Raw genomic sequence first — 231,657 nt, forward strand, 5'->3', positions numbered from 1 at the left:
TGCAGAGGGATCTGGTAAGTCTGGAGAATTTTCAAGGCTCCTCCTCCAAGCTGCTGACTGGTAATTGGCACGGAGGGTATGCTGGAAAAGCGCATCTTTACATGGTGGGAGCTGTCCTGATGCAAGATCCCCGCCTCTACCTCGAAATATCTGGTAACGCAGCTCATTGACCTTGTTTACCTTTGTGTTGCTACAATATAGCTGACAGGTAAAGGATTGGATGATCTTAAACACTTCAGGAGAAAGATGCCACTCAGTACCAAGATCTCCAAAAGCCTTTCTGAAAGTTTCATCTCTTAGAAGCAGTTTTAGAGCCCTCAGCTTGCCGTGACCAGCCGATGCACTCAGAGAGTCACATCCAGTCCATTCATGTAGCCCCAATAATGCTGTGCAAGCTTCACTTCCTAAAGCTTCAGCAAGTTTTGTTATGTCCACAAGCCTCAAACGAGCTTTTGTACCTCGTCTGATAATGATTCTGCTGTTGATCTTTGTGCTGAGAGCAAGACAGATAACTAGCACATCTGTGTCAACTGTGACAAGGACCAGGTCTTGATATTCTTCTGAGGCATGCTTAGCATGCAACAGTAAACAAGTATCAGCTTCTTCGTGGCATGACTCCAGGCGTGTTAAATTTTGCCATCCCTCACTCCTTAACTGAATGCACATACTTCCGTGTGTAACAAACATTAGTTTTGTTACCGAGCTGTTCACGTCGCCTTAGCTCTTTCCAACTCTTTGCCAGAAATCTAGTGAGGTTGTTCTTACTCTCAGCACATGCAAGAAGTCGTCTCCAGTTTTTCAGTTTGTGTCCTCTTATCTGCGTGATGATAATGCCTTCAGTTGAACCCCGATTCAGACGCTCAGATGACTTTATTGACTGTTCCCTGTACACGTCAAACACCACATCAATTCTGTTACATCCCTGACCAGCATGCAACATCTGGGCAAACACTCGATCAGACAGCTCATCAAATGTATGATTTTTGCCGTGAATTATTTAATGATGGCCATAGCATCAATAAGAGCAGCACTTTGGGTGGGGGTACCATCTGCAAACGACACTTTAGTCTCCAAGTGTTTTGCCAGAGCAGATTTATTTGTCTTTTTCATTGTGCCATCACCATTTGCAAGAGACCAGGGTAGTGGACCTAGAGGGTGGCTTAGCACATCAGGCATGTCCAACCTTCTGTTCTGGGCAATGTGAACCATATTTGCTAACACTCTTCTGTCAGCTTTTAGGATGATTTCTGTGTTTGTACACTTGCTTGTTTTCTTGTTAATGTCCGTAAATGATTTCAAATTCATCTTCTTCACGGTGTTGTAGAAACCTTCACCCTTCTGTAGCCGTTCTGCTTGGAACACCTGATAAGCTTCCTCTCCCTTTTGCCTTGATGTCAAAAGATCGGCAGAAACGTCAGGGGGGGCCACTGCTCCAGTGGATATGCAAACAAGATCTGAGTCTTCAGAAAGCGGGTTTGTCCAGTTCTCCAATGTATCAACTAATGATCTAATGTCAGATTCATCAGGTCTGAATGGCTAAGGGAAGGTGACTGCACTGAAATTTGTTCACGTAGTTGTCTCAATGCAGCTGCTCTGTGTTCAGCAGTGAGATAGTAGCGTGACACGGTCCCTGGCTTGAGACTGAACCCTCGTGTTCCACCAGCAGTTTGAGAGTCTTTGTTTACAGTTTCTTCTGTGGTCTGATCAACTGCAATCCTGCCAAAGGGATTCATTTTCCTCAGTTGAACAGAGAAACCCTTGTTGCAAAAGTGCTATTACATCCATGGACTTGTCTCCTTTAACCGAGTCATCTGAGCAAAGTACACAGGAAGAACCCGTGCATAATTGGTTTTGTTCATTGCAAAGCACCAAGGTATGACATTTCTGATGCAAGCAAGATGAAGATGCCAGTCTCCTTCTCTATCAGCACGAAGTAGGCCAAGCAGAATATCCACCATGTCAATGTAAGTCATCCAAAAGGCTGAGAGTTGACCTCTTTCATGGCGCAAGTCATTTAGGTGACTCTTGAACATTGTATGATTCATCTCTCAATACATCATCATGTGATTTATGACAAATGGTCTGATGGAGCTTGCCTATTTGGATTTTCGCACCACTCAGCTTTGCTAGGCTTTCAGGATGATGGATCACAAGCCATTCCACAAATCCATTCCATGCTAGCCTCATCAGGGCTTCATATACCAGCTTGTGCAAACGGACTGCTTGATTATACTGTTTTCCCTCCAGTACCTTACTGATAGATCCTTCAGCAATGACTCCGGATTCTACTGCAAGGTCACGAAGTCCTGCATCACCAAACCGTTTTCCAATTGCTGACATGAAATTGCTAATTGTGTGAAAGTTTCCCATCATCAATACAATGCCTTTAAACTTGTCAGGGTTTTTCCACACGATTTCTGTAGCCTTTGAATACAGTGCCTGGTCGAAAACAACAGCAATATTCTGAAGCTGTAGAGATGATTGTACAGCAAGAGATTGATGCAGAGTTTCTTGCACAGTTGCCATTTCTGTTGCTGGAGCATTAATTGTGGGCAAGTAACCAACTGTATCAGCGAATACCTCCATGTCATCTCTTGTCAGTATGTTATATCCTGTCCAAGAACTTATTGTCTGATTGTCTGATTTGTTGGATCATGCATTCTGACAAGAATACTGTACAGTATCAGGCAATATCTGATCAGCTTCTACAAGTTTAACGATTGGTTCAAACTGTCTTACATGAGCAGCTTCACATAGAGTCATCCATGAGCTGTCATCTTTGGGGCTCGTCAAGTCTACCGGAGATGACTCTTGACCACATAAAATGCAAAGGTTACTGTCTATCTTCCGTCGTTTTGAGACTGTTTCATGGTCTGACATTTTTCTCTTGACTCAAAGATAAGTCATCTGCTTGTAACAATTTAAAAAAAGAGTAAATACTCACATAATTACTGGTCCCTGCTACAAATTCTGATGAGAGTTTTCTCCCTTGAATAGCAGATAGCTCATGTTAGACAGGTTTTATTAAAGAACAGTATAATTAATACTGTAAGACACTTTTGTATTGACATGTACAATCTTGACAGTACCATAGTTGTCTGAGTGTTGTTGTTTTAACTTTATCTTGCTATAAAATCAAATATACTCACGAAAATCATCCTCCAAGTGAACTGTCAACTCCATGCTTGTTGGTGTCAGTGGAAAGGACCAGTCATTGCATCATTTTTATATAAACACAGATTGTATTTATCCTTTAACTGACAACAGACAGTAGTTTCAGATGTAACTGGGGAATTATATTTTTTGTTGCACAATTTTAGGTTTCATTGTGAGTAATTAAACATCATATGAAAGAAAATATTTATTTTTTTCTTGCAGAGTTTTAAATAGATAATGTTTTATTTTAACTATGGTAATATCTGCAAAATTTAATTGTTTTTGTATTAAACTGAAATGCAGAGATTTCATCAAACATGGGGTTAGCAAATTTGTGTGTAAATTTTGAGAACATTTTGTGCAAGGAAAACAGGCTTTGCAGTGCAAGAAAACAATGTAATTTCTGTGATCACTTATTATTACAAATACAACAAACAGCTGTTATCAATCACAAAATTTTAATGCTATGTAAAGTCATAACACTGAAGTAAACAATTCTTAATGTCTTTGCATAATGAAAAATTTTTTTTTTTAGATTTTCAATATAATTTGATAACAGAGAAATATCTATTACACAAAACCATACAAATTGTATATCAAAATGTGTGGAATTTAGTGCCTGACACATTTCATTACACAAAAATTGTCTAGGAATTGTAAATTCTGTGTTTCATGCTTATTTCTGAAATTTGGAGCAAATTGGAAAAAATGGCGGCCATCTTGAAAATGGCGGCCAAAATGACATATAGCTGGACATGTGGGATGTCCATCATGTGATTTCATGTAGTTTGGACATCAGGCTATCTGAAAACCACAATGGAAATTTGTCCCTCCATTTGGTAGTCAAACATAAACCAGGGGTCTGGCTCATGGACTATTTAACCACTACGAATTTTTCAAAGTTACAGTTGCAGGATATCTAGAGAATGTAACCCGAATGTCTTTTCATATCAAATATCTCAACTCGAATCAATAAACTTTTAAACTTTTATTGACAAGTGTTGATATATGTAAACGACACGAGGGTGAGATTGTATTTATAAACAATATAATTCTTACCTTGTTTCTGTTTGTAAACATTAATAACCGGTGTCTTGAGTGTTACCAGTGCTTACCAGTTTCAGCAGCAGAGATAAGTGATGTCATTTGCTTGTGACGTCACGGTAAGCGATTATTCATAATACTCTGCAAAGCATCGTGATGCAATTTCATTGTAGTAATATCTCCAGTTTGGGATGATAATTTTTCTTTCTTACACACCTGTGGGTGAGAAACCCATTTGAGATAACTGGTATCAAACATATGTGTGAGATCGAATTCCTGGCCAGTGATTGGCTACTCCATGGTGATGACCTGAGGTCAGATGATGACGGACTACTTTTCTGATTGCAAGTCATTGAAAGGTTGCTCGTGCTTCAGTCGAATGTTCACCTACGTCTGTACTGAACCACAGGACCGTGTAATTATTATTAATAATAATAAACAAACTCGTCCTCTTCTGCGAGTTTGTTCGTTATTATTATACAGTTACGCTAACTGTTGTTATGTCAACTTTAACTGGGTTTTTCTTATAGAATGACCCCCCTGGATGCCACAACGTCACATATGTCCCTCCTCTTCAACCCTCACTTCGAAATCGAATAAAATTCAACATACATCACACAAACTAATACACATCACAGTTTTAAATTCCCCCTTCTGTCTACCATTTACTGTCATTTTAGGCAAAGCAAAATTAATGAAAATGACTTCTGAAAATTAGGTACATCGTTAATCGCGCCAAATCACAATTCACGGCGTTATTTACTGTGTGTTTTGAAATCAAGATATCGGATATTTACTTGAATAATTAAAGTATAAAAAATGCATATTAGTGATCACGGGTATCAATCACTAATGATAATTCTGAAACGTCGCTGATAAGCCTAGAATCCTTTTGGAATGTTTTTGGAAAATACGCATACACGAACGCCGAAGTGTACATTCCGCCATATTGGATTATGTTTACAAAATGCCGGTTATGAGACGCTTATTCGATCAGGTATATTTCAAACTCAGCTGCTATACATGCATCCCCGAATTCCTCATAAATTTCTGAAACAAATGACAAATGGTCTTTGTCACCAATGCAAATTATCTGGGTGAAATCATGCGAAATAAATTGGGTGGGGAAACGAACACCGTGCTCGGAAAACTGTATTTGCTGAAATGTAAACAAATCAAAATTCAGATTTTAGGCCTAAACTGTGTAACATTTTAGGGGTACTTTCATCTGATTGTTGCATACACTGGCTCGATCACGCGTTTGAAAATATTCCTGGGAAGAGTATCTTTGCACTAATTATGGAATTTCAAATATATACATTACAAAGATGTGGTAAATTCAACAGAAGCCGTAAAAGTTTCCGTCATGTGTGACGCCATGTCTGACGCTAAATCACGCACAACGACGACGGTAGTTATCTGCATTTCTGACTAGATCTAATTCTCTTTGTTACATTGGAAAACATGGTAAACAAATAACAGTACGCAGATTGTCAGAATGTTTCTGATTACTTACGTGACACATTTAGGTATATATACGATCCCTCAAGTAACGAAAATCCTCCTCTGGAAATCCCGCGTGCTGTTGTCATTGAACACACCATTTCGTAAAAGTCGGTCACCGGTAGTGATGTCATACGGAGGTAAACAATGTTGTACATATTTGGTCATTTTTTTTAGGTGTAAACTTTTGAATCGGCATCCAGCATGTTCTTTCTTTTTGTCTAGTTTGCATTATCATCATCGCCTTGATAATCCTCAGATATGGCGGAAACCTTTTTGTGTAGGGTCACATTATTTATAAGTAGTAAGCAGTACATAGGATGACGTCACTTATGACAGTGGTGTTATGTATTAATGCGCTACTGCGATCATCAGAAAAGACAAAATGCATTGATTCGATGCTAAAAAGGTGCGATTTTAGGGTGTATAAGAAACAGAATACTGCATTCGTGCCTGTCAGATACCATTGATCTTACAACTCGTTGTTACAAAGCGTATCTAACTCGCTTTCGCTCGTTAGATACGTTTTGAAACAACTCGTTGTAAGATCAATGGTATCTGACAGAGACTCTTGTAGTAATCTCTATATCCTTTCAATGTATCTTCGAAATATCGTTTGGTTTCATAAAAAAGTAATATTTTATGAGCTGCTTTATCGTTTTATTTGTGCACGGATACCAAACACAAATACCGTATTCGAAGTAATAAGCGCCAAGGGCGCTATCAAAATTAGAAGTAGGGGGCTCTTATTAGAATATTATTTTGTCGAAAAAAAGTTGAAAGTTAAATGTCGTGGTTTATGCTGACAGCCTGAAATGTTTATATAGGAGAGATATATTTTTCCAGAATTTAATTGCCCATACTTAAGGGTGCATATAACACACGAGTGCGTATTATAAGCGAATAAATAAGTATTGTGTACATTGATCAATCGGAAAGGGTGCTAATTGGGATTGTTCACGAGCCAATATATTAGCAAATATCGCCGTGGGCGCTTATTAGAGCGGGGCGCTTATTACGTCGAATACGGTAGTATTTTAAAATTTGTTTGTACAAACGCGGGCTGCTTCACACATTCGTGTCTAACCTTTACATGGTACATTACAATGGGATAATTGCTATGCCCTATAAGGCTTAATTTCGGCCGCATCTCCTTCCTTCAATAGAGACACGAATGCAAATGCTAAATTATAAATGAATATTATTTCCATTCAAACGTTATTGCCATTTTGAGTATAACGAATCTCTGCCTAAACAGTAATGATATCTCAAAACATTGATTGATTTTACCTTGATAAGGACTGTTACTTTTCCTATTTCTGGGTCTTTGACAAATCGATAAAAAGGGATGGCAGTGTTGTTTCCTTGAAATTAACATGATGCATGTACACGAGGCTTTTGTTAAAAACAACGTTCGCTCATCCAACATTGATGCCTGGATCAAAATACATCCTGGTCAATACTTGACCCTTATGCAACACTTTCCTGACGCACATCTGACGTCAAGAGGATGTAGCGATTAACCTAAATAAATATAACGATATGGCGACATACTTTCTGCAGAAGCAACAGAAGGGATGACGAAGTAGTGAACTGGGTAAGACGTAATGCGAACATGGAATGGATATTTTATAGAAAATGGGACAAGGGGAACACAAAGAGAGAGAGAGAGAGAGAGAGAGAGAGAGAGAGAGAGAGAGAGAGAGCTTGCATCCAATGTACCAAGTTGTCCGAACCCCTCATTTTTCTCGGTGCCTTAGGTTTGGTACCTCCAAATCTGTTGACTGACATGGGAGAGTACCCGAGTTTGTTGCCAGGAATACAACCCTAATGACAATCTGTGTAATGCAGAAGGCTGTAGTGTTGGGGTGTGTTCACATTCTCCGAAATGTTCTGGGTGGGTTCGACTAGGCACATTCGCTGTCTGGGCTGCGTAGGGGAGGGGGCAGGGGGCCTGAGCTGATGACCCTAGCCAGCCTGACTGTGCCAGGATCACTCAAACCCTCTTTGCTGCATTTTTTATTTTAATATGTACACAATGAAAAATTCACATATCTTATGCGCCAATTCATGGCGTACGTACATGATCATAATGATACATGAGACAAAACATTACCAAAACAGGAACTGCAACTTAGGCAGTGAAAATATGTCTTTTCAGTTTCGATCGAAAAGTGTGAAGGCTTCTGTCTGACTGTCAAGCGGAACAGAGTTCCACAAGACTGGCACACAGTCAGAGAAAGATCTGTTTCCATAAGACACGAGCTCTCCAAAATAGCAAGCATATTTACATATCTAGATATACAAACATAATCTTAAGACTCAATCTGTCTGCACTGATCTCTTAAGGAAAGATACTTTGCTTGAAGAAATGTGTCACTGCAACTCAGAATGATATATTTGTATGCTTGTATAGAACCTACATAATTGGTAGTGAGGCATTATCAGCCGAAGGTTTTGTCCACACCACATCATGAGAGAAAGACCAGCGCTAATCAGTTATCACTTATGACGGACTGTCGACAGACCCGTGAAGATCCGGGGTATAATAGGTCTTCAGTACGGTGGTCCGTACCCGCCACTGGTGAGATCATTTTTCATTATATGCCTCTATATTTTATCTCACCAGCGGAAGTATCTGGCGGCCGCCAGAAAAGTATTTGGCGGCCGCCAGATAAAATATAGAGGCATACAGTGAAAAATGATCTCACCAGTGGCGGGTATGGGCCACCGTACTTCAGCAACCCATGCTTGTCGTAAGAGGCGACTAACGGGATCGGGTGGTGAGGCTCGCTGACTTCGTTGATGCATGTCATAATATCCAAATTGCGTGGATGGTTGCTCATGATGTCAATCCCTGGATTATGTGGTCCAGACTCTATTGTTTACAGATCGCTGTCATATAGCTGGGATGTTGCTGAGGGCTGCGTTAAACAAGAAACAAACAAAACAAACTATTACAAGATCCATTGTTGTGTGGTCCGAGTCATATGGCAGTTACTGTTAATAGTGAGTGAGTTTTGGACAGTAGTTCGTTATTTCGCGGCATATCAGCTTGGTGAGGAAGCAACGCCCTAAGTTTACGTCAAACCTGGCAATAGAATCAATGGGATTCTGGGATTCGAATCCAAAATCACATATTACTGCCACAGTACTGTAGACAACTGCAACACATACCAACCCAACACACACATAGTCACACATACACACATAAACCTAACATAAACATATATACACAAAACAACAAAGAGTCATACAATCACACACTCTCAACATACACACTCACACACACTCTCTCTCTCTCTCTCTCTCTCTCTCTCTCTCTCTCTCTCTCTCTCTCTCACACACACACACACACACACACACACATCAATACTGAAATACATCACTAAATTACATTCAAATAAATCAAATCACACACGCACGCACACACACACACACACACTATATCTCTCTCACACACAAATACACACTCACTCACTCACACACAGACACAGGCGCAGGCTCGCACACACACACGCACTCACACACTGTATGGATATATCACGTTGCACAGTACTTACAAATATAGATTGTTTATTATCGATTAATCGTCACTATTTACATTAACACATACACAACTTTTTAATTGTTCCTAACCTAACGCACGTCCAGGAGACAATACTTTTCAGTGAACCCAGGAAGTATACGGTGCTGAATGAAATGGAATATGAAGTTCGATATGGCTTCAGAACGTACACCAATAGATGTACGCTGTCACCTAGAACTGTGTCCTTTTCGGCACAAAACCAAAAATAGCGAACATTATGTATACCAAGTTCTGCTTTATTGACAGTGGCGTTTTAATATAGATTTTTATACTGCTCTTGCCAACTGATGTTGGACACGAGGGAATATAGATGTTGTTTTGTGAATGAAGTAACTAAATAAGTAATGAAGTAAAAACAATTGTTTTTGTAACGATCGGCCCGAGTGGACCGTGCTTTGCCAAGCTAGATCATACAGATCAATCCCATTACCGTCCAATATCATTATCTAGCTGTAAAACAATCAAGCGCAAGATCATCAGTCGATAAGTCTGATACTTGGAGACCAATAATCTCCTTAGTGACATCCAGTGTGGTTTCCGAAAAAACAGAAGTACCATTGACTTTTTGGTGCGTTTAGAATCGTTTATCAAAAATTCCATTCAGTCAACATATACATACTGTATCAACCTTTTTCGACCTAGAGGAGGCATATGATACAACGTTGAAACTTGGTGTTATAAAAGATTTAGATGAATTTGGATTGAGAGGAAGATTGCCTCAGTTTATGTCTCTATTTTTAAACAACAGACAATTTCAAGTTCGAGTAGGCTCTACCCTGTCTGATCATTACGATCAAGATCAGGGCGTCCCTCAAGGCAGCATCCTATCTGTCACACTTTTTCGCATCAGTGAGTGAGTGAGTGAGTTTATGCTTTACGTCACATCGGCAATATTTCAGCCATATCGTGACGAGTTATTAGCATCAGAATTAATAGTCTCTCTAAAGTATTGAACAATACCTTTGATAGTTCAATTTTAGTGGACGATTTCAACATGTCTTGTCGTGGTATGAATATGCATACAATAGAAAGAAATTCACATTATCAACAAAAATTCAGAAATGGGCCAACGACAATGGCTTCAAATTTTCGAAATTCCAAACAAACTGCCCTAAATAAAAACCGCATAATGATCCACTTTTTACTTTTAGATGGTAATCCTATCAATTAAGGTAGTAGAGCCAAATTTCTAGACCTCATATTTGACCTCATCTGACATTCTTACCACACATCAAATACCTGAGTTCAAAGTGCCTGAAGACTCTCGACTTTTTTAAAAGTCTTTTCAAATTGCGAGTGGGGATGGGTTCAGACAACCCTCCTCCACTTGTAAAGATCATTAAACGCTCAAAACTAGACTATGGTTCCATTGTCTATGGTGGAGCATGCAAAAGCAATTTAGAAAAATTAGACACTTCACACCACCTAGGCCTAAGGCTCTGTCTCGGAGCTGTTGGGACCTCTACCGTGGACAGTTTGTATGTGAAGAACCTTCCCTCGAACTTCGTCGCATTAAACTTTCACTGCAATACATCACTAAATTGCATTCAAATAAATCAAATCCAGATTTTAATTGTGTTTTCAACCCTCTTTATCATCCAAAACTGGCTCCCACAGGAGATATCGCTTGGGTGAGATCAAGCGATATCTACACTGTAGATATCGCTGCAATGAAATTGCATCACAATGCTTTGCAGACCATTGTGATGTCATTGGTTGCCATGACGTCACAATCAAATGACATCACTAATGGTTCTGCTACTGAAGCTGTTAGCAGTACTTTTTACACTTAAGACACTGCTTATTACTGTCTACAAACTGAAAAAGTTGGAAGAATGATGTTGGATGATAAATAAAATCTCACTCTCGTGTCTTTTGATATCAAATATATCAACACTCGTTGATAAAAGTGGAAAAAATCCTCGGCAAGCCTCGGAGTTTTCCCACTTTCATCAACTCGTGTTGATATATTTGATATCAAAAGACACTCTGGTGAGATTCTCTATATGTGAAAACCTGTTTCGAAATGTGTTCAACCTGGTTCCACCACTTTGAATCAGAATACAACTACACATCACTGCAGCTAGAATAGATCTAAATATTTTATCATCCAAAACTGGCTCCCACAGGAGATATCGCTTGGATGAAATCAAGCGATATCTACACTGTATATATCGCTGCAATGAAATTACATCACAATGCTTTGCAGACCATTGTGACGTCACAGTTTCCATGACGTCATAATCAAATGACATTACTAATGACTCTGCTACTGAAGCTGTTAGCAGTACTTTTTTACACTGAAGACACTGCTAATTACTGTCTACAAACTGAAAAAAGTTTGAAGAATGATGTTGGATGATAAATAAAATCTAACCCTCGTGTCTTTTGATTTCAAAATAAACTCAGGTGAGATTCTCTAAATATCACCCTCCCGACTTCAGATGGAGAAACCAGTGGTAGACCTCACCCTCACCCAGCTCAAAAAGAAATGAAACAAACCATTGGTTTATCAACAAGCATATAACCATTTGCGAACAAAATATAATTCTCACAGATCCATATTTACAGACAGGTCCAAGGATGGTGGCAAAGTTGCAAGTACCACAATCATTAGATCCAGAACTGTCTCCTCAAGAATCCTAGATAATAGTTCATTTTTTACTGCTGAGGCGAAAGCTATCATAACAGCTTTGACCTATGTTAAACAACAAATCCAATGTCATCATCTTTTCAGATTCATTGTCCTGTCGTCAGGCAGTTAAAAATGTCTCCTCAAATCATCCCATAATCCTTGACATTTTAGAAGTTTTCAATGATCTTTCTATTGGCCAGTGTGACATCGTCTGTTGCTGGTTACCAAGTCATGTAGGCATAACAGGTAAGTCAAAAGCTGATGCTGCAGCTTCAAAATCAACCAACAAAAGTTATGCTCGGGATCTAATGCAAAAGAGGTGGGACACCCAGGTAGGAATAAATAAATTAAATAAACTCCTATGTGTTTCCTTGTGGTGAAAGCTTCACCGTCAAGCATATATTGCTTGACTGTGTGGACTTGGCAATCGCAAGGGATTCACATTATCAAAGCGTAAATCTGAAAGATCTCTTCTCCCGTGCAAGCGGGCATCTCATTCCAAGTTAGTTGAAAGGAATTGGTCTGTATAATAAATCTAGATATGTATGTGGATAATTAATTGATTGTTTTAAATTTGGTGGGATGATTTTACCAACTGACAATACTGAAAGCTCTGTGCAGGAGGTTAAAGTACCGTAAACTTATTGTCCCCCTGTGTGACACGTAATTCCAATCACAATCGATCTAACTGTCATCAACCAGTGTTTTAAGCCAGCTCATTGTTGAATATATTTAATATTGGCTAGTATTGTGCACAACTACCAGTAGCTGAAGGGATGACGTAAATCCTGCTGGGATATCATGCAGGAAGCCGAGGTACCGTAAGTCCCCACGATCCCCAGCGAGGTGGCCTAGCTTTGGTTACTGGTGGCTTGTAGCCCGTGTTTTAAACTGTATGAATGATATTGTTATGCCCAAGTGTGTAAGATGAAATTTGTTTTTAAAAATAACTTTACATCAATGACTCACTTGTGAATATATCAGCTTGTTCTCGTCGCTATATGGCTGAAATAATGCCGATGCGACGAAAATTTAACTTACTGACTCACTCGCTCAACCTAGTGGGTAAAACGAACGCTGAGGAGTGAGCGAGAATGGTTTAATGTTGTTAAAAATATTCTAGCAATATCACGTATTTCAATATTGCATCCCAGAATCAGGCTGCCACGCCATCGAGAAAAGATGACACACACATTTAATCCTTTAAGTCGAATCCTACCGCAAGCACAGGGTGGGGGTCTATTCTGCCCCGGAATCCCAATGTAAATACAAGCGACCAAACCCTTTCCGTATTCATAAGTTATCTCTGCCAAAAGCAGAGTCGACCGTACAATTCCGCCCACACCATGAGCACGTGATCACTACCACTACCACTACCACTATCACTACCACTATCACTACCACTACCACTACCACTATCAAACATGTCAGACATGTCAAACATTGTCGCTCTTTACCGCAGAATATTCATTTGTATGCATAGTTCAGGATTGTGGAAACATTAATCACTTCTTACAAACTTTTGAAAGACGTTATTTATGAAATAAACGGCGAGTGGGGCTTGTTTATCGTACATAAAACACTTCAGGGAGATTAAATCATGTGGTTTATTCTCCCTGCAGTGTTTTTTTTGTTTTTTGGGTTTTTTTCGATAAAAAACCACCAAAAGTTGTTAATTTCTTATGTGAGATATCCATATTATGTTCAGCCTACACGAGTTGATAAAAGTTGAAAAATTCCAAGGCTTGCCTAGGCTTTTTGCCACTTTTATCAACGAGTGTTGATATATTTGATATCAAAAGACACGAGGGTGAGATTTTATTTTATCATCCAACATCATTCTTCCAACTTTTTCAATTTGTAGACAGTAATTAGCAGTGTCTTCAGTGTAAAAAGTACTGCTAACAGCTTCAGTAGCAGAGCCATTAGTGATGTCATTTGATTCTGACGTCATGGTAACCAGTGATGTCACAATGGTCTGCAAAGCATTGTGATGTAATTTCATTGCAGCGATATCTACAGTGTAGATATCGCTTGATCTCATCCAAGCGATATTTCCTGTGGGAGCCAGTTTTGGATGATAAATCGGTATAAACAAATAGTTTTAGGACCAGAACTGAGTGATTGAGTAATTGTTCTAGCAATATTCCACCAATATCACGGCGAGGGACACCAGAAATGGGCTTCACACATTGTACCCATGTCGGGAATCAAACCCGGGTCCTCGGCGTGACGAGCGAGCGCTTAATCACAAGGCTACCCAACCGCCCCACATGCTTTGGAAGATGAATATCATTTATTGCTGACATACCTGTTTTATAAAAAATGTATCCCATCATATTATTATCATTTTCCTTCAAGATACAAATTTCAAACTTTGGAAAACCCGAAAAGTGAACAAGTCTTTCAGATGGAAAAGTGTACATGTTTTGTCGTGTGTTACTAGGATAACAATTGATTTGCCTTTGCATGTGTTTGTGACGGGTGCCACCAGTGAGGTAGGATACGCTCAACTTTTCGCGAACACCTGATATCCTCACTATCTGATAGTAATTCAAGACCACAGGTTCATGATCTCGGTGTCGTACAATGGACGCTGCTTTCGGCAGAGAATTCTTATGAAAAGGGTTTAGTCACTTTAATTTAAAGGGAACATTGTTAAAAATACATCTTCGTTAGTTGTACTTAACTGTGTTTAAATGGTTTGCATTTCAGCTAAGTGTACAGTCTGTACTCCACACATCAGTATCTGTCATATATTCTTATTGGGGGGGGGGGGGGGGGGGGGGGGTGTAGTCTAGTTGTTAAAGCGCTGAAGTTCGATTCCCGACCATGGGTACAATGTGTGAAGCCCATTTCTGGTGTCCCCCGCCGTGATATTGCTGGAATATTGCTAAAAGCGGCGTAAAACCACACTCACTCACTGTTCTTCTTTGGGTCATATTGCCTTTAATGCTGAAAAAAGAGATTTGTGTTTTTGTCAATATCTCCGCACTTACTTGTCTTCACCTGACCACTGTTTTAGCCAACTCTTTGATTGATCTGGCGGTCATGAAACCAATGCAACTCTAATTACGTGCAATCAAGAGATGATAAATGCAAATAAAAAATTCAACACCTTCCACCAATAGGGCAAATGTTCGGCAACCGCAATTAATAATGATTTTGCCACGTGTCTTCAATCATGCGTCTGATATACGCATGCTTTCAAAGACATCCTAAAGACAAATGATGTTATAACGGTATAAAGATCTATACCGAAACGTCGCCTTTACATACAGTAGATACAGAAGTTGTTATCCATATATTATCTCTACTTTGCCATTGCATTTATTGTTGTGAAGGAAATGTAACGAATTGCCGTTCACGTTGCCCGTTCATTTAGAATAAGACCGCCTCCGTGGTCTAGTGGTAGAGCGTCCCCGGCCGCGTCATACCAAAAGACGTTAAAAGATTGTACTTGTTGTTACCCTGTCTGGCGCTCGACATTAAGGGGCTAAAACAAGGACTGGTCGGCTCGGAGTCAGTATACTGTGTCTGAGTGGGGTATTCATGTTAAACTGCGGCATGATATCTCAGTGGGCTAGCACTATAAATCGGCATCAGTCCGGACTAGTACAAGCAGCCACACACACACGTGCATGCACGTCACAATATAAGTGCAATAATCTTGGACGCGACGTTAAACCCAATTTCACCTCACCTCATTTAGAATAAAAGAACTTACAGTTTACATAAACACTTTCCATATTCATAAGAAATATCTGCTACATGCGATTTACAATTCATGAGCATGTGTTTATGAATCACTTTCAAATAGTGATGATACCAATTGTTCGCGAAATGTTTAGGGTATCCTGCACCACCGGGGCACACATTTAAAGGCAAGTCAAGTGTTCACCTGCATAACCACGGGAACGTATGGCACACGTTAAAATGGGGAATTGCATCGGATATAATTAATTTTGTGTCACTGATACATCAAATGTTCACATGTTCTCCACATGTCTACCACAAAACGTTTTGAAGGTGAGGTGAGGTGAAATGGGGTTTAACGTCGCGTCCAAGATTATTGCACTTATACAGCGACGTGCATGTACGTGTGTGTGTTTGTGTGGCTGCTTGTACTAGTCCGGACTGATGCCGATTTATAGTGCTAGCTCACTGAGATACCATGCCGCAGTTTAACATGAATACCCCACTCAGACACAGTATACTGACTCCGAGGCGACCAGTCCTTGTTTTAGCCCCTTAATGTCGAGCGCCAGACAGGGTAACAACAAGTACAATCTTTTAACGTCTTTTGGTATGAAGCGGTCGGGGATCGAACCCCGGACCTTCCGCTCTCCGGGCGGACGCTCTACCACTAGACCACGGAGGCGGTCATTAAAACGTTTTGAAAGCTTTACCTTGTAACATGGAGCAAACACCTTTTGAGCAAGAGTGTTGTGACGCACTTTGAAATCTTCTTTGCTCGTTCCTTTAAGGTTGTGAAATGTAGACACCAAAGGCGGGAGCTGCTGGAATATTGCCTGACATAAAGGGAATGATCCATTTGAAATTCAAATTCTGCCCAGCAAAATTGTTTTCTTAAATAGAGCGACAAAACCCTTCCCATATCCAAAAGGAAATCTCTGCATAAACATGTTGTTATGTCTACTATATTTTATCGTTATCCATTAGTTTAAAAGAAGGTACAATTTGAGGTGGCTTTTCCCAAACGCATAAAAACTGCATCAGTCTGGACAAGTAAATAAGGATGTTTTACGCCACTTTTAGCATAATTTCAGCAATATAACAGTTAGAACCGTAAAGCCCTTTTGTCCATATCATCACGAATAATATTATTTTCTGGTGATCAATACATGTATAAGAGTATTAAGAAACTGGAAATGCATGTATGTTTTAGGGAAGCCCTTTCACACAGAAATTATATCGCTGCTGAGACAGATGACCATCGCATCAATCATCTAGCAGCTCATTTCAAAGTCGCCAAACTGAACGCCCTCCTCTGAGGCTACTTCCTCTTGTCTTATGCTCCTCACTTCATCGACAAGGTGACGTCATACATCCGGGACCGACACCACTCAGCCCTGTATGCAGTCACGTGGCAATGTTTTTGACAGCCAGCAACTAGCTGGGAAACCCCCTGGCCTACGCCTTCCGACAGGCGGAAGTGAATGGTCCGAAAAAGGAAAATAGTCCTGAATGTCAAACCACGCACATATCAGTTGGAGAAGACGAGTAATTGATATGCTTTATTGAAGTCTTACTGGGCTTGAGCATCAAAGATGGGCTGTATTTTTTTTTTCAATTCTTTTGAATAGTGACGTTAGACTGGGTTAAAGTTTACTGACTGGTTTTCCGCCTTGAGGCGTGCGCAAGCCGGGCGTTATGAACACATGACTCCGGGTTGAATAGGCCTTCAACCCGTGCTTGTCGTAAGAGGCGACTAATGGGATCAGGTGGTCAAGTGGTCAAGTGGTCAGGCTCGCTGACATGGTTTTAAGCAGGGTGCGGAGTATTTAGAGAACAAGCAAGAACCCCCCAAAATATAACTTACGAAATGTTGGCATATTCGCGGAGTCGCATCGTTAATGTTGACAAAGTATTGATAAACCATTTGTTGTGATTCTGAGATTTTCGTTTCCTTGCAACAAAATCTCAAGCTTACATCATAGCGTTGCTTTTACGAATGTTTATTTATACATCTATAAATGAAAAGGCCCGTGAAAACAATGACTTAGTGTTGTCTGTCTTGCACGGTACAACTTTACAAAGATCGCCTAAAGCCCAGACTTTGGGCGTCCAGCACATCGACGCATGACAGCTGATGAATTGGTACGGGCAGGGTCAGACAGCCGGGAGAAACCAGAGTCTATTGTTCCTATTAAAGGTACAAAGAAGCCTTTCTCTAAGGATAGATCATGGATAGATCATGTAATTCAGTACCTCATTCCAGGGACTTTAAATGCAACATGTTGACAGTTGTTTAGACCAGAAAATGGTGTGAAAAACGGAGGCCGTTTCAGCAAAAGATTTTACTGCATTTGACGCAACGTTTAACACACATTTACGATAATTATACAGCTTATGATCACACGTCTTTAAGAAATTGGACCCGGGTTGGCACAGGCACCCGCAAAGGTCATAACATTGATCAGGTTCAACTGGTTCTTCAAAGCAGTGCCGTGTGGTTCAGTCGACTGTACTTGGTATTAAATGTGTTTCGTACAAATGCTTTCTTCTATACAGACATGGGTCGATTTTTTTTCATTGATTGGTAAAATGTTAAATTAATACTGACGATTTGTCAGTTGTGGATAGTGATGTACCGACGTCGCAGATGCCTGTCCACATTTTTCGTGTTGAGCTGTTCAATCATCAGTACATTATTTTGGGTTTCAATACAATTGCACCCACTGCCATTGCCAATTAGTCGTGTGTACGGGTAATTTACATTGGTGACGTGAGGTGAAATGGGGTTTAACGCCACGATTATCACAGTTATATTACGACGAGCATGCACGTACATGTGTGTGTGTGTGTGTGTGTGTGTGTGTGTGTGTGTGTGTGTGTGTGTGTTGTACTAGTCCGGACTAATGCCGGTTGTAAAGGTTTGGCTAGCAGTCCGTATTTAATTATACACATTATTTATATGAGAATATGTCTGTTTCTATCACAAACGATATATGCATCCTGGTAGCAATTGCACCCTAGTGAAAAATGCATTCTTGTGGAAAATGTAAGGTTACTTAAAACATCAGAAATTATTTACCAGATGTAGAAAGAACAACAATATATTTTCTAAACATAACATCAATAAGCCAAAAGAGATAATTATCTAACACATCAGGGGAAGATATTGACTTCCTAAGCATACTAAACATATCTAATTGATCAATTACTATCAACACTAACTAACCGCAGAGTGTGTGTGTGTGTGTGTGTGTGTGGGGGGGGGGGGGGGGGGGGGGGGTCTTCTAACAGACACACATCCTCCGCCGATGTACTTAGAGGTAACACAAGTACATACATGCGTCCCACCGTCTGACAAACAAGAGTTATATGCCATGATAATGTACGAATTACAATTAGTAACATTCCGATCTAAACAGTTCCAATAATGAGACAGGTGTACTTGCCAATGTTCATTAAGCAAAGAGAACATGTGTCTTTTCAAGGGCATTTCGATTTTCTGGAACTAATGACGGTGCTTTATTTGTGGTAGGATGGAAACTCAATTCTGGTACTTAATCAAATCAGTTCCAACTGCGAGAACAAAATAATGTGTGTCGTGGTATACAAATTGCAGCCGTTAGCCGGAAAAATATTATTCTCAAACAGAAAATCAACCCTGTCATATTGTGTTTGTACAATCTCTTCTGCTTGCTTGTATTGTTTCTGTACTATCAGTACTGTGTGTATGAACTATTTGTACTGTTTCTAGTGTGTGTGTGTGTGTGTGTGTGTGTGTGTTGTATGTAGAGTACATCACTGTCCGCCTGTACTGCTTGTTTGTATTAAGTATGTACTGTTATAATGCGCATATCACTGTCCGCCTGTTTGTCTTGTCTGTGTCTGTTGTGTCTGCACTGTTTGTCTGTTCTGTGTCTGTTGTGTCTGCACTGTTTGTCTGCTCTGTGTCTGTTGTGTCTGCACTGTTTGTCTGTTCTGTGTCTGTTGTGTCTGCACTGTTTGTCTGCTCTGTGTCTGTTGTGTCTGCACTGTTTGTCTGTTCTGTGTCTGTTGTGTCTGCACTCTTTGTCTTGTCTTTGTCTGTTGTGTCTGCACTGTTTGTCTGTTCTGTGTATGTTGTGTCTGCACTGTTTGTCTGTTCTGTGTCTGTTGTGTCTGCACTGTTTGTCTGTTCTGTGTCTGTTGTGTCTGCACTGTTTGTCTGCTCTGTGTCTGTTGTGTCTGCACTGTTTGTCTGTTCTGTGTCTGTTGTGTCTGCACTGTTTGTCTGCTCTGTGTCTGTTGTGTCTGCACTGTTTGTCTGTTCTGTGTCTGTTGTGTCTGCACTGTTTGTCTTGTCTGTGTCTGTTGTGTCTGCACTGTTTGTCTGTTCTGTGTCTGTTGTGTCTGCACTGTTTGTCTGTTCTGTGTCTGTTGTGCCTGCACTGTTTGTCTGCTCTGTGTATGTTGTGTCTGCACTATTTGTCTGTTCTGTCTGGTTGAAAATAAAAACAAATGACTCTCTCCTGTCATTAAAAATACATTTACACATTTTACAATGACCCAATCTTGAAAAACGAAAAAAATGAAGCATAGAACATTTTTATTCTCAATATAAAAAGTACAAAAAATATTCTTTTAGATTCAGCAAGGGGAACGTTGTACCTACACACTACACATAGCTCCTTTCTCTAGGTTGAACAACTATTAAGGGGGTGACCATTTAATATATACCCCAGATCCAACATAATATCAAATGGTCGAATGGCTAATGAGTGAGTGAGTTTTACGCCGCTTTTAGCAATATTTCAGCAATATCACGGCGGGGGATACCAGAAATGGGCTTCCCACATTGTACCCATGTCGGGAATCAAACCCGTGCCATCAGCATGACGAGCGAACGCTTTAACCACGAGGCTACCTGACAGCCCTCCACTGGCTAATGAGTGAGTGAGTTAAGTTTCACACTGCTTTTAACAGTATTCCAGTTATATCCAGACTAAACTATCGATCCATATTTGATTTCAAAGCATACAAAATCCAATTTCTTACAGCTAATTTTAAAAACAAAACAATGCTGATGTTCATATAAGAACAAGAATGATCGTACACTATGATTTGTTAACAACATACCTGTTAATTGCGTTCTATTAACGATTGACAATAAGGTCAACGTTAGGTCCTTTAAATGGATATATACAAATATACAGTAAACATGGTTATCCATTAACAAATCATATAATACTTGACATAGAAGCTCTATAATCTAATCAAAAGTATTCTCACCACGACCTCGCAAGGCCTCACCACGATCCTTCTGATTATTGTATATATTATTCCATAAAGCTTAACTCTGATAGCTGCTAATCAAATTAAGAAACAAAACTTACTATCGACTTATACAGTCAACCACAGATATAACAAACTTGAAATAACTCTGAAATCGTCATATGTTCTATTGCCAGTATGTTGGCATCTTTATTTCACCATATATGTGAAATACTTGAATTTATTGGTCAATGGCGGTAAATATTTCAATGTCCCCCAGCTATAGCGGAGTACAAATGAAAACAAAATCCTTCTGTCATTGCAACAGACATACCAAGCTCCTTACAGTGAAACGGCGTTGCGTAATGTATGTTAACATTGACTTGAGACGTACGGAGTGTTGAGATTAAATGTCACTCGGGCAACAAAGGCTTTGTATCTCAACCTCAACGAAAGACATTCGCTCAGGGTACACAACAACACACAGGGAATATTAAACCTTATTGTCTCCGTTAGAAGCTACAACTTATATTATTGCTTTCATACACATTCCATGTAATACTAAAGCAATAAAGTCTTTGTTGACTCGACGAGACGTTCATGTTCAAAGGAAGCACTAATGTTGATGGCAAAGTTTTACGAGACAAAAAATCTGTTGAGTTTTGAAATCCGTACAGTAAAGTACTCCTTTGTTGAGACATAATCAGCCCTCTTTGACAAATGTTGTTTGGCAATACAACCTTCCTGCGAGAACACACACCATGTGTGTACCGACAAACATATGCGCAGTCATCGTTATATTCATTCATGGGTGTGTATACACGACCTTTCTCCATCACCTGTGAAAATATACAGCCGCTTGTTGTAATGAGACAGAAGATGAGACCCACGTTATACTGAAATGTCCTGTATATGATGATCTGAGACATGCCATGGAATGTACTGCATATGAGATGAATGAAAGTTATTATGATTTTAGTGATGTTGATAAACTATGTTATTTGTTCTCCTCTATTGACTTAGTAAATATTGTTGCCAAAACCACTTATGCAATACTCGAACGCAGGCGTCGTCTTTTATATAGCACATAGTAATGGGTGCATCTATTTTTAGCTATTGTATTTTATACCTTTTTATTTTCAGATTAATTATGTTGTATATATTTTAGATTTAGTCTCTCATAATTCCAAAAGGAAATGTGTGTGTATATTTTAAAATGTTTTATCAATGTATTTATGTATGCCTGTACACACAGTGAGACGTAAATAAAATATCTGTCTGTATGTCTTCTCTGGGTAGTCGCTAAATTTAGCCACCAAACCAAACCCCTGACCAATGAGCGCTCAGATTACAACTTATGCAACATGTGACATAGTGACGAAACAGTAGGGTTCATTCAAACTTCATGCGCGGAACAGAGCTAGTAGTATAGGCGATGGGGGTACTGTCTCAGCTGAACCAGTACCCCCATCACCTATACTACTGAGCTAATTTGACTACGTCTATGCTATTACACTCATTTCATTGATTATTCAAATAGGCAAGCATCCCTATTACACTGCAAAGGGACCGTAAGCATTCACAGGTGACTGTGGAATGGAGTATATTATACATGTATGTTACTACAATCGACCATGACGTGCAGTATGTCAGCATCTCACATGACATCAGTACTGTCCTCCAGCTGAATGATATAACGTTTCTCAGGCTCCTCATTTCCAAAGTTCATCTTGGACCACTCTGCCATATCGTGGATCCGAACCTCTTCACCTTCGGTTCCAACATCCTTGCCCTGGCTATCAAGAGAAGAGTAGTAGTGGTTAGTCGTCGTCCGCAACTCCTCATTTATAAATACCGTCTCATCCTCTTGCGAAAGTGGAGGTGGAGGTGGAGGGGGCGGTGATGGTGGGGAATACTCTTCCTCTGATGCTACCGATTCCCGGCCCCCTTCCTCCTCTTCCTCATAAGCTGCTGAGGTTTGAAGAGGTTCAAGATAGTCCAGGGATGAAGGGGCACCTGCTTCATCACCCTCCACGAGGTCGTCTTGTGGTGTTTCGAGTGTCGGTGGGTCGTTGTAGGTGTAGTAAACCGACTTCGCTACTTCATGTTCCTCTGTGGCTTCCTCCTCGAAAGCGTTTGCAGCCTTACGGGACGCTGACAGTGGGTTGTGGACCACCCTCTCGTCATTCTCCACGGTATATGCTCCATCTTCCTGGTTTTCTGAGTTAATGGCCTCATGAAAGGACACACGGGTATCTGCAGCGCCGACCACGTGGGGTGGAGGTCCGGACACCACATGACCACTCTGCTGACTTTTTCCGGATTGATTATCATTCAGAAACCCAAAGTCTTCCTCCACCTCTGTGAATTCTGTGCGAACTGCAAACATAAAAACAGTTTGTTAACTTCCGTTTTTGGTGAATATAATTTCAAAGATCCTGATAGAATAGGGGTGGTCGGGTAGCCTAGTGGTTAAAGCGTTCGCTCGTCACGCCGAAGATTCGGATTCGATTCCCGACATGGGTACAATGTGTGAAGTCCATTTCTAGTGTCCCCCGCTGTGATATTAGTGGAACATTGCTAAAATCGACGTAAAACCATACTCACTCACTCACTCCTGATATAATAAATAAATACTCATTAGTCATTAAGTCACAAATTATTAATTATTTCATCTTTTTTAGATTGAAAATGCCGAATAGTTTGTTTTTCTCATCTGATATGAGTGTCAAACACTCTCTGCCCAGATCAGATCTACAATGCATTACCAATGAATAGTCATTAATTGTTCCAAGAGTTTAATGAATTGAAAGGAAGGGTGTGTCTACGCTAGGTAGATACATGTTTAACTTAATGCATCAAAAGTTAATAAATCACAGTTAAAAACAGTGATCAAACAACAAGACTTAACGTGACCTACAACATGATGAAATGCATGTGTGTAACACTATTAGGCATACTCTGTTGGAGATATCGGAAATCCACCGTTATACCTGAAATGGATAGAATTATTATTAAACGGCCCACAAGGTATCAGGTAAAGGGCAGACAACTTATTTGAAAATTTCCTGGTTTTGCTGAACAACTGTCCAATCAATCGCATTGTCATATGTCGGCATAGGTAATTTGCAAAGTGATGTAAACAAGCATGGCGTCAGACTGTATCAACACGGCCAAGTCGACTGGGTTCATACAACGGGGCCGCCTTTGTGGTCTTGAAGAGCGTCTTCCCGGAGAGCGGAAGGTCGGGGGTTCGATTCCAGGCCGCGTCATACCAAAAGACGGTAAATGATGGTACTTGAACCCCATTTTACCACCACCTTCACATAAGACCCCTCATTCATGATGTAAGGTGGAACAGTCCAGTGCAAAGATTTAGAAAAAAGCGTCTTTGATTTAGAGAAGTAAATACTCCCTAGATTGCAGATGGAGGGTAGACTGAATCGATAAAGTGCAACAGTCCTCAACCTTCCACGGTTTTGAGAGGTCTTAACCCTCTTGGTACCAGAATTATTCACTGCACTATTAAATAATAAAAAACACCTCTGAAAATGGATGTTCCAATAGCTCCTAAAATTGCCTTCTCCCATTTATGGCGGAATTGAAGACCAAGGGCGAATGACGTCTCGCTACCTGTGATACGACTGATTACCGTACATAGTAGTTTGTTTTTCTTTTGTTATTATTGAGAAATGATTAAGGAAAGGTTAATTCTTTCGGTTTCAGTTTTAATCAAACTAAAGGGTTTTCTTTCGGGCCATTGTCATTTGCAGCAGCTCCACATCTGGGCAACTGCCCTCCTTCGTCGGGTCACAGTGAATGGCTGCAAGGCTGCTGATGCGGCGTAAAGCAATATTCACTCACTCACTCACTCTTTCTTTCGTCGGGCACTTAAAAGACCCCAGTGAACAATCCCAATTAGCACCGGTTCCGATTGATTAATGTACACAAGACTTATTTATTCGCGTATTATACGCACTCGTGTGTTATATGCACTCTTAATTATGGGCAATTAAATTCTGGAAAAACATATCTATCGTACATAAACATTTCAGGCTGTCAGCATAAACCAGGAAATTTATCTTTCAACTCTGTTTTTTTTCTCCCACAAAATAACATTCTAATAAGGGCCCCCATTTCTAATTTTGAGAGCGCCCTTGGCGCTTATGACGTCGAATATGATATGTATAATACCTGATTGTTGAATATTATATTCTTACTTATTTAAATTGAGTTATTATGTCTAAAATATTAGGCAAACTTTCGGATTTTATGTATACTGTCTACTGAATCAGGTGTTGTAAACATTTCAGGTTTTCTACCTAATAACGGATTATATATATATATACTTTTATTCCTCCATAGGAGTGTTACAAGGTATAATATTAAAGATAATTACATGAAAATAATTACATTGTCAGAGAATACCACCATATACCAATGTGGTAACGGATTTTCTTAGTAAACTCCGTATTATATTGAAAGCGGTAGAGTCCTCGAATTACACTTCGTGAGTAAGAGCGACTGGTATCTGAATCAGTATCCAAAGGTGGCTTACAGGACAGCGAACAAGCTACAAGATCATAGTCTGATTTGCTGTGGAGTTCAACGCTGATGTCAACTGTACCTATACACCCAATGTCACACCATAAGTTCTCTCTTATTGTTCCCCTACTCACACAGTGGCACAGTACGTGAGTCAGTAAGTCGTGGTAGTTAATACCACAATGTGTACAGGTACCATGTAATTTCCCCGGTCTCCACATCGCACACATGTGGACAGGCAGCTGCCTTTAGCTCAGGATACTCTCTAGCTATCCTCCACGCCACGTGTGTGATCACATCCGGATGAATTCTCTTAAAGTGCAAAGTGTCAGGGTCTGATGAAAGTCTTTCCCGCCATGCTCGTACTTCAAAAGTATTCACGGCTTCCTTGACTGTTCTTTTCCATATCTTCCGTTCCAGGAATGTCCCGGAACTAAGAAATGCCTCCAGGTGACAGAACAGTGAGTACTTGTGGAGGATGCGACATATGTCTGGGACAAAGCCCATACTTGTGGATGGACACTTATGCATATACATGAAGATACGAGTCATAAAAACCTTCTTAGAAAGCAGATGATTAGAACAATTACAGAGGTGGCCAAGAAAGAATAGTTTCCTGATGCTGATAAATGATTCTATGGGGAGCCAGCCGAGAAGAGCATTAACTATGTCAGACCTAGTATGACGTGGAAGTCCCTGTGCCATTTTGAGAATGGACCTCTGTGCTCTTTCTAAAGCCAGAATTTATCGTTTATGTACACAACTGCAACAAGTCATCTAAGGAGTGTAAGCTATATTAGAACACAATCTATAAGCACGCCTCACTAATGACAAATGTATAATTAGCATACATGTCTGACTGCTATGATTAGTAACAAAATAACTAAATCATGGGTTGTTACAAAAGATTAAGTGCACGTAACGTTCACGCAAGAGAAGACTTTGACATTGGTTATATCTTAACATTAATCAAAGTGCATATATTACAAATATATTTCAGTAATGTGTAACGGTTCGGGTACCCTGACAATCAACAATGGTTGTACAATCCTAAGAGAGTAGAGAATGAATTTTGAATATACGCTCATCGGTTGATCGGGATAATTTTAGAATGCCAGGCGTGTTGGGAATGACTAACTGTCGTGCTGAATCTATCTCTCTATATGCTGTTTTATATATGTAAGGAATGCATATTTTCTTCCCTGTTGTCGCAGTTTTTCCCTGGTCTTTATATATGATCATACACCCACACGCACCCACACCCTACCTCACCCACACCCTCACCCTCACCCTCACCCACACCCACACCCGCACCCTCACCCACACCCACACCCACACCCGCACCCACACCAACATCCTCCCCCACACCCTCACCCGCACCAACAGCCAAACCAACACCAACAACCCCATCGACACCCAAACCCACATCCACCCACACCCAAACCCACACCCGCACGTACACCCACATCCGCAGCCACACCCGCACCCACATCCACACCCACCCACACCCTCACCCGCACGTACACCCACACCAACAACCCCATCCACACCAAAACCAACACCCACACCCACATCCACACCCAAACCAACACCCACACCCACATCCACACCCAAACCCACACCCACATTCACACCAAAACCCACACCCACACCCACACCCACACCCACACCAACATCCAGACCCACACCCACCCACACCAACACCAACAGCCACAACTACACCAACAACCCAATCCACATCCAAAACCCACACCTACACCCACATCCACATCCACACCCAAACCCACACCCACATCCAGATCCACACCCACCCACACCAACACCAACACCCACACCTACACCAACAACCCCATCCACACCAAAACCCACACCCACACCCACACCCACACCCACATCCACATCCACACCCAAACCCACACCAACATCCAGATCCACACCCACCCACACCAACACCAACAGCCACACCCACACCTACACCAACAACCCCATCCACACCCAAACCCACACCCGCACCCACATCCAGATCCACACCCACCCACACCAACACCAACACCCACACCTACACCAACAACCCCATCCACACCAAAACCCACACCCTCATCCACATCCACATCCAAACCCACACCCACACCAACATCCAGATCCACACCCACATCCACACCAACACCAACAGCCACACCCACACCTACACCAACAACCCCATCCACACCCAAACCCACACCCGCACCCACACCTACAGCCACACCCACTCCTACACCAACAACCCCATCCACACCCAAACCCACAACCACACCCACATCCACACCTACACCAACAACCCCATCCACACCCAAACCCACAACCACACCCACATCCACACCTACACCAACAACCCCATCCACACCCAAACCCACACCCACACCCACACCTACAGCCACACCCACACCTACACCAACAACCCCATCCACACCTAAACCCACAACCACACCCACATCCACACCCACACCAACAACCCCATCCACACCCACACCCACATCCACATCCACACACACCCGCACCAACACCAACAACGCCATCCACACCCACACCAAACACACGCCTCACGCACCGGACCCAACGCCCAAACTAACACCCCCACATCTCCCACCTCTCACGATCACGCCAAAGAGTTCGTCCCAAATGGAACTATCAGCACCTCGCTTCCATGGCTCAACAACGCTTAGTGCCAAACGACTGACTAAAGTATATATTTCTGTAGCTAGACCAACTCTCTATTAGACGAGAAGCACGGGAAAACCAAGAAATAAGCATTTTCCTGCGAAGTATAAAAATATGCGAATTTTTTATGTGAACGAAAAGTTCAACGACGTATCACAAGATACTGTTCATATTTAAGCATCGACACACGACCAATATAAGGTATAATATATAACAATCAATAATGTGTCCAGGGTATAAAACATTTTATATCATTTTAGTTAACCAATATAAAGCACGAGTCGATAAGGCATAATTATGCACATCCAAGATGAACAAGCTCTCTTTGCCATTAATCATAAGTATGACATGCGTTGTTTAATGTGGAATCACATAGTTTGGATATTCCTTAAATCTGACATACAACGGTCCAACTTTAATGCCATTAAGAAAACTATTTCGTGAGACCTAAAAGTGGTACTGTAGTGACGTGTACATAAGGCAAACGACTAAGTCTAGAGTCCTAATCCTATTCTTGGTCCTAAACCTAGACCTAGTCCTAGAAGAACTACTATTTATTGTACTTACCTTCACTGGAGCGTACACAATGCATCGACCACGCCATAGCCCCGTTTTGATAAAGGCCACGTTCGGTGTTCCCGATTCGCATGTCTCGATGAACTATAAAATTATCACCCCACAATAGTTTTTGGAGAATATTCAGAATATCCAAATCATATACTAGTACTTTGTTGAAGACTGAACGAAATATGGTTAGCACAGTATTTGATATTTGTTTGTTTGTTTTTGCAAAATTATAGGTAAATGACGGCGGTCTGTAAATAATCGAGTCTGGACCAGTCTGGACTGACATCATGAACAACGATCAACGCAACTGGAATACGATGACATGCATCAACCAAGTCAGCGAGCCTAACCACCCGATCCCGTTAGTCGCCTCTTACGACAAGCATAGTCGCCTGTAACGGCAAGCATGGGTTGCCGAAGACCTGTTCTACACCGGATCATCACGGTGACAAGACAAGGGATGCAATTGTCATGCAATGGTTCATTGACGAATATTAAATTGAAATTTTCCAGCAGGGACAAATACATTGAGAGACCTCGTTAGATCTTCTGGTTGTTTTAGCTCATAAATGAGTTACACAGTCCCTCTTGCTCATAAATTAAAGTTTTCATACAATTTTCATACGCATCAACACATAATATTGTATTAAAGGAAGTCAACGACCGCTTCTTTCACGCTATGTTTATTCCTTGTTAAAGTGTTTTCCATCTGGGGGCATGGGTGGCCCAGTCGTCTAAGGCGCCGCGATTCGCTGTACAGAGTTGCGTCCCTTGGGTACGCCAGAAACCTATGATTGTGGGTTCGAATCCCGGTTCGCCCCGATTATGTTTCTAGGTTTGTCAGCACCATACCCGTGCTCGTGGGTTACACTGAAGTGGTAAACGTCTGAGACCTGCATTACTTCGGCCTTTCTTCCCACATTAAGCTGACACGCCGTGATGTAACCGGAATACTGTTTAAGGCGACGTTAAACCCAACTCACTCACTCACTTTTTCCATCCAATGCAAGGAAACTGTCCCAAATTGTCTTAGCTTACACAGTCCCTCTTGCTCATAGCTTAAAGTGTTCATACAATTCTCATACACATTCACACGTAATATTGTATTAAAGGAAGTCATGATTATTCCAAAAACGAGGCTTACATTATCGTGCTAAATGTAGTATCACAGATCACACAATAAAGCCTTAGGCAAAGTGTTAATTATAAAACTGTGATGAGGGGCAGTGGGGTAGCCTTTTGGTTAAATCATTATCTCGTCACTGAAGAAGCGGGTTCGATTCCCACATGGGTACAATGTGGGAAGCCCATTTCTGGTGCCCCCCACCGTGATATTGCTGGAATATTGCAAAAAGCGGCGTACAATCATACTCACCAAAACTGCAGATTTCCATTAAGAAGTATTTAGGTCACATGCTAAGTTAGGTGTTCCAGCCTTTTGGCTCTGTCGGTGGCGTTCTTAAAGTTCCAACAAATGAATTTACCAAAATCGAATCAACTTGTTGAGTTATTGTTTAGGCCTGTGCGTGAGTGAGTGAGTGAGTTGGGTTTAACGCCGATTTTAACAGTATTCCAGTTATATCACGGCGTGTCAGCTTAATTTGGGAGGGAAGCTCGAAGTGATGCAGGTCTCAGACGTTTACCACCTCGGTGAAACCCACGAGCACGGGTATGGTGCTGACAAACCTAGAAACATAATCGGGGCGAACCGGGATTCGAACCCACAATCATAGGTTTCTGGCGTGCCCTAGGGACGCAACTCTGCACAGCGAATCGCGGCGCCTTAGACGACTGGCCACACGTGCCCCCCGTATAGACCTGTGTGGATTCAGGTTAGGAATCGAGGTCCCCAGCAACCAATGCTTGTAGAAAGAGGCTACGAAGTGGATTTGGTAGTCAGGCAAGGTGCCTTGGTTGATTGCATGTCATCGTATCCAATGCTCATGATGTCAATCACTGGGTGATCTGGTTCTGACTCGAATAATAACAGACCGTCGTCATATAGCTGGAATATTGCTCAATGCGGCGTTAAACAACAAACAAAGTTACCAAGTAAAATATTGAGTAACAATACGCTATAGTCTTCAACCCCCATTTGTCAGAGCATGTGGTTCATTGTCCATTTTGTAAAAAAACTAAATAGGACTCGGTACAATATTTTTGCTTTTAAATAAATATATCTGTAAGAAAAAGACTCTGTAAAGACTAACTTTGTCGTATTTAATTTTTATTTACATAATAAACTTTTGACTTTCTGTTGACGTTGTGACAATAATATATTCTATTCAGTATTTTTTACATACAACAAAATATTTGAAGTGAAAAATGGCTATGAATTCAGAACACAGTAATTATTTTATATCAGTGACAAGCAACTTGTGTAGAAGACGGTTTTTTGGTTTACACAGCTTTGAGTGAGTGAGTATGGTTTTACGACGCTTTTAGCAATATTCCAGCAATATCACGGCGGGGGACACAAGAAATGAGCTTCACACATTGTACCCATATCGGGAATCGAACCCGGGTCTTCGGCGTGACGAGCGAACGCTTTAACCACAAGGCTACCCGACCGCCCCTTACACAGCTGTGACCTTATAGTGCAGACACTAGCGCGGTACCCAACTGCTACATTGTCAGTCAAAGAAGTAGTACAATATATCAAAGCTACCTCAGTCATTCCCCTACAACATCCGTAGCAATCAACAGGACCAAGGCTCGGGTGGGCATGTCAAGTGTGTGTGTGAGTATGGTTTTACGCCGCTTTAACAATATTCCAGCAATATCACGGCGGGGGACACCACAAATGGGCTTCACACATTGTACCCATGTCTGGAATCGAACCTGGGTCTTCGACGTGACGAGCGAACGCTTTAACCACTAGGCTACCCGACCGCCCAGGGCATGTCAAGCCTCCACAATATGTTGAATGATAATATAAACTACATTTTTGGAAGGTGAAATCCAGAGATTGACCCATTTGGCGGGTGATGGAGCTTATCTGCCTACAAGGGACTCACTTGTAACTCTGAGTGAAATTTGGTACAATCATCTCATCAACTTATCATCGATTTAAAATGTTTGATTATTTGTGATATTTGATCAACTATTATGAACCGATTTAGCAGAAGGAATAAGGGACTCTCCTTGAACCAATGTGGAAATAAAATCAAGTATTTGTTCAATATTAGAGGTGTCACGATAAATCGAAATATCGATATATTGCTATTGGTAAGTACTTAAAGTCAATAAATCGATTGTTAAATCAATTTCCGATCAATAGTATCGATTTCAGTTAGGAATATCGATAGTTTCGATTATATTTACCTTATCAATAAAATATATGCAATGCTGTTCAAATGTATATTTTTCTTAAATTATGAGGGTAAAGAAAAAACAAATCAGTCATATCTCAAACTTTACTTTTTATTTGTTGTTATGGTTATCACATTCAAAGGAAACTTCAGTTCCAAGGTTTAATTCAACTCTAAAATCCAACTAAAACGATACACTGAACACTATCGATATTTATCGCAATAGTTGCTTGCAATATCAATAGTTATCGCAATAGTTTCTTCCAATATCAATAGTTATCGCAATAGTGATTTCCAGACCAATAGTCACCCCTATTCAATATATTGTATAAAAAAACATATGACCTGAGCCGAAGCACTGCAAAAGGTCAACTGGCCAAAGCGACATTCAATCTATGTATCAGCTTGCTGACCATGGACCTGGGAGGAAGGTGCAGCTACACAAGCAATTGATAAGGCGTATAGAAACAAACGGTTCAGTTCCACTTACCCGACCGGGAGGCCACTCGCTCCCCAGCTAGCTGTTGATGGCCTTGTACCTGGTCAGGGGGTCTGTCCACCTGTCGTGGGGTCACTGACCCGTCGTCGGCGAAATCCGATCTGGAGTCCGCAGCAGCATCTCGATATGCCTGTATCTTCGCGTCCCGTCTTTTCTTGGAATTGTTCCTGAAGACAGAGGATGCACGTGGATTACGTTTGTGATGCAGTACAAGATTGTCTATATTACGCATGTGTCTATATAATTAGAGTGAGTGATTATTATTTAACTCAGCTTTGAGCAGTATTCCTGCAATATCACGGCGGGGGATACCAGGAATGGGCTTCACACATTGTACCCATGTAGGGAATTGAACCCGGGTCTTCGGCGTGACGAGCCAACGCTTTAACCACTAGACTACCCCACCACCCCTCTATATAATTAGAATAATTCCCAGGGGCTGATGCAGCTTTTTGGAAAAGGAAGGATGCATTCTGTGATCACAAACCACAATACAATTGGAATTTACCGGATCATTTAAAAAGTGAACATTGAGTATGGATTCCTTGTAAAAAAAACAAAAAACGTTGGTGGTTTTGAGAAGGTCGCCATCTTGTTTTTTAAGACCCCTATTGGTTTTCGATTTCGATCTGAAAAACCGTATTGAAATTTCACTTTTGATTAAATAAAGTGCATGTATGTGTATTTGGAGGTAAGTGAGAAAGGAAGCGATTGGTGTGGTGATTTGAAGCATACAGGAGATGAATAAATGCGCTGTATGTCCCACAGAACCCGGGGCAAATTTTTCTTACCGGACAACCCCAAGAAAAAGAGATGGAAAGAGGTTACGCTGACCGCAGCTATGTTAACTTTTCGATAACAGATACCACATCATATTGTGGTTCTTGGAGAGAAAGAAATGAATACATTTTGTCGTACCACCAGATGATGACTGCAGTTTACATCAGGGCCTCGAGACAAGATACATTTTGTAGGTCTGTAGTGCAGCTCTTCATATAGATTTGTTGGTTTACTTTCTAATGAGCACGCAGCAATATTCCAGCTATATGACGGCGGTCTGTAATTAATCATGTCTGGACCAGACAATCCAGTGTTTGACATCATGAGCATCGATCCACGCAATTGGGATCGATGACATGTATCAACCAAGTCAGCGAGCCTGACCACCCGATCCCGTTAGTCGCCTTTTACGACAAGCATAGTCACCTTTTACAGCAAGCATGGGTTACTAAAGACCTATTCCAACCCGGATCATCAAGGGCTGTACGTAAAAAAAATCTGGATCTGTCGAACATCGCCAACATGTATGTTTGATATCTGGTTGATCTCGTTCTTTTATGTTCGAACACGAGGGAGAGCTTACCTCCACCAGACGATGAGGACCCCCACCACGACAGCCAGCACGACATCGGCAGCGATACCAATATACACGATTGTCTCTGGAAGATATAGAAAGAATAGTTGATGCATCATGAGAGCTCGTAGGATATTAGATATTGCCGGAGTGCTTAATAAATACCAGGGCCCACTTGCACAAAGCGATCTTAGCGCTAAGATGATCGTAACTCCCATACTTTAACATAGGCTTACAGTAGTTGTAGTGTTAAGATCGCTTTGTGCAAGTGGGCCCAGGAATCCAGGGCAGGAGCACACCTCCCTCTTCTGGGTGACGTCAATGTTAGTGGGGCGCGGTGGCCCGGTCGTCTCAGGTCCTGCAATTCTTTGTGCGGAGCTGCGGAACGTGCCAGGAACGTATGATTGTGGGTTCGATTCCCACATTTATCTGGATTATGTTTCTAGGTTTCTCAGCACCGTGTTCATGACTTTCACCAAAGTGAGTGAGTGAGTTTGGTTTTACGCCGCTTTTAGCAATATTTCAGCAACATCACGTCGGGTGACACCAGAAATGGGCTTCACACATTGTACCCATGTCGGGAATCGAAACCCCGTCTTCGGTGTGACGAGCTAACGCTTTAACCACTAGGCTACCCTACCGCGACTTCACCAAAGTGGTGAACATCTGAGACCTGCACCACGTCCTCACACATCAATCCCACACCCCCTAACATAACTGAAACACTGTACGGCGTTAAACCAAACAGACTAACTCATCCCCATCTTCCCGAGGCAAGAGAGTTAACCGACTATAAAAGTCCAGTTTCCACCCTTGCCGAACTAGGCTGGAATTATGGAGTAATATTTTGGCTGGACTAACGAGGCTATGCAAAATCCAGTAAAAACCGGGGAACTAAATCAACATCCGGTTCGTAAACTGTCGTAAAGATTTCGGTCGATTGCAGGATTTGCAAGGCATGTGTACCGCCAATTCGGCGTCAACAGGTATTTTTCCAAATCTTTTCATGTTTTTAATCAAGGTGCTCAAGTGATATGATGCACTTTGCGAAGTAAGACCCGTTTTATTACAATATAGATCTTGATTATCGATCAGATCGTCTTGACTGGGCGCCGCCATTTTGTTTGAAGCAAATGGAGGTGATATGAGAGATGGAATCTGATTGGTTAATAGGAGGGACATAGAAAGGACATAACTCGTAATAGCCACAGGTGGCGCTACGATCGAGCCCAGAAATTCCAGCGTAGTTCGGCAAGGTTGGAAGCTGCACTTTTACAGTCAGTTAACTCCATTGCCACGGGAAGATGAGAGTCAAATGAAATGAGAGTTGGATTCATGGGTCCCATCGTACCCAAACGACATGGATCGCACCTCACGTGGTAAGCCACTACTTAATCTAGCCCGACTAAGTTGACAAAAGACTGCCGTATCAAAAATATTGCTGACTGAAGTGAAACTTATGCGCTAACTCACACATTGAACACGTTAAGGCGCAGCATGTATATTACTCAAAAGAACTAAAGGACCATCCGATTCTTTCATATTACTGTTGTTAATCTGTCATGGCATTACACATTAACTATACTAATATGAAAGAATCGGGAGGTCATGGAAAGAATATGTCGTGGCATGAAATATTAACTATAATAATATGAAAGAATCGGGTGGTCCTTAACTTATTTTGAGTAGTATATACCACAACGGTTCATACAATTGCTGATGAAAAAGTTTGGGTGCTGTTGTCATCATAATCGTTCTTTAATCAGCTGATACAATTATACGAGTGGTCAGGTTTAACACACTGTGACGCTATTTCACAGAGTGTGGGCTCAAAGACAGATTAAGGAAATCTCGCGATCACACAGGCGTTGATAAAGTCCACGAGAACTGATACAGTGTTCATAGACCGAATTGAAAACTGTGATTCAACAAGCAGATTCTGGCATGTCCAAGGGACGTAACTTTACACAATGAGTCAGAACATATGACCACTCGGCCACACAAACCGCTTCAGTTGTACCTAAGACATGTTCGCGTGAATTCTCAGCATGCAGGTGACAAAGGGACTCAATTTGTGATTTGCGACCTTGCTTCAAATGGAACTAAAATAACTGAGTACGTCTTGTTAGAACTGTGGTATCTAGAGATGAGATGTGAGAGTTACAAGAAACAAACATCTACATCCCTCACTCATCAGTAAAAATAGCAGTACAATGATTTTATTTTTGAATTCGTTCATACGTTCTTTCGAAGAAAATGAAAATACAGACTTTATTATACGTATTAAGGTCAATATTACAATGTTCAAAATATAGTTCTTAATGAAACGTTTAACCATTGTGAAACACTTTTAATGCTCGAATTATCAGTTTGAGTGAGTGAGTATGGTTTTACGCCGCTTTTAGCAATATTCCAGCAATATTAAGGCGGGTGACACCAGAAATGGGCTTCACACATTGTACCCATGTCGGGAATCGAACCCGGGTCTTCGGCGTGACGAGCGAACGCTTTAACCACTAGGCTACCCGACCGCCCTATCAGTTTGAGATGCAAGGGTTTGCAGAGACCATCCCGCATCAATAAACATGTACATACTCACCCAGCTTAACACCACCAACAGTGGTACCACCGTTATCCATTGCTAGCAGTTATTATATCTGAAACAAATAAACAGTTTATGGTTAATCTATATTAATTCATACTTGCTGAAACAGTATGAATCATAATGCATTTATTCACAGCAAATCAACAAGTGCCTTTTTTTAGAACATATATAAGAACTTCATTCAGAACGCAATCTTTGTTGATGTTAAGAAACGAAGTATACACAAGACTACTGCGAAGATCAGGGTCAGATTGGGTTTTTAGCAACCCACGCTTGTCGTTAGAGGCGACTAGCGGGTTCGGATGGTCAACCACTGGATTATCTGGTCCAGAGTCGGTTATTTACAGGCCGAAGTCATATAGCTGGAATATTGCTGAGTGCATTAAACAACAACAACAACACTGACTTGGAGGGTTGGGTAGTGAGTGAATTCATGCGGCAGCTAAGGGACACAACTCTGTACAGTGAGTTAAAGAGTAAGACCACTAGAGTTGCGCCCCTTAGCCGTGCCAATACCAAGCTCTTTCCCAGCGCGTGATACCTTCCTTACACTCGCGCTATCGCTGTGGAGCTTGTGCCACGACACTGATTGTTGGTTCGAATCCCAGGTTCGTCCTAATGCCATGTCTGCCAAATTAAGTCCAGTGTTCGTCACTCCGGTATCAAGCTGTGGATACGCCGTGATTGAACTGAATACTGTTCAGAGCGGCGTTAAGCCCAACTCACTCTCTATTTCGGTTGACATCCGCAGTACACACATGAAATAGTTGATAACACGTCCATATCCGCATGCACTTACAACGTGAATGGTTACATCCAGTTACGTTGTAATCTTGCAGTCTTCTGTACCTACTCTGTCATGGGCGGATCCAGACGGAGGTGTGGGGGATGGGTACGTGTGTGTGTTTGGGGCCGGGGGGGGGGGGGGGGGAACAAAATGTAGTATGTTGTCGGCACAGGCAGTAAAATGTACTGATAGAGGATGTTGATATTATTGACCACTCCCTTTTAAACATGCTGGATCCGCCCTTGTTTGTGCAGTACAACCGCCCCAGCCCCAGCCACACCCACACCCACACCCACACCCACACCTACACCCACACCCTGCCCAAAGCAGAAGGTTGGTGGTTCGATCGTCTGACCGCGTTACACCAAAATATGTTAATGAATGGTTTGCTGTTGGGCATTAAAGTGCTAAAACAAGGACTGGTCGGCTCGGAGTTAGTATACCTTGTCTGAGTGGGGTATTCATGTTAAACTGTTAAAAGTTAAATGGTATCTCAGTGGGCTGGCACTATAAAATCGGCATTCATGCGGACTAGTACAAACAAACACACACACACACACACACGCACGCACGTCGCTATATTAGTGGAATAACCAGCTACAATGTTATTAATAGGCATTTAGATCTTGTGAGAACGTGAATACATGACACATGACATATGGATAGCAACTTCTATTCTTTGTACGACGTTTCAGAGCTACTTCTTCCCCCTCCGTCAGTTGAATCCTAAGTAAGTGCACATATATGAGTACTTTATATATATCGTGATGTTTACAGAACACGAGGCGGGATGAATGTACAAAGATAATATAACGACATAGGATCAATGTACAATGATAACAATATGATGACAAAGCCAATGAGATAGGATTAATGTACAATGATAACAATATGATGACAAAGCCGATGACATAGGATCAATGTACAATGATAACAATATGATGACAAAGCCGATGAGATAGGATTAATGTACAATGATAACAATATGATGACAAAGCCGATGAGATAGGATTAATGTACAATGATAACAATATGATGACAAAGCCGATGACATAGGATCAATGTACAATGATAACAATATGATGACAAAGCCGATGAGATAGGATTAATGTACAATGATAACAATATGATGACAAAGCCGATGACATAGGATCAATGTACAATGATAACAATATGATGACAAAGCCAATGACATAGGATCAATGTACAATGATAACAATATAATGACAAAGCCAATGACATAGGATCAATGTACAATGATAACAATATAATGACAAAGCCAATGACATAGGATCAATGTACAATGATAACAATATAATGACAAAGCCAATGACATAGGATCAATGTACAATGATAACAATATGATGACAAAGCCGATGGGAAAGGATTAATGTGCAAAGATGAGAAATATAAAAGAAGCTGCTATCCATAAACAAAGCGTCATGTATTCAAACTAGCTAGAAAATCCCATTTCACCTCACCTCATCTGAGTAACACAATATACATCCTGCTTCATAGCACGATATCAGCACCAGCATCAACACACTACATCGTATCTACATGTCTCATGCATGTACACATGTGTGGTCATGTGTGACGTCACCATAGAAACTAACAAAAATAACGCAGGTCTTATACCATGAATCATCACTTATTCATTCCAAGGTATACACAGTCCGTGCACTATTTGTCAGAAGCCTTCCTCAATGTGAACGCCGCACGCATGGATGGTTTAAGACTAAAGGGTTCCTTGGGGGTAAAATATTCCTTGACTGCGCGTTCCAGCTACCCGCATGTCAAGTGATATGAATAACAGGTTTTGGTAGTACGCGAATAGATTATTACTAAACATTCGTTTGCATCTATGTGACACGAGCCCAAGACATGTTACCAAATGAATGAGTTTTTAAAAGAAAGCCGTGTAACCGGTGTGGCAAGATATGTTGTGTTCTGGCGATAGCGTCCGTGAACATGTTCTCCTTAAACAGTTCCGGATAAGATAGTCTTGGGAACTTGTTCTTTGTAGGAATACACAATGCCATTTTAGAACGTGATTAAACACGTTCTTAGTGAAGTACAAATTCCAGTACTTTATTTTGGGTTGAGTCCCCTCCGGGGGTAGTGCACGGCAGGCCCAGTCGTCTAAGGCGCCGCGATTTGCTGTGCAGAGTTGCGTCCCTTGGGCACGCCAGAAACCTATGATTGTGGGTTCGAATCCCGGTCAGCCCCGATTATGTTTCTAGGTTTGTCAGCACCATACCGTGCTTGTGGGTTTCACTGAAGTGGTAAACGTCTGAGACCTGCATCACTTCGGGCCTCCCACATTAAGCTGACACGCCGCGATATAACTGGAATACTGTTAAAAGCGGCGTTAAACCAAACTCACTCAATCACTGTTTACGCATCGTCGTAATTAAGGGCAACACCGTTTCCCGAAATCCAGCTCAAATAACTGTTAAACCAGAGAGAATATTTGTTTAAACCACGGCCAGCATAATTCCAGCTCTATTGTGGCAGCGTGTCTGTGATATAACCCAGAAAGTAGTCGATGAACAATGATCGATGAACAAATAGATTTATTATATATACACATCTAGTTTGGCATGTACGATTCATTTGTTGCACCTGACCTTCATTGGTGTATTTATGGTAATATGTCTTATGTGTAATGGAGCGGTATTTACATAAGAGCTATGCTTGTTTACCAATCCATTTTCACACATTTGTGAAAATAAATATGTTTAAACCAACAATAATCTTGATCCGATGACACATTAACCCAGGCCATGCATATACTATTGAAACCACCTGGGCGCCGTCGTACAAAACTATGTCTTAGCGCCACGACTGTCGTTAGTCTATGTGACCGCCTCCGTGGTCTAATGGTAGAGCGTCCGCCCGGAGAGGGGAAGGTCCAGGGTTCGATCCCCAGCCGCGTCTTACCAAAAGACGTTAAAAGATGGTACTTGTTGTTACCCTGTCTGGCGCTCGGCATTAAGGGGCTAAAACAAGGACTGGTCGGCTCGGAGTCAGAATACTGTGTCTGAGTGGGGTATTCATGTTAAACTGCGGCATGGTATCTCAGTGTGCTAGCACTATAAATCGGCATCAGTCCGGACTAGTACAAGCAGCCACACACACACATACACGTGCATGCACGTCGCTATATAAGTGCAATAATCTTGGACGCGACGTTAAACCCCATAACACACCGTTAGTCTATGTTAAGGTATGGCTGCGATCACCTCAGCGCATAGATCGCTTTGTACAACGGCACCCTGACCTACATTCGTTATTGAATCCTGCAGACATTCAATGTACAAAGTCACGATCCTGCTTTGAATTTGGGAACCATATTCTTGTTACAGTACAGAAGACACTTTATTTACGCTCAAGCCGGGATCCTCGGCATATGAGGTACAAATTTGCAAACAGTAAATACATTAGATGGCGGGATGGTTTACATGGAAGATTTTACAGTTCTCATAATGACATTACAGAATGTGCAGAGTTTCTTAATAACATTTATTTTTTTACAATTAAAAGGTTCTTTGAATTTAAACATATTTGGGGTTTTAGCATATGAAATTGGAACATATATTTTCCGTTGGGGTTTGAAAAAAGGACAGACAAAAATATAATGAAATTCATCACCAACATCGCCCATGTCGCAGAGTTTACACGTTCGTTCATTGACGGGGATTTTGGCCACCTACCTCGTTCAATAGGTAAATGGTGGCATGAGGTTCTAAACAAGGAATTTTACGGCCAAAGAGAAAGGGATAACTAATAAATACTTTTCAAGGACGAGTTCAGTTTAAATATGCGATATGTGATACCTTTAGAAGAATGTGTAATCTCTGCATGCCATGTTTGAGTTGCTATAAACTCATGCAACTCACGCTTTAAGTACATTCAGTTTATCCTTACATATATGATATCTAGGAGATACACGCGCACATACTGTGTTCTGGTAGAGCTAGGTTACTTGTAGATTTACAGCGCTAAATTGAATTTGGAACCGAACGCGCAGCGTGAGGTTTCAAATGTTTCTTTGTTTGTTGTTTAACGACGCACTTGCATATGTTAAATGTAGCGCGGTTAAATCTACAGGTAACCTACATTTTAAACACAGTATGTTTATCTCCATTCTACCATGACTAAATAAAACGCGAACTCCTTCGTGTTAGCAAATATGTTAGGTGAAGCCGCATAGGTGGAGTCCAGCTTCTTGAGTGGGATCACAACTTACGGAGTCACCGCACAGCGGCCTTTAAACAAAATATGGCGATCAATATGCTCAAGCAGTTTGTTAAGACCGTAATACTTCACACAAACTTATGACAGGCACTGGAAACATGTAGCACAGCATCTTTGTAGGCTAACATGAGGTGGGCAGCCTATTGAAAACTAAGCAAGTATTGCAAAGATTTCCTTCTACATCGCACGTCACCATTATGACGCCATATCGCTCATTGTGACGCAACAGATATGACGTCACAGTCGTATATAGAAAAGCGCCACACAGCAAGCTCTCTGTTTTTCCTCGAACCTTCAAATACATTCTCTCTGCAGATTCCTATTGTGTTTTTTTTGCACTTGATATATTGCAACACAAGCTTTGAATACTGTAGTAACCACAACTTTGCATTTGTTTCCTATAATTGTAGATATAGTTATTTAAATATGCCTACCGAAAATGAAAGAAAAGAATTACTATTCGAAATATCAGCTTCCGCGGTGATGCGGCCGTCAAATCGGATGTTTCATTCAGAGAGGGTTTATTGTGATTTGATACCTCTGACTGACCAATCAAAATCGAGTATTTTCCAAATTCATGTAATTCGTCACCACTCGCCCCTTTCCGTAACCTGCAAGAAGACTCGTCCCCCTATCGGTGAATGTTTTGTGCGAAAATAAGACAAACCAATCAGAATGTTCTTCCTCTAAGAATCCCTCAGAAATAATTTTTGATTTTACATATGTCTTGCATCTAAAAATATACCCAAGACACAGTTAAATGTGTTCAATTATACTGTATAATTCCGCACGTCCCGATGTGCTTTAATTTGAATCTGAAATACATTATGATATAATATATGGGGAAATAAATGTAAACCATTACGCAACGAGTTGATAACTGTTTTAGGTATGCCCGTTTGCGCTAAGACGGAGCCCGGTCACTAAAAATGGCCATGATTTGGGCACGAGTCGCTATTCGGCTTGTCCCGGAATAACACGAGTTGGTCACGAATGAATTCATGGTAGAATAATGTGTGATGCCTTTGAACAATATTCCAATTATATCACGGCGCAAAAGCGATTGAATGAAGCCCGAAGTGTAAGCTGGTTCCCGGCTCCCTATGCGCATTGTCAACTTTATTGTGATATTAGAGACGAGGCCCAGCTTAGCCCGAAGTGATGCATGTCTTAGACGGTAAACAGTTTGATGAAACGGGAACATGAGTATAGTGCTGACAAACCAAGAATCATCGGGGCGAATCTGGGATTCGAACCCAGGATCATAGGGTTCTTGTACGCTTAATGAACATAACCCATGAAGCAGTTGATAACCACAAGTTCAATCGTTTTGATACAATTATTAATAATTTTGACTTAAAATACGGTCATAGATCATGCCAAATTGTCCACTGTCGCGTTTGGCTCTGCTACAGTGACGTAAACGCTGAAAAGTTTAGACGACATGTATCAGACATATCAGACTGCACTTGTGGATATCACTTTGAAGATGCAATTCACTTTTTCTATACCTGTCAAAAATACGATAATATCAGAAACATAATGTATTTCTACACACATGGGTATGATTTAAAAACGATATTACATGGCAGTAGTTCAGTCAACAGTTCTACAAACATGACTATTCTTCAATCAGTTCACGATTTCATTTCAAAAGCAAGATATTTTTGTGCATGTAGTATGGAAAACTGCATTATCTTATTTCACAGACACCACTTGCTCCAATGTATTGGCTTCATGTATTTCATTTGTGCATTTGGTATGTTTAAGTTTAGCACTATCTAATATATAACCAGCTGTTGCTAAGTTACTACATGGAGAGGCATTTACATAAGCAAGTTTTGCTTGTGTACCGATCCAGATTTCTTTTGAAACAAAAATATGTTTAAACCAAAACCACACTGAAATAGGAACTCGGATATTTGTTCGTCTAAGGGCGCAACTCACAAAAGTACACGTCTTTCATAGCGAAACCGCATGCATGCGTGACAAACGTTTACTGCCTATTCATAACATGCATAGATTGTAAATGATATGAAAATGTGTTTCTTGTAAGCATTGGAAAAGCCACAGGTTATATCGTTAAGCTTCTATATTAATAAATATGTATCACTCCAGATCACAACGGCAATGTCTCTCAGTTCCAGGAACATGAAACAATTTATTTATTGTCTGGTGGAACTCCTGTTATCGAACACTGTTCGATTGCGAAAACGCATCTCTTTTCTCAAGGTATCAGTCGCGTGTCTAAATTTAGTTGGAGCATGACTGCAAGCGACGAAGGGCTGTTCACAGCTTTAAGGGTTTTGTATGTCATATTGTCATGGCAGGGATGACTCAAAACAGTAACATGCCATGACGTCCCAAGCGTAACTCTGTATGGATGCCGTGCAGTTAACTTACGGAATGCTAGCAAACAAATATTAGCTTTTAGGTGTGGACCCATAATGTAGAACACGCCCTCATAGGCGCTGTACAGTAACAGTGCACAGTGTTGTGTCTGTTCAAAGAAGAAGATGGCGAACTATGTACTTTTCATGTCATAACAGGATGTTGGTGTTGGTAAATAAACGTGTGCTGTCTAAGTGGGATTGAGTACATAGTTGTAACTGGTTACACAGTTTGATAACACCAACTCATTCATTAACTCTTTTATCACTTTTGGTTTTAGTGTATTGCTTGGAACATCCCCCCCCCCCCCCCCCCCTCCCCCCTCCACACTCACATATACACAGATACACACACATCCTCCCTCTCTCTCTCTCTCTTTCTCTCTCTTTCTGTCTCTTTCTCTCTCTCTCTCCACTTCCCCATTTTCTATTTCGTTATACATTTTCTCCCTTTTGTATGTATGTTTTCCACGCTTTTGTCACTCTTGTTATAATTATGACGTGTAACATCCTATCCTCTCTCATTCTCTCTCTCACACACACACACACATCACAGATACACACACACACACACACACACACACACACACACACACACACACACACAATCCTTAATTTTCCCTAGTCTCGGACATGAGTTTATTAACTGAATACATGACGCCTCGCCTACCGTCCCAATCGCTTAACGACATGACTGACACACCCGAAACAGTACGTGTGTTCCACGGTTGTCGACAGCGGCTCCACTGCGTCCAGAATCCCAAGACCTCCACAACACACACAAACAACCTACCTTGACTTTGTCCCGTAACGATTAGCTCCGGTATATCCCGTCACGTTTCATTTTCTTACAGACACTTCATTAGCTACACAAACACGCCAGTTTCAGTTGGCGGACCACTCGTTCTCGGGGGGCTTGCTGTCGCCCGATTGAACGATTCGGTTTAACATATCCGCAATACCCCTACGGGTACAAAAGGAGCAGCTCTGGGTAAGCTGTTTGAGCTGTATGAGCTGTTTGAGCTGAGTGTGGCATATCATAATGTGTCTGCTAGGGTGTAACACATAAAGCTATTCATTTATGAAAACCCAAGTCGTGCTGACATGTTTGAGAAAAGGGACCTATTCTTATAAAGTTTCTATTGCGCTTATAGATAGCGTCGGCGACTCCATACACAGTCTCTGTCGGTAAGATAATATTTCCTTACCGATATAGGTGATTCATACGCACACCCAAACTGTGACCGACTGGTCAGATTCTTACAATGGGCGCTTTATGATCAAATATAACACGTATGTCTGCCGTTCTGGAATAACATGATAGGAAATGTAGTAATGGCGTTATTTGGGACACATTAACATTGACACAAGAGAATTTCACCTATACGCCTGAGGGTTCGGAGCCCTTACAATGAATTTCCATACATAATAGCCATTTTGAAAATAATATCCTAAATGAATTTTCTTACGAAACACATTTGAATTAAGTGGTGTATGGGGCCGGAATTTACCATGCAGAGTTGCGTCCCGTGGGCATGCAAGGATTCGTTGATCGTCAGCTTCATCATTAATATTATTGTGTCAGAAACCTATGATCAGATTCTTCCTGATTATGCTTCCAGGTTTGTCAGCACCAGATCCCTGTTCGTACATAACCAAAGTGGAAAACATCTAAGACCTGCGTCACTCCGGGCTTTCCTCCAACATGAAGCAGACACGTCGTGAATTTATTACCTGAAGTGTTACAGATGTTAAACTAAACTCACTCACTGATAAAGTGAGTGAGTATTGTTTTATGCCGCTTTTAGCATTATTCCAGCAACATCACGACGGGTGACACCAGAAATGGGCTTCACACATTGAACCCATGTGGGGAATCGAACCCGGGTCTTCGGCGTGACGAGTGAACGCTTTAACCACAAGGCTACCAACTGCCTTAACTGATAAAGTAACCGGGAGAGTAATAATGACATGGAAATATTCCCCCCAAAACCACTGTCACGAATATTCTGGATTATTTAAAGCACACTAAAGGATAACATTTAGCATGAACTTAACTTGCATGTAAATATATATCCCCGTAAATAAATGACGATTTCGAAATAGCCTTTATTATCTGCGCTGGGGATACATTTTCAAAAGAGGATTGTTGGAAATCTACTAAATCCTTCGACAAATCGAGGAGTATAGAAAGTACTTCTTATAATAGATTCTGGCTTAACCGTGGATTATGAATCATGGATTTAAGAACCATGGACACGGGTGACCTGGTTGTCAAAGGTGACACAATGTACTTGCCGAGTTGCGTCCCTTGCGCGTGCCAGGAGCTTATGGTCGTGGATTAGAATCCTCGATTCGCCCAGATTATGATTCTTGGATTGTCAGCACGATAACCGTGATCGTGGCTTTACGTCGGAGGCCTGCATCGCTTTACGTTTTCGCCCTCAGTTAAGCTAAAAAACGCTGTGATATAACTGAAACAGTGAAATACTGTTCGGGGCGGTCGGGTAGCCTAGTGGTTCAAGCGTTCGCTCGTCATGCCGAAGACCCGGGTTCGATTCCCGACATGGGTACAATGTGTGAAGCCCCTTTCTGGTGTCCCCCGCCGTGATATTGCGGGAATATTGCTAAAAGCGGCGTAAAACTCACTCACTCACTGAAACACTGTTCAAGACGGTGTTCAACCAAACTCAGACGCTCGACCAAAGAAAACACACGTAAACCTTCCTTTCCCCATGTGATGTCTGATGTTCACATCAACATTGCATCACATTCAGAGATTTGGTCCCACGAAGATCCGGGGTAGAAAAGGTCTTCAGCAACCCATGTTTGCCGTAGGAAGACACTAACGCGATCGGGTGGTCAGACTTGTTGACTTGGTTGATGCATGCCATCCAATCCCACTTGTGTAGATCGATGCTCATGATGTCAGTCACTGGATTGCCTGGTCCAGACTCCATTATTTACAGACCGCCGTCATACAGCTGGAATTTGTTTGTTGTTTTACGCCGCACTCAGCAATATTCCAGCTATATGACGGCGGTCTGTAAATAATCGAGTCTGGACCAGACAATCCAGCGATCCACGCAATTGGGACCGATGACATGCATCAACCAAGTCAGCGAGCCTGACCACCCGATCCCGTTAGTCATAATTATAGCTGGTATATTGAGTGCGGCGTTTAACAACAAGCAAACATACACATCAACTATACGTCAACAAAACATCCAACTTGCATCAGCTACTTGGACACTGAAAACTGACTGATGTTTTATTAGGGTGTACCGTGTGTACCAAATGGCACACCCACATGAACACAATCTTCTCCAGTGTAAAAGGGCAGCGTGATCGAATAACATTGAATGTTTGCGAAATAGGTCTGTCGTGAGGCTAACGTGTATGTGGGTGCATACATTGTGACACGCCCCACAAAGCGGTGGGTCTGACACTCATACAATGTTATTCGTTGCTGTTGTGTCATATATGAGAACGCCGCAGAAGTATGCATCAATGCACTGTGGGAATATATTTATGCATGATATTCACGTGACAGCGACGTTTTGCATGTGTTTTTTTCTCTTGTTGATTTTTGTCTAGCTGATAATGGCACTTGACAAACACCCACACGCCTGATTCAACACAGGATATAAATAAAATAGACCAATTTACGCTCCAATTATATTCATCCACATGATAATACTTCAAAGGCATCCAACTAAATCAACATATACAGGCTTGTTTGTCATGATAATCGGGGCAGGCTTCAACGATCGGCTCAGCTCCGTAATTCATCAATAGGCATTTCAAACAGGTTTGAATCAGGCCTTTTGTTCGTGTCATAAATCCAGTTATATCGGACCCGTGAAGATCCCGGGTCGAATAGGTCTTCAGTAACCCATGCTTGTCGTAAGGGGAGACAATGCTAGTTGTAAGAGGAGACGAACGGGCTCGGGTTGTCAGGCTCGCTGACTTGGTTGATGCATGACATCCTATCCCAATTGCCTAGATCGATGCTCATGATGTCAATCACTGGATTGTCTGGTCCAGACTCGATTAATTACAGACCGCCGTCACATAGCTGCAATATTGCTGAGGGCGGCGTTAAACCAAAACAAACAGACAAACAATATCACAGTTGACATCTTAATGTTAGAAAGCCAAAGTAAAACAGGCCGCGATTGACAGCAAGTTGCGGACTGCGGCAACAAGTGGACCATGTTTGTCACTGCGTCAACTTATTACACATCCAAAGTATAACTTGGTCATACATCATACAACCGCATAAGTAGTTTTTGTCGATCAAAAATCGCAAACCGGTACTATAAAGGGAGAGATGTTTAAACTGACTGGTATATAATGAGTGAGTGAGTTTGGTTTAACGCCGCTTTTAACAGTATTCCAGTTGTATCACGGCGTGTCAGCTTAATGGGGGAGGAAAGCCTGAAGTGATGCAGGTCTCAGACGCTTACCACTTCAATGAAACCCACAAACACGGGTATGGTGCTATAACCTAGAAACAATCAGGGCAAACCGATATTCGAACCCACAATCATAGGTTTGTGGCGTGCCCAAGGGACGTAACTCTGCACAGACAATTGCCGCGCATTAGACGAGTTGGCCACCCGTGCCCCGATATAAAGTGAGAAAAATTAATGAGTGAGTAGTGCTTGATGTTGTTTTGAACAAAGCGTGCCAGCTAAATGTGGGAAGAAATGAAGGCCTTAGACGTTTACCGCTTTGGTGGAATCCACATGTATGGTGCAGGAAAATCAAGAATCATAATCAAGGTGGTGCGAACCCACAATCATAGGATTCTGGCATGCCTAAGGGACGCAACCCGGATGACAATGGTCACGCTCATTAGTCTTTCAACTGAAAACATGTCATCTTATATTGGATTCCTTGGCTGCATTGCTATATTGAAGATGGAAGATGGCGTGTTCAAACTTTAGCACTGGCCGTATAGTATCATCAATATCAGAGGTGTGACAAGGATTTTATTATACATAAAGGCAAAGGCATTTTAGGGGTGGAACAAGTCCGAATTTCCTCCCCCACCCGGGTACCCACTGTGTTTTTCAAGAGATGGGTACATTTATTTACCATAGCACTGGCAAAACGTATTTAGATACATGTAATTAAACAATCTGGTCATGCATACACTGAAGTTGACTCAAGTTGTATCTTTATTCAAATATATGAAAAGTCAGAAGGAATGGGTGCATAGTCAAAATGGTGGCACTTCTGGTTCTGGTGTGTCTCAGCATGCAACGGAACCGGATGTGCCACAGTCCTGGGTAAGACGCCACAGTGACGGGGGGCATGGTTACTGAATAATGTATTCGTTATACAGACATTGTACCGATGTGTGAATCTTAAAAGTAGAACTGTTTGGTAACCTCATTTGCATATGCATCGGATGGGGATATGAAGTTTATTGTATTGGTTGTCAGAAAACATATTCATTATATGTTAATAGAATAACATGCTCAAAGGTTCGAATTAGAATTACGATTATCTTTCCTTCTTTAATGAAGACTGTATGCTCGCCAAGGCTCGGGACTTACAGTCGTCAAGGCACTGCGATTCGCTGTGCAAAGTTGCGTCCATTGGGCACGCCAGAAACCTATGATTGTGGGTTCGAATCCCGGGCAGCCCTGATCATGTTTCTAGGTTTGTCAGCACCATACCCGTGCTCGTGGGTTTCACCGAAGTGGTAAACGTCTGAGACCTGCATCACTTCGGGCTTTCCCCCCACATTAAGCTGACACGCCGTGATATAACTGGAATACTGTTAAAGGCGCCCGTTAAACCCAAATCACTCTCTCACTCACTCACACACTCATTCTGTTGGAACAGATAATCTAGAGATAATGGACGGTGGAAGGTGAAGTGTTATGCGTTTTAAGGTTGCATTCTAGATTATTGCACATATATAGCGACGTGCATGCATATGTGTGTGTGTGGCTGCTTGTATTAGTCTGTACTAATTCCGATTTTATAGTGCTTCTCCACTAAGATACCATACTGCTATTTAACATGAATACCCTACTCAGACACAGTATACTGACTCCGAGCGACCAGTCGTCGTTTTAGCCCCTTAATGACAAGCACTAGGCAGGATAAAAAGTACATCTCTTAACGTCTTTTGCTAAGACGCAGACAGGGATCAAACCACTCTCCAGGCAGACACTCCACCACTAGACAATGGTGGTGGTATAATGGTGCGAGTTCTGAGCCTTTTATGAGGGCATTATAGCATCCATTCACAACATTACAGATACTCAGTGTGTCCTTGTTTGTTGTTGGTCGTTCACTGCTTATCAACCATAACATGATGGGGACTTGATTAATTACAGACTTGATATGGCTAGATTATTGCCAACTTTGGCGTAAAGGGAAACTCACTCACTGGATTCTGACCTTTGAAATGATTTTGATTTGTTCCGAAATACTTAGGGTATAATAGCCCCTCCTTGTAGATCAAAGATTGTATTTGAAACCCTTTGTTATTAGGGTCTGACCATTTGATATTCTGAGTGGGGGGATTTTGTATGGGGGACTAGCTTTTTTCAGATTTTTAAAAATAAAACCATGCGCCTAAATACTTTGTTTTATGAAATACGCCTTGCAAAAATGTATTTTTTGTGGTGGACATTTTTAAACAACAGTCTGAAGCATAAGTATTTTTTTCCAGGAACTTTCTAGGCCAATTTCTCTTCCCAGCCCGTCCCCCAGCCCAGAATATCAAATGAAAGTTCTTTGTCCTGTAAACTTCTGTAATGTTTCAACACCTGACATACAAAACAATGCCAATTTGAGCAGAAAGACATTTTATTGCTATTGACAGTTAAAAGACATCTATTTCAAGATGGCAGTTTCAGCCATCACCAGTTCCTCTTTCTTCCTCCTCCTCATCATCCATCTCTTCCTCGGAGGTCACATCAGGGTCATCAGCCTGACTGAGACACTTCGGGCAGTTGCAACTGAACAAGTAGTTGTCTCTGAAACCAAAAAGGACTATGTTGTTAATTCTTTACTTTCAAATAGTCTGAGACTGCCTCCGTGGTCAACTGGTAGAGCGTCTGCCCAGAGAGCGGAAGGTCCAGGGATCATAATCAGGGCAAATACAGTTACAAAATTACAATCAGCAGATCCTGGTACCCCAAAGGGGTGTAACCACTTTTGGGCCATCAATGTCCCTTAGAACTCTAAGAGATTAGCTAAGAGTTTCATATATTTTCATATTTTTCTCATATTTTGATTGGGATACCTGTCATGAATTTCATTATTCTTCCTGCCAATGAAAATTGACAATAGAGCCAAGAGACCAGGTTTTCGAGATGTTCCATCACCAGAAGCAGTGTGTTCAATAACTCATCTCGGTCGTCTAAAGGCACCGCAACTCACTGTGCAGAGTTGCGTCTCCTAGGGATGCCAGAAACAAATGACTGTGGGGTCAAATCCCGGTTCGCCCCGATCATTTTTCTAGGTTTGTCAGCACCATACCTGTGCTTGTGGGTTTCACCAAAGCGTAAACACCTGAGACCTGCATCACTTCGGGCTTTCCTCCCGCATTAGCTGACACGCCCTGATATAACTAGAATACTGTTAATAGCGGTGCTAAACCTCACTCACCCACTCTACACTCACTTGAGTACCCTCTGTCTGCTGTGCCTTCTCCTGCTCAGGGAACACTCACTCACTCACTCTACACTCACTTGAGTACCCTCTGTCTGCTGTGCCTACTCCTGCCCAGGGGACACTCACTCACTCACTCTACACTCACTTGAGTACCCTCTGTCTGCTGTGCCTACTCCTGCTCAGGGAACACTCACTCACTCACTCTACACTCACTTGAGTACCCTTTGTCTGCTGTGCCTACTCCTGCCCAGGGGACACTCACTCACTCACTCTACACTCACTTGAGTACCCTCTGTCTGCTCTGCCTTCTCCTGCTCAGGGAACACTCACTCACTCACTCACTCTACACTCACTTGAGTACCCTCTGTCTGCTGTGCCTACTCCTGCCAAGGGAACACTCACTCACTCTACACTCACTTGAGTACCCTCTGTCTGCTGTGCCTACTCCTGCCCAGGGGACACTCACTCACTCACTCTACACTCACTTGAGTACCCTCTGTCTGCTGTGCCTACTCCTGCACAGGGAACACTCACTCTACACTCACTTGAGTACCCTCTGTCTGCTGTGCCTACTCCTGCCAAGGGAACACTCACTCACTCTACACTCACTTGAGTACCCTCTGTCTGCTGTGCCTACTCCTGCCAAGGGAACACTCACTCACTCACTCACTCTACACTCACTTAAGTACCCTCTGTCTGCTGTGCCTACTCCTGCCCAGGGAACACTCACTCACTCACTCTTCACTCACTTGAGTACTCTCTGTCTGCTGTGCCTACTCCTGCCCAGGGAACACTCACTCACTCACTCTACACTCACTTGAGTACCCACTGTCTACTGTGCCTACTCCTGCCCAGGGAACACTCACTCACTCACTCACTCTACACTCACTTGAGTACCCTCTGTCTGCTGTGCCTACTCCTGCCCAGGGAACACTCACTCACTCATTCACTCACTCTACACTCACTTGAGTACCCTCTGTCTGCTGTACCTACTCCTGCTCAGGGAACACTCACTCACTCACTCTACACTCACTTGAGTACCCTCTGCCTCCTGTGCCTACTCCTGCACAGGGAACACTCACTCACTCACTCTACACTGACTTGAGTGCCCTCTGTCTGCTGTGCCTACTCCTGCCCAGGGAACACTCACTCACTCACTCTACACTCACTTGAGTACCCTCTGCCTGCTGTGCCTACTCCTGCCTTGGGAACACTCACTCACTCACTCTACACTCACTTGAGTACCCTCTGTCTGCTGTGCCTACTCCTGCCCAGGGGACACTCACTCACTCACTCTACACTGACTTGAGTGCCCTCTGTCTGCTGTGCCTACTCCTGCCCAGGGAACACTCACTAACACTACACTCACTTGAGTACCCTCTGTCTGCTGTGCCTACTCCTGCCCAGGGGACACTCACTCACTCACTCTACACTCACTTGAGTACCCTCTGTCTGCTGTGCCTACTCCTGCTCAGGGAACACTCACTCACTCACTCTACACTCACTTGAGTACCCTCTGTCTGCTGTGCCTACTCCTGCCCAGGGGACACTCACTCACTCACTCTACACTCACTTGAGTACCCTCTGTCTGCTGTGCCTTCTCCTGCTCAGGGAACACTCACTCACTCACTCACTCTACACTCACTTGAGTACCCTCTGTCTGCTGTGCCTACTCCTGCCAAGGGAACACTCACTCACTCTACACTCACTTGAGTACCCTCTGTCTGCTGTGCCTACTCCTGCCCAGGGGACACTCACTCACTCACTCTACACTCACTTGAGTACCCTCTGTCTGCTGTGCCTACTCCTGCCCAGGGAACACTCACTCTACACTCACTTGAGTACCCTCTGTCTGCTGTGCCTACTCCTGCCAAGGGAACACTCACTCACTCTACACTCACTTGAGTACCCTCTGTCTGCTGTGCCTACTCCTGCCTAGGGAACACTCACTCACTCACTCACTCTACACTCACTTAAGTACCCTCTGTCTGCTGTGCCTACTCCTGCCCAGGGAACACTCACTCACTCACTCTTCACTCACTTGAGTACTCTCTGTCTGCTGTGCCTACTCCTGCCCAGGGAACACTCACTCACTCACTCTACACTCACTTGAGTACCCACTGTCTACTGTGCCTACTCCTGCCCAGGGAACACTCACTCACTCACTCACTCTACACTCACTTGAGTACCCTCTGTCTGCTGTGCCTACTCCTGCCCAGGGAACACTCACTCACTCATTCACTCACTCTACACTCACTTGAGTACCCTCTGTCTGCTGTGCCTACTCCTGCTCAGGGAACACTCACTCACTCACTCTACACTCACTTGAGTACCCTCTGCCTGCTGTGCCTACTCCTGCACAGGGAACACTCACTCACTCACTCTACACTGACTTGAGTGCCCTCTGTCTGCTGTGCCTACTCCTGCCCAGGGAACACTCACTCACTCACTCTACACTCACTTGAGTACCCTCTGCCTGCTGTGCCTACTCCTGCCTTGGGAACACTCACTCACTCACTCTACACTCACTTGAGTACCCTCTGTCTGCTGTGCCTACTCCTGCCCAGGGAACACTCACTCACTCACTCTACACTCACTTGAGTACCCTCTGTCTGCTGTGCCTACTCCTGCCCAGGGAACACTCACTCACTCACTCTACACTCACTTGAGTACCCTCTGTCTGCTGTGCCTACTCCTGCTCAGGGGACACTCACTCACTCACTCTACACTCACTTGAGTACCCTCTGCCTGCTGTGCCTACTCCTGCCTTGGGAACACTCACTCACTCACTCTACACTCACTTGAGTACCCTCTGTCTGCTGTGCCTACTCCTGCCCAGGGGACACTCACTCACTCACTCTACACTCACTTGAGTACCCTCTGTCTGCTATGCCTACTCCTGCCCAGGGAACACTCACTCACTCACTCTACACTCACTTGAGTACCCTCTGTCTGCTGTGCCTACTCCTGCCCAGGGGACACTCACTCACTCACTCTACACTCACTTGAGTGCCCTCTGTCTGCTGTGCCTACTCCTGCCCAGGGAACACTCACTAACACTACACTCACTTGAGTACCCTCTGTCTGCTGTGCCTACTCCTGCCCAGGGGACACTCACTCACTCACTCTACACTCACTTGAGTACCCTCTGTCTGCTGTGCCTACTCCTGCCCAGGGAACACTCACTCTACACTCACTTGAGTACCCTCTGCCTGCTGTGCCTACTCCTGCCTTGGGAACACTCACTCACTCTACACTCACTTGAGTACCCTCTGTCTGCTGTGCCTACTCCTGCTCAGGGAACACTCACTCACTCACTCTACACTCACTTAAGTACCCTCAGTCTGCTGTGCCTACTCCTGCCCAGGGAACACTCACTCACTCACTCACTCTACACTCACTTGAGTACCCTCTGTCTGCTGTGCCTACTCCTGCCCAGGGAACACTCACTCAGGTAGCTGATACAAATCTCCTGAAACACATACACAGTGGACCTTAGAACAAACTGTGTCATTAATTGGAAACACAATCATAAATAAATTTCATTCATGAAACATGTTGGATATCTAACACACATGCAATAGTTGATGAATGGTCAAATTCCTCACTATCCTCATATACAATTGGTCAAATATTGGAAAAAGCTCACCTGGATATGTAGCCAAAAGATAAAAATGCCCCCCAGAATCAGCCACTTCACAAATGTTGCTGTCAAAATTGATATGCATAGTTTTCTGTATATCAGCTGAGCTAAAACTAGTACTAAAAGCAAACAATTTGAGCAAAATGTGTCATCATCAGGAGAATTATACATGTCATGTTCAGCTTCCTCAGTTGGACACGTTTACAGAGCCACATATGCATTTGGAGAGAATTTAGGAGCTTGGCCAAAGAACGTTAACATAAAATTTTGAAAAACCACTGGAACACGTGTTGAATTCCACATCAAGCAAAACTAATTCCAATTTTCATTACATTGTGTACAGAAGTAGCTGGGTAATGGCATTAAAATGATTCAAAGTCAAAATCTTAAATATATTGCAAAAATAGAAACAGATACGTTGAGCCTAACTACTACCAACACATGTATCAAATCTCACGGGTCTTTGAGCATAATGACCAAGTAATAGCCATGAATGAATATTAAATATTAAATGAATATACAAACAGGCCACGACTAAGCTGTATGCCATACAACTGTATGACAACAGGCCACGACTAAGCTGTATGCCATACAACTGTATGACAACAGGCCACGACTGAGCTGTATGCCATACAACTGTATCACAACAAACCACAACTAAACTGTATGCCATACAACTGTATGACAACAAGCCACAACTAGGCTGTATGCCATACAACTGTATAACAGGCCCAACTGAGCCGTAGGCCTAACAGCTGTATGACAACAGGTCATCAGCAAAGAATCAGTAACAATAGAAGGTTTTCCTGTACCTGCTCAGGCTCTATGGTCTCCATGGCAACCAGGACAAGGGTGTGGTTGTTGTGGGGGAAGGTTATCTCAGCGTTTGGAACACAACTGTGATTACCTGGTGAAATAGCATAGTGATTACCTGGTGGAATAGTTGTATATAAGAATAGCACAGTGATTACCTGGTGGAATAGTTGTATATAAGAATAGCACAGTGATTATCTGGTGGAAAAGTTGTATATAAGAATAGCACAGTGATTATCTGGTGGAATAGTTGTATATAAGAATAGCACAGTGATTACCTGGTGGAATAGTTGTATATAAGAATAGCACAGTGATTATCTGGTGGAATAGTTGTATATAAGAATAGCACAGTGATTATCTGGTGGAATAGTTGTATATAAGAATAGCACAGTGATTATCTGGTGGAATAGTTGTATATAAGAATAGCACAGTGATTATCTGGTGGAATAGTTGTATATAAGAATAGCACAGTGATTATCTGGTGGAATAGTTGTATATAAGAATAGCACAGTGATAACCTGGTGGAATAGTTGTATATAAGAATAGCACAGTGATTATCTGGTGGAAAAGTTGTATATAAGAATAGCACAGTGATTATCTGGTGGAATAGTTGTATATAAGAATAGCACAGTGATTATCTGGTGGAATAGTTGTATATAAGAATAGCACAGTGATTATCTGGTGGAATAGTTGTATATAAGAATAGCACAGTGATTATCTGGTGGAATAGTTGTATATAAGAATAGCACAGTGATTATCTGGTGGAATAGTTGTATATAAGAATAGCACAGTGATTACCTGGTGGAATAGTTGTATATAAGAATAGCACAGTGATTATCTGGTGGAATAGTTGTATATAAGAATAGCACAGTGATTATCTGGTGGAATAGTTGTATATAAGAATAGCACAGTGATTATCTGGTGGAATAGTTGTATATAAGAATAGCACAGTGATTACCTGGTGGAATAGTTGTATATAAGAATAGCACAGTGATTATCTGGTGGAATAGTTGTATATAAGAATAGCACAGTGATTATCTGGTGGAATAGTTGTATATAAGAATAGCACAGTGATTATCCAAGGTTCATACAGATATGGAACACTAAAACTTCAAGGGCTTTCAAGGCTTTTTTACTGGCCTATAAATCCAACATACTATGTATAAGTCGTAAGACCTAAAAAGCAACATGGAAAATATAAAATTAAGTCTCATGAACGCACGCATGCATGCACTATCAAATCAGCATTGCACATCGCTATGTAAGTGCAATAATCTTTAACGCGACGTCAAACCCCATTTCACCTCACTACTATTCCAACCAGAATCCCCACAAGTTGGAGTTGGTTGGTTGGTTTGTTGTTTAACGCCGCACTCAACAATATTCCAGCTATATGACGGTGGTTTGTAAATAATCGAGTCTGGACCAGACATTCCAGTGATTGATATCATGAGCATCGATCCCCGCAACTGGGATCGATGACATGCATCAACCAAGTCAGCGAGCCTGACTTCCAGATCCCGTTAGTCGCCTTTTACGACAAGCATAGTCACCTTTTACACCAAGCATGGGTTGCTGAAGACATATTCTACCCCGGATCTTCACGGGTCCCACAAGTTGTACAAGGGGTACATATGGCCACTACACATTTAGCACAGCATTAGTTGTTGTTGTTTGTTTGTTGTTTTAAGCTGCACTCAGCAATATTCCAGCTATATGACAGCAGTCTGTAAATAATTGAATATGGACCAGACAATCCAGTGATTAATATCGCGACAGCGATCCACGCAGTTGGGATCGATGATATGCATCAACCAAGACAGCGAGCCTGACCACCCGATCCCGTTAGTTGCCTCTTACGACAAGCCTAGTCGCCTTTTACGGCAAGAATGGGTTGCTGAAGACCTATTCTACCCTGGATCTTCATGGCTGAAATAAGACAGCATACTTACAAGCACTTTGTAATTGGTACAGTCCGGAACCTTCAACATTGAGGAACATTCCTGCCACTGAAACACATGATGGAGACTTAAACTGGTTCATTCAAAACTTCAGCCACCAAATCTAAGGCTTATTAAGTTAATGATTTACGTCACTTTTCAAGGACAAATTTATGATCCAAGTGAGTGAGTGAGTTGGGTTTAACGCCACTTTTAACAGTATTCCAGTTATATCACAGCGTGTCAGCTTAATGTGGTAGGAAAGCCTGAAGTGATGCAGGTCTCAGACGTTTACCACTTCGGTGAAACCCACGAGCATGGGTATGGTGCTGACAAACCTAGAAACTTAATTGGGGCGAACCGTGAATTCGAACCCACAATCATAGGTTTCTGGCGTGTCCAAGGGACGCAACTCTGCACAGTGAATCGCGGCGCCTTAGACGACTGGGCTACCCGTGCCCCCTTTATGTGTGCTAGCAAACAGATGTATTGAGACATTCTTTCTTTATTTCATTGTCGGAATTATAGCTCCATTTGTACATCTAACTCGATCTTAAGGAAATGCCGGATGTTCTTATTCTACAATTTTAATGCCTATCATTTGATATTCACGATACAGCACTACACTCAGACAATGAATTATCTTGTTGGCACCATGTACACCAAACATTCTGAATATTGTGTGAGTGAGTGAGTGAGTGAGTATGTTTTTACGGAGCTTTTAGCAATATTCCAGCAATATCAAGGCGGGGAATACCAAAAATGGTATTCAAACATATGGGGAATCGAACCTGGGCCTTTAGTATGATGAGTGAACGCTTTAAACACTAGGCTACCCCACCACCCCTCTGAAATATTGATATATTTTCCCTCCATCCTCGATGATCTACTGTATTACGGTATTCGATGTAATAAGCGTCCCCAGGTGCTCTCAAAATTAGAAATAGGGGGCTCTTATTAGAATATTATTTGTCATAAAACAGTTGAAAGATAAATTTTGTGGTTTATGCTGACAGCCTGAAATGTTTATATACGAGAGATGTATTTTTCCAGAATTTAATTGCCCATAATTAAGGGTGTATATAACACACGAGTGCGTATTATACGCAAATAAATAAGTATTGTGTACATTGATCAATCGGAAGGGGAGCTAATTGGGATTGTTCACGGCCCATATATATGCAAATATTGCCGTGGGCGCTTATTAGAGCGGGGCGCTTATTACGTCGAATACGGTATGTCTAGTTTCATTAAATGGCAAAAATCATGTAAAAAGCATTAGATGTCAAGTGGTGAAATCATGAGGAGAAACAAACAGCTTTTTCTTATTTAATAGAATTTCTACTGTGTGTTGTGACGAGTGCGTGTTGTTACGACTGTGTGTTGTTACGATCGTGTGTTGTTACGACTGGCTTGTGTTGGGTGCTGACCTTGGTCCAGTTGTTCGTAAAGCTGGTCAATGAACTCCTCCACCTTCTCCTTCTCCTCTGTCGAGTGCTCCAGGGCCTCGCAGTTCCTCACCCACACGCTGATGGAGCTGGAGGAGAACAAACATGTCTCACTCTTCTGTTTATGTGGCACTCATGTCTCAGTGGTGGATCAGAAGAGTGTGGGGGGTTGAAGGGAAGTGGGGTTTATGGGAAGTGGGGTTTATGGGAAGTTGAATCCCAATCCCCTTTTGAAAATATCATGACATTATTATGGACCAAAATGACAAAATAAAACACCAAAAAATTGTTTGTTAAAAGCACTTGACATATGAACTAACTCTCTGCTGAGAGTAATATTTCAAAATGTTATAGGTGCTGAGCAATTTTTGTGTTTCTGACACAAGTGGGTGAAGTATCCGGTCATTTTCATTCCCCATAAGCATAAGTTAAGTTGTAGTGAGTGAGTGAGTGAGTATGGTTTTACGCCGCTTTTAGCAATATTCCAGCAATATCACGGCCGGGGACACCAGAAATGGGCTTCACACATTGTAGCCATGTCAGGAATCGAACCCAGGGTCTTCGGCGTGACGATCGAACGCTTTAACCACTAGGCTACTCAGTTCCAGCATGAATGTAACAATATGCCGTCTAATACATGACCCCTCGCCCTTGAAACTGAATGAAATGAGACAAGAGGCTGTCAAAAATACCTCTTGCATGTTCTACTCCATGCGCTTTTTGATTTTTACAATGTTAAATATCTGCAAAGCAAAAGTTCTTAAACACAGTCTCCAGAACACTACACTACACACGGAACATATCCAACAAACAAACACTGTGGAGGTCTAAAACATCTTTAGATTCACCTGTCAGAACAAACACAAATAATTGAGATGATTAAAGAATCTAATTTGATTATGAAGGCTTTGAGGCCTTGTGAGTGAGTGAGTGAGTTGGGTTTAACGCCGCTTTTAACAGTATTCCAGTTATATCACGGCTTGTCAGCATAATGTGGGAGGAAAGCCCGAAGTGATGCAGATCTCAGATATTTACCACTTTGGTGAAACCCACGAGCACGGGTATGGTACTGACAAACCTAGAAACATAATCGGGGTGAACCGGGATTCGAACCCACAATCATAGGCTTCTGGCGTGCCCAAGGGGCGCAACTCTGCACAGTGAATCGCGGCGCCTTAGACAACTGGGCCACCCGTGCCCCCTTGAGCTTGTGACAAAGAAGAGTTTCGGTTCTCACTCACCTGCTGCCAATACCCTGGCCATTCCGCCCGATGAGAGCAAACAGAGACTTGAAGCCCTCTGGTGTGAACCACTGAAACAGACAGGAAACTCCACTGAGTAACTTCTTATTTTGAAGATTGAGGGATTTCCAGTGATGTGATTGGTTTATTTGCTGGTCACATGACCTGTTTATTATTCAACAAGTGGCGGTCATTTCTTGCAGTTGAACAAGTGTAATGCTAATAAATCAAACAAAACTCTCACGACAAACGTGTTGATACATAAGATAGCTATGCGATAAATTGGAAAGAAAATGAAACGAATGAAGCGTGGTTTATTTCATGATATATCATTGTTCTATCATGACATAATTTCTGGAGATTCAAACATGCGCTCACAACTTGATGCAGCATATATTGGACGATGTTAATTTTGAGAGGGAAGTGTTCAGTAAGTTGTTCCCCATAGATGTAGCTAGGCTATGCAGATAAACGAGTTGGCCGAACGATCGAGTCCAAAGTTGGGAGAGATATGACAATTGGTATTAGGAGAAAGGTTCAGACAAAATCTCATTAAAATCAGACCTCAGTTCTCGCTACCGCTAAACAAAGATCTGAAGACATCCCATTATGGGTCACGTCAGAACGACCTTTCATCCAACCAATCAGAGTGGGGCTTACCAGATCATTAAAGTGACAGTCGGAATGTGATTTCTAATGATGCATCCTCGAAAACTTTAACACCGGGTATTCCGAACGATAGTAACGGGTTTAACGACTTCACATGTGAGTTTCTAACACTCACCTGTTGTGCTGCCTCCTCCAGAATGCTTCACATGTGAGTTTCTAACACTCACCTGTTGTGCTGCCTCCTCCAGAATGCTTCACATGTGAGTTTCTAACACTCACCTGTTGTGCTGCCTCCCCCAGAATGCTTCACATGTGAGTTTCTAACACTCACCTGTTGTGCTGCCTCCTCCAGATTGCTTCACATGTGGGTTTCTAACACTCACCTGTTGTGCTGCCTCCTCCAGAATGCTTCACATGTGAGTTTCTAACACTCACCTGTTGTGCTGCCTCCTCCAGAATGCTTCACATGTGGGTTTCTAACACTCACCTGTTGTGCTGCCTCCTCCAGAATGCTTCACATGTGAGTTTCTAACACTCACCTGTTGTGCTGCCTCCTCCAGAATGCTTCACATGTGGGTTTCTAACACTCACCTGTTGTGCTGCCTCCTCCAGAATGCTTCACATGTGAGTTTCTAACACTCACCTGTTGTGCTGCCTCCTCCAGAATGCTTCACATGTGGGTTTCTAACACTCACCTGTTGTGCTGCCTCCTCGTACAGTGCCTCCGATGTGAGTCTCCACAGCAGCTCCATAGGATCCTGATAGGATCCAAACAACATTCACATACAGTAAACACTTTGCTGACAATGAAGCAATCATCAACCTTTTGCACCTGTAAAGGGTAACTTAATAGTTGGCAGGGGAAAGCATTGTTTGTGCAGCGCTGCTTCACGAATTAAGTACAGTCGTGCCTCATTTATACAGACACTTGCGTCATTTCAGAATTCGTCCGTATAAACGAATTTCCGTAAAACTGAAACCAGCTTCTTACTGGAAGAGTTACTTCCCTTCAATTATCTAACTCATGACAGATGACAGAGCAAACAGAAACTTTCTCTATCAGCATTTTATCATTAACGGGCACATTACGACCTGTCATGTCACACAACTAAAGATATAATGCATCTTCCAGCTTCTGGTGTTTTGCTACACGGGATCGTGATAATTCATCTGAATTTTCTGGGAGATTTAAACGTCACCAATTGTCGATTTTCCTATGGTATGTCGAAATTCAGTGCCATAATGCTTACTGATGGTTTCCAAACTTGCTGACCTCTGACCTCCACAGACGCCATATTTATCGAATGGGATTACATGTACAATAAACAAGCTCGTCTCAAACGTAACTCAGTGTCCCTTGATTAATTGACTTCTCACGAATCAAAGGATTACCACCAGCGGAAGTGTATTGACAATTTTGTGTGCATTTCAGTGTTTTGTGTATGAAAATGACCATCCGGTTCCGGAAACTGAATTTCCGTATATATGGGTAAATTTATATAGTAATTATTTCGTTTTGAATGAAAATCGTCCGGGAACCGAGGTTTCCGGATATCTGAAGTCTGTATAAGTGGGGCATGACTGTACTTACTTATGCAGAGATACTTTACTGATGTGGAGGTTCAATACTAGTGTTGATGTGTGTTAATAATGGGAGGTGCTTTACGTAATGGTTGCATGGTGTACATTAGGGCTGCAACAAATACACTATGAGGTGAATACGATTCATATCATGAATATAGGATAAAGAATATGAATATTTATTCACGAATACAATGATAAGTCAAGAGTTGACATATTATTTATGATATTCAGTGAAACAATAACAAATTAAATTATTTAACATGGTTTGTTAATTATTAATTTATTATGCATTTATATACTGCACTAGTACTAGTATCTGCTGAAATGAGACAATGACCAGTAACCACAATATGCCAAATTAAATATAAAAGAGTGTTGTCTTTGAAGAAATCTATGCATATAATATGTTCTTATGGTTATTTTAAGGGTCAGGGTATGTAAATGCACAAGACCGCATATTCATAAATATTTGATTCTAATCACTACGAATAACGAATTCAATTCATGAATGGATACAGTTCGATTCACTGAATACGCGAGTGAATCGTAACAGCCCCAGTGAACATACATACATTATAAGGGTAACGCTATTTTTGCAGAAGCCCAAGGTCTTCCATTAACTGCCCGACGTAGGAGGTCAGTTGAAAAGATCGAGGGCTTCTGCAAATGATAATGCCCTGAAAAATAGCGTTTCCGTTATTATAGCTAAAATGGATGGAATTTTTTATCAAATAAAAAGAAACAACAATATCAGGTTTAAAAAATTTACCGCAATCAACACGAATGTCACTGACCCACTTATACAAATATGGAAACATCAAAGAACCAGATGACGTCACTATTGAACGTGATGTCACGATCCTATCCTATGACGTCACCTAACAACGGGCGTGATAATGGCCCGTTGTCAAGCAATATGAGGGCATTATCAAGTTACAGTGGCCCGCTGATTTTTGATAACATGTGGGCGGTTTAATGACAATTCTATCCATTTTAGCTATAATTAACCAATGTAGTCCTGGTTAGAATTGGTGTTCAGCAACCCATGATTGCCGTAAGAGGCGACTAACGGGATTGGGTGGTCAGGCTCCCTGACTTGATTGATGCATGTCATCGTATACCAATTAGGTAGATCGATGCTTGTTATACCAACTGGATTGTGTGGTCCAGACACAATTATTTACAGACCACGTTGTTTAGCTTGAATTTTGAGTGCAGCACTAAACAACAAAGATAAAAATCAAACAATACTAATGTCAGATATTTTACTGAATTATTGCCCTCAACTAGTGTTCACAGTGCCCAAGAAACCAATATATATTTTGTTATTTTCCATCTATTATATGCCTGAATTTGGCGCCCACGAACCTGAAACTGTTCTCCCAGTAGTTTGTGGACGATCTGCTCCTCCTCGTTTACTGTGTTCTGTACAAACGAGGAGAACATACCCAGGACAGCATCTTTATCTTCAGCCTGGGGGTCGAGAGTTGAAAAATGAAATAACAAGCATGAAATACTCATATCTCCCACCAGTATGACACGTCCGGGTGTGTGCAAGGCATTAGCTCCCTGGAAACGAGCACTACCGCCATTTTCAAAGTCAAAGTCTATGGCAAATCAAAAAATAAAATCCCAAACTATCAAATGGCACAAGTTTACCACTAGATCTATCTATGTGCCAAGTTTGGTTAAGATATCACTCATGGTTTTAGAGTTCTGCTCTGGAAACTAAATGTGATGGACGGACAGACGGATGGCACACATTCCTATATCCCCCTTCCACTTCGGGGCAGAGGTTAATAATGATATAGACATGTTCTTTAATCATGGTTACAATGACACCATCACATATGAACAATAACTTGAAACAGGGGATATTAAATCTTATGACATGACCTACTGCCTTCTGAATGATTTTAACAGATGTGTTTTCAACTGTCACATAAGATTTTGGAAGTGCAACTACATCCCTTGTGTCACTGAGCTGCATCACTGAGGAACAGTTTTGTGAAGGAATTCCTACAGGGTTTAAGGTAAATATCCCGGAATTCCTACAGGGTTTAAGGTAAATATCCCGGAATTCCTACAGGGTTTAAGGTAAATATCCCGGAATTCCTACAGGGTTTAAGGTAAATATCCCGGAATTCCTACAGGGTTTAAGGTAAATATCCCGGAATTCCTACAGGGTTTAAGGTAAATATCCCGGAATTCCTACAGGGTTTAAGGTAAATATCCCGGAATTCCTACAGGGTTTAAGGTAAATATCCCGGAATTCCTACAGGGTTTAAGGTAAATATCCCGGAATTCCTACAGGGTTTAAGGTAAATATCCCGGAATTCCTACAGGGTTTAAGGTAAATATCCCGGAATTCCTACAGGGTTTAAGGTAAATATCCCGGAATTCCAACAGGGTTTAAGGTAAATATCCCGGAATTCCTACAGGGTTTAAGGTAAATATCCCAGAATTCCTACAGGGTTTAAGGTAAAATACATCAAATCAATATGACAATTGCATTTCAAATCAGAAAGTGACTTTCAAAGACCAGAAAACATTGATATTTCAGGGCTCAGAAAAGTTACTGGTAATATGAAAGGGAGCTCGGGATACCGTCATCTGTTACTTACTTGTTTGACTGTGGCAATCATTTTGGCGAGCAACATTATTGTGGCTGTCTCTGGGGGGAAGTGGATATTCCTGAAACTCACAGAAAACAATAGCCATGTTGAAAACAAGTACAGTCAGGTCTTGTTAATCTGACACTTGTTTATCCGACAATCGGCATTATCCGACACAAATGATGGAAACCGATTTAATCAGTGCTATTTAGACCTGTTAATCCGACAGTCTCGCACTCCGACTCCGACACACCTAATTTGCAACGAATTGCTGAAATCACTCATTTATCAGTCTCGTTAATCCGACACAGTGATCAGCGTACTCCATGGTCATCTGCCCGTGAGTACACAGTCCCGTGTTTTGATGCAAAACGAGTCGGCGATTAGCTGCATATTTCAACGGCTGCAGAGATAAACTTGCGTCACAATTTCCGATCACGAACGTTGATACCATCCAATTTCGTTTATCCGACATACTCGTTAATCCGACATAATCATATGCAACCAACAATGTCGGATTAACGGGACTTGACTGTATTTATAACCTATACATATATGTAACAGATACCCCAATGAAAAGGATAAGTTGGGGAACACAAAGTACGCGATCTGAGTTCCAGTTGTCGCGCTTCCATTTTTGTGGAAGCCTTGGTGGATGAGTGGGTAAGATCGATGATTTTGTGTGCTGGCTATCAGGTGCCTCACTATGAGAGTGTGGGTTTCACCAAAAAGGGACTAGAATTTGTACTGTAAAGAAATTGTTGTGCAGCTTGTGTGCACCTGATGTGTGAGATGGTAGCACCTGTTGTGTGGGGTGGGTGCCCCTAGAGTGTGGAATGGATGCACCCGATGGGTGGGGTGGTTGCCCCTAGAGCATGGAATGGATGCACCTGATGGGTGGGGTTGGTGCCCCTAGAGTAGGGAATAGATGCACCTGATGGGTGGGATAGGTGCCCCTAGAGTAGGGAATGGATGCACCTGATGGGTGGGGTGGGTGCCCCTAGAGTAGGGAATAGATGCACCTGATGGGTGGGGTGGGTGCTGATGGGAGGGTTGGGTGTGTGGGTGCCCCTAGAGTGTGGAATGGATGCACCCATTGTGTCGGATGGGTGCACCTAGGGTAGGGAATGGATGCACCTGATGGGAGGGTTGGGTGTGTGGGTGCCCCTAGAGTGTGGAATGGATGCACCCGTTGTGTGGGGTGGGTGCACCTAGAGTAGGGAATGGATGCACCTTATGGGAGGGCTGGGTGTCCCTAGAGTGTGGAATGGATGCACCCGTTGTGTGGGGTGGGTGCACCTAGAATGTGGAATGGATGCACCTGATGGGTTGGGTGTGTGCCCCTAGAGTAGGGAATAGATGCACCTGATGGGAGGGTTGGGTGTGTGGGTGCCCCTAGAGTGTGGAATGGATGCACCTTTTGTGTGGGGTGGGTGCCCCTAGAATGTGGAATGGATGCACCTGATGGGTGGGGTGGGTGCCCCTAGAGTAGGGAATAGATGCACCCGTTGTGTGGGGTGGGTGCCCCTAGAATGTGGAATGGATGCACCTGATGCGTTGGGTGGGTGCCCCTAGAGTAGGGAATAGATGCACCCGTTGTGTGGGATGGGTGCCCCTAGAATGTGGAATGGATGCACCTGATGGGTTGGGTGGGTGCACCTAGAGTAGGGAATAGATGCACCTGATGGGTGGGGTGGATGCCCCTAGAATGTGGAATGGATGCACCTGATGGGTGGGGTGGATGCCCCTAGAATGTGGAATGGATGCACCTGATGGGTGGGGTGGATGCCCCTAGAATGTGGAATGGATGCACCTGATGGGTGGGGTGGATGCCCCTAGAATGTGGAATGGATGCACCTGATGGGTGGGGTGGATGCCCCTAGAATGTGGAATGGATGCACCTGATGGGTGGGGTGGGTGACCCTAGAGTAGGGAATAGATGCACCTAATGGGTGTGTTGGGTGTGTGGGTGCTCACCGCCAGGCTTCCAGGAGTCTGTTGATGGGGTGGTCTTGGTCTTCCCTGGACATCCCAAGACACAGGACACGATGGTACTGGGCCCACGCTGCGTCCCGGCACTGGGCACTGCAGTACTCGATCTACAGAACATCACAATAGAATTAGACACCAGAAATGTCGGACTTCCATTTTACGAAGAGGTAAGGTTAAGTTTTGTATTTCCCGCATATCTCTCCCACTTTTGGACTCGATCATTCGGCCGCTGTGTTTATGTGTGTATCCCAGCTACATCAATGGGGAACAACTTACCAGACACTTCCCTCTCAAAAAAAACGTTGTCCAATATATAACGTCATCGAGTTCCGAGCGCATAATCGAATCACCAGAAATGATTTCATGATAGAACAAGGTTTTACTGTGAACTAAACCATGCTTCGTTCTTCATTGTCCTTTGCAATTTATTGCGTAGCTATCTCATATTTGGGGGCAAGGGGTGGCCCAGTCGTCTAAGGCGCCGCGATTCGCTGTGCAGAGTTGCGTCCCTTGGGCACGCCAGAAACCCCTTCGCCCCCAATTATGTTTCTAGGTTTGTCAGCACCATACCCTTGCTCATGGGTTTCACTGAAGTGGTAAACATCTGAGACCTGCATCACTTCGAGCTTTCCTCCAACATTAAGCTGACACGCCACGATATAACTGGAATACTGTCAAAAGCGGGGTTAAACCCAACTCACTCACTCACATATCTCATATTTAGAGGTTATTATATAATGGCAGTCTTCATGTCATACCCCATATCAACCCAGAGGTATATGGGGTATGATTCCATGTATGTTCGTAAAACAGTAGGGAAAAAACATGTTCACCTTGTCATGGGAAAGCTAGCCGAGCTGACGACACACCAAGGGGCATAACTCTAAATCCTTACAACCCAGGCCGATATCAATCCCCCATTCAAAATGCATTGATAAACTATATCAGCCCGACAGTGGATGTGATACGAGTCTGGTTATTAGACGCCCTGTGATACGACTGTCTCCATGTTGGCTTTACTGCACATGCAAAATGCCTCATATCATTGATATATGATAAATGGCGTGAGTGAGTGAGTGTGTTGGGTGTAACGCCACTTTTAACAGTATTCCAGTTATATCACGGCGTGTCAGCTTAATGTGGGAGGAAAGCCCGAAGTGATGCAGGTCTCAGACGTTTACCACTTTGGTGAAACCCACGAGCACGGGTATGGTGCTGACAAACCTAGAAACATAATCGGGGTGAACCAGGATTCCAATCCACAATCATCGGTTTCTGGGGAGCCCAAGGGATGCAACTCTGCACAGAGCACGCGGCGCTTTAGACAACTTGGCCACCTGTGCCCCCTGATGATAAATGGAAATATCACACGCCTGAAATATAGCCAACTGACCTGGCACTGTGGACAAACAGCATGGTCCTCCGGCTTGACCTCACAACACTCCGGGTACGGGAGTGTGATACCTTTGTTTTCTGTCAGACGTCGACTGTTTTCTTCCGCTGTTTCCAATGCCTGCATACAGAACTCACACGCCTTGTATTTGTACAGTTCATTCCAGGCAAACTGACATGACACCAGGGGTTTCTCTTCAAAAATAACATCACCTTTCTTGAAAGCTGTCTTTGAAAACAAACCTTTGCCCTGAAATGATGAAAATGATGATAGTGACATGTGGTGTTGAATGATACTTTACAATAGCTGCTTCATTTTCTTTAGCAGTGCCCACTTCACGTTGGTTTATGAAGTAGCTGTGCTACACACTTGCAATGTCTGCCATATATCATCTCCCCAGGGCAAGAGAGTTAACTGACTATAAAAGTCCAGTTTCCACCCTTGCCGAACTAGGCTGGAATTACTGGGCTCGATCGTAGCGTCACTAGTGGCTATAACCAGTTCTAAGCCTCTCCTATGGACCAATCAGATTCCACCTCTCGTATCACTTGCGTTTGCTTCACACAAAATGGTGGCACCCAGTCAAAACGATCTGATCGATAATCAAGATCTATATTGTGATAAAACATGTCTTACATCGCGAAATGCATTAAATCACGTGAGCACCTTGGTTAAAAATATGAATTTTTTTTGGAAAATTTCTACTGACAATGAGTTGGCGGTGCACGTGCTTTGCAAATCCTGCAATTGACCGAAATCTGCATGACAGTTTCCGAACCGGATTTCGATTTCGGTGCGCGAATTTGATTGGACTATGCAGACTCGTTAGTCCAGCCAAAATTTAACTCCATAACACCAGCCTAGTTCAACAAAGGTGGAAACTGGATTTTATAGTCAGTTAACTCACTTGCCTCGGGAAGATGTGCCTGTCATATATCATCTCCTCAGGACAAGGTAGTTGTATGACTGTAAAAGTCCAGTTTCCACCCTTGCCGAACTACCCTGGATTTTCTGGGCTCGATCGTAGCGCCACCAGTGGCTATTACGAGTTAAGTCCCTTCTATGTCCTTCCTATTGTCCAATCAGATTCCACCTCTCATATCACTTGCAATTGCTTCAAACAAAATGGTGGCACCCAGTCAAGACGATCTGATCGATAATCAACATCTGTATTGTAATAAAACGGGTCTTACCTCGCGAGGTGCATCCAATCACATGAGCACCTTGATTAGAAACATGAACAGATTTGCAAAATATCTGTCGACGCCCACTTGGTGGTAAACATGCACTTTGATTTGCACAGTGATTTGATGCACTTTGTGAAGTAAGATCTGTTTTATCACAATATAGATTTTGATTATCGATCATAGTCTTGACAGGGCACTGCCATTTTGTTTGAAGCAAATGCAAGTGATACGAAATGTGTTATCTGCTTGGTCAATAGGAGGGGCATCAAAGGGACATAACTCATTATAGCCACTGGTGGCGCTACGATGGAGCCCAGAAATTCAAGCCAAGGGGTGGAAACTGGACATTTACAGTCAGTTAATTCCCTTGCCCCTAGAAGATGATACATGTGGTGTTATTGTCACATACAGCATGACACAGTAGAACACAGATGTAATGTACTAACAGTCATAACAAAGTATTTCAAGGCCTGACTGCTTTAAGCGTCCGCCCGGACAGCGGAAGGTCTGGGGTTCGATCCCCGACTGCGTGATACCAAAAAGCGTTAAAAGATGGTACTTGTTGTTACCCTGTCTGACGCTCGGCATTAAGGGGCTAAAACAAGGACTGGTCGGCTTGGAGTCAGTATACTGTGTCTGAGTGGGGTATTCATGTGAAACTGCGGCATGGTATCTCAGTGAGCTAGCACTATAAATCGGCATCAGTCCGGACTAGTACAAGTAGCCACACAAACACACACTTGTACATGCGCGTTGCTGTATAAGTGCAATAATCTTGGACGCCACGTTAAACCCCATTTCACCCCACCTCACCTCACTGCTTTAACATAATTTATATGTCTGTTATTTCATCCAGTAATCATGACCACTGTCGACATGATCACTGATTTTGGTTTGGTTTGTAGTTTAAGGCCGCACTCAGCAATATTCCAGCTATATGACGGCGGTCTGTAAATAATCGAGTCTGGACCAGACAATCCAGTGATTAATATCATGAGCATCAATCCATGCAATAAATGCAACAAAAATAATAAATTATAAAAAAAAAATCAAAAAAATCCATGCAATTGGGATACGATGACATGCATCAACCAAGTCAGCGAGCCTGACCACCCGATCCCGTTAGTCGCCTCTTACGACAAGCATAGTTGCCTTTTACAGCAAGCATGGGTTGCTGAAGACCTATTCTACCCCGGATTTTCACGGGTCCACATGATCACTGATTAATTCCAGGCTCGAAAGTAATTATCTAAACATATAGTACACTACAGCATTTCATAACTTAAGACCCCCACTTTTGTAAGTCAAGATAAAACCCTGTCAAGATAAAAACCAGTCCCTGTTTTATCCTTTGAATGATGAGTGCAAGCCTCAAACTGTACATAGATATTCTCACATGAGTAAAGAACAAGTCTAACTCCGTCAGTGTCAATCCCCATCAAAGGTGAAACAAACAATGCCAATGTAATAATCCCAAGGCCAATACAGTCCATAGAGCAGGGAACTTCAATTAGCATGATTAGTATCAGTTCCAATCAGTTGATAATAATCACTTACACCAATCAGTGCTGTAAAAACATTGTCACTGCTTACCATTTCAACCTAAATGTATGTTGCTCAACCCAATCACTGGTTCAGTTCTGATCACTAAAACTATTTCTGAATCAACTGTCATGAATCTGCACGTTTATTACAAGCTTCATGAAACAATCTCCTACTCTTTCTACTGAGGGTGAAATGTAGTGCTGTCATTTGCATTTCTCAGATTGTAAAACTTATTATGTTCCTCTTTATGAGAATACAAACACTTGATATGAACTCAAGTATGTATACATGCATGGTTTTTAGCACATGTTGAATTTGATGGGCTATTTACAGTATTTTCAAGAATACATGGTATAAACATGATATATTTATTCTATTCAAGTTATTGTACACTGTAAATAACATTAAGTGAGTGAGTGAATATGATTTAACGCCGCATTTAGCAATATTCCAACAATATCACGGCGGGGGACACCAGAAATGGGCTTCACACATTGTACCCATGTCGGGAATCAAACCCGGGTCTTCTGTGTAACGAGCGAAAGCTTTAACCACTAGGCTACCCGACCGCCATAATAACATTAAGAATTTGATAGAATCAAAAAAAGTTTTTTTCACATTTTAGGACATTTTCTCAATGAGAGTTAACCATTCTATGACATATGTTTATCCAAAGACCATACTGATATATGGTCTCTTGTTTATCTTTTTCTAAATGTATAGACTCAAATGGAAGAGAAAATATATGTACTATCTTGAATAGACTGTGTAAGATGTGATGAATTGTCACATGGTGCTGGCCTGTGTAAGAGGTACTATGCGGGCCGCATGCAACTCTTGGTTAGAGAGTGTTAATATAACATGACAGTTGAGCCTAGGTCATCCTGACCTAAAATCCACAGGTCATCAATCAACAGGGGAGGAGAGTTTCCTATCTGTTCTCCTATTTATGTATACTGTGCCTGTTTTGAGCCTGTGTCTCTTATTTATGTCTGCACTAAATAATTTGATAAAACAAACATGAATTATATGCCTAATGAAGTATGATAATTTGAGTAGATCAACATGTTCGACTTTACAACAACATATCTTGATTTATTTGGTGATGATAAAGTCTAAGAACAAATTCAATCAACAATGAGGTAATTCTGAAACGATTATTGTCGCAAAATAAAAATGATAATCTCCATAAGCACCTTTAAAGTACCAATTTGTTTGATTTCCACGTTCTCTGCCATGGCGGTCGCCATTTTACCGGAAGAGAGCTTGGACCCGGAAGTGAACAGTAAGTGTATCTCCTGTCACAAAAGAGTTACAAACACTCGGGAGAGACACGTCAACCTCAATTTCTCTTGATATTTCTTTCAAATGTGAAAAAGGAAAAATGTTTTTAGCATCAGAAAACGAATCAACTATCTATGTTTTCTTCACACTCATTTTTCTCTTCTTCTGTCTTCTGCTCGTGGCTCCACCGACCGAGTTTGTATCGGCAGGAATCACCATACAAAACATTTTGTCGAATTTCCTGGGCAGCGAGCAGATGAATTTTGTGTACTACCACATCAGAAGGACAACTGCGACACTTCTTGTACATTCCCTGTTTCCACTTGGTAAGAATGATGACACGGGACAATCAAATGAGTACTTTGGCGGTTTCTGATAATTGATAAATACTACATTTTTGATTATACCTTCGACATTAAACAGAAATCGTTTTAGGCGATGTAGAGTAGTTTATTTGGATTTACTTGATACTATTACTCAAATTACTGCCATATGATCACTTAATGAAATCATGAGTTGATATAAAATAATGCATGATCATGTAATATCTTCAAGTAGAGTTCATGAGTTGTTTTAAACGATCTCATCAATTTACTGACCAGTGTTACACTCTGTTGTGAAAACATGAATAATCTTTTAATTTATCCTAAAGATGAAACCTTTCAGTGTTTTTGTTTCAAACTAATCTAATCGTGAGTAGTAAAACTCAGTGTCAACTTAATACATGTACAACATGCAGGTTTGTGTGCCATCACTGTCACAATGCATGTGTGCATATACATGATATAGTGTTATAGTGTTACTGCAATAAACTCTCTCTCTCTATAGTGTTATGAACTGTTATCCAATGAAAATATAATATAATTAACATGACACAATACTTGAGTTTGTCTATTTTATTTATTGTGTTGCCGTTATGACTTTTTTGTTGTGGCTGTTATGGTTATTTTTTGTGGCCGTTTTCACTATGTGCTGTGTCTATTTTAATTTTTTCTGTGGCCGTTTTGACTTTATCTTATGTGGCTGTGTTGAAAATCGAAATTTGAACAGAAAATGTTCATGACATTTTAAAGTCTTGCGTAGATTTCAACATGTTTTTAATAAACAGGAAAATCATGCTTACCTATATCATGTATATATAACAATATGATTTATCAGTAATATATAATTAAATTGCAAGTGATTCTGTGGCACTTGATTGGCTAACCAAGTGATTCTTTTTGCGTTTATGTTTCCATGAACCTAAAAAAATATGCCACATTAACAAACAAAATTCTGTTTGCTGATTGTCTGATAACAGAATGGGCGGGGCTTGTGTTGTATTATTGTCATAAACAATGTCATGTATTTCATATTGTTGTCAACAGCTATAAACAGTCTGTGAAGTTATTATTGTTGACATGTTTGTTTATACGAATTGACTTCAATATGTTTTTGTTAATCATGTTTATGGTGTTACAATGTAAAAACCTGTATGAAAACACTGCTCATTTATCCTTTAGATATTTACACAGCGTGCACACTTTGCATATATTTTCTATAGCTACCCATTTTTACACAGTGTGCACAATGGCATTTAAGTGTATACCTCCATGAATTCAAAAAGTATTGATGTCAATTCTTAACTGAACATGAAAGCTTGTTTACGATAATTCTTCATTGTGAAAATTTTCTTCATTTAATTTCAGCTTACTATACCACCTTGGGTTTGTTTTCACCTGAACTGGACCTTTTCTATCCTTGGCTGATTGACCGTAAAGGTCAGATATTCCTGGCATTCTCATTGGTTCTCCCAACTCTGGCAGGCCTCCTGTGTTTATTTTGGTATCGTGACAAGTGGAACAACCACCCGATCTCCAGGCAGCTTTCATACCTCGTCAATGACTCGACTTCCAGCTGGAGATCAGTCGCATCTTCTATAGATGTTGAGTTTCGGAGGTTTGATAAGTTCACAACCGGACCCTACGGGCGGAGACTTATTGTGACAGATTCTTGGATGATGAGAACCTCGACGTACTTTGTGAACATAGCTCACCAGCAGGACATTCACCTCACACTCGCGGGGTCTGAGGAACATGAGATCTCCTATGAGAATACCATACCATCGCAGTATCTGCACATTTCTGTTGGAGTTGTCAACCCAAAGATCAGTTCATTTGATGTCAGGTATTTATTTTTAATTTCATACAGCCCCCATTATGGGTAAGAATAGGTCCCCAGTACCCCGTATTATCTTCGAAGGTAAAGGGAGTTAACTCACTGTAATAGTCCAGTTTCCAACCTTGCCGAACTAGACAGGAATTATGGTGTTATATTTTGGCTGGACAAACAAATCTATGCATAGTCCAATCAAAATTGTGTAACGAAATCGACATCTGGTTTATAAACTGCAAGTGCATACTTTGGTTGAATGCATGATTATTAAAGCATGTGTACCGCCAACTCAGTGTGAACAGATATTTTCCAAATCTTTTCATGTTATTAATCAAGGTGCTCACAGTGATTTGATGCTCTCCACGAAGTAAGACCCGTTTTATCACAATATAGATTTTGATTATTGATCATAGTCTTGACTGGGTGCTGCCATTTTGTTTGAAGCAAATGCAAGTGATATGAAATGTCTTATCTGCTTGGTCAATAGGAGATGCATCAAAGGGACATAACTCATAATAGCCACTGGTGGCGCTATGATAGAGCTCAGAAATCCCAGCCTAATTCGGCAAGGGTGGAAACTGGACTTTGACAGTCAGCTAACTCCTTGCCTATGGAAGATGCTAAGCTTTAGACAAAGATAATATCAAATACATGACCGATGTGCTCATTGCACTGATAATTTGTATATGGTGAATAAAGGCTCTATTTGTATTATATTTAGATTTAAAAAAGTGCAATCAAACAACTATTCTGTGTTTGGTCTAGACTGAATGCTACAGAGTTTGGAGACCTCAAAGAGAAGCTGCAATCACCAGTGCGAAATGCTCGCAACATCGTCATCAAGCAGTCTATGAGTGACCAGTTCCTCGAAGCCTTCCGACAACAAGTGAACAGTAACCCCCCCTTCACCCCACCTCCTTCGATGGTATGTGCCAGTGATGTTCTCATGATTCACCTGTGACACCGAATGTTTATTTCAAATCTTAAAAGTTTTTATTAAGTCTACAGATTACTAAACATGATTATTCCTCATCAGTAGGAGTGTAACGGTATATCAAACTATTGATGTTTTGCAATTGTTGCCATACGATAGTACAACACCGATAGGAATTTAACAATAGTATTGTTGATAGAATACATAGCAATCGATAGTTTCAATAGTTCCAATTAGATGTTAATAAAATATAAATTATGTGAATTTAAAACCAGCCTGTGTCTTTGTTAGCAAGGGTTACGACAAGTTCAGCTTGGAGTTACTTCCCTTTGGTTTAACTTCAAATTAGAGTTACTTCCCTTTGGTTTAAGTTGTGACACGGAGGAAAATGGACAACTTGAGATTGTCAGCAATACTTTATTCATTTCCATTATATTGATTTATATAATTATCAAGCCATAAAGTTGTTTTACTACTATCGCAGTGCTATTGCAATAGTTGACAACTATAGCGATACTATTGTAATTGTGTGGGCTACTTCGATGTGATAATTTTTGGTGACATCCCTCTTTCGCTTTATCATTATTTCATTCCCTCGTCCATTAATCTCACCAGCCCACCCTCACCTATAATAAATGACCTGTCTTTTGGCTTAAAAAAATAAAAGAGTTGGTTCTCAGGCAATGACTTTTGAAAATATAGTCTGGGAGGGCTGGGTTTTTTGTTTTTCTTGTTCAAACTAGTATGTAACCAAACAAACAATTGTGTACCATCAACCTGGGAAAGGGCCTCCCTACATACAAACTCCTATTGCTGCCATGACCATAAGACCCGTGAAGATTCCGGGATAGAATAGGTCTTCAGCAACCCATGCTTGTCGTAAAAGGCGACTTTGCTTGTCGTAAAAGGCAACTAACGGGTTTGGGTGGTCAGGCTCACTGACTTGGTTGATGCATGTCATCGATCCCAATTGCATGGATTGATGCTCATGATATTAATCACTGGATTGTCTGGTCCAGACTCGATTATTTACAGACCGCCGTCATATAGCTGGAATATTGCTGAGAGTGGTGTAAACAACAAACAAACCAACCATGACCATGAAACAAGATACCCAGTTAAGCAGTGTGCATGTATAGGGAAGTACCTGTATGCTATATTGGCTCGCGTTGGTTTTTAGTTTAAGGATTTTTTTTTAATAAATTGAAAATGGAAATGGAAACAGAATGTGCGGCAGACTTTATGATGATGCGGGCGGTGCCTGAGAACCAAGACTGTTATTGTTTTTTAGCCTTAAGGTGACAATTTGCAGATATAATGTTTGTGATGCTTCTCCTCATTACCTTGCCATGTCCAGTGTGTGCTGAAGTGTGTTTGTCTGTGACAGGAAGTGGAGGCGTGTATCGGCTGCATGCAGCTGCCGGCCAATGTGAAGCTGCAGAAGCTGTGTGACAACCTGACGGAGGGCAGCTGTGTCCAATGCTTCTGTCGGCCCATGTGGTGTCTCGAGTGTATGGGGAAGTGGTTCGCCAGTCGCCAGAACCAGAGTGAGCCGGAAACATGGATGAGCAGCATGTCACCATGTCCGACGTGCCGGTCGAAGTTTTGTGTGTTGGACGTCTGCAAAATTGTTAGCTGATGTATTCTTGAGGCAACCGACATCTGTAAAGACTTGACTCCTCGAGAAACATTGGTGTGTTGGACATCTGCTGTTTGCTAATGTTTTCCTGCAACTTACATTACACATTCTATTGTGATCAGTATCCTGGAACAAAACACAACAATAGCTTCATTTTGAGTCGAACAGCATGATCCTAAAAAATAGTTATCGAAATATTTTTAGCGATACCACTAGTCGTCAATACCGTCTCAACTGGGAAAATCCTGTAGCAAAAGTTTCTCCCTCCCAGTCTTTCTACTCAGGAAAATGAGTAGGTCTGTGTTTCAATCCCCAACTGTGTCATGCCAAAAAACGTTAATAGATGGTACTTGTTGTCATCCCGTCTTGTGCTGGCATTAAGGGGATAAAACAAAGACCTTGTTGGCTCGGAGTCCGTATGCTGTGTCCGAGTGGGGGATCCAATATCGATGAAAGACTGTGTCATGGTATCTCCGTGGGCTGGCGCAATAAAATTGGTATTCGTCCCGACTAGTACAAGCAGCCACACACATTGCACGTTCTTGTAAGTGCACTCATCTTGGCATTGACTGATGTCAAACCCCATTTCACCTCACATCACCAACTCAGGAAAATATCTATTTCTGGCTAATAGTATGTTTTGTCAAGCTCATGACTGAGATATATCTGTTGAAAGTTATAGGTACAAGAGTCGGAGACAGTGATGTCACTTTCGATACAAAGCTATAGTTTTGTATGGGTCCAGGATATTTATCATAATAGAATGGAGGTATTACTTGATGGAGGATGGGTTTGCAGGGTTCAATCAGATATCTGTCAACATTACGTTGTCTGGGATACATGGGTGTGTTGGACATCTGCAGGAAGTGTTCACAAGTGTATTCCTTGGGCCTCTTTGGCAGACATCTTTCAACAATGTGCAGCCTGACAAACACGGACATAATGATTTGAAGTATCTGGGCCCACTTGCACAAAACGATCTTAGCGCTTAGACTCGTAAGCCTATGTTTAAGTATGGGAGTTAAGATCATCTTAGTGCTAAGATCGCTTTGTGCAAGTGGGCCCTGGTCTGAGGAATGTGTGTTCACTACATTCGAGTTGTTATTTGTTTGTTTGCTTGTTAATGCTGCATTCCAGTTATATGATGGCAGCCTGTAAATACGAACAAGACGAACTGTGTGGATGGTAAGATCAAAGTCACAAATCAGTGGGTGAGAATGACACACGATCAACACAGGTTGCCAAGCTTGTCCCCGCTGATCCATGCAGTCATCTCTTCCGATGCTGCATCTTCCAGAGGCAAGAGAGTTAACTGACAATAAAAGTCCAGTTTCCACCCTTACTGAACTAGGCTGGTACATGTATAATGGAGTTACGTTTTGGCTGGACTAATGAGTCGATGCATAGTCCAATCAAAATCGCGCAACGAAATTGAAATCCGGTTTGTAAACTTTCGTGCAGATTTCGGTCGATTGCAAGATTTGCAAACCCAACAGATATTTTCCAAATCTTTTCATGTTTTTAACCAAGGTGCTCATGTGATTTGATGCATTTCACGACGTAAGACCCGTTTTATCACAATATAGATCTTGATTATCGATCAGATCATCCTGACTCGGTGCCGCCATTTTGTTTGAAACAAATGCAAGTGATACGAGAGGTGGAACCTGATTGGTCCATAGGAGAGGCTTAGAAGGGACAGAAATCGTAATAACCACTGGTGGCGCTACAATCGAGCCCAGGAATTCCAACCTAGTTCGGCAAGGGTGGAAACTTGACTTTTAAAGTCAGTTAACTCTCTTGCCTCTGGAAGATGACGATCCTGGTGATGGAGATCATTATTCACACTGAATTCCCACAGGGTCAGATTTGAGGATTGCAGGTTGAAACCAGATTGTCTTGAAGATGTTTTGTGTATATGTTAAAGGCAAGTTTAACTGGTACTAACATTGGGTACATGTGCTATGTTAACAAAATGATCATGCCTTGAAACAGACTTAAAATAAATACATCTTTGCTAACTTTTGAGTTATTCAAAATATCTTGATTTTTTTTCCCACAATTCAAAGATGATTTCCCTAATATTGATTTGAAGAAGTGTTTTTTTTAATTATTTTGGTAAATATTTTAGTCTGATTATTGCTTACAGAACATATTTATTTGTTGTTATGTGAAGAGGTACATGGGTAAGATGCATAACAAGATTGTATAGAAATGTACAATAAAATGCCTAATGGTGGCATGTGGTCTGTTGTACTGCGCCAAAGTTAAGCAACGTTGGTCACAGAGAGTCCTTGGATGGGTGACTGCATTCGACAGCTTGGCGCCTGAGAGTTTCTAGGGCTTCGGTCCTGCCCCACACTGAAGCACATGTAACACATGTGGTGTCTCCTTGGGCAAGTGACTTTGTTGGAAATATGCCTCTGTTCAGCCAGCAGTGAATGGGTACCCGGTAGGATGAGATGGTAATGTGACTATTAACCTTCTTGTGCCTCACAGGCAGCATGGGTTGTATACTCCCCAGGGAGCTGAGAATGACAATTGACTGCACACTGATCCATTGACTGGCTAGTAATTAATTCTCTGTGCACGGTGTGCTTGATATCCAGTATTGAAAAGCGGCACACAAATGGACTATTATAAAGATTCAGATGTTGAAACTGGGATGATAGCTCAACTTCTTCAAGTGAGTGAGTGAATATGGTTTTATGCCGCTTTTAGCAATATTCCAGCAATATCACGGCGGGGGACACCAGAAATGGGCTTCACACATTGTACCCATGTCTGGAATCAAACCCGGGTCTTCAGCATGACGACCAAACGCTCTAACCACTTGGTCACCCGACCGTCCCTCAACTTCTTCAAATGTAATTTTGACCTGAAAGATCTATTATTTTTATCCAAGCTGGAACATGACTATAAGTTGAATTCTATTGATTCTATTTAAATGTATTCCCCTGCTGTAGCCCTGAATCATCCATTATCATCACATTCTCTTCATCGAGAGGAGACCCGTGAAGATTCCGGGGTAGAATAGGCCTTCCGCAACCCATGCTTGCCGTAAAAGGTGACTATGCTTGTCGTAAAAGGCTTCTAACGGGATCGGATGGTCAGGCTCGCTGACTTGGTTGATGCATGTCATCGATCACAATTGCATGGATCGATGCTCATGATTTCAATCACTGGATTGTCTGGTCCAGACTCGATTATTTACAGACTGCCGTCATATAGCTGGAATATTGCTGAGTGCGGCGTTAAACAACAAACCAACCAACCAGCCAATCACCAAGAGGAAATCTGTATCTGCTTAAAAGTAATTTATAATTACCCTTTAAATAACTGTTATCATGAAGTTTGAAGACCATGTTTGTACTTTTCTGTATGCTTTAATTATTTGAGGCACACTAACAAAAGTAAAAAAGAAGTCAAATTTCAAATGTGGTGGTGGTCAGTTCTTAGAAATGTTTTTAACTGGTAAAAAACATGCTGATACAAACATGACTTTTAATTATGTGTGCTTTTTCAAGCAATGTGAACATAGTCGATCAAACGGGACTATTGTTATCAAATTTTATAAGCTGTTGTAGTTTTGTGAACTATCAACATTGTTATATATTCCAGGTAAAATGGATCCGGAAATACATGACCTAATAAAACATGCATCTGTTGTCATAGTTGTGTTTCTGTGTTGCCAATAGACCCCTGAAGATCTTGGGTAGAATAGGTCTTCAGCAACCCATGTTTGCCACAAAAGGTGACTATGCTTGTCGTAAGAGGCGACTACGGGATCGGGTGGTCAGGCTTGCTGACTTGGTTGATGCATGTCATCGTATCCCAATTGCGTGGATGGATGCTCATGATGTCAATCACTGGATTGTCAGGTCCAGACTCGATTATTTACAGACCACTGTCATATCGCTGGAATATTTCTGAGTGTGGCGTTAAACAACAAACCAACCAAGAAACAAAACCCAAAAAGTGTTGCTCATAGTTTTGTGTGACTGGTGTAAGGGAGACAACTCTCATGTTGACCTGTGACAAGATCAAGCACAAATGAATGAATGTAATGGGGATGAATGTCAGTTACAAGTGAATGTGGAACTATTGTGTGGGTCGTCACGATTTGCAATTCCAGAACACAACATGTGCAGACTTGAGTAATTCTTTCAATAACATATCTGAGGCAGTCATGGTTTCATACAGCCGAACCCTCCGTCATCTCGAATGTATCAATATAAATTAGCATGTTTATCTTGAAATCGAGATAAAAATACATACTGCTATCTAAACCTAGAAGAGGGTCCCAACTTGACCAGAGAATTGTGTACTTTTATCTCAAAGCTGGCATTGCCACATTAACAGTTTTGAGAAATGCAAGTATATCTAGTACCGTTCTCCATACATCTAACATCTCTGCAAAAGTACAGAGCAATTTAAACCAATCGTTTGAGCAATTTAAACCAATTGTTCAACCAGTAATGCTCCCAAACTGCAAAGACCCGTGAAGATCAGGGGTAGAATAGGTCTTCAGCAACCCATGCTTGCTGTAAAAGGCAACTATGCTTGTCGTAAAAGGCGACTAACGGGATCGGGTGGTGAGGCTCGCTGACATGGTTGATGCATGTCATCGATCCTAATTGCGTGGATCGATGCTCATGATATCAATCACTGGATTGTCTGGTCCAGACTCGATTATTTACAGACCGCCGTCATATAGCTGGATTATTGCTGAGTGCGGCATAAAACAACAAACCAACCAAACCAACCTACCCAAACTACAAAGAACTATTGATGATGAACATTTTATTTACACTATGTACAGTGTTTTGAAAAGTGCAGGTTATTTTTTCTTCTTCTTCTTGAGCTTGTTGTAATCGCCCTCCTGGTTGGCAAGATGGCCGTAGAGGACCTTGACCTTTCTCTTCCTGTCCGAGTCTCTGCAACACCATAGGACATTCACGTGATGTGAGGAGATACATACAGCACTTGGGTAAATACAATCTCATTAAAATCAGATCTTAGTTCTCGCTACAGCTAAACAAAGATCTGAGGACATCCCAATACGGGTCACGTCAGACCGACCTTGCGCGAACTTTGACCGACTAATGGAATGACCAATCAGAAGGCAGCTATCTCGTGCTTTAAGGTACTAATTTCAAATTGGCGACTACGCTTCAAAACATATTTTGACAAATTTTCAATTACAAATTTGAAACCTGAACAAAAGAACATTCTAGAATGGCTAATAGATGGTCTAGATTGTATGGATTCAGTTGTTAAACCCGTAACTATCATTCGGAGTTAAAGTTTTCAGGGTTGCATGATTAGAAATCACATTCCGACTGTCACTTTCATAATCTGGTAAGCGATGCTCTGATTGGTCGGATGAAAGGTCGTTCTGATGTGACCCCTAATGGGATGTCCTCAGATGTTTGTTTAGCGGTAGCGAGAACTGAGGTCTGATTTGAATGAGATTGACCCTCGTGTCTTTTGATATGAAATATATCAACACGAGTTGATATCAAAAGACACGAGGGTGAGATTTTATTTATCATCCAAATAATAACTGCTCCGGCAGGCGGGGAGTACTGAATGGTTCCTACTCCTAGTGTTAGTGTTAGTGTTAGTGTGTGTTAGAGTGTGTGTGTGTGTGTGTGTGTGTGTGTGTGTGTGTGTGTGTGTCTGTGTGTGTGTCTGTGTGTGTCTGTGTGCGCTTGTACTAGTCCGGACTGATGCCCATTTATAGTGTTAGCACAATGAGATACCATCCTGCTGCAATTTAACATGAATACCACACTCGGACACAGTATTCTGACTCCGAGCCGACCAGTCCTTGTTTTAGCCCCTTAATGCCGAGCGCCACAGAGGGTAACAACAAGTACCATCTTTTAACGTCTTTTGGTATGACGAGGATGGGGATCCAACCCCGGACCTTCCGCGCTCCGGGCGGACGCTCTACCACAAGACCACGGAGGCGGTCACCGGTGCATGAAAACAGCCAGACCTTGACTATCTAACACTACAGAACAACTACTGGTCAAAAGTAGAAGCAAAGTATTTTGTTTGATGCGCTGAAAACAGGAAAAATGAGTTCAGTTTAAATCTCCAGTATTTCAGAGATATTAATGCGGAGTGCCTGGCAGGGTAACAACAAGCACCATCTTTTAACGTCTTTTGGTATGACGCAGCCGGAGCTTCCGCTCTCCCAGGCGGATGCTCTAACACTAGGCCACAGAGAGGGTGTGAACAATACAAGTAGTCTGCTACGTGGCCCACCTCTCCATCGTCTCCTGCTGCTGATGCCGGGCCAGGAACTGCGAGTCCTTCCTTATCTCCCTCATCGCCCCCTTCATCTCCTTCTTCACCTTGTGCAGCAGCCGCTGCTTCTCATTGTACGCCTTGCTGCCACCGCCACTCTTCTTCTTCTGGCCGTCCCACCTAGAAGACACAGGAGACACATCATCAGTTCAGTACACACACATCCTGAATACATGGCAGACACACACCATCTGTACACATGGCAGACACACTATGACTGAAACCAAAAAAGTTCAACATGGCCCTAATCTAATTTATATAATAACAGCATTTCTAGGTAGAAACTGCCAAATTTATGAACAATAGTTCATTATCTTTAGAGCATGTGAACAAAATATTCACTGAAGCATGGTTAGACACTCACAATATGTTGCAAGTTAGTTTGAATATGACCCTGCTCCTGTTTAATGAAACCTGATGCAATTTGAACATGTCATCTTCCCAAGGCAAGGAAGTTAACTGACTATAAAAGTTCAGTTTCCAACCTTGCCGAACTAGGCTGGACTAACAAGTCTATTCATCGTGTAACAAAATCAACATCCGGTTTGCAAACTGCAGTGCAGATTTCAGTCGATTGCAGGATTTGCAAAGTATGTTTACTGCCAACTCGGCGTCAATGGATATTTTCCAGGTGCTAACATGATTAGATGCAATTCGTAAAGTAACATGATGGAACATGTAGACTTACGTTTCTTCTATCAGGGGTTCAAACATCTTCAGAGGCTTGGGTTTCACCCTGTTGAAGACAAGGCTCTTCCTGGCCTTCTGACTCTCTCCCTTCAGGTACTCCTGCAGACCACTCACAGAATCCTGGGGAACAAAGGGAGACAACTGCAGGACTGAGAGGCTATTTGCTGATGAACCACACTTAAAATCTACAAATTCCAAACAGTGACTGAGCTAAGGTTTAGCCCCGCTCTGTGGGAGTAGAGCCTTAATGTGATTTGGCATCAGTTTTCAGTCTCGGTCTAGCCATTGTCAGACAATATTTCTGATTACACGACTATACCATTTGTTTGTTTGCTTAACGCCACACTCAGCAATATTCCAGCTATATGACGGCGGTATGTAAATAATTGAGTCTGGACCAGATAATCCAGTGTTTGACATCATGAGCATCCATCCATGCAACTGGGATACGACGTATGCATCAACCAACAGACAGATAACGCAGCATAGTTCCCCTTTAAGCACTAATGGGCAGGAGCTGTGAATGTCGTGGGTAGAATAGATCTTCAGCAACCCATGCATGCTGTAAAAGGTGATTATGCTTGTCGTAAGAAGCGACTAATGGGATCAGGTTGTCGGGCTCGCTGACTTGGTTGATGCATGTCATCGATCCCAAATGCGTGGATCGATGCTCATGATGTCAGTCAGTGGATTGCCTGGTCCAGTGATTATTTACAGACCGCCGTCATATGGCTGGAATATTGCTTAGTGCGACGTTAAACAACAAAATTACAAATGAGCAGCAGGTTGCTTGAGGGCAACTCAGGGATCCTGGGGTAAACATACCTTGAGGTGTGTTGGGTAGTGGGAGGTTGGCAGTCTGTCACACATGTACAGTACAGGGGAGAATATGTCTGTGTGTGCCGGCAGGTCGCTGTACAGTCGGGAGAACTCCTGCAGGAGACTCACACAGCAGTGAATCAGACACAGTCTGTAGGGAAAAGGATACATCAGTTAGTCACACATGTACAGTACAGGGGAGAATATATCTGTGTGTGCCGGCAGGTCGCTGTACAGTCGGGAGAACTCCTGCAGGAGATTCACACAGCAGTGAATCAGACACAGTCTGTAGGGAGAGAATACATCAGTTAGTCACACATGTACAGTACAGGGGTGAATATATCTGTGAGTGCCGGCAGGTCGCTGTACAGTCGGGAGAGCTCCTGCAGGAGAGTCACACAGCAGTGAATCAGACACAGTCTGTAGGGAGAGAATACATCAGTTAGTCACACATGTACAGTACAGGGGTGAATATGTCTGTCGGTGCCGGCAGGTCGCTGTACAGTCGGGAGAACTCCTGCAGGAGACTCACACAGTAGTGAATCAGACACAGTCTGAAGGGAGAGAATACATCAGTTAGCAGGGTATGATTACATTCTGTTTTACCACTTGCACCAGGTTAATTAATCAGGCTGCACAACCAAAATACTGGCTGCACCAGTTTACTATAAATTCAAACACTGTATTTTTAGCTAATTCCAATATAAAATAAATTCAAAGAGGACATGAATTTGAGAATGTGCTCCAGCATAAATCTGTAAATGACTTTTCACATCTTAAACCAGTAAACAACCTGGCAAAGAAGTTTCAAAGTGTCTGTTTGATGTGAGTGACTGTTCAAGTAGTTACTGTGAAGAATTAGATCCGCAAGTTCACTGCATTTGGACCACCTGTGTATTTCACTAATTTCATAAGCTTTTGTTTCCTGGATTCAAAAAGACTTGCAGCCAAACTTAATGAATTCAGTTTAATTATCAAACATAACTGCAGTGGTGGGAAATGTTACCTGCACTGGGTGCATCCTGGCACACATGCACGTGTGCATGCTATATACATATATATGTGCAATAATCTTGGACTGACGTTAAACCCCATTTCACCTCACCTCATTCGACTCGAACTAGGGAAATATTTTGTCCCAGAATACCACACTGAAGACCTGATTGAATTTGATTTGATTAACATAGAAAAGAGGTGAGGTGAAATTGGGTTTAACGACACGTCCAAGATAATTGCACTTTCATAGCGACGTGCATGCATGTGTGTGTGTGTGTGGCTGCTTGTACTAGTCCGGACTGATGCCAATTTATAGTGCTTGCACACTGAGATACCATGCCGCAGTTTAACATGAATACCCCACTCAGACACAGTATACTGACTCTGAGCCGACCAGTCCTTGCTTTAGCCCCTTAATGCTGAGTGCCAGACAGAGTAACAACAAGTACCATCTTTTAACGTCTTTTGGTATGACGCGGCCGGGGATCAAACGCCGGACCTTCTGCTCTCTGGGCAGGCGCTCTACCACTAGACCACGGAGGCCGTCTAACATTGAAAAGAAGAATACTATTGCATGTCATAACATCTGCAAAAGACATACTTGAATTGTGAGCTTGAAAGATCTCCTCTCTCCACAGCCACTCCGAACACTTGACTCAACTTCATCCCCTCAAAGCTACATGATCTGCAAGAACAAACACAGTTTTTCCATACCGCATCTGATATTGCTGGTCCCAGATAATACTCCTACACTTTTCACATGGTGCCACAATGAGAATATGTGTGTAAATGATTTCTCAAAGACTGAACTAAGATCAAGTCATCTTTTTCTACAATCATAGGCTGCTGTGAGTCTGGACCAGACAATCCTGTGATTGATATTGTGAACAACGATCCACACCTCAGGGTACGATGACGCAATCAACAAAGTCACTGTGCCTGACCACCCGATCCATTTGGTCGCCTCTCGCTAGGCGGTCTGTTTGTTTGTTGTTCAATGCCGCACTCAGCAATATTCCAGCTATATGACGGCGGTCTGTAAATAATCAAGTCTGGATCAGACAATCCAGTGGTTGACATCATGAGCATCGATCCACGCAATTGGGATATGACGACATGCATCAACCAGGTCAGTAAGCCTCACCACCTGATCCCGCTAGTTGCCTCTTATGACAAGCATAGTCACCTCTTACGACAAGGATGGGTTGCTGAAGACCTACTCTACCCCAGATTTTCACAGGTCAAGTGGACTGTTGTAGCCGATTGTTACTGTATAAGTAAGCTGATTGGCTGAATCCCCATGGGTACACATGTCTCTCGTCAACAACACATTACATGGAAAAAGGACATAAATCTTTCCTCCCACACAGTGGAGGATAAGTTAGTTGTAGCCACTGGCTTAGGCTTGTTTGCAATCAAACACAAGTGTGTCTATATCAGACAGTCTTGGGTCATGATTTCAGTTTCTATCTGCAAGTTTTCATCCCTGACAGTACAGACAGCTACTTCTGGGGGCTGACTTGCAATACGAACTGAACTGTTTGTTTGTTTGTTTGTTAAATGCCCTGTGCCTCCCTATATAACTGATGAGTAAAAAACTGGACTACAGTATTTGACTACCATTGGACTTGGAATATTTACGGATTTTCATTTCTTTTTAAAAATGGAACTAAAAACGAAACGCGGGAGAACTTTATGAGGATGTGGGCGGTGCCTGAGAACCAAGACTTTTATAATTTGTTTTAGCCTTAATATTATATGCCTATGCCAAGATACTGATGAAAAATCTTTGCTACTAATCATATATCTGCCATACTGAAGTTAAAGGAAACAATCAGCGTTAAATTCTTTTAGTCAATGTGAAAATAACAGGGTACACGTACAAAGAAGAAATCACCGTAACGCTGTGACCTTCTGGAAAACCTATGTATGTGAAGCTCCAGAGCTCCAGATAAGCTGCATATCTGCGTAAAATATGCATCAGAAATGCAGAAATACGCAGTAAAATAAAATCCAAGCGTATCAAATACGCAACGAACATTACAGATACGCTACAAAAATAAAACTTGTGTGTATAATCAAAATATTGTGAAGTAACCCTGCGTATTCGATAAGCAAATCAGCAACTTATTTTGAAATTATAAACGTGCATTCCGTCAACTTTGCCAAACTCCACGATGACAGTTACATCATGATCATTTGCCATCACACTTTCTTGTGGAAGTATCGTGGTATTTTTCAGTCCTATAAAGCTCTCGAACCCACACGACACCAGTTAGCAGGCTAGATGAATAGTGTTTTTAAATATTTAACTTAAATACCCACATGTGTAAAAACTAGTGGGTAACAGAAATTTGAATACCCAGATAGAATTACTGATACACAATGATTATAAAATGCATGGGTAAAATACCCACAACACCAAAAGCTTATCTGGAGCTCTGAAGCTCTGCTGATTCTTTAGTGTCGAGAGGTACTTGCACCAACAGAGTTAAGGATGACAGTGAAACTAGCTGGTTTACCTTGACTTCTTATCACTTATATGAAGCAGGTTGATGGACTTTCCTACTGGTTTGAAAGGACCTGAGACTCTCTCAACTGAAACGAACAGAGTAAATTAATTGGTATGTGTGAAGAGTGAGTGTGTTGGCCCATCTTCAGGAAGAAGGGGCTGAATACATTGTACTCTCTTAGAGAATAGAATAGATGTTTGTTTGTTTCATGTTGTTAAAAGCCGCACTCAGTAATATTCCAGCTACATGACGGTGTCCTGTAAATAATCGATTCTGGACGAGACAATCTAATGACTGATGTCACGAGCATCGATCCACGCAATTGGGATACAATGACATCCATCAACCGAGTCAGAGAGCCTGACCACCCGACCACCTCGAGGATGTGAGTGAGTGAGTGGGTGGGTTGGGTGGGTTGGGTTGGTTGGTTGGTTGGTTGGTTGGTTTGTTGGTTGGTTAACGCCGCACTCAGCAATATTCCAGCTATATGATGGCGGTCTGTAAATAATCAAGTCTGGACCAGACAATCCAGTGATTAATATCATGAGCATCGATCAACGCAATTGGGATCGATGACATGTATCAACCAAGTCAGCGAGCCTGACCACCCGATCCCGTTAGTCGCTTTTACAACAAGCATTGTCGCTTTTTACGGCAAGTATGGGTTGCTGAAGACCTATTCTACCCTGGAATCGAGTGTGTGAGTGAGTGAGTGCTTTTGTATCTGAATGAAAGGGCCCACTTTTAACATTATTGTCATATTGTCATGCTTTGATGCCCAATTTCGAACAGTGCCTTAGATCAACACGCTTTAGCTTGTTTGCAATCAAACACAAGTGTGTCTATATCAGACAGTCTTGGGTCATGATTTCAGTTTCTATCTGCAAGTTTTCATCCCTGACAGTACAGACAGCTACTTCTGGGGGCTGACTTGCAGTATATGAAGTGTGGTATTACTGTCCAGAGTCTTAAAAAATCAGATCTGTTTGTTTGTTTGTTTGTTTGTTTGATACCCCTGAACCCAGTATTCCATCTGAAGACAATCCAGGGAAAATACCATTCAGGGAATGATGACACTTAATCAACAAGTCATCAGTGATGAAGCCTGACCATGCAATCCATTGAGTCACCTCTTACACCTGTGCATGTGAATATATGTTTCCAGTTTTTGCACCATACCTGTTAATTCCATCACCTTAGTGTATCCTCCTGCATCAATGTGGTGCGTGCGTGCGTGCGTGCGTGCGTGCGTGCGTGCGTGCGTGCGTGAAATGACACATTCATGCTGGAGAACGCTTCTGTGGTCTGGTGGTGTGCGGGCCGCATCATACCAAAGGACGTTAAAAGATGGTACTTGTTGTTACCCTGCCTGGCTCATGGCATTAAGGGGTTAAAGCAAGGACTGGTTGGCTTGGAGTCAGTATACTGTGTCTGAGAGGGGTATTCAACTGAGGCATGGTATCTCAGTGGGCTATTAGTCCGGACCAGAACCAGCAGCCACACACACAAACACGTGCATGCACGACACGGCGTTAAACCCCCATTTCATCTCACCTCATTTGAGTTGACTCCAACTAGGGAAATTCTTTGTCCCAGAATACAATTCTTAATTTGATGTCAAGTTGAGGTGAGGTGAAATGGGGTTTAACGTCGCGTCCAAAATTATTGCACTTATATAGCGACGTGCATGTACATGTGTGTGTGTGTGTTTGTGTGGCTGCTTGTACTAGTCCGGACTGATGCCAATTTATAGTGCTAGCTCACTGAGATACAATGCTGCAGTTTAACATGAATACCCCACTCAGACACAGTATACTGACTCCAAGCCGACCAGTCCTTGTTTTAGCCCCTTAATGCCGAGCGCCAGACAGGGTAACAACAAGTACCATCTTTTAACGTCTTTTGGTATGACGCGGTCGTGGATCGAACCCAGGACCTTCCACTCTCTGGGCGGACGCTCTACCACTAGACCATGGAGGCGGTCTTTGATGTCAAGGACATCACACAGTGTCTTCATGGATACATGTGCAGAAACCATGAAATCGAAATCATCCGGTGGTCTAACATTGGAAGGAAGAATACTCTTGCAAAAGACATATTTGAATTGTGAGCCACATTCATGCAGGAGGATAGGCCGAAGTGATGGAAGTAACAGGTATGGTGTGGTTTGGTTTGGGTGATTACTTGTTTTACGCCGCACTCACCAATATTGCAGCTATATGACGGCAGTATGTAAATAATCAATTCTGGACCAGACAATCCAGTGATTGACATCATGAGCATCGATCCACACAATTGGGATCGATGACATGCATCAATCAAGTCAGCGAGCCTGACCACCCGATCCCGTTAGTCGCCTTTTACAACAAGCATAGTCGCCTTTTACGACAAGCATAGTCGCCTTTTACGGCAAGGATGGGTTGCTGAAGACCTATTCTACCCTGGATCTTCACGAAACATCTTCAGGGTGAATCAACATTTTAACCCATGATCAGGATTTTGCCTAAAAAACAAAATTCAGCAGAGAGATTTGCGGCACCTGAGACAAGCATGCACACACCTGCAGACAATACTGACATCAACTTTTATTTTTGTAGGAAGACATTCTCTATCTACCCAGCTACAATTATTACTCAACAGATCATAGACGGTCAAACATTGCCTGACCTGCGTGCGTGAGTGAGTGAGTGAGTGAGTGAGTGAGTGAGTGAGTGAGTGAGTGAGTGAGTGAGTGAGTGAGTGAGTGAGTGAGTGAGTGAGTGATTGGGTGGGTGGGTGGGTGAGTGAGTGAGTGAGTGAGTGAGTGAGTGAGTGAGTGAGTGAGTGAGTGAGTGAGTGAGTGAGTGAGTGAGTGAGTGAGTGAGTTTGATTTTTCGCCGCTTATAGCAATATTCCTGCAATATCAAGGCGGGGGACACCAGAAATGGGCTTCACACATTGTACCCATGTCGGGAATCGAACCCGGGTCTTCGGCGTGACGAGTGAACGCTTTAACCACTAGGCTACCCAACCGCCCCCTGATCAGCGTGAGACAAGTCTACCACCTACTTTTGTTGGGTTGTTTGTTGGCTGACAGGAAGAGGACTCCGTGCAGGAAGCTGATCACTTCCGGGATAAACCGCTTGGACTCCGACACATACTGAAACAAACAATCATGGGCTGTTGTATTGTTTGTGTGTTGGTCAACACAACGCTCAAATATATTCCAGCTATATGAAGGTGGCCTGTAAATAATTGAGTCTGGACCAGACAATCCTGTGATTGATATTGTGAACAACGATCCACGCCCTCAGGTTACGACGACATGCAATCAACAAGGCCATTGTGTTTGTCTGTTTTTTGTTGTTGTTTAACACCCAATTTCAGCTGTATGTAAGTGGTCTGTAAATAATTGAGTCTGGACCAGACAATCCAGTGAAAGGTCTTCAGCAACCCATGCTTGCCGTAAAAGGCGACTATGCTTGTTGTAAGAGGCGAGTAACAGGATCGAGTGGTCAGGCTCGCTAACTTGGTTGATGCATATCAATCGTGAATCGATGCTCATGATATTAATCATTGGATTGTCTGGTCCAGACTTGATTATTTACAGACCGCTGTCATATAGCTGGAATATGACTGAGTGCGGCGTTAAACCAAAAACAATCAAACAAACATTTGGTGACATGTTTCAAACAACTATAAAAATAAATTGACATATGTTTGCCTGACACACAATGTTGTCCAAAAGATATGCCAGATTTTTTTATTTTAAATGACCACCACTTTTTCAAAAAAGCTCCAGCCATACTTGAAACACATATTACAGGTGAAATTAATCCATTGTCAGACAAACTGACACACACACCTGTAGGCTACACCATCTCTCGTACATGCACACATAGATTTGTTAACAGACCATACACTACCTCCAAGCACAGATCACAGAGGAATAAGCCACAGGCCACGTCTCTCTCGGTGTTGACTGGAGTCTGAAAAACAATACAGCTTATACACTGGAGGTGAGGTGAGGTGAAATGGGGTTTAACGTCGCGTCCAAGATTATTGCACTTATATAGCAACGTGCATGCACGTGTGTGTGTGTGGCTGCTTGTACTAGTCCGGACTGATGCCGATTTATAGTGCTAGCCCACTGAGATACCATGCCACAGTTTAACATGAATACCCCACTCAGACACATAACAGTATACTGACTCCAAGCTGACCAGTCCTTGTTTTAGCCCCTTAATGCCGAGCGCCAGACAGGGTAACAACAAGTACCATCTTTTAATGTCTTTTGGTATGACGCGGCAGGGGATCGAACCCCGGACCTTCCGCTCTCCGGGCGGACGCTCTACCACTAGACCACGGAGGCGGTCTCATACACTGGAACACTATGATAGCTGCTAAAATAAGATAGCTACGAGATAAATCGCAGAACGAAGAACGAAGCCTGGTTTATTTCATGATAATACATTCCATTATCATGACATCATTTCTAGAAATTCGAACACGCATTCGCAACTTGATGATGTCGTCAATTGGAAGACGTTATTTTTGAGAGCTGAGTGTCTAGTGAGTTGCTCCCAATAGATGTAGCTGTGCAATGCAGATGAATGCAATGGCTGAACGATCGCAGTGGGAGAGATGACAATCGGTATAAGGAGAAGAGGTACATTGACATTGACAATGTCATGAAAATGATGTGAATATCTGGGAAATACTGGTACCAAACTTACCCCACTGTTCATAAACTGGACTCGTCCACATTGCTGAGGTCATATTTTATTCAGGGAGTCATCATTATTAAAATACGGGTAAATATCTTTAAAGCTTGAACATTTTATTAGCATACTTAAAGAGGCTGTACAAAATGTTAATGACCAGTCGATCCCATTAGTCGCCTCGTATAACAAGCATAGTCGCCTCGTATGACAAGCATAGTCGCCTCGTATGACAAGCATAGTCGCCTCTTACAGCTGGCATGCTTTGCTGCAGACCTATACTAACCCGGAACTTCACTAAGCTACTAGAAGAAGGAAATCTAAAGCAGAATGAACAATAGGAGGTTCTACCTGTCCAAGCAGCTGGCCCATGAAGATGAGGGCGGGGACCGTCACAGGATGGTTGAAGTCGGAGGTGGGGAACAGCACTGACACCAGCTTCAGGTACAGCAGCTGGCAAAACAACGCACTCGTCATCGTCAGCTCAACATGTGATATCAAAGCTAATGGCTGACATGCTGTCAGATTGCAACTTGCTCGTCTGATCTGGAAGCTGCTGAACCATAGTTTGAGATGGCTGCCATACTCAGCAGCCATTGTGGACATCTAGTGCCCATAATAGTCACTCTTCTGAAAATCAAGGTATTTTTAGGACGTAGCCTGCCATAACATTCCTTTGACTGAAACTGGTAAAGCTTACACTGATCATCTTAGCCTGAGTATGGTTTTACACCGCTTTTAGCAACATTCCAGCAATATCACAGCGGGGGACACCAGAAATGGGCTTCACACATTGTACCCATGTTGGGATTCGAACCCGGGTCTTCGGCGTGACGAGCGAACGCTTTTACCACTAGGCTACCCGACCGCCCACTTAGCGTGATGAGTGAATGCGTTGACCATGAGGCTACCCTACTGACATTCAGCCCTACTGTCTCACACAGTGACCAAGTGTTTGTATAAATTTTAAACCATTACGATGACATGTTAGATCTATTGTTGCAGTTGATTCTGAGCCAGGAACTCACTGGCCAGTCTGAATGTGCTTTCTAACAATAAATAGTAATGTAACTGTAGGTCATTATGCAAAATTATAGAGAAATTATACATCAGCCATAACATGGTTCAAGAATTGGTTCTCAGGCAATGACGTTTGAAAACGTAGTGCATGTGGGCGGTGTTTTTTGTTGTTGCTTCTTCGCAGTAAAGCAGTGTACATGTAAAGGGAAGTAACTGCGAGCTATATTTGATCACATTGTTTTTAGGCATGAGGATTTATTTTTTTGAAAATGGAAATAAAAATAAAACGTGCAGAAGATTTCATGATGATGCGGGCAGTGGCTTCTATCCAAGGCTGTTATCTTTTTTAGTCTTAGCATGTTCATGACAGATTCTAAAGCAGGGTACTGCATGCAAAAAACCCAAAGTCACAGAAACAGGAAGGAACTTCAGTGGTAGAAACTAACAGTTTTCGTCCACAAGTGCTTATTATGATGACATAAAGCAAATTTCTACTCGTCCTTATGATACCTTTACTATTGGGCAGTTTGTCATTGGCTACAGGACTAGTGCCAATTTCTAACGCTGAACTTGGCACTAGCTAACTAGCAGAGTCAGTTTGTCTATTGGTATCCTAAGGGCTAGTATGTTTCAGGTCAAATTGCATCTATGGTTGTTATTTACAAACTCCTTGCCTAATTGTATGTTCCCCAGGGAGCTGAGAATGACATTTGAGAGCACACTGATCCACTGACCAGGGCTATAATGATGTAGAACTATGGGCATACCAGCAGGAATGGAAATTGGCGCTGTAGAAACTCTATTATTATTGGGGCAGGTGACTTTATCATGTATAGCTACCAAACATTTTGTCAATATTACATACCACTATCCCCAAAACAAATACCAGTAAACATTTGAGCAACTCACGGTGTCCAAACCCAGAACAACTGGCCTCCTGATCTCTCTCATCTGAGTGAAGTCTGCCTGCTGGTTCTTGATAATTTCCTGCAAGGTTTCCGCGGCAACGTTCGGTGCCGATTGGGTCAGGTCGTATATCTGTCCGGTCAGCTTGTCCAGCAGTGACAGGGATGGCACCTCCTGCAGCGCCAGACTACCGAAGTAGTGGATCAACAGCTGCAGCAAGTTCTGAAACATCACAATCGTTCCTCATCACTTAGGATGCCATTTCGAAGCTTGTCTTAACACTTTTGATTTCTATTAACATACAAACTTAATAGACATTATCATTTTCAAGGTCACGATCAAAGGTCAAACCCAACAATTATTAGGAATAATTATTTCTGTGTTTGCAAGCCAAATGACCTACCTCCATCTTGACCTTGTTCCCATCTGCGAGACTGGCATGGTGGCACTTCCTGATCCTGTCTATGATGGTCAGTTGGTCAGTATCTGACCGGCCGTGGAGCATGTCCAGCAGAGCATCATAGTTGTCAGGGGCTGGGAACATTGATTGATCAAACTTGGTATTTGTATTGTTTAATGTTTAACACCGCACTCAGCAATATTCCAGCTATATGACCAAAGCCTGTAAACAATCAACCCTGGACCAGACAACCCAGTGATTGATATTATGAACAACAATCCACACCTATAGCGTACAAATCTTTCCAAGGCAAGGAAGTTAACTGACTATAAATGTCCAGTTTCTACCCTTGCCGAACTTCGTGGAATTTCGTGACTTGATTGTAGTGCCCCCCCAGTGCTGAACAAACAGATTCCACCCCTCACATCACTTGCATTTGCTTCCAACAAAATGGGGACGCCCAGTCAAGAAAATCAAGTTGATCGAAGAAACATTTCACATATTCCCTGCCTCACAGTTGCATGAGGATTGAGCACACTTGAGCACATTGACTAAAAACATGATACAATCTGTAAAATATCTGTCAAAGCCAAATTGAGGTAGGGTGAAATGGGGTTTAACGTTACGTCTAAGATTATTGCACTTATATAGCGACGTGCATGTACGTGTGTGTGTTTGTGTGGCTGCTTGTACTAGTCCGGACTGATGCCGATTTATAGTGCTAGCTCACTGAGATACCATGCCGCAGTTTAACATGAATACCCCACTCAGACACAGTATACTGACTCCAAGCCGACCAGTCCTTGTTTTAGCCCCTAAATGCCGAGCACCAGACAGGGTAACAACAAGTACCATCTTTTAATGTCTTTTGGTATGACGCAACCGGGGATCAAACCCTGGACCTTCCACTCTCCGGGCGGACGCTCTACCATTAGACCACGGAGGCGGTCCAAAGCCAAATTGAAGGTACACAGAGTTTGCAAATCCTGTAATCATCCAAAATATGCACAACAGTCGTCATGTTGTTTACGAACAGGATGTCAATTTCGTTACATGATGATGATTTTACTCTTCATAGACTTGTTAGTCCAGGCAAACTATAACTCCATAATTCCAGCCCTGACTAAAACTGCAGCGTATTGTGATAAATACATTGACACATAAATTTACTGCAGGTCATAAGCACCCATACGAATTTGAAACTACAGGCCCGACACTAATTGTACCTGCCCCGGGCCTACGGGCAAGCGCTTGTTCCGAACACAGAGTGAAAGTTGTTTCAGCAGCAATATGATGATGTTGTATGATAATATCACAATTGTAGCCACTGGCTTAGGCCTGTTTGCAATCAAACACAAGTGTGTCTATATCAGACAGTCTTGGGTCATGATTTCAGTTTCTATCTGCAAGTTTTCATTCCTGACAGTACAGACAGCTACTTCTGGGGGCTGACTTGCAATACGAACTGACCTGTTTGTTTGTTTGTTTGTTTGTTTGTTTGTTACATGCTGCAATCAGCAATGTTCAGCTAGATGACGTCAGTCTGAATATAATTGAAACTGGGCCAGACAATCCACTGATTGCCATCATGAGCATGGGTCTATGCAATTGGGATCAGTGACATGCATCAACCAAGTCAGCGATCCTGACAATCCATTCCCGTAAATTGCCTCTTTCAACAAGCAATGTCGCCTCTTATGACAAGCATGGGTTACTGAAGACCTATTCTAACCCAGATCTTCACTGAGCAGTACCTGTATAGATATACAGTTACCTTGGTTACACATGGACATGGCCGAGGTAGTTACCTTCGAAGGTGTAAGGCAACTCATTGGCTGCTGCCTGTCTCACTTCTTTTTTCTTCTGCAAAACATGGAATATTAAAGTGTTATATTTTCATTCAAATAAACTCAACATGTATAATAATCAACACAGAAAACCACTTTCATTTTTTCATTATACCGTTGGTTGGTTGGTTTGTTGTTTAACGCCACACTCAGCTATATTCCAGCTATATGACAGCGGTCTGTAATTAATCGAGTCTGGACCAGACAATCCAGTGATTGATATCATGAGCATCGATCCACACAATAGGGATCGATGACATGCATCAACCAAGTCAGCGAGCCTGACCACCGGATCCCGTTAGTCGCCTTTTACGACAAGAATAGTCACTTTTTACGGCAAACATGGGTTGCTGAAGACCTATTCTACCCTGGAATCTTCACGGGTCTCATTATACCGTAATGAAATCCATGCACCAATGTCACATGGTGAGGTGAGGGGAAATAGGGTTTAACGTTGTTTCCAAGATTATTGCACTTATATAGCGATGTGCATGCATGTATGTGTGTGTGTGTGTGTGTGTGTGTGGCTGCTTGTACTAGCTTGTGACGATTTTATAGTGCTAGCCCACTGAGATACCATGCGCCAGTTTAACATGAATACCCCACTCAGACACAGTATACTGACTCCGAGCCGACCAGTCCTTGTTTGAACCCCTTTATGCCAAGCGCCAAACAGGGAAACAATAAGTACTATCTTTTAACGTCTTTTTGTATGATGCGGCCAGGGTTCGAACGCCCGACCTTCCGCTCTCCGGGCGGTCGCTCTACCACTAGACCACGGAGGCACATGTCTCAGAAGGATATCAATGTTCACTTAATTCAGACCCATTTACAACATGTCCATACAATATTACAGATGAATACAGATGAATACAGATGAATACTGAAATATCATATCTGCAAAAAGAATTTGCCATAAGGTGAGATGCTTATTAAGTCAAATCCAGCAAGACGGAATAATCAAGGATGACCAATGGTTACCATGGGATAAAAAATATCACAAGAATGATTGTTTGTTTGTTTGTTAGATGTTTGACACTGCAATATTCAAACGAGATGATAGTGGCCTGTAAATAATGAAATAATGACTGAATTTATTACCAACAATCCACACTGTCAGGAAATGATGATATAGAAAATCAACCATGTCATCTAGCGATCACCTGACCACCTGACCCATCCTGTGGCCTTGTATGACAAGCACAGATTGCTGGGAGCTTATTTCAATCCAGAATCCACACAGATGATATCCTGCAGTTGCAAAGTTTGTTTGTTTGTTGTTTAACACCACAATCAGCAATATTCCAGCTATATGACAGCCGTCTGTAAATAACCGAGTCTGGACCTGACAATCCAGTGATTGATATCATGAGCACTGATCTGTGCAATTGGGGTCAATGACATGCTCAGCGAGCCTGACCACCCGATCCCGTTAGTCGCCTCTTACGACAAGCACAGTCACCTTTTATGGCAAGCATGGGTTGCTGAAGACCTGGATCTTCACGGGTCCAGTAGTTGGAATGAGTTAGGTAACTTAGCAACACCATGTGTACACAAATTACATTTGTTTGGCATACCTGTTTCTCGGCTTTTGTCTCCGGTTTCTTTTTTAAAATAGACTTTGTCTTTGACACACTTTGCTCATTGTCTTTCTCTCCTTCTGAATCTGAATGAATATCAGCATAACTGTCCTCGCTGTCTCCTTCTGAATGTTCATCACTGTTGTCCTTGTCAGCCTCATCAACATCATCATCGTCATTATCACCACGATCGCTGTCTTCGCCACCATTCTCTTCTTCGTCACTACCTTCCTTTTCCTCCTCCTCACGTTCCTCTTCTTCGTCCTCAGAATCTTCCTCTTCTTCCTCGAGGAAGCGCACTTTCCCCCGATTCCTATCATCTGCGTCCAGCACAAACCTACATCAATGAATATTTCAAGGCTTTAAACTGTCATTTTCAAGGCTTTTTAGTGGGGTTATTAGCCATTGTCTGTTATAACATATATTCATTATAGAAAACAGTATGAACATCACAAATTTTACAACAAGATTGATTTACACAACCAACAATAACATAAAGTAAGTTTTAAGAATTTTAATACTTGTATTCATAGCATATATCATTTTGTTCAAATTCAATTTGTTTCAAGATATTTTGGTGATTTTCAAGGCTTTAGAGATTAAAATTAAAAATTAAGGCTTCTCAAGAGGGACCATAAAATTCAAAGCCTTTTGAAGCCTGTATGAACCTTGTTAACATTTCCAGACACCATCAGTTGAGATAAACACTTTTTTAATGAGATCACTCTGTATCTCTCTACATCCAAATATGTCAATCTTGCACTGAGGAAAAACAGCTTTGCAGCGACAAATCATTTATGTGCAAACCGCCTCAAGAAGCATATTGCAAGGGAGATAATCCTACCCATCATCCAGACTGTCGGCAGAGTAGTGTTGTGGCTGTGATGGGACGCTGTGTGGGAGGACACCTTTCATCCTCCTCACACGATCAGCCTGCAGTAGAACAGTTGCCAGAGTTAACCACTCCCAGACAATCAAGTGAGACTCAGTTGCCATGCCTATCCAAATTACCATATTCAACGTAATAAGCGCCCCGCTCTAATAAGTGCGCACTGCGAAATTTGCTAATATATTGGCTAGTGAACAATCCCAATCAGCACCCCTTCCAAATGATCAATGTACACAAGACTTATTTATTCGTGTATAGTACACACTCGTGTGTTATATGCACCCTTAATTATGGGCAATTAAATTCTGGAAAAATATATCTGTCGTGTATAATACACACAGACTTTTCTTTTGTATCATTTCAGGCTGTCAGCATAAACCACGAAATTTACGATCTTTCAACTCTATTGTTTTTCACCAAACTTTTATTCTAATAAGAGCCCCCTATTTCTAATTTTGAGAGCACCCTAGGCGCTTATTATGTCGAATACGGTAACATGATTTTAAGCAGATTACTTCTGACTAGGGCTAGGACGGGTAACCCGGGTAGGTACTGAGTAGGACCCGGGTACCCACAGGACTACCCGGAACCGTGGTTAGTCACGTGATATATTGTTTAATGACAAAAAGTATCTAGAAGTCTATGGTGACACTACAAGTCACTAATGTTCGCATTTCTTTCTGACTGTGCACCCATTCCTTCCAATTTTTTCATATGGTTGAATAAAGATATAACTTAATTGAACTTCAGTGTATGAATGACCAAATTGTTTAATACATGTACCTAAAAACGTTTTGCCAGGGCTATGCTAAAATTGTTCCCAATCAGACATTTTGAGACATCTCCTGAGACCTGCAGTGGGTACACGGGTAGGGTCGGGTAATAGGGGGGTGGGTACCAGGGTAGTAAACAGCCCTACATCTAACAACATGCCTTGTTTTATTTCCAGATATATTGATGCTTTTCACTCAATGAATAACAATAACACTGTGTATATCAAAAGTTCCAGATACTGTACATTAAAAAACATTATATTGTTTATTTTTTTATTCTTTCTAATTATTCAAAATGTTTACAAGTATATATCTGGAGAATTGCACTTTCAATAAGTCATATTAGAAAACAAGCATTTTTTTATAAATGTCTATCACTTTGATAAATATGATCTGAATGACATCTAGGTGTTATGACAGTGTCAGAATTTGATGGATGGCAAATATTGTCACAATCATATCAACAATAGTTCACATAACCATGTTTAACCTTATACTTATTACTTGGACATTCACGAACAATAATATTCTATACAGATGATGCTATCAGACTCTGTTACATACCTCCAAATTTTCTAATCTCTCCTTTTCCTCTTTTGCCAGTTCCTCAACTGTTTTTAGCCTATCTGTTGCCTAGAAACGGAATAAAAAGAGTTTCACTCAAAGAAATGTCAAAATCATAAGTCATTCTGTAGCCTGAAAAAACATATTATAGATAGATTGATAGACAGACAGACAGATAGATGCTTTAGTTTGTTTGCAATCAAACACAAGTGAGTCTATATCAGACAGTCTTGGGTCATGATTTCAGTTTCTATCTGCAAGTTTTCATCCCTGACAGTACAGACAGCTACTTCTGGGGGCTGACTTGCAATAAACGATGTGTGGTATTATTGTCCAAAGTTATAAATAACCAGATCTGTTTGTTTGTTTATTTGATGCCCCTGAACCCAGTATTCCCAGTATTTCATCTGAAGACAATCCAGGGAAAATACAATTCAGGTACGAGTGAGTGAGTGAGTGAGTGAGTGAGTGAGTGAGTGAGTGAGTGAGTGAGTGAGTGAGTGAGTGAGTGAGTGAGTGAGTGAGCGAGCGGGCATGCTGCTTAACGCTGCATCAGTCTTCAAATAAAAAGACCCACTTTTAACATTACGGTTACGACAACGATCTCTTGAATTTCAATGCTTAATTTGATGCTTAACACAACTGCCTTGAGGCTGCATCAGCAATCTCAGTTTTTCACATTGAGTCATATGATCAGTACACATTACTGCTATAGCATTGGAATGAAAGGGCTTAAATTCGAACAGTGCCTTAGATCAACACGCTTTAGATTGTTTGCAATCAAACACAAGTGTGTCTATATCAGACAGTCTTGGGTCATGATTTCACTTTCTATCTGCAAGTTTTCATCCCTGACAGTACAGACAGCTACTTCTGGGGGCTGACTTGCAAAATATAAAGTATGGTATTATTGTCCAGGGTTAAAAAAATCAGATCTGTTAGTTTGTTTGTTTGTTTGATACCCCTGAACCCAGCATTCCATCTAAAGACAATCCAGGGAAAATACCATTCAGGGAATGATGACACTTAATCAACAAAGTCATCAGTGATGAAGCCTGACCATCCAATCCATTTGGTCACCTCTTACAAGTGGAGTGAGTGAGTGAGTGAGTGAGTGAGTGAGTGAGTGAGTGAGTGAGTGAGTGAGTGAGTGAGTGAGTGAGTGAGTGAGTGAGTGAGTGAAAGGGCCCACTTTTAATATTACTGTCATGACGACCCCTTGACTTTCATGCTTTGATGCCCAATTTCGAACACTTCTTTAGATCAACACACTTTAGCTTGTTTGCAATCAAACACAAGTGTGTCTATATCAGACAGTCTTGGGTCATGATTTCAGTTTCTATCTGCAAGTTTTCATCCCTGACAGTACAGACAGCTACTTCTGGGGGCTGACTTGCAATATATAAAGTGTGGCATTTGCTGCTATAGTATATGATTGAATCGACACATTTTTGTTTTATACCATGAACTTTGCAGTAATCGAGCCATATAACAACTAATAAATAAGCAAATCTGGGCCAAACAATCCAGTGAAAATATGATCCACGCAGTCAGTGTATGAAGACACTAAGTCAACCAAAACACTCAGTCAACCAAGACACTCAGTCAACCAAGACACCCAGTTAACCAAGTCAAGTTTTGTTTGCTTGTTTGTTGTTTAATGCCGCACTCAGCTATAATCCAGCTATATGACGGCAGTCTGTAAATAATCGAGTCTGAACGAGACAATCCAGTGATTGACATCATGAGCATCAATCCACGCAATTGGGATACGATGACATGTATCAACCAAGTCAGCGAGCCTGACCACCCGATCCCATTAGTCGCCTGTTCGACAAGCAAAGTCGACTGTTACGGCAAGCATGGGCTGCTGATGACCTATTCTACCCCAGATCTTCCCGGGCCAAGTCACCAGGTCTGACCACGAGTCTGGTCACCCCTTACATGTCTTGCGAATGGGTTGGGTGGGGTGTTGTGAGTGAGTGAGCAAGATATTCCTCATGGTAATATTCCAGCAATATCAGTGATGTGCCCCAAATAGCTTCACACATCACATCCATGCATAGAAGCAAATCCAGGTCCTAAGTTTAATGAGTGAGTTTTTTGTACGCTGCTTTAAGCAACATCCCGGCAATATCACGGCGGGGAACACCAGAAGCTAAGTTTAATGACTTCTACACATTTCCATCACTACTCCATACGAAAGCGATTATTAATGATCACAGCTTCACAAACCATTAACTGATAATGATTATCTTGACAAAAAACAGTAGCATTGACATTCAGAAAATCCTCAACAACTCACTTTTCCTTTGATCTCGAACTTCAGCTCCCTCACTGCAATGTCATAATCATCATTTGCAGGCTTGTTCTCTCTCTTGCCCTGAAAACACAAAACAATATGCATTTCTTACATGCACACACTGTAATCAGTTGATACTTCCGACATTACAACAACACTAACCAGTTATTCTTCCATTCCCGAGGCACATCAAGGGAGACAACTCATTCCAAAAATGTGGTCAATGGCCACAAGGTTTATCCGCTACCTGCATAATACCTTGGTCAGCAATATGTTGGTTGGTTGGTTTGTTGTTTAACGCCGCACTCAGCAATATTCCAGCTATATGACGGCGGTCTGTAAATAATCGAGTCTGGACCAGACAATCCAGTGATTGATATCATGAGCCTCGATCCACGCAATTGGGATCGATGACATGCATCAGCCAAGTCAGCCAGCCTGACCACCCGATCCCGTTAGTCGCCTTTTACGACAATCATAGTCACCTTTTACGGCAAGCATGGGTTGCTGAAGACCTATTCTACCCAGGATCTTCACGGGTCCAGCAACATGTAGGTGGATTATTGCATGAACAATGCTTAATGCCAGATACCGCCTACTGCCTTAAATAGTTTGAATAACATGATGGCCATTTTGAAGACAGGTTTGTTTGTTTGTAGTTTAACTCAGCAATATTCCAGCTATATCATGGTGGTCTGTAAATAATTGAGTCTTAACCAGACAATCAAGTCAGCGATCCTGACCACATGATCCTGTTAGTCACTTTAGTCTAAAAATAATAATAGTCTTGGCTCTCAGGCACTGCCTGCACCATCATTAAATCCGCCGCACGTTATGTTTTTAGTTCCACTCCCCCCAACCCCATCCCCCCAAAAAACAACTCTAAATATTCCGCGTCTCGAACACACAACCACGGCAGTGAAATGCTACAATACCTAAGAACATCATGATTTCGCAGAAATTATTAACAAAATTTGTTTACAAGCTAACTTGAACAAAAACCAAAAAAAAAAAAAATACACTGCCCCCGCCTGCACAATATTTTCAAAAGCCATTGCATGAGAACCTATTTTTTTAAGCCTTATATCACCCACATCGGTTGCTGAAGACCAATCATAATGAGGATCTTCACAGGTATGAAGACAGGTCATCTGTGCTCACCAGAAATTATGTTTTCACTCTAAATTAAAGACAAAAGCAAATGTAACGCTAAAAGTTAGATAAGGTTCACGACTGCTACCAGGATAAGTCACGTGAGAGTCACGTCAAGACCAGTTCCAAAATGGATTCCTTCCAGTGTTGGCGCCAAGGAGACCTATGGACTGATTCAAACTGAGGGATAAAAGTGGAATTCTGTAGCGGATTCCACTGTATCAACTTACAGTCATTCCTCGTAGCAGTTGAGCAACATCCTTCCACTGCTCATCCAACTCCTCTGTCAGTTCAGCTGTCTTCTCCCGCTCAAACTGTCGGTCAAACTGCAACGTCAACAATTCAAACTACAACACACTGTACAGCACACAGGATTATGCACATTAAAAAATAAATGCAATAACATTTCTATTGATTCAATAAGTAAGCGAGTGAGCGAGTGAGAATGCTTTTACGCCACTTTTAGCAATATTCCAGCAATATCAAGAAGGGGGACACAAGAAATGGGCTTCACACATTGTACCCATGTCAGGAATCGAACACGGGTCTTCGGTGTGACGAGCGAACGCTTTAACCACTAGGCTACCCGACCGCCCAAATTTTGTCCTCAATTCACAACAGTCACAAGAAGAAATACCTTGTTACCTAATAATTTAGTCAACATATTATCATTCAGCTACCCGACCACCCAAATTCAATAAGTAAGAGATTTCAAGATTATCATTTCAGCTACACATGTACAAGGTAATAACCTCAATCTCATTAAAATCAGCAGCAAATGTTATATTTCTTAGTAAAGTACACATTCTTGAACTTTTTTGGGTTGAGTCCCATCCGGGATTCAAACCCACACTGCTAGAGTGAGGCACCTAATCGCCAGCACACAAAGTACACTTCATTAAAACCAGATCTGAGTTCTCACCACCGCCAAACAAAGATCTGAGGACATCTCAATAAGGGTCATGCAAGACCAACCTTTCACAAACTTCGACCAACCAATGCAATGTCTGACAATCAGTAGGCAGCTTTCAGTTGCTTTAGATTGTATAGATTCAGTCAGAATACCCCTTGTTAAGTTTTTTAAGGTTGCATGATTAGAGTGAGTGAGTTTGATTTTATGCCGCTTTTAGCAATATTTTAGCAATATTCCAGCAATATCACAGCGGGGGACACCAGAAATGGGCTTCACACATTGTACCCATGTCGGGAATCAAATCTGGGTCTTTGGCATGACGAGCAAACGCTTTAACCACTAGGCTACCCGACCGCCCCGTTGCATGATTAGAAAACACATTCTGACTGTCACTTTCATAATCTGGTAAGCGACGCTCTGATTGGTCATATAAAAGTTTTTTCTGACGTGACCAATAATGGGATGTCCTCAGATCTACTCCACCGGAACTAAAGTTTTCAACAAGAACCAGCAATCCATATTCAATCCACAGCATGCAGTTGACACAGAGCCTGTTTCAAAGGATACCTATTTCCTTTTTATATAATCTTGTTTGCAATCAAACACAAGTGTGTCTATATCAGACAGTCTTGGGTCATGATTTCAGTTTCTATCTGCAAGTTTTCATCCCTGACAGTACAGACAGCTACTTCTGGGGGCTGACTTGCAAACATGGACGTGTGATGTCAACACATGCACTGAACATGGCTAAAAGGATTTCATCTTGTTTCTGCCCCCTTCCCCTATCCAAAACAAGACAACAAAAGAAGAAATTGTCTGCTTGCAGTTACCATGAAACATCTTCAAAGGGATATTTTCAACAACTCTCAAGGTGTGTTTAAAAAATCAAGGTCTACAAATCGCAGATCGATGATGTAGGCATTGCACACTGATTGCACACACGATTCGTATCACGATACGGACTGACGATACTTCTGGTATAACAATACCCCACATCAAATAAGAAATGATAAAATCACTGAAATACAGCTCTAAAACCTCTTTCTTCATACATTTATTTCTTGTTATCTCAAAAACTTTAAAAAAGAAAACCACAAGAACAAAACAGTTTTAAATGAAGAGATGGTTATCAATGTAACAGCCAGTTGGCGCTTACTCAGCTACCACGTGCTTGTGTTCTGCCATGCTTACAGGTGGCGCTATGCTACTTCTGCCATGGGAGCTAACTATATTAGTTCCTGAATGTATATCGTATCGTGATCTCACAAACTGATGATTCAAGTATCGTGTACACCTAAGTATCAATGATATAGTAGTGAGTGAGTTTGGTTTTATGCCGATTTTAGCAATATTCCAGCAATATCACGGCGGGGGACACCAGAAATGGGCTTCACACATTGTAACAATGTCGGGATTCGGACCCGGGTCTTCGGCGTGACGTTTTAACCACTAGGCTACCCGACCGCCCCCAATGATATAGTACTGGATGATGAGATTATCTAAGCTTTTGTTTCTAAGATACTTGTTTCTGACTGGTGTCTGAATGGGCAGTTCGTTCACGTGTACCCCGCTGATAGATAAGGCACAAATTTCAAACACCCACTGGGAATATATTGATGTAGTCATATTAACCTGAAAGTGAACGCCTATCAAATACAGCTTAGCGAATTTAACAAAGCATATCCAATTGTAATGCAAGGGAGATAACTCTGCATGTGATTATGACAGTGCCAGCTGTCAACATGTCCATGAAACAGTTTGCTAGCCATACCGATGAAGACATTCTAGCTACAAAGGCGAAAATTATGCTGGTAAAATAGATATATCGTCAACTAGTCCGTCGGGTATATATGGTGTGATATACCCGAATACCTCCATGGGCTCACACACAGGGTACATCACACAACATATCCCTTGCGTCCAGTGGACAACAAAAATTGTCATGAAACTGCAATACCTTTCAAAATTAAAGTGAGCAAATTAACACATTGGTGTTTTAACGTTATGAATCAAACTTTTTCAAAGTGTACTTTTTCGGCCCAAATTGCATTCATTCTTTCTGCCCCTTGTAAAGGCTTTTATGTAATCGTCAAACCATGTCATCCACTACACACGTGACCTGTTAGCTCACCTTCTCCTTCTTCGACTTGGCTATCACGGTCTCCATTTTCTCTTTCCACGACCGTTGGTCATCTTCCGCTTCGGATGGATCTTTCCGCGTCATGAAGCCTCCAAAGTGTTCTCGGGCGACCACATCTCCTGCAAACAGTAGACGCTGGCTTCAGTCACAGACTTACCCAAACCCCTGCAGTCATAAGCGCTGAGCGATAGTTTACATCAGAGTTGTAATGATTCATTGGTGCATCAAAACAAAATGTCAAAATTAAACTTTTGCATTAGCAGGTCTTGCACGATTACAAATCAATACAAGCATTAATAAGGATGATTGTAAAGTGGTGTTAACATATATTGTAAAATGGTATCTCCAACTTCAATATAAATTCTGTGAATTTACTATATGTAAATCTGTGTTAGTTGGGAAACTGGCAACTTCCTTTGTGGATGGACTGGACTAGTTCCCTATACATATCAAGGCCTCCTGACTTGCAGGCTTAATTTGATGCCTAATTTCGAAAACCATCATGGCTTAACATGCATTAGCTTGTATGCAATCAAACACAAGTGTGTCTATATCAGACAGTCTTGGGTCATGATTTCAGTTTCTATCTGCAAGTTTTCATCCCTGACAGTACAGACAGCTACTTCTGGGGGCTGACTTGCAAAATATAAAGTGTGGTACTTGCCCTGAGTCATAAACGGAGCATGTCTTTCTTTCTTAAAAGTCACTTGAAATTGGCAGTATTCCAGCTATGTGAGTGAGTGAGTGAGTGAGTGAGTGAGTGAGTGTTTGAGTGAGTGAGTGTTTGAGTGAGTGAGTGAGTGTTTGAGTGAGTGAGTGAGTGAGTGAGTGAGTGAGTGAGTGAATGAGTGAGTGAGTGTTTGAGCGAGCGAGCGAGCAAGAGAACTGCTCAACTCTGCATCAGTCTTTGAATGAAAAGACCCACTTCTAACATTATGGTTTCGACAACAATCTCTTGAATATCAATGCTTAACAATGACTTGATGTCACCTGCTTTAGCTTGTTTGCAATCAAACACAAGTGTGTCTATATCAGACAGTCTTGGGTCATGATTTCAGTTTCTATCTGCAAGTTTTCATCCCTGACAGTACAGACAGCTACTTCTGGGGGCTGACTTGCAAAATATAAAGTGTGGTACTTGCCCTGAGTCATAAACGGAGCATGTCTTTCTTTCATTAAAGTCACTTGAACTTGGCAGTATTTCAACTATGTGAGTGAGTGAGTGAGTGAATGAGTGAGTGAGTGAGTGAGTGGGTGGGTGTTCGAGTGAGTGAGTGAGTGAGTGAGTGAGTGAGTGAGTGAGCGAGTGAGTGAGTGAGTGAGTGAGTGAGTGAGTACTGCTTAACGCTGCATCAGTCTTTAAATGAAAAGACCCACTTTTAACATCATGGTTACGACGTTGATCTCTTGAATTTCAATGCTTAATTTGATGCTTAACACAACCGACTTGATGTCACCTGCTTTAGCTTGTTTGCAATCAAACACAAGTGTGTCTATATCAGACAGTCTTGGGTCATGATTTCAGTTTCTATCTGCAAGTTTTCATCCCTGACAGTACAGACAGCTACTTCTGGGGGCTGACTTGCAAAATATAAAGTGACATAGAGTCATAAACAGCTGATGACGGCCTGTAAATAATAGAATCAGGGCCATACAATCCATTGAAAATAGAATCCATGCAGGTATGTCCCTGAAAGTACAGACAGCTACTTCTGAGCGCTGACTTGCAATATATAAACTGTGGCACTAGCCCAGAGTCATAAACGAAGCATGTCTTTCTTTCATTAAAGTCACTTGAACTTGGCAGTATTTCAGCTATGTGAGTGAGTGAGTGAGTGAATGAGTGAGTGAGTGAGTGGGTGGGTGTTCGAGTGAGTGAGTGAGTGAGTGAGTGAGTGAGTGAGTGGGTGTTCGAGTGAGTGAGTGAGTGAGTGAGTGAGTGAGTGAGTGAGCGAGCGAGTGAGTACTGCTTAACGCTGCATCAGTCTTTAAATGAAAAGACCCACTTTTAACATCATGGTTACGACGTTGATCTCTTGAATTTCAATGCTTAATTTGATGCTTAACACAACCGACTTGATATCACCTGCTTTAGCTTGTTTGCAATCAAACACAAGTGTGTCTATATCAGACAGTCTTGGGTCATGATTTCAGTTTCTATCTGCAAGTTTTCATCCCTGACAGTACAGACAGCTACTTCTGGGGGCTGACTTGCAAAATATAAAGTGACATAGAGTCATAAACAGCTGATGACGGCCTGTAAATAATAGAATCTGGGCCATACAATCCATTGAAAATAGAATCCATGCAGGTTTGTCACAACGATACCCAATCAACAAAGTCACCGAGACTAACATCCAATCTACTTGGTCCCCTCTTTCATGTCGAGTGAGTGAGTGAGTGAGTGAGTGAGTGAGTGAGTGTGTGAGTGGGTGAGTACTGCTTAACGCTGCATCAGTACAGGCAGTTGCTATAATATTTGTATACTCCCACTTTTAACATTACTGTAGGGCAACGACCCCTTGACTTTCATGCCTATATTGATGCATAAAGCTGACTTGGTTTCAAATGTTTTAGTTTGTTTGCAATCAAACACAAGTGTGTCTATATCAGACAGTCTTGGGTCATGATTTCAGTTTCTTTCTGCAAGTTTTCATCCCTGACAGTACAGCCAGCTACCTCTGGGGGCTGACTTGCAATAAGAAAAGGCTGTGTCGTTCTCCCAGTAAAGAAGCATGATGTATTCAGCAAACTCCTGTAAACCTTGACAAAACTACAACCAACTGTGTAAATGATTAAATGTGAGAGATGGTATCAGATTGGTCAGGAGGAGGGACATAGAAGGGACATAACTCGAAATAGCCACTGGTGGCGTTAAAATCAACCTATTCAAGTGAATATTGCTTAAAATCGCATCAGCAATTTGAGAGTTATTCACATTGAGTCTTATGACCAGTACAGCTTGCTGCTATAGTATTTGAATGAATGGAATCAGTGTTAACATTATCGTTACGACAACGACCCCTGGACTTTCATGTTTAATTTGATGCTCAATTTCGGACACCGCCTTGGTTTCAAATGTTTTAATTTGTCTGCAATCAAACACAAGTGTGTCTATATCAGACAGTCTTGGGTCATGATTTCAGTTTCTATCTGCAAGTTTTCATCCCTGACAGTACAGACAGCTACTTCTGGGGGCTGACTTGCAATATATAAACTGTGGTACTTGCCCAGAGTCATAAACGGAGCATGTCTTTCTTTCATTAAAGTCACTTGAACACTTGAACAGTATTCCAGCTATGTGAGTGAGTGAGTGAGTGAGTGAGTGAGTGAGTGAGTGGGTGGGTGGGTGTTCGAGTGAGTGAGTGAGTGAGTGAGTGAGTGAGTGAGTGAGTGAGTGAGTGAGTGAGTGAGTGAGTGAGTACTGCTTAACGCTGCATCAGTCTTTAAATGAAAAGACCCACTTTTAACATTATGGTTACGACGTTGATCTCTTGAATTTCAATGCTTAATTTGATGCTTAACACAACCAAAACTGGCTTGATGTCACCTACTTTAGCTTGTTTGCAATCAAACACAAGTGTGTCTATATCAGACAGTCTTGGGTCATGATTTCAGTTTCTATCTGCAAGTTTTCATCCCTGACAGTACAGACAGCTACCTCTGGGGGCTGACTTGCAATACATCATTGTGTTAAAAATTGTAAGATATACACTGATTTATATACCATGTATATGAACTGAAAGGGAGCTACATGACACTTTTTCATGGATAGCAACTTCTTTTATTCGGCGAGTGAGTGAGTTGGGTTTAACGCCGATTTTAACAGTATTCCAGTTATATCGCGGCTTGTCAGCCTAAGTTTGGAGGAAAGCCCAAAACGATGCAGGTCTCAGACATTTACCACTTCGGTGAAACCCACGAGCTCGGGTATGGTGCTGACATAATCGGGGCGAACCAGGATTCAAACCCACAATCATAGGTTTCTGATGTGCCAAAGGGACGCAACTCTGCACAGTGAATCACGGCGCCTTAGACCACTGGGCCATCTTGCTCCTTCATCACCTTGCTCAAATTACAATTGCTGTCCAAAGGGTAAAAAAAGTGTCATGAATTCATGTACTCCCAACGTCTAAATGCCTGTCAAAGACTTGAAAGGGAATGAATGCAATGGAAAAGTCCAAATATTCTCACCTGAAAACAAAACATTGATGAACACATGACTTTCTAACAGTAGATGTAAATGACAGGATATATACATGTTCTTAATCTGTGTCAAGATGGCAGTGTAAACAAACAAACAAACAAACAAACAAACAAAAAGATGGCAGTACCTCCAATCTTCCCAGAATCCTCATCTTCATCACTGATTTCTGGGTCATCAAACTTTTCAATCTCGGACAGTGACTGACCGTAGTGGGTCAATTCTTCATCGTCATTCAAGTTAAACTTATTTCCACCTGTGTGTTTCTGGAAAAAAAAATTCAGGACATAACAAAAATCATTAGCATGATTAGGAGCCTCATTTCATTTTCTCCATGCTTACCGCTTGGGCCATTCATGTTCAACTATTAGAAAAACAATTACTGAAAATCTGTAAAATCATCCAGTTTGATACAGTTTAGCATCATCTCTACCAGTTGTGGGATGATAGACAGATGTATCGGTGGATCATCGGATCACAATCTCACAATAAGCAAAAAACATTGATTCTTACCAAAAATGTAATCTTTCATAAATGTCACACTAAACACTAAACACTAATCACTTGTGAAATGAGTAGTGTAAACATAAATATATTCATCCATTGCGCTGTACCTGACACTGCCAACTTTAAATCGTCAGTGGGCCAGGTATTTGGCCATCCTGTCTATGAACAATGGGGCTTACACATCACAGATAAGAGCACATGCAAGTATCGTGATACATATCGGATCACACAGTTGGTGTATCATCCCAGCACTAACCTCTACCAGTGTACATTTCAAAACGATTCAAAATGAACTTAATTGGTACAAAATCTGCACTATTTTCAGAGACTCAGAGGGACCAGGTGTGTGGCAAACTCTATCTGAGTTTTGACATAACTGCTTCAATAAATACAACATTAACCCAATAAAAATTCACCAATAAATAATCTACCTACCTCTCTCTCTATGGCATATCTCTTCAACATCTTGTCCTCCACACTGAGGCTGGTGTCATTCTCCCCAAACCGCCGATCCACCAACTTGTTAGCCTTGAATCGTTGTTCATATTCCTGTAGCAGTGTCTCCTTGCGCTGAAAATAGTCAGCCCCAGGTGTTCAGAGAAAATAGTCCTTCCTTCAATGGACCTTGACTTTTCCCATTCATGGTGCTTATGTTTCAATATTTGAGGAGTTTTGTTTTTGTTTGTTTGTTGTTGTTTAACGCGCACTCTGCAATATTCCAGCTATATGACGGCAGTCTGTAAATGATCAAATCTGGACCAGACAATCCAGTGATGGACATCATGAGCATCGATCCACGCAATCAGGATACGATGACATGCATCAGCCAAGTCAACGAGGCTGGCCACCCGATCCCGTTAGTCACCTCTTAAGACAAGCATAGTCGCTTTTTACAGCAAGCATAGACCTGCTGAAGACCTATTATTTGAATTGAGGTAAAATAGGGTTTACTGGTGTGTTCAAGATTTTGCATTTACATGCTTGCAAGTGTGTGGCTGCATGTACTAGGCCAAAATAATGTCAATAATAAACTGCTAGCCTACTGAGATACCATGCCACAGTTTACATGGATACCCCACTCAAACACAGTATACAGACTCCGAAATGACCAGTTTTTTTTTATCCCGTTAATACCGAGTCAACGTGCCAAACCACCCAATTGCGTTAGTCACCCTTAACGACAAGTATGGGTTTGTGGATTATTAACTCTCACCCAGATCTTATCGGATACCCACTTGTTACCTACTTATGACCAATGAACCAGAACAAAACAGACCAAATAAACAAGGAATCTACGAGCATGGGTAGGGTGAAAACATACCAAGAAACATAAACAGGGCAAATCTTGGACTCAAGGCTACCGATCACAGTCTGTGCCAAACACTTTGAGTCTACTAACCTGAACATTGGTAATTTTAAGTAGATTTTAGTGTTATAATTATTATTAATATGGGAGGGATGGTCGGGTAGACTAGTGGTTAAAGCGTTCGCTCGTCACGCCGAAGACCCAGGTTCAATTCCCGACATGGGTACAATGTGTGAAGCCCATTTCTGGTGTCCCCCGCCGTGATATTGCTGGAATATTGCTAAATGCGGTGTAAAACCATACTCACTCACTCACTCACTATTAATATTGGCAGTTATTAGATGAGCCCAACAGGCTTCTACTGGACTTTGGCTTCGGACCAGCTGCTAAAATCACAGTCTGTGATCATATGTATTTTGCCTGCCAAATTGTGGCATCAAAGGCACTTTGTCCACCTGTGCCTGACCCGTGAAGATCCAGGGTAGAATAGGTCTTCAGCAACCCATGCTTGCCGTCAAAGGCGATTATGCTTGTCGTAAGATGCGACTAATGGGATAGGATGGTCAGGCTCACTGACTTAGTTGATGCATGTCATTGTAGCCCGATTGTGTGGATAGATGCTCACGATGTCAATCATTGGGTTGTCTGGTCTGGACTCGATTATTTACAGACACCCGTTATATAACTGGAATATTGCTCAGTGTGGCGTTAAACCACCAAAAAAAACCACCCGTGCCTAGAGCTGGCTAAAAAGGTCGATAATCAGAATTGTCGTCAATGGGAAGAAATATTAACGATTATTGAAATGAAATTGTTGTCATTGATAATAACTTACATAAACTATTGTGATGAAATGAAGTTTAGATTTACTGAATTAGAATTGTTATTGTCAATGACATGTCATTTGACGAAGGCTATCTCAATATATCTCAATGCATATATGTGTCACTGCTCAACAATGGTGTGAAATATGTTGATTTTTTGGGGGGACTTTCTTGCATATTTGCTTAAAGTTACTTTTCCGATATTTATCAAAATTGATCGATATTTAGTTAGCGATTAGCGATCTCTATAATCAATATCGACAGCCAGCCCCACCTGTGCCCCGACAACCATGACAACCAGTACAGTACAACATGTAATCAAGTATGTCAGGATTCTCATGTGGACAAAAAGGGCCAAATGTGTATTGTTATTCAACGTCACACTTTACAATATTCCAGCCACATGACAGCAGCCTGTAAATAACCAACACTGAACCAGACAACCCAGTGATTGATATCATGAGCAATGATCCAAATCATCAGGGTTCAATTATACACTATCGATCAAATTACAGAGTGATCACTCAATCCATTTCGTCTCCTCGCACAACAAATATAGGTTGCTGAGGACACTCTAACCCAGAATCCTCACAGCTTGTCAGTGTCATACCTGTGCTCGCCCAAAATGGTAAATTCCAAAGACAAGTATCACTTCAGGCTTTTCTCCCACATCAAACTGATACGCCATAGTATACCGTATTCGACATAATAAGTGCCCAGGGCGCTCTCAAAATTAGAAATGGGGGCTCTTATTAGAATATACTTTTGGTGAAAAACAACAGAGTTGAAAGATTCGTGGTTTATGCTGACAGCCTGAAATGTTTATATACGACAGATATATTTTTCCAGAATTTAATTTCCCAATTTTAAGGGTGCATATAACATATGTATTATACGAGAATAAATACGTCTTATGTACATTGATCAATCGGAAGGGGTGCTAATTGGGATTGTACACTAGCCAATATATTAGCAAATATCGCCATGGGCGCTTATTGGAGCGGGGCGCTTATTACGTCGAATACAGTAATTGAAATACTGGTCAAAGTGGAGCTAATCAAAACCAAACTCCCTCACTCACATTGCTCTCAGCAAAAACTAATGTTCGGCTTTCTTACCAGAACAGAACATTTTGCTCGATTTTTTACACATTTTTCTCCTAATTTGACCGTTTATTATTTTTCTTATGACAATTTTTTCATGTCATTCGATAACTAGTAGGATAATCAATAACTGTACTTAATTTTGTTTTATTATTTTCACAAATAACGCTTGTAGAGACATTTTTGTGCAACATGCAGAAATCCATGGTCGACTGACAGACCGTCATGCATACGAGTGACCCCTCTCAGGTGGTCACTTGTACGCGAGACGGGAGAGCCGTCTCGCGTACACGTTACGTCCTCTACTGCTTACCCTTTTGTTAGCCTTCGACCGGGATACGCCTGGTAAGCCTCGGTCATGTTTAGCAACCTTTCGTCCCAGTACTTGGTGCTTTTGGCGATTTACTTTCACTTCAAATGGGTTAGTTTTCTTTTGTCCATCTGTCTTCTTACTTCTCACTTTATCAGCTATAAATCTTTTTTTCTTGGCCATTTTGAAAAACTAAAGTGAAGAGTCTGTAAAAAGAAGATTGCTACATTATGTACATGAACCACATGATGAAACTGCATGATATGAAACTAATATGAAACTAATATGAAACGATGTACGGGGTGAAGTGGGGCTTTACTATCTCAAATATATTGGTTGGGCAATAATGCAGTTTAATGCACAGCCCGAGCTCTACCATCCACTCAAATACCGCACTATAGTGCTCCCGCTGTCTTGCAATACCTTTACCATGCCTCACTCTCCAGTGACTCTCGCTTCATGATCCAACACCCGTTTTCGGTCTTAGGGAAAAATAGGGAAACATAAACAATGGCGGGTGTGGTTTCAAGAAAAGATTAATGGGAGATCGGACAGTGACGTCACATGCATGCGCAATTCATTGTTTTCTGAATTACGCAAACTTGTTAATGGGGTGCTAATGACCCGTTAAACGAGCACTGATTACATGTGATAGCGAGCGTGGTCCAGTGGTAGAGCGTCGGCTAATTAACGCAATAATTAGCTAAGCCAGTGGGCCGGCGAAACGCGTTCGAGCCCCCGCCGCGCTAATTGTATCTGAAAAGGTGCGCCTGGTAAAGTGCACTACTCCCATTGGTTGTAAATAGACAGCTATGAATCACTTGTAAAGTAATAAACCTCGTCACAGTCACATGACCATACTGGCTGTATGTATACGTGTTTACATGGCTCACCACTGCCGTGCTTTCTGGGATATATAGCAACCTCGAGTCGATAACGGGATGGAGCATTCGAGGATACAAACATGTACATGTCCTACATCTAAATTCTTCCCACTTCCTCTACGGTACCTATATATCCAAACTAGTCAAGCTACAGCTTGAGACTCATCACTAATGAATAGCATCAACAGTGCTGATACCTCATCAGTCCAAGCTCATAAGAAAAAGAAACAATATTTCACATAATGTACATTTTGTGTTTTTTGGACATCACCTAACAAAAACACTACAACCAATTCTCCAGACTGACATTACCAAATGTGTTATGAAGACGTCTTGGATAAGCAACTAGCAGTATGGCATCATTGACGATATAATCCAAACTCGCACATGTTCATGGGCGCAGCCATTATTCTCGTTTAGAACGAGATTTCACACAAAAATTACACTAAATACTCAAACAAAATATTTTTACTTGACTCAATACATAATGCGTGTGATAACATGTATAATGGCATGATAACGTTTTTTTCAATCTGAGACTGACGAGAATAAGGCTAATAAATATCAACAACCTGTAGGGTCACGTGATGCATTACGATAGTTCGCTCAATGTCTACCAGAAATGTTTCCACGACCGACCAGTATCAGAATGGCCTCAGCGGCGAAGGTGGTGTTGTTAGCCTGCGGATCTTTCAATCCCGTTACTAATATGCATCTCAGGATGTTCGGTAATTATTAGTTTTGTTTGGAAAAAAATCAGATTGGCCGGAACGCACAGTTACATTTTTGTTGGTTATGATTATTTTAAGACCTTAGATAATTAGTTACGTATTGTCTGACATAACGGCATAAGTAGGTATACTTCCATGGCTTGACAACTATTGCAAACATTCAACATTAAATGCCTTTTCTAATTTGTTTATTTAACATATGAACATTTTGATATTTAATGATGTCTAGAAGTGATAACGTTTATTACTTTTTTTTATTACAGAGGGTACAAGATATTTTATAACTTTTAGGCAAATGTACATAATTTAGTTGTGTCGTTGAAAAACATACAATGATAAATGTCAGTCACACAGGCGAGTAAACTGGTTGATTGTTGTCATTTCAGAGATAGCTCGAGACAGCCTGCAGAGGACAGGGCGATACACGGTGGTAGAGGGTATCATATCTCCCGTCAGTGATAACTATGGCAAGAAGGTGAGCAAGACATGAATCTTTAGTCTATTTTCTGTAAAAAGTCTTTAAGTTTTTTATTGTCAAACCTTTTTGTCTGTGTTCAAAGATTTTATCTTCGGTAGTTGGTATTAAATTGTGAAAAAAACCACATAGATTTCAGATAATAAAGTTTTATGAATACCGTATTCAACGTAATAAGCGCCCCGCTCTAATAAGCGCCCACGGCGACATTTGCTAAGATATTGGCTAGTGAACAATCCCAATTAGCACCCCTTCCGATTGATCAATGTACACAAGACTTATTTATTCGCGTTTAATACGCACTTGTGTGTTATACGCACCCTTAATTATGGGCATTTAATTTTGGAAAAATATATCTGTCGTACATAAACATTTCAGGCCATGAAATGTATCTTTCAACTCTGTTTTTTAAAATAATATTCTAATAAGAGCCCCCTATTTCTAATTTTGAGAGCGCCCTGGGCGCTTATTACGTCGAATACGGTATGTAATATGTTGCCATATTTGCCATGTTTGTTGTGTTATCAGATAACCTTTCATGTTGTTTAGCTGTTGAATGCACAGTTCTTTAATTGTGAACCTATAAGTTTGCTTTCTTTCAATTGAAAACATCACTTTTTAGATTTGATTTTTTTTTTCATTTTTTTGTGAATTTGAAAAGGAATTATCTTTCTATTCATTGGGACAATTTGCAGTCATTGCAAGTTCGAGTATTTCAAAATTCTTGTTCTTTGTCAGGTAATTTTAGGATGCAATCTAGCCACATGATCTGGCAGTTAGTGATTTCCTATTTACACAAAGACAATATCTTACTTCCATATGTGGTACTGGTATCAATGTCTGGGCTGGGATGGGAGACTGGCCAAACAAGCATAATCTCTCTTATCAGTATTTAACAGTATAAACCTTTGACTTCAGGACCTCCTGTCTGCCAAACACAGGATCGCCATGTTGAAACTGGCGTTGAAGAGCCTGGAATGGGTCAGGTGAGTGTCTGGTTGCCATAGTGACAGAGATCAGCAATGTTTGTTAAGATTAGTCTTGTTGGTGGTAGACTCTAGTCATCTGCTGTTTTCATGCATATAGGCATTAGTCTATTTTTATCCATGTATTTTATTGTTACATGTGTAAACAGTCTTTACAGTTGTATGTCTACACTAGTAAATACATGAGAGAGTAGATCACAAACAAGTTATCATTTTTTTCACATTCTCTCCTTTACTTATTTTGTTTTGCTTGTCAGCATTTTTTCTAAAACTTAATATCTTTGACTGAGAAAGAGTAAATTGTGAAAAGATGGCTTAAGACAGATTTCAGCATCAACTTGCTCATCATGCTCATAAGAATAAATACAGCAACCGCCTTATTGCCATCATGAGGGATACTTCTAGGGTGGGGCCTTGTGCTTTTAGCCCCTAAGTTTGAAAAAAAGGCCCCATTTTCAAATACAATGAGGCATTTTAACATTGTGCTGTATGGGCGTACCTCCGGAATGCTTGAAATTTTCACAGAAAGGGCCCATGTAAAAAAAGTTCTTTGAGTGAACCCTGCATTGTGGTTAAAGTGAGTGACTGAGTATGGTTTTACGCCGCTTTTAGCAATATTCCAGCAATATCTCAGCGGGGGACACCAGAAATGGGCTTTACACATTGTGCCCTTGTGGGGAATCGAACCCGGGTCTTCGGCGTGACGAGCGAACGCTTTAACCACTAGGCTACCCGACCGCCCGCATTGTGGTTAAACGATTGGCCTACTTCCCGATATGAACCAATCAGACACACGCTTTAAAAGTTCTGAAACAAAGGCTGTTGATGGAGCTGTGGCCTCCCCTTTCAGAGAAGAACTGGTATGTCTAACATGCTGACCAGCTGCATTTCTCAATGCCTCTTGAAAATATCTTTTATGACCCATTACTCCTGCATTGGTAATCTGTGTGTAATGCAGTAATTTATTTGGAAAGTATACCGTATTCAATGTAGTAAGAGCCTGGCTCGAATAAGCGCCCACGACGAAATTTGCTAATATATTGGCTAGTGAACATTCCCAATCAGCACCCCTTACAACTGATCAATGTACACAAAGACTTATTTATTCGTGTATTATATGCACCCATATGTTATATGCACCCTTAATTACGGGCAATAAAATTCTGGAAAAATATGTCTGTCGTGTATAATACCCACAGACTTTTCTTTTGTATCATTTCAGGCTGTCAGCATAAACCACAAAATTTACGATTTTTCAACTCTTGTGGGTTTTTTTTCACCAAAGTTATATTCTAATAAGAGCCCAATATTTCTAATTTTGAGTGCGCCCTGGGTGCTTATTACGTCAAATACAGTTTATATTTATTGACTGCCATCAGTCGTAAGCATCTTCCTCAGAAACCAATGAAGCTGAATTTCACAAACTTGTTCCCACCAGTTTGTTCAAGAGGTTCAAATCTGATTTTCATTATGGTTATATTCAAAAAACAAGTTATGGCCATTCCTAAGTCATTTGTGTACATTTGTGAGGCTGAATATATATGATCTGTTTTTTGTGATACTTTGATATTGACCTTGATTTGACCATTGCATTTTGACCATACTGAAAGCTCATTACTCTACTTAACCCCTTTTCATCCCCGCTGCAAATATTGCAGGGGGGATGTGGTCATCATCTGGTCTGTCTGTCTGTCCATATTTTGTTTTCAGAAAATAACTTGAAAACCTTAAAAAGATTTTTCATCTGTATTGACCAGAGGTTGAAATTTTGCCTTTTGCTATTGTAGGGGCTGGCCAGATTTGTCGTCTACTGATTACCCTTGTTTCAAATGTCATGAAATTTGTTATTTGTGTATTTAGTAGTGGGTCTTAACACATTGTTCCAGAGCTACAGATAAGCAGCGTATCTGCATAAAATACCCCTTACCACCACCACCAACCCCCCCCCACAAAAAAACAACAAAACAAAACAACCATTTAAAAGATAAACTAAATGATCTGTGGTGCGGAAGCCATTTTTTCAAAGAGAGTATTGTCAAATACCTGGCACACTGATGATTTACAGTTGGCAGTGTCAAGCATGGCACAATGAATGAACATATTTATTACGAATTTGTGTATGGTGTAACGTTTATTAAAAAATACATTTATGGTAAGAATCAATACATTTTACTTATTGTGATCCATATTTGTTTCAAGAAGTAAAAAATCGTGATCACTGATGCATCGGTGTATCGTTCCACAACTAATACTACCCCAGTGTGATGTACTGACACCTGCAGTTGTTGCATGGCCCTGATTATGTTTCTACGCTCATCAGCCCCGTACCTGTGCTTGTGGGTTTCACCAAAGTGGTAAACATCTGAGACCTGCATCACTTCAGGATTTATGTTCACACCAAACTGACACACCAGTGACACCACCATACAAGTAAAATACCGTTCTAAGCCCATTCACTGCACTTGTTGCTTTTTGGTGGTGCAGGGGCCCAGTGGTCTGACACTGTGGATTAAGCTTGTAGGTTTGAATCCCAATTTGGCCTTGTTCCTGGGCCTGTCAACACCATCGTCATCTGTGACCCTGACAGGATAACCCTGATAGACAGTTCTAAGCAAGACAAGTTCACTCACATAGTCACAATAGAAGAGAAGAGAGTGAGTGTTGATTTACGCCACAGTAGTCAATCATGGTGGTTGGTAAAGTCCCAGCCAAGCTAACCTGTAGTTGACTCCATGACTGCTGATGACACACAATTTACACATTGTGATCTCCCAACACTCATTTCACTGTTTATAGTCCTAATATTGGTGACTCATGAAGAATAACAGGCCGCATATATAAATATTTTTTAGATCCTTGACAGTGGTAGAAACTAACAGTTTTACTGTAGCCCACTAATCCTTATGATGATAACCATGATAACATATATCAAAACCCTTTAAAATGGCAAAATTCTACCGTCCTTATGATACCTTAACTATTGTGCAGTTTGGCAGACTACAGGACTAGTGCCAATTTCTGACACAGCTTTGATGAACTATTTTATGTGATGTCAGTGATAAATGTTCTTTTACCCAGGTATTCAGGATAATCATGAAAAATGCACATACAAACTTGCTTCACATGCCGATATCACACTGTGGTGGTTGAAATAAATAACTGGGATTCAGAAAATGTTATCAGTCTCAATCAAAACAGAGGGGGCAAACTTCCTAACATATGTTATCAAGTTTATGAAGAAATGACATTCACTGAATTTGAAGATCAAAACTATTCCAAGGGGAAAACTTTAATATATCTAAGGGACTGTCCTGTAGCACACTGTGTCCCTACAAAGTTTGAAACAATCTTAAAGACATTCTGGATGACTTCTGTGAAGATCCGGGAAAGAATAGGTCTTCAGCAACCCATGCTTGCCGTAAGAGGCGACTATGCTTGTCGTGATAGGCAACTAACGGGATCGGTAGGTCAGGCTCTCTGACTTGGCTGATGCATGTCATCGTATCCCAATTGCGTGGATCGATGCTCATGATATCAATCACTGGATTGTCTGGTCCAGACTCGATTATTTACAGACTGTCGTCATATAGCTGGAATATTGCTGTGTGCCGGGTTAAACAACAAACCAACCAACCAACTTCTTCAGAGCTCCAGATAAGATGCGTATCTGCGTAAAATACGTATCAGAAATGCAGAAATATGCAGTAAAATAAAATCCAAGCATATCAAATACGCAGCGAACATTACAGATACGCTACAAAAATAAAACTTGTGCGTATCATCAAAATATTGTGAAGTAACCCTGCGTATTCGATTTGCAAATCAGCAACTTATTTTGAAATTATAAACGGGCATTCCGTCAACCTTGCCAAACTCCACGATGACAGTTACATCATGATCATTTGCCATCACACTTTCTTGTGGAAGTATCGTGGTATTTTTGAGTCCTATAAAGCTCTCGAACCCACATGACACCAGTTTGCAGGGACTAGATGAACAGTGTTTTTAAATATTTAACTTAAATACCCACATGTGTAAAAACTAGTGGGTAACAGAAATTTGAATACCCAGATAGAATTACTGATACCCATTGATTTTAAAATGCATGGGTAAAATACCAACAACATCAAAAGCTTATCTGGAGCTCTGTTCTGTCTGTCACAGTAACTGTGTGATTGGCATTCTAGAAGTTGGTGAATTAGTAAGAAAACGTACAACTTCTGGTTTAGTGCATATAGTGACTTTTGGATGTAGGTTCTTACATCGTTTATTAAGTTTGATATTATCAAGCTTGATAATGGTGTAAGAATCTACATCAATACGTTGCTATATGCAATAAACCAGACGTTATTATCCATAAAGTTGTACGTTTTCTTGTCTGACACAGTGTGAGGTTTTTGCATGGAAACTGTTTAGTTAGCTAATTACCAATGGAATGGCAACCTGACCTAGACTAGACACAATCCTAGTTGCACAGACGCTACGGATAAGTTTCCTTTCATACATTACCAATCAATCAGTCTGCTGTCTGTTTGAAATATTAAGCTGGTCTCACCATATGCACGGCTTCGTTTTCCTTAAAGGGCAAGTTCACACGGAAATTAACCTATTTTTCTTGTACTTTTTCCACATTAAAAATGTTAACCTAGAAGTGTCATAGACAAAAATATAAAAATATCACAATTAATTAACATATTTTTCGCATTAAAACGATTTATATTTTTCACATTTACCAAGTGTTCTATTTCCACAACAAAAACACCATGGCTTATGCCCCTTGCAATATGACGTCATTGGTGCCAATTGATAAACATTATGACGTCATCATGCTTTGTTAGAGCCGCTTCACGTGGTGTAGGTCTAGATGTGTGATTCTAGCGTCTCAGATGCCGGCCAGCATAGTGTTATGCTGAGTCACCACTGCGCCGGAGTGTGTCGTAGGCCATGTTGTTTTACCGCAAACTGGTACTTGATATCTTTTGCGTTGAGAATAGACAGGGACCCAGTTGAATTGGCACCAATTACGTCATAATCTAAGGTAGATAACTCAGGCCTGTTTAGCTCGAAAAACGAAGGCCTCATAACGGCATATCATTTTCACACTATTGTGAGCTTCCTACTTTCACTGTGAAAAAAATGATCGTATATTTTCAAACACAGATACTAATTAATTCTAAAATTGCGTTTTGTTTAGAAAAAGAAAGAAAGTGATTTTTGCGTGTACACTTCCCCTTTAAGGTTCCACAACTCAAGATAAGTTCGGTTTGTGTAGATATGCACACGCAGTCACCATAACCCAATTAACATTGAGTTTGACTTGCTTGTGTACAAATTAGGGCTGAGACAAGTCCAAATTTACTACCCGGCTACCCATCCCCCTATTACCCGACCCTACCCTGGTAACCACTGTCTCAAAATGTCTGATTGGGAACAATTTTAGCATAGCCCTGGCAGAACATATTCAGATACATGTATTAAACAATCTGGTCATTCATACACTGAAGTTGAATTAAGTTACATCTTTATTCAACCACATGAAAAATCAGAAGGAATTGGTGCATAGCCTGAAAGAAATGTGAACATTAGTGACCTGTAGTGTAACCATAGAATTCGAGATAATTTTTGTCATTAAACAATATATCACGGGACTAATAGAGTTCTAGATAGTTTTTGTCATTAAACAATATATCACGTAACTAACCACGGGTCCAGGTAGTCCTGTGGGTACCCGGGTCCTACTCAGTACTCACCCGACCCGGGTACCCGAGTTACCCATCCCAGCCCTAGCACAAATACACATGGAAATATTAGAACACCAGTCAGAGCTCCAGATAAGCTTTTGGTGTTGTGGGTATTTTACCCATGCATTTTAAAATCATTGGGTATCAGTAATTCTATCTAGGTATTCAAATTTCTGTTACCCACTAGTTTTTACACATGTGGGTATTTAAGTTAAATATTTAAAAACACTGTTCATCTAGTCCCTGCAAACTGGTGTCGTGTGGGTTCGAGAACTTTATAGGACTCAAAAATACCACGATACTTCCACAAGAAAGTGTGATGGCAAATGATCATGATGTAACTGTCATTGTGGAGTTTGGCAAGGTTGACGGAATGCCCGTTTATAATTTCAAAATAAGTTGCTGATTTGCTAATCGAATTCGCAGGGTTACATCACAATATTTTGATGATACGCACAAGTTTTATGCGTATTTGATACGCTTGGATTTGATTTTACTGAGTATTTCTGTATTTCTTATGCGTATTTTACGCAGATAAGCAGTTTATCTGGAGCTCTGCCAGTAGTATCACATCACTGTGTTTACCTACCAAGCCTACTGTCGCCTTTTCAGCTTGCATGCCTGTGTATATCTACCGATCTCTATTTACATGGGTAGGTGAAAGAGATCTGACACAACCAAAAACTTGCATAAAAAACATTCTCAACACGGAAATGATTTCTTTGTCCAAAGCTGGCTGCTGTGCCTTTCAAGCAGGGATTGATTTCGCTGTATCTAACAGGGTAGAAACAAACATTTTTAGTCTACTAGTCCTTAAAATGATAAGATATAGCAAAACCCTTAAAAAGGACAAATTTCTACTAGTCCTCATGATACCTTTACTATTGGCCAGTTTGGCAAGGACTACAGGACTAGTGTGAATTTCTAACGCTGTCCAAGCTGCACCAGTGCAGGTAACTTTAATTGTCAGGATGCACCCAGTGCAGGTAACATTTCCCACCACACTGGTTATATTTGATAAAAGTGGAAAAATGAATTCTTTTAGAGTTGGCTGCACATCTTTTTGAAGCCAGGAAACCAAAGAAATGTTTGGAATAGAGAGGTGGTCTGAATGCAGTGAACATGCAGAACTAATTCTTCACAATTACCACTAGAATAGTGGGTTGTTTCACGTGAGGTTACAATCACATCAAACAGACACTTTGAAACTTCTTTTTAAGGTTGTTTACTGGAATATATGCAGATTTACCCAAGATAAAATACTGGAGCACATTCTCAAGTTTTTGTTCTCTTTGAATTTATTTGTTATTCAAAGTAACTGAAAATACAGTGTTTCAATTTATAATAAACTGGTGCAGCCAGTATTTTGGTTGTGCAGCCCGATTAATTTACCTGGTGCAGGTGGTAAAACAGAATGTAATTGTAGCCGGACTGATGGAATAGAGGCATCATGTATATATGAACTCTAAGTGAAAAATGCAAAAAAGTGTCACATCTCACTTACTGTGTCATGAGCTCTTGTGAGCTTATGCTCACAACAGAGGCTGAACATAATGTTGATATATCATGTAAGAAATAAACGAGTCTTGGTTGTTGTTTATCGTACAAAAACACTGCAGGGAGAATAAACCACGAGGGACTGTGTTTGATTCTTATATATGTTCTCTTTTGAGACGTTTCACTGATTTTTGCCATACTTATGCAGGAATACATCATGGGTAGAAAATAACAGCCCACCAGTCCTTATTATGATAACACCTAGCAAAACACTTAAAAATGGCAAATTTCCACTAGTTCCTTATGATACCTTAACTATTGGCCAGTTTGGCAAGGACTACAGGACTAGTGTGAATTTCTAACACTGATACATGTTCATTAATTGAAAGAGAAGATGGTTGTAGTCAGTCATCTGACGTCTGGTAACTTTCATGCCAATGTTTCAGTTTGTCCCATAACAATTCCCATTTCCACTGGGCGACAAACGGCCTTGTCCTGCTGCATGTTTTGCAATGTTGGTTTTCATAATGTTTCAGCTCAGAAAAAGTAAAAAAAAGCATCTCACTGTTGAGTTGACATGGAAATATGATGGTTTGATTATGATAAAAACTCTTATAGAGACACATTAACAGGGTTAGAAATTGGCACTAGTCCTATAGTCCTTGCCAATCTGCCCAATAGTTAAGGTATCATAAGGGCTAGTAGATATTAGCCATTTTTAAGGATTTTGCTATATATTATCATTATAAGGACTAGTCGACCAAATATTAGTTTTTACCTCTAATTAACAATTTAAGACCCAGGATCACTTTAGTTTGAATGGTTTCTGAGCTAATCAGATTCAGTTCTTTGTTGTATCAGGGATGGCGATTGTGGGCATCGTGTTATAAATCATACTTGTAAGCAGAAATACGTAAATCAATAATAATCTATTTTCCTGCAGACTGGTTAACATGGTGGTGTGGGGTTGGGGCAAGGTGGCCTTGATGGAAATACAATTGGTGGGAATGGACATCGTTCTTCATTGGACGCTTCTACAAATGACTGCCATTATATCGGCGGTGAAGACCGCAGTTTAATTATAGAAAGCCGAGTCTGGTCGCTGACCAATGTCCAGCTAATCTGGACGTAGTCAAAATCAATCAGGGAGGAGAGAAAAATCGATAATTTGGCAAGGAGAAATTCACACTTTGTGATTTGTTGCCTGAATACACTCAAACACTTGATGGGGATATCACTCAGGAAGGTATTGTTCCTGTAGAAATTGCAAAATGTCACGCTTGTGTAAAGAGATGACAAGAATGGGGATCAGGTGGCCATTATGGCAGCAGAGTATATAAGTGAGTGAGTGTATTAGGTTTAATGCTGGCATCTAAGTTTATATTATGTCTTTTTGCTTTGCAATTGTTACCGTGGGAGGAATGTCAGAAGTGATACAGATCATTGACATTTACTACTTTTATGAACCACAGAAACGGGTATAGTGCTATCATATTCAGATAGTCTGGGATACAAACCCAAGATGATCCTGTCGTGCCTAAGGGATGCAACTCTGCAAGGTGAATTGAAACACCTCAGACCGCTTGGCCAACCGTGTACCCTGTACAAGTTATAATGATGAATCTGATTGTTTTTCAATTCATTAAATACACAAGTTGCCAAGTGGCACTTTGATCAAATACCTTTACTATTTAACTTTGTTTTGTTCAGGTATATGTTCTTGAAATACATGTTGAGGAAGCAAAGAAAGCTGACACCTCCGTTCTGTCATGATGGATGAAAGGAAGACTGACTTGTATACAGATAGTCTGTCAAGACCTAGGTCAGAATAGGTCTTCAGCCACCCATGCTTGCCGCAAAAGGCGAATATGCTTGTCCGAAGAGTTGACTAATGGGATCGGGTGGTCAGGCTCGCTGACATGGTTGTTCAAATTTTGTGGATCGATGCTCATAATGTCAATCACTGGATTATTTGGACCAGGCAATTGGGATACAATCACCTGTATCAACCAAGTCAGCAAGCCTGACCACCCAATCCCATTAGTTGCCCCTTACGACAAGCATAGTCGCTTTTTACAGCAAGCATGGGTTGCTTAAGACCTATTCTACCCTGGATCTTCACAGGTCTTGTAATGATGCATAAACCCCAAAACCTATTTGAGCCTTGGAGAAGTTGGGATTAACTTGCACTTGCAGTTGTTCAGATTGGTTCAGATGGGCCCAGATTCAAAGCATGGACAGTGCTATCCTAACAAATCTTTTTACAAATGATAATGATACAGAAGAAGGAACGGTCTAGATTGTTCAAATGGCATGTGTCTCCAGCAAAATCACCAACCCCTGAATACTGGAAAAATTATTATAAACATGGAAAATTTTGTAGCTTAGATAAGCATGATAAGATCTATGGGAAAATCAAAATAATGGCTTTCTTCAACATGTTCAAAGGCTTATCCATACCAATTTACAGTGGCCATTGGCAACCTTTTGCTAGATGTTGATGTTATAGTATGCCCCAGTGTTGAGAAAATGACATTACCAGTATGAGTTGCCAGGATAATGTCGAGATGAAGAAGACATTACTGGATGAATGTCAGGGATGGAGGTCAGTCTCACTTCATGGAAGCAGAAAAGAAGGACACCAAATAGGATTACTTTCCTTGTGAAGGAAACCTCAAAGCAGACATAATTGAGTTTCAGCATCACCATGATGTGCTTAGGGGAAACTGTGGAACGTTGCCAGGGGAGGGGAACATATGTGTGAAAATCTGGAGAGATGGTGTTGAGCAACTCTAAAGTTTGCTTTCTCTCAATGAGGTGAGGTGAGGTGAAATTGGGTTTAACGTCGCGTCCAAGATTATTGCACTTATATAGCGACGTGCATGTACGTGTGTGTGTTTGTGTGGCTGCTTGTACTAGTCCGGACTGATGCTGATTTATAGTGCTAGCTCACTGAGATACCATGCCGCAGTTTAACATGAATACCCCGCTCAGACACAGTATACTGACTCCGAGCCGACAAGTCCTTGTTTTAGCCGCCAAATGCCGAGTTTCAGACAGGGTTACAACAAATACCATCTTTCAACGTCTTTTGGTATGACGCGGCCGGGGATTGAACCCCGGACCTTCCGCTCTCTGGGCGGACGCTCTACCACTAGACCAAGGAGGCGGTCTTCTCTCAATGAGGGGCTGTGGGGTAGCCAAGTGGTTAATGTTTCAGTTTGTTATGCCACAGAGCCCAGGTTTCATTCCCTACATGGGTGTAATGTGGGAAGCCCATTCTCTAGTATCCGCCAACAATTTGGCTGGCATTTTGCCAAAAGCTTGGGGATTCCGATATTTCTGCTGGTCTTAAGGGGGAGACTGGAAACAGCTCGTGGTCAGACTCCGTGGCATGGTTGATAAGGTGTGAACGTGCCCCAATGGCATTATTTGTTGCTCATAATATCAATCACTGGTGCTGTCTTGCTTATGTTCCATGCTGCTGTCATATGGCTGATGTACTGTTGAGTTAGTGTTAAACAGCAAACAAGTGCTATATTCAGCAAAAGATGTGAACTATTCATAGTTCAAATGTTGCTGAAACTGAATAAGAAAAATATTAATAAAATAGTTACTAGGTAGTTATTTGCCCCTTTTACGCTGCTGTTTTCTGTAAATAAATGTTTCCACGAGAAAAAGACGGTCATGTAAGTTTTGGTCTTAGAAGTTGGTGCTAAAACAGATTACCTACAGGTTTATCTAGAAGTTGGCCAGGAAGCACTTATTGGGGCAGGGCTCTTAATACGGTGAATACGGTGATATGCTTACTCACCTCAGACTTAATCTTTCAAAATTGCTTCATGGCAGGGATGCAACCCACTGAGACACCATGCCGCAGTTTAACATGAATACCCTGCTCAGACACAGTATACTGACTCTGAGCCGACCAGTCCTTGTTTTAGACCCATAATGCCGAGAGCGAGGCAGGGAAGCAACTGTTGGTATGATGGGCCGGGGTTCAGATTAACTTTGCATCCAGACATTAAGTAGCATGAGCAAAGGGAACCAACTGATTATGACATAACTTTGTTTGTTTATTGTTTAACACCACACTCAGCAATATTCCAGCTATATGACAGCGGTCTGTAAATAATTGAATCTGGACCAGACTGTCCATTGATTGACATCATGAGCATCGATCCACACAATTGGGATACGATGACATGCATCAACCAAGTCTGCAAACCTGACAACCCGATCCCGTTAGTCACCTGTTACGACAATCAGTCGCCTTCTACCACAAGCTTGGGTAGCTGAAGACCGATTCTACCCCGGATCTTCACGGGTATTCAGGAACTGTAGTGATCATATGGGGTCTGCTTACATGGTTCCTCCTAAGACTTGCTGAAGACCTATTCTCACCCGGATCTTCACAGGTCAACATGACTATAGGCCTTCAACGTACTCAGTATATCATTGCTAGTACTCAGAAGGCGGTCTGACTCCTGTGGACATCTGGCATTATCAGGTGTGTGGGCAGTTGCTGCTATAGATATGTGTGGGTAGCTATGGCCTTGCTTGTAATGTATTGAGTTAATCTTGTCAGTGACATTTGCTGTTGACAGAAACTAGTATTGTGTGCTATGACCATGACAACAGTGATAATTCCAGCTTACATTTACAAGGGTCAACACTGTTTTCAAAACTGCTGATGTTGCATAGTTATGACACCCACTTTCAAGGTGGAATAGCTCTTCTTTCATCACTGGTTATATATGAAGAGTTTCGTGTATTTCATAAGACCAATTTCAAGTTAACACAACTTGAAGATTCTCTCCAAAAATAAGTTCAATTTACATGAATAAGTACAGAGGATCAGAATGACATGTCGAACAAATTTAGGCTTATTAATATGGTTTTCATGGCAAGCTTGCCAACTGAGCATCAATGTTCTGATATCTATATAAAAATCTGTATTAGAAAAATTGTGATGCAGTATTAATTTTGTAAAATTAAAAATTAAAAGATGTAGAAAATTAAACAGCAAAATGTCCACGGTGAATCTGGGGTAGAATTGATTCCTTGTAGCCAGTGCTAAGTGGATCGGGAGGTCAGACTTGGGGACTGATTGGACCACCGTGGTCTAGTGGTAGAGTGTCAGCGCGGTTGCGGAAGGTCGGGGGTTCGAACCTCGGGCGGGTGATAGCAAATGAGGTTAAAAGAGGTTGTTACCATGTCTGCATGGCACTCGGCATTAAGGGGCTAAAAGAAGGACTGGTCAGCTCGGAGTCAGTATGCTGTGTCTGTGTGGGGTATTCTTATTAAAGTACAGCATGGTATCTCGATGGGCAAACACTATAAAATCAGCATTAGTCCGGACTAGTACAAGCAGCCGCATGCACACTCATGCACATGCATGCAATGGTAAACCCTATTTCACTTCACCTCACCTGGGACTGATAGCAAGTCATCATTCCTCAAAGACATGGAACATAGCTCCTTGTATCAATCTGTATATTTGGTGCTAAATGTCAAATTTGAAACCTCAGGTTGTGTATTTGGTTCTAAATTCAACTATGCAGGTATCTACAGGTAACACAATTGGCTGATGGAGTATGACAAAGAAAACATAATATGTTTATCTCCTGAATAACATCATTATTTTATTGCTGAGGTTGAAAGCTGTTTGTTTGTGGTAGATGCGACACATGGGAGTCGGAGCAGGAGAACTGGAGTGAGACAGCTAGGGTGTTGCGACACCACCAGGAGGTGCTCGACAACCTGTACAACACCAACATGAAACCCACACCTACTAAACGCAGAAAGAAGATCCGTACTTACGAAGGTGAGTGTTGAGATCATTGATAAGTTTCACGTCCCATGACTATTAACATGAATGTCTTGTTTGTGTATGTACAAGAAACAGTTCACAGATAGAGTTACATGTCATTTATCAGCATTTGACACATCAATTCTATCCTATGTGATGCTGCCCATCAACTCCGACCACCACAGTAGTGTCCTGGGACCTGGTATTTCATTTAGGTATTTGCTCTTGCTGGCACTTAGTTTATAATCCTGGATAAATCCATAAAGGAATTAGGGATGTTGCACCGACAGACAGCGTGAGGTCAATGTGGTCATCTTGAGATGTTGAGGGTAGTCCGAGAGACATCCTTCTAATGGAAACTTCTATCAAGTTAGCACTCTTTAGTGATGTAACCATTGATCAAGTATTGTGGTGTAAGTGGTGTGACGGTGTTGATGACTTGGTTCACTGAATTATGTAGTGCTGTGTAGTCCATGTTGAGTTGCTGGAAGCAGCAGCTGGGATGTGCAAGGCCATAGCAAGTAGGGTACCCACAAGTGGGAGTGTACAGTTAGGCCACAAGTAGGGTACCCACAAGTGGGAGTGTACAGTTAGGCCACAAGTAGGGTACCTGCAAGTGGGAGTGTACAGTTAGGCCTTAAGTAGGGTACCTGCAAGTGGGAGTGTACAGTTAGGCCACAAGTAGGGTACCCACAAGTGGGAGTGTACAGTTAGGCCACAAGTAGGGTACCCACAAGTGGGAGTGTACAGTTAGGCCTTAAGTAGGGTACCTGCAAGTGGGAGTGTACAGTTAGGCCACAAGTAGGGTACCAACAAGTGGGAGTGTACAGTTAGGCCACAAGTAGGGTACCCACAAGTGGGAGTGTACAGTTAGGCCACAAGTAGGGTACCCACAAGTGGGAGTGTACAGTTAGGCCTTAAGTAGGGTACCTGCAAGTGGGAGTGTACAGTTAGGCCACAAGTAGGGTACCTGCAAGTGGGAGTGTACAGTTAGGCCACAAGTAGGGTACCTGTAAGTGGGAGTGTACAGTTAGGCCACAAGTAGGGTACCTGCAAGTGGGAGTGTACAGTTAGGCCTTAAGTAGGGTACCTGCAAGTGGGAGTGTACAGTTAGGCCACAAGTAGGGTACCCACAAGTGGGAGTGTACAGTTAGGCCACAAGTAGGGTAACCACAAGTGGGAGTGTACAGTTAGGCCTTAAGTAGGGTACCTGCAAGTGGGAGTGTACAGTTAGGCCACAAGTAGGGTACCCACAAGTGGGAGTGTACAGTTAGGCCACAAGTAGGGTACCCACAAGTGGGAGTGTACAGTTAGGCCACAAGTAGGGTACCCACAAGTGGGAGTGTACAGTTAGGCCTTAAGTAGGGTACCTGCAAGTGGGAGTGTACAGTTAGGCCACAAGTAGGGTACCTGCAAGTGGGAGTGTACAGTTAGGCCACAAGTAGGGTACCTGTAAGTGGGAGTGTACAGTTAGGCCACAAGTAGGGTACCTGCAAGTGGGAGCATACAGTTAGGCCTCAAGTAGGGTACCCGCAAGTGGGAGTGTACAGTTAGACCACAAGTAGGGTACCCACAAGTGGGAGTGTACAGTTAGGCCACAAGTAGGGTACCCACAAGTGGGAGTGTACAGTTAGGCCACAAGTAGGGTACCCACATTTTGGAGTGTACAGTTAGGCCACAAGTAGGGTACCCACAAGTGGGAGCATACAGTTAGGCCACAAGAAGGGTACCCGCAAGTGGGAGTGTACAGTTAGGCCACAAGTAGGGTACCCACAAGTGGGAGCATACAGTTAGGCCACAAGTAGGGTACCCTAAAGTGGGAGCATACAGTTAGGCCACAAGTAGGGTACCCACATTTTGGAGTGTACAGTTAGGCCACAAGTAGGGTACCCACAAGTGGGAGCATACAGTTAGGCCACAAGTAGGGTACCCACAAGTGGGAGTGTACAGTTAGGCCACAAGTAGGGTACCCACACGTGGGAGTGTACAGTTAGGCCACAAGTAGGGTACCCACAAGTGGGAGTGTACAGTTAGGCCACAAGTAGGGTACCCACAAGTGGGAGCATACAGTTAGGCCACGAGTAGGGTACCCACAAGTGGGAGTGTACAGTTAGGCCACAAGTAGGGTACCCACAAGTGGGAGTGTACAGTTAGGCCACAAGTAGGGTACCCACAAGTGGGAGTGTACAGTTAGGCCACAAGTAGGGTACCCACAAGTGGGAGCATACAGTTAGGCCACAAGTAGGGTACCATTACTTTGGGCACTTGCCATTAGGCAACAATTATTAGGGTACCAACAATTTAAGTTAAAAAATTCAGTTCACAAACGTTTGTAGTTCAAGTAATTTGTCCATCATCGATTCGGGTACAACATGTGGAGCTTTAATGATTACAGGTTTGTGTAGGTGTTCCCAGTCTCTGCCCTAGGTTGGTTGTAATTGCGGGTCTTTTCACTTGTTTCTCGCTGATAGCAGGTCTTTCCCGTCTTCAATGATTAGTTTAACATTACTCCATTGAGAAGTGCCTCTGAACGGAAGGCAATAAGGATTGATTCTCAATTTTGAAAAAAAAATTATTTTGCCAGTTGGCCTGCCATCGGCATTTGTTTAAATTTGCAGGTAAGTCCTGGGATTGGGACTACGGTAATGAGGAATGTAACAGTGAGGCCATTAAATGATAAGGGCGGGTAATAGCCTTTGTAGTTCAACTATTGACCAAATCAGCACAAATATCAATACAATTCAGATATTTATATGGAACTAGCTGCATATTTAGCATCAAAAGACTTTATTTGGTCAACAACAGAAACTACCCAAATCTTCAATAAGCCCATTGATCGTATCAGAAGCGATTGATAACATCATTTCATGTTGATATTTATAAGAAATAGCGTTCCCATATCAAAGGGAACATCAAGAAATTTAATACCAGCCTGAATCGTTTTTGTAACCTGCACCCAGTTTGACAACCCAAAGGTTATGGCATTCATAGCTCGTTTGAATTCTTTGAAAACATGGTCTTGTTTATGCAAATGTTGTTTTATCAATACCCAACACAATCGTGGCATAAAACATTGTGATGCAGGGTTGCTTCAGTGAAGTATTTTGGTCCAAGCTGAAGGTCACATGAATCAGTAACACTCTGTGTGGGTGAAATATCAAACTGTCACGTGTCTTGATGAAGTGTCTGTCACCTCCACCAGACTTCCATGTAGGGAAGTTCTTCAGTCATGCTTGTGACATATAATGGCTGCATTGTGACTTGTTTGCATAAATTGATATTTGATATCAGTTACCTTTCCATATATATTGCATATATAAGGTTTGTGTGCGCACTTGTGATGTGTGCGAAATACGCACATTAAATCTCCAAAGTAACTAACTAACTAATTTGTGATGTCCGTGTGCGAAATACGCTACAGTCGGCAAGAGCACGTTAAATCTTCTACCGGTATATCAGTCAGACTTGTGATGTGTTTCATTCCAGGTCGCCTTACACACGGAGTATAGGATTTTGGGTTGATTTTTAAGGCGTGTACAGGGGGGTCGTCTCATACGTGGGGTCGCCTTATACACAGCGATATACGATATCATTTTTATCATGTTCCGATGTTGGTGTTTGTTTTTGTAGGAGTATTAGAAAGTGTGAAATAAGATGAATTTATTTGAACTTCCAATATGATGATGTGAGGCTGGTGTTTGGTTGTGAGACGAGTAGGGTTGAAAATGTAGTAATTTTGTATTGCCTTAAATCATGTACATGTGCCTTTTTATAAATATTTGTCGCAAAAATTTTGCTTTTTGTTGATTTTTCTTTGTATCGTGCTTATCAAGGGGTTTATCTGTTAGAAGTATGCGATGTCATTTATTATTTGATGATGTCATTGCATTCCATAATGACATCTTGTCTCTCTTGCAGCCATGTTCATAGAAAATGTGTGTGATGATGGCTAATGGTGGCAAATAGATCTTGTGATGGCCTGATGCAGAGCTCCAGATAAGCTTTTGGTGTTGTTGGTATTTTACCCATGCGTTTTAAAATCATTGGGTATCAATAATTCTATCTGGGTATTCAAATTTCTGTTACCCACTAGTTTTTACTGGGTATTTAAGTTAAATATTTAAAAACACTATTCATCTAGTCCCTGCAAACTGGTGTCGTGTGGGTTCGAGAGCGTGAAGTTTGGCAAGGTTGACGGAATGCCCGTTTATAATTTCAAAATAAGTTGCTGATTTGCTAATTGAATATGCGGGGTTACTTCGCAATATTTTGATGATACGCACAAGTTGTAGCGTATCTGTAATATTCGTTGCGTATTTGATACGCTTGGATTTTATTTTACTGCATATTTCTGCATTTCTGATGTGTATTATACCTAGATACGCAGTTTATCTGGAGCTCTGCTGATGTTTCAAATTTGTAAGTGTCCTTATGGCCTACAGTAAATTTACGTGTTGATGTTTTTGTCACAGTAACCGCAGTTTTTTAAGTGAGGACCAGAAGTGTCTAGTCAGGCCTCAGCTTCTAAAGTCTGTGGGGGGGCACGGGTGGCCCAGTCGTCTAAGGTGCTGCAATTCGCTGTGCAGAGTTGCGCCCTTGGGCACGCCAGAAACCTATGATTGTGGGTTCGAATCCCGGTTCGCCCCGATTATGTTTCTAGGTTTGTCAGCACCATGCTCGTGGGTTTCCCCGAAGTGGTAAACGTCTGAGACCTGCATCACTTCTGGCTTTCCTCCCACATTAAGCTGACATGCCTTGATATGACTGCAATACTGTTAAAAGTGGCGTAAAACCCAACTCACTCACTCACTCTGAAGTCTGTGGGTCCTGATGGCAGCCTGGCAATGCTTTTATTTCAAACACAAAAGGAAAATAAAGAAATTAATTATCAGGTTGAATCGTTGTTGTAACCTTCACCCAGTTGAACAGTTTGACAACCCAGAGGTTTGAATTCTTGAAAACAGGTCCTTGTTTATGCAAATGTTGTTTTCATCAATACCCAACATTGGGCTGCAGAATCATTTCAGTTAAGTATTTTGGTGAGGACCCACAGTGTTTAGTCAGGACCTGCAGCTTCTAAATTTAGGTCTATGGGTGTTGATGGCTTCCTGGCATTTTATTAAATATTTTTATTTTTTATTTCAAACAGTGTCTGCGACATGCTTTTCTCACACGTCATCCTAACATGACTGAAACTCTGGTCGCAACATTTCATAATACCAAATTTTGATCGCTCACATTCACTATCGTGTAAGCTCCTATCAGTTGAGGGCGGTCGGGTTGCCAAGTGGTTAAAGCGTTCGCTCGTCACGTCGAAGACCCGGGTTCGAATCCCGACATGGGTACAATGTGTGAAGCCCATTTCTGGTGTTCCCCGCCGTGATATTGCTGGAATATTGCTAAAAGCGGCATAAAACCAACCAACTCTGGTCGCAACATTTCATAATACCAAATTTTGATCGCTCACATTCACTATCGTGTAAGCTCCTATCAGTTGAGGGCGGTCGGGTTGCCAAGTGGTTAAAGCGTTCGCTCGTCACGCCGAAGACCCGGGTTCGAATCCCGACATGGGTACAATGTGTGAAGCCCATTTCTGGTGTTCCCCGCCGTGATATTGCTGGAATATTGCTAAAAGCGGCATAAAACCAACCAACTATCAGTTGAAGCACAATGATCGTGGTGGGGCGTTTGGATTAAAAGTGCAATGAAAGCGTTTAGCATGTTACCATTGAACGTGTATAGACTCAAGCATCAGATGAAGAAGCAAGCAATCCGCTCACGGGATGCCGTTTCATTTATTTGATCAAACGTGGAATAAGACCCTGCCATGAGTCAAACATACCCTTCATGCTAGGATACAACTTTCTTACTACTTGCCTGAAATCGCAATTACCAAAACATTGATACACAACATCCCAACCAACGGCAAGAACCCGCCACTCATGAACTGCTTGATTTAGTTTCCATTTGCAGTCATGCTCCACCAACAGAGTTGAAGGTTATTGCCAGCAGGACGATAGTGTTCCATATTAGTGTCTGTGTGTGCTGATGGCTAGTTGAAGTTGATTTTTTCGTGTACGGATATCGCAGTCCATTTGTTTCTCTGTGTTCTACATACTTCAACATCACAGGTTAGGCTGGGAGATAAAATATTGATTTTGATGCTGGAGCGGTTAACATTGGAGTTGTTTGAGACTTGCTTTTGCTGAGCTTAGAGGCATCAATACTTACACAGTTGCATGGAAGGAAATATGGATCTTGATATCTTTGTATGTTTTACAATAATGTTGAATTATTCAGCTATTTTGTTATCCTTTTACATCTCTGTTGTTTTGGGGAATCTTCGCTGACAGTTTAATGACTGGAACTTTCAAAGGTCTTTGAAGTTTGTACATTAAGTTATCGATGCTGCTGTCACAGTTGAGTGTCGGGAGTGTCATGGCATTGTGAACAAAGTAAATGAGCAAGTTGGATTGTACACTGCTTTTGGCAATACTCCATCATTGTCACTGTTGGGGTCACCGGAAACGGCTTTTCTCATTGTACCCTTGTGTGGAATCGAAACTGAGCCTTCGGCATGTTGAGCGAACACTTTTATCACTAGGCCACACCATCGCCTTATGAACAAACTAACTAGACAATGTCTTCAGGACTTTTTTGTAGATCTATGTACTTGTTGAAAAGTTTTGAAAATAAGGTTTTTGGATCTGCGAATATTCAGAGTTCTGGAGCTATTTTGCTGAAATGGATGACTACTCAAAAGTGGCCTTGGCACTGTCAAGACATGTTGTTGAAATAACTGATCTTTGGCACAGTGTTAGGTTTGTATGATTGTCCCAGTCATGTATTAGACAAAAATGTCAATAAAAATGTAAAGGTTAACCCAAAATAGGAAATTTCAGATAATTGGGCCCGAAATTGGTTTAATTCTACTCGGTCCTGGCGTTTGATTGATGTAAGGGTCACACGTTTTCTCACCCTCTTCAACGGGAATCTGTCATATTTGATAGAGATCTGGTAAAAACTGAAGATTAATTGGACGCGAAAGGTGAAATGCTGCTTGGATGTTTCATTATTTCTAAATGAGCTGCTATTTTCTGTGAAAGATAAGTTGCTAGTTATTCTTGGACATCAGAGGATGAAATGACGTATTGACATTTGCTACAAGATCCTATCCCGTGATGCTAATCTCCCTGGTACACCCACACTCTCAGTCTCTTGGTTTGATGTGAACACTGCTGCCTCAAGCTGAAAGTCAGTGGGATTTCCTTAAAGTTCACTGTTTATTTTGCACATGGTTTAAACATATTGCACATAACATGTTGCATGATCATTAGTCTTGTTACATTATCACAAAGCACATTGCTCATTCATTTTCATAAAGCACATTACGTTATCATAAAGCACATTAGTCAGTCATAAAGTACATAACTCATTCATAAAGCACATTACATTATCATAAAGCACATTACTTGGTCATAAAGCACATTACTCAGTCATAAAACACATTACATTATCATAAAGTATGTTAATCAGGCTTAAAGCACATTACTCAGTCATAAAGCACATTACTCAGCATAAAGCACATTACATTATCATAAAGCATGTTAATCAGGCTTAAAGCACATTACTCAGTCTTAAAGCACATTGCACAGTCAAAAAGCACATTACATTATCAGGAAGCACATTACATTATCATAAAGCACATTACTCAGTCATAAAGCACATTGCTGAATCATAATAAGCACATTCAATGATTACATGGTTGATTGCATAATCACCGGACAATGAATTATCAGGAAGAAAAATGGCATCATCATAATACTTGCTGCATGATTTTGAAACACAATTTGCAGCATAATTATTAACACCTGCTGAATTATTCATTATATTTCCATCTGAAAATGTTGGTTTATTTATATTTCTGAAAGATTTCAAGTTATGTATTAGTGTTTGAGCAAGTTTCAGGAAATGCAATCTGCATGATGAAATACTTTACACCAAATCTAATTATTTGTCTTGCGTGAGTGACAAGAATTTAAGTTGCTGTAAAATAACTAATATAGATATACATAGGTGTAAATAACCTGTTCTTATTACATTAGGGCACGGGTGGCCCAGTTGTCAAAGCCACCGCAATTCCGTGCAGAGTTGCATCCCTTGGGCATCCCAGAAACCTGTAAATGTGGGTTTGAGTCCTGGTTCACCCCAATTATGTATCAAGGTTGTCAGCACCATGCTTGTGCTCGCACCTGGGAGTTACCAAAGTGGTAAATGAATGAGACCTGCATCACTTTGGGCTCTTCTCCCTCATTAAGCTGACACGCCTTGATATTTCTGCAATACTGTTCAAAGTGGCTCACTCCCTCATTCACTCTTATTACAGTATCACCTACCAACTTTCAAATGCTGTTCAAATGTATAGGATTGCAAGAAATAATGCACGATTTACAAACTATTGCTCAGCTCTAACATGAGGCGTTAGTCTTTATTGCTGAGACAAACAGCAAACAAATCTTAGGAACCTCAATTTCAAATGTCATACTGATTTTGAGTAATTTCCCTCAGCATCCAGCGCTCAATATTTAGTTATTGGCTTCAGCAAGGATCTATTCCCATCCTCTGGATGTTGTTGAAAGTCAGTGGAAAGTATCATCCCGGGTCATTACATTGATGAAAATGTCTGCCTCCAGGACAAGAGCTCGGGTGTGTAGGTGACAATTTGACACTCAACTAACCAGTCAGGTGGACAGTGTTAGGATGAAGTCTCAGTCCCTCTGGTGATGGAGTGATCACACTGGTTGTGGAAGCTGGACACAGCTGGCTACTGGGAAACGGCGATACAGCGATCTTGTATAACCTTGAGGTATTGATTCTCAGAAGTGAATGGAGATCTCTTTAACTGAGCATTTTACTTTAATGTTCTTTTATGCTGAACGTGCAAGAAAGTTTGTTTCAAAACTTTTGATGATGGTGATTTGTGGGTGGTTACAGTTTGCTTGAGAAAATAATTATTTGTTGTTTAGATGGTGAAATATTTTGTGTTGACCTTGATCAGTATGGAAGTGACCTTCGAGGTAATGGTCTTTTTTACATAACGTACATAGTCTTATCCAGTCTTCGGTGAAGAATCTGCATGCAGATTCCTGGAAAGAATATGCCACAATACCCATGGTCTAAGGGAAATTCTAGGTAGAATAGGTACCCCTGTCCCTAATGCATGTCATACAGCAAACAATATGAGTATTTCATGATTACAATGTGTGACTTTTTGTTTTCATGCTATCAACCATTAGTTGAGATTCACTCACTCATCACTGATCTAGTCATGTTTCTTGAGCTGTTCTGTTTGTACTGGCTCTATGATCCAATGTTAACAGATTTGAAAATATTTTCAATTCAGCTTGTAGTGCTGCATATGAAGGACATTTGTATAAGAACATATGAGAATAATGAAAGTTTCTATGTGCTTTTGTTGATACCATTATACAAGACATGAGGAGGAACTATGTTAGGAGACCCCATATGATCACTACAGTTCCTGAATACCCGTGAAGATCCGGGGTAGAATCGGTCTTCAGCTACCCAAGCTTGCTGTAAAAGGCGACTGTGCTTGTCGGGTGGTCAAGCTCGCTGACTTGCTTGATATCCCAATAGTGTGGATCAGTGCTCTTGATGTCAATGACTGGATTGTCTGGTCCATACTCGATTATTTACAGACCACCTTCATATAGCTGGAATATTGCTGATTGCGGCGTTAATCAGCAAACAAACAAACAAATAAACAAACAGTTCAGTCCTTATGTGAATTTAAAGAGTTAAGGGACATATTGAGCTTTGGATAACCTAGTTCTTGAAGTCTTATCAGAAGTCAGCAGACTCCTTAAGTATTGATCCAGCTCCAAGTTGCAACACTGACAAACTCGCACCTTAGTGTCAGAGCATATTTTGACATTTGAGCTTAACGTGGCACAAAGTAGACCAGAAATAACTGCTTGTTCTTGAGGAGAGTTTTCACAATTTACTCTGAAATATCCCACAAGTCCACAGAGACCAATACCTTGGTTCCAGTGTCCCTGATAGTCTGAGACTGGAGATTAGTGGCTGTATGGCTCCTTCAGTCTGGACATTCCACTGGGCATAAAACATCTGTTCTCACCAGGATTTCCCTCAGAATGGCAGCCACACTTGGAGAGGTTAATAGTTCTGGAATTGCTCCAAGCCTTTGATTTGTCACGATTATCTGGATTTGCATGGACACTGTTGCATAGATATGGATTATGAGATCTTGCATTCTGGTCAAACAAATGAAGACAGTTATGCCGGTGCTAGATAATATTCAGTCCTGAATGTTGTAAATGAAATATATTTTATGCTTTACTGTATATTTGTTCTTGAAATGAGAATATTTGAATTTATATCCGAAAAATGGAATACAAAATGTTTTCTATCTTCAGTAATGACTCATGGGGTCTATCCAAATTGTCTAGAGATTGGAGTTTTGTTTATAAATTCTTCGATCAATGGCTAGTTAATGACATTTGGGTACGAAGATGTTCCTCAAGGACATTTCACTTTCCACATGTTTAAAGGATGTCAATAATAAAGGGAAAACTGTGACCCACCCTGACACTGAAACTTTGTGCCCACTTTTGAAAACAACTTTGCCCGAATCTTCATATCTTCCTCCTCATCCCTCCAGAGCTCCAGATAAGCTGCGTATCTGCGTAAAATACGCATCAGAAATGCAGAAATATGCAGTAAAATAAAATCCAAGCGTATCAATATGCAACGAACATTACAGATACGCTACAAAAATAAAACTTGTGCGTATCATCAAAATATTGTGAAGTAACCCTGCGTATTTGATTAGCATATCAGCAACTTACTTTGAAATTATAAACGGGCATTCCGTCAACCTTGCCAAACTCCACGATGACAGTTACATCATGATCATTTGCCATCACACTTTCTTGTGGAAGTATCGTGGTGTTTTTGAGTCCTATAGAGCTCTCGAACCCACACAACACCAGTTTGCAGGGACTAGATGAATAGTGTTTCTAAATATTTAACTTAAATACCCACATGTGTAAAAACTAGTGGGTAACAGAAATTTGAATACCCAGATAGAATTACTGATACCCAATGATTTTAAAATGCATGGGTAAAATACCCACAACACCAAAAGCTTATCTGGAGCTCTGTCCCTCGTCTAGTTTCCTGTGTATCTTGGGCCACATTTCCTTAGATAATGGTTGGAAGAAGTCTGAAGTTAGGAATTTCCTAGAGGCATAGATAAGAAGGAGAATGAATTAAATACTTTATTGATTGTCTGGCAGAGGCTGGTATAATACATCTCCTAGCCATGGGGGGAACAAATAATGCTTAAGCTACACATCATCACTGGAGATGTTAAAGTGTCAATTTCACGTTCCCTTGGCAATTACATTTTATGTGCCGGTGTATTTATTGTAACCAATGACTTTAACCAATACGTTTTGTGTTCTTGTGATATTCTTGATGCGTTCTTGTAATGAGAAAGGTTAGTTGTGTTCAAGGAGAATGTGCAGATGTTTGGGATTGTTGGATGTGTTGGATGTGTTTTCCATGTGTAACTGTCATGGTGACTGTTAATAATTCAAATGGCTTGACATTGCATGATTAGATTCCTCTGACCGACAGAAGCTTCAACAATACTTTTAGTGAATAATTGATTAGTTTTTGACACATTACAGGATATTTCATCAGGGCCATGTTAAGAATTTGACACTTTGAAAATGTGTTTACTGTTTGCATTGAAATTAAATTAGAAGCAAAAGAAAGGTAGATGTTATTTATGTCTTGGTCTAAATTATTTATTACTATTCCGAGGCAATAATGGCTGCTTGGACAATAATTCTTCCCGGTAATTGAGTTAGTTATGTTGATAGCAGTAAACTGATGAATACAGTTTCTTTGTTGTTTGGCTCCAGACTCAGCAATGTTGTAGCTATATGGTGGTGGTCAGGAAATATCCAGTGATTGACATCATGAGCATAGATCCATGTAATAGACATAGATGACATGAAGTCAGTCAAGTCACCAAACCTGACCCACCAATCTTTTTGGCGGCCTCTTACGTCTAGCCTTGATTGCTTGGGTAATAAGTCTTACCCAAAATGCCCAGAGCTTGATAAATTTCCTTTTCCAGAGCCTTGTGTTGGCTGATAGCTGTGAATACTGAGGTCAAGTGGCCCATAATATTTGAAACGGTGACCCAGCAGTTTATTTCACAGTATGTCACCTTGGGTGGCTTCCCTTAGCTATACTAGGATCTGCTTGTTGAAGGTATGAATCCAAGATTCCCACTGATTATGATCCTGGTCAGTTAATGCAAAGAAAGATGTTGCTTCCCTTACCAAAACCAGGATCTGCTTGTTGAAGGTAGGAATCTTAAAGGTTCATCCGGATTATTATTCTGGTTTATTAAGGAAAAGAAAGATGTCACTTTGAGTTGCTTCCCTTACCAAAACCAGGATCTGCTTGTTGAAGGTAGGAATCTTAAAGGTTCATCCGGATTATTATTCTGGTTTATTAAGGAAAAGAAAGATGTCACTTTGAGTTGCTTCCCTTACCAAAACCAGGATCTGCTTGTTGAAGGTAGGAATCTTAAAGGTTCATCCGGATTATTATTCTGGTTTATTAAGGAAAAGAAAGATGTCACTTTGAGTTGCTTCCCTTACCAAAACCAGGATCTGCTTGTTGAAGGTAGGAATCTTAAAGGTTCATCCGGATTATTATTCTGGTTTATTAAGGAAAAGAAAGATGTCACTTTGAGTTGCTTCCCTTACCAAAACCAGGATCTTCTTGTTGAAGGTAGGAATCTTAAAGGTTCATCCGGATTATTATTCTGGTTTATTAAGGAAAAGAAAGATGTCACTTTGAGTTGCTTCCCTTACCAAAACCAGGATCTGCTTGTTGAAGGTAGGAATCTTAAAGGTTCATCCGGATTATTATTCTGGTTTATTAAGGAAAAGAAAGATGTCACTTTGAGTTGCTTCCCTTACCAAAACCAGGATCTGCTTGTTGAAGGTAGGAATCTTAAAGGTTCATCCGGATTATTATTCTGGTTTATTAAGGAAAAGAAAGATGTCACTTTGAGTTGCTTCCCTTACCAAAACCAGGATCTTCTTGTTGAAGGTAGGAATCTTAAAGGTTCATCCAGAATATTATTCTGGTTTATTAATGAAAACAACAAGGTTGGTAAATGACCAGCATCATTTTAGGTTAGGATGATCTCCACAAATACTAGGTTTGGATGATCTCCACAAATACTGTAATGCAATGTGACTCATTTATTCATAGTTGTGTTTCCGCTGTTGGGATTGGTCCCTAGTAGCCTATGCTGTCATACGAGACAACCAAATGGATCAGGTGATGAGACTGGGGACATTGTTGATTGCGTGTCATCTTACAATCTGACGTAGTGTGGGATGTTTCTCATAAATCAATGTGGTCTGGACTTGATTATATCAAGCCAGTCATCATAGAGCTGGAATTTTGAGTGGGGTGTCAAATACTCAAAACAAAGAAACTACAGTTGTGTGAGAGAACATGGAGAATAATTGATACACCGGGTAGGCATGCCAAGTATCAGGTTATGTGTGTACGCTGCCTTTACATTGGGATTCCGGCAGTAGAAACTAACATTTTTAGTCCACTAGTCCTTATAATGATAACAATAGCAAAACCCTTAACAATGGCAAATAATTATTTGTTGTTTAGATGGTGAAATATCTTGTGTTGACCTTTATCAGTATGGAAGTGACCTTCAAGGTAATGGTCTTTTTTACACAATGTACAGAATCTTATCCAGTCTTTTGTGAAGAACCCACATGCAGATTCCTGGAAGGAATATGCAACCAATGCAGCGTCAGAAACTAATTGTTTCAGTCCACTGGTCCTTATAATGATAACTTATAGCAAACCCCTTAAAAATGGCAAATTTCTTCAAGTCCTTATGATACCTTAACTATTGGGCAGTTTGGCAAGGACTACAGGACTAGTGCCAATTTCTGATTCTGCAATTTAAGGCTGAAATGTTTATCACTATTCTGCAAACAGTCCGCCATGAAACCTATTTGAGATACCAGCATGTTGAGCCACGCAGAGATTAACGAGTTTCTATTACACGACCAATTGATGATTACACTGAGAATTACTTGTGCTTAATCACCATTAGACTTTTCATTTAATGTGGAAATGGTTTTGACACTGTAATGGCCTGCTCAGTGAGTGTGTAATGCTGGACCACACGTTCTAGCTCGTATCATCTTCCATGGGTTTGAAGAATGTAAACAATGGTAAAAGACTGTTAAGGCTCATCCACATCAACCCAAGCTTGCCACAAAAGGCGACTATGCTTGTCGTAAGAGGCGACTATGCTTGTCGTAAGAGGCGACTAATGGGATCGTGTGGTCAGCCTCACTGACTTTGTTGATGCATATCATTGCATCCCAATTGTGTTGATCGATGCTCATGATGTAAATCACTGGATTGTCTGGTCCAGACTCGATTATTTACAGACAGACGGCATATAGCTGGAATATTGCTGAGTGCGGCGTAAAACAACAAACAAACATCAACAAAAGGCACACACAAACACTCAATGCCCCTCGAGGACACAGACATTTGCATGTGTCAATTATAATCACTGTAAATATTAACACATACTTAGCAAGCAAGATCTGAAAACTTACTGACATAGATTTAGTAAACCAAGCAATATAGTACAAGAACAAGCTGATGTTCATCACTCTGTTAACAATGTTTCTGATGATTTGCTCTCATGTCTAATTACACTTTCATAATAATTTCTAATGTTGAGAAATTGCTGAACCCTGGGGTATTTCTGGTTAGAATTGTCCCCAGCAACCTATGCTTGTTGTAAGAGGTGACTGTATCAGGTGGTCAGACTTAGTGATTTGGTTGATTGCATGTCACCGACGTCATGGGCTGTTGCTCATGATATTAATCACTGGTTTGTCTGGTCCAGACTTGAATACAGCTGAATGTGGAGTTGAACAACAAACAACACATCTTATGTAGAGTGACACTGGATGAGTACATAAGGGTTAACATTGCGTCTTAATTCCACATTGTCTCTAATTTAAATATTCATGATGGGGAGAGGGAAAATATTTCCAATTTACTTCCATCGTCAATGTTCACATAAGTCATCAGCATTTCTTTGTGTGCTCTAGCCATGTTAGCTAACTTCGTCAGCTGTAGCAAGCAAGTTTCTGTATATCAAGCGTTGCATTTACTAACAGAGACATTGTTAAAGGACCTTGTAGTTAGGTTGTCTTTCTTTGCTCACTTTCAAAGCTATATATCTCAACCTTTATGGTGTGTCTGCAAGTATAATAATAGCCCCTCCCCAAATGTTTTAGTTTATAGATATATAGGGGACATGCTGTGATATAACTGGAATACTGTTAAAAGCGGCGTTAAACCCCACTCACTCACAAATACATACGAATGTCTGTTTATATATACGATGTCAGAAACAGGCATATTGGTTTACTTAATGACTATGGGCAATGTTTGCTATGGGTTCCTTGTAAGGATGCTGTTTTGCATAGCCTAGTGCCTGTTCAAAGATTTTCCTTTCGCTCTACAGGTGCAGTTTGTTGTGATATGGTTGGAATACTGCTTAGAGTGGTCCTGTTGGTGACTTGGTTGATAGCATGTCACTGGATTGTCTGGTCCACACTCAAATATTTACAAGTAGCTGTCATATTGCTGACTGCTGAGTTAAACGAGCAACAAACAGACACTCACACTAGACTCAGACAGACACTCACTTTGGACTCAGACATACACACACACTAGACTCAAACAGACACTCACACTAGACTCAAACAGACACTCACACTAGACTCAGACAGACACTCACTTTAGACTCAGACATACACACACACTAGACTCACAGACACTCACACTAGACTCAAACAGACACACACACCAGACTCAAACAGACACTCACACTAGACTCAAACAGACACTCACACTAGACTCAAACAGACACACACACCAGACTCAAACACTCACACTAGACAGACACACACTCACACTAGATTCAAACAGACACTCATACTAGACTCAGAGAGAGACACACTCACACAAGACTCAACAGACACTCACACACACCAGACTCAAACAGACACTCACTTTTGACAGACACACACTCACACTAGACTCAAACAGACACTCACACTAGATTCAGACAGACACACACACACACCAGACTCTAACAGGCACTCACTCTAGACAGACACACACTCACACCAGACTCAAACACTCACGCTAGACAGGCACACACTCACACTAGACTCAAACAGACACTCATACTAGACTCAGAGAGACACACACTCACACAAGACTCAACAGACACTCACACACACCAGACTCAAACAGGCACTCACTCTAGACAGACACACACTCACACCAGACTCAAACAGACACTCACACTAGACAGATACACACTCACACTAGACTCAAAGAACACATGCTACATCCTTCCTGCTGCCTTCAGTCAGAGCTTGCGAGGTCATTCAGACACACACACACCAGACTCAAACACTCACACTAGACAGACACACACTCACACCAGACTCAAACAGACACTCACTCTTGACAGATACACACTCACACTAGACTCAAACAGACACTCACACTAGATTCAGACAGACACACACACACACCAGACTCAAACAGGCACTCACTCTAGACAGACACACACTCACACCAGACTCAAACAGACACTCACACTAGACAGATACACACTCACACTAGACTCAAACAGACACTCACACTAGACAGACACACACTCACACCAGACTCAAACAGACACTCACACTAGACAGATACACACTCACACTAGACTCAAAGAACACACGCTACATCCTTCCTGCTGCCTTCAGTCAGAGCTTGCGAGGTCATTCAGCAGTGTAACACTCTAACCTGGTAATAATATCAGTGGACAGGTCACACACTATTAGTCTGGGACAGCCCCTAGGGATGCAGCCATCTTGATTTGTGGCCCCGGCGCCATATCAGCTTCCATGTTCTCTGAGTTGCTCAGTCCCTGTGGGATGCCATGGATCATGTTTGTGTTGAAGTTAATAAATTGAAATCATCAATTGATGGAAATGATTGATGGTCATTTTCCAACATTTGATGAACATCTATTCCTGGGATTTCAATCGCCTTATTCAAGAGTTGCAGTGATGAACATTTGGAACAGTTTACATGGAGCTGTGTAAAGGATTTGCATGTAATGAGACTTGTTACTACAAGTAAATCTGAATGGCCTCGGAAACTTGATGATAAAGGCAAACACAGTCATCAACATTTTCATTTTCTGATAGTTAGCAAAATACAATTTGAAATAACCCTTTAACATGTTTAAAGATCCTCTGAAGTAACGTGTCACCAAAATATGTCACAGTCAAATTCCCTTCCTGCACAAGGCACCAGGCAGTGTTATAACCACAAATACGTCTTGATTGAACATTGCAACAAACCTTTCATTTCAGTTAATATTGTATTAACCTGTTTTACACCCAATCTAATTGTAACGCTAGTTTATTATTGGGGCTTCACTGTGTTGTTGAGGACAAACAAACCATCTAAGTCCTGCTTCATTTCGGGCTTTCCTCCAACATTAAGCTGAGATGCCGTGATATGACTGGAATACTGTTAAAAGTGACGTTAAACACAACTCACTCACTCACTCACTCACTCACTCACTCACTCACTCACTCACTCACTCACTCACCCACCCACCCACCCACCCACCCACTCACTCACTCACTCACTCACTCACTCACTCGTTACTACTGCAGATTTCGTTGAGAACTCATGACGGTTGCTCAGATTGAACATATGTTGGATATTTGCAACTGAACACATCATGGCTCAGTATTTGTTAATAAACACTGCTGTGTTATAGATAGCACAATAGTCCGCATCATATGAGGATTAAGCAGCACAAGAAATGCTTGATGCATGACTGTAACAATGTTGTTTGTTTATGTTTAGCACCACGCTCGGCAATATTCCAGCTATATATGATGGTGGCCTGTAAGTAGCCAATGCTGGACCAGACAAACCAGTGATTGTTATTTTGAGTAACGTTCCACGTCGTCGGGGTACGATGACATGACAAGTCACCAAGCCTGCTGACCAGCACATTTTTTAACTGGTTACAAGTGAAGGATCAATTTTTGGCCAGATTCCCCGTTGGATACATCGTAATGCATAGCCATGTTGAAATGAATAGGTCGTATCGACTGACAGATATTAATAAACAAACAGTGACATGATGACAGTCCCAGGACAGACAGAAGTCCTAGGATGCCAGGCTTTCAAAATGATTAGACATGTTTATACTGGATGTGTATGCGGCCAGGAGATGAAATTCCACTGAAGTATGTCATCAGTCCGATTGGGAATAGCATGGTTCACGTTAGCCCTGCACCATGACTGGAATATATGTATTTTATGTAAGCAAAACCAATCTAGATATTTAATCATGTTGGACAATAAGTTGTGAAAGCAGTGTAAAGGGAGATAGATTGAGTGCATGTGACAGGCTTGACCTAAATTCCTCCCTGGAACCTTTCTGGATGGCTGCGACCGCCTCCGTGGTCTTGTGGTAGAGCGTCCGCCCGGAGAGCGGAAGGTCCAGGGTTCGATCCCGGGCCACGTCATACAAAAAGACGTTAAAAGATTGTACTTGTTGTTACCCTGTCTGGCGCTCGGCATTAAGGGGCTAAAACAAGGACTGGTCGGCTCGGAGTCAGTATACTGTGTCTGAGTGGGGTATTCATGTTAAACTGCGGCATGGTATCTCAGTGAGCTAGCACTATAAATCGGCATCAGTCCGGACTAGTACAAGCAGCCACACACACACATACACGTGCATGCACGTGGCTATATAAGTGCAATAATCTTGGACGCGACGTTAAACCCAATTTCACCTCACCTCTGGATGGCTGCCTGAATAACATACGATACACTGCAAGAGTTGTTCGGGTAAGGGAGATAATCACTCACTCTCAGTGATACAGCTTGAATAAGATACGATGCACAGCACTGCAAGGTCAGTGTGTGATAAAGCTCTATACTACGCCTATAGCTAAAGGAGATAATCTCTCAATGCGTAATAGTTTATTCTTACAAAATATAGACCGGTTTACTTTAGCGAAATGAGATATATTTTTTCTCTAAACATTTTTAGCTCTTTAAAAAACAAAATGAACAAATTGCATGGGTTATCTGCATTACGAAACGTGACTAAGTCTCAGAATGTGACAGGCGATTGGTAAAAACATGTCCAGATTAAGTCACTCTCAGAGAAACAAAAAGGCTCTCTCCTACAGTCAAAATTAACCTAGTCCTTACACTTCCCCGCCTTCAGGTGGGTAAGAATAAAAGAAAGTCTAAATCAGCATCAGGAAAAATAATTGTTTTAATTTTTGAGGAGTGATATGTATTGTGGAATAAATGAATTCATAGACTATATGTTAGTCTGGGTTCACGTCATTTTCTAATCATATGTTCACGATGTTACAGCAAGTTTCACTCTTGTGAAATATTCTGGAATTTTATGTATAAAATTTATATCCTCAGAAATTGCTTTTACCTTAAGTCGGATTTGTTAAAAATATTTTTTTAGATTACCGGTACCTAAATTTCCTGATTTCCTTATTTTTTAATAACATAATATGGTATTAAGTGATAGACATCCATTCACTTCTGGCTTGCCATAAGGCTGTGATTATAAGTCAAGCGGGGTTTGAGGTATCTGTCATACATGAATGGAGGTATTACACACTGCATTATAGAGGATGGGTCTAAGGCAATGATGTAAGAAGAGGAAAAAGCATGTGAAATATTGAAAGTCTCGTGTCAAGTGTACTGGAATTATTATCAACAGAGTGAGTGAGAGAGTTGGATTTTTCGCCACTTTTTGCAATATTCCAGCAATAACAATGCGAGGGACACCAGAAATGGGCTTCACACATTGTACGTATTGCACTCAGCAATATTCAAGCTGTATGACGGCAGTCTGTACATAATAGTCTGGACCTGACAATCCAGTGATTGATATCATGAGCAGCAACTAAGCAATTGTGACACATTGATAGGCATCAACCAAGTCGGTGAGCCTGACCACCTGATCCCGCCAGTTGCCTCTTACGACAAGCAAGGGTTACTGAAGACAAATTCCAACCAAGATCTTCACAGGCATATGTGAGTTATGATTATCGTAGCCCTAAGATCACTTTGTGGAACAGGGCCTGATACACAACTGTTTTTTATATATAAAATATTGTTTTGGTATTTTTGTTTTTTGTTTGTATTGTGTGAAGAGCAGGCTTTTAATTGAGATTTTGATGCCCCTGGCCATGCAGGATGGATGGACTTGCAAGTCAAATCTGATTTGTTCATAAAACTATTGACATTCCAATATGATCACCATGGCAATGTCAGAATCAGAAACAATAATGTCATTTCCCTCTTTGGAAACAGTGATGTGGTTGTTTCTATTTCTGTGATGGAGATTGTCCTGATTGCAAGAATTACCAGTAATAATTCCCAGAGATTTATCCAACCCCATACAACTATATGACTCTCCCTGCCTACTCAATGTTATAAATATTATTTATCATCTGGCAAATTAACTTCAAACAATAGTCAGTCTCATTCAATAGCTGGTGAATTATTGACAAATATTTACAGAGCTTTTCTCAATTTACTGCCTTTATGGTGAAACTGTTGATTACTTGACTGAACTGGGAAGGCATGGATATATTAGAATATTAAAGTGGTTTAGAGTGTGGCAATGTGGGGTGACTGTAGGCTGGGTGTGGACTTGCTAATCTGGAAGAGTGGTCAGTATTTGTCTGCTTAGCTGCTCATAAATATCCTGAATCTCACACACTCATTTCATCAGGGACAAAAGTGTCTTTTGGCTGTGACCGGTGTGAGGTAAAACTGTTTAAAACTGGATGGGTCTGTCATATTGATTGGTCCAGCTGGCTTTATGAGGTAAAGTCTCCTGAGTTTTTAGGATGAAAGTTTTTTGGCAGGGCATAGGGACTTCTTGGAATCAGGATCTTCAAGGATGCAAGTTTTGTGGCATGGTTTTATAGGACATATAGTGATTTTCGGATGCAGGATATTTACATAAGATGTAGGTTTTGTCACTCATTGTCTTTAAGGATGCACGGTCTTGCAGGATGTAGGTTTTGTCACTCATTGTCTTTAAGGATGCAAGGCCTTGCAGGATGTAGGTTTTGCCACTCATTGTCTTTCAGGATGCAAGGTCTTGCAGGATGTAGGATTTGTCACTCATTGTCTCTAAGGATGCAAGGTCTTGCAGGATGTAGGTTTAGTCTTTCATTGTCTTTAAGGATGCAAGGTCTTGCAGGGTGTAGGTTTTGTCACTGATTGTCTTTAAGGATGCACGGTCTTGCAGGATGTAGGTTTTGTCACTCATTGTCTTTAAGGATGCAAGGTCTTGCAGGATGTAGGTTTTGCCACTCATTGTCTCTAAGGATGCAAGGTCTTGCAGGATGTAGGTTTTGTCACTCATTGTCTTTCAGGATGCAAGGTCTTGCAGGATGTAGGTTTTGTCACTCGTCTTTAAGGATGCAAGGTCTTGCAGGATGTAGGTTTTGTCACTCCTTGTCTTTTAGGATGCAAGGTCTTGCAGGATGTAGGTTTTGCCACTCATTGTCTTTAAGGATGCAAGGTCTTGCAGGATGTAGGTTTTGTCACTCATTGTCTTTCAGGATGCAAGGTCTTGCAGGATGTAGGTTTTGTCACTCATTGTCTTTCAGGATGCAAGGTCTTGCAGGATGTAGGTTTTGCCACTCATTGTCTTTAAGGATGCAAGGTCTTGCAGGATGTAGGTTTTGTCACTCATTATCTTTTAGGATGCAAGGTCTTGCAGGATGTAGGTTTTGTCACTCATTATCTTTTAGGATGCAAGGTCTTGCAGGATGTAGGTTTTGTCACTCAGTGTCTTTCAGGATGCAAGTGAGTTATTCCCCACAGATGTAGCTGGGTGACGAAAACAAATGCAGTGCCTGAATGATCGTATCCAAAATTGGGAGAAAAGGTACAAATAAGCGATGTGAGAATATGAGGGAAATACCAAACTTAATCCACCTGCTAATAGACTTTCCTGATATTGCCGAGGTCAGATGTTCTATTCAGGGAGTCATCATTATTAAAATAGGGGAATTCTTTTATGAAGCTTGTACCTTTTATTATCATCCTTATAGAGGCTATACATAATGTTGATATCTCACGTAAGAAATAAACGACTTGTGTTTGTTTATCGTACAATAAATCACTACAGGGAGAACAAACCACTCGGGACTCACTACAGCCCCCTCATGGTTTATTCTCCATACAGTGTTTTATTGTATGATAAACAACTCCCAGTCATCTTTTTTTTCTTGAATGGAGACAAGAAGGAAGTTGAAACCAATAGATCAACTATCTTCGCGGATTAAAATGTCACTTCAAATGCACGACAAATCTTTTTTGTGTTAACTTGAGGAGTTTTACCGTATCAGCTTATGGTGGCTGTATGTTGAATCCTAATGGAGTCCCAGGTAATTAACTTCGTCCACTGACAGTGTATGAGTTCCTGTACAGTGATTTCAGCATATGATGATAATGGAGGTATTGATTAACTCGTGGCTAACCCGGTACGGAGAGGTGGAGCAAATAAAGGGAGATTGTGTCCATCAGTAGGGACCGTGTCCAGTCTGCTGTCAGAAGTAATGGAGAGTAATCGGCAGTAATTGCGTTTAGGTCACTGCAGGGTTTTATTTCCAGGTAGATTTCCCTTAATAGAAAAGTGGGATTGAGTTCTCCCTCCAAAGCATTAGGTTGGCTATTCTTATTGATAATATCACATGATGTAGTGTGTGTCTGACTTTAACCCAATGGGGGCGGTCGGGAAGCCTAGTGGTTAAAGCGTTCACTCGTCACGCCAAAGACCCGGGATGATTCCTGACATGGGTACAATGTGTGAAGCCCATTTCTGGTGTCCCCCGCTGGAATATTGCTAAAAGTGGCGTAAAACCACACTCACTCACTTTAACCTCATGCTTTGTCAGGCATCATTCTAGGGTGGGGCCTTGTGCTTTTAGCACCTAAATTTGAATAAAAGGCCCACATTTTCAAATACAATTGGATATTTTAACATTGTGCTGTATGGGCAAGTGCGGGTGTACCTCTGCAATATTTAAAATTTTCACATGTAGGGCCCATGTCAGAATTTCCCCTGCTTTGTGGACAGAAAGGGACTGGTACACTTGACTAATTTAAAGGCTCTGAGTTTTTACATGGTCACTGCATCAGCAGACAGCAAACTATCACTGAATGCCACATTTTCATTAATCTACCTTTGGTTTCTGGATTTATTTTATTATAAAAACCAGCTCTGATGATTGCTTAACAGCTCCACTCATCTTCAGTCATGTTACTACAAGTGAATATCCCTAAGAAGGGTACCAGTAAGGGCATTGGCTGATTGTGGACACATGAAACAGCTGTTCTTTCTCTAAAGTTCTGGGTCAGATTACCGTGATAGCAAGTGTTTAGGTACCGAGTTGAGTTGAGGACATCTCTGTGCCTAGACATGATAGAGGCATCACTTGCCATTGACATCAATGTGATGATAGTTAGGTGCTCGGTATTGTGATTTCCATTCATGATTTTGAGACAGACGCTCATGCAATGTGTGGCCAGGAAGTAACTCTGGAAGCTTGATAGAACCAGCCAAAATATTTGAACAAAATATTTTAAGAGTTGCGAACCAGAAATATTGAGGAATGGTTTTCATCTGCAGAAATAATCAAATAATTTGGTCAAGTTGCTACTGTGTCCATTTGCTTCTCTGCCAAGTTCTCATTTATCAGCTGCTGAAAGGGTCATCTGTTCCTAACTATGAGACCACCTCTGTGGTAGAGCGTCTGCCCAGACACACACACACACACAGACACACCTCGCCTCGCCTCGCCTCGCCTCGCCTCACCTCACCTCACCTCACCTCACCTCACCTCACCTCCTAACTATGATTACGCAATGTGTTCCAGTACATCACTCATCAACCGCAAACAAATCTGTCACAAGAGCCATACCAAAAGACATTAAAAGTTGAATCTTGTTACCCTGCCCGTTGCTCAGCATTAAGGGATAACACAAGGACTGGTCAGCTCGGAGCCAGTGTTAGGTTTATAATTTCATTGGGCTAACACTACAAAATTGATACTCATTCACCTAATGAAGGAGTAAGCATATACTCCGAAAGGTTGGGTTCCTAAAAAATAAAGTTGACAACCATGAATTCTCTTTCTTATATGTATCATAGCCACTGATTTACAACACCCATTGTCTGAAGAACTATATTTATATTTATTACTTACTAAATGTCAGGTGACCTTGGCTATATAAGCCTTGGTCCAGAGAGATTGACAAAAAAAAGGAAAAAAGAAAGGTCTTACCCATAGCCTAGCTAGGGTTTGGCTGGGTGCTCCGGGGCACCTAGACAACAACCACTACCACTATGTGCTGACCTGGCACATAGTGTCTTTTGTATGTATATATCTACATGTATAAAGTAACACTGTATATACCGCAAACCATCGTCTCCAAGTTGTCACTTCCTACTGAGAACCATACGTCGGCCCCTTGCATATACGAGTATGCAAATTATTCATTAATCAACGTCAGACCACACACATTGTTATATGTATCACTTCTAAATGCCTTTCAAAGACTTAATGGCATTAAGTCTGGACTAGTACAAGCAGCCACTCACCCATGTGCAGGCACATCACTATATATATATATATAATATATATATCTAAGTACCATAATCTTGAATGTGATGTTAAGCCCATTGTTACCTCAGCTTGTCAGATGTTAACGATGATTACACAGCATGTACCTGTATATTACTGCATCTCGCCCGCATCACACACTGTCATCATCCCTACAATCAGCCTGCTGCTGGAGAAGCAGCTCTGTGATGGTGGACATCCTGTGTGTAATTTGGCTTGTTGATGTCCATTAATGAAGGAAGATCACAGCCTCACACAGGGAACTGATCAGCCACATGTGGAAACGTGTCATTTAAGATAATATTTGCTGGTCTAGACGGGCCATTCCGTGTTTAGTAACGACCAGTTTTCTGGGAATATGGGACCGCCTCCGTGGTCTTGTGGTAGAGCGTCCGCCCGGAGAGCGGAAGGTCCAGGGTTCGATCCCGGGCCGCGTCATACAAAAAGACGTTAAAAGATTGTACTTGTTGTTACCCTGTCTGGCGCTCGGCATTAAGGGGCTAAAACAAGGACTGGTCGGCTCGGAGTCAGTATACTGTGTCTGAGTGGGGTATTCATGTTAAACTGCGGCATGGTATCTCAGTGAGCTAGCACTATAAATCGGCATCAGTCCGGACTAGTACAAGCAGCCACACACACACATACACGTGCAATAATCTTGGACGCGACGTTAAACCCAATTTCACTTCACCTCTGGGAATATGACTTCCTATGATTGATTAAGAGGCATATAACCAGCTTGATAATGTCCCTTGCTCCACGAAATGTTACTCGTTAGTAGACTGTAGTAGACATTGTTGAGTTGGCAGCTTTTTGTGTTTCTTAGGCAATAATAAATTATTATGTTTTAATCAAAATTTTGAAAGGGGAAGCATTGTGTGTGTGTGTGTGTGTGTGTGTGTGTGTTGTGTTGTGTTGTGTTGTGTTGTGTTGTGTTGTGTTGTGTTGTGTTGTGTTGTGTTGTGTTGTGTTGTGTTGTGTTGTGTTGTGTTGTGTGTACATCGCTTCTCAATTAATCTGGCTCATGTGAGTTAATGTGTATGGTTTTATGGATGGCACAGTTAGCAATATTCCAGCAATATCACGGCGGGGGACATCAGTTATGGGTTTAGGACATTGTAACCTTGTGGGGAATCGAACCTGGGTCTTCGGCATGGTGAGCGAACGCTTTGACCACTTGTCTATCCAACTGCCCCTGGTTCACATGAACTATGAATGTTTTGTAGCACTGTGTTTAGGAAATAATACAAATATTTCATGATGTGATGAAAGAAAGGAACATACAGTGTGTTTCTTTTTCTGTAGGTTCTTGCTCCAAATAAAACAATGTGAGACAGGTGTGTGATGGTGAGGCAGGTTGAAGGTGGTGAGACAGGTATGATGGTGAGGCAGGATGAAGGTGGTGAGACAGGTGTGATGGTGAGACAGGTATGTGATGGTGAGGCAGGTTGAAGGTGGTGAGACAGGTGTGATGGCGAGGCAGGTTGAAGGTGGTGAGACAGGTGTGATGGTGAGACAGGTATGTGATGGTGAGGCAGGTTGAAGGTGGTGAGATAGGTGCGTGGTGGCAAGGCATACAGTAATAGACAAAAGATGCAACCTTGAACATGTTGAGGTTAACAGGAATAATGTCAAAATACAAAATATCTCCATCATGTTTGTTATGGATGACAGTAATTTTGTTGAGTGAAGTCTGTGAAGAGGCCAGTAATCAGTGGTTGTTTGTTGCAGACGAGGCTGACAATGCATCGTCGCCAAAGATCACAGTGAACGACGCGGACATCCCGATACAGCTCCGTCTGCTGTGTGGCGCAGACCTGCTGCAGTCGTTCGGGGAGCCGGGAGTCTGGGCTGAGGAGGATGTGAGTTACCATCCTTCGTTGACATTTACTGTCTCAGAAATGAAAATTCATTTTCAGAAATCCAGACTATTCTCTCTTGAGTCGTTTATGACAACTTTTAAAAGATAACTTCATGTCTTGTGTAAGTAACAATAAATCGAAGTCAGTGAATGACAAAAAGCACCCATTACCCAGCACAGATTTGTTTTGTTAGCAGTCCCAGTGATTTTGACACAAAAGCTGTAGGTCAAGGACTTGGTCAATGACTTGGACCCGAGAAATGTAAAAAATCAATGGCAAAAGTCAATAAGCCAGTATTGCGGAGCATGTAGCAAATCAGACGTTTTATTAAATAAAAACATAATAATGCTGCAAAATGCATTTGTTCAAACATCGTGTTTAAAATTAAGGCAACTTCTGTGCATCAGTCAGTGCGGGTTACTGCAGTAAAACTTCAAAGTTAAATCAGTAATTTAAAAAAAATTGGGCATAGATTCTGCGCACCCAGCTACCCACCAGGGTCTATGGGCAATACTGCCTTTAACTTCACCCCCAGACACAAGGACAACTGTCACAAGCATGCAATGTCTGACCCTTTCGCCATGTTGAAGCATACTGGAAAAAAAACTTACTTTGTTCTTACTTACCTTTTGTTGAAAAAACACAAGACGACGTTGTCAACATAAGACATCAATACAACATATAATATCATCATGTTATGAACAATAATCAAGGCATGGGGCTGAAAACTCTGATTGAAAATAGGACAATATTTGTTCCGAACGTTCTCAGAATGACATAAAACTTTATGAGAGCATTTCATTGGTCATTAAGATCGATACTGTAACTAGGAATAACCCTTACTATTTACTTTTTAATCATGAAATTATGAAAGCTTGTGGCACCTTCCTCAGCATTTCTTTCAATCAAAGGTCAGACTACTTAAACAAACCATCCGTCAAATTGAAGTCAAATCTTATAGATAAATCAACAATAATAATTTAGTCAATAACTCAAGCCCCGCCAAGTCGTCCACATGTGGGTCTAGATTAATTAAGCAAAAATATTTGCTTTGTAGCCAATAAATGACCTGGAATCACTTACAATGTAATTATTCATAATTAAATGGAGAAATGAGACGTCATAATTGGGGTTGCAAATTAACTTCTTTTGCAGTCTTCCCGTTTACTGGTAATTACCATTTTTTTACTGGTAAAATTGGGCTTTGAGCGGTAATTCATGTGACTGCCAGTCCCTGTGGACTGGCAAATTGAGTACCTTATAAATCTTTGTTGTTGAACAAAACATCGGCGATATTCATATAAGTATATTTTTTCGAATGAAGTCAGCTTGTCTGTTACCATTAGGGTTTCCCCTTGTCAATTTTAGTGCAAGGAAATAACATTTTGCCTTGCTCTGAGGTTACATATCTATGTTTAGCGACTTAGTGTAAAAATATATTTTTTTTAAAGGAGAAATTTGTGACTGTACTTTGTCACCATCCTGAGTATGACAGATTTCCTTTGGTTTTCAGATAGAATATATACTTAGTAAACATGGACTAGTTTGTATCACAAGAGAAGGATGCGACCCCCGGAAGTTCATCTATGAATCAGATATCTTATCAAAGTATCAAGTAAGTGGAATGTTATGCCATACTTTTATATTTCATAAACAGTTTCATACTTTTACAAAGTTCATAAAGTTTGACCATGAATAATGTTGCCAGTTATAAGTTTCATGGCTAGTCTTAACCATTTGTTTGTTTGTTTGTTTGTTGTTTTACGCCGCACTCAGCAATATTCCAGCTATATGACGGCAGTCTGTAAATGATCGAGTCTGGACCAGACAATCCAGTGATTAATATCATGGGCATCGATCCACTCAATTGGGATCGATGACATGCATCAACCAAGTCAGCGAGCCTGACCACCCGATCCCGTTAGTCGCCTCTTACGACAAGCAGAGTCACCTTTTACGGCAAGCATGGGTTGCTGAAGACCTATTCTACCCCGGAATCTTCATGGCTAGTCTTGACCAGAATGATGTGAAGATGAATTATTTCAGATAACACTGTATCCAAAGCTGAAGGCCTTTATCTAGTTGGAATTATGTCCACAATAACTATGGCAATATTTCATCCTGGTTGAGTTATTTCTGGCATGTGTGACTTTGTTGTATCTGTCATGATGTTAAAGGGAGATTACTCTGCTGTTTCAGGACAATATTCATATAGTTACTGAATGGATCACAAATGAGATCAGTTCTACGAAGATAAGGTGAGTCCACAGAAGAAATGTGAGGTGAGAGATTTTACGAGTGTTTCACAGACTCCTGTATCAGCTGGTAAGGCTGTGATGTCCCTTCGTCAAAGTGGACTTACTTTTCGGGCCAAGTGAGGTGAGGGGTTAACGTCACATTCAAGACCGTTTCACTTATATTGTGACGTGCATGCACATGTGTGTGTGTGGCTTCTTGTATAAGTCCAGACTTACATTGCAGGGGTCGATTACATTGGCCCATGGTCAGTTAAAATTACAAAAGGCCTACTGAAAAATGTAAAATAGATGGCTGTCTGACTAGTCAAAATTTCACCCCTTCTCTGTATATGTTTAGTTTTTTCAACTGGACATTGCTTGTGAATCATGTAATTTCAATGAGAAAATATTTAGGGGGGATGAGGTCGTGTGAATGGTTGACTTGAAAGATGCCCCTCTCATCTCAGTAGAATGACACAACTGGCGCCTAATCTGTTCATGTAGGCGATGATAAAATTTCACATGGCTCTTTCCTTTGTAATGTGAAGGCAACATTGAATTTACATTACTCGAACAGTAATTGCTAAGTTGATAAGTCATTCTATGAAGGTCACTCTCGCACTGTTTTCAGGGACCATGGGAAAAGAGATGTTAAGTCGAAAAAAGAATGTAGACTTTTTTGCACTCCTGTTTCAGCAACACACAGCATCTGACAGACACTGGACTGCCGATAACAGTCACTGTTTTGTCTTGTGTTGATGTACATGTTTTTACTACTTTCCTAGGTGACTATGCTTGTCGTAAGACGCGACTATGTTTGTCATTAGCGGCGACTAATGGGATCTGGGGGTCAGCCTTGCTGACTTGGTTGATGCATGTCATTGTATCCGAATAGGTGGATCGATGCTCATGATGTCAATCACTCGATTGTCTGATCCAGACTTGATTATTTACAAACCGCCGTCATATGGCTGGAATATTTCTGAGTGCAGTGTTAAACAACAAACAAACAAAGAAACTACTTTCCTGTTGTCACGACTGTATATGACTGTAGTTAATCTTGATTGTGAAGACCAGAAAAAAGATTCTGTAGATAGAGGTCGGCCCATGTAAATTTACACTTTCATGAAACTATGATAATTTACCTTTTCAGTTGTGTGTCTTGTTATGCCAGACATTGTTTTATATGCAGAGATTAAGATTACCGTGTGTATTTGTTGGAAAGTTAAGTTGGAAATAGCAATCAGCTGTACACGTTTGTTCCCGTGTGTTTGTAGACGAGCCCTGAGGCGAGGTGAAAGTGTGAAGTTCCTGCTGCAGGATGCGGTGATCCATCACATCAAGGAGTACGAGCTGTATGGCCTGCCTGACAAGTAAGCAAGTGACTCACTGTTGGTTGGTTGTGTAACGCTGGCAGTGGTACTGTGATACTGATATTGGCAATAACCAGGTGACCTATGTAGAATACTAAACAAGCTCCCGTGTAATACCAATTTTATGAAACAAGTGAATAGTTTTGGTATCTGACGAGCGAAAGTGAGTCAGATACCAGAACTATTCACGAGTTGCATTCAGTTGGTACTACTCGGGAGCGAGTTTGGTATTTTATTTATTACTTGCCGTTTAAAACTATTTTTTAGAATTTCAATGTCATGTGTGAATATAGGCGATCTACGCGATCCACAGCATGATCAAATTGAGTTTAACAAAACTATACTTCAAACACGTCAAAAGTTGACACGTATTAATTTAATACCATGCAACGGCCCACGATAAGAATTCAGGGTTCCTTTCCAGAAAATTATCGTAGCACCAAGATTATCAATAACTCCCATATATCTAGTGTCGTGGCGCTACGATCCCCTTGTGGAACGGGGTCCTGCACCGCAAAGTTTACAATTACGTCACAATTCCCGATAATGTAATTTGTGAAATTTTGTTGCAAGATCCACTGGCGAAACAATGCAATGTTACGTCAGCCTAGCAACAGGTGTATAAGCTCCTTTCAGTGATCGATCATCTCTATACGTAATGTCGTTGAATAAGCCCAGGGATGTTGAGAGTTTTCAATATTTGTTCTTTAACCTTGTTCCTGCTGTACATTAGCACACGCTTTGGTATTGCACAATGTGTAATACAGCTGTATGTATATTAAACGGGTGATCTGTTCAAACGCAAGTAATAAATTTCATAAAGTGATCTTAGCCTTACGATGATCATAATCCATAGGGGGCATGGGTGGCCCAGTCGTCTAAGGCGCCGCAATTTGCTCTGCAGAGTTGCGTCCCTTGGACACGCCAGAAACCTATGATTGTGGGTTCGAATCCCAGTTCGCCGCAATTATGTTTCTAGGTTTGTCAGCACCATACCAGTGCTCGTGGGTTTCACCTAAGTGGTAAACGTCTGAGACCTGCATCACTTCAGGCTTTCCTCCCACATTAAGCTGACACGACGAGATATAACTGGAATACTGTTAAAAGCGGTGTTAAACCCAACTCACTCACTCATAATCCATATTTTAACATGACTTCTTACAATCATAGCTTTATGACAGCTCTTGAAACAGGACCATGGGATGTTTTTCAAACAGTTTTCTTAGCATTACGACCATTGTAACTCCTCTAGTTCTGTGGTGTGTGCTGGAAACAGACCTTTTTCACAAAGTGTTTTAGTGCTAAGTTAGTCGTAACTCTCACAGTTTAACATTGACTTACGACAGACATAGCTCTATGTTGTTTTAAACAGGACCAAGTGACCATTTTGAAAAGTTCGGCAAGGGTGGAAACTGGACTTTTATCGTCAGTTAACTTCATTGCCTCAGGAAGATAGATTTATATATTTTCGACAATTTCTCTTTGACATAAATCCTGACATTGATTTAGGAGCAGAGAACTCATGATAATTTTCAATTACCCTCCACAATCAGTATCCCAGTACCATTGCTTGTCACTGTTGCTTAGCATCGTGTCATGCTTGTGTAATACTTTTTTGCATTGTTGAACAGCAGTTGTGTTATTGTCACTGATAATTGGCATGGTACCTTGTGTTGTTTAACATATTCAGTTGCATATTGTGTTTGTTTCGGAAGTTAGTTCAGTTATCAGTGTGCTGAGGTTTGTAAATAGAAGTTTGAAAGGAAACGTTGATATCTTGCATGCTGTCTATATGTCATGTTTCATTTGTTTCTTTTGCAGAAATAAAACGACTGTTTGACAGAGGAATGAAGTTTTTTGTACCTGTTAAAATATATGTTGTTGATTTTATTAACAAATAATTGTACTATTATTTTGTTTTAATTGTCTCATGCCTGTTTAGCTTGTTAGAAATGTTTTTAGTTGATGTATTTAATCCTGACATACACATAAGCAGAAAGTAAGATCGTTTGCAACTGCCGACCTGTTATCGATGACCTGTGTAAGGGGAGGTAATCAAAAGTTGAATTAAGAAAATATTAAAAGAGTTTTGTCAGAGTGCCTACATATAAAAATCTAAATTGTAATTTTGTTATCATCAACTGAGTCTAAATATTTCAATCAAAAATGAAATCAAATTAGTTGTACCAATTTATATACCATATCTTAAGTTTGAATGTTGAATGTGTTTTGCAAGTCTGTATTTCATATTGTGACCATAGTATGGTTGAACTAGGGATGTCACGATACCAATCTCATTAAAATCAGTTCTAAGTTCTCGCTATCGCCAAACAAAGATCTGAGGAAAATTCCATTATGGGTGACGTCGGACAACCTTTCATCCGACCAATCAAAGCGTAGCTTACCAGATCATGAAAATGACAGTCAGAATGTTTTTTTCTTATTATGCAACCTCGAAAACATTAACATGGGGTATTCCGAACGACTGATTCTGTCAAAATTATCATCTATCTCTAAACATTTGAACGGAGGAGGCGCTGCACAGTACGTGGGAAGCACTGCCATAAATCTCAAACATATATTAGACATTTCGGAATGTTCGTCTTTTCAGTTTTCAAAATTTTAATCGAGAACTGTGTCAACATATTATTCAAGCATAGTCGGAAATGGAAGTTGCCAGGTTGAAACGAGTGCCATAAAGCTCGAGAAAGCTGCTTTCTAATTGGCTGATGTGACTTCTTATTAGACATTTCAGTGGTCGGTCAAAGTTTGCAAAAGGTCGTTCGGACGTGACCAGTTATGGGAAATCCTCAAATCTTTGTTTTGCGGCAGCGAGAACTTAGATCTGGTTTTAATGAGATTGTCACGATACAGGTGTCACACGATATGAATCATATCTCGATACAGTGGCCACGATACAATACATATCTTGATACTGCATGTACAACATTTTGTGCCTGAAACCCCAGTCAATAGACTCAGAAGAGAGTCCATAGACTCGCCAGTGGTAGAAACTAACAGTTTTTATTCCACTAGTCTTTATAAAGATAACATATAGCAAAACCATTTAAGAGGTCAAATTCCTACAAGTCGTTATGATACCTGAGCTATTGGGCAGCTTGGTAAGGACTATAGTGCCAATTTGTAATGCTGCTTGCTCATGAAGGTTAAAGGGGCGGTCGGGTAGCCTAGTGGTTAAAGCGTTCGCTCGTCACGCCGAAGACCCGGGTTCGATTCCCGACATGGGTACAATGTGTGAAGCCCATTTCTGGTGTCCCCCGCCGTGATATTGCTGGAATATTGCTAAAACCATACTCACTCGCTCATGAAGGTAAAGACAGACAACTGGCAACTGACTATACTCATCAACATGACTCTGACTCAAGTCAACTATTCTGAATGAGAAAATAATAAGAAACAAAGTTTATGTACTGTATTATGACAGGCAGTAAGGACAGCTGGTCAGTCTTGTTTTGGGGCCGGTTTTGTATCTGAAAGATGACCAAGAAAGTTATGAGGAATTAAAAATATTGTACTTGCTTATTAATATTATTGATGCGAGATCAACATGGACAATCCATATGGGGTTAAATGTGGACCATTGCCAAATTAAGTGTATTGGGTTTTGTATCGTGCAAAGTTTGCCGTTGATGCACCTGCGTACCTGTGAATCGTGACATCACTAGGGTGAACATTAAGTTTCATAGAGAAATGTATTATTACATGCTACTGGTTATTGATGAAATATGAAGATAAATTAAACCTTGAAATGATGAGGAGTAACATGTCATCTAATTCAGTTTTGTGAATTTTTTAAATTGGATAAAAATTATATATCAGTTTTGTGCATCTGAAGTATCTCCCATAAGGAATACATGCAATGTTTTATTTGACAACGTTCAACATTTTTCTTATGTTCGGGCAATTGTATGTAAATATACATATTTATCATTTTTTCTGAAATAAGTGAATTTTTAACATTTTTTAAACTGATTTGAAAGCCAAAATTTAATCAGATTTATTTTATCAATGCCAAACCTTTGTATCTCAGGGACTAGGTGATATTAAATACAAACTTTAATGGCATTTGTGAGTCAGGTGAAAGGGTATTCTAAGTGTATGCTTGATAAATGTGTTCGCTGTTTATGAAGTCCGATGCTAATTCCATTACAGGACATAAAAATTAATAAAATATTTGAAATTATTAAAAGTAATTACAATAACTGATATGTCATTATTCTTCTTAATTTGGCCCACCTACCTTATATTATCAAAAATGAAACAAATTCCAAAATGGCACATGCATATTTTCTGCTGCCACATCACACATACAAAAATAGTTTGTGATTTCTGGATGTGGTCTTTAAATAATCATCAATAAGTCTAATATTGGCACAAATTACATACAACTTCTGCCAAATCTGTCACTGCTGATTCTATTGAAACTGCATCCAGAGTTCTGTCCCTTGTCATTGATTTGTCCAAATTAACTCCCTTATTTCCAAGAAAATTTGGCATCCCCAACACATGTAGATTGAAGACTGATGGGAGTTTGGTCTGCGTAATATAACAACATTCATGAAAATGTAGAAATGTTAATATCACTTCGGTTGTGAAAAATGTTTGAACGAAATACTGCCAGAAGTCTAGAAAATTTCATTATTTTGCAACACAGAGAATGAAATTCTTCTAACTTACGTATTGCCAATTTCAAATGAAACTAAATGAATCAAACGATGATATGAATTTCAGTATCAAAACAGTGTAAAGTAATTATAAGAAGAATTTTTCATATAACGTCTTCATGAAGTTTGGCGACCAGGAAACCTTGTTTCAATTAGACCTGTTGTTGCACATATTTTACGAAGTTGATGGTTTGAAGCTATTTTACAAGAGGCATCAAGTTACCTACAACTACTGCCATTTATGTTTTGTTTTATTTTAAATATAAAGATCCAGCTGTATGCAATTATTATACATTTGTTAGTTTGTTGAAGAGCATGAATTTGATGTTTTACCTCTGTTTTAGTGTTTCCCTCTATGTTGTCATGTGTAGTACCCATTTCTGTTATATAGCGTGTCATATCAATGTAGACTCACTGTATGTGTTTTGTGTAGATGTGCTTGAGTATTATTTTAATTATTTCAGAAATAAATATATATTTTTACAAGAATACCACTCACTTCTTTGTTATGGAATATGATTTGAAGTAAGAAAATATCAGGATTGATTGTACAAAAGCAGTGGAGAAGCACTAGGGTGAGAGATGGACATAGTCCAGTAGTTCACAAATCTCAGAACAAGTGAACGTGTGGCAGGACTTCTTGTTCTCTCCAACATCTAGTTACGGTACTTTAACTAATAGTCCAAATGAGCTATTGCTGAAGCCTGATATATATATATATGTATATGTGCAGACTATTGCTGAAGCCTGATATATATGTATATGGGCAGACTATTGCTGAAGCCTGATATATATATGTATATGTGCAGACTATTCCTGAAGCCTGATATATATGTATGTGTGCAGACTATTCCTGAAGCCTGATATATATGTAAACGGGCAGACTATTGCTGAAGCCTGATATATATGTATATGTGCAGACTATTCCTGAAGCCTGATATATATGTATATGTGCAGACTATTGCTGAAGCCTGATATATATATGTATATGTGCAGACTATTCCTGAAGCCTGATATATATGTATATGTGCAGACTATTGCTGAAGCCTGATATATATGTATATGTGCAGACTATTGCTGAAGCCTGATATAAATGTATATGTGCAGACTATTCCTGAAGCCTGATATATATGTATATGGGCAGACTATTGCTGAAGCCTGATATATATGTATATGTGCAGACTATTCCTGAAGCCTGATATATATGTATATGGGCAGACTATTGCTGAAGCCTGATATAGATATATGTATATGGGCAGACTATTCCTGAAGCCTGATATAGATATATGTATATGTGCAGACTATTGCTGAAGCCTGATATATATGTATATGGACAGACTATTGCTGAAGCCTGATATATATGTATATGGGCAGACTTTTGCCGAAGTCTGATATATATTTATATGTGCAGACTATTGGGGAAGTCTGATATATATGTATATGTGCAGACTATTGCTGAAGCCTGATATATATGTATATGGGCAGACTATTGCTGAAGTCTGATGTATATGTATATGGGCAGACTATTGCTGAAGTCTGATATATATGTATATGGGCAGACTATTGCTGCTGAAGCCTGATATATATGTATATGGGCAGACTTTTGCTGAAGTCTGATATATATATGTATGGGCAGACTATTGCTGGGGCCTGATATATATGTATATGTGCAGACTATTGCCGAAGCCTGATATATATGTATATGGGCAGACTATTGCTCAAGCCTGATATATATATGTATATGGGCAGACTATTGCCGTAGTCACACCGAGAGTAAATCAGGTGCTGCCATTATTTGAAAAATGGCTGATACAAAAGGAAGCATTCTTCACATATGTATTGACACAATTGCACTGTGGATACTGACAGGGTTTCAAAATACCAATGTTCGACTACAGTATCAGTTGCTTGAGCTTAGTAATGCTTGAGTACAGTCACTCTTGTCTGAGTAATCTTTACATGGTAGAGAGAAACACAGGCTTCTCGGCAGTCACAGTTGTGCCCAGAGGGTCATATTTAAAGGAAAACAGCTTTCCTTTTTCCTAGACATAAAAAAATATTATAACAATGTTCGAAACATCTGTGGTGATATGAGACAAGTCTGTTAAACATGGACATGTTGGAGTGTGTGCCTCCCCATAGTAGAGTACATGATGTGTGCAGTCAGTGTCATCTTTCTCTGTGACGGCTCGTGCAACGTTAAGGCTGGGCAGAACTGGTCAAGTTGGCATTGAAACGCATAAGTCTGACCTCTTTTAATCTGGATGCAGTGTTTACAGGATGATTACTGTCAGGGACATCCTCAGTAGAATAGGTCTTCAGCAACTCATGCTTGCCGTAAGGTGACTATGCTCGTAAGAGGCGACTAACGTGATCGGTGGTCAGGTTTTGCCGACTTCGTTGACGCATGTCATCGGTCCCAATTGTGTTGATAGATGCCAATGATGTCAATCACTGGATGGTCTGGTCCAGACTCGATTATTTACAAACCGTTGTCATATAGCTGGAATATTGCTGAGTGCGGCGTTGAACAACAAACCAACAACCATGTTTATCCCCATATTGTCCTATTGAAATCCATTCAATGTGTGATGAGTTTGTACTAAATTGTGTCTGGTTTCTTTTGCTGCTGCTTTGGAAACTCTAGTAAGTATATCAACCACATTATTCCCTCGCCGAATGCTGAGATAATACCTTCCCCGGATGACGATGATGAGAACGAGTCTGTGATGTCAGTCATCAATTCATCTGACGCCAGTAACATGACCCTGAGGTCGCAGCGGTGTTCCTCGGAGAGGTCAACCCCACCAAGGTCACCCAAACACCTCATCAATGAAGCCCTGAGCCCAGCGAGGTCACCACAACATGTTCCGTGCATGACGGATATCGGAACTCTTGTTCGCCGGGTGAAAAATGTACGAGTTGCTCTTACTCCTGAGACCTGTGTTTAGTGAGTGGTCCTGCTTGCTGCTTGTTGGTCATGTGACTATGGTGCTTCTAAAATTGCAACAGCACCCTGCAATGTTGTGGTGAAAGCGATTTGAGGAAAAAAATCAACACAAGTCGGACAATTTGCCTTTACTATCCATGTGCTTCGTATTTGGACAAATAACTTTTGTGTCAGAACAGTGATGAAAATGTTGTGATTGAAATATTTATGGATGTGTGTCCTTGTGTTTGGTCCCTTAACTGACACTACTTCACATGTGGGTGATACACACTGGATTAAAGCAATTCATGAGACTAGCATTGAAAAAGGATGACAGCTGTGGAATGTTCTGGAGAAGTCATGGAATGTCACAAAAGTTATTGCATGCTCCAGAAGTCATGGATTGATTATGAAACTAAATGAAACCAGCTTGCCATGGATGTATATATTTGATTAATATAATTTTTCAATACTTTAATTATTGTTTTGACTGAACATTGAATATATGGGGAAGGTGAGAGGATTGTCAGTACAGCTTCAAGAGATTCAGATTTAATCTCTGGAAGAACTACATTTATCAGGACTTCCTTTTGTAAAACCTGTGGTAAAATTACTTTTAATCAGGCTCTTATATAGTATCTAGGTACAGTGGCAAAGCTGGTTTCATTTTAGGCAGGTCTCTTCCCTACACAACCAACTCAAGTGCATTTCATGAAATTTCATGCTGCATAATAAACCATCAAATTAAGCTTCCATTCACCATGACCAAAGACTCCACTTGTGTAGATTTGTTCCAGCTTATGGAAAATATTAAACCTGCTGCCTTTTACTAAGTGCATTCTAGTTCATGTGATATCTGTCATGGCAAAATTAATGCAGTGTATGCTATGCATCCTTATGAATGATGTAACGTGGCTGGCACACTCAGGTGATAATAATATTGAGGTGGACACTGTGATCTTGCTGGGATTTTTCTGGACGTTTTGTAAAATACTTTCATTTGACCGAATGTCTCATTAAAATCAGATCTAAGTGCTAGCTTCCACTACCTTAGGATCTGAGGGCATTCTATTACAGATCATGTCAGAATGAACTTTTGCGAACTATGAGCGACCAATGAAATGACTAACAGGAATCGACATTAGACAATCAAAAAGCTTTTCGGCACTAGTTTCAAAATTGTGAAGGGGGCACAGATAGCCAAGTCGTCTAAGGTACTGAGTTGCATCCTCTGGGAATGCCAGAAATCTATGATCATGGATTCGAGTCTAGATTTGTCAGCATCATACCAGTACTCTTGGGTTTCACCAAAGTTGTAAACATCAAAGACATCCATCACTTCGGGCTTGCCTCCCACATAAAGCTGACACATCTTGATATAACTGGAATACTGTTCAAAGCAGCATTAAGCCCGAATCACTCTCACTCAAAATGGTGACTTCCTTTCCAAAATGTTTTGAAAATTATTTTGACAAAGTTCTCGATTCAATATTTGTCAAATAGATCACTCAGATTTTATGGCAGTACTTCCCACGGGCTGTGCAAAGTCTTCCTATTCACATGGTTATCCCACTGAAGCAAGAGACAGAATCAGTCATATGCTCCATAACTGTCTTTCGAAATTCCTGTGTTAATCATGTTAATAGTTTCAAGTTTGCATGAGTAGATGACACATTCAGATTTTCACTTTCACCATCTTACATACCACACTGCGATTGGCCCGTGAAGATGAGGGGTCTTCAGCAACCCATGCTTGCCGTAAAAGGCGACTATGCTTGTCATAAGAGGTGACTAACGGGATCGGGTGGTCAGGCTTGCTGACTTGGTTGATGCATGTCATCGTGTCCCAATGACATGGATCGACCCTCATGATATCAATCACTGATTTGTCTGGTCCACACTTGATTATTTACAGACACGTCATATAGCTTGAATATGGCTGAGTGCAGCGTTAAACAACAAATAAACAAAGAAATACTCCGATGGGTCAGATGAAAGGTCTTTCTGACGTGACCTGGAATGGGATGTCCTTAGATTTTTGTTACAGTTTGTGAACACTATGATCTGTTTTTCAGGAGACTGCATTTGGTCATATTGTGAAGTAATATTTAAAGTAGAAAGTCAAAGGATATGATTCATATTTCGATTACATTGACATATTGCATGTATTGCTCATATGCCAAAAATACTACTCAAAAGAGGTAAAAAAACCACCCAATTTTTGTTTCACTTCTTTTGAGTAGATATGACACTACACAAAATGTATTAATGTATTTATGTTTAACTAGGCTTAGGAAAAGGACTTGTAAGATATCACACGTATCTATGCATGATGTGTTTAAAGGAAATGTGTTGCATAAGAAATGCATTGCATGACACTATGCAGATGCTGTGTTAAAATTAACTGTCAGCTTGTAGGGTCCTAGAAGATCATAATAGAGCTATTGATGTTAAGAAATATGTGAAGATCTTTCTATCTTATGAATAGATTAGTACTTTGTAAAAAATATAAACATTTTCATATCTGGCTTGACAAGGTATTGATGCTACCCCAACAGCTTGAAAACAGTGTTGTATAATTAGCAAAACATGCAAGCCTACAATAGCTGCCACACATTCATCTGTATGTATTCTCGTAGCCTTCATATACACGCAAGTGTACACGCTCCTCTGATGCAAGCATTGACACACAGCACTGCAAAAATGTTGTTTGTTTAGATACATATAATCTTGTTTATGAACTCTTGTTGCTGTGATCAATATTTAACTAAGTTATTGATGTTTTGTTGTTGATGTTTTTGTTTTTACAGTGTAGTGTTTCAGATTCCTGGGCTCATCCATAATAGGAATGGCCTATTATGTTAAATATATTCTTGTATATTAAATATGGTCACATTTTAAATGTGGCCTCTTATATGAAAGAAGAAATGGCCTTTTACATGACATTGGGCCACTTATGTGAAAGAAATGGCCTCTTGTATTAACATGCCCACTTATATGAAAATATGGCCTCATATATGAAATATGACCTCTTGTATGAAAGAAATGGCCTCTTGTATTAATATGGCCATTTATATTAAATTATGCCTCGTATGTGAAATATGACCTCTTATATGAAAGAAATGGCCTCTTGATTGAAAGAAATGGCCTCTGTCATGTGAAAGGGCCACTTTTATGAAGGAAAAAGCCTCTTCAATGAAAGAAATGACCATTTATCTCCATAATTCTCAACCAAGTCAATTTATATCTATGGCAGTTAGTGTCTACTGCTAAATATTACAATAAATCTGAAGCCATGTGATGTAAATTGTATATATGTACAAGACAATGCATTATTTGTGTTAACATGAAACAATTGTTGATGTTCTGTTTGATATTATTTAGAGATATATCTACATAGTGTTATACTATCTTCCATGTGTTCAGTACTGCTGTGCTTGTTTTCAGCAACAAACAGTATATATATATACGGGTTCTGATTCCATAAATCGCTGCAATGCAATTGTTGTATAAAGTATGTTATATCTATCCGTTACACTTCAAATGGACCAGCATTGTTTACCTCATTAACCATCATTTATAGGTATTAATTATCAAGTCCCAACAGTTTTCTTACAAGTAGTATTGCAGTATTTGCTCAACTGATTTCGTACCTGTACTTTTGCCAGGTACATTTTAGACTTTGGTTCTATATGTCTGTGTGTAATCACACTGCTGCAGACCACTCTGACATTAAATTGTTGCCTGGTTATTTTTGAGTATCTAAAAATCACAAATGATTTAATTTACTATTTAATAATTATATGTTCATTTTATCATAGTAACAGTATCACATATTTTTTCCTTGTATCAGATACTAGATACATCTCTAAACTACTGTGTTGGCCGTTTAGATTAGATCATTCACAATTGTTCACATTGTGCGCACATGTTTTTTAATTACCTTACCAAATTACCTTAATTACCTTATGACTTAAGCGTGTTTCAGTTGTTGTGATTGACTTAAAAAACAATGTTAGGGTTGTGCAAACCGAAATATTGACTTTATTAAGCATGCTTAGTCGCATTATACAAAATTAGTAGATGTTATATTATATACACAGACCAAACCAATTATTGAAAATAAGTAGGCTTATTTTATGTATGTTTTATAACATATGTTCACAAAAAAAAGACAGAATAAAGGTTCCCCAAGATAATCAGTTGTAATTAGTTTGTGTCAAAAAGAGGAATAAATTTGAACTTGCTATTTTCTTGTCGAGAGAATTGAAAGCTTTGAATTATGTGTCGGTAATGGTAGCTGTTAAGGGACCACCCGTTTAATATTCGGGGGTTGGGGGGGGAGAGGGGGTGGGCACCTGGGACTTGTTTTGAGAAAAGATATTTTTTTCAGCTGCAGCTGCAGGACCAGATATGTTTTTAGTTAAAACTATGAGTCAAAATATTTTTAAAAAACAACACATTGCAAGATTGTAATCTCTGTGACAGACAATTTCTTTCTACTCCAACAATATTTTCAAGAACTTACAGGAACAATTTATATTTTCGATAAAATCCAAGGCCCCAACCAGAATATCAAATGGTCGGCCCTTTGGGACTGCGGATTTATATATGGTGGCTTTGTTGTGTTCCAGTACAACCTACGGGCTTTCCAGTCTTGGAAGGTTCAGAACTAGGCAGATGGCGGGCCAAGGGAGGAAGCAACTGTGATACGCAAGGAGGGTACAATGCTCACACTTGGGGAGCAACAAGCAGTGTGACATGTGTGCTGCTAGTGCCATTGGTATAAGGAGCCGTTTTCTCTCAGTTCAACGTTTCTAATGGCTGTGATATTTTGCTGTTGTGGCTACCTTAATAGTGAACTTTGTTTCAATTTAACATTTGTATTATTGGGTAAAAATGGGTGATTCTAGGAATGGTTTTCACATCGTACCAAATGGAATGGTGTTTTATTAAAAGACTCTTTAAGTTATGCTCATCACATTACCGATTAGTATTCACCACAAATATATACACATTTGTACCCACTTCAAAAACAGATGTATGTAAAATTCATGTATGTATACCTAAATGGGGACTGTGCTCCACAGTGACTTATAAACATTGTGATGTTTGAAGTGGTAGACAAACAAGGTAGTGATAGAAGGTCTTGATTCAAGCTGGCTGGGACATAATATGCTCGAGCCTATGAAACTGCTTCACAGTGATTTGCAAGCCATGGTGAACGATGACGTCACAATCAAGTGACATCACTAATCTCTGCCTCAAAGCTGGTTAGTTGTACTATTTACTCTCAAGATACTGGTTATTACTGTTTATTAACTGAAAAATTTGTAAGAATCATTTTGGATGATAATTTCAATTTCTGCCTTGTGTCTCCCAAGCTTAAAGGGGCACTGATCTAACGCAATTCCCCGGGACTGGTTGTTGCCTTTGTTATTGTTTTTCCCCAGTGAATACCCGGATGTATAGCAGAAATCTAGACTAGTTCGCGACCTCTGCTGCGCCATTCGTAAGCGCATTAGTCACTTTTATGGGTAGTAATAAGGGCGTATGGTCACATTGATCAACAAAATGAAATACAGTTTTCGAGATAATAAGGAAATGTAGGTATCTTTGTGAGTAGCATCGGTAATGGTGACGAAGTTTTGATAATTTGCCGATTATCGTTTACACTATTTTGACTTGCAACACAAAGTATACATTTCACCTGAGCATATGCTTTTTTATAGTGTGTATATTTTTTTACTGTCAAATGTGTAACAAATTTATTAAACGTCTAAATATTCAGTTATTTTACAAAGTGACTGAAAAACATTTCCATCTGTATTATTATGACAACGAATTCCAAACATTTTGATGTTTAATGTCATCACCAAGAGACTGAAAATGTAACGTTGAAAAGTACATTTCTAAGTTGTTTGGCTTTTAATCCTACATAATAATCTGTTGTGATGTTTGTAGGCCCTTTTGATCGTCTTGATCAATCTGGACAGATTTTTTAGTCAAAATGACTGAAATATTTACACATTTTATAAATTGCCTGAGAGAATCACATTTTACAAATTGACAGTAATATATACACGCTTACAAAGGAAAAGACTTGTGACAACAACGTCTATCGCGCATTCAAGAATTTCCCAACCAAGACGTAGAGAAACAAGAACGAATCAGTTCAAATGAAGGAAAACAAAATGCAGATATCATAATTACAACCTACCAAATTTATGTGTATAAGTTTTAGGCAGCTTCCTTGTTCGAGGAATGTATCCGTGAATATCCACACAAAGGAACAATATCCCACTCGTCTGCAGCTGTACAAAGAAACTTAGTCGATGTCACGTGTCTCAGTAACAATCAAATATTTTAAAAGATATATATCGTTTCGGGATATTACAACCCGTGTTCGTTTCTCAACTGATCGCTTGGATTGTTTCAGGTGTTTTACATAGGTGTCAAGTCTCAATGGTCGGCTGAGAAAGCCCACGTGACAACTATTTTCATAGCGTCCACGGTTCCTAAAAATTCCATTGAGTGATAGATAACAATGATCAATCAATCAACGTATTATCAGTTAACCCTTTGAACAAAGTATGTTGTTTTTACATCGGCACTTCGCGCCATGATATGAGTGTATTCCCTTTGTTTTAGTAAACCTAGACATGTAAACACTCACTCTTGACATATCCACTGTGCAAGATAACAGTGATTAATCAATCAACGTATTTTCTGTTAATCCTTTGATGACTAGGAACGATCCGTTGATTTACAAAAAAAAGTAAATCAAGTGATCATTCATCTCTTGCTGGGCTGCCACGTGCATATTACATAACACACATTTCACCTCACTTCAAACCTGGATTTAGATTGAATAATTACCCCAGACACAATAAATGCCAAATGGGAACCTTTGTCAGGTAATATAAGTGGTGCTACCAAAAATTCATTAACTGAGCATCAAGTGAATGACGACAAATACACAAGTGTAGGGTTGGTTATACGAGAAAACGTGGATGACAACAAGGGAGTAGTAATCGTATTATCGACGCAAGCCGAAATCCGAAAATGCTTTTACTGCATGGATACTGTTTTTAGTATTAAAATATAACCATCTGGGGTATTTCCAAATGACGACGTCCGATGAGCTCCCTTGTTTTTTTTGTCTGTTTGTTTAGGCTGAAGAAATGAATTAACATGCGCCCTTTGTCGAAATCTTTATAGATCACAGTTAACCAATCAGTGTTCAAAAATGCGTAAAACAAATATTGCCTCCAGCCTCCAAGTTTATTTAGCTGTCCTTGCAGACGGTACCCCAGTCTCTGGTCACGCTAAGTTGCGTTGCGTATCATCCGGGTACTCAAGGGGGGGAAACCAATAACAAAGGCAACAACCAGTCCGTTAGATCAGTGCCCCTTTAAGTATATCAAGACTCGTTTGTAAAAGTAAAACAATCCTCAGCAAGCCTTAGATATTTGTAACTTTGTCAACTTGTCTTTACGTATTTGATCTCAGTGGGATTGTGCAAACTTCTTTAGTCTGCGCATAACTAAACTAGTTCAGTTGAGACACAGTTTTCCATTATTTGTGACCTTTTCTGAAATACATGTAAGCCAATGGGAAGGCCTAGATAAATTCCATATTTCCAGGTAAAGGTCAATTTTTTTAAAAATGTATAACATTAATGTATCTCAATGATAATACACACGACGAAGTATTAGCCTATAATATACTTGCCAATTCATCAGTCCTTACAGTACAGGATTGATGTGTAAATTAGGCTTTCTCATCTTTCAGTTCTCTAATGCCACTGAAACACTTAGATCTATTCAATTTTATGACATGAACTGTGATGAGGACTTGTGAAACAGGAGCATGGCATATACCTAGGAAACACAAGCTAGTCTTTGGCTGTGAAGGGGTACTAGTCACTGCAATGTGCTCACATTATACCTTTGAATCTCAGTGTTGTCCAATTGATCTTTTGTCCAGTCATGTGTATTAAGCACCAACATGATGCAACTTATGTCATGTAATGCAATACTTAATGCTGTGACGTGATGCTGTGGTTGAACTTATTCCAGTGTTCCATTCCTAGCACAGATTATCAGATGGATCTTGTCAGGGTTTCTTGTTTATGCATATATCGATCCTTTTCTTTCAGTGAGTAACGCGTGATTGGAGCATTTCTGATAGTCATCATTTTAAATATGACCATAATATGTTTTGTCTGTTTCGTCTAATAGCTATACAGACATTACAAGTAATGTTCATTCTTATCTGTACAGGGGGCACAGCTGGACCAGTCGTCTAAGGCGCCGCGATTTGCTGAGCAGAGTTGTGTCCCTTGCGCCAGCCAGAAACCTATGATTGTGGGTTCAAATCCCAGTTCGCCCCGATTATGTTTCTAGGTTTGTCGGCACCATACCTGTGCTCGTGGGTTTCACCGAAGTGGTAAACGTCTGAGACCTGCATCACTTCAGGCTTTCCTCCCACATTAACCTGACATGCCGTGATATAACTGGAATACTGTTAAAAACGGCGTTAAACTCACTCACTTATCCATACATATAGCACTGTAACTTTCAGATTCGTATCACAACCTAATCGGGTATAAATAAGGTTGACATATCAACACTTCTGTAGTGTCATTAATTGAACTTCTTCTAAACCAAATACAGATCATAATTCCCCATAATAGATTAAAAAGTAAACTAGTAATTCTTTCCGTCATATCTCAATTTTGGATTTCATCTTGCTTCTTATTCTCTCTGAACTGAAATCATACAGAAAGTTGAAGTCCTTTAGTCAATCCTGTCTCGGTTGATACGTCAGCTTCAAAATGCCACTTGAGCATGTCAAAGATATCTGACAAGATCATCTTTCTAACACACACATGTATGTACCGTATTCGACGTAATAAGCGCCCAGGGCGGTCTCAAAATTAGAAATGGGGGGCTCTTAATAGAATGTTATTTTGGTGGAAAAAAAACAGCCTCTAAAGATAAATTTCGTGGTTTAAGCTGACAGCCTGAAATGTTTATATATGACTGATATATTTTTCCAGAATTTAATTGCGTATTATACGCGAATAAATAAGTTTTTTGTACATTGATCAATCGGAAGGGTTGCTAATTGGGATTGTTCACCAGCAAATATATAAGTAAATATCGCCATGGGCGCTTATTTGAGCAGAGCGCTTATTACGTCGAATACGTTATTAGTATTTGGAAGATGCCACATGTAATCCCTGCCCAACGTGATAAATACTATGTCAGAAAGACATTTCTTATGGAAAAGGAATACAAACAGAATATTTTTCATCAGCATTATCAGTGTAGACTAAACCCGTATCATTTGAACAAAAATGAATGTATAACATGTAGACACCAAGCTTATTGCCTAGCCACAGTTATTTATGGATGTCATTTATCAAGCAGTACTGAGCAGTCCCAGTTATGGTGTTTATGAAGTCTTCATATTATTATGCATATCAATTGTTGCTACAGTGAGCCTTATTATATAGATACCATTACCAACTTATCTATTTTTTCCTGACCTCAAACTGCTGTTTTTCTCGAATTATGAGTTATTCTTCCATTTAGTTCAGGCCTTGTACAGTAAAGTATATTTTTTTATTTATAACTTCAATATTCAGAGGGATAGTGCGATCAGAATCTAGATGGCTTCGGGAGCATAAAAAAATTCTTTCCTGTGATTCTGGAGTGCATTTGTGTTGCTTCACATAGTTGTGCCAGAAACCTCTGATCTTGGGTTTGAAAGCAGATGTTTCTTGGTTTGTCAGCACCATACCTGTGGTCATGGGTTTCATCACAGTGGTAAACGTCTAAGACCTGCTTTACATGGAGCTGGTCTAAATTCCCCTTATGGAGTCAGAAATAAGTAAATAGTCACTTTACTTTGAACATGTTCATTAAGCAGGATAGCTTATTTGACCTTTAAACAGTTTGATCAGAATCGTTCGGAAATGAAATTTTGGTATCTTTGAACATTTTGTCTCAAAAGAATTTGATTTGAAGAACACTAGAGGTCCAAAATGCTTCTTTGCAGTTACCTGGAAAGTGTGCTGACCTCCAAATTTCTCTGAAGGTCATTTCTTTTTGTTTAAAGTATAAGGTCACTTTGGTTCCAGAACTATATATTTATAAAAGCAGAACTATTGATATATAAAAGCAGAACTATTGATGTATAAAGCAGAACTATTGATGTATAAAAGCAGAACTATTGATGTATGAAGCAGAACTATTGATGTATAAAGCAGAACAATTGATGTATAAAAGCATCACTAATGATGTATGAAGCAGAACTATTGATGTATAAAGCAGAACTATTGATGTATAAAAGCAGAACTATTGATGTATGAAGCAGAACTATTGATGTATAAAGCAGAACTATAGATATGTAAAAGCATCACTAATGGTGTATGAAGCCTAACTATTGATGTATAAAGCAGAAATATTGATGTATAAAAGCAGAACTATTGATGTATAAAAGCAGAACCTTTGAGATTAGCACCATGAAGTCCATCGTTCATGTTTATCCTGTCAACATGTACTTTCCTTCATGAAATGCAATGTTTATTGATTATGTATCCTTTATGGTCATTGACTATTGTGTTGTACAGTTGCTGGTAACACTTGCTGGTAATAAGTGCAAATCTTCTGTCTTATCTGCTGTGATGCAATGTTACATTTGTCAAATAAAGTTGTTACGGTCTCAAGTGTTTGTTGTCATGTGAGGAGATGCTAAGATCTAAAGATTCTTCTCCCCATTGTAAATTTCCACTCGCTACATGCTTTCAGGAATGAGGGGCACATGTGGCAAAGCTATCTAAGGTGCTGCAGTTCTCTAGGCAAAAACCTATAATTTTTGGTTTGAGTCTCTGATTTTCACTTATATTTATGGGTTTGTCAGCACCATTATCTATTCGTAGACCCTGAAGATCTGGGTAGAGAAAAGGTCTTCAGCAACCCATACTTGCTGTAAAGAGGCGACAATGCTCGCCGTCAGAGGTGACTAAGAAGATCGGGTGGACAGGCTTGCTGACTTGGTTGATAGATGTGATCGTATCCCAATTGTGTAGATAGATGCTCATGATGTCAATCACATGATTGTCCAGACTCAGTTATATATAGACTGCCGTCATATAGTTTGAATATTGCTGAGTGTGGCGTTAAACAACAAACACATTTTTTTATAGGCTGTGTATGAGGTGCCATTGACTTCCAAGTGATGTATGAAGGGTCCCAAGCAAAGTTAGACTGCACACATAAACCTACATGTGCATAGGGCGCATGGGAACCACCCACTTCATTATTCATAGGCAGTTTACAAGACGTGGTCCCAAAATGATTGTATCACTCAATGATTGATAACGTGTTATGCCATGCATAAACACTAGGCGTTATGGTCCAGGGCCTCTTCTCATAGAACGATTTTTTGTTTTTGGCTTCGAGTGGTGGTCCAAAGGTACAAACGGTAAAACGGACAACTAACGGGATCGGGTCGTCAGGCTCGCTGACTTGGTTGATGCATGTCATCGATCCCAATTGTGTGGATCGATGCTCATGATATCAATCACTGTATTGTCAAAAGAAGTATTCGAGAGAAACGTACCGACACATGACGGAGTCCCGTAAATCTCGCAGAAATTGAGGACGTCTTCGTCATTGTCAACAACCTTGGTGAGCTTGACGTAGCGTCAAGTAACAGATGAGGTACAGTTGACGAGTTCCGTCTCGGTCGGACCAAGTATGCCAGAGTGGCTGGCACACACAGTGCCCTATGCTGGACAGGGGAGGGCCGGTGATGCACATACGTGGTCACTGTAAAGTCATGAGTTCTACCACCTGGAAGGAGAACACAATTACCTCTATTTCAATTTCATTGGACAGCAATGGATATAATATACAGTAAACTACGGTTATGACGAACTAAAAGGGACCACTAATTATAGTTCGTTATAACCGTAGTACGTTATGGGCACATACTAGTATACAGCAAATGGACAGACCCAAACACAGTTCGTAATATCCGTCAGTTCGGTATAAGCGTGTTCGTTATAAACGTAGTTTACTGTAGTTAATTGAATGACTTGTCGCCTTTCAAATCAATGTACATAAGGTATGACCCTCCAAACATGTTCTTTTCACGTTGTCGTTATATTATTTAAATGATGTACAAAACTGATATTAATTTGCTGTACTTTTTTTATGGCGTTCTGACACACTGAGTTGACATGGGCAAACGTGGCACTATTAAAGCGCTTTCAAGGGTTCAGTGAAGACCATACTTAACGCAGGGTTTAGTATACCATGTAATAATAATAATCACATATTTGTTTATGTATTTGCTTTGCCTGCATATGTGAAGAATTAATTCGCACACCCATATTAATTATTATCAGCGTAATAATGGAGCATTATATACAAGAGATTAATGCCTTATGACCACGTTTCCTTCTCGACAATTACTGTCATCTGCCAATTGTAGCGAGGAACTGGAGCGGATGTAAAGTGAAGTGTCACAGGTTTGTTTGTTGTTAACGGTACACTGAGCAGCGATATGACCGCGGTCTGTACAATACAAAAAAAACGAGTCTGGGCCCTCTTGCACAAAGCGATCTTAGCGCTAAGATTATTGTAACTCCCATACTTTAACATTGGCTTACGATTGAGATTGCTTTGTACAAGTGGGCTCTGGATTCAAGCTCTATCTTCGCAAATGGGATACGATGCCATGTAGGAACCAAGTCAACGAGCCTGTCCACCCGATTCCGTTAGTCGCCTCTTACGGCAAGCATGGGTTGCTGAAGACCATCTTTTACCCGGATCTTCACGGGTTTGTGAAGTTTAATAAAACTGGCAGTTTCCTAATGAGTGCTTACGAAATATGCTTTCCCTGGAGACAATGAGAACACTGTCAATGACATAGGTGGCCTGGAGGTCGACCTGCCAGAAAGGGGAATAGTCGCCATGTGCAGTATGTAGACAACTCTGTTTAGTATTTTTGTTATCCCTTTTCCCATCAACGACCTTTTGAGGTCCCAAGATATCGACGAAGTTGTTATGGGCACTGCTCTGTTTAGCTGGTTTGCCAAGAGCTACGTTGACACAAGCTGAAAAATAGACATACATCAGGAAAACATTACTGGGCACCCCCAAGACGTGTCCCCAAAGTGGGGATCATTATTTGAGGACTTAACCAGCTGTAAAAAATCAATCTCCAGGTAGGCGCCAGTTGGTCCCTACACAGATAAGTCGAATAAAGCAATAAGGTATTTTAGTTATTGATACCTTTCTCTAAACTGAACATATGAACAACCGTGAAATAACTAATAATATATAGTCAAACACCGTTGTGTAAAACTTTGATGGTTCGACTAGCTCGATTGTTTGTAGCCACCTTTTATCAAACAAACTCAGACACAACCCACACCTTCCACAACGCCAAGCAGTAACACAAGAAGAATCGGAACAATCGTTGGATCCATGGCGCGGCTGTCTTGTGTGTCCGGAGATGCTACAAGCTGCACAGTGAACCCACACACGGTGGTCTCAGTATTAGTAGTGTGAGTTGGGTTGTCATGTTGCGTTCTCGGGACTCCTCGTCTCTGTGATGTTCCCAGCGACACTGTTATGTGCCTTTAAAGTGTTGCCAGTCACGCTGAAAGTATGATCAACGAAACCTGAGGAACCAATGGCGTACGCCACTTTAGCCAACCACAGAACTCCTTAATCAATTCATCTCGACGTTTTTGTTGTTGATTTATGTGATTGGCAGGGCGTTAGATAGATGTTTCTACTGTTACAGATACCAGAGTTTGAAGTCCATGACGACTGGGATCATCCTGCATACACTATAGATGTGCATTCACATAACTAATCAAATATTTATCTACATATCTCTCCATGGCTCCATTGTGTTACGTGCCGACTTCCATACAGAGGCAATAGGTAAACTCAAAATTGTATAGGTACAAGAATTCAGTGTCAAACCATCTAACAACAAAGAAATGATACACAAGTAACAATTGTATTACAAAATTAACTAGGTTCACAAATCAACACAAATTACTGCACACCAATCACAATGCCGGTACACAATAGAGTGGTAGTACAATATACAAAGACAGTACTTTTACAATGGCAGTATTATATATAAAAGCAGTGGTAATAGTATTTACCTAGCAGCAACAGTGGTCAAGCTTTCTAAATAGGCCAAGGCTGGATATTCAAGGTGAAAACAATTATCTTCACACATCCGCTGGTCTTGATGTAATGTGAGATTAATGTGAGATGAGAAAGGTACGCTCTTGTCCATTATAGAGTCTAAATACCCCCTAGAAGCTTCAAGGTGCTGGTTTAGTGTAGCCGTTCCAGAACATTCTAGATTATACTTGACTCCAAAAAACATCTAAATATAGTAACATCCACACCACTGCTTACATTAGATAGTACTAAATTCCCAATGACTAATTATTGTCAAAACATAATGCTATGAACTTCTACAGAATCTCAACAGCAACAATTGCACTATTGTGTAACAATAATTTACACTGCCATATAACAAGTGTACCAACGAGATCTTACAAGGTTTTACCAACTCGAGAGGACATTGCTATCTGCATGCCAACAACAGACGGTGGTGCCATCAGCCCGGACAACAAGGTATGGAAACAGAACCTTTAGCAGAGCTGGCCCTGCTGTATTGAATGAGCTTCCAGTTGTCAGGAGATCCGAGGATATCATGATCAGCAGCTGCTGGTCAACTCTCAAGACCCAACTACTTTCAAAGACCATATGACTGAGCGCTCTTGAGCAGGGACCATCTCTTGACAAAGTGCTACATAAATCATACATATCATATCATATAATTTTTTTTATGTCAACAGGATATGAGAGCCGTATGATAACCGTAACGTGCACAATAACATTAATGATATCACTAATATGCACGTTCAGGAAACCAATAAGGTACCCGTAATACTGACAGGATATACACGTTCAGGAAACTAATTAAATACCCGTAACGCTCACAATAACATCAATAATATGCACGTTCACGGAACTAATCAGATAGCCGTCAATATACAATATCGCTAATATGCACGTTCACGGAACTAATCAGGTAGCCCCAACGTACACAATATCGCTAATATGCACACTCACATAACTTATGACATGGCCATAACGTGCACAATATCACTAGTATGCACGGTCATGGAACTAATCACATAGCCGTGACATACACACTATCGCTAATATGCACGGTCATGGAACTAATCACATAGCCGTAACATACACAATATCGCTAATATGCACATTCCCAGAACTAATCACATGGCCATAACGTACACAATATCGCTAATATGCATGGTCATGGAACTAATCAACTGATTGGTGCTGCCCCCCCCCCCCCCCCAGGAAGAAGGTCCGCCCGGAGAGCGGAAGGTCCGGGGTTCGATCCCCGGCCGCGTCATACCAAAAGACGTTACAAGATGGTACTTGTTGTTACCCTGTCTGGCGCTCGGCATTAAGGAGCTAAAACAAGGACTGGTCGGCTCGGAGTCAGTATACTGTGTCTGAGTCGGGTATTCATGTTAAACTGCGGCATGGTATCTCAATGAGCTAGGACTATAAATCGGCATCAGTCCGGACTAGTACAAGCAGCCACACACACACACACACACACACGTACATGCACGTCGCTATATAAGTGCAATCACCTTGGACGCGACGTTAAACACAATTTCACCTCACCTCACCTGTTCCTCGTTAATGAAAGGTAAAAGTTAACTACTGCTTGGCTAACCAACCTTGACTTATCCCGGTATAAGCTGTCCGACAAATGGGAGGTTACCGCATTGGCAGATACATTCACGACATACTTGTGACATTATCTGTGATGTCAATGTACTATAATTACTGATGGCCACCTGTGTTTTCTACTATATCATACAATAGCGTCATGTGATGAATGTCTCAAACAGGCAGTGTACACTAGAGCGGGTAGATCTCGAGTAAAGGTCGCGGCTTGTATTAGTTAGGTTTATTGTGTATGTGACTGCGGGGGATAACGGGTAAGTTTACATGACCTCACGAGGTCAGCTTGACTACATCCTGTATCATTTGACCGGTCTGAATATACATTTAACATTCAGTTTTGTGATAGGTGAGTAATAACGCAAGACAGTCCCTTGATAATTACACGAGGCCAGACTGACTGGAATATGTTGATCAGTCTGAATAAGGTTTAGCATTGATGATGTGTGAGTACTTGTGTGTAGTCCTTGCCATGTGTGTAGTATGTGTATTCGGTGTGTGTATCTATTGTCCTAACTTGCATTTCCACACTAAACGTATACTAACGTAGATCTGGAACTTACTCACTGAGGACAACGTAATAGTCAGAGGATAAACGTTTCCTTCTCTTTTGACGTGTTTGGGTGAACAGCTCCAATTGCAGAAACTATTTTTAAAATTAATATTGATATAAATGACAGCTTTTATTGTTACAAAACCAAGCCGTAAAGTAGAATTTGGTAACGAAAAGGTTTATACATACGTTATAAGTCATTAGTTTGTGAAAGAAATTAGGACATAACATAAGAAGATATAAAATGTTTACGGAAGTGAGAACTGCGCTCTCGAATACAACATCTCATATGTAGGCCAACGCCCAGGTGAAAAGATATGTTTGGCTTGCCTACGCAATACATCGGGCAGATTATGTACTCCCAGTGAAATTGATAACTTACAGATTGTTTTCATTCGAATGAACCATGACCCAAGGACAGTGCCCCTGACTGGAGATCATGTTTAATTTTTTGTTCAGTTTGGTGTCATGAGTAGACGATTGGTTTATATCCGGGATTTATAGTCTCACATTAGTTTAAACCTGTTTGGATAAAGTATGTATAAATGTACTGATTTCAAGAAGACCAAATTACTAGTTTTTGTCAAATTAGCATTACCATTCAATATATATCACAGTGGCATATTTTATAATGAAGCCGAATCAGTTCCTTAATGATTGTTTTACAGAGCAGTCAAAAGTTCTACACCCAGACAAAGAGCTACCTCACTATGTAACCAAGAACAATGTTGCTCTAAGTCACATCAAATAAGGTGGGCACGGGTGGCCCAGTCGTCTAAGGCGCCGCGATTCGCTGTGCAGAGTTGCGTCCCTTGGGAACGCCAGAAACCTATGATCGTGGGTTCGAATACCGGTTCGCCCCGATTATGTTTCTAGGTTTGTCAGCACCATACCCGTGCTCGTGGGTTTCACCGAAGCGGTAAACGTCTGAGACCTGCATCACTTCGGCCTTTCCTCCCACATTAAGCTGACACGCCGCGATAGGACTGTAATACTGTCAAAAGCGGCGTTAAACCCAACTCACTCACTCACTCGGATATTATATTTAGCCAAGCAACGTTTTGATAGTTTGTACTTTAAAAAAAATTCAAATCCAACTTTCAAGTGTATGTTTTCTTTTACCCACCAGTTTACATGCCTTTCGACATAACATAAAACAATAGCATACACTTATGTTTGTGTGTATAATTGTCACCTTTTACGCCCTTTACTGCTAACGGGATCTGTTTGAGCCGATATTCAAATGAAGATAAATCGCAGGGTTGACGTGTTATATTAATTAGACACCTGTATGTAGATATGTAACATATTTTCAACGTGTCGTTGGCGTCGGTACCGTTTTTATATTTTCCAATGTTATTTTCAGACTTTAACCGTCCCATCAATACGGCTCGAACATGAAGTACAGACGATTGCAAGCTGTGTTTGTGTCTGTTACGGCTGGTGAGTACCCCAGTGGGAATAACGGTAGTTCTCGTTGCTCTGTGGACATCCATCTTGCGGAGAAACGTAGTTGGTTGGTTGTTTTACGCCGCACTCAGCAATATTCCAGCTATATGACGGCGGTCTGTAAATAATTATATAATCGAGTCTGGACCAGACAATCCAGTGATTAATATCATGAGCATCGATCCGCGCAATTGGGATCGATGACATACATCAACCAAGTCAGCGAGCCTGACCACCCGATCCCGTTAGTCGCCTTTTACGACAAGCATAGTCACCTTTTTCGACAAGCATGGGTTGCTGAAGACCTATTCTACCCCGGAATCTTCACGGGCCGGAGGAATGTAGTAGATGAAGTACTGTGTGTATGAGTTGTGTGTGTGGATAAGATAACCTGTGTGTAAAAATGATGCTGTGTTCGTGTGTGTGGAGATGATATGATACTGTTATTTTACACGTATGAGTCCGCACCGATAATCCAGTGATTTAGGAGATAAAACTACTGTGTTTTGAAATTTGATGTAGTCGCACTGTTGAGTAGATACCTCTGTAGCTTAATTTGGAACCGAGTACTTTAGCGATCAAGATTTAACGGGCTCAAAGCCTGTGTGTGAAAGCAATGAGATATTTGTGACTCCTAAATAGTGGTTCGTGTATGATTTTCATAATTGTGCGTGTCCTGAAATGAATTTCATCAAGTGTGATAAGCTGTGACGTCAGTGATGTCGGGAACTTGTTTTCGTGGCCTTTCGAAAGGACGAGTGTTTTCTGATGGTCTTTAAATCTCCTTCGGACAAATCTTTTACGGTGGTGTTTGATGGAGATGACAATGACTATTGATCACAAAAAGGTTTGTAAACATTTCATGAATAAGGTTTCTCCAAACACATTTTTGTAATGTTATATTTTACTTTCATTGTCGGTTGTTGCAATGGCGAAATTGTTATGCCTTCGTCAAGTCTTGTAATCTCATCATCGAAGCAGTCAGGGTTACGGCCTAGAACATCATTTTGTCGCCAAAAACATCCGATATCAAACTACCGTATTTCCTCTATTAGACGCAAGGCCGTCTTTCAATTTCGCGAAAGCCGTTGACGGGGTATCTATTAGAGACCAGGCGTGTAATTGAGGAAATATCGATGCGTTTCACAGTTCCTATGGGTGATCGATCGGCAGCCATTTTATATTAATCGATATGTAGGCTATCGATGTACTCATGCGCACGTTTTTTGTTTGAAAAAGCTTAATATATTTAAAAGGGGTTTCCGCAGCAAACAGGAAACCATTTTAACCAATCAGAATCAAGCATTCTTCAATGTCATGATAGAATGATATTATGACGACAGAGCAACCCCACCAGGGTACACGTCATCAACCAAGTCACATGACCACTTACGACCAACAAAGGTTGCTGGGGAACAATTCTATTCTTATTAACGATGTCGACAATGAGGAAACGAGAGCTTCGCTCAAGATTATATAAATTATATTTTAGTCTTTGTGCTCTAAACTTTTGAGATATTTTCTTTGTTTCTATTTCTCTCAAGATTCCTGTTTTTGGTGACATTTAGCATTGGTTTTCATTTTTATAGGACCCTGAGACAAATGTCATAACTTTAAAAAATGACAATACTAAAGAAAACATCAAACAAAACTAAAGGAAACAACAGAATAATTTGTTTCAATGATCGATTTTTGAACGCCATAAGCAAAAATAATTTTGTGATTTATTTTTGTTGAATTTCAAAACAATTAAAGTAAAGTACGGTTATAACGAACTCAAAGGGACAACTAATTTTAGTTCGTTTTAACCGTAGTTCGTTATAAGCATATATACAGCATAACTACAGCAAAAGTCGGGACCAAAAAAGTAGTTCGTTATATCCGTCAGTTCGTTATAAGCGTGTTCGCTATAACCGTAGTTTACTGTAGCTGATTCCAGCTCTCTATTTCAGGGTTTGTCCTGGGAACCCTGTTTTCACCATTTTGCAACTTACTGAACCACAAACCTGATGAAATACGACCATCACTGGCACAGGCATTGACAGGTAGAGTATCTATCAAACCATATTCTACATGACGTTTGTACGGGCCCGGGTCTTGGATTGTTGAAGCTCGTTTGCTCATTTGTTAAATTATTTAAGGCCGTACTCAGCAATATTCTAGCTACATCACCTGTAAAGTATTGACTACGAGGTGATATTGATGTACATAAATGAGCGGTGCATTATATGTGAAGCAAGATTACGATGTTATTTGGTACCAAAGTAATAATGACAAAACGACGAAATGCAGCAATCCAGGAACGCTACACGACCCGTGAAGATCCGGGGTAAAATAGGTCTTCAGCAACCCATGCTTGCTGTAAAAGGCGACTTTGCTTGTCGTAAGAGGCGACTAACGGGATTGGGTGGTCAGGCTCGCTGACTTGGTTGATGCATGTCATTGATCCCAATTGCTTGGATCGATGCACATGATGTCAATGACTTGATTGTCTGGTGACTCGATTATTTACAGACCGCCGTCATATAGCTGGACTATTGCTGAGTTCGGCGTAAACAACAAACAGGCAGACAGAGGAACGCTACACAACAAGAAAACCACGAGTAAGACGCACGTGAACAATCAAGAATAGGTCTTAATAACGTGAGTGAGTGAGTGATCGTGGTTTTATGCCGCTTTTATCAATATTCCAGCAATATCACGGCGGGGGACACCAGAAATGGCTTCAAAAATTGTGCCCATGTAGGGAATCGAACCCGGTTATTCAGCGTGACGAGCGAACGCTTTAACCACGAGGCTACCCCACCGCCCTCTTCATAAAGAAAGTGGGGGGTTCTCGTAGGTCAACACGTTGTCTGAGAGCAACTGCTGAACTCGGGAGGTCATCAACGACTACCGGAAGAACAACGGTCACAGTTGCCCGATGATTGATTTGAAGCAGAACAATCGCAGTCGGTTGTAACTATGGTAATTTGGTCCAGAGCACTATCTATAGACTTTGGTTTCAACAGCATGGTACGTCATATAACCAACCTATCACTGTCCACTTGGTACAATGGTCCTGGGCCGCTTCGTACAACTGCATCAATCCTTAGAAGCAATCCGAGGATTACTGGAGGTATCTGACTTGACAGCGCGGAACCCCCTTTTTGAGGCAGGTCGGTGTTGTTGTTATGATGCAACGTCACCTTCAATGAAAACGTAAGAGGTGTCAAGCACGCATTGAGTCGCACTGAGGCGATGAACCAGAGATGGAGAACTGTTTGGTGCAGCTACGAATCAAGATTTATGCTGCGTCGAGGTGATTGGAGGGGTAGGGTGCTCCGACCTCACAATGCAAGTTTTACCACCACCTGGGATGTGGACAGGTTTAGCTTTGGCAGCGTAATGTTATGGGCGGAAATATCCCAAATGTGTAGGACTAACCTGGAACAAGTGCAAGGCAGCTTAACTGACCAAAGTTTTTGTGTGTGAAGAAACGGCTGCACGATATTCCTATTATGCACCACACAGGTTCTCCGTATAACATTGTATAGCACGATTTGTACTGTTTGCAATGTATTATAAAGGGCTTATATTAGATGTCTAGTAAAGGTGGGTTACTTCTCACACCATAAATCTAGCTATGCGTTTCTGTCATGGAGATATCACTTGAATCTGTGTTTAAGGAAGCACATTGTAGATTCGAGAGATTTCTCCGACTTAAACCATGACATGTTCAATAAATATTTACTCTATCAGTTTGCAAAATGGCCTATAGCTGCGTCCGTTACACTTGGCCAGATTGAATGGCCAGTGATTTCCTGGCTCAGAAACATCATAAAGGTTTAATAGTTTAGGAGTATGCATTTCGTAGCTATGGTCCTGGGAGTGAGTATTTCAAGAACATTCCCAAGGGCTATACTGCACATAATCCAAAAAAGATGTCTCTGAACGGATCTGAGTGTAACAGCGCCGCAATTTTAGTACAGTAAACTACGTTTATAACGAACACCCTTATAACGAACTCACTGATATAACGAACTTATTTTTTAGTCCCGGGAAGTTGTTGAACATATGCTGTATATATGCTTATAACGAACTACGGTTATTACGAACTAAAATTAGTGGTCCTTTGGAGTTCGTTATAACCGTAGTTTACTGTATACGCTTCTTCATCTTCACAGGGTTACGAAAGAGATATACTCACCACCAAAAGAAACGCGAATACCATACATGTTGGTGAATATATGAAGAATTACTCGTTTTCAAGAGATATTAGATTGGTTCGATGCACAAACGAACATACTGGTATGTTGTGTGAACCGACGTTCATGAACGCATCACATGTGACGTCATGGATCCATGACTCGAGATACACCATTTGTCTCGTGCAGGATTAGCGTGTAAAGTTTGGAAAACACCTGCGCATATCGTGATAAAAATAAAGACACTCTGTGCCAACACTTGACTGATTGTAAGTTTTGCCGTTAAGTGGAAACGCATTGGAAACATATCTTCTTAAAACGTACACACTTCTATGTATGTTTCGACGGTTCGCGTTTCTGTTGGCGGTGAGTTGAAATGGGGTTTAACGTCGCGTCCAAGATTATTACACTTATATAGCGACGTGCATGTACGCGCGTGTGTGTGTGTGTGTGTGTGGCTGCTTGATGCCGATTAATAGTGCTAGCTCATTGAGATACCATGCCGCAGTTTAACATGGATACCCCACTCAGACACAGCATACTGACTCCGAGCCGACCAGTCCTTGTTTTAGCACCTTTATGCCGAGCGCCAGACAGGGTAACAACAAGTACCATCTTTTAACGTCTTTTGGTATGACGCGGCCGGGCTGTTGGCGGTGAATTTATCAGTATGATATACCGAAGACGTCCAAACACCGCTGTGGTGTTGTGGCTGCAGGCAATTTCTTAGAAAACCCGAAAGCATCCCCCATTTACCTGGGTCTTCAAATGGAAGCTTGCCCAAACGTACTCGACTACAATGCATTCATTATAATAACGAAGGAACCATGAACGTGGTTATTGGTGCAATTCTTAACAATTTCCAGGAAGTATGAATATCAACAGTGTTAAGCAAAATAATGCCTTGCCTCGAACGTTGTATCGTGTGCCTGTGACCTTTGTGAAGTATGTTATTTCAGATACGGATCTTTTTCACGAGAATCCCACGGACGAAACCATAGCGTATATAAACAGCCTCTACGCGGAAAAGATACAGTGTGAGTAATACTATCCATCTGTATAGTTGGTTGGTTGGTTTGTTGAACGCCGCACTCAGCAATATTCCAGCTATATGACGGCGGTCTGTAAATAATCGAGTCTGGACCAGACAATCCAGACAATCCAGCCTTTTACGACAAGCATAGTCACCTTTTACGGCAAGCATGGGTTGCTGAAGACCTATTCTACCCCGGAATCTTCACGGGTCATCCATCTGTATAGAATTTGTTTTTCAGCATGCCAATATTTTGACTGAGTAGTGAATCCTGGTTAGAATATGTCCCCAGAAACCTATGCTGATCGTAAGAGGTAAATGGATCGGGTGGTCGGGTTCGGAGAATTGGTTGATTGTGTGTCATTGTACTCCGATGACGTTGAAGGTTATCCACAATATGAAACCCTGGATTGTCTGGTCCAGACGTGATAATTTACAGGTCGCCGTCATGCTGCTGAGTGCGTAGTTAAACAACAAGCAAACAAAGATAATGTACTTTTAATACCATTATGCTGTCAAGCTCCAATAATGCCCCTGCCGAAACAAGCCCATCTTCTTATCATTGACCCCGTCCGATGAGACATCTAGATGCTTTTGTTTTAAGGAGGAGAATGTATGGATGTCAACCTCTTTATTATGAGCAAAACGTTACGGAGTATATGCTTACCTCTTCATCAGGTGTAAGGGTTGATGAAGGAGTAAGCATATACACCGAAACGTTGTGTTCCTCATAATAAAGAAGTTGACATCCACAAATTCTCTTCCTTATGTTTATCACTTCTATATGCCTTTCAAAGGTTTTGTTTGTTTCTTGTTGTTTGACAAAGTAGACACAATTTATGGATAACAACTTCTTTAATACTGTAACGCCACTATATTCGACGGCCTATAAATAATCTAGACATAAATATATAAGGAGACATGCTCTGAAACTCAAAGCCGCTTTGGCTGTTGAAGTCTTATGTTCTTTGATGAGTGTCTCTACTGGGCGGAAGGTTTCGCCGATGTAGGAGTCGACATAGTAACAATTAATGCCATAGGTTACTCCTTTGAGAATTTGCTTGTTGGAGGGTGGGGTGGGGTGGGGTGGGGTGGGGTGGGCCATTAGTTTAGAGGACGGTTCAAAGGATCTAAGAGATGGCTTTCTTGGTCAGTGTTGAGAGGATGCCAGACTTAGTTTTTGGGTGGTTGGAGTTTAAGTGAATGTACTGGTCAGAATGGGTAGGTTTCCTGTAGACAGTGGTTTGGAGCTTGTTGTTGGGGATATATTGACGTCATGGGAGTGCAGTTGTTGCTATGAATAACATCCTTTCTTCACTCTAGTACTGGCAGACAAGGGTCTGTTGAAAACAATGGGAAGAAGAGGAAAATGTACAAAGGATGCATCTCCAGACGGTGAGTAACATAATGACAATAGTCATTGAAGGTATTTACACGAAACAATTAACCGATCCATTTCTCATTTTCTCTGAAAAATCCTGGATTGATGCCTTCTAGATATTGTTATCTACTTCTGAGGAACAAGACGAAAACGCCATAAGATTGGTCAAGTCAACCCTTACAATTTCAGTTTAATCGTTTCCTTCTTCCCCCAAAATACATACTATCACATGACACATGTTCTGCGTTCCTCGTAATTCAGTTTAGTCCTGAGCGTTTTCCTATTGTGAATCACAGTCAACTCTGAATGATAATAATCGAGTCCAATAAATAGTCAGATATAACGAATCGATGGATACAATGAATAGTCGGTATAACGAATTGTTTGATTGGCATTCTAGAAGTTGGTAAGTAAGTAAGAAAACGTAGAACTTTATGGATAACATATTCTGGTTTATTGCACATAGAGACGTTGGAGTGAGTGAGTGAGGTAAGATTTAACGTCACATCGGCAGTATTTCAGCCATATCGTGACGAGAAGTACATTATAATACATAGATTTAGACTAAATAAAAAGCTGTCAACGAAGGACAGTACAATAACTAGGATATCACAGATTCGATTTAAAACTAGTTGAGAATATATAAAAACCATAAGTATCAGTGAACAACACAATATAAAAATGGGCTAGGGATCGTCAGTAACTAAAGGGAGATCATCATACTAGGGACCATGGGGACTTACCAGAGACGTTGGATGTAGATTCTTACACCGCTATGAAGCTGGAGTCTAACTTGATAACGTAAGAATCTACATCGAAACGTCGTAATCTGCAATAAACCAGAAGTTGTTATCCGTAAAGTTGTACAGAACAATGAATAATCGGATGTATCGAATGGTCGAAATATAATAAATAATCATACATAACGAATAAACGGATATAATGAATAGTTGTTATAATGAATATTCGGATGTATCGAATTTTCACATTACATAATAAAGTCATAATAACGAAAAGTTGGATATAATGAATAATTGGATAATAAATTGTCGGTTATAACGTATTGTTGGATATGTAAATGTTCGGATATAATAAATTGTCAGACTGATAAAACGAATAGATGGATATAACGAATAGTCCGATATAACGACGCAAGGTCAATATATAACATGATTTTGAAATTAGGGGATCTGAAGATGTCAACACCTTTAGATCAAAACTCAAGACCATCCTCTTCTAAAGAGCATACGACTGAGCGCTCTTGAGCAGTATGTCTGGATAGGTAGCGCTTTATAAATGCTTGATTTCAAATGAACATTATGATCAATAAGGAAGAGAATATAAGTATGTATAATTCTCTTCCCAATGTGTATCACTTCCAAATGCCATTTAAAGACTTCATTGTGATCAACGTGAATAAAGAAATCATGATTTTGTGAGACCCTTTAGCTTCGTTATATAATAGATTATAACTACATGCTGCTTTATGATAATATAATTAAATTTTCGCTGTGTTCATTGCAATTCAAGCATTCTGATTAGCTGAATTGGTCACGTGTTATTGCATTAATTTCCCAATGAATGTAAAAATTAAACCACGCCCACCGAAGCGGACAACACTTATTATCACGGAATGTCGGGGAATCCCAATATTACAGTCGAGGGAATTCCCTTTCTGCTCACGTGCATTGTCATGCTCAGGACATTTAGTTAAATTCATGTATGTTCATTGTCCAAACTACCCTTTGAGTCCGAAGGCCGAGAAGGAGTGAAACAGCAAACGTGGAGGCTCGCTCGCCTGTTTCTTTCCGCTGTGCAAACTTTTGTGCAAATACAGTTTGCACATCGGTTTTTCGATTCATTACCTCAATGAACCGAAAAAAATAAACAGTCAGTCCTTAGATATTTTTTTCCCGTTATGTAGCATGGTGTCATGATCCAAACTGCACCGAACAACTGCCTCCCGTGAACAGCCAAGAAAATCTACGCAGCATCCTTAAACCGGTGATGAAACTGAGAGACGACGCCCTCAACCGCTTACCGGAAATATTTGGCGTAAAACAAGAACAACGAAAGTATGTCTTCTTAATGGCGGCGTCAGACAATCACTACGTTGAGGCTCAGCAAACAATACAGTCCCTTCATGAAAAGGTCTTTCCATTCATAAGGAACTTCTCATTCTACTTCTACGACATTGGTTTGAAGAAGGAGCAGAGGGATATGGTATGTATAACAGGAAATGATAGGTCAATTCTCCACTGAGTTCCCGTCTGCTAATGTACAGTATAAACCTAAGCTTGGCCCCGTCTCCCATATCACAATATAGTTGACGACGGGCATAGGGAGCCGGGAACCAGCTTAGTATATACCCAATAACTGGAGATGGTCCTAGTCGTGATAAAATAATTATGGGCATTGTGCTGAAATATTAAAAATATGGTCGGCATTTTTTATAGATACGGGACACATCGCAAGAGCATTCGCGACCAACTCGTGTTATTCCGGGACCAGCCGCATAGCGACTCGTGCCCGCTCATGGCCATTTTTACGACCGGGTTCCGTCTCAGCGCAAACGGGCATACCTAAAACAATTGTCAACTTGTTGCGTAATGGTTCACTTACATTCCCCATATATCACATATATTCCAGATGCAATTTAAAGCACATCGGGACATGCGGAATTATGCAGTATGATTGAACACATTTAACTGGTATATTTTTAGGTGCAAGACATATGTAAAATCAAAAAAATATTTCTGAGGGATTCTTTGACGAAGAACTTGAAATCATACGCCCATTCTGATTGGTTTGTCGTATTTTCGCACATAACATTCATCGATAGGGGGACGAGTCTTATTGCAGGTTACGGAAAGGGGCGAGTGGTGACGAATGATCGCAAGAGCAATGAATTCGAAGAACGAAGCGTGGTTTATTTTACGATAAAACATTGTTCTATCATGACGTCATTTCTGGAAATTCGAATATGCGCTCGTAACTTGATGACGTCATGTATTGGACGACGTTATTTTAGAGAGGGAGGTGTCTAGTGAGTTGTTCCCCATGGATGTACCTGGGGTACGCAGATAAACGCAGTGGTCGAACGATCACATCCAAAAGTGGGAGTGAGTGAGTGAGTATGGTTTTACGCCGCTTTTAGCACTGTTCCAGCAATATCACGGCGGGGGACACCAGAAATGGGCTTCACACATTGTGCCCATGTCGGGAATCGAACCCGGGTCTTCGGCGTGACGAGCGAACGCTTTAACCACTAGGCTACCCGACCGCCCCCCAAAAGTGGGAGAGATATGACAATCGGTATTAGGAGAAGAGGTATATATGATCGACGTGAGGATTGTGAGAATATGCGGGAAATACCAAACTTCATCCACCTGTTCATAAAATGGAATTGTCCGATATTGCCGAGGTCGGATTCTATTGAGGGAGTCATCATTATTACAATTGTGCTTGGCCATCTTCCAAAGGCAAGGCAGTTAACTGACTTTAAAAGTCCAGTTTCCACCCTTGCCGAACTAGGCTGGAATTCCTGGGCTCGATCGTAGCGCCAACAGTGGCTGTTACGTGTTACGTGCCTTCTATGCCTCTCCCATGGACCAATCAAATTCCACCTCTCGTATCACTTGCATTTGTTTCAAACAAAATGGCGGCGCCCAGTCAAGACGATCTGATCGATAAGCAAGATCAATATTGTGATAAAACGGGGCTTACATCGCGAAGTGCATAAAATCACGTGAGCACCTTGATTAAAAACTTGAAAAGATTTGGCAAATATCTGTTGAAAACGAGGTGGCGGTACACATGCTGTGCAAATCCCGCAATCGACCGAAATCTGCATGGCAGTTTACGAACCGGATTTCGATTTCGGTGCGCAATTTTGATTGGACTATGCATAGACTCGCGAGTCCAGCCAAAATCTAACTCCATAATACCAGCCTCGTTCGGCAAGTGTGGAAACTGAACTTTTGTAGCAAGTTAACTCTCTTGCCTCGGGAAGATGGTGCTTGGCACGACGCTTTGTATGTACCTCGGAGATAGAAGAGAGTAATTGAGGTTGTGAGTTAGTTGCGTTTAAAGCAGCTTTGAACAGTATTCCAGTTGCATGACGTCGTGTCGGTTTAATGTTGGAGGAAAGCTCGAGGTTATGCAAGTTTACCGCTTGGTTAAAGCCACGAGTACATATCTGGGCCCACTTGCACAAAGCGGTCTTAGTGCTAAGACTATTGTAAGCCTATGTTAAAGTATGGGAGTTACGATCATTTGAGGGCTAAGATCGCTTTGTGCAAGTGGGTGCTGATTCTTACAAACCTAAAGACATAATTCTGTCAAACTGGCATTTCATATATACCACCTCTTTGGCCTAGTGATAGAGCGTCTGCCCGGAGAGCGGAAGATCGGGGGTTGAATCCCCGGCCGCGTCATACAAAAAACATTACACGATGGTACTTGTTGTGTCCCTGCCTGGCGCTCTGAAGTAAGCTGATAAAACAAGGACTTATTGGCCCGAAGTCAGTATACTGTGTCTGAGTGGGGTATTCATGTTAACTGCACGGCGCTATATAAGTGCAATAGTTTTGAAAGGGACGTTAAACCCCACTTCACCTCACCTTACCCATAACCAGAATATTGCTGAATGCGACGCTACACCACACAACACAACACAACACAAAACACACACCCACCGAGGCAGACAAATAGACAGACACACAGTGAGACACACAGACACACAGACACACCGGAATAAAAACGGTAGGTCCCTTGCGCCAAAATCTGAGTCATGAAGTTTGAGATTTTCATTGCAGCTGACGACATATGGGAAAGCTGTTGTCAAGACATATCCCTTCCGCCTTCTACCATCACGGATACAGTTCCTCAAAGGCTATGCTTGGAAACCACTCATGATTCAGGTACAGTGCAAACACCTTCCTAAGTCGGGTCCACTCAAGTGGGCATTTTGTTACAGTGTCTCCTGTGCCTTAACACTTTCCCACATTTCACTCATCAAAGATCCAATAAAAATATTTTTATTTGAAAACCAAATATACATTAAAACCAAAAGCAAATTGCCTTAAGACTCTGAAAATGGGGAAATGCTTATATGATATGCCGTATTTCATAACTCGAAATGTGTCTTCAACACTAACAAAATGATAATGCGTTTGGGATCTTTTTCATCGATGACCTACCCCACGAACAATAACCCCACATTATTTTCCCCAAACCCTAGCCCAAGTGCCCATTTAGAACAATATAAATTGTAACACTCATTCCAATATTTTAGAGCATGGTAATATTGCAATGAATCAAAGCTTCCATAGGATAATTACGTGTTGTAAACTGACATTTCTAATGCAATATCTGATTTTTTCAGGCACACATCAACACAGCTGAATTCGTCATATACATGGACGCGTCAGTCGTAATAACAAAGAACCTTGACAAGATGTTCGAAAAAGCGACGTATACAGGCTTTCTGATGTGCCCGGGCCACGCCTCAGTGGCACAGCACACGTCTCTACTGATGTTCTCCTATTACGGAGATGCTCCTTGTACATTTTCACCCTACACAGAATACGAGGGGGGATTTCTAGTTTTCCGCAATGAACCTTTTGCTCTGAAGCTGCTCTTGGAACCCTGGGTCGCATGCGCACTGGATCCTCTCTGCATGTGCCCGAAAAACAATTTACTAAGTTGCCCCCGGAAACGGAAATATGGCAAATGCCACAGGTATGACCTCTCGGCGATGACTATAATTCTGATCAAGTTATTTCGAGACAGAATTTCATCTTTCGACGTCCGAAGGGGTCAGTTTCATACTATAAAGCAAGGCAGAACACATGTATTTGAATATCTTGAACACCTACAGGCAACAGACACGCTCCAATAGTGTCAGGAATTATGGAATTGGCATTTACATGTCTGGGCATGTACGTATGTACGTTAACTACAACGTGTGTGCATTTACTTATTAGGGCAAGAATAGCTACCATGAAATGACCAAATCTTTTGAAAAGCTGGATTGTTGTCATTTCTGGTTACGAGAACACAACAGAGGTCAATCATTCAGATGTTAAGGTGAAAGAAGGCGCTGCAGAACTTACAAGATGATTCCAAAATTCTACATATATCTTACTCAGGAAGAGAATACATTTACTTGTATGACTGATATGTGGTCCGAATCCTTTAGTGCCATCGGTGGCCTAAGTGTCTAAGGCGCCAGAGTCCCTGTGTAAAGGCTGCCATAGAGGCGTGGTAAGAGGGCCAATCTGCGAATTTCTATAAAAGTGGTATTAAAAGCTTGAAGGACAAATGGAATAAGTGTTTTGAGGTGAATGGAGATTATATTGAAAAATAAAACTGCCAAAGATATGCTGCTAATTGGTCTTATATTGAAGTTGCAAAACTTATTGAACGCCCCTCGTAGGCCTGCCAGAAATCTATGATTGGGGTCTGAAATCTCAGATTCTCCCTGATTATGTTTCTTGGTTTGTCAGCACCATACCCGTGGGTTTCACTTTAGTGGCAAACGTCATAGACCTGCTATACTTCGAGCGTATCTCCCTCTATGTGATGTAACTGAAATATTGTTTCAAAGCATGAAAATTCACTCACAAACTCACTCGAATTCTTAAGACCCGTGAAGATTCCGGGGTAGAACAGGTCTTCAGCAACCCATGCTTGCCGTAAAAGGCGACTATGCTTGTCGTAAAAGGCGACAAACGGGATCGGGTGGTCAGGCTCGCTGACTTGGTTGATACATGTCATCGATCCCAATTGCGTGGATCGATGTTCATGCTGTCAATCACTGGATTGTCTGGTCCAGACTCGATTATTTACAGAACGCCGTCATATAGCTGGAATATTGCTGAGTGTGGCGTTAAACAACAAACACACACACACACACACACACACACACACACACACACACACACACACACATAATATTTCAAAATAGAAATGTAAAATCACTCTTAAGGTACAGCCTATTCATGAAATGTACACACCCCTCCGAGTAATATTTGAGTTTGATTCTATTCAATTTTGAGCTCTTGTTTTAATTATCGTCTCTGTTAATGTTTTTTTAAGTTTCTGCCTGCGCGATACATCAACGTCTCAATACAATATGCTACACAGTATGTTAGCGATATGGTGTATATCACAATACACTCTTTTCGATTAAGTGTAGTAATGTAACAAAATACGAAATGTCAACCACGGAGACACATCAGAGTGAGTGAGTGAGTGAGTTAAAATTTTACATCGCATCGGCAATATTGCAGCCATATTGCGATGAAAACAAGTTAATTATTATTAAATACCTGTCAACAAAGGACTGTAAAACAGTAAGTCATGTATCACAGCTAAGGTATAAAACAAACCAGTTCACAATAAAAACAAAGAAAACAAAGATAAAACCGGGCTATATACCACTGGCAACCAAAGCTAGACCACCTAACTGGGGATCACGGGGACTTACAGTGCTTTTGCTTCCTGCATGATTCGAGAGAGAAACATCAGAGAATTATTAGTGTGTTTCAGCTACCGAAACAGATTCCAATGTGAGAAACTTCGGTGAAACTGTTTTAATGGATCACTGAAAATCAGTGATGGCACCTGGGCCCACTTGCACAAAGCGATCTTAGCGCTAAGATGATCGTAACTCCCATACTTTAACATAGGCTTACAATAGTCGTAGCGCTAAGATTGCTTTGTGCAAGTGGGCCCTGGTGTTTCACAATCGCATTAAGACAATAACATACAGGCATTACTTGTCTTCTGGGGAAATCAGCTTGGCCAACGATTAAGTTTCTTATTGTAGCCTAAAAGACCGTGAATTTTTTATTTTCTGAACCATGTTCCACATCTTGGACATGGGTGTACGGGGATTTATTTTGGAGACATAGTTCCTCCAAGATTGTCGCTTATTTTGTTTAAAAGCACGTCGTGCCTTGGCATTTGTTATTTTAACCTTATCCAAATTATGGACTGTAGGATGTCGGCGAAAATATTTTTCTGCTTTCTTCCTACACTTTCTGGCCTGTTTGCAGTCATTAGTAAACCATGGTTTACGAATATGGGGATTAGCAGGGGACTTAGAAATGGTTTGGTCAGCAATGTCATTCAGTAAATCCAAAAACAACTGTATCGGATCTGGGATATTCTGGAAAATGTCATGTTTTAATTTGTCAGTACACAGTACCTCACATAAGGACCAATTGGCCTTCGTAAAGTTCCACCTGGATGACGGTGCTTCATCAGTAGGGTTAACAGTTTTAAGTATAGTGGGAAAATGATCACTCCCGCAGAGGTCATCATGGACTGACCATGCAAATTCATTATACAAGTTGGAGTCTGTGAGTGACAGATCGAGGGCAGAATAAGTTCCAGTGGCTGGATGTAAATAGGTGCTGGAATCATCATTAAAGATACATAAGTTATTTTCAGAAAGAAAATCCCAATGATTTTTCCTTTATTATTAGCATTTGTACTTCCCCACAGCGGGTTGTGTCCGTTCAGATCACCCATGATAATGAAGGGCTTTGGAAGTTGATCGTATAGATCTTGAATATCAGACTGTCGAAGATAAGAGGAAGGAGGGATATATAAGGAGCACAGCGTAAAAGCAATGTGCAGAGTCAGACGAAGAGCAACAGTTTGAAGATTTGTATTTAGAGCTACAGGGCTGTGTTTGATGCCATGCCGCACCAAGATAGTTGGGCCTCCCGTTGCTTTATTTCCAGGAGGAGCAAAGGAATGATAATCATCGTACTGTCTTGAGGTAAACTGATCTGTAGTTCCATCCGCCATCGAGTGTCATCAAGGACCGTGTTATATTGCACCGGATATCCAGGATGCAAACACCAGGGATACAGGGATGTTATACTCCAGGGAAGATGACACGAACAGCTGTATTTGTTTACCAACTCAAGGCCAGACTGGTTCGGCCCATGACAAGAAATTGGAAACATACATTATTCGGAGGTCAAAATCACCAGATTGGCCCATGAGCCACCGCCTTCTGGCATAGGACTCTAGGCAATATTTAGATTTGCATAAGTTGGTTTATCTTATTACATCATCAAAAAGTGTTTCAAATGATATAACTAATATGACAGTTTTCAATGCACAGGGCATGGCGTGACCAGCCAATTTTACCACCCGTCTAGGTGAAGTAAGTGTCAAAGTGGTGTGTTGGGCGAAAGGAACACCGGTTCCTGGCTCCAATGCCTTCAACCACCAGAATCCCATCCTCCGCCGACGGGGGGGGGGGGCAACCCACGGCAAACAGGTTGCCCAATTTTGTAGCCTCATACGACCAGCAATAGGGTGCTGTGGACACACTCCCGCACACCCCGGGTCCACACGGGGGTAGAGCTATTAGCATTACCCAGCACTCACCACGGGGAGGTTGCTCTTCACGAGTTCCTAATAAACCATGAATATCGCCGGTAAGAGTGAATTTTTTAGATGTGTAAATAATAACGGATTTAATTAATAATAAGCAATAATATTAACCGGAAGTGACATGCCCCGTATTACTTTGCTTGGGTATATAAACGAGTGTCAACGATTGGAACGAGAAGAATACTCAATCAGCATGTGGACGTGGCAAGAAGTAGAGCCTCTAACAACTGATCGACAGATACCCTGAAAGTATTGCATTGAAATTGTAGGACTTAATACTTTATTTGTTACATTAGACATTAGTTTAGATGAATAATACATATGTATTTCATGTACTGTAATATAATTATTGAAATATGTCAAAGTAAAGTTTGGCACAAAGCATAATGGTTACAAGAAACCAATAACAAGATCAACATATTGCAATGAATCGATGTAAATATTATATATATTGTACACTAATACTTGGCTTATGCAAGAGTACTGTAGACGTTGTTTTGTTGTGAATGGGCATTATTCTCAATCCATTACATATGGGCATCTTCAAAAACTCATAGAATGTATTGGAAAAAAACCGGTAAGGTGTTAGCCCGCACACTAACATCTGTGCTGCTAACACTTAAACCAAATTGGTCTGGTGTTTTACCTCCAGTGACAAACATAAAGAGCAAGATTAAATCTTTAAAACATCATCCCAAAGCAGTTGAATGGTTCTCTGAAGGTCAAGATCCTGACATCATCGGCAATGCCTTTGCTGGCCAAGACATTGCATTTTCACATCTACATAAATTACGGAAGATGACAAGTACAATTTTAACCAATGAAATGGCCATGGAACTGCGTTATCATGCACCCAAAGGATCCCTCACATGTGAAACAGTAGCACAATATATAAATCTTTTTAGATCCGAGGGAAATGAAATCACTTCACAGCTTTGTTTATATCACCTCAATAGTGTTCACAAAATTCAAACTGAAAAAATTAGAAATCATAAAACAGATATTGACAGCTTCAAAAATTTTCCTTTTGCATCATCGCCTGCCCCTTCTTTTTCAAAATGTCTTTTTCATCGCAACAACTTGAAATACAAAATGAATGTCTCATCCTTGAAACTGAAAAAAAAAAGAAGAATACCAGGAACTTCAGCTCAACGTAGATTTTATTTCATTGACAGAAATTCTTGAAGAAAACAGCCAGCAAATATGAACAATATCAAATCTGGAAAACAACATTGTACAACCTGAAAAGGAATATTCTTGTTGTCCCCCCAAAAAATTGATTCCCTAAATACAAGGCTTTATACAAATGAGAAACAACTCAAATCCTTAAATCCCCAAAATGTAAAGCGTACTCTTAAAAGGAAGGATTCAACAATCACTCAGATGCTTTTAGAAATAAGAAAAAATATTTCTGAAAAAACAACAACTTGACAACGGCTCTGGGCCATAAAGACGAAACTACTATTTCATTGAAAAAACAAGAGGGGGAAATTGCTGATCTAAATAAAAAAAGTAAAGAAACTTGAACACCATTGGTCGGTTAAAAATGAAAAGATCTTACTTCTTCGCGCTCAAGTTCAATCAGTAGTTGAAACCAATCAGGTCATGGTTGGTTGGTTGGTTGGTTGTTTTAAGACAAGCATAGTCGCCTTTTACGGCAAGCATGGGTTGCTGAAGACCTGTTCTACCCCGGAATCTTCATGGGTCTTAAGAATTCGAGTGAGTTTGTGAGTGAATTTACATGCTTTGAAACAATATTTCAGTTACATCACATAGTGGGAGATAAGCCCGAAGTATAGCAGGTCTATGACGTTTGCCTCTAAAGTGAAACCCACGGGTATGGTGCTGACAAACCAAGAAACATAATCAGGGAAAATCTGAGATTTGAAACCCCAATCATAGATTTCTGGCAGGCCTACGAGGGGCGTTCAATAAGTTTTGCAACTTCAATATAAGAGCAAGTAGCAGCATATCCTTTGCAGTTTTATTTTTCAATATAATCTCCATTCACCTCAAAACACTTATTCCATTTGTCCTTCAAGCTTTTAATACCACGTTTATAGAAATTCGCAGATTGGCCCTCTAACCACGCCTCTATGGCAGCCTTTATGTCCTCGTCATCCTGGAAGCGTCTTCCATGTAGGGCAGGTTTCGTAAGAATCGCAACTATACACAGGGACTCTGGCGCCTTGGACACTTAGGCCACCAATGGCACTGAAGGATTCGGACCACATATCAATCATACAAGTAAATGTATTCTCTTCCTGAGTAAGATATATGTAGAATTTTGGAATCATCTTGTAAGTTCATGGTTGGTTGGTTTGTTTGTTATTTTACGACAAGCATAGTCGCCTTTTACGGCAAGCATGGGTTGCTGAAGACCTATTCTAACCCGGAATCTTCACGGGTCCAATCAGGTCATGGAATTTAAAATTAAAGAACAAGACAAAACCATTACTCAACTGATGAATGAAGTTCACAGTGCCTTAAAGCAAACGTACAATCTGAACTTCATCAATGATGGCATCTACAGTGATAATTTAAGAGCAGTTATCATGCACCTTGGAGCAAACGGTGTCAGTTCACACCACATGGCTGATACAATTAAAACCGTACTTGACGGCCTGGTCAATATTGACACCCCAAAACTACCTTGTCATGCAACAATTTGCAATATTCTCAAAGAAGCCAACCTTGTTGGATAATTGCAAGCTGCTGACGTACTGATGAATCATCCAAAGAGCTGTTTGCATGTTGATGGCACGGGTGATCACCAGCGTCATTTCTATGGGTATCAAGTGTCCACTTCATCACTGCCCAGCATGGCCATGTGTATGGTTGAAACTGAATGTGGTGACACAACAACCCAACTGAACCAGCTCTCAACGCTTTTGGAGGATTTGTCAAAACTTCTTCCATCAAATAATAATGACCCTAAAGAATTATATGAGCAAATGTTTCTCAACTTTAAAAATCTCATGACAGATCAACATATTGTTAACAAAGTTTTTAAAAAGAAATTAAACAGACTATCTTGTCAAAATCAGAAAATAGCTGAATTGCAATGACCGATACTGAAAAAGCTCAAACTGTCAATGTCTATCAATGATTTTGTCACTTACATGTCCTTTTAGGCCCTGCCGACTCAGCATCTCTTGCAATTTCCCAATATGAAAAGATGTTTTACTGCTGATGGAAATCTGAACACTTTAAAAAGATCTTTTAGCCTGAACAAAAAAACAACGAAAATAGACGTGCTGAGGAAGTCATACGATCAGTATCATCCCTCATCCACATCAAAGGCCATCCTGCTGCTGGACTCTCTGCAGATTTCATTTCTTATATGAAAACAAACAACCCGTCTATCCATTTTAAACAATTTCAGCATAACCATTCAACATCACGTTCCATAATGCCGCAGCAACAATCCACCACCTTACGCAGTTCCTGGCCAATATCACTTATGAAAATCTCCTCATCAAAGCTGTCAAAGAAGATCTGTCCAATGACATCCTCCTTGCTGAAGTCCATGCTCTTGCCTTCTTTAATGAATATATATCAAACCCATTTTAAAATCTTATTTGAAGTCAGAACACAGCAAATCATATCCTTGATCTGAATCCCCATTTTCTTTAAATGCAGCAAAACTTACAGCAAATTTCAGAAAATTCATCTCAAATCTTACAACCTGATTTCATCATGTGGCCATCTTTTCAGAAACAAAATCCCTCTTTTCTTTCAGTATCCTCTTCCGAAAACAAACCCATATAGATCTCACTTTAGAATGTCTTGGACTCATTTGTACATATGCTCTAATTGATTTCATTCGTCTTGTTGCCAATCAGCTGCCATCAGGATGTCATGCAGATGGTCCGAACGGAGTCATCATCTGTACCAAAATCAAACAGTATTGGATCCGGAGAAAGCCAATTTGCTCTACTCAAACATCTCAGGCGTTTCAAGCCAAATGCCAGCACTCCCCACCTGGAAGCCAACATCCTCTGGGCATACAACAAACCATACGCTTGGCTGCAGTCTCTGTCTCCTGAAGATCGTCACCTCAAGCTGGAACAAGCCCGCCTGCAAATGAAGGATTTTCAACTCGTCTGGCAGCAACGTCGTGAGAACCTTCATAAGCAGAGGTTACAACGTCTTCAGGAAAAGAAACAAGCTGAGACCAATCGAGAACACCGCAATGCAGTCAAGCATTTGGAAGCACCTCAGTGTGTGGCCACCCAAGGAGAACGAAAAGGAGCAAGTGGCCCTTCTCTCTTCACAAATAATCTTCTATAGTGATGTCGTCAAGCCCAAATGAGTTCCACGAAAAACTTACTTCCTCTCTGAAAAAAGGATTCATTTTGATTCTGTTGCTCTGAAAAATAAACTAAAACACATTTTACAAGTCCATTCTGAAAGTGTCCATTCTCTACCATCATCATCATCTACTGTTGTGTCACCACATACACGTCAAAAGAAAATTAATATTACAAAGCGGTCCATTCTGTTGTATGCAAGTAATTGTGTTTTATTAATCATACAATAATAATATCCTCATTTATGTTCATGCAGTGCTAAAAAACACCAATTTCTTAATATTTCAGATACCATCATATGCTTTAACATACTAGTTTTGTACAAGGTGAGTGAAATTAATTATATTTGTATATAATCCATATTGTTATGAAATAATAATAGCATTGATGAAGCTAAGATAACAGCATACTGGACGGTTAATAGTCTGTAGTATTTTTACAGATCCTGTGCCTTCACATGATATTATTATAAAAGATTAAGGTCAATACCATTATAGGAGAATTAGTCCAATAATTATATTTATAAATTTATCTTTAGAAACAATGAGTTTTTTCCCAAGTAATTCCACTGACATTAGATATCTGGGCTTCAATCCAGTCCGGCCACCCCCGCAGGAATGGTGTCACCACTTTCCGTTGTTGCTGTCGGACAGCAAGGGTTTCCGCTTGTCCAGGATCCTGATGGTGTTCCAGTGGAATACCTGTGTAAGGCTGGTGGCAGGACAGAGGCATTGTTTCAGCTTTTAAAAAGGGAGCTACCACAGCTCATACACAAGCATGGAAAGAATGCCGCTGTATATGTATAGACTGGTACTTGTGATATCACAAAAAAGATTGGAGGTACCCAAATGATTGGTATACGCACTCCAGGCACCTCAGTTCCTCGTGAAGTAATAAGTACTTTCCAGGACATGAGGAGATATGCCTTTAGCCAGGGCTGCCACATTAAATGTATTGGTGTACCATACTATTCTGTCATGGACTACAATGGGTACAAAGGGTGTCCCATGCCAGGTAGTTATAAAGATCACGGTCGTGAGGGCATAAAACAGGTAAACTCAATTAATGAGGGGTTTACATTGCTTAATACGCAATTCAACAAAAAGGGGATTTAAATTGCAGGTAAGCTGTTCTTTTTTTTATTTCAACCTAATTGTCAATTACCACTTTTCCTGGTGCCATGTTATAGTTTGAATTATATGCTGGACTCCTGTGATAAGGGTGTTCAAAGCGAACCCCGATCACTATATCATTAGGCCTATTGAACACCCTGAAACTTGCTCATCTTCAATATGTCAACACTTCTCTGGATTCTCAATATGTGTGGAACTCCTTTGGACTGATGTGATAAGGGTGTTCAAAGCGAACCCCGATCACTATATCATCTTGCTCATATTTTAACCTGGATCTTGCTCATCTTCACCAATTTTAATGTGTATGTATATATGTATAATGTGCACTACTGCTTTGGTCTGATGTGATAAGGGTGTTCAAAGCGAACCCCGATCACTACATCATTTATCTCTATCACCTCGATCTAGTTCATCTTGTAAATAGAATGTATATTACGAATGTTTGTCACTGGATTTATATGGAGTCACTGGATGTGTATAAAACCTGAATATATGTGTTCCTGAAGGATAAATACTTACTTCCTTTCAGGGAATGAGTGAGTGAGTTGGGTTTAACGCCGCTTTTAACAGTATTCCAGTTATATCGCGGCGTGTCAGCTTAATGTGGGAGGAAAGCCTGAAGTGATGCAGGTCTCAGACGTTTACCACTTCGGTGAAACCCACGAGCACGGGTATGGTGCTGACAAACCTAGAAACATAATCGGGGCGAACCGGGATTCGAACCCACAATCATAGGTTTCTGGCGTGCCAAAGGGACGCAACTCTGCACAGCGAAGCGCGGCGCCTTAGACGACTGGGCCACCTGTGCCCCAAATAACAACCAAAATACAAGAACGATTAGAATAGTGTAGTATGAACATTTTTTCACGATAAATGTGTTCATGGTGAATGTGTGAGAAGAGAGGAATATGCACTTACCAATGCATTAGCAATGAAACATAAAGAAACAAATATGATATGTATGTGGTACTTGTTCTATTTGTAGGAACTATATGTTCACCCCAAATTATTAACTAGGGATGGGACGATACAGCAAGTGTGCAATCCGATACGTATCATGACAAGTTTCTCCCGATGCGATACGCATCACGATACCTTGCTCACGATACGATACGATACATGTATCTATACTTGTATCTGCACTTTTCTGTGGTGCTGGAGCCATGTTTTTCATAGACAGGATGACCAAATACCTGGCAGTGTCAAGGATGGCGCAATGGATGAAAATATATTCGTTTTCACTACATATTTTCACTAGAAATCAGTGTTTTGTGTAACATTTATTTAAAACATTTAAGGCAAGAATCGATACTTTTTACTTTTAATTTTTTCCAAACAATAAATTCATATTAAGTCATTTGAGGTGCATGAGTAATCAACTGCTATAACATTAGCGTGCAGTAATTTGTGTTGATTTGTGAACCTATAGGTGTTGGTTGGTTGGTTTGTTGTTTAACGCCGCACTCAGCAATATTCCAGCTATGTGACGGCGGTCTGTAACTTATCGAGTCTGGACCAGTCAATCCAGTGATTGATATCATGAGGATTGATATCATGAGCATCGATTAACGTAATTGGGATGGATGACATGTATCAACCAAGTCAGCGAGCCAGTATGTAAAACACTATTTAGTTTTGATCAGGATCTGTACTTGGGGACTGGTTATATCCCACCGGAAAGGACCCGTGAAGATTCCGGGGTAAAATGGGTCTTCAGCAACCCATACTTGCCGTAAAAGGTGACTATGCTTGTCGTAAAAGGCAACTAACGGGATCGGGTGGTTAGGCTCGCTGACTTGGTTGATGCATGTCATCGAACCCAATTGCGTGGGTCGATGCTCACGATATCAATCACTGGATTGTCTGGTCCAGACTCGATTATTTACAGACCGCCGTCATACAGCTGGAATATTGCTGAGTGCGGCGTTAAACAACAAACCAACCAACCAACCACCGGAAGGATCCAAGTATATCACACGAGATACGTTTTATGAAATTGAGCAATCAATGATTAATATTATGTCAAAAAGTGAGTATGTCATTTTAATTGGGGACAGACAAATAATCTATGCGAGTACGAAATTCTTGACGAAAACATAATTGAAGAATTTAATTTGAAATTAGATCAGAACTTAACCCTGAATCTGTGCTCGATGAACTTGGGTTGCCACGCGTGAGAGCAACACAGCACAAACTAAGAATAAATAACTTTGGCTTTAAACTTATTGAAATCTGTAAAAAATTAAATATGTTTAATAGTAATGACAGGCTAGGAAATGATAAAATGATAGGTAAAACAACATGTAAAGATAAAAGTGTTATCAACTATGTTATTGTATCGCAAATGTGCCTTCCGTTCTTTTCTGCTTGTAATACAATTGACTACTCAACCCTCTACTCAGACGTGCACTGCGTTCTCACCTTTACACTTAGCGCAGTCAAACCTCCTGTAAGTAATCCATGTAAAGGCCTACCATGCATCTATACAAATACCGCTAACAAATCTAAACATTACAAACTTGATAAATCGGATATATACATAAAGAATATAATTGTTGAACAGATAAATAAACTGATGAAGAGTGTGCACGAAGCACGGACAGGTCGGACACCCGTCGAGTGTAAAACAGACTCGCGAATGAAATCGCGCACGTGCTTGTTAATGCTGCACGAGCAACATTCGGAGTCAGAGAAAACAGTGTTAAATTCAGACAACGCGAAAAAGATAAGCCTTGGTTCGGAATAGAATGCAGACGATCCCGTAAGAAATTTAATAAAGCAAAACGGCGTCTTAAAAAATCGAAAACAGTATTTAATGAATTGTCATATCACCAAGAAGCAAAGGCTTACAAGAAATGTATGGATAAGAATATACGTAAATATAAAGACTTTTTAAATAAGACTTTTGACAAAACCTTCACCACTCGCCTGAAGAATTTTGGCAGATCCTAACAGGATGTAAGAAAGAACCAAATCCGAAAGCTCCTGATATAAATTCCTTCTATAACATTTACAAAAACTTGTCGAGAATGATCATATAATAGATAACATTGGAGTACTTGCCCCACTATATTCGGAATTCTTCAACCTTGTACTCTCGTGTGGTGTAATCACTGAAACGTGGCTCTCGGGAATTATAAAACATTTCTTCAAAAATAAAGGCGATTCATCTGATCCAAACTCGTATAGACCTATTACGATATTAAGCAGTTTCGGAAAACTATTCACCAGTATCCTAAACGAACGACTGACTAAATTTCTAGATGCCAATAATATCCTAACTCCAGCACAGTCGAAATTTAGGAAACAATTTCAAATTGCTGATAATATAATTGTTATCCTTTTGTTGATGCATATTTTGAAACTGTCAAATAAAACCAACTTTATTGTGCGTGCTTAGATTTTACAAAATCATTTTATACTTTCTGGAGAGTAGGACTGTCGACTAAAATGCAAAACAGTGGAATTGAGGGCCGATTTCTAACTTTAGTTAAAAATATGTACAGTAATATTAAATCAATGATACAATCAAATGATGCAGAATCGGAGTTTTACCCTTGTCAATCAGGTGTTAGACAGGGCGAAAATCTATCACCACTACTGTTTTCAATATTTATAAATGATCGTGAACAGTATCTAACAAAATATGGATGCCAAGGGATCTCATTTGATTGTATATCAGGAAATGACATCACAGTATGGTTACATATTTTAGTATTACTCTATGCAGACGATACAGTCAGATACCCAATCTGGATTACAAAAATCATTAGATTCCTTTAATCAATATTGCTTAAAATGGAAGTTAAATGTAAATATCTCAAAAACAAAAATGATAATCTTTGGAGGGGGTCCAGCCAAATCAACCAAATCAATATTTTATTTTTGGGGGAAAATACTGGAGATTGTTTATAATTATACATATTTAGGTATAAATCTTCACAGAAATAGAAAATTTGTGCTGTGTATGAAATCACTAAGAGCAAACGCGACAAAAGCAATGCACTGCCTAATAAAAAGAACACGAAATGTTAACCTACCATGAGATTGTTTATTGAAGACTTTTGACGTGATGGTAGTGCCAATCCTTCTCCACTGCTCCGAAATATGGGGGTTTGAAAATTTAGAAATAATAGAGAAAATGCAATTGAATTTAAAAAAAATAGTAACTGGTCTGAGGAATTCAACACCAAATTTTATGGTTTTATGGAACTTGGCAGGGAACACCTCAACATTAAAGTATTTAAACGGATGATTTCCTTCTGGCATAAATTAACGAATTCTAACGGACCCACAAAGTTATCTAATATTTTATATAATTATTTGATAAAAGACTATGATGCAAATGCAAAATCGTTTAAGTGGATAGCTAGAGTTAAAATAACCACTATATTATGTTGGACTGTCAGAAGTATTCATAAATCCGTCTATTAATCTACTTCATGGCTGGTTTATATTACCAACATTTAAAAGAATTACCAAAATTCGAAAAATTTCTATTGCTTCCCCAAACTATCTACTTGCCAATTTTACAATTTCGCGGCCGATGGCGAGGGTTACTGAGAGAAGACCGTGTCTGCACACAATGCAATTCATCTGCTGTTGGAGACGAATTTCACTATCTTTTTAGGTGTGAAGCACTTCTCCAACAACGACTTTTTTAGATCCTAAAGAATTGTTATATCTGGCCAAATATGTGTAAACTGCGTTTATCACCTAAAATATATCCACTTTGAAAAATCTGTCCAGATTCATTGTACATTTGAACACATTATTACGTTAAAGTGTCAAAGGTTTTATTTTATTTTTTATTTTTATTTTTTTATTTTTTTTTATTGAGGCTTGTTACCATCTTGATCTGCATTGTATATTAGTTCGGTGAAGCACATATGTAGTGTATGCAGGACGATCCCAGTCGTCATGGACTTCAAACTCTGGTATCTGTAACAGTAGAAACATATATCCAACGCCCTGCCAATCACATAAATCAATAAAAACAACGTCGAGATGAATTGATGAAGGAGTTCTGTGGTTGGCTAAAGTGGCGTACGCCATTGGTTCCTCAGGTTTAGTTGATCACGCTTTCAGCGTGACTGGCAACACGTTAAAGACACATAGCAGTGTCGCTGGGAACATCACAGAGACGAGGAGTCCCGAGCACGCAACATGACAACCCAACTCACACAACTAATACTGAGACCACAGTTTGTTGGTTCACTGTGCAGCTTGTAGCATCTCCAGACACACAAGACAGCCACGCCATGGATCCAACGATTGTTCCGATTCTTCTTGTGTTACTTCTTGGCGTAGTGGAAGGTGTGTGTTGAGCATCGTTCTACGCCATCGATATCGTCATCCTCACGGCTCGAACTATTTTACCTTGCAATAAGCATCAGAAATTGGTGACCAGTCCTCATAGTGCAGTCAAACACTGCTGTGTCGAAGTTGAATGGACATACGTAAATACTTTGAGTTAACCGAGGTCCGACACAACCGAAAATTTGCGAATAAAAAAGGAATACTTCGAGACAACCGCAAGTTCGGCACATCAAAGTTTTACACAACGTTGTTTGACTGTATATTTAAGAATTGAACGTCACTTTGGTTGGGTTCATTGAAGTGTGAACGATTTAAAAGCGCTGGTTAAACTGTGTGAACCTCCGAGATTTTAAATCGTCCACACTTCAATGAACCCATCCAAACTGACGTTAAAATTCTTATAATTTCATACTTTGCAGTTTATTGGTCTCGCCGAATATTATCGTACAACAATGTTTGCTTAAATTTGAAGTTCTCTGGAAGAACATTGCAACAATGTTATTTTGTCGGTATTTGCCGGCTCTCGGTCACATACGTTTCCCCACTCATTTTCAGTTACGCAATGAAAAATAGTTCTATGAATATATACATAATCTGAGCTTGAGGATGAAATTTGTACTTACTATTGTTGAAAAATGAAGTTTATGGAACAGTTATGGAAAATACCATCCCCTGGCACTAGCAAATTGTGAATATCACTGATTTATGAATGTTTTGCTTGTGTTTGGATAATCGCAAACCAATTCGGACGATGTTGAATGGACTGGTGGGGATCGAACGGAGTGCTCAGAAACTTGTGTGTTTTGTGTCAGGGTGTGTTATATTTGGAGTTTGTGATTTGTCGTGTGTGCTGTAATACTTTACTTGGCTGGTGTTTCTTGTCACCTGAGATGGACCTACTGTACGACCTGAAGCCATCTTCGTTGCCGTGCCCCGTCCTTCTTTACATGTCGCCGCTTCTCGTCCTAAAATGCACGGAGAAGGTCGGCCAACTCAGAAACCGGAATAGTAATTCCGTCAACGGGTAGTTTCTCGTCCTCGGTAAAACAGGTGGGCAAGATTTTTGTTTTTGTTTCTTTCCTTACCTTTTAATGTCCTATTTTTTTTTAAAAGCTAGATTAATTTTATTTGTCTTACCTTTTAACATTTTTTGAGCCTATTAATTTAGTGTTTTTCATATTTTTCATATCTTGGAGGTTTATTTTCCGATACGATAGTGAATCGGGTTTTAGTTTAGAATTGATCAGGGGCAGTCGCTTTGACCTGTGTCGACGGTCACATCTGAGCAGGATAGATCTAGTCTACAACATTGCTTTCATTCGCAATTGTCTTGGTGCTAGATTCCTGTCATTTTCGAAAAGAAGGCATCAAAGTCAATATCGCTCAATTAATCAATTTCGTTCACCTCAGTAATGTTACAGAATTCATTTTCTTCACTTGCGTTTTTAGAATTGATAGATAGCCATTTCGTATCCAAATCACCGTAAGGACAATCCATTTTGATTCATGTAGTAGCTAGACGACATCAAACACCAGAACCAAAGTATTTATTTATATATTTATAAGTCAGATGAAATGTTACAAGACCAGGCAAAAATACTAAAAATACTGAACTGACGGATATTGCGAACTGTATTTGGGTCCCGTCCATTTGCCGTATATAGGCTGTATAGGTGCCTATAACGAACTACAGTTATAATGAACTATAATTTGTGGTCCCTTTTAGTTCGTTATAATCTTAGTTTACTGTATATTATATCCATTGCTGTCCAATGAAATTGAAATACAGGTAATTGTGTTCTCCTTCCAGGTGGTAGAACTCATGACTATACAGTGACCACGTATGTGCATCACCCGCCCCTCCCCTATCCAGGGCCCACTTGCACAAAGCGATCTTAGCGCTAAGATGATCGTAACGCCCATACTTTAACATAGGCTTACAATAGTCTTAGTGCTAAGATCGCTTTGTGGAACAGGGCCCAGCACAGGGCACTGTGTGTGCCACCTACTCTGGCATACTTGGTCCGACCGAGACGGAACTCGTCAACTGTACCTCCTCTGTCCAGCACAGGGCACTGTGTGTGCCACCTACTCTGGCATACTTGGTCCGACCGACACGGAACTCGTCAACTGTACCTCCTCTGTCCAGCACAGGGCACTGTGTGTGCCATCTACTCTGGCATACTTGGTCCGACCGAGACGGAACTCGTCAACTGTACCTCCTCTGTCCAGCACAGGGCACTGTGTGTGCCACCTACTCTGGCATACTTGGTCCGACCGACACGGAACTCGTCAACTGTACCTCCTCTGTCCAGCACAGGGCACTGTGTGTGCCACCTACTCTGGCATACTTGGTCCGACCGACACGGAACTCGTCAACTGTACCTCCTCTGTTACTTGGGGCGGTCGGGTAGCCTTGTGGTTAAAGCGTTCGCTCGTCACGCCGAAGACCCGGGATCGATTCCCGACATGGGTACAATGTGTGAAGCCCATTTCTGGTGTCCCCCGCCGTGATGTTGCTGGAATATTGCTAAAAGCGGCTTAAAACCATACTCACTCACTCCTCTGTTACTTGGCGCTACGTCAAGCTCACCAAGGTTGTTGACAATGACGAAGACGTCCTCAATTTCTGCGAGATCGAGATTACGGGACTCCGTCATGTGTCGGTACGTTTCTCTCGAATACTGTTTTTGGTCTGTGTGTAAGTGAGTTAAAGTTTGACGTTGAATCGGCAGTATACCTACCAGGCATATATGTAAGACTGGAAGGTTGTTGAGGTGTCACTGTCACTGCCACTGTCACTGTCGGGTGTCATTGCCAAAGGCATTTTACAGAAGAACATATAGCTACTTCAGAACTGAAGAATGGGGCGGTCGAGTAGATGAGTGGTTAGAGCGTTCGCCCGTCACGCCGAAGACCCGGTTCGATTCCCGACATGGGTACAATGTGTGAAGCCCATTTCTGGTGTCCCCCGCCATGATATTGTTGGAATATTGCTAAAGCGGCGTAAAAACATACTCACTCACTCATAATGAAAAATGGTATTTGCAGTACATATATTCCGTTTTGGGGGACATTCCAAAAATTGTTTGAGGTATAGAAAGCTGAAATTGTTAATCTATATTTCTTCTGTTGATGACATCATATTGTGTAAACATCTGTAGAAATTACTGTTACTTTTAAGTCCTCAGTGTGTATGAAGAGGACAGTAGAATGGCAATGCTAATTGGCCATCCTTGTTGACATTTAAAGCTACTTATCCAGGTGAGCTACAGTCCCTTACTGCTATGCTTTTGCAATACCTTGGCAATGTGTGAAGCCCATTTCTGGTGTCCCCCGCCATGATATTGTTGGAATATTGCTCAAAGTGGCGTAAAATCCCACTTACTTACTTAATTACTTACTAAAAATGACAAAGTTGCCGAATGTCCATGGTAGAAGATTTCAAAGATTTGGGAATGTCAAAGTTGATAAGGGGACATGGGGACAAAGTTGCAAGTATTTCAAAGAAGCGCGGATATTGAGTGAGTGAGTTGGGTTTAACGCCGCTTTTAACATTATTCCAGTTATATCACGGCGTGTCAGCTTAATGTGGGAGGAAAGCCCGAAGTGATGCAGGTCTCAGACGTTTACCACTTCGGTGAAACCCACGAGCACGGGTATGGTGCTGACAAACCTAGAAACATAATCAGGGTGAACCGGGATTCTGGCGTGTCCAGGGGACGCAACTCTGCACAACGAATGGCGGCGCCTTAGACGACTGGGCCACCCGTGCCCCCCCGTGCCCCCCTGCGGATATTGAACTTACGAGACTGTCAAAGTTACAAGTTACATTGGTATTTGTGACGGAGCTGTACTCCTTACGACCAGGGTGTTATTAGACAAGAACAAAATAATAATTGAAAACGTGTTGACAGTTTTAATACTATCAGCTAATTATGTCAATAGACAATATACAGAATCAAAAACCCAATTTACACTGTCAATGATCACTGATTGATTAAATCAGAGCATATATACAAGCTGATCAGCTAAGCAACTGTATAACAGTGAGAAAAAAGTAGTTAAATCAACACTTTGACAAGATAATTGGCAGGATTCACAAACAACCAATTAAGTCGGCTGCGACCAATTAACAACTGAGAGTTAATTAACTCAACACTATAATGAGTGAATAAACTCAACGGGGTTAGATAGGGAGAAATAAACACTGAGGGCCTATCGCTATATACAAATATTCTGTGGCTTAAGCTTGTCCTATGTTAAAGGGGCACTGATCTGACGCTATTCCCCGGACTGGTTGTTGCCTTTGTTATTGTTTTTTCCCCCGTGAGAACCCGGATGATACGCAACGCAACTGAGCATGACCAGAGACTGGGTTACCGTCTGCAAGGACAGCTAAATGAACTTGGAGGCTGGAGGCAATATTTGTTTTACGCATTTTTGCATAAACACTGATTGGTTAACTGTGATCTATAAAGATTTCGACAAAGGGCGCATGTTAATTAATTTCTTCAGCCTGAACAAACAGACAAAGAGAACGACGGAGCTCATCGGATGTCGTCATTTGGAAATACCCCAGATGGTTATAGTTTAATACTAAAAAAAGTATCCATGCAGTGAAAGCATTTTCGGATTTTGGATTGCGTCGATAATACGATTACTACTCCCTTGTTGTCATCCACGTTTTCTCGTATAACCCTACACTTGTCTATTTGTCATCATTCACTTGATGCTCAGTTAATGAATTTATTACAGGTACAATTAGTGGTAGCACCACTTAGATTACCTGACAAAGGTTCCCATTTGGCATGTATTGTGTCCGGGGTAATTATTCAATCTAAATCCAGGTTTGAAGTGAGATGAAATGTGTGTTATGTAATATGCACGTGGCAGCCCAGCAAGAGATAAATGATCAGTTGATTTTCTTTTTTTGGTAAATCAACGGATCGTTGCTAGTCATCAAAGGATTAACAGAAAATACGTTGATTGATTAATCACTGTTATCTTGCACAGTGGATATGTCAAAAGTGAGTGTTTACATGTCTAGGTTTACTAAAACAAAGGGAATACACTCATATCATGGCGTGAAGTGCCGATGTAAAAACAACATACTTTGTTCAAAGGGTTAACTGATAATGCGTTGATTGATTGATCATTGTTATAAATCACTCAATGGATTTTTTAGGAACCGTGGACGTTATGAAAATAGTTGTCACGTGGGCTTTCTCAGCCGACCTTTGAGACTTGACACCTATGTGAAACACCTGAAACAATCCAAGTGATCAGTTGAGAAACGAACACGGGTTTTAATATCCCGAAACGATATGTATCTTTTAAAATATTTGATTGTTACAGAGACACGTGACATCAAATAAGTTTCTTTGTGTTCCTTTTGTGTGGATATTCACGGATACATTCCTCGAACAAGGAAGCTGCTTAAACTTTATACACATAAATTTGGTAGGTTGTAATTATGGTATTTGCATTTTGTTTTCCTTCATTTGAACCGATTCGTTCTTGTTTCTCTACGTCTTGGTTGGGAAATTCTTCAATGCGCGATAGACGTTGTTTTCACAGGTCTTTTCCTTTGTAAGCGTGTATATATTGCCGTCAATTTGTAAAATGTGATTCTCTCAGGCAATTTATAAAATGTGTAAATATTTCAGTCATTTTGACTAAAATATCTGTCCAGATTGATTAAGACGATCAAAAGGGCCTACAAACATTACAGATTATTATGTAGGATTAGAAGCCAAACAACATAGAAATGTACTTTTCAACGTAACATTTTCAGTCTCTTGATGATGACATTAAACATCGAAATGTTTGGAATTCGTTATCATAATAATACAGATGGAAATGTTTTTCAGTCACTTTGTAAAATAACTGAATATTTAGACGTTTAATAAATTTGTTACACATTTTGACAGTAAAAATATATACACACTATAAAAAAAAGCAATGCTGAGGTGAAATATTTACTTTGTGTTGCAAGTCGAAATAGTGTAAACAAAAATCGCAAAATTACCAAGCAAGTGACTTCGTCACCATTACCGATGCTACCCACAAAGATACCTACATTTCCTTATTATCTCGAAAACTGTGTTTAATTTGGTTGATCAATGTGACCATACGCCCTTATAACTACCCATAAAAGTGACTAATGCGCTTACGAATGGTGCAGCAGAGGTCGCGAACTAGTCTAGATTTCTGCTATTCATCCGGGTACTCACAGGGAAAAAACAATAACAAAGGCAACAACCAGTCCCGGGGAATTGCGTTAGATCAGTGCCCCTTTAAAGGTATAGTTTTTTCATGTTCGTAATGTGTTCAGCGAATAGTTGGTTCAAGACGGAATGCGGGGTCAAACCCGCACATGAAAACAATGTATATATAATACATACCTTGGATTTCAGAAGTCATTTTAACTAAGATTACCCAAATTATCAAATCGTGAATACGAAACCGTTTTGTAAAATGTCACCCAATGCAAGCTCAACTAATCTTATTAACATGACAACCACTAGAGATGTCATGTCATCGATCGCAATAGCGCTGATCGATGTTCATGATGTCAATCACTGGATTGTCTGGTCCAGACTCGATTATTAACATACCGCCGTGATATAGCTGGAATATTGCTGAGTGCGGCGTTAAACAACAAACAAACAAACAAACTGTACAGATACATCGATGATCATCGTTCAGGGCCAGAGACTGGATGCTGACAAAATGATCGTATCAAACATCTCCCGCCTGGGCTGCATTGCATCAGGGTATCAAGCTGACACGCCGTGACCTAACGGGAATACGGTTCCTAATGGCGTTAGAACAAACTCACTCACTATTTAGTAGAGATGGTAGATCTACAAGTGGTTTCCTAAACATCATTTACAAAAAGTGTTGTAATGTCCAAAGCACAACGTTAATTTGCAACGTTGTTGTTACGTTGTGGAATAACGTTAAAATGTAACGTAATACTAACGTTGTCATAGAGATACGCAATTACGTTCTGGAAATTTTAGTATTAAGAGATAAAAATTCAAATGCCGAATATAAAGAAAGGTAATGCATTACTGCCTTGGTATTCTGACAAGTTCATGTTGATTTTGATAAATCAGTTCTATGCCTTTATGACTATCGAGAAGCAAACTCTATAACGTTTCACCGACGTTTCAGAAACGTAGTTACAGAACGTTGTGTGATGTCCGATGCACATCGTTTTCACAACGTGAATGTGCAACGTTGTTATAACGTTGTGAAATAACGTTGCACGTTGACGTTATAATAATGTTGTGACAACGTTATATCACGACGTTACCAATCCACAACCTTTCCACAACGTTGTGACAACGTCGTGTGTTAGCTGGGTGGACATCCAAAGTGCCAGTCCATTTATTCATCCACTTCCGGGGATTCGTGGGTCGCTAGGAAACCAATGCTGGTCGTAAGAAGCAACTTAATGGAGCTGGTGGTCAGGCTGCTGACTTGGTTGGTAGCGTGGCATCGTACCCTGACGGAAAACTAATGGGAATTCCCGAACACAGATACACACAGAACCCTTTAGACACCCCTCCCCTTTAAACTTGAACATAGCGATTTGTTATACATTGGGATAAGTCAGAGAGTTTCGCTGTATGCTCGTTTACGAACATCCTCTCTTCAACCCATCCTAGTGAGCAAAACGAAATAATGCACATCCAATACTATCTGCTCGGAAATGACAGTGACGGCCTACATCAATCTATATATTTACATTAGAATCTGTTATGAACTACCTTTCAATGACTGGCCAATTGATCAAGTTTTGCAATCGCCACAGGTTCATTAACGACTTCGGAATCTCTCCCATAAACCGCTATCATATACATATCTTTAAGTGACTTGTGACAGTTGTAGCGCTACGACTATCATACACTTATTTTTAAGTGACTCGCGACATTTGTAGCACTACGACTATCATATACGTATCTTTAAGTGACTTGCGCCAGTTGTAGCGCTACGGCTATCATACACTTATCTTTAAGTGACTTGCGCCAGTTGTAGCACTACGGCTATCATACACTTATCCTTAAGTGACTCGCGCCAGTTGTAGCACTACGGCTACCATACACTTATCCTTAAGTGACTTGCGCCAGTTGTAGCACTACGGCTATCATACACTTATCCTTAAGTGACTTGCGCCAGTTGTAGCACTACGACTATCATACACTTATCCTTAAGTGACTTGCGCCAGTTGTAGCACTACGGCTTTCATACACTTATCCTTAAGTGACTTGCGCCAGTTGTAGCGCTACGGCTATCATACACTTATCCTTAAGTGACTTGCGCCAGTTGTAGCACAACGACTTGGTTAACGTTTTGTGAGATGAGTCCCTGGGCTATAACGCCCAGTGTTAAAGCATGGTATAACACATGACTTGCGCCAGTTGTAGCACTACGGCTATCATACACTTATCCTTAAGTGACTTGCGCCAGTTGTAGCACTACGGCTATCATACACTTATCCTTAAGTGACTTGCACCAGTTGTAGCACAACGACTTGGTTAACGTTTTGTGAGATGAGTCCCTGGGCTATAACGCCCAGTGTTAAAGCATGGTATAACACATGTTATCAGTCATTGAGTCGTCCTTAGACAACAAACACTTGAGACAGTAACAACTTTATTTGGCAAATGTAACATTGCCGTTATATAACTCGCACACTCTCATGGATCGTCCATGGGTCTGCAGACCCATGAAGATTCCGGGGTAGAATAGGTCTTCAGCAACCCATGCTTGCCATAAAAGGTGACTATGCTTGTCGTAAAAGGCGACTTACGGGATCGGGTGGTCAGGCTCGCTGACTTGGTTGATGCATGTCATCGATCACAATTGCGTGGGTCGATGCTCATGATATCAGTCATTGGATTGTCTGGTCCAGACTCTATTATTTACAGACCGCCGTCATATAGCTGGAATATTGCTGAGTGCGGCGTTAAACAACAAACCAACCAATTCAGGGATCGACGTTGAATAGTGTGATTGGGAGAGGGCAGGGAAGTTTTCGTGAATATCCTTTTAGTCAAAACAGCATAATTTTGTACTTATCCACACCACATTTTTTTTAAGAGTATTCATCATTTCACACAAACATCCCAATTCAGCCACCTCTTTAATTTCAAATATGTGGTCGGTTAGTGGTCACAGCCACCCAATTGTCCAAAATTAATATTTGTTCCGTTACTCGCTGTTCAAGTTGCACTCAGGTCGTGGGTTCGAATCCGCCCTCATTTTGATCCCTCGTCGTTTCAATAAATGGTGAGCATCTGCGACCTACATCACTTGTAGTGTACACAGTTGTTTATCATCCAAACCTGGCTCCCACAGGAGATATCGCTTTGATGAGATCAAGCGATATCTACGCTGTAGATATCGCTGCAATGAAATGACATCACAATGAATTGCAGACCATTGTGACATCACTGGTTACCATGACATCACAATCAAATGACATCACTAATTGCTCTGCTACTGAAGCTGTTTGCAGTAATTTTTACACCGAAGACACTGCTAATTACTGTCTACAAATTGAAAAAATTGAAAGAATGATGTTGGATGATAAAATAAATCTCACCCTCGTGTCTTTTGATATCAAATATATCAACACTCGTTGATAAAAGTGGCAAAAATCCTCGGCAAGCCTCGGAATTTTTCCACTTTTATCAACTCGTGTTGATATATTTGATATCAAAAGACACTCGGGTGAGATTTTCTAGTATTGCTCTGTTGGTTCGATCCGACATTTAGCTGGTAAATTAAACTACGAATCCTCCGTATAATAAACACCTTTTATTTCGGGTCACACGCTGACAAAGCATCGCGATTGACAAGGGCATTTCTTTCCAGTCAACTGTTTTCTTGCCAAGGTATTGCAAAAGCATAGCAGTAAGGGACTGTAGCTCACCTGGATAAGTAGCTTTAAGTGTCAACAAGGATGGCCAATTAGCATTGCCATTCTACTGTCCTCTTCATAAATACTGAGGACTTAAAAGTAACAGTAATTTCTACAGATGTTCACACAATATGATGTCATCAACAGAAGAAAAATAGATTAACAATTTCAGCTTTCTATACCTCAAACAATTTTTGGAATGTCCCCCAAAACGGAATATATGTACTGCAAATACCATTTTTCATTATGATCGAGTGAGTATGTTTTTACGCCGCTTTAGCAATATTCCAGCAATATCACGGCGGGGGACACCAGAAATGGGCTTCACACATTGTACCCATGTGGGGAATCAAACCCTGGTATTCGTCGTGACGGGCGAACGCTTTAACCACAAGGCTACCCTACCGCCCTGTTTCATTCATTTCAGTCAGGTGTGCTCATTAACCTGGCAGTTATGGGTGGACAACGTATTACCTCCCCTTAGACCACAGGATTCGGAGTCCTGACACATGTCTTGTATAGAACACGGGCACGTTTTCTGAAAAGTCTGATTCAATATTCATATTTCACCTTTAGTTGAAACATATGAATCATTTGATATGCGTAAAGCGATACCAGAATTTCATTGTATAGACCACAAATCTCATAACAATCAGATCTTTATAGATCAGATACAATCAGACACGATAACTCCAGGCATGAAGATCTAAGAACCCCTCTGTAGTAGCCAATCAGCGTCAAGCCTTTAAGTTCTGGTTCGAGTCGGCAAAGCATTCAGTCAAGCTTAGCTGATTTCTGCATCTCGAAAGTTTACATAATCTGGGAGTTCCAAATACAACAGACATAAAGCCGGTCTACTATATTGTTCTAGATATCTAATACGCCCTGTCGTTCCCGGGTGCAATGACGTCAACACCCAAAGGCTGTACTATAAAGTGCATATTTATTTTCTGTGGCGGTTTTCCTTTGCTAAGATCGATATTTCCTAATTGGTGTTAGATTGACTGTTAACGAATGAAGACGGAAGGTTTTCAGAAATCAGATTGGCTCAACAGCAATTGCAACATATATTTATAATTATATAGATTGGACAATCACAGTTCGTTCAGATTTCACCTGACGCGACCTTCCATGGAGGTGTAACAGCGTAAAAAATCCAATTGTGTAGGCTACATGTCTTAGTTAGTATGTGGATTTACAGACAGTCTACACAATCACACACGTTCATTTAAGCGAGGGAGTAAATGCTAACTGAGTAATATTCAATCGTTACGTTCTGTAAGTTCCAAGTAATGCATAACCGTCGTGAATCATGAAATCGTGAAATCTGTCCAGAAATTGCAGTCAGTCACGTCCAGAAGTCAGAAGTCCAGTCAGTCACGTCCAGACGTCAGAATTCCATTTTCATTTCCTCCGGAGCCGTATCTTATACGCTGGTGTTTTCAGAACAATCCCCTGCCCATAGAGCCGTGGATCGGGAGGAGGGAGGGGCGATGCCTCATCCTCTACGATGTCGAAATTCTGCAAGATATTGGCCACACAAAGGAAGGTACGGAGACGCGATAAACTCTCCCCAGGGCAGGACCTCTTTCCAAGGCCGAAAGGAATAACACTGAAATAAAAGTTTCTGGTCGTTCAATACAAATTCCTGTTCAATGGATCAATAGGGGTAGCTCATGATCTCATTAAAATTGCATCTTCTATTCCGATACAATTCCTCTCTTTGTGAATATCCATGGGAGGTTGTGTCAGCTAAACCCTAAAGCAGCTAATTTCCCAGTAAATCATTCTTACCGGTAAATCAGATTTCTTTACCTCGTTTCAGAAAACTGACATTCACGAAGTTGAAAACACTTTGACTTCATTCTGACTGTGTAACTTTCTTGTGGTGGTGTATTCAGATCTTCACGCAAAGAGGTACCGTATGGGAGTAAAGAACCTGATTTTAATGAAATGAAATCATGGCTCATGTTTGGATATTGTTTTATTTAAGAAATCTACTCCGAACACTTTTTCCCCATCAAAGTTCACTTTCGACCATAGAGTTTTGTTATGACCATGAAAATGGTTGATTCGCTGTTGTTAATTGTACTGAATATCCCAAAGCTGTTAAATAAACTGTTTATTATTGCTTTTAGATCATTATATGGGACAAGTGGCTTGTCCAGAGCTCCGTCCTTTGAGGTACCTGCTATACAAACATGGCTGAGCAACCACCAAAAAGCAAGTTCACTTTGACAAGTAGGATCGTGATGTCGTTCAAAGATCTCAAGCATTTCCATATGACTGGCGGAAACGCTTTTAAATGCCCGAAGGCAAAAGAAGAGAGTCTGAAAATATGATATAAAAAAAGCTGTTAAAATAGCGTAGGCCACCGCAGTGGCCATTGAGCTCTTGTCTGCGATCCTGGAAGAAAAAGTTTAAGATCCAGTGACACTGGCACTTGCTCTTTGGTACAATACTTGGAGCTGTCAAAATGGATCGGTGAGAATCATATTTTGAAAATATTTACATATGGAGAATCTGCATCTGAGTTTCATTAAGTAAGTGAAAGAAGTCGACTGAGCAGTCCTTGTTTTAGCCTCTTAATGCCGAGCACCAGACAGGGTAACAATCGTCTTTTGGTATAACGCGGCCGGGGATCGAACCACGGACCTTCCGCTCTCCGGGCGATCACTCTACCACCAGACCGCGGATACGGTCTTCGTTGTGATACAAGCTTGGACTTACTGTAAAACAATTCCCCACATAGAGGATTAAATGCTGAGTTCGACTGATTATTAAACACTTTAGTGATACATCAACAACTGAGATCCCAAATCCCCTAAGAAAGAGTCTCATGACTTGATGTACTGAGTCCAATATTTTTACAACTTTAGCAGGCTCCAACCGTAAACAACTGAGCCAAAATGTGAACGTTTAAGTTATATCATTAAATGATTTTGAACAAGTGCACAATGAAGGATAGGTGAAGCGAAATCTGTTTAACGTCGTGTTCAAGATTATTTCACTTTAATAGCAAGGTCAATGCACATTTGTGTGGTTGCTTCTACTATAACTTACTTTCTTTTAATGCTAGCCCATTTAATTTTTTTATCATGCATTGCCACTAAGACACAATGCTTCAGTTTAACATGGATACCCCACTCAGGCACAGTTTACTTACTTCGAGCCGACCCTTGCCTTCATCCCCTTAATGTCGAGCACCAAGGTAGGGTAACAACAAGTACCATTTTTCAACTTCTTTTGGTTTGAAGTAGTCAAACGGACCTGGCGCTCTCCGGGCAGCTTGTCTATCTATTTAAACACGGAGGCGGTCTTACATTATGAAGACATGACTATCTTATAAATTCAGCATACGTTTCGTAAAACGGGATCTCAGTTAGATTGACGGTATCACAATCAACGGCGTGACAAGCATCTTGCGTAATTGATCAATGAATTGTATACAGTAACATTTACAATCGGTGAATAAGACGGCCATGTGGGATCACATGAATAAAGTATCTTACCGACGGTGTGACAAGCATTTGGCGTAATTGATCAATGAATTGTATACAGTAACATTTACAATCGGTGAATAAGACGGCCATGTGGGATCACATGAATAAAGTATCTTACCGACGGCGCTTCTCGTGTTCGCTTGAAAGAAGAGCGCCGTTTTCGTCGAGGAATCTCTCAGGAATGTAATCAAACGGTCGCTCCCAGAAATTCTCGTCGTGATGTATTGACCATATATTGTAGAGGACCTGTAAAACACGTGGATGAACAGTTCAATCAACCAATCAACCACTCAATCACCTACTCAACCAATACATGCTACTAATGGTTGGAGGTCCATTTGTATCTGCCTGTTTTGTTTTCTAAAGTTTTAAGACGAATACCCACCCCACTCAGACACATAATACTGACTTCGCGCGGACAGGTCCTTGTTTTAGTCTCTTAATGCCGAGCTCCAGAAAGGGTAACAACAAGTACCATCTTTTAACATCTGTTGGTATGACGCGGCCGGGGATGGAACCCAGACCTCCGCTCTCCTGGCGGATGTTCTACCACTAGACCACGGAGGCGGTCTGCAATCATGTGTATGGCCACATATTATCAGCTAACGTGCAGTGTGATGGAACAGTACAGTGTCCTTATACTATTTCAACGATATGAACTGTCTATATATTGTTGTACTGTTCTCGCTGGAACAAACGGCAGGAAATCATATGTTTGTCTACTTACTGCAGTATCTTTGGGTATCTGGTAACTATGGAAATCAACATCCCGACTTGTCGCGTGGAACACCGGCAGTGGGACAGGCGTATACAACCTCATATGTTCCAACAACGCAGCGTTGGTGTAGGGGAGGTGTGCTTTGTCAGGAGCTGTTATTCTTGACCCAAGGGGAATAACTCGTCTGATTTCAGTCTGAATGTTCTGCTGGACACCTCGATGTGTTGCGATGAAAAGTAACGTACTTAGAAGCGTCTGTCGTGTAGTTTCAACGCCTGTATAATGGACATAAAATAACATTTGCTGTTGTCTTATTACAATTCCTGATAATTTCATACACAAGATATAATATTTGTCTAGTGAGTGAGTGAGTTGGGTTTAACGCCGCTTTTAACAGTATTCCAGTTAGATCACGGCGTGTCAGCTTAATGTGGGAGAAAAGCCCGAAGTGATGCAGGTCTCAGACGTTTACCACTTCGGTGAAACCCACGAGCACGGGTATGGTGCTGACAAACCTAGAAACATAATCGGGGCGTACCGGGATTCGAACCCACAATCATAGGTTTCTGGCGTGCCCAAGGGACGCGACTCTGCACAGCGAATCGCGGCGCCTTAGACGACTGGGTCACCCGTGCCCCCATCTGTCTAGTCCATACAGGGACGTAGAATACACATGGACTAGAATGCGAGTATCATCAATATTTGCTGCACTATGAATACGGTTTAATTGGCTGTGGGTTGGCTGGGGATTGGCGTGGTGTGAGGGTGGGTGCACCTAGAGTGACTGACTGACTGACTAACTTACACAACAAGTGTATTGCCTTATTAATGAAGGTATTAGCATTTCCTTACTATTTATATGTTTGTTTGTTGTTTAACGCCGCACTCAGCAATATTCCAGCTATATGACGGCGGTCTGTAAATAATAGAGTCTGGACCAGACAATCCAGTGATTGACATCATTAGCATCCATCCACGCAATTGGGATCGATGGCATGCATCAACCAAGTCAGCGAGCCTGACCACCCTGACCACCCGATCCCGTTGGTCGCCTTTTACGACAAGCATAGTCGCCTTTTACGGCAAGCATCGGTTGCTTAAGACCTATTCTACGCCGGATCTTCACGGGTCGCATGAGATGCAGGTGATGCAGGTCTCAGACGTTTACCACTTCGGTGAAACCCACGAGCACGGGCATGGTGCTAACAAACCTAGAAACATAATCGGGGCGAACCGGGATTCGAACCCACAATCATAGGTTTCTGACGTTCCCAAGGGACGCAACTCTGCACAGCGAACCGCGGCGCCTCAGACGACTGGGCCACCCGTGCCCCCTCAGTAGTATCGTAGAATTGCAAACCAGACAGACCTTAATATCAAAGTGAACACAACACGTTTCTTTATTTCTTAGTGAATTATCTCCCCTGATTTTGTTTATGCTTGTTATAAAACATTTTAAAAACTTGATACCAAGGTCCTAACCATCACGTGACTTGAATGGTCAAATAAAACTAACGATACCAGATGGGTGTATGTATGCTGTGTATATTATGTGCATTGTGTACCATACGGATCATCCAAGGCATTTTAATCATTATGAATTTGTATATTCATTTGGATTTAGAAAACATGTACTTTAAAGAATCTACAAATATATATTACCCAAAACACCATACCAAAATCCAAATTTACTTTTTTGGCATAAGACAAAGATTAAAGTTTGTTAATACTTTGTTGATGAAGGGTATGATTTCTTGATATGTCGAGTTCATGACTGAAATTAGATTTTGTGTGATTGCAGTGTGTTCCCTTAAGACGATAGCTCATTGGGCGTCGGATGTTCGCCCATTTGCTGCAACAATTTCATAACCTGTGTGAATGATTGAACTTTCAAAATTATTTGAAATAACTTTCCTAAAAATGCATAGTTGAAAATTAATCCATGGCCGACACCACGTAAAACGAATGATCAAGGAAAAGTATTTATATTGATGATCATTTTATATCGTGAAAGCAATTAAAAGCTATTCGTCGAGTCTTTTCGAGTAAAATGGCAAATATAACTTCAAGTCTAATAATCTCTTGCTCTAATAGTCACGTTACCATAAAAAGTGTATGTGCATTTTGCAGTACAACAAAAGCGATAAAGAACGATAAGCGGTCATGAGTTATTACTTATAATACTTTCAGAAAATCGTTCAGGATTTCAATCGGTGAACTAATAATCTGAAAACTACAGTTGTACTGTGTGATGCTTTAAGCACCTGCTGCAATCAGATCAGTAACGATGCCCCTCATATCTTCCTCATTGATTTTGCCGCCGTCGTCCAGTTCCACGTCACCAGACAGCAACTGGCCCATGATGCTTTGCTCGTCAATGCCGCCCTCCTGCAACACGTCCAGAATACATGTGG

General features: G+C 40.9%; 7 protein-coding genes across 20 annotated transcripts in view; 3 read left to right on the plus strand and 4 right to left on the minus strand.

The window, feature by feature from the left end:
* Positions 1–20,191: 20,191 nt before the first annotated feature.
* Positions 20,192–44,900, minus strand: LOC124115837. 3 transcript variants are annotated; one of them, XM_046476981.2, is made up of 6 exons: positions 44,682–44,900; positions 36,446–36,503; positions 33,856–33,931; positions 32,484–32,659; positions 28,683–28,775; positions 20,192–23,252 (listed from the first exon to the last, which is right to left on the minus strand). In XM_046476981.2, exons 2-6 carry the CDS (start codon positions 36,483–36,485, stop codon positions 22,531–22,533), a joined length of 1,107 nt encoding a protein of 368 aa, XP_046332937.2. In that variant the 5' UTR covers positions 36,486–36,503; positions 44,682–44,900; the 3' UTR covers positions 20,192–22,530. The 3 variants fall into 3 exon arrangements, with proteins under 3 accessions (XP_046332937.2, XP_046332938.2, XP_046332939.2); XM_046476982.2 differs by lacking the exon at positions 44,682–44,900 and adding an exon at positions 38,720–39,034; XM_046476983.2 differs by lacking the exon at positions 28,683–28,775 and having other exon boundaries at positions 44,682–44,896.
* Positions 44,901–50,704: 5,804 nt separating this feature from the next.
* On the minus strand, positions 50,705–72,846 carry LOC124115839 (histone-lysine N-trimethyltransferase SMYD5-like). The gene is made up of 12 exons (XM_046476986.2): positions 72,739–72,846; positions 68,811–69,059; positions 67,403–67,524; positions 65,435–65,504; positions 64,179–64,283; positions 61,922–61,984; positions 60,618–60,688; positions 59,359–59,465; positions 57,941–57,997; positions 55,988–56,082; positions 54,934–55,004; positions 50,705–50,892 (listed from the first exon to the last, which is right to left on the minus strand). Exons 1-12 carry the CDS (start codon positions 72,790–72,792, stop codon positions 50,769–50,771), a joined length of 1,188 nt encoding a protein of 395 aa, XP_046332942.1. The 5' UTR covers positions 72,793–72,846; the 3' UTR covers positions 50,705–50,768.
* LOC124115843 (E3 ubiquitin-protein ligase TM129-like) lies at positions 72,826–78,949 on the plus strand. The gene is made up of 4 exons (XM_046476989.2): positions 72,826–73,152; positions 74,515–74,992; positions 75,746–75,905; positions 77,302–78,949. Exons 1-4 carry the CDS (start codon positions 72,927–72,929, stop codon positions 77,551–77,553), a joined length of 1,116 nt encoding a protein of 371 aa, XP_046332945.2. The 5' UTR covers positions 72,826–72,926; the 3' UTR covers positions 77,554–78,949.
* A 3,392-nt stretch (positions 78,950–82,341) lies between these two features.
* Positions 82,342–117,652, minus strand: LOC124115838 (nucleolar protein 14-like). Of its 4 annotated transcripts, XM_048393679.1 has the most exons (22): positions 117,526–117,652; positions 116,333–116,535; positions 113,222–113,356; positions 112,410–112,545; positions 108,067–108,194; positions 105,253–105,348; positions 103,874–103,951; positions 101,569–101,637; positions 100,187–100,275; positions 99,340–99,679; positions 97,724–97,778; positions 95,919–96,049; positions 95,519–95,737; positions 93,941–94,042; positions 92,795–92,857; positions 91,938–92,028; positions 88,899–88,974; positions 86,978–87,061; positions 85,387–85,531; positions 84,560–84,681; positions 83,830–83,991; positions 82,342–82,490 (listed from the first exon to the last, which is right to left on the minus strand). In XM_048393679.1, exons 2-22 carry the CDS (start codon positions 116,510–116,512, stop codon positions 82,394–82,396), a joined length of 2,598 nt encoding a protein of 865 aa, XP_048249636.1. In that variant the 5' UTR covers positions 116,513–116,535; positions 117,526–117,652; the 3' UTR covers positions 82,342–82,393. The 4 variants fall into 4 exon arrangements, with proteins under 4 accessions (XP_048249636.1, XP_048249637.1, XP_048249639.1 ...); XM_048393680.1 differs by lacking the exons at positions 82,342–82,490; positions 83,830–83,991; positions 84,560–84,681; positions 85,387–85,531 and adding an exon at positions 85,538–85,666; XM_048393682.1 differs by lacking the exons at positions 82,342–82,490; positions 83,830–83,991; positions 84,560–84,681; positions 85,387–85,531 and adding an exon at positions 85,678–85,800.
* A 144-nt stretch (positions 117,653–117,796) lies between these two features.
* Positions 117,797–175,838, plus strand: LOC124115844 (nicotinamide/nicotinic acid mononucleotide adenylyltransferase 1-like). 3 transcript variants are annotated; one of them, XM_046476991.2, is made up of 10 exons: positions 117,797–117,941; positions 118,331–118,419; positions 119,338–119,405; positions 132,325–132,470; positions 159,101–159,231; positions 160,745–160,846; positions 161,431–161,489; positions 162,746–162,841; positions 170,174–170,441; positions 175,090–175,838. In XM_046476991.2, the coding sequence occupies exons 1-10, from the start codon at positions 117,836–117,838 to the stop codon at positions 175,129–175,131; spliced, it is 1,107 nt and encodes a 368-aa protein (XP_046332947.1). In that variant the 5' UTR covers positions 117,797–117,835; the 3' UTR covers positions 175,132–175,838. The 3 variants fall into 3 exon arrangements, with proteins under 3 accessions (XP_046332947.1, XP_046332948.1, XP_046332949.2); XM_046476992.2 differs by lacking the exon at positions 170,174–170,441; XM_046476993.2 differs by lacking the exons at positions 170,174–170,441; positions 175,090–175,838 and adding an exon at positions 164,663–165,797.
* Positions 175,839–186,461: 10,623 nt separating this feature from the next.
* On the plus strand, positions 186,462–201,247 carry LOC124115845. 4 transcript variants are annotated; one of them, XM_046476994.2, is made up of 8 exons: positions 186,462–186,554; positions 188,217–188,293; positions 190,252–190,344; positions 193,446–193,523; positions 194,843–194,914; positions 196,825–197,123; positions 199,718–199,822; positions 200,287–201,247. In XM_046476994.2, exons 2-8 carry the CDS (start codon positions 188,248–188,250, stop codon positions 200,800–200,802), a joined length of 1,209 nt encoding a protein of 402 aa, XP_046332950.2. In that variant the 5' UTR covers positions 186,462–186,554; positions 188,217–188,247; the 3' UTR covers positions 200,803–201,247. The 4 variants fall into 4 exon arrangements, with proteins under 4 accessions (XP_046332950.2, XP_046332952.2, XP_048249640.1 ...); XM_048393683.1 differs by lacking the exon at positions 186,462–186,554 and adding an exon at positions 186,705–186,743; XM_046476996.2 differs by lacking the exon at positions 190,252–190,344.
* A 23,657-nt stretch (positions 201,248–224,904) lies between these two features.
* The window catches only part of LOC124115847 (cytochrome P450 2U1-like), an 18,679-nt gene continuing 11,926 nt past the window's right edge, over positions 224,905–231,657 (minus strand). For 2 of the 4 annotated variants that reach the window (XM_048393688.1, XM_046476997.2), the window contains 4 exons: positions 231,508–231,631; positions 229,253–229,518; positions 228,644–228,771; positions 224,905–226,634 (listed from right to left, as the gene is read on the minus strand). In XM_048393688.1, the coding sequence (XP_048249645.1) occupies positions 226,427–226,634; positions 228,644–228,771; positions 229,253–229,518; positions 231,508–231,631 (726 nt within the window). In that variant the 3' untranslated portion in view covers positions 224,905–226,426. The other 2 variants (XM_048393687.1, XM_048393686.1) reach the window with 2 other exon arrangements.

This window comes from Haliotis rufescens, unplaced genomic scaffold, assembly GCF_023055435.1.
Source record: "Haliotis rufescens isolate VD_foot unplaced genomic scaffold, xgHalRufe1.0.p SCAF_12, whole genome shotgun sequence".
Taxonomy (NCBI): Eukaryota; Metazoa; Mollusca; class Gastropoda; order Lepetellida; family Haliotidae; genus Haliotis; species Haliotis rufescens.

Excerpts from the sequence above, each read along its gene's own strand:
- LOC124115837 (XM_046476981.2), bottom strand. The coding sequence starts at position 36,485 with ATGGATAACGGTGGTACCACTGTTGGTGGTGTTAAGCTGG. Across the intron at positions 32,660-33,855 it reads GTCCTCATCGTCTGGTGGAG|GAACAATTCCAAGAAAAGAC; the intron begins GTAAGCTCTCCC and ends CTCTGTCTTCAG. Across the intron at positions 28,776-32,483 it reads GCGAGTGGCCTCCCGGTCGG|TTCATCGAGACATGCGAATC; the intron begins GTAAGTGGAACT and ends ATAATTTTATAG.
- LOC124115839 (XM_046476986.2), bottom strand. The coding sequence starts at position 72,792 with ATGGCGACCGCCATGGCAGAGAACGTGGAAATCAAACAAATTGGTACT. Across the intron at positions 65,505-67,402 it reads AGACTCCTGGAAGCCTGGCG|GAATATCCACTTCCCCCCAG; the intron begins GTGAGCACCCAC and ends TGTGAGTTTCAG. Across the intron at positions 59,466-60,617 it reads GGCCAGGGTATTGGCAGCAG|CTCCATCAGCGTGTGGGTGA; the intron begins GTGAGTGAGAAC and ends GTTCTCCTCCAG.
- LOC124115843 (XM_046476989.2), top strand. The coding sequence starts at position 72,927 with ATGTTTTTAGCATCAGAAAACGAATCAACTATCTATGTTTTCTTCACA. Across the intron at positions 73,153-74,514 it reads ACATTCCCTGTTTCCACTTG|CTTACTATACCACCTTGGGT; the intron begins GTAAGAATGATG and ends ATTTAATTTCAG. Across the intron at positions 75,906-77,301 it reads TCACCCCACCTCCTTCGATG|GAAGTGGAGGCGTGTATCGG; the intron begins GTATGTGCCAGT and ends TGTCTGTGACAG.
- LOC124115838 (XM_048393679.1), bottom strand. The coding sequence starts at position 116,512 with ATGGCCAAGAAAAAAAGATTTATAGCTGATAAAGTGAGAAGTAAGAAG. Across the intron at positions 103,952-105,252 it reads AACTGCTACGAGGAATGACT|GGCAAGAGAGAGAACAAGCC; the intron begins GTAAGTTGATAC and ends TTGTGTTTTCAG. Across the intron at positions 85,532-86,977 it reads CTTTCAAGCTCACAATTCAA|ACTGTGTCTGATTCACTGCT; the intron begins GTATGTCTTTTG and ends TTTTCCCTACAG.
- LOC124115844 (XM_046476991.2), top strand. The coding sequence starts at position 117,836 with ATGTTTCCACGACCGACCAGTATCAGAATGGCCTCAGCGGCGAAGGTG. Across the intron at positions 160,847-161,430 it reads ATATCTTATCAAAGTATCAA|GACAATATTCATATAGTTAC; the intron begins GTAAGTGGAATG and ends CTGCTGTTTCAG. Across the intron at positions 161,490-162,745 it reads ATCAGTTCTACGAAGATAAG|ACGAGCCCTGAGGCGAGGTG; the intron begins GTGAGTCCACAG and ends GTGTGTTTGTAG.
- LOC124115845 (XM_046476994.2), top strand. The coding sequence starts at position 188,248 with ATGAAGTACAGACGATTGCAAGCTGTGTTTGTGTCTGTTACGGCTG. Across the intron at positions 190,345-193,445 it reads ACTGGCACAGGCATTGACAG|ATACGGATCTTTTTCACGAG; the intron begins GTAGAGTATCTA and ends ATGTTATTTCAG. Across the intron at positions 193,524-194,842 it reads CTACGCGGAAAAGATACAGT|TACTGGCAGACAAGGGTCTG; the intron begins GTGAGTAATACT and ends TCTTCACTCTAG.